The 288,358-nt window shown below is 39.2% G+C and overlaps 1 protein-coding gene and 2 non-coding genes across 3 annotated transcripts; all 3 read right to left on the reverse strand.

Moving 5' to 3' along the window:
• Positions 1 to 1,589: 1,589 nt before the first annotated feature.
• Positions 1,590 to 226,586, reverse strand: LOC126184990 (forkhead box protein P1-like). Its single transcript, XM_049927700.1, has 15 exons — positions 226,404 to 226,586; positions 198,322 to 198,381; positions 181,568 to 181,835; positions 177,300 to 177,401; positions 169,700 to 169,874; positions 160,264 to 160,447; positions 150,117 to 150,324; positions 134,884 to 134,928; positions 127,882 to 127,958; positions 127,579 to 127,680; positions 97,543 to 97,721; positions 87,675 to 87,750; positions 87,516 to 87,542; positions 34,621 to 34,721; positions 1,590 to 2,143 (listed from the first exon to the last, which is right to left on the reverse strand). The coding sequence occupies exons 1-15, from the start codon at positions 226,578 to 226,580 to the stop codon at positions 1,861 to 1,863; spliced, it is 2,064 nt and encodes a 687-aa protein (XP_049783657.1). The 5' UTR covers positions 226,581 to 226,586; the 3' UTR covers positions 1,590 to 1,860.
• Positions 56,266 to 56,340, reverse strand: Trnat-ugu (transfer RNA threonine (anticodon UGU)). The gene has a single exon. It is a non-coding gene; the product is annotated as a tRNA-Thr (tRNA).
• A 47,392-nt stretch (positions 226,587 to 273,978) lies between the features above and the next one.
• Positions 273,979 to 274,053, reverse strand: Trnat-ugu (transfer RNA threonine (anticodon UGU)). The gene has a single exon. It is a non-coding gene; the product is annotated as a tRNA-Thr (tRNA).
• Between the last annotated feature and the right edge of the window lie 14,305 nt (positions 274,054 to 288,358).

A 288,358-nucleotide genomic window follows, 5' to 3' on the forward strand; every position in this document is an offset into this window, starting at 1 on the left:
CTCACTCCTATGCTGTTTTGGATTTGGAAACAGCTTCTATTATTGTGTAGAACATTGTTTGTAAGAAGATAATTACTGTCATTTGGTTTGCTATCATGAAAAAAATTCATCTGCAGTAACCACTGATTTGAGGTTCTTGTTATCATCAATTAATAATATAATTCTGGTGAAGTTTATTCCTGGGTCTTACTATGATTAAAAGTAGAGAATGTAGATCAGAAAAAATACTTTCTAAATGCTCTTATTTCTTTTTTTTTAAAAAAAAAGGAAGTGTTCAAAATCTGATAAGGTTTTCAAACACTTCTACACATTTTCATTGTCAGCAGCAGATTTGTATGTTACTCGTAATGCAGTAGCACTGGTTTTGTTGATGCTGACAAATGAACATAATTTCTTACCTACACATCCATACATATGAAACATAAATGAATTTGCAGTTGATAAAACATCACATATAACAGATTTCTTAAACAGCATTTAATATATAAACAATACTTTAAACAAAATCCTTCCCCTCCCCACCTTTCTCTCTCTCTCTCTCTCTCTCTCTCTCTTCACTCATGGCACAGCATCAGAAGCATGAGAGAAAGACAGACAGACAGACAGACAGAGAGAGTGTGTGTTTTGCATATGTTCATTTGTACCCTATCTTCTCCTTTCCTGCTCCATGTTAATATGTTGAGTTAAGTTACTAACACAGTAAAGCCGTCTGTTAAACATTCACTGTGGTGCTGCTAAAAACAATGCTTATACATGTAAACCATAGGAGTCAGAACTCCATGTCTTCATGTACAATCCGTTTCATTTCCTGCTGATTCACATAATTCATAGAAATTAAAAAACCAGAAATGCATATTAAAATTTTCAAAAAGAGCTTGTCCCATATTAACTGAACTTAATAAACTCAAAATAGACAACATGAAAGCACTGCTAGTACTTTGAAAGATATTGTCATCTATAAGTATAATGGGACTCAAATAGTGGTACTTACAACATTTAAATTCTGATAATTTGAAAATATTGTTTTGTAATTTAAGCAAATGTAGTCATATCCTGAGCTATTCCATACAATATGTCATTAAACATTTAATTTTTAACAAAATGTTCCTTAAACCTACTTATTAAAACTGTAATAGTAATTTTTATTCTGATTGCCTTGATGTGTAAGATACTGAACAATACGCAGAATTTATGTGCTTTTACATACAACTGATTAAATAAAAACAGTTTTCATGTAAGAAGAAACACTAAATTCATACATTCAAACATGGAAGAGACTCATTATTCAGTATCTCATATCTCACATTAGCAGTCAACATACTGCATGATCGAGTTGTGTTTTGCAGTTGTTTGTGTATAGACAGTTTTATGAAATACTCACACTTTCTGTCTCTTTCTTGTATAATCAGTCTGAGGAATATGTGATTCATGTTTTTAGTCAGCTGCCTGTGACACTGCTAGAACAATACATTGTGACAAACAAGTTTTCTGTATAACATATATAAGCTGTGCTTTATACACAATTGTTGTTTCACATACATACAGTGCTCTTAATTAATTTTGTACATATTTCTTCATTGGCACACATACTTGCACACATAACGTTTACTCACACAGCCAGGAAATAATCTATAGTTTTTTTTTTTTTTTCATTTTGATACGGACATTTTGTTTTAATATACAACACGAGTGTTTTTGAAATAATCGTTTTTTCCGCACAGATATGAATTAACTCCTGCACTGTCTTTCAAATTCATTGCACCACATTTGTGGCCATACACGATACATTTACTTTTTTGTTAACAGTATCATTCACATTAAAAAGTGGATATGATTAAAATCAGGATGCGATTTTCTCAACTATGCTTCCAGATTTTCTTCAGACACATCTGGAACCATAGATAAGTCTTCGGCCATCTCATCTGGCTCTTCAGATTCATGTCCATGATCCAGCTGCATCCCCACTGTAGCTCCAGGTACAAAATCTCGCTCCTCGCCAACTTCCTCCACCTCTTCTGCATCTATTCCATGCTCCATTATCTCCCTCTTGATTAAATGGACAAGACCATCATTGTCAGGATTCATAGATGGTGTCTGCAAGGCCTCTTGCTTGATATGCATGAGTGATCCATCCACCGAAGATCTGAAAGAAATCATGTGTTTTGAATGAATTGTATTTCTAACCTGCCTAGTAGACATGATAATAACTAGGCTCTGATATTGTCATTATTATGTGGAGAAGATACAAACAAGATATTTATCCTGTTTATGAATCTTTCCATTTTTACTGCTATGTAAAGAGTATGTTAAATATTGTTTATTAAAAAAAAAAAACACTCTTCTCAGTATTCCAACTGTAATAGTGTCCTTCTTTCATAGCCACACATGAAGTAGCGTGCCTCAGAGTTACACCATTCAAGCATAATGCTGATGTAACTGTCATCTGATCAGATGGAAATGCTTCACAGTATAAGATGGTTTTAAAAAATGCTCAATACATTATAATTTTATTTAACTGATCTTTTTAATATTATGATCAGCTGGTCATACTACAGCACTATTAGTGCTTTTCCTGGTTCATCAACTGCAACTATCCTCAATGTATCTTTTTCTTCTTTCACAAAGCTCAATTTTCAGTTCCCCACCTTGTCTTTCTCTTCAACCAATTATCTTTTTTCCTGCTTCAAAGACAATTTCTGTGCAAATGGCAACATATATATTGGACATCTAATGAGAGTATGGTAACACCAGGTAATGAACTTGTGTTATTTTAAAACTTTTGGGGCATAGCAATAATATTAATAAAACACATGTGAGACTTCTAAGCACTAATCTACATAATAAAACAAAACAAAATATGAACTGCTCAATCAGTGATCCTTTCACACTGGTAAATAACTTGACTAAAAGAAGGGATAGGTTGATGGAAGACATCCTGAGGCATCAAGGAATAATTAATTTGGTAATGAAGGGAAATGCATGTGTTTGAGGAAGGGAGGGGTGGAGGGCAGTGGGTAGGGAGGGTGAAACTTGGGAGGAACACCAATGTTTAACAGTAAACAGGTTCAAATGGATGTAGTCTGCAGTAGCTACACAGAGATTTACCTGCACTTCTGATTTTATAGAATACAAACGTTATTAACTACAAATATGTTCTAGAATGGACTTTGAATTTTAACCCTAGGAATACCAAGGCATTTTCCATAACATACATTACTGGGGGTGGGGAATTTTGTTTGTAAGTAAGGTTTGTGTGTATAGCTTATAACTGTAACAATCACGAGTGTACAATACACAGGGTGGAGAAAAAATGTGTCACAAAATTTTAAGCCTGGATAGCTGATGCCAGTAGGAACCAAAATTACTAATATTGCATAGGTCAACAATGCACCATTTCTTAAACTACAGAAACTTGGCACCATGTGCTTTGATTGGCTGTGGGATTGCCCCTGTTGCTGTTCATAGGTTGATGCGAACCACCCAGAAAAGAAGAGTAGTTAATGGATTGCATTCAATATACTGCCAATCACATCAGGGTAATACCAGAGATCTTTGAATGAGTTCGGAAAAACACTGTTCGACGTTACCAACCTTGTGTCATGTCAGATGGTCGCCAGTTCGAGCACCTGCTTTAAGTAAACAATGTCCTAGCAACAAAAAAGGCCCTTTTCAGGGCACACACAATTTGTAAAAGACTTTCTGTATGAGTTTGTTCCCAGTACATCTTATCATGAAACTAACAATGGATGTGTCAGGACCTCAGAGGATTCGCCCCCAGGCCCCCAGAGTGGAAGGCTGGCACGCTACCACTGAGCATGGAGGCCATCTTGGATACATTGCGATCTCCAGCAGGAAAAGCATTTGCGGTCATGCACTGTCCAGAGCATCCAGCAACAGGACAATCCCACAGCCAATTGGATTGAGTGACACCAAGTTTCCATGGATTAAAAATTGTGTGTTGCTGATCTACACAACATTAGAAATTTTGATTCCTACTGGCATCACCTATCCAGGGTTAAAATTTCGTGACACAGTTTTTTCTCCATCCTGTATATATTGTTATCTGCTCCATTTTTAATTGGTGTTTGGAGTGGCATCTCTGGGCAACAATTGGAGCTACAAGTTGGTCAACTACAGTCTGCATATATATATTTGTGTGTGTGTGTGTGTGTGTGTGTGTGTGTGTCTGTGTCTTTGGAGCTTATGGGTGCTCAGCGGTGAGGTTATCAGCGCCCTTACACTCACTGAAACAAGCAAATGTGAAGAAAACCTCTAAAATTGTGGCACACCCATGCACTCAAATGGACCACACAATCACTCCATCTCATAAGCGCTAAAACAACAGAAAAATAGTAAAAGTAGCTATATCTGAGCCTAAACCACAAGTAAAATGACAAAGGAGCTAAAAGAAAGGTAAAGGGAAATATTGCTAGCTGACCACTTACAAAAAACATGAGTGAGCCAGTCACCCTAAAACTGTCTCCCTAAAATCTTGGGAAAAATATTGGACAATTCAAAAAACTTTAAAATTTGAACCACATTCATTTGAGCGTTAATTAAAATAGAGGGCTGATCTGTTGGCAAATCTGTGACAGCCTGCTGGTTGGAAAATAAAACACACCCCAATAAAATATGGCACATAGTGACCTGTGCACCACAAGCATCACACATTGGAGGGTCCTCTCATCGGAGCAAGATACCATGTGTCCTAGGGTTGTGACTCATGCGAAACAGGTAAAGGGACATCATCCTATCAGAATGTAGGTATGCCACGGCCATGTTGTGCGCTTTACTAGGCAGAGCTTATTGTCTATCACTTCCAGCTACTCATCCTCCCACCAGCACAAGACTCTGGATCTCAACAGCAAGACTGTAGCATGCAGGTGGGGAGCACACTGAAATAACTGAGGACCATGACATGCCTCCTTAGCTGCTAGAGCCACCCTTTCATTCCCCACAATGCCCATGTGCACTTATACCCGGCAGAATGATACCTCATTCCTCAGTCATTGTAGTTGGATGAGGGCATCCTGGATATTCTGGAACTACTTTATCTGCTGGGTACAAACATTGTAGAGAGCGAAGAGCACTCAAGGAATTAGAGCAGACAAGAAATTTAGCACTGGAAGAACATATCATCTGCTCCAGTGCTCACAAGATCACATATAATGCTGCGTCAAAGACAACAAAGTCTTGAGGCAGACAGACCTTGAGGACACAATCTGGGATAATAACAGAGCAACCAACAGAGTCCTCCTGTTTAGTTCCATCTGCAAAGACAGCTACATAGTTGTGGTGCTTATATAAAATGTCAGAAAAAATGGCATTAAAACAGATGCAGGAGTGCAGTCTCTCCTGCACTGTACTAAATCCATAATGACTCTGGGCCTCTGTGGTAACCAGAGTGGCAAATGGTTAGCATCCTAGCTTTGAGGCTGGACATGCTCAATTCCAAGTGACTCCATCACATGCCACACATGGATCCCAAATGGCTTTGCTGCTCATGGACAACGAGAGAATGCAACCCTATAAAACTGGAGCAGATGCACCCTGTCCGCTTCCCAAGACCTGTGGCTAAGGCATTTTATGATGCTCAATGCTTTCAGGGTTATGGCTTTCAGGTCCCTCAGGTGCAGCAACCACGACAATTTGGAGTCAGCAATGAGGCCCAGAAACTTCACTGAGTCTCTAAAATGGTGAATGGTATCCCTCATAGGTAAGGCAGACAAATTAAGAATACGACAAGAATGATTAAAATGTAAAAAACACACACACACACATATATATCCACAGTAAACTGAAAACCCATTTTTGAAGCCCACTTCTCTAACCTCAACACTGTAAGTTGCAACTGACAGCTCACTCTTGCAATGCAGGTAGAGGAACAGAAAACAGCAAATTGTCCACAAATAAGGAGCATTGGTTCAAATGGCTCTGAGCACTATGGGACTTAACATATGTGGTCATCAGTCCCCTAGAACTTAGAACTACTTAAACCTAACTAACCTAAGGACATCACACACATCCATGTCCGAGGCAGGATTCGAATCTGTGACCGTAGCAGTCGCGCAGTTCGGGACTGAAGCACCTAGAACTGCTAGGCCATTATTCAGACTCCTTACAATAGACATGATACTGTTTATGGTGATGGCAAAGAGGGTAACACTTAAAACATTGCCCCAAGGGACACCATTCTCCTGCTCAAAGTGATCTGATGTGTGTTACCAACTTGGGTCCTAAAAAACTGGTGAGACAGGAAAGGCCATATGAAGATGGGGAAGTGGCCACAAAAGCCTCATTGATGCAGTTATGTGAGAATACTTTGTCTCCAAGTAGTATACTATGCCTTACTGCTATCAAAGAATATGCTGATACAGTAATGTTTACATAGGAAAGTCTGCTGTATAGCCACCTCTAGAAGGGTCAGGTTGTCCACAGTGGACCAAAATCTCCGAAATCCAAACTGAGAGTGACTAAGGAGTTTCCTGTTATCTGACAATCAGACCAGACTATGGTTAACCATTTGCTCCCGGGACTTTCCTACATAGCATATTATGGTGATACTCTGATAATTACTGCGACATGTGAAGTCCTTTCCTGGTTTCAGGAGAGGTATCAAAATTGCCTCTCTCCATGAATTGGGGATGTGAACTGACTGCCATACAAATTAAAACATCCAAGGAGGATGTTCTTTGACACTGCTGGCAAATGTTGAAGCACGGAGTACCAGATTTTATCAAGACTGGGTGCGGTATCATGAGGCTCAGACAGTGCCAATTCCAACTCACACATGTAGAAAGGGCAGTTGTAAGATTCAGAACTCCGGGAACTGAAGTCCAACTTGCCTCTGTCTACAGTGACATGGTAATGGCAGAAGAACAGAGCATGGCTAACACTGGCGGTTGTTTTCACAAAATGCTCTACCAGCATCTGAGTGATGTTTCCCAGCAATTTTGAATATACCCCTGTTTCATCACTGCTGCTATCAGTAAATGACTGTGTTCACTAGAAATCCTCTGAATGCCTTCCCATAGTTTTGTTGAACAAGTGGATGATTGCTATAGTCCAGGAATACTCGCCATGACCTTTTCCTGCTCTCCTTAATTATCTGTTGAGCCTTGGCTATGACATTGTCTGCTTTCAGGTGCCATTTAAACTGTCGAAGAGCTGCATGCCTGTCATGGACTGCTGAACAGCATTCATCTGTCCACCACGGTATAGATCATTGCCTAAGATGATCTGAGGACTTTGGGATCAGTATCTGGTTGAACAGCATCCAGTTATTCCTGCCGACCATCAATTTTGATGGCTTCTGTTCAGGTAATGCTCCATCCAGTTGGTGAATGTGGAGTTGGAAGTGGTCACTGGAATGACTGAAAAGAGTCTGCTAGAGCTGGAGAGCTGAAAGAGGGATTGATGGCTGAGAATGACCCAGAAGCAGCACAGAAGTGGGTGGGAGTACTTGTGGTAAAGATGCAGAGGTCATGACATGTCATAAGGCTCTCCAAAATCTGACCCCAAGGGCAAATAGAAGCTGAGCCCCACAAATCATGATGGGCATTGAAGTCTCCAGTAGGAGAAATGGTCAGGGGAGCTGTTCTGTAAGATGTGTGAGAGGCTCAGAGTCTGTTGCAGCTTTCAGAGATTGATAGAGGAAGCAAACAGTGATTCTCTGACACACATGAATTTCTGTGGCAACTGCTTGCTGGTCAGTAGCTACAGGAAGAGTAGAGGAGTGATGCACTTTATTGACAAACACAGCAAGCCCTTCCTTGGCTCTGTCCCCAGTCAGGACATCGTTTTGGTGAAGGGTATAGCCCTGTAACACAGGGGCATCAGTGGCTTTAAAATGTATTTCTTGTAAACACAGGCACAGGGGGTGTTCCTGTGCTAGCAGTTTCAGTGCCTCTACATGTGTCCTGAACCTGTTAATGTTCCACTGTGACATGGGAGCCATCTATCATGGGGGTTGTACTTTCACTCTGTCCTTCTGCTGGGATGGGAGCTTATAGCGGGTGGGGGCTCAGTCTTGAGGCGATATGGTTGCCCCAGTCCAACATCAAGGTCCATTAACTCTACCAAAGAGTCAAGAGAGGATGGCATCAATATTGTCAGACTGTTTACTTCGCAACACCATCAGCAGTGGACGTTTGGGCTTTTACTTTTTGCCCTGGGTGGGCTTTGGAGCCACAACCGAGTCAGTGGTAGTGGCAGCGTTGGACACTGGACCAGACTGAACGTTTGGAAGAGCAGAGAGCACTGCAGTGTTAGTGACCATAGACTTGTCTGATGTTTTGGGAGGAAATATAGGCTGTGAAGTAACTGTAGCAGCACGAATACACTGACAAATGCAGGTACTAGTGGTAACAGTAGTTACCTCCATTTGTGTAGCCGTGTTGGTTTTCTGTACTGGCTGTTTAACAACTGAAGCAAAGGAGGTAGCAAGCATTGGAGTGCTGCACAATCATATGAATCTTCTTGGCCTGACCATAAGGTTCAAAAATGGCTCTGAGCACTATGGGACTTAACATCTATGGTCATCAGTCCCCTAGAACTTAGAACTACTTAAACCTAACTAACCTAAGGACAGCACACAACATGCCTGACCATAAGGGATCCATCTTGTGGTTTTAATTTCCTGTATCTTCCATTCTTCAAGGAAGACACAGCAGTTCCTACTCCAAACAGGATGAGCCCCAGAGCAATTCACACACATTGGAGGAGATGAATATCTGACTCCTTCATGGGCAGCCTTACAACATTTGCTACAAGTGGCTCCTAAATTGTATCCAAGAGTGGTGTAACCCAAGTGCTGATATTTAATATAGCATATTGGGTTGAGTACATAGGGCCACACAGTTAAGCAAAGAAACCCACCTTTATATGTTCTGGGAATTTTGTGCTATTAAAAGTAAGGATGAATGAGTTGAATTTAATCAGATTGCCTTCCATTCTTTTCATAACATTCTGCACATCTACAATGCCTTCTTGGGCCCATTCAGCTTTCAGGTCTTCTCTGGGGATGTCCAGTAGGTCTCTGCATGGTATGACACCTTTACTGTAGTTTAATGTGGTGTGGAGATCAGTCCCAATGGCATATTCCCCAAGGGTTTTACTCTTCTGCAGGTTTGTCACTTGTTGGGAACTTGATGTTTCCTACAAACAGTGTCCCATTTTGTAACCACTTAACTGATTTTAAAGTACCTGCAATCCCCTCTACACCCATTTGTTTATAAAAAGATGACACTTTTTTTGAAACTTCACTCTTTCCTTTTAACTAATAAAAACACTCTCTGACCAGCAGTACGCAGTCTGTTACTAAAGACACTAGTATTCTTTAATATCCCTGAGTCCAGAGGACTGGCTACATGAGCCCTCTTATTTGATATGTATTACTGCCTACCAGCAGCCCACCCATTCCACTGAGAGATTACAGAGAAAGCTTCAAAGGATCCATCTTTGTACCATGAGCAGCTAGTGAAATAAAAGTCCAGCTAGACAGATCCCAGCATGTTTAGGTAAACCTTATACACATGAGGTGTGGCTGGTTACCTTTCCACCTCAACAGCCATGCATCTCATCAGCATGAAGCACACCTTGAGGTTGAGGGCTGTTTTTTTATTTATTTATTTATTTTTATATATAGAGGTTTGTACCATCCTCGTGACCTCGGTGGTCAAGCCATGATCCCCAGTTTCTGTGACACAGTGGTCGCTGAAGCATGCCCAGAGCTTACGGTAGAGGGGACTGGTGGCGCTTACCCATCCGTAGCTCAGGAACCCCAGGGTTGCCAAATATGTGTGCAGAAAAGGAGTGCCGAGCCCCTGAGGCAGTAAAGTAAACATCTGCAGAAACTCCATAGAACTGTAAAGCTTGACCAGAATATCTACCCATCAATCTCTCACTACATACTATAAATTAAAGTCCTCTGCTGCATTTTTCTGACTGCATGTGGAGGCTTGGTGGCCCAGTGATAAAGTTTCAATCTACAAATCCAGTGGTATTGAGTTCAGTCCCCACTCAATCCTAGGATTTTTATTTGTCACATCTTCTTTCACCTGTGGTGATGTCTGTTGATATGAAAAATGGTGAGTTACACTGTGATTTAGAATCCTCATTAAACTGTAAGTCCCCTTATAACTGGTTGAGAAAGTCAGTTTCACAGTCAGAGAACAGCAAAGTTATACCACCACCAAGAGGGCCATGGCTAGTAAAGCACTGTAGTATTCAACATAATCTTTTGACTGATGGCAGCTCTACCTTTACTAATCTTAGTAACTAATGTAAGAACTTTGACTAGTAGAGAGACTGATTCATGAGGAAGGATTGTGCATGTGATTTATAAATATTTCATGCAAACTAACTGAACTACAATGAACTGAAGGTCCCTGCTGCAATTTTCTGTCTGTATGTGAAGCCTAATCTCAGGATGTAATATAGGGATTCTGATACAGTTTTCACTAATATATAGACTGATACATCAGGAAGGTTCACGTGTATTATTTGCTACCACTATGCCACACAGGCCATCTGGACATATAAGTGGGGATCGGAAAGTAATGCACAATAATTTTTTTTCTCCCCTGTTAATGCAGCTGGAATGTTGAAAGTACACCAAAATGTAGTTTGTAGCTTGCACTACAGAGGGTATTTGGTTTTCATGTGCAGCTCTAGTGAGAGAAGCCTGAACTATGAAACAGACATGGTGCACATGTTACTGTCATCAACCTGTGAAGAACAGCAAAATGTAGTTCGATATTTGTGGGCCAAAGGGTATAAATCAAGTGAAATTCACAGGGAAATGTATGGCATGTATCGAAATGACTGTACGGCTCAGAGCAATGTCTTCAAGCAGTGTTCATTCTTCCATGAGGACCCTGTGAACCTTACTGATTTGCCACACTCTGGGCAGTTGGTAACAGCTGCAACCCCACAGAATGTTGGAGTCATTGAGGTAGCAATTTTGAACAACCAGGTAAAGTCAGTGCTTGCTGGGTGCCTAAGAACATGACAGGGAACCACAAAGACCAGCAAATGATGACAAACTTGAATCATTTAATGCATTAGGCCATAAAAGTGCATGTCTTTCTCTAAGGAATTGTCACTGGTGATGAGTTGCTACACACCCAAAACCAAGCAGGCCTCTATGGAGTGGGTTCTCCAAAACAAAAAAATTCAAAGTGACTCAATGTGCTTGGAAATTGTTTGTGACAGTGTTCCGAGATATGCATGGTATGTTATTGGTTGACGATGAACACAATACAACTGTGAAGGCTGCAGCTTACATTAAAACTTCAGTTATGTTGCTTCGTGTCCTTTGTGACAAACGCCACAATATTAATGCTGATGGTGTCAGACTTCTTCACAACAATAAATGCCCCCATGTAGCTGCTCCTGTTCATGAAAAAACTGCAGAATTTTGGTGGGAAGTGCTCCAACATGCACAATACAGTTTGGACCTTACACTGATGGACTTTCATCTGTTTAATCCAATGAAGAAATTCCTGGCTGGCCAATGTTTTTTATGACAGATGTGAAGGTGAAATCAGCAGTCTGCAGATGCCTATATTCCAACCAAACAGACTTCTACGAGCAGGGCGTACTGAAACTGACTGTGTAGAAAAGTGGGTACAAGATGTAAGTTAATTTGTGATTTTTGTTTTGTTTTGTTATTTACTAAACTTTTTGGTAGTACAATTACTGTGCATCATTCTCAGCTCTTCCCTTTTAGATACTTAGAGACACCAGTAGAAAGCCGGAATGGACTTCTAGTTCATTATAAAGAAACTCACAGATAGAAGGTTCCTGCTATAAAGCTAGTGATATAAACCCCTACCTCTCAGCAGTTCACAGTACAAAACAAACCAAAGCAGCCTTGTAGCAAAAACTATATTAATATTCAATGTATGTGCCTTGTCTGCACTAATTTATGACATGTAATAAGGCTTTACAATACTCTGCTTTTAACTATAACGTGTAATGAGGATAGAACTCACAAAAAAGAAGACATGCCGAGAGTGGACAAGAATGTTGTAAAGACTAAAGAGTGATTAGCTTTTGGACAAAGCTGTTCTGCATAAATACCAGTAGACAATAGTGGCTTTGTGTGTGTATGTGTGACAAATGATTGAGCTTCATATAAGTATTATATCCTAGTTTTTCAATCAGTAATAGTTTCAATATCTGCTTTAGTATGGTCAGCATAATCATAACTGGAATTACTGTATCACAAATTCTGATACAGTTAGAATCAAATGAGGTAATGTTTACATCAAGGTAGAAATGTTTTTCAAGAAAACAAGATTTACAGAACTTGAGAACGTTGAGAAACATACAATGGTACTGAATGCTGAACATGTATATTTATCAAAATTTTAAGAATAAAATCTAAAAACACTTTTTTATTTATGAGTGATTAATTTACAATTATTTAAAAGTCATTTCTTCAGAACTGATTAGGGCCACCAGAACTTCTCAATAATACAGGTATGTAAACAGTGAAGACAGCAGCACAACAGGCTGCATGTAACTTGTGAATGTCCAGATAAAGCAACTGGGCAAGTGCAATAGATTGATTTTCATCACCAAACACACATTGATTCATTCATTCATAGATGATACATAAATCCCATCAAGATGGAGAACCCTCAGGGGTGTGAAACAAGCCAAGATATTTACAAAAGACAACCAATTTATAAAAAGTTAATCTATACATGGTACAAAGGAGTGACATAGCTTTTAAATGTCGAGGATATAGAATCAGTGCATAGTGGGAATATCCGTGTTACTGATAAGTCGCATATATGTACAGTATTTAATAATCACTTTCTGAATATAGCAGGTGAACTAAATAGAAACCTAGTCCCAACAGGGAATCATATAGCGCTCTTAGAAAAAAGTGTTCCTAGACTGTTACCTGAAATGCTCCTCCATGATACTGACAAGAGGGAGATTGAGTTAATAATTAGATCACTAAAGACCAAGAACTCTCATGGATATGAAGGGGTATCTAGCAGTACACTGAAGTATTGTTCTATGTATGTTAGCCCAGTACTTAGCCATATCTGTAACTTTTCCTTTAGGAGTGGTCGGTTTCCTGACCGATTAAAGTACTCGGTAGTGAAGCCACTTTATAAAAAGGGAGACAGGGATAATGTTGATAATTATAGACTTATTTCTATACCATCGGTGTTTGCTAAAGTTATCGAGAGGGTTGTATATACAAGGTTACTGCAGCATTTAAATTCACATAATTTGCTGTCAAATGTACAGTTTGGTTTTAGAAATGGCTTAACAACTGAAAATGCTATAGTCTCTTTTCTCTGTGAGGTTTGGGACGGATTAAATAAAAGGTTGTGAACGTTAGGTGTTTTCTTTGATTTAACGAAGGCTTTTGACTGTGTTGACCACAAAATATTACTGCAGAAGTTGGAACATTATGGAGTAAGGGGAGTAGCTTACAATTGGTTCACCTCTTACTTTAAGAACAGAAAGCAGAAGGTATTTCTCCGCAATATTGAGAGTGGTAATGATGTTCAGTCCCAATGGGGCACTGTTAAATGGGGCGTTCCCCACGGATCGGTGCTGGGGCCACTGCTGTTCCTTATTTATATAAATGATATGCCTTCTAGTATTACAGGTGATTCAAAAATATTTCTGTTTGCTGATGACACCAGCTTGATAGTGAAGGATCTTGCGTGTAATATTGAAACATTATCAAATAATGTAGTTCATGAAATAAGTTCGTGGCTTGTGGAAAATAATTTGATGCTAAATCACAGTAAGACTCAGTTTTTACAGTTTCTAACTCACGATTCAACAAGAACTGATATTTTAATCAGACAGAATGGGCATGTTATAAGCGAGACGGAACAGTTCAAGTTCCTAGGCGTACGGATAGATAGTACGCCCATGTTCAGGATCTTGTTCAGAAACTAAATGCCGCTTTATTTACCATTAGAACAGTATCTGAAATAAGTGACATTTCAACACGAAAAGTAGTCTACTTCGCATATTTTCATATGCTTATGTCATATGGTATTATTTTTTGGGGTAATTCTTCTGATTCAAAAAGGGTATTTTTGGCTCAAAAATGGGCTGTTCGAGCTATGTGTGGTGTAAGTTCGAGAACCTCTTGTCGACCCCTATTCAATAGTCTGGGAATTCTGCCATTGCCCTCACAGTATATATTTTCTTTAATGTCGTTTGCTGTTAGCAATATTAGCTTATTCCCAAGAGTTAGCAGCTTTCACTCAGTTAATACAAGGAGAAAACAAATCTGCATGTGGAATGCACTTCCTTGACTCTTGTGCAGAAAGGAGTGCAGTATTCTGTTGCATCCATTTTCAATAAGCTACCACAAGAACTCAAAAATCTTAGCAGTAGCCCAAACTCTTTTAAGTCTAAACTGAAGAGTTTCCTCATGGCTCACTCCTTCTGTTCTGTCGAGGAGCTCCTGGAAGAGCTAAAAAATTAAGCAAATTCCAGTGTTACATTCTTGATTTTCTTTATTTAAACTAATGACGTGTCGCCTGAATATATTTCTTATATTTCATTTTATCTGTTTCTACAATCATGTTATAATTTCATGTATTGACTCGTTCCATGACCATGGAGACTTCTCCTTAATGTGGTCCCACGGAACAATAAATAAATAAATAAATAAAAATAAAAAATAAATAAAAGTTGCCATATAATGACATACACGGGGTTATTTTGACAAGAAATGAAAGGAGGGCTATTCTACAAAATATCTTATTAATCAAACATAATTCCATGGAACACAACCTGAGAATATTTCAGTGCTGTGTTAACTTGTACGAACATATATTTGTACAATGTAGGCCAGAGTTACTTGAGGAAATCTCTGTTGTTCATTACTTCTTTAAACTATGTATTTGCTGTTTTCCATTGTTTTATCTTAGTTGCATAAAAAATCTGGTGCAAATCCCGTGTCCAGTTTTATTGCCTATTCCCCCTTTCAGTATTCCTAAATCACTCCTCTGGTTTATTTGTTCACATTTTGTCACTCCTTTAACTCCGATGAGTTTGATAACTGTGGGAGTACAGTTAACTCATTCTGGTACTCTTCAGACCATGCACATACACTGAAAGCTGTGTGACATATCGCATTGTCCTGACGTTAGATGCCATCGTACTGAGGAAAAGCAAGCTAGATGTAGGGATGGACATGATCCCCAAGGATAGACCCATACTTGTATTGATCCACTGCACTTTCCAGAATGACAAGATCACCCAGGCAATGCCACAATTATGTTCCTCAGACCAGAATGCTCCCTCCTTTGCCCTGGACCCTATGGATGATTGTTGCAGGGTGTTTGTTTTTAGACATTCACACTGTACACACCAACGGTCATCTGTCTGTTGGAGCATAAAATGTCATGTAAAAAGGCCCCCTGTCACCATCAGTGGATGTCCAGTTGCAGTACTGGCATGCCTTCATCACCGACAAACAGCAATAAACATGGGTGCATGAACTAGGTGCCGGTTGTAGAGACCCATATGCAGCAACATTCGCTGGATGGTCATTGAGGAGACAGTGTTGGTAACCCCTTGGTCTATCTGGGTGGTCAGTTCCTCAACAGTTGCATGTCTATTTGCCTGTACACATCTTGCAGCTGTCATTCACACCATTTCACCATGCACAGTGTACTTTAACCTAGGTGGTACATGAACAGTTTACAAATGCAGCCATTTCAGAAATGCTTCCACCCTTGGCTCAAAAGAAAATGATCTTGCCCTTTTGGACACCAGGTAAATCTCTCCATTCCTGCATTACAATGACTGCACTGTTTTCCATGTCATCTATCTTCCACTACTAGTGCTGCCACCTGTCATATGCAAATGATTATTAATGTGACTAGACATTGCATTACTTCCTCATATTTCTGGAATAATCAGTTGTAACAAATATTTATTACAGAAGTCAGAGAAACTCTCACAGAACACATAAAAGTGGATCAATTACTGAAGACGTTTTACAGAAGCAATCAATGCCCAAAAAGTAAAGCAAAACTGTCCTCAGCCCAGAGTTTGGTTTGAACACTGCTGTGGTTTGCTAGTCATGATCCTTCAACATCAGAACTGACTTACCCAATCAGTTACAGGGAGAGCTACAGTTTAATATGGATTCTGAAACACAATACTACCCAAAATATTTGCGTATTTCACTCTACTTGTAAAAACCAGTAGCAGTACAACATTCCGACACTAGATGCCTTGAGGTACACATCTTAGCTAGTGACACAAACTTGTGTCATCCTTGGTGCACACAATTGTGAGTTGAATGTCAGGATGTGTTTCATTACTTCTGTGAATTGTGAAATTGATAACATGAAGGAGCAACTGATATGCATCAAATTCTGTTTCACGTTGAAGGAAACTGCAGCTGAAACCCACTGCATGCTGACAGAGGCATTTGGTGAGAGTGCAGTGAGTCATGAAAGAACAGTTGAGTGGTTCAAGCACTGAAAGAAAGGCTGAGAATCTGTAGAAGAATACAAACATTCTGGTCAACTGTCAACAGGTACAATGCTGGAAATGATCATGAAAGTGCATGACGTGATTCACAAAGACCAAGGGGCAGGTAATTCATAATTTTTGTAACCGAGTTGGGCTCTCATATGGTAAATGTCAATTAATTCAGCTGATCAGCTGAATATGAGATCAACTGCAGTGAAGGTTGTTCTCGCCTTCTCAGCATCGACCACTGAAACCTCAGGATTCAAATGTGCACTGAGCTGCAACAAAGAGTTTGAAAGTGTTCAAAATTATTGTCCAGAGTCATGACAGGTAGTGAATCTTGGGCCTATGGTTATGAGTGTGAAACAAAGCAGCTTTCATCGCAATAAAAAGGTCATCTTATACAAGACCAAAAAAAAAAACCTCGACAAGTTCACAGCAACATGAAGACAATGCTGATCATTTTATCAACATTCAGAGAATAGTGCATAAGGCATTTTGTGGAGGAATTTCTCACCAAACATAACATGACAATGGTCCCTCACCCTCCCTACTAACCAGACCAATCCCCTGCGACCTCTACCTGTTACTGAAGATGAGCATCAAGTCGAAAGGGCGATGTTTTGATTTGACTGAAGACATCCAAGTGGAATAGCAATGTGTCTTGAACACCCTTCACCCTGTGGATTTCCATAAGTGCTTCCAAAAATGGGGACAATGTTGGGATCATTGCATACAAGCCTGAGGTACTACTTTGAAGGTGACAGAGGACATTAAGATGTAAGTATAGTTTTCTGATTTTTACAACAAAATTCTCAGATATTTTGGGTAGCATCTTGTAGCTGAGGCGAAAACTTGTTTGGAAAGAGAATGGCAATAGGTGATGACATACCAGTCATAGGCCTCATAGAATACAGAAGTCTAGTAAGCAAAACAACATTAACTATCCCTGAAATATGTTCAGTATCCTACTTGGAGTAGGATGTTGACAACCTGCCCAAATAGCTGAGTGTGTTAAAGCATTCAATATACCCTGGACATAGAAAGAAAGGGCACATGGATTACCCAATTCCCTCCCCCCCCCGCCACCCTCCGCCCCTCTCCACCCACACAATAATAACCTATATACAGCTACGGTTCTCTGTGAAGTTGAAGTGCCATACCAGTCCTGATCAAGCATTTGTTGGATACAGGGCACTGGAAAGGATCGATAGATGGAGTAGTACAATTACAACAGTAACATCTTTACTACAAACAATATACATTGAATATTCTGAAACAAATATAGTTATGTAGTAGGCATTTGCTTATAGGAACAGTATCCTTCAAAGTTACAAAACATTGGTTACTGTACTATGAGTGATCAGTAAATTTATTTGTTGGTGATATTTTATTGGGATGATTTGAGACTTTCTTCTCATTTCATATTCTGATCAAAGAGTTGCCAAGTCAGAGTGGGACAGTACAAAGCTTAATGTGAATTCCAAATCATTATGGTTGGGGCACGCGTGTGTGTGTGTGTGTGTGTGTGTGTGTGTGTGTGTGTGTGTGTGCTTTACACATGTGCTTTGGACACGCTGTGATTTTATTTAACTACTATTTATATTTATGCTCACAAATGATATTGGGAAAGCTGTCTGCAAGAACGAGAAAACTCTAGGGTTCCGGGCAGAGTTAATGTATTCTGGTGAAAATATCTTCAACAAGGTCGCATCAGATAGGAAGTACGGAACTGGGAATCCTTATCATAACTTAACAGCCAAGTTAACAATCCAAAGATAAATGTTTTGATACCTGGCAGGACACGGGTGTTCTTTTTTTTTTTCACTTTGCTTCTTGCAACAATTTGTTCATGTGAAACTGTCAAGACGCTCCATGGTTCAGAATCTCAATAGATGCCCATATAAATGACTGGTTACATCCAGTCAAGGGTTGGAGGAATACAGGTGCATACCATTTCCAATCTCCATTGCAGTGATCAAACCAAACTTTGGATTGATCACAGCTTTATTCACTTCATAAAATTAAAAATATACTTAATTACCATCACTAAAATTATATGATAATCTAGATTTAAGGATTTGAAGTACATATTTTTCAAATCCTTACAGTAGCAATGTATAAAGTTGCATGACAAGTAGTAGTGGTTTGAAAAGAGGTCTTAGTTATTACACAAGTATGTAAGCATTTTCTTTGAATCATACCACTATATTTACATAAATATCAAGGTTTCAGTAGGAGAAAAGCAACAGCTATTCAATATAACTAAGAAAACAGCAACTTATTTCCAAAGCCACAGCTTTCCTGGTAACTTACTTGGTTACACTTAGTTGGTATGAGCATAAATGGTAGTTGGCAGCACAGTTTATTGTTAATACAGTGTATACGTGTAGTTTCTAAGAGTTGTTTCTCTTTTGTTGATGCATACCTTGACTTGTTGCATATCCTTGGAGGTTCTTTCTCTTGGTAGGATCTGGAGAACATTATCAATGAATGAATGAACCATATACATTTGAAAAATGTGCCCACGTAACACTATATCAAATTTTATATAACAATGCTGGTCTGGTACTGGGCTGCACGGAAGTTGAATATCCACCAGAACAAATGGATCTCAATGGCCGATAGAACAGAGTATCACTGCAGTACTGCGCTTGCCTAGTGAGTACGCCACAATCTCACCAAGAGAATAGACCGGCCAATAGTGTCCCCTGTGGCCAGCATAAATATCACCAAACCTTGACCACTCAGTCAATTGAGTACTTTGTTTCATAGCATTTGTTACTATCTCCACCATACTACTGGCTATTCACCAACAACTTTGCTTGATATTGGTTTTCCTATCTGGTTTTGATTTGGACTGTGGTTCATGCTTGTCCATTGACAGCATTGTGTCAAAAGTTTGTTGCACTTTGTTGTAGCCTAGATTGCTATTGCTTTTTTCTTCTTGTGTCAGGTCCACTGTTTGTCTATCCTATTGCTCAACTCTGATGTGGGTTTGAGTCCTGACCACAGGTGATCTTCTCACCTTGCATCGTCATTATTTCTCACCTGTTCTCTGATGTGTGTGCCAGTATCTGCTGACTTAAGGATATAGCAATTGGTAATGAGAAAAAAGGAAGTTGTTTCATAGCATGGAAGCTAAATTGGTCAGCCTGCTCAAGCAAAAGCAGCAGCTAAAGCACCAGCAGCAGATACAGATGGATTTGTTACAAAAGTCACTTCAGCTCTTAGCGGACAAATTTCATGTGCAAGAGGAGGCCTCTGTGTCCCAGCGATTGGTGCCCCCAGCACTTGACACCATGTTCCACCCTCCATTGTTTCCTCCTTTAGTGATGTTAGGGAGGAGAGGAACACATATTTTGCATTAACTGAAGCAACATTTTGCAGCATTTCAAGTCACAGACAGTTCATTGCAGCAGTTGCTTTTTCTGTCTTGGGTGTTGCCGGACACATTTTTTCTCCTACAAAAATTGGCGCATCTGTCTGATCCCATTGCCCTCTCCTTTCAGGAGATATGCACTCTGCTGACTAATATTTATTCCCAGTGGTATCATGTGGTTGCCTCCAGGCTAGAATTTCATCAATACAGGAAACAACCGGGACACTCATACCACTTGTGGGTCACTGACTTACAAGGACTTAGCCAAAAATGTGATTTTTACCTGCACTACTCAAGATTATAAGGCTTCCTACACTGATTCCTTGATTTGTTATGTAGTGGTTCAAGTGGCACCTGACCTGGAGGTTTGCACGATGGTGCTGAAACTGGATAACCTGCTGTTAGTGTATTTCTTGTGCATTGCTCATTTGTTTGAAATTGCGCAGGTGGCTAACAAAGACTCATGGGAAGGCTGCAAGTGATGGCAGTTCATATGCCACCACATGTGCTGCCCCAATGTCATAAATGTAGATGACTGCCAGGTTGCAGCAACGTCATGACTTGTCTTTGTCTGATTCATGCAGAAATTGTTTCACAAGCTTCACATGTCTCACCAGGACATCCATTTTGCTTGAGACTGGTTTTCCTCTCTGGTCTTGATTTGGATTGTGGCTCTTGCATGATCTGTTGACAGCATTGTGTTGAAAGTTTGTCGCACTTTGTTTTAGCCTAGATTGCTATTGCCTTGCTCTTGTTGTGCTGGGTCTGCCGTTTGTCTGCCGTACTACTTGACTCCAGCATGGGTTTGACTCCTGACTGCATGCAGTTTTCCCACCTTGCATTGTCATCCTTCCTCACCTGTTCTCTGATGTGTGCACTTGTATCTGGTGACCCACAGATAGCTGGTATGTCCATAAGCAATATAATTGATTCCTTTGCAATCATCACCATAAATATGTAGTATAATAATGTGTATATTTATATCTTCAGTTTTTTTATTGACAGATAATAGAGCAGGTACAGGTGCATCTCCACAATATAAACAAGTATATGCAGCAGTATGTAAGTATTTATCTAAGACACAATAATCTTTCAGGTTTCTGAATGATGAATTCATCATACACACAGTGTTGAATTACTCAGCTGCTACCCTGACAGTGTTCACTGAGGAAAAGGCACTGAAGGTATATGCACTGAATTATACATGTGTATAAAGATTAGTACATAACAACTTTAAGTTCATTACATGGACTTAAACATCTCACCTCAACCCTTCTAACCATCAGCTTTCTCCTACAACTGCAAAGAGAGAGCTGATTATCATTCCTCGATGAACAGATTAAATAAAAGATTGTGAATTGTGATTTATTAGTCTCATAATACACCTAGTCTAAATATTCCATTCAAGTACAAGAGGCATGTCAGCTACTTGTAGTAAAAAATTCAACATAAACAGATAAGGTAGATACCTTGATAATGATTAGAGATAGATAGATAGACAGACAGACAGACAGAGAGAGAGAGAGAGAGAGAGAGAGAGAGAGAGAGGAACATCCTAGCCTGCATCGTCAAGTATCAGTTTGCAAAGAAGACTAGTGTGTTACGGTTGCTAGTTTACAGGGCACTTACCCTATCAGACAAAAGAGTAGGAATCCTCAAGAAATAATAGTTTTGTATTTTTATCGATAACCGAATTGAATGAATTCTTCAGCTAGTTAATGTGAAGTGATCAATGCATAAACTGAGTGACAGTCTTCTGTTTAAATTATATTCTCAGTTGTTAATAAAAACAGTGAACACGGAAGATGCTGCATGAGTTTAATGAAAGGCTTATACATCCAAAACAAAATAATTTCTGCATGTCCAAAAAGTTCAACGACTGAACCATTGAGTTCAAAACATAACCATTTAAATGTTATTAGTTGTACCACTCTCTTTTCTTGGCAAAACTAAAAAAAAAGAATATGTAACCAAACAACAGTGATTAGAAGAGCTGTAGGAATAATTCATAAGTGCATCAAAGAAAACACATATGATATGATTCTGATCTTCATATTTCTGTACAACAAAATGATATGTTCAGTATCACAATGTTTTAAAGGGATCCTTGTGTATTTTGTTCTTGGATTTTCATAATTTTTCCCATACTACTCTACATATTAGCTTTTGATTTATAAAGTTTTTCATAATGTCAGTCTAGGTAATGCCACATCTACATCTTAATTTAAGACAGCCATTAAATTTGGAAAGATATGCATGAACCAGATACAATGTATATTTATCATGTTTCACATATTTGTGCAATTTTTATTTCAAGTAATAACAGAGAAGAAATGTAGCGCAATCATAAACAGCAATGAAGATCTGCCTGGAAATTGGAAATTACCTGCTTACATTAATAAGATACAGGGAAGTTCTAGGTGAAATACAAATAATGCAAGAAGTAGAGTAAAGGTTACCACCACTGGTAGCAGAGGTGCAGTGCATCCTCAATTAGTTGTTGAATAACAAATGGTACAGTTATATTTGGGGTAACAGAAAATGGCTCTAAGCACTATGGGACTTAACATCTGAGGTCATCAGTCCCCTGGACTTAGAACTACTTAAACCTAACTAACCTAAGGACATCACACATATCCATGGCTGAGACAGGATTTGAACCTGCGACTGTAGCAGCAGTGCGGTTCCGGACTGAACCGCCCAGAACTGCTCAGCCACAGCGGCCAGCTGGGATAACAGATATCATTTCTGTACGTGAGCATGAAAACTTATCTGGCTGAATATGTTTTAATTAAGATTAAAGAATCTTAACTGATCATTTACCACTTACTCATGAAATACCCTATTGATAACAAGATGCAACACACTGAACTAAGTCTCTGATTGTCCATCTGAAAATGATATTCAAACATAGCTTCTTGCACTAAAGTCAGTTTGATCTATGTATCCAATGCAAAATTCTACACTAAAATCTGTACAATCAACATTCTCATCCTGTCCTTGAATGAATTGGATGTCTTGCAATAACTGACTGCTTACCACACACTTTTATTTCTCCAAGGAAATTTTATACTGTCACTAACCAAAATCACAGCTTTTGGTGCCAGAACCAAGTATTAAATTGCAGCCTATGACATAAAACAAGGGCCATACTGAAAGTTGTGAGCAACCCATTGTTAAAATTCCAATTCCTACAATATAACCAAAAGATTGCAAGATCATAATCTACAGATGTTACACCATGTGCTGCCACACTATCATGTCATTTGTGTCTGTCACCTGATCACAGGCAGAACTTCCAAAATGGCCACCACCAATGTTTCATTTCTACAGCACCCTGTCACTGAATTCCTTACTAAAGAAGGAAAATGTGCTCCTGAAATTTGTCTCAGATTTCAGTGTTCCTACACAGATGTCTGTATGAGTGCCAGCAGTGTTAGGAGATGGGTGAAACATTTCAGAGGTGGAAAGATGAGTGTATGAGATGACCCTTTTAGCAGTTATGCTGGAACTGCTTCCACAGAGTGCTACAAGTAAAGTTGTTAAGCTCATTAGATAATACAGACATGTCACAATGAACGAAATCATTGAAAAGCTTGTAGTGGGATACAATGAACAGAAAGTTCAGAGAAGAATCTCAACCAAAACTTTCACTAGTGTGCTAATGAGTGGGAAAGAAATGGAAATGCTTCAGAAGTCTACAACAGATACACTAAACAATATTGAAAACTGGTTCAGTCACAACAAATTGGTAATAAATGCAAGTAAAACAGAGGCACTAAATTTTTATAATGTGAAGAAAGGTGAGCAAGCTGTTCAGATTCAGATATTTGACAAAGACCTTCAAAATGTAGACAACATTAAGTTCTTATCTTAAATGGGGGATGCATATTGAAAAAGTCTGTAAGAAATTAAGCACTACATGCTACTTAATGAGAATATTAGAGGGATGCTGCAACAAAGATTCATTGAAAACTGTGTATTATGCCTATATATACTCACAACTAAAGAATATGGAATTATTTTCTGGGGTAACTCTTCTCTTAGCGAAAAGCTCTTTAGGCTACAAAAAAGAATTATAAGAATAATGGAAGGTGTAAAATGGAACAAAACCTGTAGACCACTCTGTAAAAAGCTAGAAATCCTCCCACTTTCATGTATATAGTGTATGAGATAACCGTGTTTGTGAAAAAATATTCAATGGAAAATCCCACTCTCTTACAGAAAAATGAAAATAGCCACTCCTATAACACCAGGCAAAAAGGAGACTTTCATCTACAGCCGACTAACACCTCCCTAAATAAGGAAGGAACCATGTATTATGGGACAGTTATTTATAATAAACTTACCCCACAAATTAAATTAATAAATGACCTGGCAAATTTCAAGTCAGCTGCTAAGGCATATTTGACTCATCACTGCTTCTATAGCCTCCACAAGTTCCTTCAGAAAGTCCACTAACGATTTGTGTCTCTGCCTTAGTGATGTATCATATAAATGTTACAAGAACTTTAAATGATTTACCATGTACATGTTACGGTAATACAAATATTAATCTGCCAGTACAGTACACGCTCTTTCTGCTTTAAAATATCTACTCTTTATTTTTGTACAATATTTGCTCTGTTTCTCAACAATGTGGCAAGTAGTTATCTTTACTGCTTCCATTAATTATAATTGTTATTAATTCCAGAAAGGAACTCAATAATATAATAAATCATATAGTGGAGAGAAGAAATCCTCTCTTCACAGCAAACACATGGACTTCTAACTGTAATAAAACTTAGTACTTACAGTTTCTTACATACAATTACATTTGCACTGATTTTTAACTTTCTTTTGTGAAGAAGAAGATATTAGATTCATGAAAATGAGGACAGGCAGTAAGCACTCGTGGGTGGTACAAATTAATGAGCTGCTGTACAAAACTATTTTTACAATTAGAATATCATTCTCCTGTCAGCACTAGTGATATACTGAGACTTTTTATACTTTCATTTGTTGACATCATATTGATTAATATTTTGGGCTACTCAGTTCAGGTAGGTAATATTTATATTCAGAAAGTGAGCGATCCAAACCATACGTGGTGTTCATTTATGCAATTTGTGTAGGCCTCTTTCAATGAACTAAGAAGTCTTACTCCGATATCGAAGTACATTTGATAGCTTTTGAAATTTGCGGTTAACAACACGAACTTTTTGAAAAGCAACAGCAGCTCAAATTCTGTGAACACAAGATAGAGGAATGATCTTAATGTTGTGATCACTTCCCTAACTACTGATCAAAAAAATGCACAAAAATTTTCAACATATGTTGTCAGTAACCTTCCACACAAGTCTAAGTCTGTTAGTGATGAACTGCTGGTTTTCAAACTCAAGTTGAAGGCATCCTTCCTGGAAAACTCAGTCTGTTTCCTGAGATATTTTCTTGGTCCCATTTAGTTGATCATGAAAATGTAATTTAATTAAATGTATATAATTAACAATACTGTTCATATATGAGTATATTAGATTTTTAATATTGTGTTATTACAATCAGAAATATTAATATGGAATGGGATGCATGAAAGTTGGTTGAGTAAAAAGGATGTAGATGCAGTTACCTGATCTAGCTATTGTGATACAAGTTTTCCATAGTTTTATCAAATTGTTCCAGGTAAATATCAAGATGGCTTCTGATAATAAGCCATGGTCAACACTGTCTACTTTCTCTGCCCATTATTAAGACTTGTGAAAAGAAGTAAATTCTTAGAAATCAGATAAAAATCCACTTGACGCCTTCCTGAGAGACAATCCCCATTCCCAAATTAATGTTATAAGTGTAGACCAAATGTGGCTTGAATTCAAAGAAATAGTATCAGCAGCAATTGAGAGATTTATAACAAAGAAATTAACAAACAATGGAGTCTCCTTGGTATACAAAATGGGTCAGAACACATTCAGAAAAAAAGGCAAATTTAAACAGACACAAATTCTCCAAGATAGGCAATCTTTCATAGAAGCTCAAAATTTAGCACAGACTTCAGTGCAGGATGCTTGTAGTAGTTTCCATAATGAAACTTTGTCTCTAAACCTGTCTGAAAATCCAAAGAGAGTCTGGTCGTATGTGAAGTACGCTAGTGCCATGACACAATCAATGCCTTCTCTGCACAATAGCAATGGAGATACGATCATGTCAGTGCTGCCAAAGCAGATTTACTAAACACAGCCTTCTGAAATGCCTTCACAAAAGACGACAAAGTAAATATCCAAGAATTTGAATCAAGAACAGCTGCCAACATGAGTAACATAGAAGAGATATCCTTGGAGTAGTGAAGCAACTTAAATTACTTAATAAAAGCAAGTCTTGTGGTCCAGACTGTATATCAGTTAGGTTCCTGTCAGAGTATGCTGATGCAATAGCTCCATACTTAAAAATCATATACAATCATTCACTCAATGGGAGATCCGTACCAATGACTGGAAAGTTGAACAGGTCACACCAATATTCAAGAAAGGTAGTAGGAGTAATCTGCTAAATTACAGGCCAATATCATTAATGTTGATATGCAGCAGGATTTTGGAACATATATTGTGTTTGAACATTATGAATTATCTTGAAGAAAATGGTCTATTGACACACAGTGAACACAGATTTAAAAACATCATTTTTGTGAAACACAACTAGCTCTTTACTCACATAGTGCTGAGTGCTTTTGACAAGGGATTTCAAATTTATTCTGTATTTCTGGATTTCTGGAAGGCTTTTCACACTGTACCACACAAATGGCTGGTAGTGAAATTGCGTGATTACGGAATATTGTCTCAGTTATGTGGGATTTGTGATTTCCTGTCAGAGAGGTCACAGTTCGTAGTAACTGATGGAAATCCATCAAATAAAACAGAAGTGATTTCTGGTGTTCCCCAAGGTAGTGTTATAGGCCCTTTGCTGTTCCTTATCTATATAAACAATTTGGGAGACAATTTGAGCAGCCGTCTTAGGGTGTCTGCTGATGACACTGTCATTTATCGACTAGTAAAGTCATCAGAAGATCAAAACAAATTGCAAAACAATTTAAAAAAGATATCTGTATGGTGCGTAAATTGGAAATTGCCCCTAAACAATGAAAAGTGTGAGGTCATCCACATGAGTGCTAAAAGGAATCTGTTAAACTTTGGTTACACAATAAATCAGTCAAATCTAAAGGCTATAAATTCAACTAAATACCTAGGAATTATAGTAATGAACAACTGAAATTGGAAGGAACACATAGAAAATGTTGTGGGAAGGCTAACCAAAGACTGTGTTTTATTGGCAGGACGCTTGGAAAATGTAACAGGTCTACTAATGAGACTGCCTATACTATGTTTTGAGGTGTGGTGCCTTATATTGCTCCTGTTTAGAGCCTGTGTATCAGGAGAATCTCTCATGTGTGCACAGTGACAGATGGTCTGAATCAGGTTCAGTAGAGTATATAGTTCTAATTCTCATCCACCCGAGTCCAGTAGTGCACAGAGACATTCAAGAAACAGGTCAAGAGAATGTTTTTGTGAATTGTGCTGTTTATTTCTTGGAGATTATTTTTTGTTTATTTATGTTTGTACAGTTTAGTACATGCTTTTAGTAGTGTGAATGATGCATGGATGTGGTCTAAAATAAATATGTAGATCATTGTTCTACTGATGAACACTGTACGAACTAGTGTGATTGTAAACAACAGGGAATTTTGTATCATAATATGTTAAGTAAGTTTATGGTAAAAAGAAAGCTAATTCAAGTGCAAATAAGTGAGTGCAAATGAAAGTAGTAAATAATGCAAAGTAGAATTGAAATATCGGAATGTTAAATATTTAGTTCAGGAAAAAGTACAGTTCAAAAGTGTGTTATTTGTTGATTGGTTAGCCATGAAAAGTGTCAACTAACATAGGACAATAATAATAATAATAATGTTTTTCTATTGGACTTAAAGAAAATTGACCAATCAGAATGGAGTATTTGTCGTGCATCTTTTCTCTTGGAGATATAGAATGCTTATTGCAGTCTAAAAGAGTCAGAGCCCAGCCTTTCAATGGTGTGGTCATGTGTAGTATGTATAGTTGTGCTACATGCTTCAAAGGTGTTTGAAAGTGAAGACATATTTATTCCTGTGTGTTTTTTTAGAAAATACAGATTTTGTAAGTAATTTTGTGTATAGGAAAAGACAGTATTTCTGCATGGCATATTGAGCATATCAGTGACTAAAAACTTGAGTGCATTAGACACCGATAAACTTAATAGTATGGCAAGCACTTTAATTTAAGAACAATCTGTGCTTAGTAGCTGTTCAGATTTCAAGAAATACATTACCGTAAACTTGTTAACATGAATGAAAGGGTTTGTGCATGATTGTGTTAAGATTAGCACGGGCTTGGCTGTGAATGTGTGCATTATCAAGGTTCAGAATATACTGAAGTTTAGGCAGTATTTCCACCTTTCATTCAAAATTAAGACCTTTTCCTGATTCTTGGAATAGTTACGTTGTATGCAGCCTGGTGCGAGTTGCAGTATGGTAGGTTTCTGCTCAGCTTTCCTACTGCCAATCTGCTGAAACGAATTCACAGGTAGGTGCAGATAATGGATAAAAGTAACCACACCACCACAGCTTGTCCATCCTCTTTTAGAATACTGCTGCATGGTGTGGGATCCTTACCAGAGAAGATTGACACAGTACTTTGAAAAAGTTCAAAGAAGGGCAGCACATTTTGTGTTATCGCAAAATAGGGGAGAGAGTGTAACTGAAATTATACAGTGTTTGGGATGGGCATAAATAAACAAAGGCATTTTTGTTGCAAAGTTATCTTCTCATGAAATTCCAGTCAACAACTTTCTCCTCCAAAAGTGAAGATATTTTGTTGATGCCGACCTACATAGGTAGAAATGATCACCATGATAAAATAAAGGGAATCAGAGCTCATACTGAAAGATATAGGTATTGTTCTTTCCATGTGATATACGACATCGGAATAATTGAGAATTGTCAAGGTGGTTCAATGAACCCTCTGCTAGGCACTTAAATGTGATTTGCAGAGTATCCATGAGGATGTAGAAATACAGCAAGTTGTGAGTATGTTATGACATATTATATGAAACTGTGTCACTGATGCAGATCTCCAACCGATTCAAAATTTGAAAAAAATAACTAAATAATTTCATAAAATTAGTACATCAGAAATGACTTTATTATTTTCATCTCCAAAACAAATATGTAAATGAACCACAAAGATAGATTTTACACAGTTCCAGAATGCTTATGAACAATGTTATTAAGAAAAACTTGTGCAAAAACAGTTATTTCACATTGTTGGACTATACTATGCTTGCATGAATGACATTAAAGATTAACAAACAAAGTTGTGGTGAGGGGTGGTTCACACATATTAATATACCTACAGTAGGTTTTTTTCATTAAGTATATGATCTTTTTTTCATGACAGGTATCATAAAATTGTATAGTTTTAAAATAATAGACTTCTGTCAGGAAGGTCGAAGAATTATATTACGTTACAGATTAGATTGGATTCAGTTTTCGTACAATACACCCAATGGTGGGTGTGAAATGATGTATGTTACTTCCATTTAGTTTTTTATCTTTAAGATTTCTATTTTTCTTTAATATAGAGAAATTTTTTTCAGTAAGACCAACATGCATTGTGTCATATTCGTTTTGTGAATGGGAAATGCATGGATATATGTCAGTGAGATGGGTTGACAATGGATCACATCTTATGTGGTAAATAAGTAAATAAATGTAGTAAAGAAGTGAGTTTTGAATGAAAACTACCCAATTTATGATTTTATATTTCACTATGTACTTTGCAAAAAGAATTACCTTTTCTTTAAACTTTGTACTTTTTCCTTGTATTCAACACTAAAGACCTTACCTTATACAAAAAATCTGTGAAAACAATGTGCTTTCTTAGCTTGTAGAACATGGGATGCAGAGGATATGGCTAAAGTCATTTGAATATGTTATTTATGTAAAACTAATGACCTTCTGGAATTGTCAAAAGGCACAGGATGCACTCAAAGAATAAGTGAAAAGTAAGTGTGTGAAATCTCATGATTAGATTTTTTTCTGGCATCATATTCTCTCAAGTAATTTGAGAGGAACGTTAGAATGGATAATGAGAGTATTTTATAATTCTTCTTCTGCATGACTCCAACTCTTTTTCTGCCTTACTTAATGAAAGCAGAATTTTGAAAATGAATATCGGAAGTCTAAGAATAACTCTGTTTATGTAAAATCTTAAAAGGTTTTTTTATGAGCTAACTTTAAGTTATTGCATTTGGTCTTGAAATAAGATAATTATGTGGTGAAAATAAATATAAGAGTAGTGAGATATTATGTCCCCTGAACAAAGTGACTATAAAGTTAATTGAAGTAGTCAATATCTTTGTGTTTCTGGATGATGGACTAGGATACAAAACACTATACTGTATTCTTGATTGTGTTCAATTGTGCTAATCAGTTTCACAAAGCTGTGTAAGACACTATGAATTATTGCAGTGTGTTTATGAATTTTACTCATTTCACTCATACTTGTGATAACCATTCTCTGTAAATAACTCCTAGTAACATAAAATTTCACTGTCTATCTAATACATGTACCACTCAAATATATCACACCTATCATGAAGTACATGTAAATGTAGTAGACAGAATGTCTTTTGCTATTGGACAGGACATTGTCAAAAAATTCACAATGGTCACAATGGTCATGCAGTTCCTGTAATCTATGTCCATGTTGTTGTTTCTGGTTAAATATTTAGAAAACCATTAAGAGTGTTGTACAGCCAACAAGTATATACAAACTATATGTAGAAACTTTGTAATGAAAGAATCAAAAAGTAAATGCAATTTCACAATATGTGAAGTCTCTTAAATAAAATAAACTACTGGCATCAGCACAAGAGACTGAAATTGCAAATAGGATACCTGCAGATGTTATCTGCTAGTCCGCACACCAATTGGTTGTTGCAGAAATTGAGTAGCTGAGCTCAGAACAGTAGATACTTCATTCCTTCTGCTGCACGAATAAGAGAAAGGAAAGAGGAATGGTTGCTTTTACTGCAAACAGTTTCAAATTCCAGGCTTTAAGTCATAAGAGATACTGGACAGAGCAACTGCACTGTGCACTATGCAGATTGAACACAAAATGCAGAACTGATCATTAAAATACATAATACACCATCAAGAAATGGCACGAGAATCCCTTTGTTGTCACTTTTTGTATACTGTTCATTTGTGTTGTATCAATTACCCTACACCATTTTACTCTTTGTCAGTCTTTCGTTAAAGGAAATGAGACTTCCATTTGAGTACAAAGTTAAAATATTTGCAGTCTCATTTCAGCATACAGTCACCAGATTTTATTTATTTGCAATATGAATGATATAGTATTCTAAATATTTGCAGGAAAAATTATCATGGGTGACCAGAAACTACGTAAGCTAAGATATACTGTTATGTAGGAAGTTAGTTCTGTTCTGTGCTTTTATACAGTATAGAACAATCTTAAGGTATCCTTACTTTACAAGTACATTCTGGAAAACCAGATAATAGAAGTGAAGCCCTTATGATGAGTATTGATGATTGGTCGAAAAGTGGAGACAGGTGAACAAAACTATGCCAATTGTAGGTGCTCAAATTGGGTACAAAGTTAAACATAGTACCACAGAAGACTGGCTACCCTTTACCAATGATATCATAATACATGAGAACAAAGAAGATGGCACTGAAAAATCTTGTTTTAGTTGCAGCAAAAGGTGGCATCACGATAGTTTCCAATAACACCACAGCAGACAACCCACCCTTTGCCAATGATACAATGGTACATCAGAACAAAGAAGATGCCACAGGAAAATTTTGTTGTAGTTGCAGCAAAAGGTGGTCTTAAGATAGTGTACAATAAGACTGAGGTCTGGACTGCAGAAATCAAGATGTTGAATTTCAAGTAGTGGAGAATGCGAAGAGCTTCCTTTACCTGGGGGAAAACATAACACATAAGTTACAGACTGACTAGAGCACAACAGACACATCCTAAACACTGCAGATACTACAATATGCTACAAAGAAAGAAAAAACTGTCCAGGAATACCAAACTGAGACATTATATGTGAACAATCAAACATACCACAGCAAAAGGTGGTCTCAAGATAGTGTACAATAAGACTGAGGTCTGGACTGCAGAAATCAAGATGTTGAATTTCAAGTAGTGGAGAATGCGAAGAGCTTCCTTTACCTGGGGGAAAACATAACACATAAGTTACAGACTGACTAGAGCACAACAGACACATCCTAAACACTGCAGATACTACAATATGCTACAAAGAAAGAAAAAACTGTCCAGGAATACCAAACTGAGACATTATATGTCAACAATCAAACATACCACATTGTATGCAATGGAGAGTATCGCATTGGGCAAGAGAGCTTCAATTCATCTGGAGGAGGAGGAGGAACAAAAGATCTTCAGAAACATATAGACCACAAAAAATGTGAAGTCTGGATGCATAGACCAAGGCAGGAGCTGTATGAGAGTGTTCAACCAATTTCAAGAATGATGTGGAAGAGAAGACTGTGTTTTGGTGGGCACATCATGAGGATGGGTAAGAAGATATGGAACACAACTTGCTTAATAGTGAACATATGGATGAAATAGGCCAGGGGGACTGGGAAACAACTGGAATAAGCAGGATAGATCGATCTATTGGAATGCTGTGGAAGATCATATGTGGATTGACACCAGAATCAAAATGGAGATCATGTAAGCAGAGAGAACCAGGAGTGGCAAGAGAATGGAGAGGTATTTGGATGGAAGAAGACATTCTGAACAAGTTATGTGTGATCCTAAAGGGTCAAAATGAACCAAATAAATAAATATACATCTTCTCAGAGTAAAATATCCAATGAACTTTCCTCAGTTTTTGTTTTACTTTTTATTTTTACACATGCATACACACATATATAACTATGGTCAATGCTTCTTTCACATCACCTATTATGTAGATCATTTCTCTTTCTAGTCTTAGACCAATATTTATGAATGTTACTTCTGTTTTCAAACTGTGATTGATTGTTAACAGCAAACTTCATAAGGCAAAGTATACACAGTGAGGCTGTTGTCAGTATGCCCTACTGTTTAAAGAGCAGTCTACAAGAGGCAATACACACTTGTGCTCAAAAATCACAATTTTCCTCAATGATGAATTGCCCCTGAATAGGGAGCCATGAGACATTATTGAATGAAAACAGAAGAAGTAAGTCAACTTTTTGACATTTTCATCTGGAAAATCTGATATTATCCTTAGTGCAAAAGTTGCAGAAGGTTAAGATGGTTTGCAACATGTGGCCTCCTGTTAACGTTCTTATCAGCACAAACACCCAAACATTTATAATATTGTGTTTTATTGATTGATTCACCCTCATGCATTATTTCTAATGAGTGTATGACTTTTAATTTGCTCTTAGATCCAATTGTATTTGATGGCTTAGATATTTAAGTGAGTATAGATTGAACGTCCAGCCAAGATAAGTCAATGTTACGAATAAAACACTTGATAAATTTATGCTTAGCTAATGAAGGAAAAACACTGTATAATGCATTAACAAATAAAAATTCAGTAAGAATATTAGGAAAACACTGGCAGGGAAAATATGAAATATCTACTCTCTCTCTTATGCTTAGCTAATGAAGGAAAAACACTGTATAATGCATTAACAAATAACAATTCAATAAGAATATTAGGAAAACACTGGCAGGGAAAATATGAAATATCTACTCTCTCTCTCTCTCTCTCTCTCTCTCTCTCTCTCTTTCTCTCTCCCCCTCACCCCCTCTATCTGTCCAAACAGTCCTCGGAAAGCAATATGTTAAACTTCAACCTATCCTCCCTGTTTTTGTAGTCTTTTCAAAGAGAAACGTAGAACATTATTTAATTCAGAGTGTCACTTGCAAATACTAAAACTAAATTATTAACCATGTTACAAAATCTTATACTATCAGACCACACATACCAAGAACTTTGCACAGAGAATAAAACACTCTACAAAATATTAACAGGTTTTGAGTTGGGTTTCATAAAGTGTAGTTTTGAGGGAAACCTCATTGATGAGAATGAATATACCACAAGTATCTTCTGTTTCCTTGGCAAAATCATTGCTTGTAAAGTCATGGTATTTTATTAAAGAGTCTGAAGTGTATTAAGGGAATCATTCCACTCCTCATCCATCACATTCTTTCCTCCCCTTGTGTGCCTAGTGTCTTACCTTCACAGAAGAAAACAGAAAATCCCATACTTAGACTATACCATGTAAACAAACACAATCTCAAGATTGAAGAGCACCACATTTGAAATGCCTCAAAGAGTGATACTGGCCTAGCATCTGTTCTTGAGTTAAGTAAATGATCTACCAAATCATTAAATGTCTCCTCAAAAACTGCAATGACTAATAATGGTTTATGCATGTCCAGCATGTCTATTATACAATTATATAAAGCTCATGAATTGGATAACAGAGTATTTTTAATTGAAAAATCCTGCTTAAACTATTAAAAAAATCCTGAAAGGGGAAACAACATTTTCAGTTCAATTGCACTGCTTTTTTGTATTCTACCAGGCAGGTGGATAAGAGTGTACACCTGCTAGCTCATGGTGAATGCAGAGTGAAATTGTGTGTAAATGGCTTCAAAATACATTTTAACTAATGTAGTTATATATAAAAAAACAAATACCTGTGTTCTGTTGCTGGTGATGGGACCTTTTCTGGACTAGTTGCTGTTGACGTACTCATTGAGTTGTTGACGAATCCCATATTGCTTTCTCCCAGGGCAGCCTGAAATCAATGAATTATACAAAACTATTAAACTGACAAAAAACTAAAACATTCCACCTATTTTTCACAAGGTATGAATGCATATTTTGAACAATTATTGTATATGTTCTCAATGAGTGATTAACATCATTTTCACTGCAAGCACACAATTTATGTCATAACTGGTGATCTGACATGCGTGTTTATAGTATAAGGATACTAAGCAAAGGGGTTGTCAGCATACTTGTTAAAATAAATCATGATGAATGTGATTAAAATCTCTAAAAGAGTAATAATTAGTGAAAAACAATCTTCAAGAATATTACACTCATTCACACTTTCGAAATCTCTCCCACACACACCTAAATGTTCACATTAGCAGAAAAAGAATAAAAGATTATAGTCATATGTTCAAAAACATTCAAAAGACTCAGGGATATGTGGCTGGCTGATAAGCTGGTTTCTCCTATCTATATATCTTATAAAAATATATGTAGGTACGTACATAGATTTTCAAACATGTCAGTGTCTATGACATCATATCTCTTGTACTATATGCTGTACAATGAAATGCTTTTGCAGGTACATTCAGTGTTATAGATGGCCACTGTCTGCATGATGTTCAACATTCCTCCTAAACTAGTGGATTAATTGCAATCAAATTTGGTACACATGTTACATGCTATACGGAAAGAAGCACTGTGGTGGTTAAGAATCTTCTCCCTCTCAAAGTAGTTTGTATGGGAAAGAAGTAAATACCCAGACTATATTAATCAAGTATTTGAGAATGAGAGCAGCCTGTGACTTGCAAAAAACTTCACACACAGGTTCAAACCTTTAAAAAACTTTTTTCAGTGAACTCTCCCCTCCCACCCCACCCCATCCCCTTTCAAAATGATGAAAGGAAAAAAGTTTCTCTCTTACTATGTTTTCGTTGTTCATGCAGTAAAACTGACATTTTCAGATATTACTTCTCTACTACTACTAAAGCTATTGGTAACAAATTTCACAGACAGTGCCCACATGTATGACTGAATCTATCTGCAAAATTATATCATAATATGACACATAGTTCAGGAGACAACATCATAAACATGGAGATTTTTTCTTGTTTATGTGCTTAAAATCATATATATATGAAATTCTTTAAAGAAGCAGAGGCCTACTGCTTACATACTATCTGGAAATAATCACTATGGCACTAATAACCAGCTATAGCTACTGCCCATAGTGGTGGAAACAAAAAGGGGTGATGTTGAAACATAACTCAGAAAAAACTGGATGAATTCAAACAAATTTGTTAGCTACATGACTTATTATTTGTCTAAAAATAGTGTCAAAGTAAGATTTCCCACTACTACAAGGCATGGGGGTGTGGATGAGAAGAGGTGATGTAAAAATGTCAGTAACAACATATTTGTATTTATTACCTCTATTTAATTGACCTGGAATACTTTAAAAGTATGATATGCAATTTGTCACTTGTTTGTGCTGTTCAGTGTATCAACCATGTGGCGAGAATGAGCAATGCAGTGATTCAATAATCTCACTGACGGGTTTTGGAACTTAACATCAAGCCATATGGCTGAATACCACAGATGAGTTTAACATTCTCTCTGGAGTTGTATGGTGTAAAACAGCAGAATATTAGACATACATGCATGCAGAATACAACACATACACATATTTTCAATATCTTCACCTGTTCCCCTGGATTGATTTCAACCAAACATGGTACACATTTTACTTAAAAATCTGTAAAGAAATACAGTGGGGGTAAAAACCACCAATCTTCCAATGGGGCAACAGTAGGGCTGATTATGGGGTGATGGACAGAGAAGGGGGGTGGAGGAGAACAGAGAGAGGAAAGATGTGTAGATGGATAGATAGAGAGGGGGGAGAAGATGGGCAGGTAAAGGGGGAAGAGCAGATGGACAGAGGGAGAAGGGAGGAGATTGAGGGGGAGGAACCTGGATCCATACTGCAGTTTGATGAATAATTTCATAGATGCAGTTAATGAATGCTTTTATTGTATTGTGTGCAGATGAATTGTGACTTTTTCATATCTATAATGCATGTGGTATATTTTTCAGTTTCATACTGCACCTCATCTCTGATCTTCCCTTTTATCAACACATTTGTATTGTCTGCAAACCTGATGTAATTGTGGCACAGGCAGGTTGGTTAAAGGTCTCTTACAAAAAGGAAGATATCTGGAGGAATTTATCAATTGGGCACAAATATTGTTGGGACTGAAGGACACTCAGTGAGTGACATGGACACAGATTTTTGCATGCTCAATGCATCTCAGTACAAATCCACTGCAATACTACCAGAAAATCTCATGAGTCAACAGTAGTAAATAAGATAGTATCAAAAATATGTCAACAATATGCATTTATTTCTAACAACAGTTACCCAAAAATTAATTTTCATAATATAAAAGGGCTCAAGAACAATGTTATTCAAGCAAAAATCTTAATCAATAGTAATTGTGAATTGCTAGATGTACTGAGTGCTACACGAGGTCTTCTGAAATATAATGTGTTGTGTTATTGCAGTACAGACTGGAATTTCACTTTTTGAAAACAAATTTCCAGTATGGAAGGAGTTACATATTTAAAAAAAAGACAATATCATTGCCTAAGTATTGGACATACACAGTTCCAACAGCACTGACAAAGAAATGTTTGGCATTGAACTGGTGGTGTCGGTGTTTCAGGTCCTGGCATGGAATTCATGGATTCCAGTGTTTTTGTATTATCCCTTTACAGATGAACCTCAGGCAACATGGTCATTTTCTACAGGAATTTAGCATTAGTGACAGAGAAACTAATAAAAAGTAAATCTTGTAGTATCCAAATCTGCACCAACTTTAATATAAATTTCCTCTTAGATGATATTGACTACTTAAATTTAAAAAAAATTAATTGATACACTCTTGAACTCATGTTTAAATCTCCAATCACTTTTAGAAATCATAGTATAAGTTGTCTCAATCAAGTAGCTAATAATGATAATCTGCTCAAATCATCTTACAACACAAGGAAATGTCTGTGGAAAATTATTGATACAAACTCTGGTTGAAACAAACAGTTGTCACATAACATTAACCTAAAAGTAAATGAGAGATTATTTTCCAGTTATAAAAAAAAGGTGATGAATTCAACTCTAACTTCACAGAAACAGTTGAAAATCTCACAGATCTCAAGAATAATCATCCCCCAAGAGCTCAACCCAAATATTTGCACTGACTCACTGTTCTTTGCATTGACATCTGAAGCAGAGATAGAAAAAATAATACAAACAAAAGTAAAGGAAAAGTAATTCACGGGACCAGATACAATCCCATGCTTCCTCCTCCATAAGTGCAGCAGTTTTATTAGTAAAACATTGTCCTACATTATAAACTTCCCATTCCTGAATGGCACATTTACACATAAACTCAAAATTGCTGAAGTCGTAAAAGTACACAAAAAGGAAGTAAAGAGGGTACTAGCTACTACAGCCCAATTTCAGTACTCTTAATATTCAGTGAAATGTTTGAATACATCAGTGCCATCAGACTAAATACACTCATAAGGAACAGTTAAATTTTGACCCCTAAACAGTCTGGCTTCCAGTGATAGAAAACTACAGCTGATACAATGCAGGAATTACTAGATTTTACTCTTAGTCTTGTTGAAAAGAATCTACCAGAAATACGTATATTTCTTGATCTCACAAAGGCTTTTGACTTGACTGATCACACCATCTTTGGAACAGATTTATTCATATGGAATGAGGTAAAACAGCCACACTGGTTTAAAAGTTATCTCAAAGACCGAGGAAAAAAATATTCAAGTCAATAAGATCAAGACTTGAGGAATTGTCAGTACTGCACTTTTAAGTAAACAAACCAAAAAGGACATAGGGTTCCACACAGATCAGTCTTAGGCCTCTTATTGTCCTTATATTACATAAAAGACCTTCCCTTAAACTTATCCACCAACAGACCTTTTCTCTTTGCTGATGACATCACAAGTCTCATACCTAACACAAAAGAACCAGTCTAGACTGTGGTGAATAGAAGTACAGCCCAACTAAACTCATGGCTTAAATCAAACTGACTGCTTCATAATGAAAATAAAACAGGGGGACTAATCTATTAGATGGCTCAGAATAAAATTCCACTAGTCGTATTATATCACTGGATGATAACCACAATGAATTTATCGATGAAACCAAATTTATAGGAGATTCGATCATGACACACTCAAATGCAAAGACCACATTGAAATAACCAGTACCAAAATTAGTAAATTGTTTTTTATGGTCAGATCAATAAAAAGTTTAGCAAATGTCAGTACTCTGATATCAATGTACTATGCTCTTTTTCATTTGATACTCATTTATAAAATTATTTCTTGGGGTAAAAGTGCAGAGTTAGTGATGCTGCTTGAGCTCACAAAAAAAAAAAAAAACAGTCAGAACAATACTGCTCAAATAGCAAAAAGAAATTTTTAAGTGATTGTTTAAGAAACCAAGTACATTAACCCTCCCAGACTGATACATACTAGACCAAATACCAGGTTCTTATAATTAAAGTGCAGCTGCCCCAAGTGGTCAAGCGTGAGCTGTAATTATCATATGGCAGTAAAACTTGGTAGATGTTCTAATGTGTTAATGTGGAATTGATTTAAGCTGGAAAAAAATTATTTTCAGTTTTGGTCACTAGGTGAAAATCTGGCACTGTGACTGCAAGAAAGATGTATAGAAATGTTTCCATATGTAGTGGATTAGGAATGGGACATGGTCAGAAGGTCAAACAAGTGATAAAGGCATTTTGATATTATTATTAACCACTGATTACATAAGTTGTTTAGTATGAGCACCGGAGACATTGATGCGATGCTGCATCCATAAAATGACATCATCAACAGTTACTCGCAGCAGTTCCGGCGGAGTCTGAGCAATGTGTTCCCGTATACTGGTCTTGAGATCAGGTAGAGACTGAACATCTCCATGGTAAACATGTTCCTTTAGATATTCCCAGAGCCAAAAGTCACATGGATTGAGATCAGGTGTTTTTGCAGGCCATGCATCTGGAAAACCTCTGGAGATAAAACATTCATGGAAGATTAAATTAAGCAGCCTTTTCACTGGGCAAGTGAGATAAGATGTGGCTCATTTCGCATGAAAACAGAGCTGCACTGTTTGAATCTTGTATGAGTACCAGTGTAAAACAGACTGCAAAACTTTCCAGACTGTTGACCATGGGATGGACAATTCTTGTGACACTGCATGAGCACAAACACTACCCAGGGCTTGTTCTGTATGGTCAGCTACAGCAGCAGCAACCTTGTCAATAATGCCTACTGGGATAGGCTGCCTTCAACCAAGCTGACCTGTGTTTTTTTAATTTCATTAATATTTTATTTAAATCATTTAATGGCATTGGGCCTCCCCTCAGACCTTTGAGTCAGTGATATTTCTCAATGTACCACTGTAATTGCCACCACTCATATAAAACAGCTTCAATAACAGTGCATGGTCTCTCTTCTCAATAGTGATACTGTTCAACTTGCATTATGGCTTGTCAAATGACATTGTGGATGTCATACTGTCATGCAGACAGTATATAGTACCATATTTGCACCTGATGACCACAGCTGGACCTAATTTTTTTCCAGTGTAATTTGGTTCTGCATTAATGGAGCGTGTAATTTGGTTCCGCATTAATGCACTAGCATATCTATCAAGTTTCGCTGCCATATGACAATTACAGCCCACACTTGACCTCCATTGAGTAGCTGCCCTTTGATTATAACCACCCACTATATTTTATGAAGAAAACATCAATAAACTGACAGGAACTCAGACTGGCACCACCATGATACGAGATCAAAAACTCATTAAGATTGGTTCTCCTCTCAAAAAAAAAATTGTGCAGAAAAGGTGTCAAACAAATGTGAATAAAACTGTATAGTCATCCCACAAAACTGACAAAGAAAATCAGACAGCTAAAGGATTTTAGAATAAATCCAAGATCACTCCTAATAAAGCATTGCTTTTCAAGCATGCATACAGGAATTCTTAGAATCTGATCTGCAGTAGCATGTCTGAACAACATGAGGCATATGTCTACATTAATTTATCCACTACTGTTATATATGTGACTGTGTGTAAATGGACAAATGAGTATAAATTTTATGGTTGTAAATCTTAGACCCTTTAACCTACCAGAGTAATTTAATAATGGTGCTGTCTGCACAGTTCAATTATTCCTTATTTATTTTTGTGTATGGCTTCTTTTTAATATTTATTAATTATTCATGTTCTGAATTCTTTAGTATGCCTTCTTTTCTCAGATTACTACCCATTATGTGAAGCACAGTAGCTTTAAAGGTAATTAAAAAATTATATTTTGGCCATGTATTTTCTCTCAGATTAATACCCACAATGTGAAGCAATGTACAGTATATCTTAAATGCAGCCATGATAGTGCTCCCATCATATCACCCATGCCGGCTTGTCCAATATCATGATGTGCAATGTATGATCTAAAGGGCCACTAAAAATATAATACAATATGACCCCATCTTCTCTAGTGCTGTTACAATTGTATGTAGACATATCTTGAGGACACGTGTGGAAAACCAAGGAGCAGCCAAGTGAGTCCCTTGGTTTTGAACCACCTGTTAACTGACCCACACAGTTGCAATAGTAATTTTAAACATTGTACAATATCAAATTTAAAAGTAATATAGTCCTTTCTTTATATACCAAATCAAAATTAACCTTAGCCTCCTCAGTAAGCAGGGTAGCACTCAGTTCTAACACTTATTTTGGGTTGGCAACTGCCCCACATGAAACTGGAGGAAGTACATCTAGTTTGCTCACCTAGACCAGTGACTAAGGCACTTTAAGATGTCCAGTGCCTTCAGTGTCTTTGTCTTCATGTTCTTTTTCAAATATGAGATCTAGAAACCTCAATGAATCTCCAAATGTAGAACAGTGCCTCTCATGTGCAAATATCATAAGGGAAAAGTATAACAAGATTGATTAAAGTAAACATATAAACTTATTGGTGTAGAATTAAAAACTTGTTTCTGCAGCCCATTTCTGTAATCTACTACCTATGAATTGCAACTGGCTAGTTGCTGTTACAGGATCAATGGAGAAACAAAACTTCAACCCTTCCATAAATAAAGAGCATTGCACACAAGTCCTTACTGTGGTTGTCATACTATTTATGGTCATGGTAAGTAGGGTAACACTTGAAACAAGTGATTGAGGGACGTTTTTCTCCTACTCAAAATTTTCAGGTAGAATTTCACCAACAAAGAACTGAATGAATACAGCAGATAGATATGGAATCTCAATGGTGCAGATATCCTAGGACACTGCAACTTCAAATATTGTTGTACATCTTTCTTAACTCATAAAATATTCCTACACAATATTCATGCAGGTAACCCTGCCCCCCCCCCCCCCCCCCTTCCTCATGAACCATGAACCTTGCCACTGTGTGGAGGCACGCATGCCTCAGTGATACAGATAGCGAAACTGTAGGTGCAACCACAACTGACGAGTATCTTTTGAGAGGCCAGACAAATGTGTGGTTCCTGAAGAGGGACAGCAGCCTTTCCAGTAGTTACAGGGGCATCAGTCTGAATGCCTGACTGAACTGGCTTTGTAACATCAACCAAAACGGTGTTGCTGTGCTGGTAATGCAAATAGCTGAAAGCAAGGGGAAACTCCAGCCATAATTTTTCCTGAGGGCATGCAGCTTTACTGTATGGTTAAATGATGATGGTATCCTCTGGGGTAAAATATTTCAGAGGTAAAATAGTCGCCCATTTGGATCTCTGGGCAGGGACTACTCAGCAGGACAGTGTTATAAATACAAAATCAAATAGGGGTAATGAAAGAGTAGATTTAATAATGAATAAAAAAAATAGTAACAGCATACTGAATGCACTATTGTAGCGAAGGTAGACACAAAGCCCAAGTCTACCACAGTAGTCCAAGTTTATATGCCAACTAGCTCTGCAGATGATGAAGAGATTGAAGAAATGTATGATAAGATAAAAAGAGCATTACTTAATCACTGCTAACAATTGGTTTAAGAAGTATGAAAGAAGATTGTACAAGTGGAAGAGACCTGGAGACACCAGAAGATTTCAGATTTACTACATAATTGTAAGTCAGAGATTTAGGAATCAGATATTAAATTGTAAGACATTTACAGGGGCAGATGTGGACTCTGACTACAATTTATGAAGTGAAGATAGAAACTGGGGAAACTGCAAAAAGGTATGAATTTTAGGAGATGGGACCTGGATAAACTAATAGAACCAGAGGTTGTAGAGAATTTCAGAGGGGGCATTAGGGTGTGATTGACAAGAACAGGGGAAAGGAAAATGAATGAGTAGCTTGGAGTGATGAAATATTGAAGGCAGCAGAGGATCAAGTAGGTAAAAAGATGAGGGCTAGTAGAAATCCTTGGATAACACAAGAGATACTGAATTTCATTCATTAAAGGAGAAAGTATAAAACTGTAGTAAATGGAGCAGCAAACAGGAATACAAATGTCTCAAGAAGGAGATTGACAGGAACTGCAAAATGGTTAAGCAAGAATGGCTAGAGGACAAATGTAAGCATGTATCACTAGGGGTAAGATAGCTGTCACCTACAGGAAAATTAAAGAGACCTTTGGAGAAAGAGAACCACCTGTATGAATATCAAGAGCTCAAATGGAAAACCAGTCCTAAGCAAAGAACAGAAAGGAGAAACGTGGAAGAAGTATATAGAGAGTCTATACAAGGGCAATGTACTTCAAGGCAATATTACAGAAATGGAAGAAGATTTAGATGAAGACAAAATGGGAGATATGATACTGCATGAAGAATTCAACAGAGCAATGAAACACCTAAGTCAAAACAAGCCCCAGAAGCAGACAACATTCCATTAGAACTACTGGTAGCCTTGGGAGAGCCAGCCATGACAAAACTCTTCCATCTGATGAGCAAGATGTATGAGACATGTGAAATACCCTCAGACATCAAGAAGAATATAATAATTCCAATTCCAAAGAAAGGAGGCGCTGACAGGTGTGAAAATTACTGAACCACTGGTTTAATAAGTCACAGTTGCAAAATACTAGCATGAATTCTTTACAGGCAAGTGGCAAAACTGGTAGAAGCTGACCTCGGGGAAGATCAGTTTGAATTCCGTAAAAATGTAGGAACACGCGAGGCAATACTGACCCTACAACTTGTCTTAGAAGGTAGGTTACGGGAAGGCAAACCTATCTTTATAGCCTTTGAGACTTAGAGAAAAGTTTTGACAATGTTGACTGGAATACTCTCTTTCAAATTCTGAAGGTGGCAGAGATAAAATACAGGGAGTGAAAAGCTATTTACAATTTGTACAGAAACCGTGTAGCAGTTAAAAGAGTTGAGAGACATGAAAGGGAAGCAGTGGTTGAGAAGGGAGTGAGACAGGGTTGTTGCCTATCCCTGATGTTATTCAATCTGTATATTGAGCAAGTAGTAAAGGAAACAAAAGAAAAATTTGGATTGGGAATTAAAATCCAGGGAGAAGAAATAAAAACCTTGAGGTTTGCCAATGACTTTGTAATTCTATCAGAGACAGCTTAGGACTTGAAAGCACAGTTGAACGGAATGGACAGTGTCTTGAATGGAGCATATAAGATGAATATAAACAAAAGCAAAATGTGGGTAATGGAATGTAGTCGAATTAAATCGGGTGATGCTGAGGGAATTAGATTAGGAAATGAGACCCTTAAAGCCATAGATGAGCCAAATAACTGATGATGGTTGAAGTAGCAAGGGTATAAAATGTAGACTGGCAATGGCAAGGAAAGCATATCTGGAGAAGAGAAATTTGTTAACATCCAGTATAGATTTGTCAGGAAGTCTTTTCTGAAAGTATTTGTATGAAGTGTAGCCATGTACGGAGGTGAAACACGGAGGATGATAAATGGTTTAGACAAGAAGAGAATAAAAGCTTTCAGAATGTGGTGCTATAGAAGAATGCTGAAGATTAGATTGGTAGATCATGTAACTAATGAGGAGGTACTGAATAGAACTCAGGAGAACAGGAATTTGTGACACGACTTGACTAGAAGAAGGGATCTGTTGGTAAGACACATTATGAGGCATCAAGGGATCACTAATTTAGTATTGGAGGGAAGCATGGAGGGTAAAGATTGCAGAGGGAGGCCAAGAGATGATTATACATAGCAGATTCAGAAGGATGTAGGTTGCAGTAGTTAATTCGAGATGAAGAGGCTTGCACAGGATAGAGTAGCATGAATAGGTGCATCAAACCAGTCCTTGGACTGAAGACCACAACAACAACCCTGTTTTACAGCTGCCTCTAGCAGGGCCAGATTGTGAACAGTGGAGCAACAATTCATAATCTGCTATGACATTGACTAATGAGCTACCTAGACTCAGGTGTCAACATCAAGTGATAGTTGATCATTCCCTCCAAGGTCTTTCCTACACAGCTTCTTAAGTTGACACATCTGTAACTAATGAGTCATATTCAGATCTCCCTGGTTTGAGAGTCACAATAAAAATTGCCTCCCTCCATGAGCTAGGAAATTGGTCTGTCTGCTACATCAAACTGAAACATTCTATGAGGATTTCCTTTTATTCTATTTGTAAGTATTGCAGCATGCTGTATAGAATTCAGTCAGGATAGACACAGTATTATGAGCATCCAAGAGTGATTCCAATTCTGACATGGAGAATGGGCTGTAACATGGCTCAGAACGGTTGAATTTGAAATCCAAACCATACATCTGCATGTCTGCAGTGGAATACTGGATCCTAGCCGGAAGTGGCAGTAGCCTTTGTAAAGTGCTATGCCATTGTGCAGTGCAGGTGATATCCCCAGGTGTTGTTTGAAGACACCCCTTCCTCTCACAGCTGCTATAGGTGCTTAGCTCCATTTATTGTAAATCCTACTGATTGTTTCTCATACAAAACAACTGAAATAATTGATAGAGTCCAAGAATATTTCACATTGCCTTTATTTGGTACCATTGATTGTATGCCAAGATTTGACCCTTGTCACTGGAAAGGCCACAAGGTTCTCTGCTGTTGATTAGTATTCAAACTGCTGCAGAGTTGCACAGCTAGCCCACACAGCCAAGTGGCACTCATCGCTCCACCAAGGTACATGTAGTCTTCTAACATGAGCTGAGGATTCAGTGGTGGATAAATCAATGGCATCATGGGTCATGCTTATGGTATGGTCCACCCAGTTGTGAATGCTGTCTCAATGTTCAAAAACAGTCAGTTGGCTGTGCTGTGACCAGTTTACTTTACTGATCTTCTTTCTCAGCAGCTTCCTTTTGGAGACTGCTCTGTGCAGAAGGTGAATCCAGTGTGGGAAATGGTCAATGGAAGTATATTCATCAGCAACTTTCAATTGAGCATAATCTAAGAGAGCTGGAGAGTAGGAAGAGAGGTATATGGCTGAGAATGACCCACTAGCTGAAGTATGTGTGGTTTCCAATGGTTGCAATGTACTACTCCTGAGACATCATGAGGTTCTCTTAACCTTGACACCTGGGGCAAACAGTTCCTGAGGCTCTTTACCTTTGTGTGCTTTACAGTCTTCTATTATGAGAAGTGGGCAGTTCAGTTGTACTATAAGGGTCTCGAAAATCTTATGATGCAATGCTTCTTGTTACAGCAGGCACAGAAAGGATACTGTACTCCTTTGTCCACATGAATCTCAACAGAAACTGCTTGAAGGTCTATAGTCACAGGTACACAGAGAAATGGAATATGTTATTTACAAACACAATCACTTCTCCTTGGACTGTATTTTCACTGAGATTATCCTTGTCATGGAGGGTACTGCCTCTTAGCACTTGGGCACAAAGAGGTTTAAAATGTGTTTTCACAAAAGACATATGCACATGGATCTTCCTAGCACAATAGCACAAGGAACCCATTCATTTATGCTACAATAAGGGAACTCTCTTAGCAGTAAGGTTTTTTCTCCAACTTTCCCCTTAACCTTCTACTGAGTTGGGGAACCTAAAATGGATGATAAAATGGATGATGGGATCTGTGGTTCCATGAGACTGGCTTCACAGCCCACAGTGTCTGTATAAATGTCATCATAAAGGACAATAATTACTGAACTACACACATCAAAAAAAGTTTTTCATCACCCCAGTTCCCAGAACTCCTGAAGATAGACATTGACTGTGGATACTGTATCACAGACACAGTCCATCTGACTTTTCAGAGACATCACTAAACCCACCCAAAGATGTAAACAACCACGCATGAGCAGCACCTATTAAACAGAGGGCGTCTGACAGAGTGTGAAGGTATTCATGCAGTGCTAGGCCCATGGGCTGCTTTGCTACAATTTCTACAATTTGCCTGACCCTTATATAACACCTCAAAGTTGTGATAGATTCACTAGCCATGCTAGAAAGCTGCTACAAAAGCAAAGATAGCTTCAACAAAAATTTAAACATAGCCAAAGTCTCACAGATAAACAAAAATTAAACAAAGCCAAAATTCGTGTAAGGAGAGCAATGTGTGAAGTGTTCAATGAATTTGAAAGTAAGGTTCTATCTACTGACTTGACAGAAAATCCTAAGAAGTTTTGGTATTACGTGAAATCAGTAAATACATCTAAGTCATCTGTCCAGACAGACTGTGACCATAATGGCACAGAAACAGAGGATGGCACAGAAAAGGCTGAGATACTAAATGTCTTTCTCCAAAACTGTTTCACACAGGAAGAGCATATTTTAGTGCCTCCTTTAAATTATAGCACAAATGACAAAATTGACGATATCAAAATAAGTGACCAAGAGGCAGGTAAGCACCTGAAATCACTCAACAGAGGGAAGGCCACTGGTCCTGATGGGATACCAGTATGATTCTAAATAACATATGTGAAAGAACTGCTCCCTCTTCTAGCAGATGTGTACCATTTCTTTGGAGGAGTGAAGGGTTCCTGATAAGCACAAGTCATTTCCATTTTCTAGAAGGCTCATCAAAGAGATGCACAAAACTATAGGCCTATTATCTCTGACATCAGTTGCTTGCAGAATCTTGTAACATGCTCTCTGGTTGCATATTATGACATTTCTGGAGACAAAAGATCTCCTGTGTAAGAATCAACATTCGTTTCAAAAACAATGATCATGTGAAATACAGCTCATTCTGTTTGTCCACAAGACCGAGAAAGTGGTAGTTATGGGTGCCCTGATAGGTGCTATATTTCTTGACTTCCATAAAGCATTCTACACAGTTCCACACTACCATCTTGTGAACAAAATATGAGCCTACAGAATGTCAGACCAACTGTGTGACTGGATTGAAGAGTTTCTAATAAACAGAACACAGCATGTCATTCTCAATGCAAAGAAATCTTCCAACATAGATGTGACTTTGGGTGTAACCTATGGGATTGTTATATATCAATTACTTTTCACAATATATTTATATGATATGGTAGACAACTCATAAGTTCCACAAGGCTTTTTGTCAATGATGCTACAATATGCAGAGAAGTTTCAGAGCTAGAAAATTGGAACAAAACACACGCAGACCTACAGATGATCAATGCTCGTTGCAAGGAGGGGCTATTGACCCTCAACATAAACAAATTTAATGTATTGTGTATACATAGACAGAAAGATCCATTATTGTAGACCAATCACTGGAAGTGGTTATTTTTATAAAAAATATCTAGGAGTGTATGCATGGAGCTATTTGAAGTGGAATGACCACATAAAATTAATCACAGGTGTACCTTACAAAACACACTTTTGACCAATGTTTAGATATTGCTCATCAGTCTGGGTTACGTACTAGATAGGATTGATAGAGGAAATGGAGAAGATCCAAAAAAGATCAGTATGTTTCATTGCAGGTGCATTTAGTAAGCATGAAAGCAATATAGAGATACTCAGCCAGCTGCGGTGGCAGACACTGTCAGACAGGTGTTTGCACCATGGTGTGGTTTTCGATTAAAGTTCTGAGACAGCAAAGTCAATAAACATATTGCTTCCTCCTATGTATGTCTCACAAAAAGATCATGCAGTTCAAATTAGAGAGATACAGGCTTAGACAAAGGCTTACTGGCAATTGTTCTTCCAGCAATCTATTCGCAACTGGAACAGGAAAGGGGGAAGTGACAGTACACAAAGTATCCTTTGCCACAAACTGCAATATGGTTTGCACAGTATAGATGTAGAGCCTGTACTAACAAACTTGTCTGGAAACATACTAGCTGATGAATGACTGTTGACAACTAGTTACCTTATTGTTGGTTTATGAGCAGAAATTTCCAGTCTGTACATTGACTACAAGATAATTCATTAAACTTATTTATTCATCATTTTTTTTATTTTAATGGTACAGATGCATTACGAAAGAAATACTCATTAAAATTATATGACCAATTTAGTATCACAATCAACATGTTAATACACATTTTAATATTTGTTTATTCAGTTTACAGTTTGTATTTTCAGCAGATTCATTTTATGAAAATTCCAAGAGTGTATTTCACTATGTATACATATTTAAAATATAATTTGGAAGTAAAAGACGCTAGTGCTTTCAATTTAGTGTGTAATTTACACTTAAAGTGGTCAAAATCAGAAAAGGTTTTGTGTATTATGTGATTTTAATGAATGTCTTTCAATCTATATTAATGATATTATCAGAATCATAAGAATTGTTATTGAAAAACGGACAATTTTACCAGTGATTGTTGCTCAGCCTGTATTAAAAACAAACTAAAAATTGCAATACATTTCAAAATATATGTTACAGTCAGGTTAAATACTATAGGAAAAATGATCTGGAAACCTTATTTGGATACTATAATTTGTTCTCATTAGTTAACTTTCCATCATGGGTGGATAAAGACAGAAGGTCCCTAACTGATAATGTTTTCTTTGATGAGGCACAAAGCAAGAAAATAGCTGTTAACCCAGTAACAAATTATCTCTCTGATCATCATGCACAGTTAGTCAGGATAAATGACATAGTACCTTGCAGTGTGACACACCTCAGTGGAAGTCAGTAAGAATCGTTAATGACTACATGGCAAATGTTTTTAAGAGTAGTTTACAAGAAACAACCAAATGCCAATATAAAATTTAATCTGTTCCATGATAAATTCATATCAGTGTTTGAAAATAGCTTTCAGCATAAGCTAATCAGAAGGGACATTAAACAGCCATGTAAAAAGCAATAGATCACTAAGGGGATTAAATTATCTTGTGAAAGGAAAACGGAAATGTATCTTTTGGCAAGAACAACTAGAGACCCTGTAGTAACTGTGCACTACAAAAACTACTCAAAATTACTAAGAAAGGTTATTAAAAAAATCAAGAAACATGAACATAAAGTCAGAAATTAGTATGTCTGACAACAGAGTTAAGGCAATATGGAATATAGTTAAGCAAGAGACAGGACAACCAACCACATAAGAGGATAATATTACCATTGAATTGAATGGGAGGGTTATAAATGACAAGTCACAGGTAGCAAAAATATTTAATAATCATTTCTTAAAAATAGCAGAAAGCACAGGGACCAACAGTTCAAGAGAAAAATCACAGCAATATGTTGAAGAAGTAACTCTCATAAAATTACATCATATGAATGTACCACCAACTTCTACTTCTGAAATTAAGAGGGCCATACATTCTATCAAGAATAAAAGCTCTTCTGAGTTGGATTGTTTAGGGGAGGAGACCAGACAGTGACGTCATCGGTCTCATCGGATTAGAGAATGATGGGGATGGGAGTTGGCCGTGACCTTTCAAAGGAACCATCACAGCATTTGCCTGGAGCGATTTAGGGAAATCACGGAAAACCTAAATCAGGATGGCCGAATGCAGGATTGAAGCTCTTCTGGTTTTGATGGTGTTTCCAATAGAGTACTAAAGATTTGTTCATGTATATTAAGTCCGGTATTGTCTGAAATATGTAATGCATCAGTAACTCAAGGCATTTTTCAGAGAGACTAAAATATGCCAATGTTAAACCCCTCTTTCAGAAAGGTGATAAGTGAGATGTCAGTAACTACCAAGCTATTTCACTGCTGACATCATTTTCCAAAATTTTAGAGAAAGTGATGTATTCTAGAATAGTATCTCGCCTTGGCAACAGTAATATCCTCAGCAAATCACAGTTTGGGTTTCTGAAGGGTTGCTCTACAGAGAATGCCATTTATATGTTCACAATCCAGATATTACAAGCATTAAATAACAAAATAGCACGAGTAGGTATTTTCTGTGACCTATCCAAGGCATTTGATTGTGAGAATCATAGTATACTCCTAGATAAACTGAAGTTTTGTGGGAGTGATGGCTGGGGAGAGTGGGGCTAATGTTGACATGGGGTAAGAGTGGACACATGGTGGGGCAAATGTGGACAGATTGCAGACACCTTGTATTTTTTAGTTGGTGGTCAAAATGCTGAAGATACAAAGAATTGCTTTAATGATTCTGGTAATGTGAAAACTGGTGAATCCAAAGGTACTGAATTTAAAAAATTTGCCTCAAATGGTTTTAGGATAAAGCATCAAACATAAAAAATGTCCACACTAGCCCCACTCTCCCCTATAGCCAACCAATGGATCATGTCATAGCTAACCAAAAGAATGCAGAAAGTTGTACTTAGTAGTAATTCAACAAACAGAATCCAGGGACATAATTCTGACTGAGGAGAAATAATGTATGTGGTTCCCCAAGGCTCAATCTTGGATCCACTACAGTTTCTCATGTATGTAAATGATCTACCGTCTAATGTACAAGCAGAATTAGTTTTTTTTGCAGATGACACCAGTATTGTAATCACTCCCAGTCTACACACAGAAATGGAAGAAATTGTGAACAAAATTCTCAAAAGTGTCATTGACTGGTTTTCTGCAAGTGCTCTCACCTTGCATTTAACAAAGACACATCATATTCAGTTCTGCACCTCGAGGGCTACTGTGCCAGTGTCAAGTGTAACACATGGTGATAAAATAATACATAGTGTGGAAACTTCAAAATTCTTAGGTCCCCATACTGATGAGAATTTAAATTGGAATTTTGGAACTCCTAAAACAACTTAGTTCAACCACATTTGCACTTAAAATCACAGAAAATTTTGGGGAGAGAGAAATCAGTAATTTGACATATTTTGCTTATTTTCAGTCAGTAATGTCATATGGAATAGTGTTCTGGGGTAGCTCATCTTTAAGAAAGAAGGTCTTCATTGCCCAAAAACATGCTGTAAGTGTTCACCTGCAATCATCTTGTACTGCTTCATAGTATATTTATTCCCTCATGAAGTCTGTTGTAAATGATCCACTACAGATCAAAAGGAACAATGATGTACACAATTAGAATACTAGAAGAAAAACTGACATTCATTACTCAACATTAAGGTTGTCTTTAGCACAGAAAGGGGTGCACATAGCTGCAACAAAAATTTTTGACCAGTTATCAAGTGATAAAATGTCTAAGAGGCAGCAAGGTAAAATTTGAAAATAAACTGAAAAAGTTTCTCCTTGACAGCTACTTCTATTCTGAGGCATAATTTCTATGTTTGTAATGTGTAAAAGGTGGTGAGTATGAATTGCTAACTCAATCTGTATATCTTGTTTTCATTTCAGGGAAAAAAAATAATTATATGGTAAGGTCTAGAGTACAAATTAATTTGCAATATGAATGTAAAATGACTCATTCCACATCATGACAATTTATCATGCAAAATGATCCATGGAACATGAACGTAACTAATGAACTAACTATGAATAAGTCTACTACATCAGTATTTTGCGACAAAAGACCTGTGAATGAATCAATAAATTGGAAAAGAATATAGTCTATGTCCCTTAAATTTCTGGGTATGTAAAGAATCAGTACAAAATTCATTAATTCCTCCATGAAATTACAACAGTTAAGTATACAAGAATCAGACCTTCATAACTTAATAACTGACATTAAGAAAAATGATAAACAAATACTGATGAACATTGATTATATTGAATAATTACTGTTTTGTTGTCACCTAAGAAACTTGTAAATACATCCTTGTTAGATTTGTGAAAAATTAAAGCACAAGTACCATAGCCCATAAATACATGATTATTTAGTCAGTAGATAGTGGCCATTCAAGAATGATAGACTTATGGTTTGACTAATTATGTGAAACAGGAGTGTGAATGGACATACTTAAGAGTGTTGTACTGTTCAATGGCTAGTACATGCCAACATCCACATCCACACACGTGCTCTGCAAGCCTCCATATGGTGCATGGAGGGGGGTACCTTATACCACTACCAGTCACTTCCTTTCCTGTTCCACTTGCATTTGTGCCAACCTTTTCATTTCAGAGAAGCACTTCCAACCTATGTCCTCAATTATTTGTTGAATGTATTTCAATCTCTGTCTGCCTCTACATTTTTTACCCTCTACAGTTCCCTCAAGTATCAATGGTGTTAATCCCTAATGTCTTCACACATGTCCTATCATCCTGTCCCTTCTTCTTCTCAATGTTTTCCACATAATCCTTTCCTTGCTGATTCTGCAGAGAACCTCCTCATTCCTTACCTAAACTGTCCATCTAATTTTCAACATTCTCCTGTAGCACCACATCTCAAATTCTTTGATTCTCTTATGTTCCAGTTTTTCCACAGTCCATGTCTTACTACCACACAATGCTATGCTCAAAATGTACATTCACAGAAATTTCTTCCTCAAGTTAAGACCTATGTTTGTTACTAACAGACTTCTCTTGGCCAGGAATGCCCTCTTTGCCTGTGTTAGTCTGCTTTCTATGTCCTCCTTGTTCCATCCATCATGAGTTATTTTGCTGCCTAGGTAGCAGAATTCCTTAACTTCATCTACTTCATGATCACCTGTCTTGATGTTAAGATTCTCATTGAAACTTCCTGGCAGATTAAAACTGTGTGCCTGACCGAGACTGGAACTCGAGACCTTTGCCTTTTGTGGACAAGTGCTCTACCAACTGAGCTACCGAAGCATGACTCACGCCAGGTACTCACAGCTTTACTTCTGCCAGTACCTCATCTCCTACCTTCCAAACTTAACAGAAGCTCTCCTGCGAACCTTGCAGGACTAGCACTCCTGAAAGAAAGGATATTGCGGAGACATGGCTTAGCCACAGCCTGGGGGACGTTTCCAGAATGAGATTTTCACTCTGCAGTGGAGTGTGCGCTGATATGAAACTTCCTGGCAGATTAAAACTGTGCGCCCGAGCGAGACTCGAACTCGGGACCTTTGCCTTTCGCGGGCAAGTACTCTACCAACTGAGCTACCGAAGCACGACTCACGCCCGGTACTCACAGCTTTACTTCTGCCAGTACCTCGTCTCCTACCTTTCAAACTTAACAGAAGCTCTCCTGCGAACCTTGCAGAACTAGCACTCTTGAAAGAAAGGATAGTGCGGAGACATGGCTTTGCCACAGCCTGGGGGACATTTCCAGAATGAGATCTCATTCTGGAAGATTCTCATTGTTCTCATTTTTGCTACTTCTCATTACTTTCATCTTCCTTCTTTTACTCTCAATCCATATATTGTACTCATTACACTGTTCATTTCAGTAAGCAGATCCTGTATTTCTTTTTCACTTTCACTGAGGATAGCAATATCATCAGCGAATCTTATCTTTGATACCATTTCACCTTGAATTTTAATTCCAGTCTTGAACCTTTATTTTATTTCCACCATCGCTTCTCCATAGTACAGATTGAACAGTAAGTGCAAAGGACTACATCCTTGTCTTACACACTTTTTAATTCAAGCACTTTGTACTTCATCTTCCATTCTTATTGTTCCCTCCTGGCTCTAGTACATATTGCATGTTACCTGTGTTTCCTTCTAGCTTAAGCCTATTTTTCTCAGAATTTCGAACATCTTGCAACATTTACATTGTCAAAAGCTTTTTCCACATCAACAAATCCTATCAATGTGTCTTGATTTTTCTTTAGTTTTGCTTCCATTATCAGCCACTACATCACAATTGCTTCTCTGGTGCCATTACCTTTCCTAAAGCCAAACTAATTGTCATCTACCTCATCCTCAATTTTCTTTTCCATTCTTCTGTATATTATTCTTGTTAGCAACTTGGATGCATGACTGTTAAACTGACTGTGTGATAATCTCACCCTTACTGGCTCTTACAATCTTTGGAATTGTGTGGATGATGTTTTTCTGAAAGTCAAATGGTATATCACCAGTCTCATACATTTTACACACTAACATGAAGAATAGTTGTTTTGTTGCCACTTCTTCCAATGATTTTAGATATTCTGATGAAATCACATCTATCCCTTCTGTCACTGTACGAGCTCTAATTTCTCTTATCTTATCTTCATGGTGTTTGCAAAAAATATACATTGGTGGCAGTAGAACTGTTCTGCAGGTAGCTTCAAATGCCAGTTCTCAAATTTTTCTGAACAGTGTTCCACGAAAGAAATATCATCTTCCCTCTAGGGATTCCCAATTGAGTTCACAAGGCCTCTCTGTAATACTCACATCCTGATCAAACCTATTGGTGAAATTGCTTGAATGTATTGCTTTGATCTGGCCTAGGAAGCCAAACACTCAAGTAGTACTTAAGAATGTGTTGCACTTGTGTTCTGTATGCAGCCTTCTTTACAGATGAACCAGACCTTCCTAAAATTCTCCAATAAACCAAAGTCGACCATTCAGCTTCCCTACTACCACTCTGATGAGCACCTTCCATTTCATATTTCTTTGCAATGTTACAACTTGATATTTAATCAATGTGGCTTTGTCAAGCAGTACACTGCTAATGCTATTTTCAACATTAGAGGATTGTTTTGCCTATTCATTTGCATTAACGCCATTCTACATTTAGTGCTAGCTGCCATTCATCACATCAACTAGAAATTTTGTCTAGATCATTGTGTATCCTTCTCAATGACAACACCTGCCCATACACCACAGCATCATCAGGAAACAGCCACAGATTGTTGCACGCCCTGTCCATCAGTTCATTTATGTATGTAGAGAATAACAGTAGACCTGTCACACCTCCCTGGGGCACTCCTGATGATACCCTTGTCTCTGATGAACACTTGTCATCAAGAACAATAAACTGGGTTCTATTATTTAAGACATCTTTTAACCAATCAGACATCTGGAAACATATTATGTATGCTTGTACCTTTGTTAACATTCTGCTTGGTCAGCCATGATTGGCAGAATATTGTGATAAAGGGTAAGCTGAGACTTCCACAGGTGATGCTTTTTAAATCTGTGCTGATTTGTGGGCAGAATCTCTTCCATCTAAAGGAAATTTATTATATTTTAACTGAGAACATGTTCAAGAATTCATCAACAGACTGACATTAAGGATATTAGTCAGCAATTTTGCAGGTCATTTATTTTTGTATGTTCAGAAACATTCAAAGAAAACAATGTTGCTGATTAATAAAAAAGAGTTACAATGAAATGAACACCCTTAGCTGCTTACAGGTGTTGACATACATCAACGGGGACAGATGAAAATGTGTGCCCCGACCGGGACATGAACCCGGGATCTCCTGCTTACATGGCAGACGCTCTATCCATCTGAGCCATCGAGGGCACAGAGGATAGCGCGACTGCAGGGATTTATCTCTGGCACACCTTCCTGCGAAACCCACATTCTCGACGTATTGTCCTGCACTACATTCGTAGTGCCCCCGCCCATTATACTCATTACTTGTGGTGCATTTCCGATTCCCGTAAGAGTTCGGGCTCTGTTTGTGCATTCGCACAGAAGAAGAAGATGGTGAAGTGGCCAGTGAGCCTTAATTATATGTTATACACTAACATACCATCTTAGTATATAACAAACAAAAAAATGGTTGATAAATTTAAAGAAAGCTTAAAAGATGTTTGGGGTGAAGTTTACAACAAGTCTAATGCTAACTCTAAATGTAATATCTTTGTTAATGAGATTAATTCCAGTTTTGAAAGTAGTTTTTCTAAAACGATAATTAAATGAAGTACTGGGAAGACATTAAAAGGACCTCAGAGCACTACAGGCACCGAAGTATCTTCAGAACAAAAAAAGTATACATACAAAATAGCCAGAACAAGTAATTACCCAGACATACTTTAATATTATTAAGAAGTACTGTAACATATTAAGAAAAGTTGTAAAAAAACCAGAAGTATGCACATGTTCTCAAATCAGTATAGAATTTTGTTGAAACAGAGATATAGAAAAGTCATAGAAGATGGAACACTCCAAGACATAAGCAAAAACTATTTGGAATAGTATTAAACAAGAAGAAAACAAAACTTGTAACTCAAATGAGGCTGAGACCCCAAGAAACAGCTTTAACAGGAATTGATAACAGTTTCAAATCACTGGACACCAAACTCAATGATTACTTCCTCACAGTGGCTGCAAACACTGCATCCAGTAACAAACAACCAAATACAGATGCATTATATTTACTTATGTAGACACTGCATGTACCACCAACAGACATTAATTTAAAAAACTGAACTCCTATGGTGACTAAAAAAATTCATCAGGTCACTCAAAAGTAGTAATTCTGCTGGCTAGGATGGTGTTTCTATCATAACAAAAACATCTTGTGCTGACTTGATAGAATGGCCCTTAAGCATTTTGTAATCAGTCAATAACTTGTGGTATATTTCCTGGCAGACTTAAATATTCTGTAGTGATACCCATCTACAAAACTGCAGATTAGCAAACTACTTTCTGCCTTTTAAAAGTGTTTGTGACTGTGGCCAGTGATAGAATATTGACTCATGTAACTGAGCGCAATACAAGACCACACAAACAATGTGCTGGGAAAGCAAAACAAGAAAAATCATCATGTTTGTATATTTTATGACCTTTCCAAAGTATATGGTTGCATAAATCACAAAATTATGCTTAGTAAATTAAAGTGTTATGGTAGTAACAGCATCCCTCTTGCATGGGTATAATCTTACTTCCATAACACAAAGCTTAGGGTCTCATAACAGACTGTTTCTTGGCCATAAAAATAACCTTAGAATCTACATCTACATATATTCTCCATAAGTCACCCTATGGGGTGTGGGGGAGGGCACTTTGCATACCACTGTTACTTCCCTCCTTACCTGCTCTCATCATGAATGGTTTGTGGGAAGAATGATTGCTGGCAAGCCTCTGTGTGGTCTTGAATTCTGAATCTCTCTGATTTTATCTCCATAGTCTTTTTGTGAGATATAAATGGGAGGAAGCAATGTATTGGTTGATTCTTCCAATAATATATGCTCTCAGAACTTTAAATAGTAAACCACACCATGATGCAGAACACCACTCTTACAGCGTCTGACTGGAATTGGCTGAGAATCTCCATGATGCTTTCATGGTTACTAAATGAACTTCTAACAAAATGTGTTGCTATTATTTGGTCATCTCTTTTTTCCTCTAGACATTCGTAAATTTTGCCTAGAATCGCATATGGAAGCATGCACAACAGAATTAGAATTTCACAAAAAATTCTTCATAACATTAAGTGTATATTGAGCACCTGCAGGTAACTTTAATCTGTTCATAAACCACCTTGAAGCTGTACTCGCCCATTTAACAACTAAAAACAAAGAAACAGTGGTTGATGGTGACTTCAATGTAGATTTCCTTAAAGATCCTCGCAATAAGAACTTATTTGAGTTAGTAACACTATCATTCAACTTAATTCCCACTGTAAAGTTCCCCAATAGGGTAGCCAATTGCTCACAAACAGCCATTGATAATATCTTTATAGAAAAGTAGAATGAACAAAATTATATTACAAAACCAATAGTTAATGGCCTCTCAGACTATGACATGCAGTTCCTTCTGTTAAATGTTAATACTGAACAGGATATAAAATCTGTTAAATCTGAGCTCAAGAGGGTAATTAATAAGCCAAAACTTGATTATTTTAGGACACTCCTCTGAGACATTCACTGGAGTGATATTTACAGTGCTCATGGCATGAATGAAAAATGTTACACTTTTGCTAATAAATTGTATTTGAACAGTGTTTTCCCCCTAAACCAACCAATGTTAGAGCAAAGTCTACAAATAAGCCATGGATTACTCAAGGAATAGAGGTATCTTGTAAAACGAAAATAGAACTGTATCTGTCAATCCGAAACAGTTCCGATGTTGTTGCTATAGCACATTACAAGAAATATTGCAAAATATTGAAGACTGCAATATGGAGATCAAAGCAAATATATTACAAGGAAAAATAGTCATATCAGATGTTGTGGGTTGGCAGGAGAGCCAACACCGTGTTATTAGAGGAAGCAGAAAGGCACGCGTTTTAGCTCACGCAGGCTGGCGTGAGGTCTGGAACAGGACAAGGAAATTAGAATTTAGAAAAAAACGGACGTAGCTGGTGGAATACTTAACTTTAATCCATAAATGGTGAATGTCGCTGTTGACTGTACATTATTCACAATATCAATAGTAACTGAACATGGCACCTTGCTAGATCGTAGCAAATGACGTAGCTGAAGGCTATGCTAACTATCGTCTCGGCAAATGAGAGCGTATTTTGTCAGTGAACCATCACTAGCAAAGTCGGTTGTACAACTGGAGTGAGTGCTAGTTAGTCTCTCTAGACCTGCCGTGTGGCGGCGCTCGGTCTGCAATCACTGATAGTGGCGACACGCGGGTCTGACGTATACTAATGGACCGCGGCCGATTTAAAGGCTACCACCTAGCAAGTGTGTTGTCTGGTGGTGACATCACATCAGATAACAAAATAAAGACAATATGGGATATAGTGAAGGAGGAGACCAGTAGAACCAAACTTGAAGAGGGACAAATAGCATTAAGAGTAAATGATACATTGGTGATAGATGTGTATGGTGTTGCAGAACTTTTTATCAAATATTTTATAACTTTTACTGAAAAGATGGGATTGTCAGGTTCTGTAGATGCTGCTATGGAATACCTCAGACCAGACATTTCAGGTAACTTCAATAATATGAATTTGTCCCTCAGTGCCCCAGCAGAAGTAATGTCCATAATCTTTAAAATCAAAAACATCTAGTGGGTATGATGAAATATCAACAAAGTTAATTAAAGAATGTGATTCTGAGTTAAGTAACATATTAAGCTATCTGTGTAACCAGTCATTTATCAGTGTAATCAGACGGTTCTGCGACAATGTGGGCTGCAGATTCCTCGACTTGCGCCATAGGGTGGTGGGGTTTCGGGTTCCGCTGGATAGGTCAGGAGTCCACTACACGCAACAAGCGGCTACACGGGTAGCAGGGGTTGTGTGGCGTGGGCTGGGCGGTTTTTTAGGTTAGATGGCCTCGGGCAAGTGCAGAAAGGGCAACAGCCTCAATGGGTGCGGGGCAAAGTCAGGACATGCGGGGACCAAGCAGCAATCGGTATTGTAATTGTAAACTGTCGAAGCTGCGTTGGTAAAGTACCGGAACTTCAAGCGCTGATAGAAAGCACCGAAGCTGAAATCGTTATAGGTACAGAAAGCTGGCTGAAGCCAGAGATAAATTCTGCCGAAATTTTTACAAAGGCATAGACGGTGTTTAGAAAGGATAGATTGCATGCAACCGGTGGTGGAGTGTTCGTCGCTGTTAGTAGTAGTTTATCCTGTAGTGAAGTAGAAGTGGATAGTTCCTGTGAATTATTATGGGTGGAGGTTACACTCAACAACCGAGCTAGGTTAATAATTGGCTCCTTTTACCGACCCCCCGACTCAGCAGCATTAGTGGCAGAACAACTGAGAGAAAATTTGGAATACATTTCACATAAATTTTCTCAGCATGTTATGGTCTTAGGTGGAGATTTCAATTTACCAGATATAGACTGGGACACTCAGATGTTTAGGACGGGTGGTAGGGACAGAGCATCGAGTGACATTATACTGAGTGCACTATCCGAAAATTACCTCGAGCAATTAAACAGAGAACCGACTCGTGGAGATAACATCTTGGACCTACTGATAACAAACAGACCCGAACTTTTCGACTCTGTAAGAGCAGAACAGGGAATCAGTGATCATAAGGCCGTTGCAGCATCCCTGAATATGGAAGTTAATAGGAATATAAAAAAAGGGAGGAAGGTTTATCTGTTTAGCAAGAGTAATAGAAGGCAGATTTCAGACTACCTAACAGATCAAAACGAAAATTTCTGTTCAGACACTGACAATGTTGAGTGTTTATGGAAAAAGTTCAAGGCAATCGTAAAATGCGTTTTAGACAGGTACGTGCCGAGCAAAACTGTGAGGGACGGGAAAAACCCACCGTGGTACAACAACAAAGTTAGGAAACTACTGCGAAAGCAAAGAGAGCTTCACTCCAAGTTTAAACGCAGCCAAAACCTCTCAGACAAACAGAAGCTAAACGCTGTCAAAGTTAGCGTAAGGAGGGCTATGCGTGAAGCGTTCAGTGAATTCGAAAGTAAAATACTAGGTACCGACTTGACAGAAAATCCTAGGAAGTTCTGGTCTTACGTTAAATCAGTAAGTGGCTCGAAACATCATGTCCAGACACTCCGGGATGATGATGGCATTGAAACAGAGGATGACAAGCGTAAAGCTGAAATACTAAACACCTTTTTCCAAAGCTGTTTCACAGAGGAAGACCGCACTGCAGTTCCTTCTCTAAATCCTCGCACCAACGAAAAAATGGCTGACATTGAAATAAGTGTCCAAGGAATAGAAAAGCAACTGGAATCACTCAACAGAGGAAAGTCCACTGGACCTGACGGGATACCAATTCGATTCTACACAGAGTACGCGAAAGAACTTGCCCCCCTTCTAACAGCCGTGTACCGCAAGTCTCTAGAGGAACGGAAGGTTCCAAATGATTGGAAAAGAGCACAGGTAGTCCCAGTCTTCAAGAAGGGTCGTCGAGCAGATGCGCAAAACTATAGACCTATCTCTCTGACGTCGATCTGTTGTAGAATTTTAGAACATGTCTTTTGCTCGAGTATCATGTCGTTTTTGGAAACTGAGAATCTACTATGTAGGAATCAACATGGATTCTGGAAACAGCGATCGTGTGAAACCCAACTCGCTTTATTTGTTCATGAGACCCAGAAAATATTAGATACAGGCTCCCAGGTAGATGCCATTTTCCTTGACTTCCGGAAGGCGTTCGATACAGTTCCGCACTGTCGCCTGATAAACAAAGTAAGAGCCTACGGAATATCAGACCAGCTGTGTGGCTGGATTGAAGAGTTTTTAGCAAACAGAACACAGCATGTTGTTCTCAATGGAGAGACATCTACAGACGTTAAAGTAACCTCTGGCGTGCCACAGGGGAGTGTTATGGGACCATTGCTTTTCACAATATATATAAATGACCTAGTAGATAGTGTCGGAAGTTCCATGCGGCTTTTCGCGGATGATGCTGTAGTATACAGAGAAGTTGCAGCATTAGAAAATTGTAGCGAAATGCAGGAAGATCTGCAGCGGATAGGCACTTGGTGCAGGGAGTGGCAACTGACCCTTAACATAGACAAATGTAATGTATTGCGAATACATAGAAAGAAGGATCCTTTATTGTATGATTATATGTTAGCGGAACAAACACTGGTAGCAGTTACTTCTGTAAAATATCTGGGAGTATGCGTGCGGAACGATTTGAAGTGGAATGATCATATAAAATTAATTGTTGGTAAGGCGGGTACCAGGTTGAGATTCATTGGGAGAGTCCTTAGAAAATGTAGTCCATCAACAAAGGAGGTGGCTTACAAAACACTCGTTCGACCTATACTTGAGTATTGCTCATCAGTGTGGGATCCGTACCAGATGGGGTTGACGGAGGAGATAGAGAAGATCCAAAGAAGAGCGGCGCGTTTCGTCACAGGGTTATTTGGTAACCGTGATAGCGTTACGGAGATGTTTAACAAACTCAAGTGGCAGACTCTGCAAGAGAGGCGCTCTGCATCGCGGTGTAGCTTGCTCGCCAGGTTTCGAGAGGGTGCGTTTCTGGATGAGGTATCGAATATATTGCTTCCCCCTACTTATACCTCCCGAGGAGATCACGAATGTAAAATTAGAGAGATTAGAGCGCGCACAGAGGCTTTCAGACAGTCGTTCTTCCCGCGAACCATACGCGACTGGAACAGGAAAGGGAGATAATGACAGTGGCACGTAAAGTGCCCTCCGCCACACACCGTTGGGTGGCTTGCGGAGTATAAATGTAGATGTAGATGTAATATTTCCTGAATGGTTGAAATATGCTGAAGTTAAGCCACTGTTTAAGAAGGGAGATAATGAAATAGCATCAATAGCACAAAAAACATGTAATAAGAGTTATATATGGTGCGAACTCAAAAACATCCTGCAGAAGCCTGTTTAGGGAACTAGGGATACTAACTATTGCTTCCCAATATATTTATTCCTTAACGAAATTTTGTCATTAAAAATATATCACTTTTTCAAACCAACAGCTCAATTCATGGAACCAATACTAGAAGTAAGAATAATCTTCACAAGGATATAAAGTCACTTACTCTTGTACAAAAAGGTGTGCATTATTCAGGAACACCCACTTGCCAGCAGCCATAAAAAGCTTAACAACCAATGAAATTTAGTTTAAGAGAAGCCTAAAGGATTTCTTGTGTGTGTGCGTGTGTGTGTGTGTCTATATAAGTACAATCTAACTTCTGCACCATTTCAGTGTTCAGTGCAGTAATGTGTTCATTGTAAATAAGTATTGTAGTAGTTCTATTATACGCTTATTACCTTAAAAATAAAAAGTTTTTTTTCTAATTTTAAATTCAGTGCATTAATGCGATCTTAGTAAATGAGTGTTTGAAAAATGATTCTTTCATATAGTGTTCATTAAAAGAAAATGGCAATCATTCCACTTGGGACCTGTGGATGTAAATTAGCTTATTTGTTTCAGTTGTAAATATTTGTCATGTATTATTGTTTTTCTGACATTTTCTACATCCTGGAGGATCTCCTCACTATGGATCAAATCTAACCTATCAATCCTATCTGGTACAGTTCCCAGAATGATGAGAAATATACAAATATATCTCAATGCCACTGACATTAATATCTATTTCATGCATGGTACAAGAATTAAACTAGGGCAATACTCCTGGGTTTTCCTTTGCAAAGGAGTATTTGAAAACAGTGTTAAATATTTCTGCTTTTGCTTTGCTACTCTCAGTTTCAGTTCCGACCTTATCCATGAGTGACTGGATGCTAACTTTGGTACTACTAACAGCATTTACATATGACCAAAATTTCTTTGGGTTTTGTGAAAGATCTTTTGACAATATTCTGCTAAAGTACTCACTAAAGGCTTCACACATTGCTCTCTCAACTGTCAAATGCATTTAATTCAGCATCTCTCTATTTATAGCCCCATTCTTTGTTTTACAATTATTATGCAGAAGTCTCTGTTTCTTTATAGTCTCTTTGCATTGACTGTATACCATGGGAGATCTCTCCCATCATGAACTGTTCAATTCATACATATCTATCCAGTGCATGCTCAACAATTCTTTCAAACTTGAGCCATAGTTCCTCTACATGCTCCTGTTCAAACCTAAATGTTGCAAGTTCCTAATTGAGGTATGACACTACTGTTTCTCTGTCTAGTTTGCTGAACATATAAATATTTTCGCTAGTTTTAGCTGCCCTTTGTACTTTGGTATTCATTGTTGCTATAACTGCCTGATAGTTTCAATATGAACTTCCTCAAGAAGGTCAAGTTTGTTTGTTGTCATTAGACCTAATGTATTTCTATCATGAGTAGGGTTCTGAACTACCTGTTCTAGGTAGTTTTCAGAGAAGCCATTTAATCTTGTTATGCCTACCACAAACAAAACTATAATAATCCCAATTGATTGTTTGATGGTTAAAGTCTTCTCCAATGGTTACAGTAGGATTAGAGAACTCATGTACAAGTGAACTAATGTTACCTCTAGAGTTTTCAATTACATCAGCAGGTGAGTCTGGTGGTTGATAGAAGGAGCCTATTATAATTTTATGCCCACCCCTGATACTGACTCTTGCATAATCAATCTCACACGCTGCTTCAATTTCTATCTCGGTGGATTTGAGTTTTTTCATCTGCTGTGACAAATATACCACCTCCCTTACTCATTTCCCTATCCTTTCAGCATAGGTTTAAATTTTATTTTCTTTGGCTACCCCTTGACACAAGACACAGCAAGTTTTCCAGCAGTGGATTTCACTTGATCAACTACCCCAAAAAATAATCCCATATGACATTATGGAATTAAAGTAAGCATAGTATGCCACACTGGCACTTTGTTGTGAATGTTTCAGCAGTTGACTACTATGATCTTAATGCTCTTAGCTGTGGAGGCATATGGATATTACTACAGCTATCATTACCTGGATTGGTGCACACCACTTACTCGGGTAGTAGCCTCTGATGTGTAGCGTGCACCTGACCCATTTAGGGAAACCTACAATCTTAACTCTATGGTGCAGCTCTAGGAAATCACAGCCTAGCTTGTCACAAAACCTTTGGAGTCTCTGGTTCAAATTGGAAGGGCCATGATCTGTTCTGGGGACAATGGTGCAGATGGCTGGTAATCTCAACCCTCACTCTTAGTCACTGGAATGAGCCAGGTATGACCTTGGAGCCCAGATGACAAGCATCATTTGTTCCCATGCGTGCCACAATCTGCAGTTGGTTGCATCCAGTTCCCTCCGCGTCTACCAGAATATCCTACTCGACAGGCTGAATGAAGCCTCCAGGCATACACACTGGGTACACCTGGTGTTCCTTTACAAACCCCTTGCTGCCATTTCCCTAAAGGGTACCATTATTTGCTGTATGTTTGAACTGCTAATGACCAATAGATCTCTGTTTCTTTTCTTTAGCTGCCCCTTGACACAGGCAGTGAATCTTGCTGACTCAGTTTCAATGCAAGACAGCACCTCAGATCTGTTGGTTAGTCGGATGGGTGCAACATCCTGAGTTCTACCTGATCAATGTCTCCACTGTACAGGATACCTTGACCCATGACTGATATGCCACTTGCAGTCAAGTGGATGTGTAATAATTTACAGCATGTAGGGGTGATTCAGTGACATGTAGCTGTACTGAATTACTATATTGTGCACAAGTGCACCATTTTTTATTCAATCCTGCTAATCTGTACTTAACCAGACAAAACACTGCTGTGAGTCTTGTGTTATTATTATGTGTCTTTATCTGCAGATCTTAGCTGTCACCCTTTCACCATATTTAGACTTATGTCTTCAGAGGCCAAACTATTGTAATGTTACTTTATATGGAAAATTTCTTCTCCTCCTCTTGTTTTTCCTAGCCTTCATCTACATGTACATCATACTCTGCAAGTCACCTAATGGTGTGTGGTAGAGCTTCTGGTACCACTAACTGAGCCCACCTCCCCTATTCCATTCACAAATGGTTTTGGGAAGCACGATTGTTGGTAAGCCTCTGTATTAGCTGTAATTTCTCAAATTTTCTTGTCGTGGTCGTTTTGCGAGACGTGTGCGGGAGGAAGTAATGTGCTGTCAAACTCTCCCAGGAAAGTGTTTACTCTAAATTTTGATGGTAAACCTCTCTGCAACAACTCTAAATTTCAATGGTAAACCTCACTGCAGCACTATCATGCCAATTAAACAAACCCATGATGAAATGTGCTGCTCTTCATTGGATCTTCTCTATCTCTTCTATCAGTCCTATCTGGTAAGGATCCCATATTGATGATCAATACACAAGAATTGGTCAAACAAGTGCCACTTCTTTCATGGATGAGTTTCACTGCCATAAAATTCTTCCTATGAATCTCAGTCTGCCATCTGCCTTTCCTACTATTTGTTTTTTGTGGTCATTCCTCTTAAGGTCACTCTGGATAATTATTCCTAGATATTTTACAGTAGACACTGTTTCCAGCAATCTGTTATCAATAGTGTAGTTGTGGAGTAGTGGATTTCTTTTCCTATGTATGTGCAATATGTCACATTTATTTATGTTGAGGGTCGACTGCCATAGCCTGCACCATTCATCAGTCCTCTACAGGTCATTCTTCAAATCAGTACTGTCTTCTGGCATTGGTACTTTCTTATAGACAACTGCATCCTCTGCAGTCTTAAAGCACTTACAATGCTTTCTACTATATCACTTATATACATTGTAAATAGTAACAGTCCTGTTTGGTGAATCCATGTTGATTTTTATAGAACAGATTTACTCCAAAAATGTCATAATTCTTGAGCATGAAACATGTTTGCTTATTCTGTAACAAACTGACGTCAATGATATAGGCCTATAATTATATGTATCCGTCCTACCCTGATACTTTTTGCCTTACAGCATGAGGATAAAAGTGAACTGGATTGCTTAGAGGAGATAATAATACTATCCCTGATAACGACAGCAGCAGGGCACCACCTTTAGTCACTGTTTGCAAACCAGGTAATGTGTTATACCTTTTTGAGGACTCCATGAAAGTGATAAATGCTCAGTCAGTTGTGCATTCATACTCCCTTCTGTATCCTGTAGAATTATTTTCACAGATGGTAGGGGGTCAGTATTTCTCCAAGGCTGATCCTTAGCAAGTTTATTTTCAACTTCCTTTGGATTAGGCTTTCTAAGGCACTATGATATTAAATACTCCTTTTCGGCCTGTATCAATATAACAAGTTACTGTTTGGCATTGCTAGCAACTAGCACTCTCTCAGAAATGTTTAGAACAAACTATTGCCACCATGTGTAAATTATCAGGATGATACAGTGCTCATAGGATGGACTTAGAAAGAGCATATGCTCAATATCTGGAGATATTTTTTTTTGCCCTTGGAATGCAAATTTAAATGTAATATCTTAAAATTCTCCTTCATCTTAAACCAACATTGGAGAATGTGGCAACCATTTCTCATATTTATGTACCACAGAATGTAAAGGACCTGCAGGTTTTTATGGGCAAGTTTACACATTACATCCAGTTTATCAACCAAACTGCAATGCCAATCCAACTGTTAAACAGATTGCAGAGGAAAGAGGTCCCTTTCCAGTGATTCACATTCTGTCAGCAAGCATTTATTAATTTGAAATAGTGTCTGCAAACTTTTCACCATGGGCATGTCATCCTGTAACACTGGAACCATTCTATTACAGCAGTTCATAGTGGCTCACCATGTTTGCCTCTAAGATGTTCACCACAGCACAAGAAAATTATTCCCTGATAGAGAAGAGACATTGTCAATTATCATTGGTATCCCAAAGTTCCACATTTTCCCAGTATGACAACAAATTTCATCTTGTGTCACAAACCACAAGCTATCAACATTGGGCTCTTTTCTTATCAAATTACTGATATTCCATTCATTATTGCAAATCATATCAGCACGTGAATACAGACATTATGTCACAATTCCCTATAGGTCTCAATGAGGAATTTAATAAACAAGAGAGTGTTTATTTTCCCACTGATTCACAACTGGAACAGTCTGTGGAAGAGTTTCTCATCACTTCCAGAAATGTCACAGCAGGAACATGTAAGGACCCACTCTCAAGACAGGTTTGCCAGTTCATATAAACTGGCTTGCTGCTGCCATTCCTTTGGCAGCCTCCCTGCAGCTTCATTGTTTCTTTTCATGACACCATGCCCTTTGTCTTTCCAAAAGTGTCTTTTTATTGAATTAAGATGACTATCAGTGTTGAGTGGTGACTATGGAGGTTATGTACTCTTGTATCTTTTGTATCCTGCATAAGTCCCAGTGACATTTCCAGGAAGAAGATTTTGACATGGTGACATGTGTATTAGCCACAGGTTGATGAAAATATTGTGTGCATGGCTCGACAATGTTAAGCTTGCCAGAGACAGCAACCAGTGCCACCCCATGCTTACCACCTGTCACATATGCCTAAATGGCTGTGCGATTGAGTGCATGTGGATTCTTGGGTCCGTTCCATGGGACCATGTGGTTAATTTTAATAGACATGTATTCCCATTTCTCATACATCATCAAAATGCAACAGATCATGCTGGAGAACATCGCTAAGGCCATGGTCAATTTTTTTTCTATGGAAGTAGCCCCATGAACTCGTGTCACTGATAATGGACATTAGTTTGCAGCCACCATTTTTTAAATGGTTTTGCACCCAGAATGAAATCAACCACATAACTGTACATCCATTTCTCCTTGCCTCTAAATGCATAGCTGAACATTTTTTATGGACATTTAAAACACTGGCAGAAAAACTATTAATATCCAAGCTCAGCAATGCTGCACTGCTTTCCTTTTTATCCTCTTACTGGATGATTCCAATCCACTATTGAAGCCTGTAGGAACTCTTGCATGGATGACCTTATAATTCATTGTTAAATCTGCCATAGCCTCTATTGGTACAATGGTACAAGAAGACGAAGCAGCCACACCTTTTAAAGTTGGCATCCTTGTCTGGGAGTGCATGATCTGACTTATACCTCAGTGCATCCTTTGCTGGCACTGAAATCAGCTCCATTAGTACTACCCACAGCAAGCTTCATCACTGGATATGCCACATTGGAATGGGGGTGGGGGATGGGGGGGGGGACAAGTAGAGGTGTACAGGTAGGGTGGTGCAGCAGGTGGAGGGAGGGGGGGGGGGGTGGCAGCCCACATTGACTATCCAAGGACCAAGAAACAGCATCAATGGTGTCCAGTTCCAGTTTGACATCCCAAGCAGGGGCCATCTGGCATTCCTGTTTCTCTAACGATTGTCCATCATCCCTATGGATCTGAAGCCAGACAGTGTGCAGGAAGCCTCCCAATCTGCATCAGATCTGATGTCAGAGCCACAGCCTTCTCCAGAAACAACAGCAAGCCGCGACTTTGAACAACTGTTTCCTCCTGCCTCTCTGGCATCAGACCTGAGAGTGGCTCCTCTACAACCACCAGCACTCAAAGCCACACCCCAGCCTTTGCAGCATGCTGCACCCACCTTGTCCACCTACGCACTGTCCAAGATGGTTCAGTGGGAGAGGGACCTTATTCCATCTGTATGTCCCATTGGATTACAACTGATATAACAATACATATGTTCGGTAAGGCCTCTAGAAGTGGTGTAGAAGGATACATCTGCTAGCACCAGGTCACATGGTGACACACCCAAGGCAGATTTAAGGCCTGTCATACATAGTCACAGCTTCACTTGTCAACCAGCTGATGTTTACAACAAGCTCTTCAGTGTACATATTTACAATGACCATGTGCTGTGAGGTTTTCTACTGAACTATCATTTGGACTTTGGTGTTAATTACTGACAAACTTTGGATAATGCACAGATTTGCCTGGCTTCTTAATAAAGACTGTCTTCACTCACCATTCAACAAACCATTGTGTTTTCAGTGAACAAACTAATGACTTATGGGTGAACTGAAAGTGTGGTTTGTATCAGAGTGTTTCCCAGTTCATCCTACAAACTGTGTTCTCCAGGACTGAAATGAGAGTTATTCAACAAACATACAAAGTACTGTATTGGCCTTAAGGTATCCATCTTCAGAAGTCTTTTGTTTTGTGCATTCCCAGAAGAGTCAGTAACTATTAATTTCTGTGATTTCATTGTAAATAAGATGTGCTTAATAAAATTTGTGTTGTTGAAGAAGCAGGCATACAACATTAAGGTCATGAGATTCCTGTACTATTCCAATATAACTGCCACTTGCATCAACGAGAGACCACTGCAGATAAATACAACTCTTCATCCCATAGCTCAATACATAGAAATAAGATTGAAACAAAATTATTAAAAAAACATAAATAAGAAGAAACTGAAAGCCCTAAACCACAAACATTATGAAATGAAGTCTTAAATGAATGTAAAATATCCACAAATAGTGAGTTGGTAGTAACTGGTAATTCTGTGGCTAGAAATGTTGCCACATCAAACTGTAAAGTAAATGTATAAGCACGAATTATATCACATTAAATTCTTCAAATCATTCAAGTAGGATGAAGTGATGCAAATAAATTTTACAGATGTGTTCCATTCATGTATACACAAACTGACTACAACATAGGCCTGCATGTGAAAAAAGTAGTCAAAACCTAATTAATGAAATAGAAAAATGTGTTTCAAGGACTCAATATTATGATTAGCTGCTACCATAAAGAGACAACCAGTGTATGATCCCCACATGAAGAGAATAAACAACAGCACAAGTTTACAATGAGATGTATTTTGAACAATGTGTACTGATCCAACGGAATTCTGTGAAATCCGTTTTGGCAAAGTTATGCTGTATTTAGTAAAATGTTTAACAATATTTGTAAAATAAAACAACTAAACTAAGTTATTAGGGAGAGGGATATCAATATTACGATGTCAAATGAAAGTGGCAAATATAGGAAATCAGGGATTGCACTAATTGAAGTGAATGTAATTGTGCTTCAAATGATAACTGAAACTCAAAATGCCTGTCTAATATGTAAAGAACATTACAATTCAGTGAACTAGTAATAACTTTTTTCTTAGATTTTATTACCTATTACAAAATATGCAATAAATAAAGTCAGTTTAGATGAGCAATATATTCAATGCTGATGTTACTCACTTTCTGGAACACCATCTCAAACATGAAAACTTGTTTTTCAGATTTCTAAATTAGACCAACAACAATTGTTTCTGCTGCTATAGCAATACAACAAACGACTGTCTAGTACATATAATGGGAGGCAAAGTATTCAGTATATACAAAAAAACACATAATTTTAATATTAGTAAGCATTTTGAATCTTGTGCTCTTTGAAAACAAGCAGTCTGCTCTAATAAATGTCTGCATTTACCATTCACCTAATAGCAATATGCACAAATTTTTGATCAAAATTTAAGGTGTCATGTTAAGTCAAAGAAAGAAAACATATTACCTGGTGATTATAACATGAATTTTACAAAATATTTCACACAGGGTGAGTGATTTCATAAATCTTTTAGCAACTTTTTATATTCAAAATGTAACAAAGGACCAAATGGGGATAGCATCTAATGCAAGGTAATATATACACTACTGGCCATTAAAATTGCTACACCAAGAAGAAATGCAGATGATAAATGGGTATTCATTGGAAAAATATACAGGGTTATTACAAATGATTGAAGCGATTTCACAGCTCTACAATAACTTTATTATTTGAGATATTTTCACAATGCTTTGCACACACATACAGAAACTCAAAAAGTTTTTTTTAGGTATTCACAAATGTTTGATATGTGCCCCTTTAGTGATTCGGCAGACATCAAGCCGATAATCAAGTTCCTCCCACACTCGGCGCAGCATGTCCCCATCAATGAGTTCGAAAGCATCGTTGATGCGAGCTCGCAGTTCTGGCACGTTTCTTGGTAGTGGAGGTTTAAACACTGAATCTTTCACATAACCCCACAGAAAGAAATCGCATGGGGTTAAGTCGGGAGAGCGTGGAGGCCATGACATGAATTGCTGATCATGATCTCCACCACGACCGATCCATCGGTTATCCAATCTCCTGTTTAAGAAATGCCGAACATCATGATGGAAGTGCGGTGGAGCACCATCCTGTTGAAAGATGAAGTCGGCGCTGTCGGTCTCCAGTTGTGGCATGAGCCAATTTTCCGCGGGCTACGCGTGAAACTTGCCCGCACGCGTTCAACCGTTTCTTCGCTCACTGCAGGCCGACCCATTGATTTCCCCTTACAGAGGCATCCAGAAGCTTTAAACTGCGCATACCATCGCCGAATGGAGTTAGCAGTTGGTGGATCTTTGTTGAACTTCGTACTGAAGTGTCGTTGCACTGTTATGACTGACTGATGTGAGTGCATTTCAAGCACGACATACGCTTTCTCGGCTCCTGTCGCCATTTTGTCTCACTGCGCTCTCGAGTGCTCTGACGGCAGAAACCTGAAGTGCAGCTTCAGCCGAACAAAACTTTATGAGTTTTTCTACGTATCTGTAGTGTGTCATGACCATATGTCAATGAATGGAGCTACAGTGAATTTATGAAATCGCTTCAATCATTTGTAATAGCCCTGTATTATACTAGAACTGACATGTGATTACATTTTCATGCAATTTGAGTGCATAGATCCTGAGAAATCAGTACCCAGAACAACCACCTCTGGCCGTGTTAACAGCCTTGATACGCCTGGGCATTGAGTCAAACAGAACTTGGATGGTGTGTACAGGTACAGCTGCCCATGCAGCTTCAACACAATACCACAGTTCATCAAGAGTAGTGACTGGCTTATTGTGACAAGCCAGTTGCTCGGACACCATTGACCAGATGTTTTCAATTAGTGAGAGATCTGGAGAATGTGCTGGCCAGGGCAGCAGTCGAACATTTTCTGTATCCAGAAAGGCCCGTACAGGACCTCCAACACGCGGTCGTGCATTTCGCAGGGATCAAAGGAAGGGTAGAACCATGGGTTGTAAACACATCTGAAATGTAACGTCCACTGTTCAAAGTGCCGTCAATGTGAACAAGAGGTGACCGAGACGTGTAACCGATGGCACCCCATACCATCACGCCAGGTGATACACCAGTATGGTGATCACGAATACACGCTTCCAATGTGCGTTCACTGCAATGTCGCCAAACATGGATGCGACCATCATGATGCTGTAAACAGAACCTGGATTCATCCAAAAAAATGATGTTTTGCCATTCGTGCACCCAGGTTCGTCGTTGAGTACACCATCGCAGGCTCTTCTGTCTGTGAGGCAGCGTCAAGGGTAACTGCAGTCACGGTCTCCGAGCTGATAGACAATGCTGCTGCAAACATTGTCGAACCGTTTGTGCAGATGGTTATTGTCTTGCAAACGTCCCCATCTGTTGACTCAGGGATCGAAACGTGCTGTACGATCCGTTACAGCCATGCGGATAAGATGCCTCTCATCTGGACTGCTGGTGGTACGAGGCTGTTGGGATCCAGCACGGCATTCCGTATTACCCTCCTGAACACACCGATTCCATATTCTGCTAACAGTCATTGGATCTCAACCAACACGAGCAGCAATGTCGCGATACGATAAACTGCTATTGCGATAGGCTACAATCCGACCTTTATCAAAGTCGGAAACGTGACGGTACGCATTTCTCCTCCTTACACGAGGCATCACAACAACTTTTCACCAGGCAACGCCGGTCAACTGCTGTTTGTGTATGAGAAATCAGTTGGAAACTTTCCTCATGTCAGCAGCGCCAAACTTGTGTGAATGCTCTGAAAAGTTAATCATTTGCATATCACAGCATCTTCTTCCTGTCGGTTCAATTTCATGTCTGTAGCATGTCATCTCTGTGGTGTAGCAATTTTAATGGCCAGTAGTGTAGATGAAGTATTCATGAAAACTGAATTTGTCATTTATAAAATGTCCTGAATTCATCAAATGGGTTTTCCTGGCTGTCAATGGATGCTGTTAAATCTCTGTTTGTCAGAAATAAATACCGAATCACCTACTTTCAGCTAGAGAATGTGCAGTTAAGAACACAGTATTAGCACATTTAAAAATCTATTTCAGCCTCAGATTTGAAACAGTGCATGCATGGAAGATGTTCACAATAAAATTGCAATATTCAGTGAATTATGAAAAGTATACATTGCTACTCACCATAGACACATCGAGTTGCAAACAGGCACAACAAAAAGACTGTTACACTCTCAGCTTTTGGCCAAGGTCTTCAGAAAAGAAAGGACAACACACACATATTCACACAAGCAGGCACACCTCGCACACACATAACTGCTATCTGCAGCCACTCTGGCCAGGCTGCAACTCTTGCATTCAATGAAAGCAGCAATCTGGAGTGGGGCAGGGAAGGGGGAGAGGTAGCAGAATATGGGTGGGGAGAGAGAATAATGATATCTGGCAGTTCACTAAAAGGTGCAAAGCAATGAGGTACAGCATCAGGATTCTGTGGGGGAAGGGGGTGGGGTGGGGAGCAGAAAAGGAGAGGAGAGGGGAAAAGACTGGTGAGTGCTCTGAAATAGAGCAGCACACAATGAGGATGAGGGGACATGAACTGGGAGGAGGTTGTATGACAGTGAGCAGAAACTGCTGGGTCAGGAGTGTAGGGACAGTTGGGTATCATAGGTTTAGGCTGGGATAATTCTAGGAGCAAAGAATGTGTTGTAAAAATAATTACCACCTTCACAGTTCAGAAAAGCTGATTGTAAAAATAATTACCACCTTCACAGTTCAGAAAAGCTGATGGTGGAGGGGAGGATCCACTATGCTAGGTTGTCAAGCAGCCATTGAAATCAAGCAGCTGCATGTTGTGTCACAGGGTCGACTACTTTGCTCTTGGCCACAGTTTGGTAGTGTCAATTCATATTGTAGCAATCTAAAAAGCTATGCAATGATTGCAATAGAGATGGTATATGAGATGGCTGCTTTGACAGGTAACCTGGCCTCTGATGGTATGGGATAAGCCTGTGACAGGATTGGATTAGGAATTGCTGTGTGGGTGGATTGGGGATGTCTTGCATCTGGGTCTTCCACAGGGACATGATCCCTGTAGCAAGCAGTTGGGTTTGGCAATGGTGTACGGTTGGACTAGGATGTGCTGTAAACCCCTCCCAATTCATGTCCCCTTCACCTTCATTGTGCACCACTCTCTGCTAGCAAAACCATAAGTCTTTTTCAACTCTCTGCTCCGCTCCTTTATCTGCTCCCCATTCTTCCCCCCCTTCCCACTCAATCTCACCCCACAGCCTCCCAAAGCTGTGGCCGGCTGCCCTGTCCTGACACCTTCTAGCTCCTGCATGCTCCACCAGACAGCACTCTTCTTTTCCCCCACCTGAACTCTGCTATCTCTCTCCCTTCCCTGCCCCATTCCATACTCCACATTGCTGCTTTCATTCAATGCAACTGCTGTGGCTTTGCCAGAGTGTTCAGAGATAGTGGTCAAGTCAGTGTAAGGAATACCTGCTTGTGTGAATTTTCCTTTCATTTCTGAAGAAGGCTTTGGCCAAAAGCTGAGTGTGTGACAGTCTTTTCATTGTGCCTCTCTGCAACTCAACGTGTCATCTTTAAGGAGAGTAGCAACCTATCCTTTTCATAATTGTTCACATTCCACCCTGGACTTTCCATTGTTTGACAATATTTATTGAAATAATATGTTATTGCTTCCCACTAATGTGTAATATGAAGTGGTGGTTCTGTCATCAGATTCAAACTACAAATTATTCAGCTTACACAACCAAAATGAATGAAACCTAATGGTCCTTAGGCTTAAACTTAAGGGAGAAGGATGGGAATGGATGGAAAAAGACTCTTCACGACATAACAGAGTGACACATTTTATAAGTACCTTTTCAGACTATTTCAATATAATATGGCCAGTAAAAATGAATAATGTCAAAATCATGAATAAAAATAAAAGGATGGATAACAAAGGTACTTTGGTCTCTAGGAACAAGACAAAAATGTTACACAGGATATATAAAACTAAAAATGATGAAAACTTTAAAATGTATTACAGAAAATATAAAAAATATATGCCAAAATACTGCAAGCAGCCAAGCAAATAGATACAACAACTTAAATAAGTAGTGCTGACGATAAAAGCAATGCTTGCTGGTCTATTATAAATACAAATCGTACATCAATCAGACTCACAGGACTACAGGCAAATAAAATTTATGATCAGCAAAAAACTACAATAGAACAAAATAATATCATAAAGATCTTCAATGATCATTTTTCCAAATAGGCCAAAAGTTAAGAGAAAAAGCAAATGCTAAATATCACAACATACAGAAAAAAATTTAGCAGGCACCCAAAGAAAAAAGTATGGTGCTGTTTCCACTGACAGAAGCAGGCACAATACAGGTAATAAAAAAAAACCTAAAACAAATAAATGATGTGTACCGGTAACTGAAAGAATATCATGTACAGAAGTTAAATACTGTGTGCAGGAACTCAACAAACCTCTTACTTAACTAATCAATACATAATTCCTGGAAGAAACTTTTCCAAATTGCTTAAAGATAACACTGATGGAACCAACACATAAACAGAAACGTTTGAAGAACCGATAGCTAAATAGGTTTTCTGTCCAATATCCTGTGTACAATATATGTACTGCAAAAGATATTTATATGGAAAAACAAAATAAATAAATAAATAAATAAATAAAAATAAAATAAATAAAACAAATAGGAACCAGGGAGTTATAGACCCACAGCTATTCTACAAGTCATATCAAAAATATTTGAATGAATGTATGCACAGAGACTCACTACATTTCTGTTGGAATATGAAATGCTCAGCAAGATTGTATTTGGCTTCCAGAAATATAAACACACCATAGATGCTGCCACAAGTCTCATAGAGAATGTCATAATCAAATCAGATTCTAGAAATAAATGTGTTGGATTATTTATGGATCTAACAAAGGCACTTGACTGTGGGGAACAGAAAACTTTAGCAGAACTATTGGGCGTATCTGGTATAAGAGGGAATGCAGATTGGATCATATCATACTTGTCAAATAGGAGTCAATATAACAGAAATTACAGTAATGGCAGGAGAGAAAATAAGAGCTGAAGTGAGAATATTGCACTTGTCAGTCCTACAGGGGCTCATCCTTGCCTCATTGCTTCTCATTTTATACACATTATGTCCCAAAAATTATTGTTTATAGAAATATAGCTACTTATGTAGATGATATATCTCTACTGTTCAAGTATTAAGACGCAGTAAATCTACGAATAAAAGGCAGCTTAAAAGTAAATAATGCTATCCATTGATTTAATGAATTAAATTTGCATAACAACATTACTAAAATGCTTTGTGTAAATCTGAAACTAAAAATCCAATACAATGAATATATCAACATTTGCATAGACTGAGGCCATCAAATACACAAAACTTCTTGGAAGAGTAGTTATTGAAAATGTAAATTTGGATAAGAAAACAGAGCACATAAGTGAAAAACTCAGCTCAAGCCAATGTGTACTGCACAAATTCAGCTACCTAAAAGACACAAATATTGTGAAAAGGATGTACTGTGCACTAATCCATTTCAGATTATGTTATGTCATTATTCTGTGGGGAGATATTTCTGAAACGAACATTAATAGTCATTCAAATTACAAAAAAGAGCAATAAGAATGACACTCAATGCTAAACTGAGAGAATCATGTAGGCCAACGTTTACAGATCTTGAGATATTAACACTACCCAGCATACAGGTTGTTCCAGGAGAAGTGGTCAGTATTCAGGGATGTGACAGGAATGATCCTTGAAAGCAAAAAAGTCTAGTAAACATAACATCTAAAACGCATATCTTAAGAGCTATGAGCACACTTGTTCAGTTTCACAGTAGCAAAGATGAACAAGTGCTCATGGTTTTTAAGGTATGCACTTCAGAGTCCGTGTTTACTGGACTTTTTTTTTTAGTCAACACTATCATCTCCCAAAATATGGAATGCAAAGAGCATGCAGAAAAAGAGATGTATTTCATAGTATTGAAGCTGAAGAGAACTCATAGCTCTTAAGTATGAATTTTAATGCCTATGTTTACTACACTTTTTGCTTCACATGATCATTCCTGTCATATTCCTGAATATTGAGCATTCCTACAGGGTGTTACAAAAACGTACGGCCAAACTTTCAGGAAACATTCCTCACACACAAATAAAGAAAAGATGTTACGTGGACATGTGTCCGGAAACGCTTAATTTCCATGTTAGAGCTCATTTTAGTGTCGTCAGTATGTACTGTACTTCCTCGATTCACCGCCAGTTGGCCCAATTGAAGGAAGGTAATGTTGACTTTGGTGCTTGTGTTGACGTGCGACTCATTGCTCTACAGTACTAGCATCAAGCACATCAGTATGTAGCATCAACAGGTTAGTGTTCATCACGAACGTGGTTTTGCAGTCAGTGCAACGTTTACAAATGCGGAGTTGGCAGATGTCCATTTGAAGTATGGATTAGCACGGGGCAATGGCTGTGGCACGGTACATTTGTATCGAGACAGATTTCCAGAATGAAGATATCCTGACAGGAAGACGTTAGAAGCAATTGATCGGCGTCTTAGGGAGCACGGAACATTCCAGCCTATGACTCACGACTGGGGAAGACCTAGAATGATGAGGACACCTGCAATGGACGAGGCAATTCTTCATGCAGTTGACGATATCCCTAATGTCAGCGTCAGAGAAGTTGCTGCTGTACAAGGTAACGTTGACTACGTCACTGTATGGAGAGTGCTACGGAGAACCAGTTGTTTCCGTACCATGTACAGCGTGTGCAGGCACTATCAGCAGCTGATTGGCCTCCACGGGTACACTTCTGCGAATGATTCATCCAACAATGTGTCAATCCTCATTTCAGTACAAATGTTCTCTTTACGGATGAGGCTTCATTCCAACATGATCAAATTGTAAATTTTCACAATCAACATGTGTGGGCTGACGAGAATCTGCACGCAATTGTGCAATCATATCAACAACACAGATTTTCTGTGAACGTTTGGGCAGGCATTGTTGGTGATGTCTTGATTGGCCCCATGTTCTTCCACCTACGCTCAATGGAGCACGTTATCATGATTTCATACAGGATACTCTACATGTGCTGCTAGAACATGTGCCTATACAAGTACGACACAACATGTGGTTCATGCACGATGGAGCTCCTGCACATTTCAGTCGAAGTGTTCGTACGCTTCTCAACAACAGATTCGGTGACCGATGGACTGGTAGAGGCAGACCAATTCCATGGCCTCCACGCTCTCCTGACCTCAACCCTCTTGACTTTCATTAATGGGGGCATTTGAAAGCTCTTGTCTATGCAACCCCGGTACCAAATATAGAGACTCTTCGTGGTTGTATTGTGGATGGCTGTGATACAATACACCTTTCTCCAGGGCTGCATCAGCGCATCAGGGATTCCATGCGACGGAGGGTGGATGCATGTATCCTTGCTAACGGATTACGTTTTGAACATTTCCTGTAACAAAGTGTTTGAAGTCACCCTGGTACATTCTGTTGCTGTGTGTTTCCATTCCATGATTAATGTGATTTGAAGAGAAGTAATAAAATGAGCTCTAACATGGAAAGTAAGCGTTTCCGGACACATGTCCACATAACATCTTTTCTTTATTTGTGTGTGAGGAATGTTTCCTGAAAGTTTGGCTGTATCTTTTTGTAACACCCTGTCCACAAGCTCCTATGCGGGACAAAATTCAAATTAGCCCCAGTACTCAAAATAACAAGACACATCACAACCAAGAGACAAGGAAAAGAATTTCTTCCATGAACCCATACACTACACTATGAAATACAAATCAAAGTCATCATATGTGGGACCACGATCCCTAGAGAAACTCCCTTCACACATAAGAGAGCTAAACAATAAACCTATTTTTTTAATCTGTCAACACTTTGATGGAAAACTGTTACTCTAGTATAAGTTATTTTATTTGTAGTATAGTTTAAGACAAATTGCAATGCTATTACAGCAACGAAAAGAGATTTAACTTACACATATCTGTTCATATACCATAAATGATGTAAACATAATTGTAATGTAATATGAAGTAGGCCTAGAGTATTTTATAGTACAAATCATAATTTACTAAATGCTATTTAGTAAACAATGGATGCTTGTCAGTGTATGGGATATAATTTTTACCTGATCCATACAATGTATTTTGTTTATGGACTGAATAAATTTCAAATTACATAAGACAGTCCTTTATAAAATAATATCTACAATAAAATAATGAGCAAATAAGATATCCATCAAAGATTTAAATTCCTAAAGGAAAGCCATATTGCATATTGTCAAACACATTGACACCAAGCAGAAAACATTAAAATTTTTCAATTGTAGACGTCATAAAACTATAGATAACATGTGTATGAAACATCTGATAAACACTATTCAGATCTAGCGTATGAAGCATGTAACAAACACTGTCCAGATATAGCTAGCACCTTCCAACTCGCCACTCTCCATCAGAAAAATCCTACCAGATATAGCTAGCATCTTCCAACTCACCACTCTCCATCAGAAAAATCCTACCAGATATAGAGAATTGTTTTTGTTAATGCCTGAAACTTTGAAGGAGGTTCTCAAAATTATTAGAAATATTAAAGCTTCTCTCTTATCTGGTATCAGTGAGATACCAAGGCACTTAAAGAAAATGACTGACAGTGAAATACAAATGTGTCACACAATATAACAATCTCTTCCTAGAGAACTAACAGGTACCTGGAACTATTTAAAAATTGCAAGGCTGTTCGTTATCCCTTGCAAATGAATGAAAAGTAATAGGGAAAACTCATGTGCACATGAATAAGACTTCCCTTGATAGAGTTCCTTATTAACAGCACAACGGCATGACTTTTATAGAAAAAGTAAAACTGTTAAAGAAGATTTCCTTTCCTTTATTGACCACATGCTACATGCATTCAGTGAGAAACACAATGCTTCTAGGGTTTAGTCTTTTGTTTTGTACATTATTCTGTCTTCTTATGCTAACTGGTCACTTGTAAAACTAGATGCTCCAGAGAATGGTTTCAGTCCTATGTACACGGCGGAAGCAGCTGGTAGAAATAAAGTCAATGTAGGAAGAACAAGTCTGTGAGACAAAATGTCATTCATCCTACATGACTCAGCCCCATGTTACCTCCTCTTCGTTCTATTTATTAATTTTTTCATTGAAAACCTGCCATCAACAGTACCTATGCTATTTTTTGAAAATACAAACACACTCTCTCATAAGGTTTCTTCACAGCAGATGACAGCTAAGCAAGTCAACAGCAGTAAAAGTGTGCTGAAACAATCTTTCCAATATTTTGGCTGGAACAGGTACCCCAACCACCAAAAATAATCCTATTCACAACATAATTCAGAAAAGGTGTAAAAGACCATTGTATTACTTCTATGATAACATGTTTGGCTTAATATGACCAAAACACCTGATCTAACCATGTTGAAAATTGGATGTAACTCAATAGGTACAAAATTTAGCCACCATGCAGCAGCAGGAGAACATGCACATATAAAAGTTGAACAAATTTTCAAGCTTTCACAGCCAGTGGCTCCTTCTTGTGACAGAAGGGTTGAAGGGGATGGAATAGGGATGAAGAAAAATGACTGGAAAGGCATAGAAAATGGGGAGAGTTTAGAAAATTCAACCAGAACCCTGGGTTAGAGGAGACTTACTGGACAGGATGGGAAGGAAAGACTGATTGTTGGGGACTGCATTGGGTGATATTTCATCTGGTGCAATCCCCAACAATCACTCATTCCTTTTTATCCTGTCCAGTAAGCTTCCTTTGACTAGAGGTTCTGGGTGACTTTTCCAAATTCTCGCCATTTTCTAAGCATTGTCAGTCCTTTTGCTTCATCCTTCTTCCTTACCCTTCAACCCTTCTGCCAGAAGAAGGAGCTACTGGCTCCAAAAGCTTGCAAATTTCCTTAACCTTCATATGTGTGTCTGTTTTCCTGCCACCACTTGGTGAGTAGATTTTGTATCTACCAAATTACATTATATTTTGAAAAACTGGTTATTTTTGTTGATATATTTGACTTGATCTTTTGTCATCTTAAATAATCACACAGTATAGATATACAATCAACAGGTATTGAACTGACCAGTGAAACTAAATTCCTTGGGAACTGGATAGATAACACTATACAGTTGAATATTCACAGCTGTGTACTACTGAGCAAAACAGTAGACTCAACTAAGCTTTGAGAGTGTTTAGTTTAAGGTATAATGTGACATCATGAAAACTGTATGCTATATTCTTATAAACTCATTTATTTTTTATGGTAGAATTTCTGGGGAGGGGAGGAGGGGGGTCACAGTAGAAGAGAACACACACAGTAAAAAAGGGAACAATCAAGATATAATTAACACCACTCACAGCTACGAAACTAATTTCAATAGAATCAGAAATGCTGCCTATCCCACATGTATTGTCTACAAACAACTTCATATGTAGATAAAAATCTCCATTTATCTGAATAATGCAATGAAGTGTACTTGGGGTATTGCTTACTTCACAATGCACAGACTGAGTTGTTAATGCTATGGTAGTATGAAGCGTATAGGTAAAAAATCCCATTGAGAAGGAATTTGTTTAGTTTCCTGATCCAGCACTGTTTCCAGTCTGTTGATGAATTTCTGGAGTTTCAATTATCTTAAGTGTCATCAAAAGAATTCCTAGAGAATCAGGCCTTTTATTTGTAATTTGTCTTATGTGCCATAAATCTTTGTAAAAAATATTGTAATCGTCTGTCGTAAAGTATATCTTCAACTTATACAGATAATAAGAGATCCAATATCATGACAAGAAACAAATTAATGCATGCCAGGACTGTCAAACTCCTCAGGAAGCCCAATATCATCAGCAAAAGTCAGTTTGTGTTTCAGAAGGGGTTATCAAAAGAACATGCAATATTTTCATTTGCTGCCAACATTTTGGTGTCCATCAACAGAAAAATGAAGATGGCTGGAACATTTTGTGACCTACAAAAAATACTCCTACACAAAGCTACATATCCAGGTATGAATGGTGCAGCAGGGAAGTGGCTTGATTTGTATCTTTCAAACGGAAAACAGAAAGATGTACTGGATACACAAAAATATGTCTCAAAATTATTAGAATGGAGTACCACCACATGTGGAGTGCCTCAGAGCTCTGTTCTGGGCTCTCCAGTTTTTATTATTTTTATTAATGATCTAGATATTTGCAGAGAATACTGTAAATTCATCATCTTTGCTGATAACACTACACTACTTAATTATAATTCAACAGACAAACTTGAGGTGTCAGCCACTAAGGTTTTTTGGATTGTGTTAACTAGTTTAACAATTATGATCTTCCTGTTAATTACAGTAAAATGAACTATATTCAGTTTCACACAGCCTCTAAAGATGAAGAAATAGGAGGAAAAATAGCTGACCAGCAGATATCTAGGATGGATAGTTCATATACCTGGGCTTACATACTGATAACAAACTGAACTGGTCAAATCACATCCTGGATGGTTGCAAAAGACTGAATTCTGCAACTTATGCTTTACACATTGACTGCTCTTATAGAAATATAGAAGCCATTAAATTACAATGTATGGAAAGTTCTAGTTGCTAATTACAAATTATTTAGGAATAAAGGACTCACCAAAAGGCAGATGCATTTCATCTCCAATAGGTACACAAACAAAAGCCATTCAAATCGCTAGTCAATGACACAGCACTTCTGCCTTTTAGAAAGTCATCTCCTTTATTCCTAAATAATTTGAAACCATTAAATTAGCTTATTATGTCTATTTCCAGTCCATTATGGTGTACAGAATCATATTCTGTGGAAGTCAGCAACATGCTACAAAAGTACTATGTGCAAATAAAAGAGCCATAAGAATCATGAATGGAGTCCAGCCCAGAGCCACATGCAATAATCTTTTCAAGGAATGGGAAATCTTCACAGGCATTCCACAATACATATTCTCCATAATGTGTTTCATTAGGAAAAAATGCTCTTTTCAAACCTAACGTTGTGTATCATAGTCATGATACTAGATGAAAAGACAGTATCCACTATGAGCATGCCCACTTTAGTGCCAATACGGTTTTTAATGCCCTCCCTTCACAAATAAAGTGTTCAATAGACGATGAGCTCTTGTTTAAAAAACTTAAAGCTGTTCCTACCTCAAGGATCATTTTACACCACAGAAGAGTTCTGAACCACAATGAATAGTACCAATGTACCTGAAACTCTCAGATACATTCCTAGATTAGATTAAATTAGATTAGATTAGTACTTGTTCCATAGATCATGAATACGACACTTCGTAATCATGTGGAATGTGTCAGGTTAATAAAAAGTGTCTATAGAAGATATTACATTACACAAAATATTACATGACACAATATTTTTTTTGTGGGGGTGCCATTCAGAAATTCTTTTAATTTCCTTTTAAATGCTATATGGCTATCTGTCAGACTTTTGATGCTATTAGGTAAGTGAGCAAAGCATTTGTGGCAGCATAATTTACCCCCTTCTGAGCCAAAGTCAGATTTAACCTTGAGTAGTGAAGATCATCCTTTCTCCTAGTGTTGTAGCCATGTACACTGCTATTACTTTTGAATTCGTTTGGATTGTTAATAACAAATTTCATAAGTGACTATATATATTGTGAGGCTACAGCGAAGATCTCTAGCTCTTTAAATAAGTGTCTGCAGGATGATCTTGGATAAGCTCCAGCAATTATTCTGATTACACGCTTTTGTGCAATGAACACTCTTTTACTCAATGATGAGTTACTCCAGAATATGATGCCATAAGAAAGCAGAGAATGAAAATAGGCATGGTAAGCTAATTTACTCAGACGAATATCGCCAAAATTTGCAATGACCCTAATAGCATAAGTAGCTGAACTCAAACGTTTCAGCAGATCCTCAGTGTGTTTTTTCCAGTTCAACCCCTCATCAATGCATACACCTAGAAATTTTAAATATTCTACCTTAGCTTCTGATTTCTGATCGAAGTCTATATTTATTAATGGTGTCATTCTATTTACTGTGTGGAACTGTATATACTATGTTTTGTCAAAGTTTAATGAGAGCCCATTTGCAGAGAAGCACTTAATGATTTTCTGAAAAACATTGTTTACAATTTCACCAGTTAATTCTTGTCTGTTGGGTGTGATAGCTATACTTGTATCATTGGCAAAAAGTACCAGCTTTGCATCTTCATGAATATAGAATGGTAAGTCATTAATATATATTAAGAACAGCAGAGGACTCAAGAACAAACCTTGCTCCCCAGTTTTAGAAATCACCAGTTTTTTGCATATTATGTGAACTGTTTATTTCAACTTTCTGCACTCTTCCAGTTAGGTGTGATTTAAACAATTTTAGCACTGTCCCATTCATACCACAGTACTTGAGCTTATCTAGAAGTATTCCATGATTTACACAATCAAAAGCCTTTGATAGACCACAAAAAATCCCAACGGGTGACTTCCAGTTACTCAGAGCATTTAATATTTCATTAGTGAAAGTATATACAGCATTTTCCACTGAAAAACCTTTCTGGAAACCAAACTGACATTCTGTTAAAACTTTATTTTTACAAACATGTGAAGCTACTGTACAATACATTACTTTTTCAAGAATTTTGGATAAGGCAATCAGAAGAGAGATTGGGCTGTAGTTGTTGACATCAGATGTATCCCCTTTTTTATGCAATGGTTTAACAATGGCATACTTCAGTCTATCTGGGAAAATACCCTGCTTCAGAGAGCTATTATATATGTGGCTAAGAATCCCACTTATTTCTTGGGAACAAGCTTTTATCATCCTGCTGGAAATGCCATCAATTCCATGTGAGCTTTTATTCTTGAGTGAATTTATTATCTTCCTAATTTCAGAAGGAGAGGTGGGTGGAATTTTAATTGTATAAAATGGTGTGGGTAAGGCCTCTTCCATTAACTGCCTTGCTTCTTCCAATGAACATTTAGATCCTATTTTCTCTACAACATTTAAAAAATGATTATTCAAAATGTTTTCGACTTCCGGCTTGTTGTTTATCAAGTTTCCATTCACTTTGATGGTGATGCCATCATCCTGTAATCTTGGTTTCCCTGTCTCCCTTGTAATAATATTCCAAATTGTTTTGATTTTGTTATCAGAGGTATTAATCTCAGACATGATGCACATGCTTCTGGACTTTTTAATAACCTTTCTTAATGTAGCACAGTAGTTTTTATAATATTTGGCTCTTTCTTGTTGTTAGATACAGTTCCCTTTTGTGGTTACAAGATATTTTTATTCCTTTAGTAAGCCAAGGTTTTTTGCATGGTTTCTTATAATTAGATTTAACTACTTTATTGGGGAAACAGTTTTCAAATTCTCTTACAAGTGTATCATGAAATAAGTTATATTTTAAATTAGCATCAGGTTCCTTGTACACCTCATCCCAGTCTAACTGCTGAAGATTTTCTCTAAAATTTCTAATTGTTGAGTCATTAATTGAACGCACAACTTTGGAGGGTAGTTTTGAATTACTGAATGGCGCTATGTCATATACTGTAACTAGCTGAGCATCATGATCAGAAAGCCCATTCTCAACAGGATAAGAATTTATGTTTTTAAACCTATCTTGGCCTATAAAAGTGTTATCTATCAATGTGCTGCTGTCCTTTACTACCGAGTAGGAAAATTAATGACAGATGTCAAATTGAAAGAACCAAGCAAGACTTCCACGTCATTCTTCCAATTACACTCTTTCAGTGAATCAACATTGAAGTCCCCACAAATATTAATTTGCTTTGCCCTATCTGACAGACAGCACAACAAGGCATCCAAGTTTTCCAGGAATAAATGAAAGTTTCCTGAAGGAGACCTATGTACTGTTACAATTATAAAAGTGCCCTTCCTCAGTTTAAGTTTTATTTGCGATCCTGTCTATTTATTTTTCTACAACATATTTTCTGTATTTTTATTTTCTATAATATTTATTTTTCTGTAACATTTATTTAACTGCAAAATTTATTTCTCTGTAATAGAACCTAAGCTGTAGATAGTTTAATATGAAACTGATTAGTACTATCTACATAATACCATCACAAATCTGTAAAACTGACACGTTCCTGTGATATATTCACAACATGGATCACAGGAACACAAAATAAATAAAGAAATAAAAAATAAATAAATCCTTGAATAAATAAATAACTTAAATAAAGTGGTTTACCAACTAGCATTAATTGATAAATATTTGTAATCTATGTACCGATATATTAGGTGTAGCTGTCATGATGTATGAAGTAAAATAGAAGTTAAATGTTATACATTACCTCCGAGTAATTCTCGCATTGGACATTCTTGAAACATACAGAAATTTGTATTACTTGCCAATAATTGTAATAATTTGTATTTGAAATCTCAGTTACTTCTCTTTCAATTTTACCTAGTAGTTTAACAACAGAGAAAGACAAGGCAAGTACAATACTTACTTGAAGACTCGTATTCAGCGCATCTCCATATAACGTTGGGCTGTGTATCAGGGTGGGACTTTTTGACTGCACACCCCTATTGTTTCAGAGAACAAAAGAAAAAGACTATTAATAATGAAATATTTGATGGTCTATGGCAATAATAAATATTGATGATGATGACATTGGTTTAGAAAAGCTGCAAAAAAAATCAGTTATGTTAATTCTTAAAACTGTAAGAAGGAAAAATTTAAGTAAAAAAGAAAGAAAGATAAAAGGAAATATTTTACTCACCACAATGAGTTACAATTATTTATTTGCAATTTAATAATTGATAAGTATAAAATGAATAAAAAAAACTGTTTCAAATCAACTGACAATCATAACTTACTCCCTGATGATGGCCATAATACTGTGCATGTAACAAAATTGCTTATTTGATCATACTGTGATTTGAAACAGCTGAGAATTGTTTCCAAGTAATTATTCTACCTTTCCATTGATGATCAATCTTCTCTTCCTGAAAAGTTTCTCTAAAAATGAAAACTTTGAAAAAATAAAAAAAATGAAAAAGTTTAAAATTATCTTGGAAACATTCTCTAGATAGTTAGAATTTAAAAATGTAAACAAAATATGTGAGAAAGATAAATAGTAAAATGTAAAAAATTTCAAAAAAGTGAAATATATAAATTTGAAAGATTTATAAAAATTTAACTATGAAAAGACTGATAAATATAAATAGATTATAGAAATGTAGAAAATAGAGAAATGGAAAAAGAGTAGATTAAAGTAAATTCTAGAGTACTTTAGTTCCATTCCCATGAAAATATACCTTTTATGATGACACTCTCATTTCTGGAGATGGTTAATGACTGACTATTAGGTATTCCATGTCATAAAAGCTATTGGCTACTATGAAGCTATTAATCTGCTAAATTCTATTTCCTTATGGGTTAAGTGTCTGAGAAGCTTATTGGTGAAATGAAAATATATCATGCTCTTGGTGAAACCAGAAAGTTCTCCTTAGATACAAAACAAAATAATTCTGTTGGCTATACATTTAGATTTTTTTAAAGTGTTATCCTCGAATCACTAAGAACATGCGATGATTTTTAACTGTTAAAAAATGTGTAAATAACTACTACACAGCATAGTACACTACAAAAGTGCTTGTTCTGTCATTTATGTAATCTAAATTCATTAGTCTGTGAAGGTGCCATGCAGTGGGCTGAGACATTGCACATAGCTGTGTCTTCAAATGCATGTATCCCTTTGGTCTTGTATTAACAATAGAATAGGCTGCAAAGCTACACAGTAATTGAAAGTGTTGTATTATTTTTGTGAAAAATGTTTATTCATATTCAGTCACTCATGAGGCATGATCACATGCTCTATGTGAATGACAAACATTTCAAAAACTGTTGATGACAGAAACTATAAAGCCAAATTGTGAAACAGAACTCTAGAATGAAGGTTGCAGTATATTAATCATATGGAGATTGATGGATAGTTACTCTAAGTACTAGTAAAATGCGAAAGGAACCACTTATGGAATAAAAATATTATGACGACTCTCAGTAAAGCCATGCATCTGGAGGTGGTAATACATGATGCACTAATGGTGGACAAGTCATATACATGCTGTTTCTTCATAATATCAAATTATGAAAGCAACTAATAGTTGTTATTGAATTTTTGGGACTCTGTTCTGTGCTTAGGCAGTTTTCATGACAGGTAGCTCAGTTATGTCAACTCAACACATAAACTGTCTTTTCTGTCAGTCCAAGTCAGTTTCTCATTCCTTGGTTCTTCCATCATTTATGATGCATCACTCTGAAATATTTCTATTTACTTTTGATGCTCTCATTGTGATCAACAATAGTTTCTTCTACTTAAGTTTTGATGGAACCTTGAATTAAAGGTCCTTCCTGTTTTTGATTTTTATTCTAAATTTGAGATCTTTATTTTATTTCGCAGAAGGATGCAAGATTAAATTGATGTTTACACTCTTTGGTAGGTTTCCATTTACAAAATTTCCCATGTTCATTGCCCCAATGGTTCTTTTTGTTTTAAGGTATGATTTTATCAGCATAAATGTTTTAAAATAATTATCATTATGGTTTAATAATGTCTTCTTCTACAACAGTTATTCATTTGAAATTACTTAGACCATGTAGGTCTTCTTGTCACTCTCTCTAAATAAATACTAAACAGTTTCATAGAAATCCAAATAAAATTTGTACATACACAATCCTTTACATAAATGTTGCATGAATTTTGCTAATTTCATCATTCTGAGAAACAATATTTAACATATCTGTAGTATTGTCTCATAGACATTTATGTAAAAACAATATATCCCCAAGCATGTATTATCAGGAAAACTATTACGGATTGAATTATTTGCATATTCTGACAATCAACAAAACTTTTGGCAACAAATTATGAAACTTATTTTCAGCATGAGAATATTCACCTGCTTATTACGTCCTGAGAAGCCCCATTCCTCAGGATTAACTATGTTGTCACTTTTGAGTACATGCATATGTGTGAATCTCACTATAAGTTCTAGAATGAATATTTCTCTCCACAGTAGAGACTGTGCTGTTCTGAAACTTCCTGACAGATTAAAACAGAATATTGGACCAGAACACCTTGCATTTTATAACCCACCATCACACTTTCTATTCTGCCAACATCCCTCTCCTACTTTCCATATTTGGCAAAAGTTCTCCTGCATATCTTTGTAGAATAGCTCTCTTGGAAGAGATGATACTGCAGAGAAATAGCTTAGCCACACCCTTGCAATTTTTTTCTATAGTGAAGCTTTTGCTCTGCAGCAGAGTGTGAATTTTTCACAAACTGTCTGGTATATTTGTACTGTGTGCCGATATGGGTGTGTATAGAAATTATAAAGAAGAAAAGAAAGTTTTATTCTGAATTATTATAGCTATCACTACAATGTTGAAAATGTTGAGAAAATTTTTCAATATGCTCTTTACATAATTTGGTTACATGTGTTAACAATATTTACAGGTTACCCAATGGAAAGTATCTAACAATGGAAACTTCTGGTATGAATATCAACAATGTAAGAGGAGAAAGATTGGTACTTACCTTAAGGAAGGCACATTAAATTGCAGAAAGCCACAATTAAAGACATTTACACAAAGTTTTCAGCTACAGCTTCATCAACAAAAGTTAAACACACACCACTCATGCACATGAGCAAGCACTTCTCACACACACATGACCACCAACTCTGGGAGTTGGGGCAAGAATTCTGGCCTGAGCTGTCAGAGTTGGTGGTCATGTCTGCATGAGGTGTGCTTGCTTGTGTGTATGAATGGCATGTGTTTTTCTTATGCTGATGAAGATTCTGGCCGAAAGCTTTGTGTAAGTGTCCTTTAATTGTGCCTGTCTGCAAACTTAATGTGTCTCATTTACAGTCAGTAGCAATATATCTTTTCCTACACTGTTGATATTCCAATGGAAAGTATGTAATAACAAAAAAATAATTAAAATAAGCAACAGATTCAGCTGTAGAGGAATGTGAAATGCTATGCTATGGGTCAAGGCCAGTAAATGCTTGATTATTCACAACACCAACATCAGTACTGACACACAGCATGCACTAAAGGTCAGGTTAAAGCCAACATTTAGAAGCTAATGAAGATTTTCAAGTACATTCTCCAGCTACAGGAGTTAAGATAGTGGCACTTTCCAGACAATGTTTTAGCATACTGCAACCAGACTGCTACAATAAAGCTCAATAAGAGTGAAAAAAAGAAGAGAGAGAGAGAATGGCAGCACTGAACATTAGAGTTCTTAGAAAGCATGGAGCAAATTTCACAGAAGCATGCAAAAGAGTAAAAAAGAGAGCATGTGGATGAAAATTCATGGAAGTTAAAAAGATTTGAGTTTTAACATTTCAAGACAGCCATTAGTGATGAAGTACAAGCATGGATAGAAGAAGGATGAAGGATGGGAAAGGAAATTAGACTGTCCTTTCCAAAGGAACCATCAAGATCTTTTCTTTAAACAATTAAGGAAAACCATAATACCTAAATATTTATGGCTGGATTGTCGCAAAGTGAATCCGGTACCTTAAACTCTATGTCATCTTACTCAATGTGCTACTTTTGGAAGTGATGTAAGTTTGTCCCAACAAGGGTGATAATGTTTTCTCTGAATGTGTTATGTTCTCACACTAGAAGCATCAAGAGAGAGCTATAGCAGTTATTGGAATATTGGAAATATTTGTGTCACTCAATACAAAATATTGTGAGACACCACTCCACATGCAAAAGTACTACCAGTTGTTTATTATAGAGACTGTCATTTCACAATTAAAATTTTGATAAAATAGGAAAGTAAAACTTAATGATAGTTTTTAAGGGCTGCTCTTCGAACATTCAGGATTGAGAAGCTAGGCAGTAAAATAAAATTTATGAGAAAAGAACTTAATAAATATACAGAAAGGATAGTGAATGAGGTGACAATAATACCATTCTAACAAACTGAGTTACATTGAAAGATAGTTAAAGCATATCGGGCAAGAAAGAAAGTAACAAAATAAGTGAGGTATGACCTTTGAGAAGGTAAGCAATAAGATAAAATGCCAAGTACAGACAAAGATGGATGGTTCTTGATTTTGTGAAGTCCACTGTCGTATTTCTCCCACAGAAATGACAGAAGTTTATATACTGACGATCATGGGAAGTAAGTACTTGCACGTAACAATACAAAGAAACAGAATTTACATAGACCAACAATAATAATAATAGTGTCATAATTCTAAAACAATATGATGAATCAAATTTCAGGAATAGTTGGGTACAGTTTTGATTTGAACATCCAAATTAAGATGTTTGATAACCTTTGTAAACTAAAATGGGTAACATTTCTTAAGTGAGAAAGCTGGAGAGTGATGGAAAACAAACTAGGTTACAGGGTTCTTAAATTTGATGTGCACGACATACAGAGCTCAGTGACAAGATGATGAAGGATGAAAACTATATGACACCACAATTTAGTCACATTTCAAAGTCTGTGGTTTTAATCAAACAATGCAGGTTCTATGCAGATACATTTGATGTCCTTCAATAAAATGCTGTATTTTCATAATGTGCAGTGAACTGAACTCTTAAATATTTTGTAATAAGACAAGTACTTGATGCCAGTCTCAGAAGCATAACAATTAAATAATCAATTTATTGTCCTTGTCATTACGAAAATTTTCAAAAATCTAGTAAAATTCTGATGACACTGTTATTTTATCTGGTGCGGTTCACATATAATTTAAAAGTATTCCAGTATCTGCTGTACATGTGCTATGTATTTCATAGTCAGCATAATTATAAGTGAACTGCAGTTTGAAATTGTATTGATAGATATTTTTAATTCCAAATCTTTATATGGTATGAACTCCAAATAGTTTAAATTGCTGCCTGGTGAGTCACTAACATGTTACATGAACTGTAGTGACCCTATTGTACTTTATTGTGGCATCACTGGAATTATGTTTGTGTGTGCAGATGCATACCTTATGCTGAATTTTGTGTATCAAACAGTTAGCAATGTGGTACATGGTTGTGAAGAGTGCATCTTAGGTTTCACGCTATCAGTGTTCCTGGAAACAGTGCTAATTCCAATACAGCAGATACTTTTTCCCAAAGGTAGGCAATTACCCTTCAAAAATTTTTGGTACCGTTTACATGTGTGTGTGACTGGCATATACTTCCAATTATTAAGAAATTTTCATGGAATCTGTAATAAAATATGACTAAAAGTGACGTCAATTTACTTACAAATTTTGTATGAAACTTGACAAGAATGCCATAGGACATTGAGAATATGCTGAATTTGAGAGATTTAAGGTACCTTGCAACCCAAATAGTGTTGATAACATGATATTTAAAGAGTACACCAATAAAATAATTGCAGAATTCCATTGTCCCTAGATTATGAACTGCAAATCAACGTATAAAAACTTCATTTCACCATATGGATTTCGCTTTATGAATTCTATTTTTGACTTTTGAGTCATCAAGACTGGTAAGTGTTTGGACAGTAATTTTTGTGTCACTGAGTGTTAATATATAACTAAAATTTATTACATTTCAGGAAGAGATCATGCAATGGGTAGCATTGTTATTCAGGGTGCCACACATTGCCACTGAAGTAATTAGGCATGTTTTGGTTAAGAGCTGCTTTCTGTAGTTTTATGCATTGCTCTGTACCTGTTGACTGGTCTTCTTACTATTGCAGTTGATAATCATGTGTTCTTAAAATAATACAGTGTCAGATATAAAAAAGTCTTGCATTCCCTAATCTTTATTAAATCATCTTATCAACTCATGTAATATTAAAATACAAGAGTAATTTTTCCTCAATCATAAAATAAGCACGAAATATTATTATTAAAGGAAGAGGTCACTGTGAGACGGTATTGTCCTTCAACAATGAAAGATTAATTTTGAAAGTAGGGAGTTTCATCAAGTTATGATGCATGCCACACCTGTGTGTCTCTATAAGAAGAGGGGACTCCACAGATATTAGTATCCACTGGTTAGTTTCTCTCATTACACCACTTTCTGAAAAAGTCTGAGAAGCTAAAGTATTTAGTTATTTTAACCCCCCCCCCCCCCCCCCCCCCCGCCTGTGCAGTAATAGCATGTGTTACCCAACAAAGGTAATAAATATTTAAAAAGATAGTACATCAGTAATTGATCACTTCTGTGATATATTAAATGAATTTCATTCCTACTGTCAGAGAAGTTACTGTTTGTATGAAAACATGTTTCGGCATGTGTCTGGCTTGGAAAGAAACAGGATGCTGAATGACTTGCTAGTGTGTTCAAGTAATATGGGTGACACTACATTATCTGCATTGAGATAAATTACCATCCAGGTTTGAATCAAGAGCCTATGACAATATGTGCTATGTGTTAGTTTGATACAAGAAAAAGAATTTGTTAGTTTGAAGATGGAACAAGTATTTTTGTCAAACTAGATAAAGATGCAACAACAGAAGAATTAGTAAATATGAGAATGCAGACATTCCAAATGTGTACTACTGATGAAAAACCCTCGGATTTCCAACTATGTGGTAATTTTAAAATACTGTGGGTTTCCAGCCAGCCGGCAGTGTTTGTATACTGAGATGTTTTGACAGTTATCATACTCATTATTCTCACAAAGATGATGAGAATGGTACTGAGATGTCAACGTATCTCAACACTGCCAACTGGCCCAACTGACCAGAAACCCAAGATCTTTTCATAAGAACATGTAGTAAATGATACACTTTTTGAAAACTACTAACTGGTTTCTACACAAACGGACTACCTTTAAGCAGTGAAAAACCACAGATAACCCGTTTTCATTCTGTTCAAAATACTCCACCTCTAATTAATCTACTGAATCAGGGAGAAATTATAAACAAGGCAGAGTATAAGTTTATGGGTGTGAATACTGATGTAAGTTAAACAGGAAAAACTGTATAGCATACCTGGTAAAACGTTTAGATTCAGCTACTTTTACTGTAAAAATAATTGCCAGCTTTAGGGACATAGAAATCAGTAAGCTGACATTTTAGGATGTTTTCATTCATTGATTTTATATAGAATAATAAACTGGGGTAAGACCTCAACCGAGGAAAAATTATTCATTGTATGAAGAAAACGGATTTTGAATATGCCTTGGGTTTTGACACATTCCTCTTGAAGATACAAATATAAAATTCTTTGACACTCTACTCCTGAAAATAGAATGTCTGACAGACAACAACAAGTGCCAATTAAAACAACTTCTCCTTAATAAGATCTTCTGTACTCCTGGTGGATTCTTCAATACAAGTGTGTACCAATAGTAAATTAAACATCAACATTTTTAAGGAGGGTGTACAGCAACTGGCAGTTTCCACAATGTAAAGTTTATCGTGAATATGGCCTTTGGGACAAGTAACTATCTCTTGTCCACAATCTGCCTTGATAACACAGTATTCGAAGCACTCAGTCCATATAGTAAGGAGATTAAACACACATGTGCCTAAATAAATCCCATATTGATTTAATGGAAATATCAGGTAGTTTTCTGGACCAGGTTATTTGACTGATGCAACAGTTTTCCTTTTCAGCAGAAGAGGAGATGGAAGAGATAGAAAAAGCAGAAGAAGAAGAAGATAAGGAGAAGAAGGAAGTGGTACGAGATTCATCAGCTCTTTCTCAACGACTTAGATAATGGAAACACATGCACACATGCTGTTTTGTGGATGAAATATCCTTAATTCTGAAGGTAAAAAAATTAATTTGGTTTAGACTCTTCACACTCTCAGCTTCATCTGTAAGAGATTCAATATAACTATGGGAGACTAAATGAATATGATCAAAGTGGACATGGTCCATCACTTTACTGATGTAACAAATTTCATGATTTTAAGTGCACAGAAGGTGTAACACCAATAATATAGTTGTACTTGTAAAACATCTTTCTTCATATGTAAATATTGATACATCTGTTTGGATTAGATTATAAGAGGCAGCCAATTATCATTTCACAACTTGTGTCTGTGTGCTCTAAAAACAGAAAATGAATGAATCATTAAACTATGCTCATGCAAGCATCTGGAAAAATTGTTCCATTTTCAGATATAATGACAATCTAAAGTTATATGTGACAAAATGTCAGGTAGGTCAAATGGCTCCAAAATGTCAACTGGATCACAAGAAAAACTTGTTTGCTAAGTAGAAGAATTTTATAACATAACTGTTTGTCCATAGAAATTTTAACACTGAGTCATGTGTCCTACCAAATATAATGAACTGGAGGAAACAAATGGGATAATAGAAAACTTGGAGAATGTGCATTGCTTTACTCAGACTATCCCTAATATTTCATCATGGGAAATTTGTTTATTTCTTTAATAGCAGTCATCCACAATTTATTCATCCCGTTGGGAAACCAGTTACTTGAAATCTTTAAGAGTAATAAAAAAGGGGCAATTTTTTGTTATATTTGTTCAACTCTCTGCTAGTATGAAAGGTTATTTACAGATTCTAAACTGTAATCTGTCAGGAACTAGTGGTCCTATGAAGTAGACAAAAGGATGTTATAGGTTTTTTTTTTTGTTTCCACATCAGGCATTTACGTTTCATGCACATGACTTGGTTTTCTGTCCAAAGACCATGCAGCAACTAAATTACAACTCTAAGTGCTACATATTAGCATCACTTATTTTACAGACCAACTTCAGCTAATGTGAGGTAAAGTTTTATCCATACTTTTGTTACTGTTGCTTACCATAATCAGACATCTATTTACCTGCTGCAGTTCATTAAACCAAAATACACTTCTGCTGCCAGTTAGTCCCTGTAGTTGCTTTTCTGTGGTAGTTACTGATAAATAGATTCATTTAATGTACTAATTTCTCAGCAGTTATTTTGCATTATGTATTAATGCGAGATTGCAGTGTGTGTGTGTGTGTGTGTGTGTGTGTGTGTGTGTGTGTGTGTGTGTGTGTGTGTGTGGAGCACTCACCCGTGCATCTGTAGTAACATGTGTGTGATAGTATTACCTTTGTATTACATACTTACATATTTTTTGCTGTTATTCTAAACTTGTGTTATTGATCAATGCAATGTGATTTGACACAAACAAGAACTAATATTGATTGAATTAGATGTAACAGTAAGTAACTGATCTTTGACTGCATTCTGAAAACTGGGAGTATCCCAGTAGGTGTTAATTTAGATTTTTTGTTTACCATGTGTTAAGGGATACCTGGCTATAACCACTTCTGTCCTTGTAGTCATGTGGCTCATAAACATCAAGACTAAAGCTAGAACAGCAGCAGCAGCAGCAAAGTTTGCAAAAAGTCAGTGCTTACTGTGCGGCGGAGAGGTGGGGTGGAGTGGGTGATGGGGTGGGGTCATATTTCCGGGGACGACCACGAGAAAGATGGCGTCGCTTGACAAACTCCGCATCATCCACCATCCAGAAGGAGCCAAAGTCGTCTTCATAGCGCACAAAACACTTGTGCAGTGACAGATTGGTGCGGATCGCGTTCTGTATACACAGACCACCAAGAAAGAGAAAAGAGAGTAAAAGACAAAGTTAAAGAGAAAAAAAGTTGAGAAAATCGTAAAGTCTCTCTTCTAGCTGCCTTCTGAGCAAGACATGTTCGATTTGAAATACCTTCCATCGCCCGTCCACCCTGTTCGCCTCACACACGTCGTTAGTCCTCGTTAATGCTTCCTCATGCTGGTTACGCACACACAGATACAAGCGAGAAAGAGAGAGAAAGAAAGTGGAAAACACACAATAAAACACAGAAATGGAATAAGACAAGAATGGAAAAAATGGGAAAAAATTCAAATCCAAATGTTTGCTAGAAGGAGCTAGAGACTAAAGTAGTCCGAGACCAACTTGCGTGTCCAGCTCAGCTCTGAGTAGACGTACCCTGTAGTGCATCGCTGTGACCGGCGTTTGTAAAATTCCACTTCATCCACAGTCCATACGGCTCCCTTCACGTTCTCCACCCTCATGAAACATTTGTGGAGAGACAGGTTGTGTCGCACTGCATTCTATACAAAATAATACACATACAAGTAAGCAACGCAAATCAAAAAGGAGAGATTAAAAAAGGAGATGAAAAGCATTTTAACAAAAGCTCACAAAAATTCTAAAGCTCTATAAATTATGTACTCAGCTATACAAACAGAATGAGAACACAAATTCAGAAAAGCAACTGTCATGCAGGTCTGAGGTGTGTCTTGTGCATGTTAATTTTTGTGATCAATGTAAAATCATAATTTAGCTTACAGAATTAGTCATATTAAAAAATAAAAGATTTACAGTAAAAATCTATCCTCAATGGATGAAGATAAAGAGAAGCTGTTCAAATATGGGACTGAGGGAGAAGCAAGTAAAGCCACAAAAAAAGTTAACAGACATGCACTACAACTTCAAAACAGACTGTCAGGAACTTTTTTCCTTGATCCAGTCATAATCAGTTTCAAGGCTGCATTGTCTAATAGCAACAAAAATAATAAAAACAAGCCATGCCTCAGTGTTATGTATGTAATCAGTGAACAAAATTATTTCAGTAATTAGCTTTATCTTGAAGTCCTTCAAGTTCTGACTGTCAGAAGAAATGTGTAACAAATCACGCCAACATTCTGATGCAACTGGTTCATTTCTTGCTTCAGCACTGCCTCTGTTGCTATTTCATTTACCAGCTGTGGAAATTTTGATGTTTAAAGCCCTTGTAATACATATTATACATCTTACATTTGGAATGAAACTCCTTAACCTACAAGTAAAATGAAAACCATAACTGAATATACCAATTAGCTTTATAAATATTGAAGAAGCTGCAAGTGTAAATATACAGAAGCAGCAAGCATGATGAATTGAATCTGAAATTCAAAGAAAGTTGTTATTCAAAAGGTTAACTAGGTATTCTCCAAACAAAAGACACATCTGTGAAAATAAGAAACATATTATTAAATTCTGTAATTAAACATCTAAATTGAGCATTTTTGAAATGCATCGGATCTTCATTTCACTGGAGAGCCAGAAGTAGTGAAACAGGCTGGTATGGTGAATGCTACATCTGAATTCAGCTCAATTCAATTAAAATTTTAATTTCACTTGCACAAAAGATCTTTAATTGCTATGAAGCATTTTGACTTAAAATGTGAGAAATGTGAGAAACTGAAATACCAGTATGTATTTTTCATTTTTATTCTCCAAATAACTACATTTCTCCAAAACTGTCCAAAGAATATAAAACTAAAGGTATTTTTATTATAATATGAACTAATCAACAATCATTTCAGAAATGTATGTGGCACTGCTACTGAACACACCAGTGAAGATGATTTGTTCTTGACTTCAGTCGACTGAGTTTCCTATCATGCATGATGTGGCATAGCTGGAGACAACAGCAACTCATATACCAATATAAAAAAGAACACTGCAAGATACGCTGGCTGTGGCAGCACCAGCCAGGAGGTTCATAAAGTATCAGTGAGATGCAAAAAATGTGACGAACTAAGGTAAGTAGAGATCCCAACACATACCATTTGGTAATATACAACTATGACAGCAAAAGTTTTAAAAGTGTACTTTTTTAAGCAGTGGAGAAGCTGGTCCGATTGGAGTTTAGCATTATTATCCACCACTTAGTGCATCCTGTGCTAATGGTTCTGCAACTCCATGCTGACATTTTCCTGAAGTGGGATTTTCTGAGTAAGGTGCAAGATAAACTAAAGATAGAGAAGGGTCAATTACCCGACATATCCAGCTATGGGGTCTACACAATGTGCTTATAGACATGGATACAAAAGGACAACAGCAAAGACCCAGGATTACAGCATTTGTGTGCCTCAACAGGGTCATGCACAAACAGAATATGTATCCATCAGGAAAAACTAACTGACCAAACTGAGCTCTTGTGTAAAAAAGGAAGCTGTCATTCTTTAAGAGCAGACAGCCAAGAAAATTGCAAAGATGGAAGATGTTGATGAATGAAGGAGGTGAGAGCTTGTAAATATCCTTTATAATTACAGAGATGTATTTTCTAGGTCTCCATGAGAAATCAGTAACATTACTTATGAGTCTCACATGCTAGCACACCAATCATTTTATACTCAACCATCCCTAATACTGCTAGCCAAAAGGACAGTAGTAGTGAACATGTTATCTGCTGTAGTAACTCGACCCACAGTAGGTCAGTGCAATAACGTTAAGGTGTCAGTAGCTAAAAAAGATGGAAATGTCCACCTAGCTTTAGATGCTAGAAAGTTAAATAAGATTCTGATATTTGTCTTGATCTAACAGCTGGGTATTGGAAGATTGGGTAACATGCTAAATGTAGTTAGTACATTTCATTCCTGCATGCTGAACTGAGGCAACTCTTTGGGCTGAAAGTGAGCCTATCTGGTTTTGTGCATGCCCTGCAACAGGTCCTACGTTGGAACTTGTCAGAGAAAGTTACTCTGTATGTGGACAATGTGTTAATTACTGTGAGTAGTTGGTATGAATGTTACTCCATCCTGTACAAAGTATTAACAATATTTACGAATAGTGGTCTCACTAATGATATAGGAAGTTGGCATGTGGTCAAAGACAGGTGAAATTCCCAGGGCACATCATCAGCCAAGAGGGTATTCTGCACAATCCAACTAAACCTGAAGCAAACAGAGAAGCACCCACACAAAAAACCTGATGTCCTTTATGTACACTCTTTGACATAAAACTTGACCGGCGGCCGGCCACTGCAGAGGCTAAGTCTGCGCCAATCGCGACATGGGACAAATAAACTGGCCAACTCACTAATTCTCTAAGTCCGGCAATCTGCACAAACTGGCAACACTGTAGACTGCAGCACTTCCTGGAGGAAGTCTTGTCCCATATAAGAGAAACCATACAGAGTATACGCCTGTCGTATAGCGGTACCGTGAGTTGTTTCTGTCTATGATGTCTGTGGATCGAAACTAGTTGGTGCAAAAAAATTTTTATAACCTCTTCCAACTGAATGCTGAAGACATGAATGTAATGGTAATGCAGATTCAATCTATTTCACTTTCTATCACACCGATAACAAACTTTTATCCAGTAACCATTTTGCAGCAGATTTCTTGCAGAGTGTCCTCTGCACATCACATGCAGCAAAGCTCCGGGATCCACTTGCCGGCTACCAGCAGCAGCCGTGGCGACAGCAGCGGCGCAGGACTCCCCTGTTCTTTATCGAAAGCGCCTGCTACCACTCATAGATTTTGATAATTTAAAATGCTTTATTATTATTAAATGTTGCTCGATAGAAGATTTCTACGATTTCCATTCAGGCTCAAAAGCAACATAGACCGACGCCCTGATTAGTAGATGGGTACTGTATAACATTCAAAAATGTTCTAATGTGTGTTAAATCTTATGGGACTTAGCTGCTAAGTTCATCAGTCCCCAAGCTTACACACTACATAATCTAAATCATCCTAAGGACAAACACACCCACCTATGCCCAAGGGAGGACTCGAACCTCTGCCGGGACCAGCCGCACAGTCCAAGACCGTATTACATTGATCGGCAAGAGCTACGTATGGTCCGAAATTAATTTGACAGACTTAGACGAAATTAAACCACCTCACTACATTCGATGAATATATAAATGCTTCATACCTCTTTCTTTTCCTTTCAAAGTCCATTATTTGTCCAACTTTTGGCCAATATTCGGATGTTTTCGTCAAGCCAGAGTGAGCGTCTGTGGTGTAAAGTGTATTACAGTTTTTGTTTCATTCCTTATGGTACGTCTATGCGATAAACTGTGTGATTACCTTGCAATGCTCTGTAGCAGTGCAGGAACACTGCACATTTGGAGTTAAATGTACGGATTCAGGAAGTATTTAACGTTGATCAGAAGTGATAGTTAAGGTCATCAGATTTAAACCAGAAAAAGTTATCGATTTTAGGGTTTCATAGAATGGAAAGGAATTGCTAACGCTGGTGTCGGCAAACGTCTACAGTTAAATGCTATTGCAAAATTTATAAGAGAGTAACTATATTTATCTACATGTTCACTTCATAAACAACCTCCTGACATGTTAGACCTATATGACAAACAAAGCTCAAATTCGAATCGTTGACATTAGGTTTGAATCTTTTCAGAAACTATTTTACAGCGAAGCACCTTGGCATTTGCAAAACAGACATTCATGATATTAACATAATTTACTAAGTCGAAATTGCAAAAAATATTTATGTGTAAAGGCATTCTTCAGATTTAGCAGTTTGCAACTCCATTAGTTAAAACGGAAAATAAAACGTTGTGTTCAGCGGCCTTCACCGAGATTGGAACAGCCATTTCATATAGCACCAGCATCGCAACGCATAAGGGAGCTAATGACACACTGGCGGCAACAGGCGGACTCTAGTCATTGCGAGATTGCCTGAGCCTCAAAACGCAACATTAAACACACAAACCGGTGTTACTTACGTGAAGAATGCCGTTCTTGGAGTCAAGAAATTAAATACACTTTCTAAGTGTCTCATCTTACAGTGGATTATATCGTATGAGTCTTCGATGTGAAAACGAATTCCAAGTGAATTTAGCGACGTAATGCCGGGCTATACCTGGAAGTAAATGCACTCTCACAGTGTTGACAAATACTTGTAACTACGCTGCCAATTCTCAGCTCTCTTACGAGACAGCTCTTTAGTGAAATGCTTGTGATTGTCCGATACGGTTCTTCAGAGGGGAGACGTGCGCGCACGTTATGTTTTTATGTGGCGTTCTCCCCTGATAGTTTCTGACGTCACCTTGTGGGCTATGTATACATTTGAGGCATTCAATTATCATTAATCCAGAATGAATTAAGTTTCAGCTTCCGGCGTGGAAGAAGGCTGTTGATGCCGACATTATATCATTACAACGCAGGGAAAGCAAAACGGATGATACAGTGTTCCTCATTCAGCATAAAGCATGTGAGATAATTTTCCGTAACGTTCATAATCATCTCAAAATACAAACGAATAAAAATAAATCGAAAGCTTATTTTAATTGAATATAATGTAAGATATCAAACACTTTGCACCTCGATGTCGAATGTGTCCGCGTGCAATCTTTTGCAGCACATATATAGAATGTCATGATTATCACGAGTCTTAATAAATATGTTAGTAGGGATGGAAGCAAGAAGAGACGCAGTCAAGAAATATTCTATTCCACATGGCATTCACTTCATTTGAGATTTAAGAAGAGGTAAAGCGGGATATTACTGTCGTTAACACGAAAGATATGCCGTACATATGGACAAAGAGGAAGTCTTTGTCTTCACACATTTCCTCCTTAAAATGTGTATGCTCTACTATATACTAAGTAGCCTGATCATTGTTTCCGTGATGTTATCCTCTTGTTTGGCCCCTAAACGATGAACAGATTCCAAATGCATGTCTCTGCATGAAAGTAGTTGTTTGAACCCTTCCTGAGTTGTTTTTTGTGTATTTGCTTGAAATTCATTAAGCAGACCCCCTCGAGGGTTAGGTCTCCAAACTAAACCGTTTTTTATCCACTGGCATAATTTATTCAGACAGCATCAGCACAAGCCATCAAACAAAACCTTCCATTTACAGATGCAACACTCTAACCAGCAGCTGACCCAAGAGTAATTCACGGTCATGGTCCGAAATTAGCAGCTCTCTGCAACTGTGGCCTAGTCTGTACTACATTTTTGATTCCGCAGCACCAGTTTATCTGGTAACACTGTTAAATCAACAGGAGTAGTTGCAGAGTTGTGCCAGCGTATCTGTCCTCCTGACATCTTCATGTAGTTCACTTCTCCTGAAGCGTTGATCACGAGGTGCCGAAGTAAATGAGTGTGTTCTGCATGACGTATCATTCATTATTCCCATCTTTCATAGCCACTCTTCATGTGCATCGATAGCAAATAGGGATGTGAAACTCTTGCGTGTGAGGGAATGGCAATAATAATCGTAACAAGAACAAGCAAGTAATGAATGAAGTTTATTGCAATGGAGAACGAGAATAGCTGTGAAAATAAAAATCTATAAAAATAGGCTGATGGTTGAGCTGGCACAGTGCAAATATCTTCTTTGCATTTTGTTACTGAATTTAGTTCTGGATGTTTGCAGAGAAAAAGGAAAATTCGCTACTTCTCGCTGGTGTAATATAATGTGAACCAGCAACTACCCTTTCCTTAGAACACGACTCAAGCAGGTCCCCAAGTAGTTACCAAGGTACTGCTGCTTTCTGCTCCCTGACATTGTTCTGATGACGGTTAGTGTACATAGTTCCAATTATGAAATACATAACATATTGCAGGTTAGTTCCTAGGATTGTAATATTAAATTTGTGTTGTAGATGGCACTTGAACATGACAACTAACCAGATGACTCATCAATATAAAAAGACAATATTATGACAATTTCGCAGGATTACTCAACATGAATTCTGAAATTGGGTGACTGACCGCAAAGGTGCTAAACGTCGTCAAGAATACACGAAGTCTCAATCGCACTAATAATATGAAGATCGTCTTTGACAGCTCGCCACTTTCACATTGCTATATCCACCCCACACCAGACAGCCCTTGGTGGAGCTGCACTAAGCTGCCGATGTAATTGAAGGCCTTCAGACCGACAACAGACCACAGATTGAAAAATACAAGCGAATTCTCTTGCAGTGTAAGCTTATTTTAACTAAACTTCAAATGATTGTCCCGTTCAAAAAAGTAAAATGTTACACACTGTTGACGTCAAACGGACATTATCTATGTTCTGTCTTGTGTCCTACTCATCTATATTATCAGGTGTACTATCAAAATTATTAGATATAATGGTTCCTAATGTAAAGTGTTGATACCAGATGGTTGCTTCACAACAATATTGATGCAAAAATAAAACACAAGTTCGCAAAAGAGCAGGTGTGCATTTTCGTACGTTTTCACCTCCAGATCTACCACAGATAATGCTTACTAACAAACTTGGTCATTGTCCCTGTAATTTTTGCCCTCTTATTTCTGACCGAGCTGATGAACAAAGTAAAATTCGTGACTCTCACAGATGTTTCGAATCTGTTCAGTAATTTTACCAGTAATTTTGATATGACTTAAGATTAGTGAGGTCTACGATCATGGCAACTCCTGCCAGTTTGCTAGGGCACACTTACATGTGACAGGTAGCACCTGATTTAAAACTTACGGAAAGGAATTGATAAGACACATCTTTTGCAGCAAACCTGGAACTGCTTTCGGAGGCAACTACCGTTTTATAAAGTCACTGCTTTACAACTATGATGCCAAGGAATTCCTGCATAAACTCACTCATTGTCATAATCACGGCTGCAGTAGATAACTGATAACTCACAATGTGAAGGATGAGACAATGGATGGATTCTGCATGAAATGACCTTGTACTCACAAAATATTACTAACTCAATAAGATATCATCAGAGGGAATATTTACAGTATTTCATACAGATAACAAGAAAATCTCAGGCGAATTTAGCAGGATAAATCAGTCCCGCAGCTGCAAATCATTGTTATGCCAACAGGGTTGCCAAACGATGCCTACAACGTTGCAGTCTGTACCACGCTGACAGCAAGAAGAACATGTTTTCATAGCCTGAATATTTCATGATAGGATCCAGACATCCAATCTATCGCGAGAGAGTCTGCTCTCCAAATTTTAGATATGTGGTGTGGCCATGTGCCTACAATTTAGTAATAACCCTCTGACTGTTATTCCCATTTATGTGTTCCCGGCGGGGTCAGGGATTTTCTCTGCCTCGTGATGGCTGGGTGTTGTGTGCTGTCCTTAGGTTAGTTAGGTTTAAGTAGTTCTAAGTTCTAGGGGACTTATGACCACAGCAGTTGAGTCCCATAGTGCTCAGAGCCATTTGAACCATTTGAACCCATTTATGTGATTCGGATGACGAGAAAGCTCTACCATGGGTTATCTATATGTCTACTGAAAGCAAGCGACATAACATAATAGCAGGAAGCCTGTCATATATTTTCAGATAAGATTTCCTGAGCATCAGATGTATATGATATTAGCATCCTTACCCCATCAAAAAGGATTTCTTGTTATTGAATTTTACATACATTTTACTACTGAAGGCCTCATGTTTCTTGCTTCCCACATGGCAAACCATGGCTACCACTCTCGCTGTCACATGTCATAACCTAATTCCTTCAGTATCATTGGGTTTAACTTCGACTACACTTCGTTATCCTTAAACATATGCTTTTACTTCAAAAACTACAAGTATCATCTCTAGGTAATGTTCACTGCGGGATTACTCAAGAAGCTTTTCGAATAGAAGCGAAAATCGTTTAGCGGATGAGAATTTTATTTCGTGGTACACCTCAGAACGAAAGAAACAAAATAACAGTAAGAGCAGCAGGCTCATCATATCGAGCGCGGGCACCGTCAAATTTGGCCATATTCCTCCGAATTTACTTCTTGATAGCCCAAAGGCGCTGTACTTCAAAAATATCAGCCTATTCGCATGGGAATTACTATCCACGTATAATTGCTAGAATATCTTGCTATGTCGGGTATCAGGTATCTGTTATCAGACGCTCGATCTGAGCTGTTGATTTTTATTGAACCAACCTGCTGTGTTTAGGAAATTGATCAGAGCAACTGGATGAGTTTATTATTTTGGTATAATGTATGACAACCCACTTTTCTCACTTATCTTACCCTAAATAGTCCACGATTGGGTTGAGAGCAAGATAAATAGTATGCATTGTGGATAGAATGGGAGTGAATATTGAAACGAAATTATCAGAATCATGGGAAGGCAATGATGTATCGATATGCAGTGACATGAGAGTTTTCTGAGGTAAAATTCTGTCTCTGACATTGGAACCGAGCGAGGTGGCGCAGTGGTTAGCCCACTGGACTCGCATTCGGGAGGACGACGGTTCAATCCCGTCTCCGGCCCTCCTGATTTAGGTTTTCCGTGATTTCCCTAAATCGCTTCAGGCAAATTCCGGGATGGTTCCTTTGAAAGGGCACGGCCGATTTCCTTCCCCATCCTTCCCTCACCCGAGCTTGCGCTCCGTCTCTAATGACCTCGTTGTCGACGGGACGTTAAACACTAATCTCCTCCTCCTCCTCTGACATTGGAGAGAAGGGGGCTAGGTTTGTCTGTATTCTTACGTTAAGCTAATTGAGTAGAAAAGCGCGGGCAGATTTCATTGTGTGCTGGGAAGAAGACAGTCGGGAGTTTCAAATGCTTGAAATTCTGGAGCCTTGATTGGCCAGGGTGCACACCACCCTCGCCGTAGACAGGGAGAGAGCGGTAGCGTGGTAAGAGAAAGGCACTTGCCTGGGGACGACTGAAGCAGCTGGATGGCCTGAGGAAGTGGCGGAGCAAAATGCTCTCTGCAAAGGGAAAGGAAATGAGTTATTTAAGGCTCTAATGTTCCACCTTACGTGGTAACATTCTCTTTCAGAGTATATTTAATTTAATATAATATTTTTGAGGGAGCCAAATTGTTTATAGACAGGTAAATGATACGCAAATGTGAGAATACTATGTCGCGACCGCGAAGAGTAACTTGAAAGTTAACGGAATTTGATATTTCGATTGAGTAATTCGGTGAACAGTAAAGTGTTAGAATTCAATTGTAAAGCAGGTACGACACAAATAAGATACATGTGATGAGCTATTATAGTCTAAAGACCTGGCACTCACCACACGGGGCTGATGAAGAAAATGATGAAGATTGGATGACTGAGTGCTATGAACCATTATTTTATATGTAGGAATGTGTTGATTTACCATAATTCCTTTTAGTAATGGTCAATTTAAATGGATGATTCTGGTTAGTTTGTTTCAAAATCTGATCTGGAAGTGTAGGAAAATATTATCTCGTGGCTTTAACTAATCAAGCTGCTAACAGAAATTCATGGTAGAAAGTAATGCTCTTAATTTTGATCTGAAAGAATTAGTTTTCAAAGAAGCCATTTGTAGCTTGCGTGTGTTTTAATTTGTAATTTGACGAGTTTCTGAAATTAATGGATAAAGGCAAGGTTCCCAATTTAGTATGAAAGAATAAGAAGTCACCTTTGGCAGAATGAGTCAGTAGAAATTTACGTGTGAAGCTGATTTTCAGAACAATTGGATTTGAAAGATACGTGGGAATCACTGAGATCGCTTTCCTGAATTAAGAATAGGGGAAACAGCATAATAGTAATTCGTGTTGCCATGCTATCCACGCTATACACGAACTGTAAGTACTGTGAAAAGTTCTGTGTGTGTATTTATGTATCTTTTGAAGGGGAGGCTTTGGATGGTATATTATTTAATGGTGCCGACATATAATTAGGAAATCAGTCTAGGTAACTTGTGGAGGGCATTTCTTCAGTTGAAATAACGTGCTGCGCACGAATATGAGGGAAACGTGAATTTCGGAATCGTGACCGCTTGAACTTTCCAGCCACGCGGGACTTAGTTAACATCGAGGCATGTCAATAAATGCGAGGTTCGATTGAAGAAGTTAGACTTTTTCTATTGCTGGTCCGCGTGGAGATACGATCATTGCTTTGCCCAATGGTAATAAGAGTGATAGTGTGTTGCTGTGACGTTATGAATCAAGAATTGTGGGCTATCCTCCATTCCTTCCCGTGGGTGAGAAATCATAGGGCGTAAAATATCTTTATATGTGCTGCTACAAGATCAGCTGTTAGGAAATTTTCTCCTGTATGTTACTGGTAATACCGTCATTATGTTTTGAGAGATGAAAGTAAGACAGAATGAAAAGAAATAGCTTACAGAACGGAGGAGGAGTTATTATGCAGGCCCAGTTACGATTCCTGTTACTTACGTATTTTCTTTAAACACAGTCGGGTGATTAACAGTGTACCAAATTTGGGGTTAATTCCACAAAATTAAACATTTATATGTTGTGTGTACATTTGTTTATTTATTTCTTTGAGTAAAGAATTTAATTAGTAATTGTTATGTGTAAGAATCACGTAGTGACACATTTAATGAGAATACACATGGACCATTTAGCATTAGTAGGTTTCCAGAACACTTTAGGACCTCACAACTGGTTTGGCTTTTATTTTTCTTTCAGTACCCTACCCATCCTCCATCGTTGTCTATGATTGCTCGAAGGCATTGGGGAAATGATAACGCTAAATTCATCGAGAGATTGTGATGATCGTTTATCTCCCACCATGTATTCTCTATATTTTCCACAGAGTTTCTGAATTCCTTGACCCAGGTGGTAACGACCTCGTAACCTCTGCCCAGGTATTCCCGCCAGCCGTTGTGGCTGAGCGGTTCTAGGCGCTTCAGTCTGGAACCGTGCGACCGCTACGGTCGCAGGTTCGAATCCTGCCTCGGGCATGGATGTTTGTGATGTACTTAGGTTAGTTAGGTTTAAGTAGTTCCAAGTTCTAGGGGATTGATGACCTCAGATGTTAAGCCCAATAGTGCTCAGAGTCATTTTTGAACCACATATTTTCAGTGGGGTTGATGTCTGGTGATTTTGGCACGAAAGGAAGAAGTTTTATTCTCTGCTGACCTTGGAACCAGCTCTGGACTGCTCTGCTATTATGAATCGGGCTATGGTCCTGTAAAGAAATGATCATCCATTAACTTAGAAATTGAATACTTCTGACTAATACTATGAATTTCCATACTGTGAAAAAATTCGACAACTGCATTGGCTGTGTAGTCTAAGCTACAGGTTTATAAATTATTCGGAGGATTGCACATTGCAAAATCCTTTGCTGATAGCTGTTGACAGAAACCTACATTGACAAGGGGAGGGTGCTGGGACGGGGATCAGAATATAGTTTAAGGCGTCAATTATAAGACACAGGTAGGGCTTCTTTCAGAATATGCCGTCCTCCTATGCTTTGGTAATGATGAGGTGGGGTGTAAGTTGTTCAATACAGTGCAGCAGTCTGTTGGACTGTGTTGCATGGTTGTAAAGCTAATCTGCTTCACTTATTCAAAACGATTGCTAACCTTCACTATACAATTCTTTTTTCTATCTTTCCACTGACAAAGATATATAGAAGAAAGAAATCTGTTTTATAGCGAGATATTCTCTACGGACTTTACACGGGCTCGTTCGATCAATGTGTTGCATTTACTGAAGGCGACCGTGGCCGCTGACGTCGCCTGTTCACACCTCGTGTCAACGCGGCCCGCGCTCGGAGTAAACGCCTACAGTTGAGATAAACAGCTGATTTCATGAATGTTAGTGAAATAAGTCATCCCTTCATATTAGTGGGAACTAAATACCACTACGAGTACGTATCTTTATGTAATGCTCATTGCTCAAGAACAATTCATGTATGCAGCGTTGCTGTTATGACTAATATCATAAAATTTGTAAATCGTAACCCAATTCATATATTTGCATGCGTCTACGGAATATTAAACATGACAGCAATTTGTTTCTTTGTCATAGAATTTTTAATCAAGGCAATGCAGGCAGTTGTCACCTGGTATCAAAATTGAATGCAAAGGAGGAATAAAGAAAAAGATTTACGAGAAACAAATTTCGGGAACTACTGTGTACTATCTTGGAAACGTGCTGATGCGGCTATCTCAGAATTTCAAAGGAAGAGAAAACCATCCTGTCCACTTTCCGAGGACGATATTTCCTGACAGAAAACACACTAGGGTGAACGGCTTTAGGATGAGACACGAGGAACCACAAACTATGTCACCAGTACGTTCACTCTCCGATTCCTAGCCCCATTCTCAGGCACTTCCCATGTCAAAGTGGATGGCAGAAACGAGCGCGAACGACTTGGGATTAGGTGATACAGACCTCGCCTCTCCTGTTTGACAGATGTGTTATCATTCACCCATGCCAGGAGGTGAGGAAATACACTAACGAAACGTTGAACACATTTTAATTTTACATATGGACATTACTGCGTAATTATATTCTAATTTTCGAGAAGTGACCTGGAGAAAAAGAATGTATATCTTGGGGGATATGTTATAGTTCATGATTGTAATGTTAGTAAAGTACTGTAAAGTATATTTTATCTTATGCTTAACTTTGAAAGAAAAATCAGCCAAGGCATTCAACAGTGAATAGTACAGCATGCCTCCAAGAAACATACGAATATCGTAAAATTTTATTAAAAGGAAATACAGATAGGTTTATTGGGGCAGGCCTATTAGGCAACAAAATAAGAATAACCAAATCAGTTACAGGTTTGTATGTGCTGCTAGTTAAAAGAGAAAAAATGAACCGATAAATAAATAATTCCTTCATTGATATAGGAATGGTTCGAAATGGAAGGTATAATTTTACTATTATAAAAAAACTGGTCTGGACTGAGTTGATTGGTTCCAATTTTTGAATACATTAGAGCCCAATAACAAATACAAATGGAATAAGATAGGAATATAAAGTCTGGAAATGAGTATGGACGTCCTTTGTCTACATATCTGCTTCGAATACAGGGCATTAAAAACAAGTAATCCACATTTTGAGAGCTGATAGGGTGGACAGAAACAAAACAAACATATCCACTAAACAAGAGAAACACATCTGCTGATCTACTTAAAACACTTCTCTTGTACTGAAGAAGTGCGTGTAGCTCCTAGCGATATGCAGGTTGTCTTCTTTTAGACCATACTACCGATTCGCAAAGCATGGAATACCACTTTCCTTAACACCGTGTGTATATATACATTACAGAAGCAACACAAGCAACGGAACAGGAAATATTAACAGTTAAATTCAATTGTGAAAAGATACGCTGCATAAAATTTGTTAACAATTTCCTAATAGTTCCAGATTTAGACAGAATAAACAACATTTTGCAGGTATTATCCGAAAATCGAGAAAAGAATAACACTGGAATGTGAGAACAACAACAAATGGTAAAGGCAATGAGAAAAAGTAATAAACATATTAAGACAGCAATAAAAAGTGATGGCATTAAAAGGACAGCACTTCAGGACCAGAATGAGAGAGAAATAGATGCTTAACAAATGTAAAGCGAAGAACAGCGATAGCAAACCATTTATGTTTATGAATAATAAACTTTGAAGTAAACATACAAGTGATAGAAATATAGAAAAATACTGCAAAATGGATGATGTGGTGTACTCATTTCTTTGAAGTGAAAGATGGGATCTGAAAAAATAAAGTATGGTCCGCCTACAGGTCACAGGATACTGAATGTAGCGGAAAATGACCAAAACAAGGTAGAAGGAGATAGAAACAAATCGCAGAGTCGTATAAGAATTAACTGTGGAGAGAAGCCTAAGAAGAGAAAATGTAATGGCTGCAAGCATTGTCCTCGTGGGCGGTATACCAAACGTTGAAAACATTTGCGTGTTAATGCAAATATTCACAAATTCAAGGGTCACATTTATTTATCAGATAAGGGATGAACTACTAAAATCATGATATAGGGATTTTTTTATATTTATTATTTTGTGCCTACTACAAATGTAAAGTCACTAACAGCATAAACTAATAACTTTATGGAGAAAATTTCATGTCTCACTTGAACAGGGGCGTCGCTACAGGAAGAAAATATTTTATCATCCAAAAAGATTACTCTACTCCAGTCAAAGTCGATATATTCTGCTGAAAAAGCCATGTGGTCAGCCCTCTGATAATCGGTTAATTGCTGCTTTATAACAGCTCTCCGACAATATAATCCGACGTCTTTCAGTCTCCTCGTAACAGTCTTTCCGCTGCCGGGAAACTGAGATAGCTCTTTCAGGGCACGGCTACTGAGGAATGGATTAGCACGTATATTCGCCAAAACACGTTGATCATCTGCTGCGGCAGACACACGGAGCCGTCTACTTCCTCTTTTCCGCCCTATATAGCCCCTTTCCTTGTATTCCTTCCACCAGCGTCTAGCTGTTCTTGCCGGTACTCCACACTTTCTCCAGGTTCTGATGCCAAGGAGCTGCCATGCTCAATCAGTGCAACCACACGCAGCCTGCTCTCTCGATTCCACTGCGACTGCATTGCGACAGTTGCCCTTGTGACGCTACTACGCGTTTTATAAGGAGAACCAATTACAACTCAGTGGAGAATCGAAGACTGACAAAATAAAATAATATCTTTTTTCAGTTATCTGTCACACACAATTATAAACTTCGTTCAAATGCTTTGTCAAGGATCACTATTAAGAAAGAAATAACAGTCATTAGGCAAGATATTAAACGAAGGCTTTGCTTGATGTCTTGTTCTGATGCTGTCTGAATAAATTATGCCAGTGGATAAAAAACGGTTTAGTTTGGAGACCTAACCCTCGAGGGCGTCTGCTTAATGAATTCCAAGCAAATACACAAAAAAAAACAACTCAGGAAGGGTTCAAACAACTACTTTCATGCAGAGACATGCATTTGGAATCTGTTCATCGTTTAGGGGCCAAACAAGAGGATAACATCACAGAAACAATGATCAGGCTACTTAGCATATAATAGAGCATACACATTTCAAGGAGGAAACGTGTGAAGACACAGACTTCCTCTTTGTCCATATGTGCGGCATATCTTTCGTGTTAACGACAGTAATATCCCGCTTTACCATTTCTTAAATCTCAAATGAAGTGAATGCCATGTGGAATAGAATATTTGTTGACTGCGTCTCTTCTTGCTTCCACCCCTACTAACATATTTATTAAGACTCATGGTAATCATGACTTTCTATATGTATGCTGCAAAAGATTGCACGTGGACACATTCGACATCGAGGTGCAAAGAGTTTGAAATCTTACATTATATTCAATTAAAATAAGCTTTTGATTTATTTTTATTCGTTTGTGTTTTGAGATGATTATGAATGTTATGGAAAATTATCTTACATGATTTATGCTGAATGAGAAACACTGAATCATCTGTTTTGCTTTCCCTGCGTTGTAATGATATAATGTCGGCATCAACAGCCTTCTTCCACGCCGGAAGCTGAAACTTAAAAAGTGGTTCAAATGGCTCTGAGCACTATGGGACTTAACATCTATGGTCATCAGTCCCCTAGAACTTAGAACTACTTAAACCTAACTAACCTAAGGACAGCACACAACACCCAGTCAGGCAGAGAAAATCCCTGACCCTGCCGGGAATAGAACCCGGGGACCCAGGCGTGGGAAGCGAGAACGCTACCGCACGACCACGAGCTGCAGACGCTGAAACTTAATTCATTCTGGATTAATGATAATTGAATGCCTCAAATGTATACATAGCCCACAAGGTGACATCAGAAACTATCTGGGGAGAATGCCGCATAAAAACCAAACGTGCGCGCACGTCTCCCCTCTGAAGAACCGTATCGGACAATCACGACAAGCATTTCGATAAAGAGCTGTCTCGTAAGAGAGCTGAGAATTGGCAGCATCATAGCAAGTATTTGTCAACACTGTGAGAGTGCATTTACTTCCAGGTGTAGCCCGGCATTACGTCGCTAAATTTACTTGGAATTCGTTTTTCACATAAGACTCATACGATATAATCCACTGTAAGATGAGACACTTAGAAAGTATATTTAATTCTGGACTCCAAGAACGGCATTCTTCACATACGTAACACCCGCTTGTGTGTTTAATGTTGCGTTTTGAGGCTCAGGCAATATCGCAATGACTAGAGTCTGCCTGTTGCCGCCAGTGTGTCGTTAGCTCAGCGATTCCCCTATGTGTTGTGATGCTGGTGCTATATGAAATGGCAGTACCAATCACGGTGAAGGCCACTGAACACAACGTTTTATTTTCCGTTTCAACTAATGGAGTTGCAAACTGCTAAATCTGAAGAATGCCTTTACACATAAACATTTTTGCAATTTCGACTTAGTAAATTATGTTAATATCATGAATGTCTGTTTTGCAAATGCCAAGGCGCTTCGCTGTAAAATAGTTTCTGAAAAGATTCAAACTTACTGTCAACGATTCGAATTTGAGCTTTGTTCGTCATATAGGTCTAACATGTCAGGAGGTTGTTTATGAAGTGAACATGTAGATAAATATAGTTACTCTCTTATAAATTTTGCAATAGCATTTAACTGTAGACGTTTGGCGACACCAGCGTTAGCAATTCCTTTCCATTCTATGAAACCTCAAAATCAATAACTTTTTCTGGTTTAAATCTGATGACCTTAACTATCACTTCCGATCAACGTTAAATACTTCCTGAATCCATACATGTAACTCCAAATGTGCAGTGTTCCTGCACTGCTACAGAGCATGCATTGCAAGGTATTCACACAGTTTATCGCATAGACGTACCATAAGGAATGAAACAAAAACTGTAATACACTTTACACCACAGATGCTCACTCTGGCTTGACGAAAACATCCGAATATTGGCCAAAAGTTTAACAAATAATGGACTTTGAAAGGAAAAGAAAGAGGTATGAAGCATTTATATATTCATCGAATGTAGTGAGGTGGTTTAATTTCGTCTAAGTCTGTCAAATTAATTTCGGACCATATGCAGCTCTTGCCGATTAATGTAATACAGTCTTGGACTGTGCGGCTGGTCCCGGCGGAGGTTCGAGTCCTCCCTCGGGCATGGGTTGTGTGTTTGTCTTTAGGATGATTTAGATTACGTAGTGTGTAAGCTTAGGGACTGATGAACTTAGCAGCTAAGTCCCATAAGATTTAACACACATTAGAACATTTTTGAATGTAATACAGTACCCATGTACTAATCAGGGCGTCGGTCTATGTTGCTTTCGAGCATGAATGGAAATCATAGAAATCTTCTATCGGGCAACATTTAATAATAATAAAGCGTTTTAAATTATCAAAAGCGATTAGCGTTAGCAGGCACTTTTGATAAAGAACGGGGGAGTGCTGCACTGCTGCTGTCACCACAGCCGCTGCCAGTAGCCAACAAATGGCTCCCGGAGCTTTGCCACGTGCGACGTTCAGAGGAGGAACTCTGCAAGAAATCTGCCGCAAAATGGTTACTGGATAAAAGTTTGTTATCGGTGTGATAGAAAGTGAAATAGATTGAATCTGCATTACCATCACATTTATGTCTTCAGCATTCAGTTGGAAGAAAGCTATAAAAAATTTTTTGCACCAACTAGTTTCGATCCACAGACATCGTAGACAGAATCAACGCACGGTACCGCTATACCACGGGCGTATACACTGTATGGTTTCTCTTATATGGGACAAGACTTCTTCCAGGAAGTGCCGCAGTCTACAGTTTTGCCAGATTGTGCAGATTGCCGGACTTAGAGAATTAGCGAGTTGGCCAGTTTATTTGTCCCATGTCGCGATCGCCGCGGACTTCGCCTCTGCAGCGGCCGGCCGCCGCTCAAGTTTTATGTCAAAGAGTGTACATATATTTTCAGGTCAAGCAGTCTTAATTGTAATGAGTTATGGTTGTGTGCTGATGGAAATGATTATCATTAAGAGGTTACTAAAGAAGCAACGTACCTGATCCACCACTCCATCAACCAAAGCAAAGGTAAAAGAAAAAGAAGGAAAATTAAAAATAAAATAGAGCCCCAAATTCATCATATGATGGATAAATATATCCACATAAAAAAAGAAAATAAGATCATTCAAGTCAGATGAAACATGAAGCTTCTCAATGCAAACTACCAACTTATTAATTAAACAAAATAAAAATTCTATATGGGTGAAAAGAAAAGGAATTGTGAGCTTCATGCCAGCCAGGTGTTCTTCTCACAGGCCCCAATATTGAAGTGAATGGTCTCAAATTGTGAGTGTCATTATGGAATCCGTGATTTGAAACCTGATTCTAAGAGCACAGTTGTGAGATGGAATATGTACTATTCAATTTATGTTAGCATATAGTAAAGTGTACAGAGAGGAAATGATGAGGTGGTGAAATGAGCATGAAGCAGAAAAAGCACCAGCAAATTATTAGAAGCTGGATGGAAATCACCAAGCCTGGTTAGACACCAAGTAACCCCTTCCAAGTGCCACCTGAGACATAGGAACTGGTAGCCTAACAGGACATTAAGGTCTCAGTCCTGAATTTTTATGTATGCAGAATTCCACATGAATTAGAATTCACCATTTTTGGTGTTTAAACAACTGCCAGAGAGCTAAGCTGGGAACAGGTCAGAACACCTTCACCTTGTCCCAGAGTCAGAGAAGTGTTTATACTGTCCTGTACTTTTAGTAGCTTGTATGGGTAATGTATGTGCTTGGTGAAAAGTTGATCAGGAATGGTGAATTAACTGTTGATGAACTTCAGCATACCTCCATCTAGTGCAGTGATGTTTCCTATGCTTAGAATTATAGATATAAGATCATTTATCTTATTGTTACCTTATTACATGATCAGCACTAATGAAGGGGGCAAAATCATGTTATAAGCTGGCACTGCTAGTTGACCACTTGGGTCAACAACTCACAGATTACAGGCATGCGTTTCATTTGTAATTACAGTATTAAAACCAAACATTTTTTACGTTGTCTGATGTATTTTCCATACAATAATCAAGCAACATTCTGAATACGGATGCTTTCATAATATGTTGAAATATGCAGAAATTAAATCTCTGTTCAAGAAAGAGCCAAAGGATATGTACGAAACTATCAGCCTATTTTTGTTCTTCCAATTCCGCTGAAACCATTGCAGAAAGTAGCTGCAAATGAAATTCAAAATTTTGTTGTAAAATATGTTATTATTATAAGTAGCCAAATTTTATCCGAGCAAGGAAAAATCACTGAGGATTCAGGAAACAACTTTGCTGAAAAGATAAACAAGGAATGGAGTAACCTGATTTTCTAAATCATGGCTCACATATCTACAATGTGCTGTATGTATCTCAAAATTAGCTGGCCATTGTATATCTTCTAATTACTAACAACTGATACATCTTAACGTATAAAATAATTATTATAGCTTTCAGAACTCATAATCCCTGGCTCACAGGTTATAGAAGCATAATTTGTGGAAGGTTATAAAAGAGAGGCACGTTACCACTCACAACTCGTGGTGAGAGGGATCCACTGGCAGTGAGAGCAAGAGGAGCTTCATTAAGAATATTGTGTAAAGTTGGTAACTGAACATGTTGCAGAAGCCTTTTCAGATACTTACGGTTCTTTCACTTACGTGCTCATACAGGGTGAGTCAGGAGGACAAGAACATGTTTTGAGAAATGATAGTATTAGCGATTCTGAACAAAGCACTTCACATGAACATATGCTCTATTCCAAATGAATACACTTAATGTACATTGTTGTTCATTTTCTGTATTATTCAAACAATGTCAATGTTTACAATGTACCACATTAGTGCAGAGCAAGTTGAGATGAACAGTTTGACACAAGACACTTGGAGTCCATCAAGTCAGAAAACTATCTGCAAATGGCCTACACAAAATACCTAAGCTACGGTACATATGTTGTGCAAGATTTTTGATATTCTCACACTCTCTTCATGCAAGCAATTAGTCCTACATAAAAAGATTAATATGACCTTTTTTGTCAGAAATTTAATGTCATTTAGTTTGGTACTGCAACACATTTTTGCTGGAGGGTGCAGTTTTTGAGTTATTAAAAAAAACATACAAAAGCTTCTTGTTCAGAATTACTAACACCATCATGCCTCAAAGCATTTACCTCTCCTCCTGACTTCCTCTGTATATATACTCATCAATATTTGAGGGTAACAAGAAGACTGAATTTAGAATGAACTATGGCATTCACGAGTACAAGATAAGAAGTAAAAATAATATCCATGTTGACTATGCACCACTGTCTAGGCTTCAGAATGGAAGTTTATATCCTGGTGTGAAAGACTAAAATAGGATGCCAGTAGACTCAAGGCAAGAAATTGAAAATCCCCAGACATTCAAAAACTAAGTAAAAGAATACGTCATTAGCCACTCCTACAATTTACCTGAATAGCTGGCATGGCTATAAATTCAACTTAAATCTAATATCTGCATTTAACAGATTTGGACTTTGTCAGTATACAGACAACTGAGTACAGTTACCTAAATGCTTAGTTTGGAGTATTACATAACAACAACAGTTGTACGGGAATGAGCAGTGCATTTTTGCAAAGAAACTACACATCTACAAACAATCCCCATAATTATTAGTGTGACAAAATTAGTGCTAATCATAATTTGATATTAGTGTCCTTTAAAGAAGTGAGCTGCTAAAATCTGGAATAGTTACAAACAAGCCATCAGCAGTTCATCTGCAGTATAAGTGAATACGTAAAGATGGCCCTATGGATGCAGATATCCCTTTAACACTTGTGATTGCTGTGAACAGGAACAAAATAGTACTGTGATCAATGTGTAACCTAACATTACAAGAAATTTGAGACATAAAAGAAATATATTGATTTAAATTAATGCATCTACAATTATGTTACATCAAATTCAGACTGCAGCCATACAACTGGAACTTCTGAAAGCTAATTTATCAATAAGAATACACCTGTCAGAGGTAAAAAACATTGTCCAATGAATCATTAATAGTGAGGCATATTTCATGACAAGAAAAATGAATTTCAGATGTTCATTGCAAATTTACATAAAAAATTGTTAACACTATAATTCCAAATTGTCCTACATAGATTATACCCAAAAAGGCAAGAATACATATAAATGGTATATTGAAAAATAGATGCCAAACATATATGAAAGTTTCTGTTCAATAGCTAAATGCTCATTGAACACATTGGATACCGTTATATGACACAGGAACATAACAAATTTATAGCAGGATAAAACAGTGAAATTCTTTGTCTAAAGTTATTAAAAGAATTACATAACTCAAGCTCAGAAATGTTAAAGTGCTGACATGCATAGATGAAAGTTTTGTGTTAGAATTAACCAGCAATTAATCTGTCAGTCAAAATGTTATTTTACATTGTATGCATATCATATTATGTATGAAAAAGTTTTTCTTATTTTATAGAAGAAAATGTGTGCACAAAAATTATGTAAACAAAGCAGAAGATGCAAAAGACCAATGTGTGTTATATGGGAAAAATAAGGAATGTATTATAATGTTTATCATGACCGCTGCAGTATATTCATTTATATGTGGCAACATTTAAGAAAATGTATCAGAATTTAAACTGAAATTTTCCTTTCACTTTAGCTAAATTCATTCAGGTATACCATAGCAAATTCACATTAGCATTTTAGTTCAGAAACATAAGCATCCTAATAGGGCACATTCACATTCTGCTGGCTTTGTTTCTGTGTCATGTCATGAAGAAGTGAAAATCTTCAATGACTACCACCTGTACTATTGATATGTACATGGTGCAATAGTTACAGAAAAACTTGATTACTTTTAAAATGAAGATATGTGACCTCCTTGTTTTCTGGTTGCAAATACCACAATGAAAAATAATAATTACTATTCCTTTGAGATATGTACACATCTCAATTTTAAAACAAATAAATGATATGACCATCAACAAAATTTATGGAAAATTATTAATTACAGTTTATTGTGATCAGTTTATATCAGTTAAGTATGAAAGTAAAGTTATTGTGATTCTAACCATCATTCATAGTGTTACAAACCTTTATAGAGGTATAAAATACAAAGTATATGGTAATAATGAATGCATCAGTATTACTATGTGTGTTTAAAAGTCATCACAAAATTTTATCAGGCTGCAGTAAGATATTATGCTTTACTTGATAGAATGGGATAAAGAGAATAGATATGAGTGCATAACACTCAGCAAGTCATCAGCGAATTCAGAGCACTTATGTCATTAGTGGAATTACTACAGCCTAGGAAGAAATGTAATTCGTTGGGAAATAGGTATAGCATTACATACCTTCATATAAAGTGTTCTTCGACACTTTTAGGGCATGCAGATTTTGAAAACTGATTGACGAAGCATTGAAAAATAATCATAAAAATTATGTACTGCTTGGGACACTATCATTTAGTCAGAAGAATATATTTCACAGACACTGAATACCAGATACTAAAAACCCTTCTTCAACTAATATTTTCCATTTTGTAGAGGATCATGAAGTTATAACAACTAAAGAAAGCCGGCCGGAGTGGCCATGCAGTTCTAGGCGCTACAGTCTGGAACAGCGAGACCGCTGCGGTCGCAGGTTCGAATCCTGCCTCGGGCAGGGATGTGTATGGTGTCTTTAGGTTAGTTAGGTTTAAGTAGTTCTAAGTTCTAGGGGACTGATGGCCTCAGAAGTTAAGTCCCATAGTACTCAGAGCCATTTGAACTATTTTGAACTAAAGAAATGTAGAAATGAGTAAAGAGCATTGTTCTGTATATTTTGGCTGTAAATGAAATATGGATTCTTGAATTAGTATTCTCAGTTTATGTTTAAAGTAACTTGTGTGCATGTCTTGTCTGAGTCTACAAAATAAATTAAGCTAATGACACCAAATACGTCCTAGCTTGACTACAAATTAATGGATATGATGATTTATCTCTTTCATCACTTTAGTATCCCATGAAAAGAATCTTGATTACCCATTGTTAACATTGTAATTTTACCTGTTAAGTTTGCATAATTACAATTAATGATGACTCCTATGCAAAAGCAGTTGATAAAAATATTCTGCATGGGTCACTAAGGTCGCAACATTGTGGCTTTTTCCAATTTTGTTATTCCATTACATTTCTCTTTCTTCTGTTTATTTTGCAAAAGAACTGAGGGAGTATTCCTTATATCAAGAATGTTGGACTATTTATCACCACTACCAATAGGCAGTATAGTGTCACAATCACAAGGAGATACTCCTAGCAGTTATCAAAACAGAGTACTCATATCCAAAATTAATGCTATAGTACATATGTATATTAATTTTCATAAAATTCTGAACAATGTCTGTTGTGATAGTATTACACAAACGTATGAGTTATAAATAATTCAACACCAATTTATGGGGCAAATAATGTTCTAAAGTAAATATTACTGTCTCGACAATGAAGTTCTATCTTATATGATAAATTAAGGTAATGCACTGTGATTTCAGTATGAATAATGCAGAAGAAGCCATACAACTCAGTGGATGACTTTTCTTTACAAACAATAATTACTTAAGGAATGTGAATAGTCTGGTGACATGCAATTTGAACTGCTGGGAGAAAAAATATTAGTCACTGGAACTGAATGAATAATTCCAATAACTTTTTAACAAAATACCATTTGGTGTTGTTAGAGAGTTTTCGGCAATTGTGGTATTTTTGTTCCACCGCAATTGTCTTACTTTCCCTGTGGGCATCTCTACAACTCCTCTCCCTTTCCCTGCACATTAAATCTATTCTGGTGGTCAGTACTGGTACCTTGGTTCTCTTATAGTCTCTTCAGGTACTTGGCAAATATTTTCTAAATATATCTGTACTTGCAGAATTGTACACCGTGTACTTTCATAAGGTGCTGTATGTGAATGTTGAAGTACTATTAATATATATATATATATATATATATATATATATATATATATATATATATATATATATATATATATATATATATATATATATATATATATAAGCGAAAGCTTGAATTTTGTGCGTATGTTTGTGTTCGTTTGTGTGTCTGTCGACCTGCCAGCACTTTCATTTGGTAAGTCACATCATCTTTGTTTTTAGGTATATATATATATATATTTTTTTTTATTGGTGCAATTTTTATGCTTTACAGAACTCAAGAACTACTAGGGGGTATAAATAGGAAACACAAAATTATTCAAAGCTAAACTAGCTAAACAGGCTATGCTATTGTTCTTTAATGACTATAGTCACTTCTGGAAAAGAAAAATGTTTTCACCACTACAGTGAGAATTGAATATATATGTTTTACAACTATGATGTTCCATTTGCAAACAATTTTCTTTAGCATATTGCTATAATGCTAATATTCATTACAGCTCCATTGTGAATCAGAGTATTTTTATCTTATCAGTTCTATCGGAGATGAACTTATGCATGTTATACATAATTAAAATAATTAGTATTTGGCCGCACTGCATAGTTACATAATGTGATGAAAATGTTGAACTGTGTGGTTGATGGCAAATAATAAGAATTCTGTGTAATGTGAGTTTATTCTGCACTACTACTATTTTTTCCTTTATAAGACCAGATATATGATGTTTCCTGACAATTTTTTATTAACAGGTATATAGTGTTTGGGTTTAGCTTTACTGGCATCACACTATTTTTTTGTACTTGCAGTGATAAATTTCCTCATTTTCCAAGTCAAATGTCAATTTACAAAAAATGTTTAACACTAGCTTTCCCTTGATGTTGCGACTCTAAATAACTTGCTGCTGCATTTTTGGGAAATGATGAATTCCCTCTGTGGTTTAGTACAGCTTTCTTTGGCAGCAACTAAACTTTTGTCTGGGAACTAAATTTTATAATGCTGGGGAGGGAAAGAAAACAAAAGAATAGAGAAGAAAAGAAACCTCAAAGTAAATTATCTACGCACATAGAAATCTCTTTCTGTCTCTAACAATTATTTCTGCTATGATTTTTTATATAGTAAGGAAGGCTCTAATGGAGGAGAAGCAGCCAATTAGGCTTTTAATGGGTAATTTAGAATTAATTATTTTCTTTGTGTGGATTTTTGGAACATTTTTGGAAATCTTACATTGAACAAAAGTTACAAATTGTGGATTAGTCTCTCTTCTGGGTGTTTTTTTGTAGATATTAGAAAAGCTCATGTGTACAAGAATTTTGAAATATCTACATTGATTTAATATTCTCAGAAAATACATTGTGATTTATCAAAAGTCTTTGACATTGTGAACAATCAAATACTATTACAGAAAGTAAATCTTTTTGGAATAAGTGGTTATCAAGTAGGTGGCTACAGTCATACCCCAAAGACAGGAAACAAAAAACCATACTACGTTTATTCAAGTTTTGTGACTAGGCATTGTAGGCCTGTTTATTTCTTAAAATAGTCTGTGATGTGAGTCTTCTTCTGTGAGGAGTTGACATTTTTTCACTCAGCATTTCAAATTTTTCTTACAGCAATAATGTCATTGTAGGGAAACCCCCTCTGGGCCAAATAATGTTGTACAACTACTGACAACATCACTGTCTTCATCCCCACTTTCACATTCACTGTCTTCCTCTTCCTTTTGTTATCAAGCAGCAGTCACAATTTCAGCATCACTCGTATACTGGAAGCCAGGTTCACATACAGTAATCTTCAGCCACGCATTCAAGTTTACTTCACTGACATCTTCATAAGCATTTACACTAATTGTCAGATATGTTATTTGCACTTTTGTTATTTCTTCATCACTGATACCTTGAAAATCACTTTCTTCTAGATCTGGAAGAATTTTCCTCCATTATCAAATAATGAATGTGGCTTGGCTTCCTACCAGGCATCAGAAACCCCATATATGGCATCTAGAATTGTCAACTTCTTCCAGAACACCACCTAATCATTCTCATCAACTAACATTCTCAAAAGACCAGCTCAGTAGTATCATATTACCAATGCAATTTTGCCTTGGTCCACTGGCTGTATAATCACTTTCATGTTAAGAGGTAAAAACTTAATTATATGGGCCCATCATTAGATACGAGAATCCTCTGATTTGGACATGAAGGGGCATTATCAAGCATTAGAACAGCCTCCTGTGGCAACCCTTTCTCTTCTAGAAAGCACCAAACTTGTGATACAAAATGTGTGTGGAACCAGTTTTTGAAAATTTCACTATTCATCTATGCTCCTTATGGTTGCAATAATGCACAGAGAGACCCTTAGCTGAGATATCCTTGAATGCTGTTTTCTTCTTTATTTATTTTTCTTTTCTTTTTTATTTATTTTCCAATCACTGGTAGTATCACTTTCTGGTTCCCAGAAGCATCAGCGATTCATAAAATTGTAACGCATTCTTTAGATGACTTATATCCATGAGTACAAAATTTGCTCTTAAAAGCAAGGGTTCTGGTTGGTAGAGGTTTCCAATACATATCACTTTCATCTACATTCTAAAATCTGGTCTGGTGTGAAATTTTCTTCTTCTATAAATTTCTGGAACTCTGTTTGGAAGGAAACAGCTGTTGCAACATTTCAACTAGGCCACTCGCCTTACACAGTATGTTTGCAAATCCAGTGACACTGTTTGAATCTGGTTAGCCACCAGATGAGGCATTAAATTCTCCCCCTAACCCTCGAGCTTCATGAAAAAATTTAGCTTTTTCAGTACACATTGGACCTGAAACAGTGACATCTTCTGCTTGTTTTTGGATAAACCATCACAGAAGAGCAGCACATAATTCATCAAATTAAGATATCTTCATGCTTTTTTGTACAGATGTTCCAGGACGAAATAGCATTTCTTGACAAAATTCTGTATTTTCTGCTTGTTCTTTTTAATATCCTGAACAGTATGTATTCCAATACCATAATCAGCATTTAGTTTTGCAGAAGTTTCCATCTTCTCAGATTTTTCAATTAATGCTGATTTTTATTTTTATGTCAGTACATGTTTCTTTCATTTCTCCATCATCTCTTTTACAAATTTATTTTAACTTGCTTCATTGACTCTTAAGCAATGACTGATATCAGAAAACTGAGTTTTTTTTTTTTTTTTGTTTACACAGAACAGACTGGCTTATAACAATGGAAGTAGTACTCTGTTGTGAGGCAGCAGTTGTTTAAACCATGGAAGTGACACTTATTGTCACACGGCAGGTTGATTATTGCTGTTTGCCGGAGAAAAATATTGCACATCTTATGAAAGCAGCCTACTATGAATACTTTCATTGTCTAATATCATATGGAATTATACTTTGAGTAAACCAATAATTAGCAAATAAAATATTCTTTGCCCAAGAACATGTTATGAGAATAATGAGTGGTGTTGACTATAGATGTACAGTAGTTGTTGAAACACTTCCCAGTAACTCATAATTCTTACCACTGTTTCTCAATATAATTTTTGGTTATATGTCTCATTAATAAAAATACTGAGTTGCACAAAAGAAATAGTGAATACCACGAACACAACACAAACATGCACAAAGACTTTCACAGTGATTGTAAAACTCTGCCGATGGTGCAGAGTGGTGTGGAGTACAACAGCACAAAAGTTTACAGTGCAGTCCCTCCAGAAATTTTTGACAAAAAGTCCACATTTATGGAGCCCCTGATGCAATTTCTTCTGGCAAGGCTATTTTACAGTTTGGAGGAGTTTCTTGGGCACAATGAGAAACCCTCCCAGAACTATAAAATCTGTGTGTGATGAAATGTAATCTAAGATTTAATAATTATAAACATAGCAATGTAACAGACATAGTTCTTTTCAATGGTTTCCACTTATTTTTTTAATTTCTACATCTGCTATATGGTGTAATATGGAGGTATGTATAATTTAATGTAATCTAATATTACTTTCATCTCCTTTGTGACACTACCCCACCTGCATATTGGTTCCTTTAGAAGACTCCCACATTTTCAGATGAAAAAAAAGAAAAAAATGAATTGATACAGATTAAATGCTTGTGAGATCATCAAAGACAGATTGATGAACTAAGGAAGAAATAAACAAATAAATAAATACATTAATCTTATTTCTTAGTTTCTTCAGTACAAAACCTCCTTCACAGTAGATTTATACTGGTTCAATTTTTATTACAGGCTATTTACTTTTGGGAATGTTAAGATGATGAAAAGTACAGTATATCAGTGACACAGTGATCTGCTCTGCATGTGTGTGTGTGTGTGTGTGTGTGTGTGTGTGTGTGTGTGTGTGTGTGTGTGTGCACCACTGTAATAATTTAGTTACATATGTAAGTGTATACTTCATACCACCATTAATCATATTTTTTAGCACATGTCTATAGGCTTTTACACTCTCTTTTCTTAATATAGTACAACTTCACTTACTTAATGTGCTGATTGGAACTACATAAGACATTTGGCGAATCCTATGCTGCCATGTATATGGTGTAATGGATGATTAATGAAGGAAAGAAAAAAAGAAGCATAGGTAAGAGGCTGTGGTAAGTACTATTGATGATTCTACTTCACACACAAAATCAGACTGTGTTTTTTGTTCTACTAGATTTCTACACATGAAAAAGCTCCTACAAATGGATGGAAGAAAGATGGCAATGATGAAAAGAGACAAGACATAACTCACTCTCTCACTCACTCTCTCTCTCTCTCTCTCTCTCTCTCTCTCTCTCTCTCTCTCTCTCACACACACACACACACTCACTCACTCACTCACATCACATCACATACAGCAACGCTACTGGGATAAGGTATTAATACTACATAGTTAATATTTTCAGTAATTGCAATTACATGATTATTAACATATTGTTACCAATATTTGAACAAATGTTATATTCATTTAACCTGCAACAAAAGTGATAAACTTTCACAAAGAGGAACAGAGCAAATACACACACAGTTGCTGTTTTTTGAGTGCTTAATGTTATAGTAAAAATGTGTTACTTTACCTTCCACGTTGCTGCATTACGACGAAAGTAGCAGAAAGTATTCTGAAACCAATTGTAGATCTCATTTAACGTAAGTTGTTTGTCTGGTGACTCAATGATGGACTGAAATAAGAAAATAGTAACATCAGACATTATTGAAGATTTTTTTATATTCTGTAAGTGACAATTTATTGAATGTCAATGGAAATTATTCACTATATTTTCAGGATTTTTAATAACTCATGCTAGTGGTTGGTTTACCTTTGTGATAGCGGATTTCTTTAAACTTCAGGAATCATACACAAAACAAAGTGTTTGACTTACCTGTCGTATTAACGATGCATATGTAAATGGAGGTCGCACATCAGCATTCTTGTAAAATTCTCTGTTTCTCTGAATTTCTGAAATATCAGAGTATAGAAAAGTTACCACCTTATCTGTACATGTTAAAATATAAGAGAATCTTAAAGGACATTGCCTGAGTTAGATGGGTTTTTAAGAAAAGAAAAAAAAAAAAAAAAATTGAGGTCTCTTAGACGCTACAGGACATTACAAGTTAACATCTCACAACTTAACATTCAAATGATGAAAAATGACAAATGAATCTATAACTCAACCCAATAATAATAATAATAATAATAATAATAATAATAATTGTTGTTATTATTAGTTTTATAAGTGTAGTATTGTTTGATTGTGATGTTCCACACATATAAATAAGTTTACTTTGGCACTAGAAGAAATGGAAATCTTGTGTATCTGTGACACACAGGAGAACAAATCTTCACAATTTTGGTGTAAAGGACTTGGTGTCACAAATTTTGGACTGACATTAAGATAGGTACTAAGACTGCAAAGAGGTGTAAACACATGACTCAAGGAATTCAGGAAAATCTAGAATTAGATAGAAAATATTGGAAGCAAAAAGTAATTGTTGCACTGAAAGTGATAAACACCAAATAGTGACTGATGTGACTGCTCTTTGACATAATAATTTCTCAGAGCAATTAAACCAGTGTTTGAGTATGTTTACCATTAGAAATTTCTCTACTGTAATTCAAATTCTGAGACAGTGCTCACTTATTAAAAAAATTAATTACCAAAGATAATATACAAAAATTGATATTGTTCAATTCTGTAGACACAGCTGTAAATGGATGCAATGATGGTTGTGTGTTAATGACAAAAAAAAAGTTAGTTGACATCAAAAAATTATCTATTTTAAATATCAGGTAACATTTCTAGTAGTGGTAAGGCTTCCTCTTGCTCTTCATGGCTGGCAAAAGTTAAAAATTCAGATAGCTTAAACCTTCAATGACAACTAATGTGGAACCACTGAGAAGTCCTAATGGTCTAAATTATGGATAATGCTACCAGATTATCTTCCAGTGAGTAATAAACCCTCTGCTAAATACTGACAGTTGTTTGGATCACTGCTTCATGCATCTTCTAGCATATCAATCACTCATGGATACCATGTGCAAGTAGTTTATACACCATGTCTAAACTGCTTCTGTGGACTCTGTTTACAAAAGCAACACGAAAACCACCTATAGTACATGCAAATAATATTAATTTTTTATGCAAGACTTTAATCTTCTACCATGGACAATGCTATTTATAAAATTTTGCCATTAGTAGTCAGATTTCCAGGGCACAAGCTTTATGAAAACTACTGAAAGTATTGTGTGAATCAAAGTTCTGAGATTCAGATGTGTACCTCTCAAGCTTTGAAGCTTATTCCATAATGGCATTCACCATTGTTGTAATTAGTAAACTGACAAATATGATGATATTTTTTATAAAATTTATATTACTGTAGCTACAGTAATGTTCCTTGCAAGTTATATACTCCCTCCTTACTTAAAAACTAGTACAATGATGAAGGCACAACAGTGAATATCACAAAAGAGAGACCTAAGTCCTTGTATACAAGCTGCAAAAAGATATTCTGTTGAATAATATAAACACAAATATGTTTGAAAATTATGCAATTATGGGAGCTTCAAGGTGATATTATATTTACTGAATATTCACAACAGAGTATGATATCTTGTCTAATGAGATTATAGAATAACAGTGTATGAACAGTTGAGAAGCACCTACTAAATGGCCATGTTTATGTATATGCCTGAGATGACATGGTAGTACTGAATGTTGTTTGCCACTGAATGCAGCAGTAAATACTATATGAGAAATTGATGTTCTCATTAATTCCACAGGGAAATATTTAACCAAGTTACATAGTTCAAAATGAGGCAAAAGATTTATTTTTGTTAACATGACTGCAGCCTGCAGAACTCACAATGTGTTGATAAACATACAAATTCAGGAATAAGTTGAGAACAAATCACAGTCTCACAGTGTAGAACATCTCTAGAGTATATTACCCAGAATCAGTGTCATACCATGTCAGTACCCTAAGTGAAAATCACTGCAAATTATGGATGATCCCATCTACTCTGAATTGCAGGTAATGTCAACAACTACTCTTAGATCAGAAAAGTTGTAGAGTTCAAAGCAACAGCTAGCTTTCAACATGTTTCCAGACCTCTATTCCAAGAGGATAATTTTGGTCTGCACATTGCAAGGGACCTAAAAGATGTTTATTGTCTTTGTTACAAAAATAATTATTCGCTGCCTGCTCACAGCACTGTCATGTCATCTACTGGTGCCAGGTGGTGCAATGCTCATGATATTTTTCCAGTAGCTCCCAAAGAAGAATTTTAATTTAGAGCAGAAGCTTTCTTAACTGAGCTATTTATTGATCTCGCTATGGCAGAATACTCAGAAAATTCTAAAATCCACCAGGCTTATGGAACCAATTGTCAATTTTTATTAAACTTCAGTTCCCTTTGCTCCCATAACAGCAGTCATAATATGAGGCTACTTCTGTCCAACATCCATCACAGTAAGCAACTATAAAAAATAAACAGAAATGATGTAACAATGCACTGTGGCAACAGTTATTTGTCATGAGATTCAGTAAAAGAAAAACATTCATCCTTGCAGTCACTTTGGTCTTAGAGTTCAAAGTACATTAGTCACATAAGAATCAACCTGCTGCCATTTTCACCTAATAAGGTAGAAGATAAAAACCCTCCTTGATGTTCACCAGTCCCAAAATTTCACTCACTTTGTTGTTATGGCAATGGAAAGAATGGTGGGATTTGGCATTGTGTGAGATGTGATCCACTTCTACTTTTTCCATATATAGGCCATACCTTATGTTTGTTTGTTATTATGCCCCACATAATACATGTATTCTGCAGTGAATTTAATCTGAAGATTTCTTTTAGTTTTGTGATTATGCATTATGAAATATGAAACTTGTGTATTGTTTGTACATAGCACTTTATAATTTCCTTTATTGAACACGTGAAAAAATCAATATCATATAAATCTTCAGTGGAAGATGAGTAAAATAGAAATAGTAACAAACAACATTTCTCAGCATTATGGGCTGTACATGATTGTTCACTTGCATTGTGGTACTCAGTGGTTACAATTCTGACACAGTCCATGAAAGTTGACTTGGATCTTCTGGATATTTATCTTTGAAACATAATTACTGTTTCAAATGTGACACTTCTAAACAGAATAATTTCATATCATACAAATTTCACGAATATTTCATCCAGCAGCTCTGAAAGTATGAAAGTAAGAAATCGTGTCCTGATGTACATCCTCCGACAAAATTTTGGAAGAGCCTGAGTTTCAGTTTTCTATACAAATTTTACAAAATGTTAAAAATTGTGTGATGATACCCAAAAAAAGTTTTTAGAGAAAACAGTAAGCTTATACAAAAACTCAAACCTTAAAATAATGGGTATCTGAAAAACATATAAATGTTGTAACTGAAATGTGTGTCAGTGGAACAAATATTATTATATGCAGATGCAAACAAAAAACATAGAAACAGAAGAGAGAAAGATGAAAAGTGTGGTAAAATGTGACTACATTTTACACATTTCTTCTTTCTTCAGTTGTGAATTAGAAATTGAAGGGTTTGGTGCAAGAAGGAGGCAGCTCCACTTTTCCCATTTTGTGGCAAATTAAAAAAAATTAATTTAATTTTCACCAAAACCAAAAAAAATAGTCAGCTATTTTATTATTTTATTTTATTTATGGGGTATCTAACACTACTGACCAGACTACACACAAATGCACACACTCAGGTACGTACAATGGAGTTTTGAATTTTGGAGCTGCCTCCATTTTGCTCCAAAGTGAATTAAAAACTCTTTGTAGAACGATTTTCTCCATAATTAATCATATTTCAGTTTGAAAAACATTTATTAATAAAGAAAGTACAACATTATTGGCATAATACATCAATATGTACAGTTCTTCTTCAGTCTTATAGCTTTTCCTCGGTCTCCTCCGGATCGTTTGAAGCATCTGACATCGCCTGGTTGTAAAGCCACATTTCGTTTTGCCCAATATACTTTCTGACCAACTCTTTGACATCTTTAAACTTCTGGTCTTTAAGCGGGAGGAGACAACCATAAGCTTGACGAAGGTGGTCCATTGTTATGAGACTCGCAAGTCCTTCGTTGCAAAGTTGTGCATTATTGAAGACAGTCATCCCTACAGTCACACTGCCTCGAATAATCCCTTTACCAATGTATGGCTGTTCATAGAGGAATATTTTGTACTGATTAAATATTTTCCTCTTTTCTTGTTTAATAATTATATATAAGGGTTGTTTAAACAAAAGTTTTTCAACTTGTCAACAAAGTTGAAAATAAATCCCTGGTTCACTTCAGTGACATGAAATTTGGGGCTGGTTCTTCTGATAATGCAAGCATAGTCAACTGAAAGAAAAACTCTTTCTACCTTCCTCAAACACTGTTCTATGTTACTGAATGCTCTGTCGCATGGCATAAAGCTGTGGCCCGGTTCTGGGAATTGATGAATGATCTTTGTAAAGCAGCCAATTTGCACAAGATAAAACAGGTACTGCATTAATGAATGATTTTTATTCTGTGAGACACAGTTATCAGAAAATTGGTAAAGTATTTTGATATCACCTGTTAGAATGTGGTCGATGTAGTGATGTGTAAAACTGATTGGTTCATTGGGCGTCTTTTTTCCGATGGTTTCATCATAGAGATAAAAATGATGTATTCCAGTCTTACCAGATGAAATCACAAAGTTGTAGACCCACAATTGGCATTTATAAACTGCGCCCCCAGAAGGAACTTTGGGGAAGTGCATGTTTTGTTGGTAGTTGAAGCACAACAACTCGGTGTCATTATTACATTGTGCAAGTGCCACTGTGTCTTTAATCTGTCGATAAAACGAATCTGCCCAACTTTGATGAAGTAGCATGGCATCCTGGGGCTCCTTATGTCTCTTATCTGAGATAGAAGAGGCACTGAGTTCCTTTTGTATGTTGTCACACTTTTGACACGTGTCCAGTCTTGGGTGTCCAGATATGATGTTGAAGTGTATCTTGAAGTACTGAAAGTAAAAATCATATTCTACTGGAGATTCAGAGTGCTTCTTCATCTACAAAAGATGCATTTCTTTGATAAGGAGGTCGGCAATCGAGCACTGCCTACTGCCATTGTCTCGTTGACTGTAATGCAATTCTCACCTAGGAAAACTGTCAAAGTGACAATGAACCTTTTACACAGTTTCATCTGGAATTTTGTTGCATCTTGTATTATGCTTTCGCCTACCATCTGGTTTTGGTGTGATAGCTCCTGTAAAAGAAAATTGCTTTGTGATGTTTTCCACTTTTTTACAGACTCTTGCATTACTCTCACCAACTCAAACTGCATAAACATTTGAAAATGCCCTGGCCTTTCCTGTTCCACTTTTTGGCCTATTTATTTTAACAGGTAAACCTTTTATGCAACCAGCCAAATACACATCTTGGGTGTACATAGTTGTTAGGCCATTAAAAGCATAATTAATATAATGCCTTGCCTCAATGTTGAATTCAGTGAAACACTTGCGTTTGCAACTGCAATCATTACCTGCAGTCGGGTGAGGCAGATTTTTTCCACTTGTGCTCTTGTACTGCTTTCTGTCAACCTTCCACTGTTTTCTTATGTTCCATTCCCATTGTTCCTTGTGCAATCCATTCTTGCTCTTCAGTGGACCAACAACTATACCTCTGCTTCTTGAATCTTCTTCTGAATCAGTAGACATCCCATCTTCACCTGGCTCATAGTTTTCTGAAGAGTTACAACTAAACAGTCCTTCCTGTACTGATTGACTCATATTGACAGAAACCGTGAAACCAAAAGATGATGAAGTCACAAAACAGATAGTAAGCCTGATAAAAAATACCTCTCACAGAGAACGCACAATGTTTACACTGGTCTGCTGAATACATAACATAACCTCCTTCCTGCTATCATTTGGGGGAAGAACAAGGCAGCTCCCAGAGCTAGAGCTGCCTCCATTTTCATGCAAACTCAGAGTACAGGCAGCTCCATCTGTTGGATTTCTCTGGAACTAGTGTGTGTGGAGCTGCCTCCTTCTTGCACCAAACCCCTCAATTTTAATATCCAAAAGTCAATATACACACTTTTTCACATTCTTTATCAATCATAAACATCACTATGTTACCTATTGATAATAACACATTAATAAATTTACATCTCAATTAGTTATAAAATGCAAAACTGTTAAATGCAATGTTAAAATTTAATGTTATTGTGAGAAGACTCTGTGGGTGCGCGCATGTGTGTGTGTGTGTGTGTGTGTGTGTGTGTGTGTGTGAGAGAGAGAGAGAGAGAGAGAGAGAGAGAGAGAGTCAGTAACAGGGCGATGAGAGTGGTAGAGGGGGAAGCAGTTAAGTTTTCAAGCAAATGTATTGGCTGTTATTTGTTAGTAATGTGACGTATGATGAAGATAATTTCATATTAGTTCAGTTTCTTTCAGTTGCTTACATACTATGTGATACTATCTCACATTTTTTTGTTCCCAATATTTTAAATAAATTCTATAAATTAACAGTAGCATCAAATGAAACTCATAAAATGGAATTATTAATTTTAAGGAAAGTAGTTTATAAATTCCACAAATACAATACTCAAAACTCATAAGAAAACACAAAAAATTAATTGTCTTCAATACATACACCCTTTCATTAAGTATTAAGTTTGATTTTGGTTATTGAGACAAACTAAACTCATATGTCACAGACCATGTGTGACACATAAAATTCAGAGGCAAATAGAATGGACCCTTGAAGATATTACACAAGCAATAGGAATGACATCCTATTTTTTTTGTTACAATTAAGTATACGGGAACATGATTTAATCAATGATACAGTGAAGAAAATATAGACAATCTTCTCTTTACCTTGTTGAACATCAAGTCCTGCACGTTCCAGCATATATGGTAGCCCTACATGAAGGACAGCAGCCAGGAAGTAAGTAGCACAGAAAGAAAGAAGAGAGGTTTTCATGAGAAATTAATTTTAGTAATATACAGGTATAGGACAGGCTGTTATAATGGTGTTGTGCAATTCTGAACGTCATTCCAATTTTAGTTGTGCCTTGCAAGGACTCTCTCAACTAATACTCTTGCCTATGTGTTATAATTTAGACGAGGGTACGTTTTCTATAATTTCATTACTATGATTATCTGCTGAATGGAGTTACATAAAATTTACAGTAAAACTAAAACCTGAAAGTCTCACACAACAATAAAGACAGATAAACTGGTTGCACTTACCAGTACATGAAAGACTGGTTTGACTAATAACAATACATTGAAATGACTGCCAAAGTTTCATATCAGCGCACACTCCGCTGCAGAGTGAAAATCTCATTCTGGAAACATCCCCTAGGCTGTGGCTAAGCCACGTCTTCACAATATCCTTTCTTTCAGGAGTGCTAGTTCTGCAAGGTTCGCAGGAGAGCTTCTGTAAAGTTTGGAAGGTAGGAGATGAGGTACTGGCAGAAGTAAAGCTGTGAGGATGGGGCGTGAGTTGTGCTTGGGTAGCTCAGTTGCTAGAGCACTTGCCCGCGAAAGGCAAAGGTCCCGAGTTCGAGTCTCAGCCCGGCACACAGTTTTAATCTGCCAGGAAGTTTCAACAATTGACTTACCAGAGGGTTTTGCATTGTCTTTGAATTTAGGAATTTAATGCCTTCAACTAATTTAAGTCTGCCATTACATGTGGGTAATGCAGTGTTTTAAATGAATTGTGTATGGGGAACAAAATATATCTTGTTTTATATGGTCACAAGACAAGAAAAGTGTTTTGTATTTTCAAACAAAGTTGTCATTCAGTACATTCCACTATGTTTTAACTAGGGACCTAACAGTCATACTCAGGTGAGCCATCAAAGATTAATAATGATGTCCTCCATTTAAAAGATATAGTGCACCGCACACATGTCAAAATCATGTTGATAGATGGGCCACACTACATGGTGGCAGCATTCTTGGTGGTGGAACTGCACAACTCAGCTGTCTTCCATGATGCTACTTGCCACTGGCTGTTGGTGCACTCTGTATCTTCAGTTTGAGCAAACTGTGGAGATGATAGGATTCCACACATTGTCCAGCTGGTAGCCACTATCACAATTCATCAGATTATCTGCCAGGCACATTTCCATGGATTCTTTAATAATGGAGTTCCAAAATGATGGTGCTGTGGTTACAATCATTTTACTTCATTCAATGTCCAATGGAAATGGAAGGCAGTACCCAAAAGAAACTGATTTTTATTCTTTTATTTTTTTAACTTATTTATTCACATTTTAAGCACAAACTTTCAATCCCCTTCAAAGTACTATCCACTTGCACTAATAAACTTGTCTAACTATTCTTCAAAACATTGTTTAAATTCATCTTTTCTGGTGCTTGACAGCACCTCCATCATTTTTTTTCTTCACCTCAGTAACATCAGCAAAACATTTTCCTTTCATGTCTCCTTTCATTCTAGGAAACGAAAAAGCCACATGGGGCAACATCAAGTTAGCATGGGGGGTTAGGAACATGGGTCATACAATTTTTGGTCAAGAATTGTTGTACCGACAGGGCTATGTGAGCATCAGCATTGTCATGATGTAAAAACCAGACACCTAACTGATACAAATCAGGCCTCTTCCAGTGCACACTGTTGTGCACTCTTTTTAAAACTTCAAAGATGAAAGCCTGATTGACTTTCTGACCCTGTGGAACAAACTCTGAATGGACAACTCCTCTCACATCGAAAAAAAGGAAAAAAAAAAACAGCAAATCAGCATTGTTTTAATGCTTGATTTTACCTGATGAGCTTTCTTGGGGTGAGGTGAACTTGAAGACTTCCACTGACTTGATTGTTGCTTTGATTCAGGATTGTAAGCATAGCACCAAATTTTGTCACCTATGATAATATTTGAAAAAAAGTTTGGATCATTTTGGGACTCTTCTTTCAAAGCATAGCATGCTTCCACATGACCTTGTCCCCCCCCCCCCTCCTCCCCCCCCCCCCCCCCCCCCCCCAGCAGTCAGCAGTCATGGCACAAATTTGGCAGCCACCATTTTCATTCCCAAATCCTCTGTCACAATTTGTTACACTGAACTCCAAGTCACACCAAAAAGTGCTTCAATTTCTTTAATGGTCCATCATTGATCATCGTTGATGACTGCATGAACGTTTTCAACATTCTCATGTGTTTGTGCCATGGAAGGATGACCAGACTGAGGTTTGTCGTCAATTGACATTTCACCATTTTTGAAATCAGAAAACCATACAAAAACTTGAGTTTTCCCATTACCGCTGTCCTTGTATACTGTTTTTAACATTTCCAGAGATTCTGTTCCAGTTTTTCTGAATAAAGAACAGAATTTTACCACCACATGCTGTTCACAAAAATCACCCACTGCAAAAATGACAATCACACATAACAGTTGTCACTATAAACTCTTCCAAAATTAGTTCTGACCTTCTTCAGTGACAGCACACAGCTTACAGACTCTGGAATGTATGCTCTATCCACTCCTAGTGCCAAAATTTGGTGCTACAGAAGCTTTTCCCACCAATAAATAAGTTTGGTTTCTTTTGGGTACTCCCTCACACAATGTTTGGCAATAGCAGAGTTGTAAATTATAGATTTTCAGCAATCAGTCGTCCTTTTTAAATTTTATTGGCAGATCTAGATTTCAGCTAGAAGCTAGCCATTTTCAATGCATTATTATTTTTGCTCATTGCATGTAATGCCTGCTGGTCAGGCTTCATCCACAGTTCATTGAATAACATTCAATATACAAGAAAAACTAATTTTTGCAATTCACACTATTATTTTCTACTTTGAAATGTGATTTTGATGCTAAAAATAGCCTATTTATTAGTTATTTATATAAAGGAAATCTTATTCCACCAGATACATAATCCTCAGCTTCAAATTATCCAACTGCCAATTTGAACTTTTTGTTTTCAGTAAATATGGAAATCAGAAGAAGGAAGAAAGCAAACCAGCAGGCAGAGTGCCTTATATAAATGGCATCTAGGAAGACAGTAAGACAAATATTCTTATCTGAAACACATTTAATACAGAATTAAGCTCTTGTTCCAACCATGAGCATAGGCAATTCAACCAACAATGCAGTTACCAATTCCTTAGTCCTAAACTAGTTCTCTTATTCCTATAAACTAATTTATCAGCTGTTCAGTAACTGATAAACACAGTCATCATATGAGCACTAATGTGATCTCATGGTCTCAGTTTATTTGTCATTTGTTTGCATTAGATCCCTAGTTAGCACGTGAGTTTCCTTAATATATTATATCTTGATTTAAGCTTTTGTCCTGTTAGTCCTAGGTGTTTCCTAACTGTCAGTGATCTGTTGAGAGTCACACCTAAATAGATGAGTCATCAACTACATATAATTTATTATTGTGGAAGATTACATTTAGTTCTTTGTCTTTCTGTTCATTAGATGGAATGAGCTGACTTCTGTTTTATGATGTATCCTGTCACCAAATAGTATTCTCCTGTTTGAAGTAGAAGTGGCTGTGTCCACAAAATACGTATCCATCTAAATGACACAATGAGGATCATGACAGGAACTCTTAAATGCACACCAATACCCTGACAGTTAGTACTCATCAGTACTGCTCCACCAATCTCTGATGACAACAAACAATAACACATGAATAATGAAACTCAAAAAATCCAGAGACTTACCAATTCATGAAACACTGAACAATTTACCATGCACGTGACTAATATCTAAAGAACCAATCCAGGCAAACAATGGCCAACTTACTCCAGGAAGCAATGACCTGAGAGAAGAATGGAGACATCAGTGGACATCTTTCCATCATCGTGAGAAGACAGGTAAAACAGATCTGACCACCTAACCCCCAGGAGCGAACCTAGCAAGAAAAATATGGATCTCCTGAACCATATCACAACTGGTCATGTCATGACCGAAGCAACACTACATAAATGGAGAATGACAGATGATGTTCATTGTGGCTGTGGAATATTGGAACAAACACTGGATCACATTTTGGATGACTGCCTAAAAATAAAATTCACAGATACTTAGAAAGACTTTGCAGACACATGACTTGTAGCAGTTGGAGTCTTTGTATATACAACTGTGATGGGAAGTGGCATATACATTTACTGTTTCATATTATCTTACTTTGTAAAATTTAATGTATGTACTTGTAAACCATAATTTTGTAAGCCATATGCTAAGTAAATAATTAGTCACTTGTGGACAAATAAACAATCTAACATCACTGAAGATGATACAATAAAAAGCATGTGCATAATGAGGCAATTACAGGTAAATCTGATTAATGTTCAAAGAACCAACAAGCTGCTGGTTAAACAACTTTTAATTTTGATCAAGTATCATGAAATATCAATGCAGCAAATCAAGTATTGCCTACATCAAGTTATCTTTTGCTTAGTGAGTAAAGACAAGTAAGTGGTGTGATCATAAAATAAGAGTTTTTTGTTTGTTTTATGGAAAGAATGTTTTTTTTTTTTTCATCTACATCAATGTTATCTGCTTCAAAATTGTCTCCATTACATATTATTCACTTATGCCAGCACTTTTACCAATCCTCAGAATACTCTTGGAACTTGATCTTTGGGATACCTTGTAGCTCTCTCAGTGATGTATTTTTAATCTCATCTTGCTTATAAGGTAAAGAACCTTTCAATGTTTCTTTATTTTTAGGAACAAAAAAAGTCACATTGTGCAATATCTGGTGAATATGGAGACAGAGGTGTCATTGCAGTATTGTATTTTGCCAAAAGTCCATGAACAGGCAACAAAGTGTGAGCAGGTTCATTATCGTGGTGCAAGGGCCATGAATTTTTTCATCACAAATCAAGACTTTTTTCAGATTGCTTCACACAAACAGAGTTCAACTTGAAAGTAGTATATTTATTGATCAGTTGAGTTTGTGGCAAGAACTCATGTTACACTATGCTGTTAAAATTGAAGAACACAGTGATCAGCCAGAACATTATGACCACCTACCTAATAGCAGGTGTGGCCATCTTTGGCATGGATAACAATGGCAACACATCATGGCATGGAAGCAATGAGGCCTTGATAGGTCACTGGAGGGAGCTGACACAAATGTGCACACACAAGTCACCTAATTCCCACAAATTCTAGGGAGAGGGGACGATGAGCTCTGATGCCACATTCAATCTCATCCCAGATGTCTTCGATCAAGTTCATATCTGGTGAGTTGGGGGGCCAGCATATCAATTGGAACTCGCCACAGTGTTCCTTGAACCACTTCATCACACTCCTGGTGTTGTGACACAGTGCATTATCTTGTTGAAAAATTCCACTGCCTTCAGAAAACATGATTGTCATGAAGGGGTGTACGTGGTCTGCAACCAGTGTACAATACTCCTTGGCCATCACGGTGCCTTGCATGAGCTACACTGGACTCATGGATGCCCACATGAATGTTCCCCAGAGAATAATGGAGCTGCACCAGCTTGTCTCTGACCCGCAGTACTGGGGTCAAGGAGCTGTTCCCCTGGTAGGCGACAGATCTACACCCTCCCATCGACATGATGAATAAGGTATAGGGATTCGTCAGACTGTGCAACGCTCTGCCACTGCACCACTGCCCAGTGCTGATGGTCAGATGCCCATTTCAGTCATAGTTGCAATGTTGCGGTATTAACATTGGCACACGCATAGGTCATAAGCTGCAGAGGCCCATCGTTATGAATGTTTGGTGCACTGTGTGTTCAGATGCACTTGTTCTCTGGTCAGCATTAAAGTCTGAGATAAGTTCTGTCACAGTTCACTGCCTGTCCTGTTTTACCAGTCTGCCCAGATTATGACATCCAACACGACGTCTGGATGTGGTTTCACCTCGGTTTCTTGACATGTTAAAGACACTCACCACAGCACTCCTCAAGCACCCAAAAAGTTGTGTAGTTTCTGAAATGCTCATGATGAGCCTCTGGGCCATCAAAATCAGCCCTTGGTCAGATAGACTGCACATTTTCTCCATTCTATACATGGACAGCATGCTCACTGATACTACATGCACCGTATGTGTGTCTGACTAACAGTCATTCCTCACCAGGTGCCAGTGCTATCACCTGGATGGGTTTATATCAATAGTGGGTCAGTGGTCACAATGTTCTGGGTGATCAGTGTAACTTTCACATTTGACTGTTCTTGTCAAGCTTTTCTCAGTGTTGGCAATCCACAATGATTTCAGTGGAACAACCAAGCCTTAGTTTTGACATCATATCCATAAACCCATGATTCACTGCCACTGATGACACATTTCTGTATTTTTGCATTGTCATGTAGTGACTCCTGAGCAATTTGCATTTGCCACTGTCTTGTTCAAAATTCAACAATTTTGAGAGAAATTTTGCTGCAACACATTTCATACACAAAACATCCAAAAAATTTCATAGCGTGAGGTGACTGATATTTCAGCATCATTGATGACTTCTCTGATTGTGATTTGGTGACTGTTCATAATTATTTCTTTCACTTTTTCCAGGCTTCCATTAGCTGATAACGTGCTGTGGCAACCAGGGTGCTTGTCATCTTCAACATCTTCAAGGTCTTCTTCAATACACTTATGCCACTCAAAAATCTTGTTTTACTCATAGCAAACTCAAAAAGCAATATTGACTGCATTTCATTCTATTTAACAGCAAAATTTAACACAAATTCTCTGCTCCATTTTTCACTGCCAAAACACATCTAACCTTTTTGACAGCTGCAACACACTAAATGTCTGATATGATTAACACTGTACCAGTATTGGGAATTTGCCAGACTAGTATTGGGTGCATGCTCATCATAAGCAGCATCAGCATTACAGAAGGCAATCTTTCAAAATATATTTATCTCTCATGTATAGTGTTTCATTAATGTGACTGCTATTTCTAATGTAACTTAACTTGCCTTATACAATGGCCTCTTAGAACATACCAAAGACATTCACCAATAGCAGTTACATAATTATCAAATTACATGACAGTTTTAATCAGCATATTAATTTGGGATATTATGTACTTGTGAGAAATTCGATTCACGTAAGTAGGTGCAATAACATTTGCATATTGTTGCTACAAAATTACAACATTTTATTAGCACAAATACCAGACACCAATTGTCTCAAAATTGTTGAATTTTGAACAAGACAGTGGCAAATGCAAATTGCTCAGGAGTCACTACATGACAATACAAAAATACTGAAATATGTCGTGAGCTTAAGACAGATAGCATGAATAGACTGAACAAATGACTTAAAACAAAGATATAAAAACACATATTTTGTTCTTTAGTCTCTGACTTCAGATGTAACATCAGTCTTTTCAGGCTATTGTCCCCATTCCCCTCCAGTAAGGAGTACCAGTGCTAGGTAAGGTGGAGGTAGTGGTACCATTATTCCTGTAGGTACTGAGGCAGGTAGGGCTGAGTCCTGAAGGCCCAGTTGTAGTGAGAGTGAGGGGCATAGTCAGCATTGTTTCAAGCACTGGGGGACAAGAACTGAGATGAAATCCAGTGGATAGTGTGTCAGAGGTAGATGTGAGACCATCTCGCACAACAACTCAAACCAGTTTCAGTCATCAAGGGCTTGCCATTCAATAATATTATGAATGTGTAATAATGACACTGTAGCACTTTATGAAGTCCAGAGTGTGACTGTTGCAGTATTACCCATATAGTGTCATAAAGCAGCATGATACACCCACAGTCCTTCAATGCCTCGTGAACAAATATTAGCTGCACCTGAGGAGGGGCTCTATGGATATGAGTGATATGTTGTTGCACCCTTTCACCATTGTTACTAATTCTGGTAACTCACCGTTGGTCAGAACTTGGGACAGAGTAGTCAGAAAATCAGAGGGCAGACCCAGGCTTTTGCTACACAAAATGTCTGAAAATCTTCTATGTAGGCAGTATGCAGGCCCAGCAACACTGTCCACTGCGTGGAATGACATGTGAGAGCAGCCTTAAGAGTGCAGTGCAGTGCAGTATTCAACAACGCCGTTACTCAGAGGGTGGTATGCCATAGTTCAAAACTGTTGGACATTACCCAATTTGCATATCTCCATGAACAAGTAGGACTCAAAGTGTCAGCCTTGGTCAGTGGTTGTCGATGTGGAGCAGCTAAAATGTGTAGTCCACATCTGTAGGAAGGCTGTCGTACTGTCATGTCCACAAGTGGAACTGCTTCCATCCAGTGCGCCACTCTGTCTATGGTTGATAATAAATAGTGAAAATAATTTGATTCTGATAGTGGACCCACCAAATCCATGTGCAGGTGTTGTAGTCTTCCTTTACGAATTTTGTATTTTCAGTGTTGTGGGTAGGCATGGCACCCGTCTTTGCTGCACTGGCAGCCATTGCAACTACTGTGAACTTTCTTGCAGTTGGCTTTAACAATGGGCCACACAAAATGCTCTGTGATTAACTTGGTAGTATGACAAGCTGCTGATTGTGACAAGCTATCACTGTCAGACCAACAGTCGGCAAGTGATGGTCGAAGGAATCACTGAGTCAAGAATAAATCTATGGATACCAGTCACTGAATGCTGGCTCCTATTTTGACTGGACCAGAGGTGGAATTCTTCCTGTATGTCAGTCAGGGAGCCTGAAGATGGCGTAATGTAGCATTGAAACTGGTTGCTCAAATAAAATAACAACTGGAAATTTAGATGGCTGAAGGTGTTTTGATTCAACGGTTACATAGGTTGTCAAAAATTGCACTGCAGAACTTTAATGGCATCAGCAGACATACTCTGTGTTGGGAAGTACTACACCATCAGTGTCTGTGCCAGGAATCTGTAATGGTTCCACAGTTAGCCCAGTGTTGATCTCCATCAATAGTACTATTACCTTGTTGATCCAACTTTTGTTCCTTTGCTATTTCACTAAAGCACATTGTAGCACTTAGCATCTTTATCCAAGACAGAAAGTTAGCACCCACATCATCGGCGCTGTTAATGTGGCAAATTCCCACAGGAAATTGCCAAAAGTAATTCAGATGACAGAAGTGGCAAACAGCGTAGTTCTTACCGGGGTTGTTTTTTATGTGTGCCAGTGGTTGATGGTCAGTGAATATAGTTAGCAGCCATCACTCAGTGTCCTCACAGAAGTGTCTAATGGCATTGTACAGAGCCAAAAGTCCATGGTCATAAGCTGACACATTTTTTAGGGCTTGGTGAGTTTCTGTGAAAAGAATTGGAGCAGTTGTTGTTGGTGCTCTACTGTTTATGCAGGACTGACCTGACTGTGGTTTTGTTGGTGTCTATCATTATGGACAGCTGCTCAGAAGGTGAATGGTGTGCCAAGTAATGGTTCTGTGGAGGCAATTTCTGATAGTGTCAGATGCATGTCACATCTCTGGGATCCACTGCAGAGGCTGTTTACCCTGAGCATTTTTATCTGCTTAGGCATTAGTTAGAGGGGTATGCTTATTTGCAATTTGAGCTGTGATGCATATAAATGTTTATCATTCCAAGAAGTTTATGAACTTCATGACACACTGTTGGGTGTGGTGTCCATTTGATGAGTCCTGTACATTCTTATGTAGGTCTGATTCTGTCCCACATCATCAAGTGGCCAAAGAACGCACCCTCCTGCTTGCATAGCTGGAATTTGTCCCTTTTTATGCCCTTTCTGAATTTCTCCAGCAGACTGAAGGTTAAGTGCAAGTGTTCTTCATGCAGTTCACCTGAAGAGTGGAAAATCAGTATATTGTTTAAGTACAGGGAGCAAAATGGAAAATGACTGAGGACCCTATCAATGAAATGCTGAAAATTTGGACATCATTTTTTAATCCAAATGGCATGTTCAGGAATTTATACAGCCCAAAAGGAGTAATGACGGTGGTTTTGGAGATGTCTTCTGGTGCCATCAGAATCTGCAGATATGCCTTTTCACAGTCAATAATTCTAAATATGGAGGTACCAGCTAACAAGTGGGCAAAGTGTTGAATATTAACAATTGGATACATGTCAGGTACCATTTGGGCATTCAATGCCCAGTAATCACTGCACGTTCTGCACGTGCCATACTTTTTATGCACAAAGTGTCGAGAGGGAAGCCCATGCACTATCCGATTGTCACACAATATCAGAATTTAACAATTCTTCAGTAGCTGCTTTAGTAACAAATAACTGCACTGGCACTAGATGTTAGGCTTTGTGAAAGATATGGGGTCCTGTAGAAGTGTTTATTCTGTGGATGGTATTGTCCAGAGTGCCATATTGCACAGGGAAATGGAAAAGCAAAACAAAGCACTTGTAATATTGAGAGGAAGTGGTGATTCACTCATGTCACTGTCACTGACCTGTAATTGCTAATTTATAGGCAAACACCACATTATTGAACTATATTTTACCACATTTCCAATTAATTAAATATAGCATGTAGGAAACTGATATTAGGGAGGATGATAGTTCAAGCCCATGTCTGGCCATCCAGATTTAGGTTTTCCATGATTTCCCTAAATCACTCCAGGCAAATGCCAGGATAAAAGGGCACAGCCAATTTCCTCCCCCATCCTTGACACAATCTGAGCTTGTGCTCCATCTATAATGACTTAATGTTGACAGGGCATTAAACCCAATCTTCCTTCCACCCTTTTCAAAACAAAGATTCAAAAACACATATTTTGTTGTTTAATCTCCCACATTTCAGGTGCATCACCGACCTTTGCAACTTGTTCCTCCCACATGCTTGTCAATACCAATGTACTTAACATCCAAAAATATTGACTAAGTTGCTTATTGATTGCTATATACCATAATTTTATTTCTAAAGTATATTATACATGTAACAGAATGTCCACATAAAGAAATATATTTCACCACTAAAAATTTCTGAAAATATTAGTAAATTTCCAATTTCTTGTTTCTTTAGGTTGGGCCTGTTCATTAAAAATCATGTCAGGATGTTTTCTGAAATATGTGGATATTTCTATTTCCTCCAAATATTTAGCTTGCTACCTTTTACAGAACTTTCCGATGTGAGTTAATTAAAGACAGGTTTATGCAAGTGTGATTAAGATATCCTCTGAATACTCTTCAGGCATGTTTACCAATGCAACAACGAAAAAACTGTGCAAACTGGACTAATAAAAAATGAAAAATTACAAAATTCCTGTTACTTTTTGAACATGACTAACATAAGAATCTCTCTGTGTGAGTTCTAGATAGTAGTGTTGAATAAGGCACAGAGCAATTTGGGGAGAATGATATACATATGGTTAAGTATACAGTTAAAGATAGCATGCTCTGCAATATAATAGCATGAGATGATGTCATTAACATTAATTTGGTCTTGCTCTCTTAAAAAGCACACTGCTGAAGAATGTTGTGAATGATTGAATGAGTCATTTGTTGACATTGAACATTTTAGGTAAACAGATAAATCTAAATTAAATGCACCCCCCTCCCCCCCCCCCCACCCCCCCACACACACACCTGCCATACAACAAGGGACTGATGATAACCCAGCAGTTTGGAGTTTGGTCCCTTTACTACCCAAAACAACCAACTAACATGACTCAAGTAATGGAAAAACTACGCATGCAGGTGTTGGGGACATGTGCAGTTCATTTGGCTTGCCTATGTGTGCTAAATCTGCTGCTTTAAATAATTTTGACAAAGAACATATTTTGATGGATGGGATGCTCCCATGTTGTTATATACTGAAAGTGAACAAATGATTATGAAACTACTATTAATTGCTGATGCTCCATGCTTTATCCAATAATAATGACACCATAAGAAGAATAGACAGCAACAGTGTAGCTTACAGTAATGCATGTTGCAGTGGAAATATCAGACGTTTCAAAGTACAAAATAAAAGTAATAAAACAGTACTTCCCACTGGAATAAGATGAATTCAAGTTGCTATCCCAGACCTCACACAAGAATAGACAGCAACAACAGTGTAGCTTACAGTAATGCATGTTGTAGTGCAAATATCAGGTGTTTCAAAGTACAAAACAAAAGTAATAAAACAATACTTCCCACTGGAATAAGATGAATTCAAGTTTCTATCCCAGACCTCACACTCCACTTAGTTTTCATACTCTTGTGCACATCTCAAGTGTAACTGAATCCCTCTCAAGGCTTGCACACCGCCTCATTATAATCTACAGGAATTATGTGATTTGCAAGTGAACAGTTAGTTTCGTCTATGTTCAGTGATGTACAAGTGACTATGATGCAATGAAATAGAACTGTTTACCAAACAAAATGTGGATTTGTAAGCAGGAGATTAATGCAGTATTTAAGTCCATATTAGCTGTGATTACTTCCTTGGACAAAACAAAACAATTCCTTTCAGTCAAAATAAATACTACTCCTTAGATGAAATCTGTCCTGATATTCCACAGGTACCTATGCACAGACACTCTTTTTACACTAATTGAATCAATTATTTGTCTCATTACATATGTCATAAGTTACATTGCTGATGAATTACTTGTCACATATTGTATAATTACAGTTCTTAATCTGAATACAACAAAAAATACTCCATCTGTTTTTATGTGGTTGACCCTAATAGAGACGTATGTAATCCAAACAAAACACAAAATCTCATACCGGAATCATCAAGGGATACATGAAACTAAACCTGTAAGTATTTTACATGTGCATATTGACTCCAAACCCCAATGTGAAGTACATATCAACTATTTTATCAGGCTTACAATAGTGAATTTATCCATTTATATTTTGATAAGCTATGTTAAAACATTATTGCAGAGCTTGTTGTCAGGGAGTAAGCTGATCAACATAAGGCTGAGTTGGATAAAATAAATCAAGACACTAAGGTATTAATGACATTAGCTGCCAGTGAGCATTGATTTAAATCAATGGGGAAAGTTGAAAATATGTGCTGGACCATGATTCGAACCTGGGTCTCTTCCTTACTAGGCAGATGCACTACCCTAGCCATGCAGTTGTGATGACCACTGTGTCCTGATGGCGCAGTGGTCAGTGCAAATGCCGAGTAAGCAGGAGACCTGGGTTTGAATCTCAGTCCGGCAAAAGTTTTCAACTTTCCCCATTCATTTAAATCAATGACCACCAAAATCTAATGTTATTAATTCCTTTGTGTCTTGACTTATTAATAACGGCTCCGGAACTGAAATTGTGTCTGTTCTTTCAGACATGTATGGATATAAGAAGGTGCATAATATCAAGAAAACTATATTCTCGCTATATGAATCAATTCAGAATCTTAATAAAGTAAATCTTTCAGCTCAGTCCAGGCAGTAAATATTTTAAAGATAAGCTGCACACAAGGCTACTAAAAATCTCATTACACAACACTAAATAATTCTTTGATATGATTGATGTTGTTAATAGCTTTTAAGATTTCTGTAGTAATGCACACTACAATAACAATATGTGCTGCATTTGCACAGTCCAGTCACAATAATGTGACCACTGCCTATGTTCAATGTCAACATGCAACAACCACTCACAGAAATCAAGTCACAGCACTAACAGGGGAGGGTATATAGAGTGTGTCTGGGATATGGAAAATAGTGCAGTCATTGTAGTAATGTGGAAATGAAGTGATTTATATGACATTCGAAAGGGCATTATCATTGGCTTTCAGCCCAAGGGTGGAAGCCTTTCTGAAATTGCTAATTCTGTAAAATGTTCATGTGCCACCATAGTTAAAGTATACTGTGCATGGCAAAATGGCACTATCCATAACTGGTGCCAAAGCAACTGTGGTGTATCATGGGCCATAGGTTGACAGGGATGAATGACAGCTGTGGAGATGTGTACTGGAGACACATGTGCAATGGTTGAGCATCAGACCACCCAGATAAACCAAAGAACTATGAACAGTGCGTCTTCAAGACTCTTCAGGGAATGCTACTGCGTATGGGCCTCTGCAGTTGGCTCCTGGTTCATGTACCCATGCTGATGGCTATTCATTGGCAATGAAGGCTGGAGTTTGCATGCCAGTATTGCAAGTTGACATCCACTAAGTGGTGACAGATGTCTTTTTCAGATAAATCATGTTTCATGGTACACTGGAGAGATGGCTGTTGGATGTGTAGCATGAAATGTCTGAAAACAAATACTTTGCGTACATTATTGTCTGGGAATGTTTTCATGGCATTCCCTGGATGATCTCAAGATTCTGGAAGGTGAAATATATCAGCAGAATTATGCATCTATCCTTGAGGAATATGTCCATATGTCCACATCTACATGGAGTTTGTTTTTCCTTGTCATGATGGCACTCACCAGCAGGACAATGCAATGTGTCACACAGCTTTTAGTGTACATACGTGGCTCCAAGAGCTCTGAGATAAGTTTACCATACTCTCTGGCCACCAAACTCTCCGGGTTTCAATACAATCAAGAATCTGTGGGGCCACCTCAATCAGGCTGTTCACACCATGGATCCTCAACTGACAAACCTAGCACAGTTGGCCATGGCAGTGGAGTTGGTATGGCTCCACATCACTGTTGAAACCTTCCAGAATCTCAATGACCCTCTTCCTGCATATCTCCCAGCAGTCAACACTGCAAAGGTGGTTATTTGTGCTTTTGACAGGTGGTCACATTAATTTGACTGGACAGCATATTATGTACTGTATTTTTATGTACTAACAATGAAGCTGCAAACTGATCCATAGCTCATAAAGTTTCTCAGTTATAAATGTCTTTATAATGTTCTAGTTTGTCAGAGTAAAAATATCTGCTGATTGGTTATAATAATGAAGCTACTATTTCAGCATAACAATCAATTCATCTACACCATTAATTTTTTCATGGAGTTTTCTACGCTGATAACTGAACAATAGTGTAAATCAAAATACACCATTATTTTTGCAAGTGAGGTGTACCTGCCACAAGATCTGACAAGAAAGTCAACATTGTGCAAGTACTGGCATTGCACTCTAGGGGACAAAACCTACTATGAAATGATTTTCTGTCTCTGTTCATGCACACCACTGTTTTGCTAGGTACATGTATGTGTGTTACATCTATAAATACCATTTAATTCAGTTTCTTACTTTCTATATTTTGTTAATTTTTGAAACCTACATTTCAAAAATATCTTATCAAATAAGTGTAGCAACTAACCTCCAGCAAGTGACAGAGCAGATTTATCACTTATTCGCCTTCTGATTGGTCCACTAATGTTTGGAGTAGGAGGCTGGAGAATTGGAGATCGGACTGCAGACACCAGAGATGACATAGAAACAGGCTGACTGACTGAAGATGGCATTGAGTGTGGGGGTTGGTTAAGGAGAACAGAGGAAAGGTTAAGTTTTGAGAGATTTGGCCCCGTCTGAAACAGAATAAGTAGAGAGTGTCAATATGAATTTCTGAAATCACATGTATTATCTATGAACTTAAAGCTGAAATAGTATAAACAATATTTGGATATTCTTCATATAAATTTATTAAAATAAGTAACACAGTATTGGGAACAATATACAGTACAAAAGCAAGTATTTCAACAATTAAATGTTAGTCTATGACATAAAATGAAGGATGAATCTGCATTTAATGGCCAGAATGACTGAAATAACACTCATTTAATTGACAATTGTTTTGAATAGAATAGTAGTATAAATAGTGTGAATATTTATGAAAAGGAACAATTCTTTTAAATACTTTACCCTAGTTTCATAAATTCTTGGGTAGGTTTTATAGAGGCAGCCTATACAGTAATATTCTGTCACTGCTTTAATTCATTAAAACTTACCAAACAGCATAACTGTTTCATAATAGCAAAGACTTAGGTAATTCAGATGATAAAATTATTTTTTATATTAAAAGTCAAATTACCTCCATTGTTTGGTTACTATACTGACTACTTTAAATAAGCCCATTGGCAGACCATGAAGGCCCAAGGGATGTCTACTAGCTGCTGCATCATCCTCTGCCTTGTGGCATCATGTGGATGCAGTATGGAGGGGTATGTGGTCAGGACACTGCTCTCCCAGTCATTTTGCAGACTTTCCAGACCATGAAGCCACTACTACTTGGTCAAGTAGTTCCTCAATTGGCATCATGAGGCTAAGTGCACCCCATACCAGTCCTCCCACCAAGGAAAAATCCTTGGCGGTACCAGGAATCTAACCCGGGTCCTCCATATAGCAGCCATCTATGCTGACTACTCAGCTACAGAGGTGGACTATATTGGCTACTAGGTACTTTATATTAATACTGCAACCACTCATTTTATAATGCTTTTCAAAAACATTAATTTTTTCATTAACTAGTTTTTAAGCCACTGAAGGTCATTAATATTTACAGACACAACACGTTTTATACCAGGGCCTATAAATATCAACTATCTGAAGATGCCCCTTCAGCAGCTTGGAAAAATAAATGTTTTTGGAAAGCATAATGAAGTGACTAGTTGGAATATTAATACAAAGCAACTACTACTTTAGCCACAGTGACAGGTTCAACAACCATAATGGGTCAGATTAAAAAAAATGCATTGACTACAATGAATAAAGGTCAGCAAAAGTTAAATTCATTTATGTTCATTTTATTTGTATATGTATTTATTACTGGCCCAGCAAATCCTGAGATAGTACAATACTTGTACATCTTTAGATATTATAAATTAAAGTCTCCTGCTGTGTTTTTCTGTCTGTTTACTGTGGCTAATCTCAGTAACTACTGTAGGGATCTTGATATGGTTTTCTCTAATAGATAGACTGATTCACAATGAAGATTTTTGTATATAATTTATTGTTTACAGCAAGATCACTTTTATGGGATGACTTGATTCTAAAACTGATGATGTTCAATAGCTATTTCATACCAATATTGACCTATGGTATGGAAACGTGTACCCTCAAAAAAAGAGAATCATCCAGGCTGCAAGCATCAGAGATGAAATTTCTTAGATCCACCATCCAGAAGACCAAGATGGACAAGTTAAGGAATGAGGAGGTGAGGAAAGAAGCCAGAATAAAGTCATCCCTATTAGATCGAATTGGCGCATCTAGACTTTGATGGTACAGTCATGTGATGAGAATGGAACCAACAAGAACAGCAAAAATAAATTTGGAAAGAAAGGTGGATGGGAAAAGACCTCATGGAAGACTTTGAACCCAATTCCCAGGAAACTGGAACTGTTAAATGATGATGATAAGTGTATAATATACACTATGTGATCAAACGTATCTGACACCCCTAAAAACATATGTTTTTCAGATTAGGTGCATTGTGCTGCCACCTATCGCTAAGTACTCTGTATCAGCGATCTTAGTAGTCATTACACATCATGAGAGAGCAGAATAAGGCACCCCGCAGAACTCGTGGACTTCAAAAGTGGTCAGGTGATTGGGTGTCACTTGTGTCATACATCTGTATGTGAGATTTCCACACTACTAAGCATCCCTAGGTCCACTGTTTCCAGTGTGATAATGAAGTGGAAATGTGAAGGGACACATACAGTACAAAAGCATACAGGCCAACCTCGTCTGTTGACTAACAGAGACTGTCAACAGTTGAAGAGGTTGGACCATCACACAGGAATTCCAAACTGCATCAGAATCCACTGCAAGTACTATGACAGTTAGGCAGGAGGTGAGAAAACTTGATTTCATGATCGAACAGCTCTTCATAAGCCCCAAATCATGCCAGTAAATGCCAAATGGCACCTTCCTTGATGTATGTAGCGTAAACACTGGACAATTGAACAGTGGAAATACATTGAGTGGAGTCACAACTCATGGTACACAACGTGGTGATCCAATGGCAGGGTGTGGATATGGTGAATGCTCAGTGAACGTCATCTGCCAGCATGTGAAGTGCCAACAGAAAAATTCAGTCATCATGTTTTCATGGAGGGAGGTTGCACCTCTTGTTGTTTTGCATGGCACTATTGCAGCACACGTCTACATTGATGTTTTAAGCACCGTCTTACTTCCCACTGCTGAAGAGCAATTCGGGGATGGCGACTGCATCTTTCAACACAATTGAGCACCTGTTCATAATGCACAGTCTGCGGTGGAGTGGTTACATGACAACAACATCCCTATAATGGACTGGCCTGCACAGAGTCCAAGCTGAATCCTATAGAACACCTCTGGGATGTTTTGGAAAGCCAACTTCATGAAAGGCCTCACCGACCAACATCGATACCTCTCCTCAGTGCAGCACTCCATGAAGAATGGGCTGCCATTCCCCAAGAAACCTTCCAGCACCTGATTGAAAGTATGGCTTTGAGAGTGGAAACTGTCATCAAGGCTAAGGGTGGGCCAACACCATACTGAATTCCAGCATTACCGATGGAGGGCGCCATGAACTTGTAAGTCACTTTCAGCCAGGTGTCCGGATACTTTTGATGACATAGAGTATTTACTGTTGTCTGCTCCATGGTGTTTGGAGTGACACCTTGTGGCAATAATGGGAGCTACAAGCTGGTCATCAGTATCTGGTGGTAAAAATGTAAAGTAACAATTGCTGCAACACAAGTGAGCAGCAAAACTTGGCCAGAATCTATACCTCTTATAAATTCAAGTCCCACACTACATTTTCTGTCTGTACATGATGGCTAGCTTCAGGAACTACTGCAGGGCTTTTGATTTGGTTTTCACTAATCGATACACTGATTTACAATGGATGTTTGTGCATATCACAATATACTGTAAACAAGTTGTCTGGTCATGGATACTTAGTGCTATCTATGCAAAGCCAGGGAATGTCACTACTATGATATAAAACAACAATGGAATAATATAACCAACATATGCAACAGCAGTAACTGAATGGGACTCTAAGATGAATATTTTAATATTAATGTACAGAGGAAAATAATGCTACTAACAACATTTGATCAATTACATTAAATGTTATGATGCTCCAAATATTCAGAAACAGAATAGAAGCAATGATCAAATAATTACTGTCTAAGTTTCACTTGAAATGTATTCAATTTTGATGTACAACTGCTGATAAAGTACTAAATTACATCCATCTTGGTTCAATGCAAACAGGTTGACATTGAATGTAAATAAAACAAATTATATGCAGTTTGGGAAAAGATGTCAAAATGTAAATCTCGATCTGGTGTGGGGTGACAAAGCCTTAGACAGAATGACATCCACAAAATTGCTGGGGATTCGTGTGGATGAAAACTTAAATTTTAGTGACCACATAATAAAACTTGCACAGAAACTTAATTCAGCCTGTTTTGCCCTTAGAATTGTTGCAAATGTTTGTACCTCAGAGGGTGCCAGAATGGCATATTTCAGCTATTTTCATTCTATTGCCACATACGGAATAATATTTTGGGGTTCCACAACAGGGCGCCTAAAACAAATTTTTTTGTTACAGAAGAGGGCCATCCGAATAATAACTCACAGTCACCCATAGGCACACTGCAAACCCATATTCAAAAAGCTTAGAATACTTACTATACCATTATTATACATATACAAATGTGTATTGTATGTCAGGACCTACACTACAGATTTTCAGACAAATGCCGACTTTCATAACTACCATACCCGTAATAGCGCAGCACTCCATACTCAGCGAACAAAAAGAACGAATACACAAAGGCATGTGAGCCCTATCCATGCAAAACTGTACAACGCACTACCAGTCAACATCAGGCAGTTAGAAGATGATAACAAATTTAAAGCAGAATTTAAAAAATTTCTAGTAGAACAATGTTTTTAGTCTGTAAATGACTATGTAGGTCAATAAATTTTTTCTAATGATATTTATAAAGGCAAAATGGAAAATACTCTATCTGTACCTAATCATTCATTACATTTACATACTTAAAGGACAGCTGTTGTGTGATGTAAATATATACTTAAGCAGTGTTGTGTATATAAGGACTTGCCGTTTAGGGAGGACAAAACTAAAGCCTTATGAAAAACAGACTATGCATTTAAAATAACGAGCAGGGATGTATATAGGCTATATTAATTTCATTGTATTACTATTAACTTCATTCTATTATTTTGTTTTGTACTTTTTTACGTATATATTGTTTGTGTCCCATTTCTTTGAAATGGCTTACATGTACCCTTGACAACATCCATACAATATTTATTGTCAATGGATGGATAAATAAAATAAATAAATAAATGTATGTTCTATATAAGAAATATATGTATGTAATTTGCTTTACCACGCATTCTCTTTAATCTCAACAAACCACCATGCAGCAGCTGGAGTGCTGGTTATTTTGTGTGTTCAACTGTCTCTGTTAATAATAAGCTTGATGGATAAAATATCACCCCCCACCCCCAAGAAAAAAAGAGCATGGTAGTCACTTTAGAGCGGGAAAATGGTGTAGTATGTTACCAAGCAGTTATGTGAATCTCCACTGCTTATGTAAGTCATGACAGTGAAGTGGGTATGAATGAGCCAGTGGGTCATATAGAATCAGTGCAGTAAGATGGATCGATGTAGAAACATGACAGAATCAGGGTATTGTGTTTCCAAAGCCCACTGCATGAATGAAGTTGCCCAAATGCTAACTGTGATGTTCCTCCAGAAAAAAGTTACATCAGTGATGACTCAAAACTGCTATGGACAATGTTACCACTGATGATTTGCTCATATTTTGAATGAGGATATAGTGTGTTTAGTTCCAAGTACAGTGTTGTTTTATTCTCATTTCTTCTTCAATATTATACCTAAAAATTTGTATTTCTAACAGTTGTGGCAGTTTTGCCTTCAATGACAAATAGATACAGTTCAGGATGAGGGTTGTATGTAGAGTGAAGGTTGACTGCTACAGTTTTTAAGATTTTATGAGGAGCATGCTAATTCAAAATCAATATGTCAGCTATTGCAGATTCCAACAGATATTTTCATCATGTAATCTAATGAAAATATTTATGTTCTCTGCAAAATTTACTGCAGTCCTACTATTTTTTTATTCTAACCATTCATTTACACAGAGAAGAATTTGGCCAATGCTTAGAACAGACTCCTGAGGAACTCTATGTCTGATTTGCTTTTGCACATCATCTGCACTGTTCGAGAAATATACCGGAAACATATTGTTTATTATATAATTATGTTAATATTCCCTTAAAAATCCAAAATTTGGGCACTGGGTGGGCTTGCTAGGTCTGAAATCCATTTGTGATTCATTTATCAGCATTTCTTTATTTAACAAAGCTGTTTCTTTCTTGCACTTCAATATTTTTGCTGCAGTCCCACAAAAGTGATATGGGTCTGAAGATAGCAATGTTACATTTGTTACTCTTCTTGTGTACTACATTTACATTCACAGTTTGTGGATTATTTGAAAATAGGCTTCTTTCAAAGCTGAAAAGTCTTTTAATTGTTCTAAATTAAAGGTTACACCTGCTTTGATGGTAATATCTGGTATCCCTCATAACCACTGGAAAGCTATTCAGAAACCACTTTATAATTTTTGGCAATTCCTTAGGTATTACAGGATACATGAATAATGTCATTTTATAAATTATTTGTTATTTTCAATCAAGTTAATAACACTGTGCTTAAATGATTTAGTACCAATTTCACCATTTTCAATCAAGTTAATAACACTGTGCTTAAATGATTTAGTACCAATTTCACATCTGATTATTTTCCAGGTGGCTTTAGTTTTGTTCCTGGAAATCTCTATTTTGTTATTATTTCCTTTTTTTCTTTTTATTTTAAAATAAGTTGTATTTGTGTGTGTCATTTACAGTATTCAAGGAAATCAGAATGTTTAGTCTGCTCGTATAACTACAATCTCATCTTATTTTGGCATGATTCTTTTATCCCTATAATGTTCCATTTGCATGATTTTTGTACAGATTTTGTTATAGTTGCTTTCTTGGGAAAAGCTACTAAAACGATTATATGTAACCACAAATTTTTTAAATATTTTTGTTTCGAGAAATTAGTACTGCAGCAACTACATACAATAACATATTTCTTCGGAGCATTAAGAATTTTAAAAAATCTTCTATATAATAAATAAGCTCTTTTTTATCTACATATGATGACCAGAAGACACAATGAGTCAAATTATTTTACTGATGAAACTAGGGGATACTGGTATTCATAAACTGGCAGAAAATTAGACATCATCATATCTTCATAACAGGAGACGATATGAACTATGCCCAAACATTTTCAGATCAAAAGATAGAAGAACCTTCAGGATACACAACAAAAAAGTATACTCTTGCTCAAGACTAACACAGGCACTGTCAAGAAACTTACGGACTCTCAAAATTGTGAAGACTTCCCTTACAATACATTACTCTTGTAAATCATTATGTGTTAAACATTATTATGCTTTGTACACACTATATAGGCTGTTACATATTGGGTGCCTCCTGTAATGGTTGCCAGGCAAATTCTCTTTGATGTTTTTGTAGATATTTGCAACACTGTCTCTGCAATGTTCAATGCTTTAAATGGAAGAACAGGAAAACACTGCACATAACATATCATGTGTTGTATGTAACATCCAACATTGACAAAAATCATCAGTTTGTTTGTGGTTACAAACAAAATGATTTTTTCTGTGACCATTCAACAAAGCAATTCCATACTAGTCTACTGCAATACTGAGGGCTACAAAAGAAATAATCAGCAGTAATTGCATAGCAGTGCTTCATGGCACTGGCAAATAGTACAGTGCAGGTCAGCACATGGGACAGGGGAAGTAGGCACATGGATTGTGAAATAGCAGGTCATTCTGTAAAAGTCTTGAATGTGATAAATGGTTCACACTGTATTAGAACAGAAGCTACATGGCTTGTCCTCTGTCAGTCAGTAGCAACAGCAGCAGACAATGAAAGGCAGGTAAATGTTTGTTTGTCACGTTTCCCCTACCAAATTTCCTCCACCCTGTCACCCAGTTTGCCTCATCTCACTTGCCATCCCCCCACCCCACCCCACCCCACTGCCCAAAGCTATCAACTGCCACCATGCAGCAGCTGGAGTGCTGGTTATTTTGTGTATTCATTTGGCCCTGTTAATAAATATTGTTTAACCAGATATTGAGCTACATTAATTGGGGACCACTCTATAGAATGAATACATAAAATTTCATTAAAAAAATTTGTTTGTAACAAAAAACAAAACAATGTTTTCTGTCATTGCAGTACTTCATATGACACACTGACATGCAGTATTTTGTCTGAGCTGACTCCATATGCACACTGCAAAAATGAAATTGTGTATGCCTATATAAGCTTTATGGACAAAATATCATCCCCCCCCCCCCCAAATAAAAGAGCACAATAATCACTTTAGAGAAGGAAAAAGGTGTAGTATTGTTACAAAGCAGTTATGTGAGTCTTCACCGCTAATATAAGTCATGGCAGTGAAGTTGTATGCATGAGCCAGTGGGTCATATGGAACCATTGCAGTAAAATGGATCGATGTAGAAACATGCCAGGATGGCAAAATCAAGGCATTGTGTTTCAATATGCCCACTGCATGAATGAAGTTGCCCAATTTGTTGATGTATCAACTCAGATTGACCACTGTGTCTACAATGAATGGTGTAACCACAGACAACCAAGTAACACAGCATAAGAACAGTAGCTGTAAACAAAATCCTAACCAACAGGGTCTGGAGACAAGTCTCATGCGGTGTCAGTGACATTTGAGTCCAGACTCAAAAGGAATTACTGCAGGCAGTGAATGATTGCCCATCTTAACCAGCTTCTGAGCAATATTGCAAAGGGTGGCAATGATCTTTTGGAGTCAGGTATCATGCAAGAGGCCCTCCATTGCTCACAGCAGCACTTAAAGCTGCACATCTACAATTGATGAAACAACACAGAAACTGAACAGTAGCTGACCAGAGGCTCATAATGCGGTCTGCCAGGCCATGGTTTTGTCTCTTTTCAAATGATGCAAGGTACCGAGTGGACTGACAATCTAATAAGGAGTCAAACTGCAGTGTGTGTAGCATAGAGTTCAGACTGGCGATGGTTCTGCAATGTTTCAGGGGTGTTTTTCATACCTGGTCTTGGGCACACTCATTCAGGTTATTGTGAACATGAATCAGGATGCTTATTTTAACATTCTTGGTGACCAAGTGTTTCCTTCTGTACTAAATCTTTGTGTTCAGTATGCTGTGGACTTTTCTGTCTTCCACAATAACAATAGACATATCCACAGGGGTGGCAACAGCCATGTTCACAGGCCTGCATGCATAAATTCATGGTTTGGCAATCACTCAAGAACTGTTTTACTCCTCAACTGGCCCTTTAAATCATACAGACAATGTCTGAAGCTATTTGAAAGAATGGGTGAAATAAAGCAATTAAAACCCCCACAATTTCATAGCTCTATACAATCTAAGCAACAGCCTAGTGGCTGTGTCCACAGGTTACCTACAGTGACTTCTTTGTTTCTTTCAGTATATAGACAGTCAAAATTTAATCATATTACTGCAGTCTACATTTTTCCAGACATATATACAGTTACCACCAAAACTGAAGGTTTTCCTGTAAAATATGCCTGCTAATTTGAACTGAGAGCAGCATATCAGCTCTAACATATCTCAGACTAGCATGTGTGAAGTAAAGCATGAGACAGAAATATCATTCAAATTATTTAACATTATTTCATTTCATTCAGTTTGCTGCACAATGACTGAAAAATATGATAAGAGTAATTTTAAGCTAATTTTAGGGAATATATTACTTCTTGTTTGAGCATTTGTCTAATTTTCAGACACAGAATCCCCATTAGAAAAAAAAAAAAACTCTGTATCCTTCAGAAAGATGCTCAAGAGTCCAGGAAAATTTATACGAGGACTATATATGACCAGCAGTCAGTACAATCAAACCTCATAAAGTCATTGTAGCAAAAAACATCTTATTTGTGTGTGTGTGTGTGTGTGTGTGTGTGTGTGTGTGTGTGTGTGTGTGTGTGTGCGAGAGAGAGAGAGAGAGAGAGAGAGAGAGAGAGAGAGAGAGAGAGAGTTATAATTGATGCTTTTAAATCTATTGTTATTTCATAGCACACTACTGTTATTCATTTAAACATAACCGCAAAGCATTTGATGAAAATTTATGCATAACATGCTATGTGTCCAACTATGTGTGTGTGTGTGTGTGTGTGTGTGTGTGTGTGTCTACATCTCTTTCTAAACTGGAATAAATACATACCTGGACAACACTGGGTATTTGGTTAGTATGAAACAAATACTACAATTCACACTACCTTGTTTAATTTCAGACATACTAATATTAAGAGTGGTGTAAATTAAAGCTGTCACAGAATAAGAAGGTGATTCGCACTAACTTACACTTGCCTCTGTTTTTAATGGTTCGGGAGATGCTTGTTGCTTGGTCATATGAAGGTGATGCATCATGGCTTGCAGCCTGTCCCTCTCCTTCTGCAGCTGAAGCTCGAGCTGAGATACAACTTGCATCTGCACTCTTGCCTGTGCTGTAGATCTGTCATCTAGCGTGTGTTCTGTGTTTAGATGCCTGGTAATGTGTGATAAAATTTAAAAATTATATTAATTTAAGTTTTCATGGTTATGATTTATCAGAAAATATAATGGTATTCAATTAAAAATAAAGACACAATTTATCCAGTATGGCACAGTCAGTATTTTATAGTGTCTGTATAGTTCAACGCAAGTTCCCTTCAGACATACATGCATGTCCAAAGGAACAGACAGTTCTGACAATTGACAGCCATATTAAATTATGAAATGTACACAGGCTATATGATTTACTAGTAACATGTGAAAATTTGTGCCAGACCAGGACTCAAACCCAGATTTCCTGCTTTACAGAAGGGGTCATCTTAACCGCTTTGGCTATCTGTGCACAACTCATGGCCAGTCCCAAACTGCCATATGTCCTAGTGTCTATGTCCCATAGTGCTCACAGGCAAATTTGTGACTCCTGCACAGGAAGAAAGATTGTTTTTGCTCCTCAGATTGCTTGTCAGCTTGCATCAAACTATACAGACACTGCCCTATTGTATTTCATGCCCAAGCAAGGCCATCTGATGAGCAAAAACAATGTCTCTCCCCGTGTGGGAATCATACAATTTGTATTTGAGCACTATGGGTTGTAGACACTAGGACATATGGAAGTTTAGGTCTGGCCATAAGTCGTGCATGGATAGCCAAAGAGGTTAAGGTGACCACTCATGTTAAGTGGAAAATCCGGGTTCCAGTTCCCATCGGGCACAAATTTTCATATATTACCAGTAAATTGTACAGACAATGTACAATCATATTCACAATTTGTGAATACATTTGAAATTTTAACACAGATCAAGCATAAAACAGAATGTCTCACTTGCAATCCTTCAAAAATACGTAATTAAATAAAGCTATTGTTGCCTCAATCTACATCTACATCTACATATGTGCTCTGCAAACCACTATAAACAGCATGGCGGAGGGTATTACACACTGTGCCAGTTATAAAGGCTTTTTTCTGTTCCATTCACGTATGGAGAGTAGAGAAAATGATTGTTTAAATGCATCTGTACATGCTGTAATTAATTTAATCTTACCCTGTCACTCTGTATGGGTGTGTTATGTAGGGGGTTGTAATATAGACCTAATTTGAGGACCAGACTGCAACTTTCATTCTGCAATGAAGTGTGCACTATCTTGGAGACTTCCTGGTTATTTTAACTGTGTGGTTGACTTGGACTCAAACTTGAAACCTATAATTTTGCATGTAATCCTCTTACCAACAGAGTTATCCAGGCACAACTCACAATTGGTCCCCACAGCTCCAATTCTACCAGCACCTCTATAGAGCACAAACCATGATGCTTAATGATAATCCAGAAGATGACTGGGCTCCTCACACTTCCTTCTATTCACTAAAAGCATTTTCCTTTCTTTCTTCCAGATACAGACACTGTAAGCCATAGGATCAGCACACTGACAAAAGCCAGAACTAGATGCCTCACTCTGAAACATCTGCCATGGCTAGCCTTGTACAAAACAAACAAAGCAAGTACAAAGAAAACAATTCTTTTGTGAGACTGACTGACCAGCTGTTTCCCTTGCAATTTAATACACAGTTAAAGCAACAGATGGAAATTTTGCAACTTTTTGTTTATTTTGCCACAAAACAGTATGAACAGGTGATAGTAATGTAGAAACAATGTAAAGAATACAGAACATAAAACAACTGCAACATGCATAACAGTAGATACAAATTTCTTCATTTTTTCAACTTTACATATTTGCACATACATCCTGACAAATGGTTACTGTGCTCAGTATAAGATGTGACTATCTCTGGCAGCAATACAGATATGATAACAACAGGGCATGCTGTGAGTGATGTTATTAATCACACGTTGAGGCAATAACACCCATTCTTCGCGCAGGGCTGCTCGCATTTCTTAGAGAGTGATTGTTGGATACTGATGTGATGCAGCCCATCTCCCTATTGCATCCCAGACATACCCTGTTGGATTTAGATGAGGAGACCTAGCAGGCCATGCCATGCATGGGATATCTTCCACGTCCAAGAGAACATTAACCACCCATGCTCCATGAGGTCGAGTATTATCGTCCATCAATGCAAAGTCTGGGTCCACAGTGCCTCACAACAACTGGACACGAAGTCCCAAAATCTTGTCGTGATACCTGACAGCAGTTTAATCCTTGCCAATTCACCCATACAATTTCATGAAGAGGTGTTTGAGAAGTCAACACAATCTCTGTACACACCATTAGGGACCATCCACAATATTGGTCTCTTTCCACAATGTTCTAGTCACAAAATCACATTCCATGTTTTCTCCAGAAGCGAATTTATCGAGAATCACCCTTCAGACCAAATTGGGACTCATCCGTGAAAAGAACATTGACCCACTGTTTGACCTTCCAGGTGGTATGTTGATGACTCCACCCTAGATGTTCCCTCCTGAGAAGACACATCAGAGGTACACATACAGCAGATCTCTGACAATAAAGGTCACACTGCTGAAGCATTCTGTACACTGTTTGCCTTGATACAACTTGTCCATTGGATGCTGCAAGGTCAGATGCTCGTTGCCATGCAGTACTAAGGCACAACTGTCATGCCCTTATAGCCAAAGAACGGTCCTCTCTTACTGATGTCACACATGATCGGCCCTGCCCTGGTCTTTGGGTTACAGTTTCATTCTCTATAAACTGTCACCACATCTAAGAAACAACAGAACAATTCACATTAAGTGATCTGACCACTGCAATTTGCATCTGTCCTGTTTCCATTCTTCCTGTGACCCTCAACTGCAGAGAGTCTGGTAAGTGTCTTCTCAGTGACATTCTGCACCATCTGTGACTGTGTACACAGAGATTGTGGATGTGAAACTACCCAGCAAACACTGCCCCATTTGATAGGTGCACCAACGTCATCGTTGGCATGATTGTGCATTGACCAGAATGCCATCTTCCATACAGAACACAATCGTATGGACATATGTTGACAGTCTGTACGACTACTGTGTGAATTAGACACAAGACAGGTTTGTTGCTTTAATTTTGGACACCAGTGTATTTCACAGAGACAAAACTAAAATTGTAATTTGTTCAATGAGAAAAATAATACAACTTCTCTTGAAGAGTATTTCACTCTCTCTGAAGATAATTTCATGAAACTTTACTTCTTTCTAGTGGCCCCAGGAGCTACAGACAGTGATGTGTGTGTGTGAAATGCAGTTGCATGAATGTGTGTGTGTATGTTGTCTATTTCAGAAGAAGGATTTCTGGCCAAAAGCTTATGTGTTCAGTAGTTGTCTGTCGTGCTTGTCTGAGACTCAACATCTCTACAATACAGCAAGTAACAACCTACTCTTTTCATAAAATTGTCATTATTCCGTCATGGATTTTCCACTGTTTGTTTAAAAATTGACATAGATTATGCATCTGCAACCACATGCCTGCAATATGATCACCAAGACTGATGCATTCATAGTCTTAGGTGTTTTATGCCAAGTGCATTATGTTTTTCCCAGAATGGGGAAAAAATAATAACTTATTAAATCAACAGGGTATCTTAAAAACTACACGTCTGGGATTCTTGTTGCACCATGCAAGCAGTTTCCACATGTAACACAGCATGAGACGTAAGTAAGTAAGTAAGCAAGTAAGCAATTGACCTTCTACTGGAATAGTCCATATGCCCAAGTAATGGGATATGGTGACCAGGTACATATTATCAGGTTGAGTCCAATGTTTTTTTCAGCTGCCCACAGTGCTATGCCTGTTGACACACAACAGTCACCAAACTCAGCACTTAGCTTGACTATCAATCTTAGCTTGTGTCCCATAACTGTGCCAAAAGTTTATATTTCCCCTTGATAACCCAATATCACTGTTAATTCACCACTTCAGTAACTCCCAGAAACATCTAAAGTTAAGCTACTTTCAAAAGTGATGAACAAATTTTTCCTTTTTCAAATACCAATATATCATTTTCTTACTATAACGTTCATCAATGATCAGTTGTATTAATTCTAAAATTAATTTTTTGAATACAATTAATTTTTTGAATTACATGTACAGCTGCATCTACAAGTTCACAAGATGATCATTATTAAATGATAAATCTATATATGAAAGAACCTAACTTCACGAAATTGACCAAAAATGACCATTCTCAATTTGTTTTTTATTTATTAGTGAACTCATGGGCTATAAGTTCTCAAAGTTTCAATCAAGAAACAACAATAATTAAATGTATGATGCAACCTTCCGGCCATACCCACTTTTTTAAGCAACTCTTCAATAATACCTCGGTGAAGAATGATTCTGAGGATTGCTTTCAAGCAAACTTGCATGTGCTATATCTAAATGGTTGTGATACATACTCTTTGGTTTTACAGATCATCTGTGATTCTGTTCCATATCTTAGGAGCAGTAACAAAGTTTGAAGATGCAAAGGACATTGATGGACAAAACAGCCTCACAAAGAAGATGATAGACACTCTTCAAGTATATTATGGCAAGGCTATCATACAGAACCTATCCAGTATAAGTGACATGAAAAGTACAGTATGGGCAATATATTTCCATGTATTGCATCAGATGAACATCCTATTCATCGTCCCTGTCACATTACAGGGTGTAAATACCTACAGGTTCAGATGAGTAAAAGCCCCTACATTCACAAGGAGAGGCTTCCAAATTGTATCCTGGATGTTGTCAAACCCACTTACAGATTTATGACTGATTGTGAAATTCTAAAAAAGTATCTTCATAGCAAAAACCAAACTCCAAATGATTCTCTAAATTCACTCATATGACAATAATGCCCTAAAACAACATTTTCGTCTGCTATAGTCATCAGAAATGCAAATTATGATGCAGTTCTTGTATTTAATCATGGGAATGTAGGGAGGATGAAGGTATTAAAGAGAATGGGCTTTAAGATAGGAAATTTTGCTCAAGACATCTTGAGAAAAATAGATTTACAGCACAGCTCTGAAGCTGAAAAGTCAGTTAAAGACCTGTTAAAGGAAAGAAGGCAGAAAACAAGAAACCAGAAGAGAAACCTTGAAGGGAAAGATGACCCAGAGTACAAATCTGGGACCTTCTGAACAAGTGATGTATGAAAAAAAACTTCAGATTGAACTTCAAATTGCATTTCCTGAAAATTATGCTTAAAGGTTTATGTACCTTTTCCTTGGAATCTATGAAGGCTATAATTATGAAATTTTGTACACTGATTTCTATAAACCCCATAAATGTTAAGTCAAGAGTAAATTCTGAAATTCTGAGTACAAGCTGAGATATGTGGCAAAGTGATTCGAATTTTTCATGAATTTTATATTATACTTACAGAATTATAATTGAAAAATTATTAAAATTTTCCTATTTGTTACATTCAAAACCCCTTATGAAAGAGTCTTATTATACTTGGGTTAACACTGCTGTTAGCCATGTGAAGATAGAGCTGATCAAGTTGATTTTGATTGAAACAAAGTTCGATGTCTGTTCTGTGCCTGTTCCTGCAGTTGGGAGATGGGGATACAATAATCATGGCCTGCGCCTAAATGGGAGGGGAACAAAAAGATTAGCTGAGCAGTGCAGAAAGTGTAAGAGTGGCCACAAGCACACAAGAATAAATCACTGTGATTGCTGGAATCAAAGGGGCACTTTTTTTTAGGTCAGGCTCAGGTTATAGGCAGAGATATTGAAAGAAAATAGAGCAGTAAAGACCATAATATCTGCAATAGTTTCCAGTAAAATAAAATCAGTTTGTTTGGATCAGAACATTAGAGGGTTGAAAAGTAAGACAATGTGCTTACTGTATGCCTAGAACACGTGGAAAATTCTGAATGGATAGATGTTATGTGCCTCTTTTAACACCATGTAAATAACATGGAAAAAGGAGGAGTTGCGAAACTAAAAAGTCAAAAATATTAAAACAAATAGTTTTTGTTTAGATCATAATCTAGAACATGTGGTTATGACATGTTACTGCAGAATACTTCTCTTGGTGACTGTAACAGTCTACAGATCCCCTCCAGGAAACTTTCAGCTGTTTATGAGAAATATAGATATATTATTGAGCTACCTGTAACAAGAAGAAACATTTAGTGCTCTGTGGCATTTTCAATGTAGATTTCTTAAACAACACAGAAAGGAAAAGGAGCTAGAATTATTAATTGGGTGTTTCAATCTAATTTCAGTAGTCTATTTACCAACTGATGTGCAGCAAAATAGTAGGACACTGGTTGATAACATTTTTATAGATAGAACTCAGGCTGAAACCATTAATGTGTACCCAATTGCTAATGGACTATCTGATCATGATGCACAATTAATGGAAATAAAACAGTATGGCACTTTACAACCCAGAGGCAGGTTCATACAAGTAGTGAGGCTTTTTAATGACAACAGGATACAATGTTTTAAGAGCAAGCTAAAAGGGGTGGTATGGGATGAGGTATATGTAGAAAGAGATGCTAATGCCAAATTACATTTATTCTATAGTAAATCTGTGTCAATATTTATAATCTGCTTTCCTAAAAAATTATCCAAAAGATCTATTAAAAAGCAAGTAAGCCATGGATAACTAAGGGAATTAAAATATCATGTAAGAGGAAGAGGGATATCTGTGTAACGGTCAGAGTAAGTCAAGATCTGGCGTTATTTAATATTTTAAGAAAAGTCATTAAAATATCTGGAATTATGCACATGCTGACAGAAACAACTAATGCAGATAGTAAGATTGAAACTATATGAGACATTGCCAAATGGGAGACAGGACAGATAGTCAGTGTACAAGATTCCATAACAATTAAACTAAATGCCAATGTTGTGACTTATAATTCAAGCTGCAAGTATTTTTAACAATCAATTCTTAAATGTAGCAGCAAATATAGGATTAAATAGTTCAGTTGAAGAAGCAAGAGAATATATTAACATGTCATTCCACAAAACTTTAAGCAACTACAAGTAGCACCAATGGCCTTCAATAAAATTAATACAATTACACATGAAGAAACTGGTATAGGCATGCATATTCAAATATAGAGATATGTAAACTGGCAGAATACGGCACTGCATTCAGCAATGCCTATATAAGACAACAAGTGTCGGCACAGTCATTAGAGCAATTACTGCTGCTACAATGGCAGATTATCAAGATTTAAGTGAGTTTGAACATGGCGTTATAGTGGTGCACGAATGTCAGGTCACAGCATCTCCATGGTGGCAATGAAGTGGGGATTTTCCTGTACAACCACTTCACTAGTGTACCACGATCAGGAATCCAGTAAAACATCAAATCTCCAACATTGCTGTGGCCGGAAAAAAAACCCTGCAAGAATGGGACCAATGAAGACTGGAGAGAAGCGTTCAATGCGACGGAAGTGCAATCTTTCCACAAATTGCTGCAGATTTCAATGCTGGGCCATGAACAAGTGTCAGTGTGTGAACCATTCAATGAAACATCATCGTTATGGGCTTTTGGAGCTGAAGGGCCACTTGTGTACCCTCGATCATTGTACAACATAAAGCTTTGCCCCTCACCTGAGCCTGTCAACACCAACACTAAACTGTCATGACTGGAAACGTGTTGCCTGGTGAGATGAGTCTCATTTCAAATTGTATCGAGTGGATGGACATGTACAGTATGGAGACAACCTCATGAATCTGTGGACTCTGCATGTCAGCTGGGGACTGTTCAAGCCAGTGGAGGCTTTGTAATGGTGCGGGGCACATACAGTAGGAGTGACATGGGACCCCTGATATGTCTAGATATAGGTGATCCATATGTAAGCATCATGTCTGATCACCTGCATCCATTCATATCCATTGAGCATTCCAATGGACTTGGGAAATTCCAGCAGAACAATGCAACACCCCACACATCCATAAATGCAACAGAGTCGCTCCAGGAATACTCTTATGAGTTTAAACACTTCTGCTGGCCCCAATCTCCCCAGACATGAACGCTATTGAGCACATCTTGGATGCCTTGCAACGTGCTGTTCAGAAGAGATCTCCACCTCCTCGTACTCTTATGGATTTATGGACAGCCCTGAGGGATCTATGGTGTCAATTCCCTCCAACACTACTTCACACATTATTTGAGTCCATGCTCCATCGTGTTGCAGTACTTCTGCATGCTCGCTGGGCCCTATACAATATTAGGCAGGTGTACCAGTTTCTTTGGCTCTTCAGTGTATTTTCACTAATAAAATTCATCATACGCAATCCATCACAATTTGGAAAGAAAAGTGATGCCCATACCCACTTCACTAGAAGAAAAAAATTGATCTTTATTACCCACTGTTAAAGCTGTCAGGGGGGAGTCCAGTACGCAGCAATAAAAATCTTTGATCATTTGCCCAATAACATAAAATGTCTGACAGGTGGCAAGACAAGTTTTAAATATAGTTTAAAACCATGTCTCCTGGACAACTGCTTCTATTCTAATGATGAATTTCTACTTAAAAGCTGGTAACCAGAAAAATAGAAAACTTTTTTAAATTGTTGTTGCATGAGTAGGAATAAAATGGTAATGTGTTCATTAATGTTAACACTGATTATATATACATATCCTGTAAACTGACTTATTCCACATCATTCTGATAAAAGAAGCATTCAAATGATGTATCAGACATGTAAATAACTAATTACGCACAGAGATTAAACAAAGAAAATTTTGTAGAAGTCTCTTGAATATTTTATGAGAAAAAGGTACATAAATTATTTTTTGAAAATAAAATTTTTAACTTCTCTAAAAATGTTAAATATATATAATGCAAGGAACTTAACAGTAAATGTGTTAATTTCATGTAAAGCATAGTACAAAATTTCACTGTTGTATCTTCAAAATTGTTGATTTGGTGCATCTTTTAATAGTGTGTGTTTTTCATGAACTTCCCCCCCCCCCCCCCCCCCCCTTAAATATTCACTAATGGCTATGAAGCAGATGACTTTGCACAAAGGGAAAGCATTAATAGTTTCACCATGTGTTAATAATATATCTCCATAATGTTAAAATCGATTATAAATACAAAAATGCAAAAGTATTTTACTGATACTGCCAAAACAAAACTAATATCAATGGTTATTAGAAGATAATGTGAGATGTAAACTTAGGTAATGTGAGTCATATCATTCACCATAGCTACTGACTACATTAAACACAGAGAAAACTACCTATTCACAGGGAACTTCACCAATATACAAATTCAGTCTTACATCACCTATGGGTGTAATAGTGAACTAAATGTTAACTGATTATATTTACTTGAGAAAGGACTGGAAATCATCACATATAACTTCACAGCCAGGCCACTTGCAGACCCCATGACCATAAAGTGGATGCATTTTGTCCCCACAACTTTCAAGAAGCTTCTCCTCTCCAACACCAGCAACTCCATTCATGCTATCCCTGCGGCCCAACCCTATAGTTCCCAGAAGTCCTGAAATAACAAGTAGTATACTACAGGTTTGAAACACTTTGGAAAAAAAAGATACAACTAATATTGTGTTTTACCTATGCCACAACACATTCACTTCATTTCTTTTTAGATTCTAGAAACATGAATAATACACTGAGGTGACAAAAGTCATGGGATAGCAATGCAGATGGCAGTAGTATTGCATACACAAGGTATAAAAGGGGAGTGCATTGGCACAATAGTCATTTATACTCAGGTGATTCATGTGAAATAGTTACTGAAGAGATTATGACAGCAAAATGGGAATTAATACACTTTGAATGCAGAGTGGTAGTTGGAGCTAGACACATGGGAAATTCCATTTTGGAAATCATTGGGGAATTCAATATTCTGAGATCCACAGAATCAAGAGTGTGTTGAGAATACCAAATTTCAGACATTATCACTCACCATGGACAACACAGTGGCTGACACTTTCAGCTAATGACAGACAACAGTGGCATTTGTATACAGTTGTCAGTTCTAACAGACATGCAACACACAGAAATTAATGCGGGATGTATAATTGCATCCATTAGAACAGTGCAGTGAAATTTGGCATTAATGGGCTAAGGCAGCAGATGACCAACATTAGCTCCTTTGCAAACAGCATGACTCCACCTGCAGTGACTCTCCTGGGCTCATGACCATATTGGTTTGACCCTAGGTGACTGGTAAACCATGGCCTGGTCAGATGAGTCTCAGTTTCAGTTGGTAAAAGCTGAAGATAGTGTTTGAGTGTGGCATAAACCGCACAAAGCCATGGAACAAAGTTGTCAACAAGGCACTGTGGAAACTGTTGATGGGTCCATAATGATGTGGGTTGTGTTTACATGGCAGGGACTGAGTCCTCTGGCCCAGCTGAACCTCTTGGAGACCACTTGTAGCTGGTCTTTATGTTCCCAAACAATGATGGAATTTTTATGGATGATGGTGTGCCATGCCACCAGGCCACAACTGTTTGTGACTGGTGTGAAGAAAATTCTGGACAATTGGAGTGTACAATTTGGCCATCGAGATTGCCCAACACAAATCCCAAATACTGCCAACATTTTCAGAATTATGGATGGCTATAAAGGCAGCATGTTTCAATATTTTTTCAGGGTACTTACAATGAATTGTTGAGTCCATGGCATGTCAAGTTGCCGCACTATGGCAGGCAAACAGAGCTCCGACAAGATATTAGTAGGTACCCCTAACTTTTGTCATCTCGGTGCATAGGTATTTAATGTTTGAACAAATCAGTTGTTCCATGTCCAGTTTTTTTATTTCAATTTTCTTGCTAGTTAGTACACAGAAGCAAATAGCATACAGTCATAATGAAATAACTTTCACCACAACTGAAGTTTAAATGATTTCTCAGTGTCAAGAACAATACAGGTGAGGTACAAGTTCCTTAATTTTTATATAAAAAAGGAGAGAATAAATTATACACATTACTGAAACTTGAAAAATTCACGAGAGAAAAACGTTGCAAGTGTTAAATTATCTTGTGACTTCAATGACAAACTGATAATACAGCATAAACTGGAGATTTCAAATGTGCTTGCACTATGCTAAATATGCAACACATAAGGTGAAAATGTAAGTGAGTTTGTAGCTGCAGCTTCCCACAAAAGTTTGATTTGTGTTATACATTCTGTTCTTCCTTATAATTGCTTACAATTTTGTGTTTCAAAATTTCAGAAAAATCCTAAAGATAATTTCATGAGTGAAACAAATGAAGAGTGAGAATGAGCTCACATTACTTTACAGCTAATATGAATTTTAAGTCATTCAACATGACCAAAAGCACAAATATTCAAAGGAGTTGAGCTCACAACTTTCCTATGGCATTCCATGTTCATATGTTCACACAGAATGTTGGCCACTTACTACACTGCATTATATTGGATGTAGTCTGTAGTTTAAACCAAAGAAAAAAATGTTGTATCAGAAATGTCAATATCAGAACTGGTCATTTGTTATTACAACTCCAATACAAACATGATTCAGGCCTTTCTATGTAGTCTACAAATTTTTTGAGGTAAGTAAAAATCTATCAGAAGGCACAATGTCTGAAAAAGGCTCCTGGCATTTTATCCCTCATTTTATCACCCTGCCTATCGTTGAAGGATTTGTCATTGTTTCTGGGGTGCCAGAAGACATTTTTGGGACCTCACTTTTTAATTGAATGTGGAGATACCAGCAAAAACGTGTTTTTACTGTCTCTGCCATTTAGGCTTCTCTGCATGATAAGTATGTTGTTTGGAAATAGTATTTGCCCGCCTTATCAACCTGCTCTGTAGTGCAGTCTGCACCTAGGGAGTATGGGAATAATGACTACTTTAATGCCTCTGTGTGTGCTGTAATTAGTCTAATCTTACCTTCACAGTCCTTATAGGAGCAATGTGCAAAAGTTTGAAGTATTTTTCCAGGTTCTTCACATAATACTGGTACTTGAATCATTTTAAGAAGGCTTTTGTGGGACAGATGGTATCCATTTTCAAGCATCTGCCTGTCTGGAATTTTCATCATCACTGTAATGCTCTTCCTCAAGTCAAATAAATCCATAACCATTCATGCTGCTGCTCTTATTGGAATATATTTAATACCCTCTTTTAGTCCTATTTGGCATTGGTCCTACACACCTCAGCAGCATTCCAAGATGAGATGCACAAATGCTTTGTAAGCAGTCTCATTTTTAGACTGATTGCATTTTCCCAATATACTACAAATGATACAAAATCTGCCACCTGTTTTAACTATAACTGAGCATATGTGACCATTTCATTTTATATCCATATTAACTGCTACACCAAGCTATTTGTATGATTTGACTGATTCCATTTGTGACTCATTGATGTTGTAGTCATAGGATACTACTTTTTGGTGATTTGTGAAGTGCATAATTTTAAATTTCCTTACATTTAAAGCAACTTGCCAATCTTTCTTTCTTCCTTTTTTTCAGTACCCTATTTCATTAAAGATATCTGCATCATCACAAAAAGTGTGAGGTTACTGTTAGTATTGTCTCCCAGGTTATTAACATAGAATGTGAGCAGAAAGGGCTATATGCACTTCCCTGTGGCATGCCTGAAGTCAGTTGTGGATGTTCTTCCGAGATAACGTGCTGCATCCTCCCAACAAGTAATCCTCAGTCCAGTCACAAATCTTGTTTGATCCCAATATGATCATACTTTTGTTAACAAATAGTGTCATTCTGACTCAAATGCTTTTTGGAAGTCAATAAATACTGCATGTAACTTATTGCCTTGATCCATGGCTTGAGAAAAGTGCGAGGGTTCAACAACTGGTAGACATCAACATCTTTGGGTATTGGTTTTGTGAATCACTTCTGCTACGCTTCTTGTAGACAGGTATGACTGGTGCTTTCTTCCAACTAGTGGACGCAGTTGCTTTGTTTGAGGGATCTGCAGTATATTATGATTAAAATGAGAGCTGCAAATTCGGCGTGGAATCTGACAGGGAGTCCATCGAGCCAAGGAGCCTTGTTCAATTTTAGTGATTTCATCTATTTCTCAATGGAACAGACAGTAATGTCTCTATATCATCATCTTTGTAGCAATGCAAGAGTTACACTGGACACTAAACTTGGTGCCACTGATGGCCCTCATATAAGGGTAAAGCTGTCATCAACCCAAAGGTTGGTTTGAACCCCACAGTGCTTTATTAGACGTGGTCCTATTGGAAGTGGTATGCCATTGCCTTTTTCTGGCTTTTGAACTGACAGAGTCTGCCAATAATAGGAGGACATACAGTTTAATGTGGATGCTCAACCACAGTGCAACTCAGTATTTTTCACATTAACCAATATTTCCAGAGGTAAATGAAAAGATAAGTGACAGGTAAAAATCCTAGGGCTGAGCAGGGATCAGACCTGAGACCTTCGGATCTGCAGTCTGACATTTTACCACTCAAGTCACATTTATATGAGATCAATATTTCTTTGGGTTTTGTGAGAGCTCTTTCAATAAGATGGAAAACTTTCAATAAGATAAATAAATTATATCAACCACACTCTTTAAGTATTGGATTCTAAAAGTTTACTCCAAACAAACATGCAGTTTTGTAGCAACTGTATCACCAAAAATAACTAGCAGTATTGCAAGGCTATTCAGAAAAATCTCCAAAACCAACAGGTCAGAAATTTAATCTATGAGGTTTTACTGGTGCGACCAATTAATGGTGTGCTTCTGTTATTCATCTGAGTTGCCATTTCACATTTATGTAAAATGAACAACCTAGTCATCTTACTCATGTGATGCCAGCTTTGCTGTTATGTGTATTCGCTGCCTGGACTAGTTTTGTGCCATTATTTATAGTTAAGTTTGACTCCTGATGCCCATCATACCTTCTGATGCTCTTTTCTTTTTCGGAACCCAGACTGATATTCCCACAGTAAAATTCTTATCGAAGATAAAAGGTCATGGTGTAAAAGCCATTTACAACTTGTTCTTAGACTTGAATACCCTTAATGAATTAAATGTAAAAAGCAGTGAACTGTTTATCTTGTGATGATGGATGGATATTGATGGTAAAACATGTTAAGTAATTTGGTTCAGGCCATGAAAACACATGTAACAGAATTATAAACAATAGTTCACTCATGGTGTTTAAAGCACACTATATGAGGAATACTGGGAAGAAATTTTGGAAGGTGCATCAAATGTTTCTCTAATCTATTTTATTTCTTACTTTTAGACAAATGATTTCACAAAACATTTGACCTTCTTTTTTAATATATATTTTTTATTTCCAAGTTTTGTTCAGGAAGTGTTAATCCAATATATTTAAATATTAATCAATATTCTATCTTTATTAAGAATATAAAGACCAAGAGAAGGCAGAAAAGTTCCAATTTATGTTTTGATTTAATATTTGTTTTATTTTTTAATATGAAAGAAGGAAGTCAACAATTTCTGATGTGAGGAGAAGTGTAATCCTGATAACTTCTGCAGCTCTTGAGATGGTCAGTGTTCATGCTTGCAGTTGCCACTGTCAAGGAGCAGTTAGATTGTAGTTGTCGGAAGTCCTTCTGTTCTAAAGTGGGTAAATGTCAATGTCTGTCAAGAATTTTCTCACTCCTTTTTCAGGTAACTCCACAGTCCTGCATGATCTTTTCCAATGTCAGACCTTCTCACATGCTTCTCTGCCATCAACATTGCTGGAACATCTTGCAAATTTACCAGGCACCTTTTGTGGTCAGCCATGCTTGCACATCTCAAGAGATGATTGATATCATCTTGCACATAATTTGGCTTTTGTGGCCAATATCACTGATATTAAAATCTTCTGGATTGTCAGGCTCATCATCTTTCTTCAAACAATTTACATTTTGACCTCTCCACTGGGATCTTCTTCAGAATGTAACTTCAATAGAGAGTACAACAAAAAGACTCTCACAATTAAACCCATTGACCATTAAGGCCTTTGTCAACAATAGATGACACACACACACACACACACACACACACACACACACACACACACACACACAAATGCAACTTGCACACACGACTGCAGTCTCAGGCAACTGAAATCACCACACAGTGTGGGACATTTTTATGGGCCGAAACATTGTGATGTGTCTCATGGTTTTCAGAAGGTGGTCCTTTCCAAGGATTTGGTGCATCTGATGTCACTGCTGAGAAACTTAAAAATGTATGTGGTACTTGTTCATTTATTCATGAAAAAAGTAAATGAATATTGGGAAAACAATTGTATTGAAGATAGTGTGGTTTCAGTTGCCTGAGATTGCAGTCGCCTGTGCAAGTTGCATTTGTGTGTGTGTGTGTGTGTGTGTGTGTGTGTGTGTGTGTGTGTGTGTCAGTCATCTATTGTTGATGAAGGCCTTAATGGCCGAAAGCTTTAATTGTGAGAGTCTTTTTGTTGTGCCTATCTGCAACTCAGTGTCTCTGCTATACGGTGATTAGCAACTTTCCTTTTCTTTTCATAATATTGGTACATTCCATCCTGGATTTTACATTGTTCAATAGAGACTACAGCTATAGGCTTCTGGCATTGTGGCTTCTGACCTTCAAGGAAGCAAACACATGACTGCATTGTGTGAGAGCAATATAAACAATGCCCTGGAAGCCACACCTGTAGAAAATAATATTTTGAGTAAACATTCCCTCTCTCTTGCTCTGCCCATTTCATTTCTAGCCAGTAATGTTGGACCACCAATGGTAGCCACAAGAGTTTTAGCAAATAAACCCCGTTCTTTGGCATTAGTGTGGGAATACTTGTTTTACTACACAATGATGATGGCCCACCAGTGATAGCCACAAGGTTTTTTAGTCTATAATCCCTCTTCTTCAACACAACTGTGAGAAAAATCCCCTCTATAAGAGAAGATGACACTGGTCTCTAACAGTGCTCAATCTATCATGGACGAGACAAGATCCTGAAGAAGATCCCACCAGAGAGGTCAAAAAATTGATTGTTTGAAGAAATATGACGTGGACAAACAACCCAGATTTTAACTTTGGACATATTGGTATCTACTAGCAGCTTATGGATCCTTTAGTTTTTGCATGTCATATGAAAAGATGTGGAAAGATTTGGCAAGACTAGGTCAGGAAAGTGTCAATGCCTGCAAACAGCTTTCTCATGACTCTTTCATGTAATTCTGCTCTCCTGGAGGATGTTTTTCTCTATCAGTCCTTCTCACATGCTTCTCTGCCTTCAATGTTGCTGGAACATTCCGCATTTGCCAGGTGTCTTTGGTGATTGGCCATACTTGGGCACCTCAGAGGTTGCTTGAGACATTCTATAGTTGAGTCAGAGTAATAAAATCCTGGACAGCTATTAGCACTACAGCCAGTTTTCAACTATGAATCACCAATGACTGCAAAAAAGACAGTAGGCATCTGTACAGCTGCAACAATACTAAGACATTACAACAGAGATGCTTACAAAATTGCTTTCCCAGCATATTCTGTTCTCAAAATGCCCTGAATTTAGTACCTGCTTTGAAGGCAGTTTTAACAGTTGAATATCACATCGATGGAACTTTTTAATACACAAAATGGCTAGTCCTGAAAATGATTAGCTTTCTGACACTTATTTACATAGGTATCAGGAGCTGTTCATGAAATATTTCAATTTTCCCTCAAATAACTAATTAAGGTTTTGTTAATTATCCTGATTTAATTGAAACAATTAATTCTTTTTTTTTTTTTAAAGCTACAACTCACACTGGTCAGTTTGATACCCCAATGATCTCAATATAATTATTTTGTAGCAAAATATATGTAATTATCAAGCAGAGAAATTGTGAGAGACCTGTATTGATTTGATGATGCTGGACAATGTTTATTCAGTGCATTATTTAAGTCTTTTTAGTTACATAAGATATTATCTGTTTCTTTCAATGTAAGCTTGGAAGGACAGTATACTTACCATTGATTCCTGGGACATTTTTATGTGCCGAAACATTGTGATGTGTGTCATGGTTTTCAGAAGGTGGTTCTTTCCAAGGATTTGGTACATCTGATGTCACTGCTGAGAAATTTAAAAACATATGTGTTACTTGTTCCTGAATTCACTAAAAAAGTAAATGAACACTGAGAAAACAATTATATTGACGATACACTTCATTACTTAATTAAATAAATTATAGCTTATATAATGTTCCTATTAGTTTTTGCATAATACTTAGCTTTACAGCCAACAGAAAATAACTAAAGATAAATAAAATAAGTACAATTACAATACAAATTAAACATTTAAAAAAAGGAATTCCACAGCACTTTGGAACTCCGCACTGCAGTGGGTGTCATTATAGCTGAATAAAACAGGTTTTAATATTTTTGTTTCAGACCAAAGTAATTTCTTGCAAGCTCTGGGGAACAATGGGAGATGAATAATTTATATATCTGTAATTATGTACAATAGCTTCCACACATCAAGTCAGAGTTAATATAAAAAGTAGACCCCTCCACAGTGAACCACAGACAGCATAAGATATTTTGTCCATCGCAGTGATGTGATGAATACAACAGTGCTGTTTGGCAATGTCTTACAGGACACCCAGGTAGTGCGGACTTCCAAAATCTGTCTTGACTGGATCAAGAAACAGTTCAGCAAACATACCTTCAGATTTTTCTTCATTTTAGTCTTCCTTTCTCTTTTTAAATACATCCACCTGTATGTTTGTGCATGCAATTTTATTACATATTGCATACTCTATGCCCACATCATTCAAACAGTTCCACATTAGCACTGTTTGCATGTCATGGTGAAATAATAGACTGTGAGATGAAATACTGAAGTTATTGTAAACCACTTTTGGAATGCCGGTGACTCTCAGGAGTATATCTGCAATTGATACTTTCATTCTTTCTTGCATTTCACAAGCTGTTCCTGAGAGAAGCATACACCATTTGTTGAGCTACATGTTTGACTCTATTTAGAAGTTGTTGAGCCATGTTTGACTCTATTTAGAAGTTGTTGAGTCCGACACATTTTCTTTTAACAAAACCAGGTGATGCATGTATCTGGACATCTTATGGCAGAAATGAAGTTTTTGATGCTAGACATGATGAATTCAGGACAGTGTCAGCATTCTTCTTGAAATAAGGCTGAAGTAGGTACATTAAACTATATGGAACTCACAATTCCGATGCTTTTTAGCAGAACTCCTTTGTCTCTCATTTTTGTTTACACTCTTTTGACTTGATAATGTAACTGTATAACTTCCCTGATGGTTTGCTGTCTTCAAAATGAAGTTATCTAGCAATATTTCATTCTTCAGTTGTAGTGTGGCTCAAAAACAAAATTGTAGATTTGTCAAGTATGTGTCCTCATTATGTACCTCATTTCGCAGATGAAACTTTATTTAATATTGAAATAGTATTTCTTTTTCTTGAAATAATATTTTTTAATCCACTGTCTGTATTTTTTAAGCTTTTACAAGAATATTTAAATAAAATGGAGCTCTCTCTCTCTCATTCTGCAATATGTGGATAGAGTTTCAGCTCATTACTCTGTAATCTCTCTAACAACAGATTCTCATTTATGTCTCGGATAAAATTGTATTCCTTCATCACATTTTTCAGAACTGTTTGATGAAATATTTCAGCCAGCTGGAAACTGCCTACATATTCTTTACCTTTCTAAGCCCAACAAACTCTAAAATGTCATATTTTATTTCAAGCTAATTACTGTCATTTCAACAGTGGCAAATTGTTTGAACACTACGATAACAGTAGGTCCTGCAAGTAAATGTGAATTGTAAAACCTTGTATGTTCTCATGCTACAACAGAAATTGCCACTGCTACTTATAAATAGATCAAGATCACTGAAATACTTTTTTTCTTGAATTTTTATTCAAACTTCTTTTGGCGCCACTCATTCTTGAATGAAGTTAAGTTTTAAATAAAAGATTTACAACTCATAACTGTATTAAAAGAAAATCATGTCCTATTTGTGTAAGTGATGCAAGACTGTAATGCCCAAAACACGCAAATGTAATGAAACTATTAAAATTCAGTTGATGCACTGCATTTTGACAGTTTGATTACTGTGAAGATCCCCAGAGTGACATTCAGTTCTTGTCATTCAAATAATTTACTTTGTTTCAGAGCTGCTGCTGATGTAGATATACCCCTACTTTTCAAATGAACAATTAATGCTTTAGAACAAATTCTTAAACCACACTTTTTAAGACTTATACTGCAAGAGCTATCATATAAAATTTATTTGGAATATTTTACTTGGCAAAATGAATGAATGTTTTGTTGCTGAAATTATTAAGATCCAAACAGCCTAGCAACTTTCCACAGTTATATTTTGTTTTTATGTCTGCTCACAGTAACTGAGGTACATTTTCCCAGAGATTCTCATAATGTCCCCATTTTGTAAGGTATCTTCCTGCTTCAATAAGCTTGTTATGAAAACATACTGTCTTGCAATTAAAAATCAACTGAAGGTGCCTAACTTGCATAATGAATACTGTACAATTATTATAATTTGTCACTGATGTACTAACGACAAAAGAGTTTGAAATGCCTAATTTTAGTTACAAAATCAGTTCACACACAACTGAAATTGCTTAAGAATAAAACGCAAACTTCTCCAGAGAAAACAATGATTTCATTGTTCAGTATTTTTGTCAGCTTGTTAATAATGGTGACCAGCACATACTTGTTGTGATGTACCCTCGATTAAATATAGAGTGCATCTGACCAAATAATTCAGCTTTATTGTTTTGAAGTTTATAGCAGGAAAAGATGTGACTGCATCTGAGAAGCGTTTGTCTTCTGATCTTCAACTTTTCATATTTGAAATTCTTTGTTTAAAAGTACAATTATAGCAAACTAATGCACGCTTGCTCTCTTAAGAGGATGAAACTGATTCTGTCTTGGATAAAATAATTTTTTTTACTATGAATGTCTTCCCAAAAACACGTTACAATTTGATATGATGTTCTTTAATAAGTTCATTTACAGGACAACATATACAAAAATATCTTTCACAATTATATTCAAATTTTTTTTGTAAAAATATAAATTAATATGCTTCTCTCCTCCCACTTACAGAATAAGTAAATTCAAGAGCATGTTAGTGTGGCCTTCTACTACACCACCTTTAAATTTATCTATGAAGTTACAAATTTTGTAGCAGCAGTGCACTTATTATTTCATGGATTTGTACTTTCTGTTTTACATAGTAATGCTGCCTGTTGTGGTATGCATGTCTATGAACATTCAAACTGCACACTTCTGTTTGTATCTTCTCCTCTTTTCTTCTACTGACTTCAGTCCCAAATTAAAAGTTTTTGTAGGACTTATGTCATATTAAAGAATGGCAAATTTCACATATCGGGTTTTCTCTTGCTGGGTTTGTTGGCTGTTGTTTGATATATCAATGCAATTTATTCCTTGTAACCTTGAATTAAGCTGTCAAGTTTTCTGGTTTTCTCTCTGAATATATTCAGGATATTTTCTGTAAGTATTAGTCCTGAACCTCCTGTGTAAACTTGATACCATAATTCAGAACTGCTTTTTAAACTAAAGAAAAATATTTTTCTGATTTTTTTTATTTATTTATTTTATTTTATTTTAATTTTTTTTGTACCAAAGCAGGAATATCGGTGTTGATGTTCTGCTGGATGCTTTCTTGTAGAGTACTTAAGCTGAAGGAACAATATTGTTGATTCTTCTGCACACTTACAGGTCCTCCTGCTTCTCCTCCTCCTTTTTCTTCTTCTCAGGTGTCCAGTACCAGATACTACTTTTATATCATCACTATTTTTAAAACTGCCGCAGAACTTTTCCTTCTCTATGTCCAAATTCTTTACTTGTGCCTCCTCTAAGCCTTTTAAATGTTGCTCAAATTTTCCATTAGCATGCTGTGGCACTTATTATTTAATTTACATGAATATTTCTGTGACAATGTATGATACACAGTATGTCAGCAATATGTTCTTTTTTCATGCAAGTATAAAAATTAAAAACAGATTTCTCTTGAGAATAAAAACAGCTGCAGACCTCGAAGATGAAACGTTATGCCACCGACTTACCACTACAATGTAATTTTGACATTTCATCATATACTCCTAGGAAATGGGGTCCAGTGGAGGGGCCTCATGTTGACAATTCAATTTGAATCAAGGATTTTTGCTCACCCAGAGCTGGCAAGTTTTGTTTGTTATCTCCATGCCTACCTGCACTTTGTGCCTGAGCTTGAGCAAGCACCATTGGTTGAATGCCAATACCCTGCTGCAGTAAATACTGTCGTTGTGTGATTTGTAACTGCTGCATGAGTTGCTGTTGTTGCAGTGCTAACTGTTGCAAAGGGCCTGAAGCTTTCTTTTTGTCCCCTGACTGCAGTAGGTGTGTCTGCTGTATGACATTCAGTTGCAGCTGTTCTTGTAACTGCTGCATTGCTTGCTGTAATTGCTTCATTCCAAGTTCAGCCAGTTGCTGTTGTTGCTGAAACAAACAGATAGTCACAGTTCCTTACTTTCATAGTGTAACGTTAAGATCATTTAGTTTTCTAACTTCTGTTTTTTGCTTCCAATGCAGCTATATGACTCTTAATGGTGTAAACCAGTGTTTTTTTTGTTTTTTTGTTTTTTAACTACAATTAGTTACATTTTTGTCATTACTTAGTTTAAAATGAAACAAGTATTTAAACTCCAAAAATGAACACAGTTCTGAGATGTTTGCTAACTTAACAAAGAGACAGGTGGGATTGAATACACTTACCTCTGGGAAGTACAACTCATAGTACAGTCACTGAAAATGCATAAAAATAAGTAAAATATGTTCCAAGTTTTTGAACCAGGGTTCCTTCTCCAGGGGGAAACAAGATGAAGAAGCTACAACAGCTATGACAAGAGCAGTATTGCACTCAAAATCCACATTAAGATAGTTCAGTGATGTGCAGAGATGATGAGAGACAAATACAAAGAAAAAGGAGCCAGGGGTATCTATTTTTTGGGGGTGGAGGGGGTGAAAGTGTCAACAGCAGAAGATCAGTAAGCATAGTTTGATTATAATAAACAGGAGAAATTGCAAACGAATTGCTGATGGGTAAGGAAGAAGAAAAGAAACTTGCAGGGAAAAATTAATAATTAAAAAAATGGTTCAAATGGGTGTGAGCACTATGGGACTTAACTGCTGTGGTCATCAGTCCCCTAGAACTTAGAACTATTAACCTAAGGAGATCACACACATCCATGCCCGAGGCAGGATTCAAACCTGCGACCGTAGTGGTCGCTAGGTTCCAGACTGTAGCCAGCCACTCCGGCTGGCGAAAAATGAATAAAACAAAATTATAAAAAATTAAGTATACTACACAAGTTAAAAAAAAGACACAGTATGAAGGAATTATTAAAATGAGATGGAAATTGCCAGATGTGGTGTACATCTATAGACAAACAAATGATTACATTTTCAGAAAAATTGGATGATTTGTACAAGAGAAAGAGCTTCACAAATTAAGCAAGTTAGCACCTTGTTGGTCCACCACTGGCTCTTATGAAAGCAGTTATTTGCCTTGGTATTGATTGATAAAGTAATTGGATGTCCTCCTGAGGGATATCATGCCAGATTCAGTTAAATCGGCAGATCAAAACATCAAAATCTCATGCTAATTGTAGTGCTCTGCCCATAATGCTCCAAATATTTTCAACTGGGGAGAGATTTGGTGACTTTGCTGGCCTAGACAGGATTTGACAAGCACAAAAGCAGAAACTCCTGCCATGTACATGTGGGCATATCTTGCTGAAATGTAAGCCCAGGATGGCTTGAAATGAACGACAACAGAATGGGTCATAGAATATTGTTGATGTACAGCTGTACCATAAGGGTGCTATGGATGACAGCTAGGGGAGTCCTGCTATGAAAAGAAATGGCATCACAAACCATTAGTCCTTGTAGTTAGGCCATATGGAGGCGAAAGTCAAGTTGGTAACTCACAGCTGTCTGAGCATCTCCAGATACATCTTCACTGGTCATTAGTGCTCAATTTCAAGTGGAGCTCATCACTGACGACAATTCTACTCCAGAATGAGGTTTTCACTCTGCAGCGGAGTGTGCGCTGATATGAAACTTCCTGGCAGATTAAAACTGTGTGCCCGACCGAGACTCGAACTCGGGACCTTTGCCTTTCGCGGGCAAGTGCTCTACCAACTGAGCTACCGAAGCACGACTCACGCCCGGTACCCACAGCTTTACTTCTGCCAGTACCTCGTCTCCTACCTTCCAAACTTTACAGAAGCTCTCCCGCGAACCTAGCAGAACTAGCACTCCTGAAAGAAAGGATATTGCGGAGACATGGCTTAGCCACAGCCTGGGGTATGTTTCCAGAATGAGGTTTTCACTCTGCAGCGGAGTGTGCGCTGATATGAAACTTCCTGGCAGATTAAAACTGTGTGCCCGACCGAGACTCGAACTCGGGACCTTTGCCTTTCGCGGGCAAGTGCTCTACCAACTGAGCTACCGAAGCACGACTCACGCCCGGTACCCATAGCTTTACTTCTGCCAGTACCTCATCTCCTACCTTCCAAACTTTACAGAAGCTCTCTCGCGGGAGAGCTTCTGTAAAGTTTGGAAGGTAGGAGACGAGGTACTGGCAGAAGTAAAGCTGTGGGTACCGGGCGTGAGTCGTGCTTCGGTAGCTCAGTTGGTAGAGCACTTGCCTGCGAAAGGCAAAGGTCCCGAGTTCGAGTCTCGGTCAGGCACACAGTTTTAATCTGCCAGGAAGTTTCAATTCTACTCCAGTTACTGAGATTCCAGGCCATACCTTGGCCAGCAAGGTCACTGGATCTCTCCTCAGCTGACAATGTTTGGAGCATTATGGGCAGTGTCCCCCAACTGTGTCAGGATTTTGATGATCTAATGCATGAGCTGGATAGAATTTGGCACAATATCCATGAGGAGGACATGCAACAACTCTGTCAATCAACGACAAGCTGAATAACCACTCGCATAAGGGCCAGAGGTGGACCAATGCATTATTGACTTTCTCAATTTGTGAAGCTCTTTCTCTTGAATAAAAGTCCAGTTTTTCTGACATTGTAATCACTTGTTTGTTTGTATGTGTACATCACATCTACTGGTTTCCATTGCATTCAGATAATACCTTCATGGTGTGTCATTTTTTTTGTCTTAGAGTGTGTATATACAGAGTACATTTGTGGGAGGGGGGGGGGGGGGAGGGAGGTGGTACCTAAAGAGAATAGAAGAAGCAAGGAAAAATACAGAAAAAGAGGAAAAGAGAGTGGAGTGTGGGAGGCTACTGTAAGCTGAGTATGGGAGATTCACCAAACTAAATGATATGCTGGAATGCAAGTACCTATCTCTGAAATGGGCATTTGTTCTGATTGAGGAAATCCAATTAACCCAAGAGGAGTTACAAGCTCTGAGGTCTGTTGCATGATCCTGGACATCTGCAAGACAGACACATTACCCACATTGACATCAAGCCAACCAATAAACAATACTATCTCCACTCTGACAGTGCTCACCTAATTCACATGAAATGCACATATCTATAGTAAATGAATCTGCTGAAACACTATATCCGTCAACATTTCCACAAATAATCTCTCTCATGTTTTTCTCTTCTGTCTACTCCACCAACACTGGCCAATGACAAACTCCTGTGCAGTAGTCTGTTCCTATCTCTCTTCACAGCAACAAAGACCCTTCTTTCAAACCACCCAGAAACATATCCTCCAGCAAAAATTTTCATTAGCATCCAATTCTTACATAGCTGATAAGATTACTTCATTAAAATTATGATTTTTTGAAGAGACACCCTGTATAGCCATTGGTGGACTTGCCAATACCTGAAGTTATGAAAGCCATAAGATACAGTCTCAGTTAAAACAACACTCACCCACTCCCACTTTCTCTAATTTTTACTTGCATATTCACCAACCAGCACTCATGACGTAAAATTACAAACATGATTTTTTTAAATATAATGCATTGTTAAAACTCATATGAATTAATGGGTAATATAAGAAATCAATAATATGTAGATGGTCAGCCATCTAAATATTGAAATTTGTGTCCCATTGGTCAGTCGTTTTTGTTTTGACCACTTCTGGAAAAATGTGACTGGCATAGAAATTACATTATATCACCATAGGAAAGAAATTACAAATTGTTTAAACTTTTTTTAAAAAAATTGGAACTAAAACAAGATCTATATCTCAGTCTTTATGGTAGCTACTGTACATTGGCTTTAGAATGATATACAATAAAGAACAGATTTTACTTGCTCCTCATAAATTATTACAAGAGCATAACTTATTAATCTGCTATAAAAGAAAAAGGGCTATAATTAAAAGTAGTGAAAATATCCCTTTCCAAGATCTGCTTTTTTATTATAATTTTACTTTACATTTCCCTTCTTTGAGTGATGCAAAGTTATCAATTATGTCATTGATGTCAAGTTTAGCAGCTGTGTCATAATCTATCAACATGATAGTCTACTTCCACCCATATTTGATCCACACCAATTTTTATCATCTTTAATCTGCTGAGACTGCATTCAGAAGATGTTACAGTCAATGGCACAGCCATGAAAGTTCTCAAAGCTATTGTGATGTTTAGATAAGTATCTCTTAACTCAATTGAAAAATCTTGAAAGTATTTTGATGGGAAGTCATGTCAATGCTCTTCATCAGCTTTTTCATCTGGAGCTTGAAAGCTTCTACTTCATAACTAGCTCAGCTGTGTCAGTACCTCTGCTCTATCTGGTCCAAAATCAACTACACATTTAAAGAGCTTTCATTGAAGACATTTCCCACTAGGAAATTAAAGTAGAGGGTATCCTGTACTACTGCTAGTAATTTACTTTCCTGTTCCAATTGCAAAGAGAGTAAGGGAAAAACGACTGTCTAAATGCCTCCGTATGAGCCCTAATCTTCATAGTTCTTACACAAAATGTATATTGGTGGCAGTAGAATCATCCCGTAGTCAGCTTCAAATGCCAGTTCAAATTTTCTCAGTAGAGTTCCTCCAAAGGAACAGTGCCTTCCCTCCAGGTATTATTCCCAGCTGAGTTCCTGAAGAATCTCTGTAATACTTGTGTGTTGCTCGAACTTATTGATAACAAATCTAGCAGTCTACCTTTGAATTGTTTCTGTATCTTCCTTTAATCTGGCTTGGTGTGGATCCCAAGCACTTGAGCAGTACTCAAGAATGGGTCATAAAAGAGTCATATATGCATAATTCTCCCTTACAGATGAACCACACTTTCCTAAAATTCTTCCACTAAACAGAAGTTGACCATTTGCCGCCCCTACTACAATACTTACATGCTCATTCCATTTCGTGTTGCTTTGCAACATTATGCTTGGATATGTAATTGATGTGACTGTATCTAGAAGCACACTAATAATACTGTATTCAAAAATTACTTATTTGTTTTTCCTACCCATCTGCATTAACTTACATTTTTCTACATTTGGTGATTTTTATAGTCTTCAAGCTGCACTCATATGTGGGAACTTATTCCATATGCTCACACCTTCATAAACAGTCTGCAATGGGGTAACATGCCTGTTGTCCTGCATTCATAGTTCACAAGATATGTGAGAAAAGGACAAACTGAGTTTTGCATGAGCGATGCTTTCTAAAACTATGCTGTTACATGGAGAGAAACTTTTCGGTCTCAAGGAAATTTATTTTACACACCTCAACAAAAGTTTGGAATAACTTCTTGTGGTACACCCACTGAGGTTTGTACAGTACCTTATTAACAGAATAAACATAATTACTTCCGAAACCAAGAATGATTTTGGTTAGTTACAAAAAAATTACAAAACAAAGTAGGCTCTCTCCTAAGTGTACAACCTGGCAACAAAAACAGTGAAAATCTTTATCTTATGATGATGGTTATCAGTCTTTAGTAGTGAGTATGTCATCCCCACACATGGAGGAGTTCTTCCACTCTGTGAGGCATGCTTTGGATGAGACCATCAACTTTATCTTGGGGTATGAGGTCCCACTCCTCAATGGCTGCTTCAGTAAGGTTCTGAAGATTGTCAGCTGGATTCAGACATTGTCCAATTGCACATTCAACAGACCCTATGTATGCTCAATTGCGTTCATGTCTAGGGGAAGTGCTGGCCAATGTATTCAGTTGACATTGCATCTTCGAAGAAACCGAGACACTGGCAGAGTACAGTGTGGCCTCACATTGTGATCAACTAGGATGAAGTTGTAACTGACTTCATGTCTGTAGGGCCTTACAGTCATTTGTAGGACCTCTTGGAGGTATCGGGGACTGGTCAAATTGCCATAGATGAGAATTAGAGAGGTCTACTGTCCCATCATTATTGCCACCCAAAACACTATACTTCCACCAGCAAACTGATGGACTTCCTGAAAGTATCGGGGTTCCTGTTGTTATCTACTGCTTCTCCAAACACTAACACATCTAGTGTGTTGTCACAGACCAATCCTGGTATCATCTCAAAACATGACAGTATTCCATTCTGCAATGGTCCAATGTTGATGTGCACGATCTCAGGTCCTTCACTCGCATTGGTTCCATTGGTTTAGTGCAAATCTTCTCAATGATTTTCTGGAATGAAGACCACCCAGATGCAATCTTCTGTGCTCTGTTTGGTCTGAGATATGAGTCCCACTGCAGTTGATGTTGGGTGAATGCAAGCTGACAGCTGGAAGAAATGAAGAATTTGGAGTTGTCATACAAGGACAACCACTGTGAGGTCTATCATTCACATTTCCTGTCTCTCTGTACTTTCTCCACACATTAAACACACCACTTGAATGACATGTTACCAATCGGTAATATCTTGCTGTTTATGACCTGATGAAAGTAAAGTCACTAAATGATTGTATCAAAGTGTTGTATGCCTCTATGGCATGTTACTGCAGTGCTAAACACAAAATTAATGAAGATGTTGTAGATACTGGACCACTTGCAGTGTACCACTGGGTAGTGGTATGTTTACATGATTGGGAAATGGCCACTAAACTTACCTGTAGTAAACACTGTCAAGTATATAGTCTATAACTGGATAATGCATGAGCGCCTAAGTCAATGAGAGCTCTAGTATTGTAGACAACATTTTATGATAGTTTTCCAAACTTTTGTTGAGTAGTGTATTGGAAGTGAGAACATGGTCAAGAATTCTGCAACAAACCACTGTTAAGGATATTGGTCTGTAATTTTTTCGGTTCATGCTATCTCCCTTTTATATACAGAAGCCATCTGCCCATTTTTCCAGTCATTTGGGACTTTGTGCTGGGTTACAAATACACAATAAGTGCACACTAGGTAAGGGGACAATGCTGTAAATGTCCTACAACAATGCAGCAAAGTAGCAGCAAGAATTCCATTGCTGAACATGTTTAAATGTATATGTGACAGACATATGGTCCAAGCACACTATTGTCACAACACGTGTTAATGACAGATGTCTGTTCAGTATTAATGATATCTTCATGAGGCAACATGGATGAACTTCACTGTGGAAATAATATGGTCAGAGCAGCATGTGTTTACAGTCATGGGTGAAGGGAAAGGCTTCTCTGGGTAGGTAAAAATAGGAACACGACATATAGGAAAAGTTGCATACCCATACTGAATAGTTTTTAAACCATCTTTCCTTTTCCTCTGATCATGTTGTGTGGTCCCTTAATTGCCTGAATCCTTGGTGGGGGCCTATCTTGCCATCCCCTTGGTACATGCTAGAGTCAGCTAATACTTCGAGGATTATTAATCCAGTGTTGACAGCAGATTGTTAAGTCTATCTTCTGCAGTACTGATTACTACAGATAGATCATCAGGAATAATTTAACTACGTCCCATTCCGTGAATCTTCTCAGTATTTCAGTGGAAAATGTTGAAAACTTAAAACTTCTGAATCCTCACATAGTAAAGTTCGAGTATGGTCTATCACAAAATAGTTTTTACTCACACTACCTATTACACATAAACACCATACATATATTCATCCAAATTAATGTTCAGCAGGAGTATGGTAATATATTAAATGGGAGACAAATGACACAATATATGTCCATTATTGCCAGCCTGGTTGTAGTTATTGCAGACATTAGTAAATCACATGAGTACACAGTTCAATGCAGTAACAGCCAACAAGTACATTGTGTATTAGTGGAAAAATATAAATAATTTAAACGAATAGTTTCAATGAGAAGTAGAATATTCAATTAACATTTTAGAAAGGTGACTCAGTGGCCAACATCATTAGATACCCAGAACATTCCAAGAAATTGGGAAACAGTAATGTGAAGAACAACAGTTGAGTTAAAATTAAGGAGGGGTATAAAGCAAGAAAAACATATAAAAATAATACTTAAGTTAGCTGGAAGACGGTCCATAGCAGAATTTCTACACCTTTTTAGTGCCAAGCCCATTTCAATTAAACTGTGAGGTGACAAACCCCATGAACAGCGTGAAATGGTCACAATCAACATCTGCGATTTTAAAACACTCAAGTTAATTAATGAAGATCAGAGCTACAGCAGAAGGCACTATATACCTGTTAAACAAATGTTTAAGGAAAATAGTCTTAATAGCAGGTTGAGTTCTTGCCCGGTGTATCCTGAGAGCAAGCTAAAAAGTTTTGAGTCTCTTTCCATGCTAGTGTAAATTAGCATAGAAAACATTTTTTCATACAATTAGGTAATAAATATGGTGTTACAACTTTTAATGCTTTCGTCAGTAAAGCAGAATACCCATTAAATACAGAACATTCTGTTTCTTGAACACTGGTTTTAAAGCTCTGTAGATAAATCTATCAAAAGTATCCTATAGTGCGAAAGTAAATTCTTGTACTTTACTTACATGAATATAAAATGTATCCCTAATACAATATTTATTTGAATTGAGTTTTGGGAAATATTTGTGAAAACTTTCACTAGGCATGAAAATACTGTGCAAGGTTTATAGTTAGGTGAGTCTGCATTACCATTATTAGTTTCATACATACAGATTGGCAAATGAATCATAGTTGTCATTTGAGCAATGTTATTTCCATAGCTATAATTTATTTGTCGTGACATGAATTTTGTTTTCTGTTTCGAATTACCTGTTCCAGGTTCCAGTCCAGTTGTAGGTCAGAAAGTAACTACCATTTTTAAGTCTGTACAAGTACAAGGTTAATTCCCTACATTTTATTTGGTTATCCCCATTTGAAATGTGAATACAAACAAAATTTTCAAACAGATGAAAAGAGTTTACAAGAAACATTTAATCTGTTAAGTGTTACAAGCTATGCTGAAAATTAACTGGTGCAAGTAAAAACTGGACATTGAATATGTGTGGTCCAAAACTTGACGGTGTAAATGCAGCTTCAATATAGCATTTATGCAGATTTTATTTCCTTTAGCTTGCTTTTCTCCTGGAACCAAGAAAAGTGTCTCTGTGTGAAGCAGGTGGGGATAACAATGCACATTTTTAGCCTTGTCTCTAAACAAACTATATGTGTGGCCCTGAAAGGAACACAAAAAAGAAACAATATGTAATCAGCATAAATACTGCAGTTTAATACAAATGTACAGCATGTGAATTGTTTGGCAGCTAACACCATGAGGTATCCTCCATGCAATGATAGCTGGTGCTTGCTACCTGTGATACAAAACATAGGTTTACAAAAGAAAAAGAAGGAATTAGGTTTCAATGTCCTGCCAATGGAGAAGGAAATAATCAGTGTCTTTTCTGATGGAAGCATTTCAGCACTTGCCTTAAGCCATTTTAGAGAAATCACAAAAAACCTAAATCTGGATAGCTGGATGTGGATTTGAACTTCCACATTATCACTGCACCACCAAACTCAGTTTTTTTTTTTTTTTAACGGGGGCAGGGGGGGGGGGGGGTGGAGAGAAATAAATGTCTCCTCTAACCTTAGGTTTAGGAATGTACACATCAAGAAGGTAGTACACAAGATGTTATCTTTTACTACAATGTTTCCATTTTGTCTAGAAGTAAAAGAGATGAAACTGAATTAAAATCAATAATGAGCAAATTCAAAGAATTCTTTGTGACTGTATCAAAATGTATATGCACTAAAAGTAAATAATAAAATGTGGATTGTATTTACTTAGAAAGACACTACATGTTCCAATAGAGAAACTCAGTTCTAAGCTGACAACCATGATAGACATTAATCATATATATATCAAGTGTCTCTCTCAAGAGATGTCTGATTAAATTTCCTGGCAGATTAAAACTGTGTGCAGGACCAAGGCTCGAACTTGGGACCTTTGCCTTTTGCAGGCAAGTGCCCTACCAGGCTGTGGCTAAGCCATGTCTCCACAATATCCTTTCTTTCAGGAGTGCTAGTTCTGCAAGGTTCGCAGGAGAGCTTCTGTAAAGTTTGCAAAGTATGAGATGAGGTGCTGGCAGAAGTAAAGCTGTGAAGACGGGGCATGAGTCGTGCTCGGGTAGCTCAGATGGTAGAGCACTTGCCCGCGAAAGGCAAAGGTCCTGAGCTCGAGTCTCGGTCCGGCACACAGTTTCAATCTGCCAGGAAGTTTCATATCAGCAAACACTCCGCTGCAGAGTGAAAATCTCATTCCGATGTCTGATGTTTTGGCAGACATCTGCACTTTAGATTTTTCAATGAAGTAATGGAGTAAATCTGAGAAAATACTACACGTAAAGTGTTTCACATGTAGCCCAGCATCGACAAAAAGCATTTATTTGTTTTCTACTAGAAACAAAATGTCTTTTAAAGTCAAATTTTATGTGTACATTTGATAGAGTGGTACTATATTAGTTTAATTTAATGTCCTATTATCGTATATGTATTAGCAGGAACAGCAAAACATGAGAAATGACCAGTACTACAGCAGTGACTGAGTAGCCCTGGTTTGTGTTGGTAGTAGATAGACTGTGTAGTACAGATTGGCATACGAGACAGAAAAAGTCAGGCATGGAAGACATGGCGAACTAATGTTTACCAATCTTTTGGTCTCTCTTTTTGTTACTGACTGCACTAGAGACTGACTGAGAGCAAATCGTATGACCACAGTACTAATACAGTCCAGCACAGCATTACTTTAAAGAAATTTTTGTAGAATTACCTGGTGTTTCAGTTGTAACAAAGTAACACATGCAATGTCTGACAAAAAAATGAAGCATCCAGAAGGAGAGGAAGACATGAAATGTAACTTCATGGGTTGAGAGGGCAACTGATGTTATTTCAGTGATTACTAAATCAAGTACAATTTACAAATGACTTGGCAGTATGAGCACACTTATCAGTATGATGTTGGACCCCCTATTGCCTGGATACATGCATTAATTCAATTGATGATGGTTTCATAAAGCAGTTGTATCCTCTCCTGAGACAAACTGGCCAACAACTGTTGAACTGGTCCTAGATATCCTGGATACTGACACTGGGAGAGAGTTGATGTCCATCTGGTCCCACACATGTCCTATCTGTGAATCTTACTGGCCTCAACATCATGCAAACAATTCATAGAGGCATGTACCATGTGTGGATGAGTCTTAACTTGTTGAAAAATGGCACTACCGTACCGTCTGATGAGAGGTAACATAGGGTACACAGGATGTCCATGATATAGTCACCATTATGCCATAAGAGTTCCCTGAGTCAATATGAGCCATGATCTGAAATGATGTCCAATGGCTCCCCACACCTTGATACCAGAAAAAACACCACTGTTCCTCAACAAAACAACGGAAGCATGGGACATCTCCCTAAGTTATTACTGTGCAAACAGGATTACGGTTATCTGGGATAGTGCAGGATCGAGATTCATCAGTGAACACAATGCAACACCAGTCATCAGCAATCCGTGCTTCACACTCGTGGCACCACTCTAAATGCAACTGTTTGTGTTGTGATGTTGACAGCACCTTACACATGGGATGGTATTCTCTAATCTGTCTGCTGCTCGTCTCTGACCCATGGTGCGATTACATATTCTCAGATGGCAGGTGCAGGTGTGAAAGGGTTATGATGTGCTCACTGCACAATACAGCTATCCTACCTTGTGGTGGTCAGATGTGGTCAACCAGAACCTTTATGACAAATATGCTTACCCTCATATTCCCTTGTAGTCCAACACTGGACCACTATCACACACAAATGCCACTCAAATCATGGTATTGTATGATTTGATCAGCTGGTCAAATGGAGGTCCACAATGAGGTCCCTTTCAAACTCCTTCAGGTGCTGATAACACTGTCTGACTTGTGTCTGCAGCAACTCCATGTCCTTCACAGTGATCATTCAACATCTGACACTGTTCACACCCCTTATTTTACCCCTGGTAACAACACGAAATATGAACAACACTAATGCACTCTGTTGGCCATTCTATCTGTCACAAAGAACAGCATCTCTAATCTTTTATGTACCCACCAATGCTATGTATGTGTACCAAGTTACATTAATATCTGACCACATTTATAATAGTGGGAACAGACAAATAGCAAATAATTTGTGAGGCAGTTGCAGTGTTTCTCTCTTTTTTTTAATTTAATAAACATTTGCTTATGAATGAACACAAAAACACAAATAATAAAATGTAAAGTAAACACATCTATTCGCCCTAAATTATTCATTAACTGTCTGTCAGTTTGGTTTATGAAAAGACTTTGTTATGGAAAAGTCATATCTGACATCACCAGACCATTTAATATTGCATTTCATAAATGTAAATAAGTAAAATATCCTGATTTTGCTAGTCAGGAAAATGAAGAAAATGAACATTATTCACTATTTGTTTCCTTCTATTACAATTGAGAAATGGTGTGAGTAAGAATGTGCAGTTAGATTTGTAAGATGTTCTCAACTCTTACGGGAATCATCACCTTAGCTGGCACGAGTAATGAGTGGATGGGCAAATATCTATTAGGAACATTGCGTACGTAGATTGTGGACAGTTGGGAATGTGGGTCTCACAGGAGGGGTGCAAGGGATAAGTCCCTGCAGTCGCGCTATTCATCTGTGTCCTCAGTGGCTCAGATGGATAGAGCATCTGCCACGTAAGCAGGAGATCCCAGGTTCGAGTCCCAGTCAGGATACGCATTTTCAGCTGTCCCCATCAAGGTATATCAACAACACCTCTCGGCAGCTGAGGGTTTCAATTAATTATCATTTAGAATGAAAAATGTTCTTACCACAGCACAAAAAAGGCAAATACTGTATATCCTGGGCAGAATTAAGGATGTAAAAGGATGGAACTAGCTTTTTGGCTTATCTGACAGCTTCAGAGACATATTTGCACTTTTTTATGAGTTAATCCTACTTCCTCACTGCAGTGAGCTCTCTTAGGCCCACCCCCTGTTACACATGTCATGTGGGGTGTAAGAACAAAAAGACACAAATTTGTGTGCTTCTAGTGAGTGGGATGCATCTACAATAGATAGCAGCAGAGTTGGAGGGCACCTATAATAGTAAGTATCCTAGAGTGAGGATGTATGAATCCTAAACTTTAATGACACGTTGTGTCACATTGGTTGGATGACATGATGGTATATGTCACATTATGTGACATAACATCAGGTATCATGTTACTTTACTTGACACTATACATTATATTACATGACTAATACTAACAAGTAAAAAAGTGTGAATATGACAATGTTCTGATTTAAATGTCTTTGAAGCTGCCATATACGTCAAAAAGATAGTTCCCTTTCTTTTAGATCCCTAAAGTGTGAATATGACAATGTTCTGATTTAAATGTCTTTGAAGCTGCCATATACGTCAAAAAGATAGTTCCCTTTCTTTTAGATCCCTAGGCATATCCCAGGGCATAGTCATCTTTTTGTGCTAACCATTCTGGTTACTGTTATATTTCAAGAATTCTTAAAAGATAATGTAATACAGAAACTCTGCTATGTTCCTATCATCCATTCAAACACAACTGACTGGGATGTGAGTTTCTGTTTTGGGGTGATACAAGAGTAGCACAAAATTCATTTAAACTCCAGCTGAAGACTGTAAATACTGACACGAAAGAGGCTAGCCAAAGGGAAGCACGTACTGAAATGTTTAAAGAACTTAAAAGCATGACACTCCATTTATACATATCTATGGCAGCATCTTTTCCTAAAAACCATGCAGACATTCATCAACACTAAACAGCCATATCTATAATCATTAAAACAAAAATTATTTTCATGGGAAAATGCACAGGAGAACCCTATAATAGAACAGTGTATTTTATCAAATAAAATTTTAATTCAACATTTTGCCTCAAAAGTCAAAGACTTGTCACAGTGGTAAATTCAAAAATGAATCAAAGAATGTGTTGACAACCAGCAACATTGATGAATACATGAATAATCAACATCAAGTTAAAAGTGCTACCCCTCTCCCTATCTACCCCTAAAACTTGTGCATTTATATATTTTTTGTCTTGTTCAAAAATGGTTCAAATGGCTCTGAGCACTATGGGACTAAACATCTGTGGTCATCAGTCCCCTAGAACTTAGAACTACTTAAACCTAACTAACCTAAGGACATCACACACATCCATGCCCGAGGCAGGATTCGAACCTGCGACTGTAGCAGTCGCATTTTGTCTTGTGTGTTTATACATTTTTTTGTATACAATGTATCTGCCAATATTAAATGTGTTTCTCAACTTCATACTTATTTGTAAATGTGATAAGATCTTGACTAATGCCATTCAATTTATCAGTGTTTAACATATCATTAATGATGACACCATGATGAGAAGCTTACTCATTCCATGAAGCACCAATAAATAATGCCAACATCCACAGTGGACAAACACTGTTGTGTGATGTGTAATTATGGTGTGCAGTGACCTGTGTAGTTGCTTGTCATTACACTCTATACACATTGTTTATATTGTACAACTTGTGTGTATTCCACAAATTGTATCTGCGTGTATTAACTATTTACTACATGTTCATATATTTTTCAGTGTTATTTTCAACTTAACTGTTGATTTTTGTACAATATTGCCTGAAGATTTTTAAGTGTAGTAGTTATTTTCATTCATGTTCTATTTAATGTCTGAACTCTGATGAAAATTCTGTCAGTTACTTATTGGCACAAATGCAAAATAAGTGCAAACAGGAATGAATTATGCATTAACCTAACTTTTCAGAATGGTACATATGCATCTACTAAAATAAAGTTGGACAATTGCACTGCTGAAACAGTAGCTCCATTCTCCTGATCCATTGTTGCCAGTAAAGATCTTTCAGACATGCTCCTATGACCACTTCACTCAACATCATAACTATATGTTGATTGAAAGTATGCTTTTAGGTCTCTCAGCTGTGTACCAGTATCTTTCCTAAGACTTGTCAGGTGCATTTTGTCTGATGTTTCAGTAGCTATTTGTAGTTTTCTTTATGCACTGTATATATGGAGTCAGCCCAAACAAATATTGCTCACCATGTTTCACACAGTACCTAGGATTGATGGGGAACATCAGTTTGTGTCTCAATAAAGACAAAACGTTTTTTTAAAGTGGAACATTTGTACCTATTTCATAAAGACGTTACAAATTAGTCCAGCGTGATATTTGGTTTAACAATATGCATTAACAGGGGCAGCAAAACACAAACACTAACATGCATCTTCTGCAGCAAAACATAAAGAGTAACCTGTATCCCAACAGCGGCTCAGTAGTGCTGTCATATGGCAGTACCAGACAGATAGCATGAAATGGATCAATACACAAGAAAGGGAAAGTTGGACTTTGAAGACATGGCAAAGATATGTTCACTGATACTTCAGTGCCTGTTACTGTGGGTAGCTGATCAAGAGCAAGCCATCTAGCCATGATACCAATACAACCTTCAATATCACTTTCAAGCCATCCTGAAAATTTGTTTTGAACAACTGATCAAGAGCAAGCCATCTAGCCATGATACCAATACAACCTTCAATATCACTTTCAAGCCATCCTGAAAATTTGTTTTAACATGTGTGATTTGCTGTCTTTCTTGTGTCAACCTGAACTGTGTTGTCTATCTGCTATCACCATGTAGACTTCACTATACTCAGTTACACTCAGTTGCTGCTGGAGTACTGATTAGTGTTTGTGTTTTACTGCATCTTTTAATACCTATTGATAAGCTAAACATTGTACCACATTAATTTATAAATGATCTATCAAAAGGACATATAAATTTCCGGTTCAAATAAAATTTTTCTTGAAATGAGAAACAAAATGATATTTTCTTTCGGAGCTTGGTGTTGTATGAAAAATTTGATGAGTATTATTCATTTGGGGTAACTCCATTTATATCGTGCATAACTGAAATTCAATCTATCTACCAAATCACTGGGGAAAATGTACATAATGACTCTATTAAGCAAAAAATCATTCAAAAGGATGTGGATTGCTTGACAAAATATCCTAACAGCAAGGTCTATTGTTGCACTAAATTTCTGACATAAATACTGCTTATTAGGAAACAGAGAACTTTCTAATTGCTTTTTGAATTGTAGTTCATATTAAACAAATAATACCCCACAAATAATTTCATTTAATTGTTTTTACGTATCAGACTGACAAATAAGGTTGTTCATTGGGAAATTTAATTCATTAAGGTAACGAACATCAACAAATGTTATGTTTCCTGATGCTCAAATGTTTTTTGTATTTGTTCGTCCATTTTTGCCTGTCACAGACAGCTTACATTGTAGTGGCATCAAGAAGTCAATTGTTACTGGTAAGGGGAAAGCAATGTGTATTGACCCACATGAACTGAATGTCACGTTACAACTGAAATGCATGCATATTGACTAGAGGAAGTGAATAAAATCAGATTAAGTACACTGCCAAAACAAATAAGTGGAACTTTAAGCACACAGATTAACAATCACATGGTAAACTCATGATATTTACAGTTATGGAGGCCTCTCTATCATTCATAAATGCTAGATTTATTTTAAATTTCTTACTAATGAAAGTAAATATGTTTACTACTTACCACAGACTTCAGTGTGAGGTAGTTGAATCGATCACTGCTTGCATGGTCACCTGTACTTTCCTACAAGAAAATAAAGCATTAAACTGGTTCTACATTCCCAGTGTAGAAAAAAAATTCTGTGCATATAATCTCTTTTGTCACATCATTAGTGTGCATAAAAATAATAACTGAATAACTGGGGGAGAGAGGGAGAGAGAGAGAGAGAGAGAGAGAGAGAGAGAGAGAGAGAGAGAGAGAGAGAGGAGGGATTAAAGAATACCCTGTCATATTTAGTGAAACTTATCTTATTCTTTGGTTCATTAACATTCTGACATGTTTTGGAAAGTTCTCATTGTTCTAAACAAATTCATCTATTGAGTTCTATTTCTAATGGCATGCAAGATATTCTGTTTATAATGCAAAACGAGCTTCAAACATGAATTATTGCACAGATGGCATGAAAAAAACACTACCTTCAGCATTTTTCTGATACTCGTGTAGCCTAACTGAAGTACTGCACATGCTCATAACCCTAAAATATGGTTCATTACCCTCAACCAAAGAAAGTGATGCAGACATCTGCTATAATTATTTATTTTAAAACACCACAGCTCATTTTCTACTCCATCATCATTTGATCTTTAATGAGATATGAAACCTTGATTTTCCTGCTTTCTTCACTAACCACATGGTACACATAGGTAGAATCTGCAATTTCATATTGACATAGCAAAAGTTAGCAATACTGAGCATTTTGAAGAGCTCATAGATCTTTGAGATAGTGAATGATCTGCAGAGGTTGTTAAATTTTAAAAAGTTGTCAGGAAGTTTAATGTTGGTTCAGTTTTTCTTCGCCCAATGACAAAAAAGTTAAGTGTGTGTAAGGAATGGTACACTGTAGATGCAGTTTGCACAAATAGATAATGTACCACCAATAGGTATGTAAGTGATTAGAGTTGGAGTGATCTGTGGTAGCTCAAACAGCCACCTAATCACTTCATATTTTCCCCAGAATATCACATTATCAGAAGCACTGGGTATTCAACTGGTGTGCAATGTAGCAAATAGTAAGTGAACACTGTGAAAGTCCATGGGAAATACCACATGCTCATTAGAAACAACATCACCAACAGATGACAGAGTTTGAAAGGATCATCATTTTGGCCTTCACGGACCAAGCTGGTGGAATTGTGAAATATCCAAGTGCATGAAGCATTCAGATGTGACAGAGGACCCAAGCTGAACTTAATTGGAAGGTAAGGGAAATCACATCCATCATAAAGGTTCTGGTCAATGTAGGCCTCACCACACCAAGATAGTATTACCATATTGTATGGCAAGCACATCATAATATCTTGATAGCTGTGCCTGCTTACTGAACACAAGTAATGAACTCACATGTAATGCTGCACCATTGGTCTGAGACTAGCAGAAGCCAGACTGATGAATCACATGTTGTTGAGATATTTTCTTGGCCAGCAACATCCACCAGTATGCCCTCAATAGAACTTCTGTGGGACCAACTCAGATACCACTTTCATCCCAGTACCAAGACCCAAGATACTGAGATGCAGTTACAAATGTTGTGGGGCAGTTAAGCTCATGAGATGGTAAGGTGTATGTATCATATCCTTCCCAATCACACGAGTGCACGTATCCACACCCAACGGGATGTAACATCTCACACACAAGGGATTAGCCATGTGCTCAAGTGCAAATTGTTCATTTAACTCGTATCTCATCAGCGTGTTATGCCCTTAGAGTCCTGTCACCAGCATGTAACAGCTAGTGTTTTTTAGCTGCACACTTGTACTAATCACATGTATACTCAATTTTTAGTTATGGAACTCTTTTCCGGGGAACAAATACACGAACACAGATTTCAAGCTACAGAAAAGGGCCATAAGAATAATGATCAAAAACAGTAATCGAGCTTGTTGTGAAGATCTGTTCAAAACACTGGGAATTTTAAGTACACCATGTGAGTGCATGTACCAGTCAGCTGTATACATCAAAAATAACATTGATAATTACTGTACAAACAGTGCTGCCCATGACCAAGAAATGAAAGATAGACTGAACTTACATTTAGCAAGAAAGGATAAATGAACAACTCAAAACAGTATTTTATACCAAGGAATAAAACTGAACCATAAATTAGCCAAAGAGATTACTGAAACAAACTCATTTGAAAAGGCAGTTAAAAAACATCTGTAAAGCAATGCAGTCTATGCATTAAAGGATTACTTAGATAACAAAGAGTTGCGGTTTGGTAAAAATTTAAGACATATAAACAATAATAACAAGACATATTATTTCACATAACATTTTCACATTAAGTTTTTCCTTTTTTTCTTCTCTGGAAAAACTTACTCCCAAAGCTATACAATGCATAATACTAACACCGCATCCTTTTTCTGAGCTCAACATCTCACTCGTTACATCGGGATACTGGCTCAGTTTTTCAGGCTAGCAAATGCAAAGTTCGGATACAAAAAACTGAAAACAGGCATTGTCACTATGGTCCTGACATCAGCTGATAGTGTGTGTAATGTTACATGTGGTTTTTGCAGTGACTATGAGTGAGAAATGAATGAACAGTGTAGTATAAACCTTTCACATTACTAAATAACTTTGTAAACAGTATTGTACACCAGGGATAAACTGAATGAGGTAGCACTGTTTTAAACAGAGTGGCCTCGTATTTGGGAGGTTGGAGGCTCCAGTCTTCATCCAGCCTTCTTAATTTATGTTTTCCATGTTTTTTTCTAAATTACTTTAGGCACATCCTGGGATGTTTTCTATTATAAGACCGTGGTCAACTACCAGTCCCTTGTCAAACTAGACCTGCAAGTATGCAAATGCCTGCATATATGAATTACATTGTTTTTGTTGTTCTGTCCAGTCACAGTAATGTGACCACCTGTTAAAAGCCTGAATAACCACCTTTTGCAGCACGGACCACTGTAGCACGTGCAGGAAGGGAGTCAATGACGTTCTGGAAGATACCGATAAGAACGTGGATCCAGATACCTACATGTGAGCTGTGTGACACACTGCACTGTCCTGCTAATAGACCCTATCGTGCCAAGGGAAAAACAAACCACAGTAAGGGGTGGGCACGGTCCCCGAGGACAGAGGAATACTTGTGTCGATCCACTGTGTCTTCTAGAATGACGAGAACACCCAGGGTATGCCACAAAAACATTTCCCATACCAAAATGCTCCCTCCTCTGCTCTGGATCCTTCTGACGATTGTTGCAGCGCTATAAATGCCAATGGCCTTCTGTCCGATGGGGCATAAAATGTGATTCATCTGAAAAAGCTACCTGTTGTCACTAAGTGGATGTTCAGTTGCGGGCCAGCCGTGGTGACCGAGCGGTTCTAGGCGCTTCACTCCGGAACCGCGCGACTGTTACGGTCGCGGGTTCGAATCCTGCCTCGGGCATGGAAGTGTGTGATGTCCTTAGGTTAGTTAGGTTTAAGTAGTTCTAAGTTCTAGTGGACTGATGACCTCAGGTGTTACGTCCCATAGTGCTCAGAGCCATTTGAACCATTTTTTGTTCAGTTGTGGTACTGGCATATAGATTCCACCTGTCGTCACTGCTGAACAGCAGTCAGCATGGGTGCACGAACCGGGAGCCTGCAGCAACATTCGGTGAACATTCATCGAGTAGACACTATCGGTAGCCCCTCGGTTCGTCTAGACAGCCAGTTGCTGAACAGTTGCACATCTATTTTCCCGTACACGTATCCACAGTCGTTGTTCACCTCTGTCATTTACGTCCCGTGGTGTGCCACAGTTGCCTCGGCGCCAGTTTTATACAGCGCCATTTTGCCTTGCACAGTATATTTAAACCACCGCGGCACGGGAACAGTTTACAGACTAAGCCGTTTCGGAAATGCTTTGACACTTGGTCCGAAAACCAATGATCACGCTCTTTTGGACTTCAGAGAAATCACTCTGATTCTGCATTACGACAACGACTGCACTGTTTACCGCATCCCCCCGACACACTTTGTGTACCCTCCACTGCTAGTGCTTCAATCTGCCGTCTATGTTTCGTTATTACACACTGACGTCGAACAGAGGCGGTGACTGGATCGTGTAAAACAACATAACCTCTCAAATGGTGAAGTTTCATTTCAAATTTCTCCTCCCTGTCGAGGTGCATTCTATGTAGTAATAGTTGCTGATGTAACACTATTATGTTCAGTGTTATACAACAATCATTCGAGTGTTGTATTTATAAGGAAAGTCAGTTATGTTTGCAGTAGCAGTCTACTGTCCAAAATACAGTATGTTGTTCAAAAGACATAATCCTTTTTTAGTTGACACACTGAACTACAGAATAGAAAAGTGATGTTCTAGATATTTAGTTTTCTTAAGTTTACAGGAGAGGTGAAAGATTTGAAGACTATGATGAAAAAGAGTTGTTGGTCGATTGATACACTAACTAACAAAGCTTAAGAACCTGGAGGGATATGAGAAACTGAAATGACATGTCATGCACTGAGATGGTACCGATTTGTTGTTTTATTCCAGTGATTACAAAATCAAGTTAAATGAACAACGAAATTGGAGGACCTACTACACTTCTCAACCTTTGACAATAGATTGTTGCACCCTTAGCTATTAATTCGTGCTTTGCTACTGTTGGGAATGACGTTACACACCATTGATTCCCTTCTTAAGTAAGATGGCAGTAAACTGTTGTAAATGGTCCTCGATATCCCATAAAAAGTCACTGGGATGCAGCTGACGCCCGAACTGATCTGACATACGTCCGGGGATCTTCCTAGCTAACAGTGTAACCCAACATCACGTACAAAGTTCACAGAGACACATGATATTTGTGACGAGCGTTGTCGCTTTGAAAGATGCTACCAAACTACTGCCTCATGAGAACCAACATACGTGAACACTGGATGTCTGAAGTACTGCTCTGCCATCAAAATTCCCTGAATCATTACCAGTGGGTACAGTATGTCTCCCCACACATGACACTAGGGGTAATCCCAGTGTGCCTTTCATTGGCATAATGTGAGCTTTCCCTCGGTTCCATCATACTTGCAGACGATGGCCATTTAAGTTAGTGCAGAGGCGATATTCATCGCCGAAAATGATGTGAGCTCACTGGTAAGTAGTCCATGCTTCCTGCATACGGCACCATTCCACATGCAACCGTCTGTGTTGTGGTGTTAATAGCAGTAATTGCATCGGATGGTGACTGAGTATAATGGCTTCTGCTAGTTTCCGAGCAATAATGCAGGATGTGTCATAGCGAGTCCATTGATTATGTTCAGGTGGCAGATGCAGACGTGAAGGTGTTACAATGAGCTAGATGCTCAACAGAGATCATCTCTTCGTGCGGTCAGACTTGGTCGGCCAGAACCTCGACAATGCGTACAAAACCATTATCGCATTTTCCCATTTATTCCAACATCGAGCCATTGCCTCGGCCGACCGCTCACCTCAATATTCATTATTTTACCAGCTGGCGACATGCTGACCCACAATATTGCTCTTTACACGAGTACGCAGATTCTTACTGGCAATTTGCTGTCCTCATGAATCATCTCACGCATGCATTCCCAATACATATCCTCTGTGGCATAGCTAGCGTGGATGGCACCTGGGACGGATATCAGCGGTGTCACCCCACTAACAACAACTCTTAAAATCAGTAAAAGTGGGTACATTTCAAGTATGAATTTAAATAAGACAAATGAAGGCCTTAGAGTCATTAATCATCAAATTGCCATATGTAATAGTATTCTTTTATCATGCATTATACATTAGTATATAGTATTATGCAATATGCATTAGTATGTAGTATTATACTCTATACATTAGCTTAAATACTTCAGAAAAACATTTACTAATGCGAGACACAAACACTTAAAATTTCTTTCTAGCTTTACCACCCGCAAACTGATATCAAACATTCAAAATTAGTATTTTGTGTTGCCTCATGTTCGTTAGTTAACATGAGAAAGTTATTTAGCCTCCTGTTGTTCATTGTTCATAATAAGTAATTTTTAATTAACTTTAATTTAAACTCCTTAGCTTAAATACTTCAGAAAAACATTTACTAATGCGAGACACAAACACTTAAAATTTCTTTCTAGCTTTACCACCCGCAAACTGATATCAAACATTCAAAATTAGTATTTTGTGTTGCCTCATGTTCGTTAGTTAACATGAGAAAGTTATTTAGCCTCGTGATGTTGATGTTTTTGGTTTTTGGGGCGCTCAACTGCGTGGTTATCAGCGCCCGTACAATTACCCAATCTTTGCTCAGTCCAATTTCGCCACTTTCCTGGATGATGATGAAATGATGAGGACAACACAAACACCCAGTCATCTCCAGGCAGGTGAAAATCCCTGACCCCGCCGGGAATCGAACCCGGGACCCCGTGCTCGGGAAGCGAGAACGCTACCGCGAGACCACGAGCGGCGGACTATTTAGCCTCGTGTTGTTCATTGTTGATAATAAGTAATTTTTAATTAACTTTAATTTAAACTCCTCTCACATTACGCAATTGACACGCAAATCGTCATAAGTAATTTTACAGGAGTATAAGATTTGGAAGAGAGTCTTTAAAATCCCATTCCACGATTGATTTCAAAATGTCAAGACATGCCCAATCAGAAACTGTAACAACTGCCGCTTTTTAATGTCTTCTAACCCTTGGAATCCCATCGAGGAGTTCTCCTGATTCTTCATCATAAAAACCAGTGCATTTTGAAACAGCTCTGGTCTTAGTGTGGGTTCTTTATCGGTGGCCAATTCACTAGCCATTCGTTTTTTACGACTAATTCGTCTTTCTTTTGCAGTGCCGTATTCCTCTGACTTTCTCGCAGCAAGGCGTATTGCCTCTTCAACAATATGACCTCGTTTTTGTTCAGTATAAAGACGAAGTACGCCTATTTTTGTAAATAATTGATCAAGACTCAGGCCTTTACTTTACAATGCAAGCCGAGTACAATTTACTTCTCTCAGCACATCATTCCAAAAGTAAAGATAGCACAGAAATTTAAAATTACATACAGCAGGTATAAGATTTTGTGCAGCACCTCTGATCACATAATATGTCAGTTAGAGTGACAACCTCATAAAAATTTTCTGCCAGAGCTTTTACTGCAGCATAGTGAGCACACGTTGTTGAGAGTCTTTTAACAGATGTTTTGCTGTGTTTGATAAGAACATCGCAAAGACTAGTGGCAGCAGAAAAAAAAAATGTAAAAGTGGTCTCCACTGTTCCGAAAATGTTACACAAGATACATTCTGCGCAAAGGAATGTTGCCCACATAAATTAATTGAATGATCAATACATCCAACAAAACGACTTTATTGGCCATATAGGCCTACATAGTTCATAACAGCTGCATTGTCATATACTTGGGATCGACACATCATAAAGTCTAAATTATCATTTTCAAGCTTTTAAGAATTTAGTCACTTACATCAACAGCTTTCTTTCTTTTAGAGGAAAAAATCCAAGAAATACTTCTTTTAATTCCACTTTTCCGTTATCATCTTTCACGAAACGAATCACTTCAGACATCTGATCAATATATGAAAGGTCAGCTATGCTGTCAAACATAATACCAAAACATTAAGACGATTTGATTTCTTTACGTGGTCCGCTAAAACATTTATAAATTCATTCTGTACTTCTGGTGACAAATGTGACACTTTTTGAGATTTACCATATTCCTAGTTCCATATGTGTTCCTTCAACACTACATCATATTTTGACAGTAGTTTCATTGGTCCTAAGAAATTGCCTTTATTTGTAGAGCCTTGTCCTTCATCGTGTATCCATTAATTGCAAGGCTGCGTCATCTATTGTTTTATGCAATTTCCAAAGTTTTCCAGTTTTCACGACTTTCCAGATATTCATTTGTAGGTTCCTAGTGGGCCGCTTTAGGATTCAATTTCCACCACTACTAAAATCCAGTCACAAATGTAGATCTTGCATTAATACTACTGGTGATAGCAAACAAACGATGGAAGAAACATTAGAGGTTATTAGTTGGAGAGTAAACCATCCAAGACCGTAGTTTTTCACCAGTGAGCATCACGTTATAAAACCATTTCTTTCAAAGATACCGCAAGTCACCTTTTATTTTTAATCCGTGCCTAGATACAGAGCCCAATGGCCCTTCTCTGGTTTGGAAATGTTCCTTTCCTTTTTTCATGATCGCAATGCGAACATAACCAGGAACAGGTACGCTCCAATGAGACACTTCTCTCAAGTCCTGCAGAGACTCATTTACATTATTACAGTCTTCGATAGTAATAAAATTATCAGTATTATCGCAGCCATTTTCAGTATTTTTTTCTGATTCGTCTGCTTCTTGCGTTATCACCACATCTGTATTGTCGCTGGTGCCTTCTGAAGACGAGCTGATATTATCCGAATCAGTCCTTGCATCAGTGTGAGAATCAGTTTCTTTTGACGAATTTTGGCTATCATCAATTCTTGTAACATTTTCTAAGATGGCGCCAGAAACGCTCTGAAGTGCATCAGTTGTAACCTGTTTTGCTTTTCTCTGCTGAAATCCACTTTTTCTTTTAGATGTATGAACTCCTCGAGGCATATTTATTTTATTAGATCTTTGATACATTTATATAAAAAAAGTATGCTCTTTTAGTGTAGCCCACCTCATATATACGTTACTTTGCGAAAAAAAAACGTGCTGAAAGGCAGTGATTAAAAGATATCATTTAATATTTTTTAGTTTCAAGCAAAATATAAACGTTAATTTCATCTGTACATTAATTTTATCATCCCCCTTCAAAAAAGTACAAACGAAGTTCTACTATATGTGGTTCGATTGTTCGCATAAACTAGTTTTCTGAACATCTATTTCCAGTAATTAGTTCAGATAATCGACGCTCTACTGTACTTAGTCCAGCATAAAGGTAGCTCCTGTAACAAGTTATTTTCACAGAATGAAATGGGATATTCCTTGCTACACGTGTTTCCAAAGTGTAACATTACATACTAAAAATAATACGGTAATCTTTCAACTAGTTTCGGTTATCATACGCCACTCATTTTCTAAAGTTACATGAGATCATTTATGACATGTTTGTGCTTGGATAGCATAAGTCGCATACATAAACGTTAACAGAAGTGGCACTGTCAGCATGAACGAGCTGACCACACTATGTTTAACTGACAAGTGATTATTACTACTTGTGTTATGAAACGAAATTGGTGGGCGTATTTTTCAGCCTGAGACATACCACGGTTCCTCGAGCGATGGCAGTCGTGAATACATTTTTGATATATTTTGTTACAAATTATTAAACTATCCTATCCATTTGCCTTGGTTTTAGTTTTTTACTATATATTTTTTCAACTCTTTTACAACACACTATCGAAATTACAATGATTCACATCACGTCAATCAGAGTTCACAACACGAAAGAAACAAGAAGTGGAACAGCCAACAAGAAGCGACGATTGTGGGGGAACCACGATCGAGCAGTAGAGCAACGAAGGTAAAAACAACAGAAAGCGGGTCCAAAACAGTCTGTCTAATTCATAGTGAACTCAAACGCAGAAGCTGAACTTCATGCCTTCTATCACAGCTGCCAACCATAGTGATCTATTGTTTGATACGAAGACGGTTACTGGAAAGCATTCCAGCAGTGGTGGTCGGCGGTATTTGAAGTTGGGTGTAGCACTGATGTTTCGAGGTTGTATTTTTGAGACGCTTACCAGAGAGAAAATTCCGTATCTAGGCGCCTGCATTCCCGACGTTCTTCATTCACTACCGACAAAAATGTAAAATGCAGTTATGCTGATGAGAAGATATTTCCTCCGAATTTTTACCCTAAAAACAAGTATGTCAATGAAGAAAACGTATTATGATTGCTGCGGAAATATCGCTATTGGTCATATTCTGGGTGGCGTATCCTGGCGGCTAGGATAGCAAATTAACGTTGCGGGAGGAGAGAATGCTGGGAGAAGTGTTCTCCGTAGACTGGTGCTACCTCGCGGAACATTCGGAACTATTTCTAGTTTACTACCACACCCAGTAAAGTAACCGCAAATCTTCCAATGGTGCCACCACGGGAGTGCAAATGCGACCTCCCACTCTTTTCTCCGCCATGATGAATCTCGAGCTGTGACGTCACCTGGCAGCTACTGCAGTTTGTTTTCAACGGTGTCGCTCAGTGTTTGTATCGAAGGCGTGCATGTGAGTTCGTGTTACACGTTAGTTTGTGTGTAATTCTTGTCCTGCCGAGTGTTCAGTTGGAAAGGAATTGTTCCGTGAGTCTTGTAGCTTCGTTCTTGGAATTATGTCTACAAATACGTCGTACTGTGCAGTTGCTGAATGTAGTAATAGTGGACGTAAGACTGAAGGCGTAATTTATCATCGTTTTCCAAAAGATGTTGAACTACAGCGTAAATGGATTGCTCGTTGTAAACGAGAGGACAAAATTAATGTTAATAATGCAAGAGTTTGTTCTGAACGTTTTTGTGAAAGCGATTACAAACGAGACTTGCAGAATGAATTGTTAGGTCTACTTACACGGAAACTGCTACAGGATAATGCTGTTCCGTCTCTAAAAATACCAAACTGGCACGGAAATATATTCGAAGTTCCAGGTCCCAGCACCGCGAATGTTACCGGTAGCGTCCTAACAGAGAGAGAACGTCGCTGTGACACTAGAAAAGTAAAAAACAAAATAGCTCTCTCAATGTTGAAAACTTTGTCTCCCAAGAAAAGTAAGCTGGACAAATCTAGCAACACAGACTTTTTACTGATCCGCTAATTTCACTTAAAGACCAGGGAATTCAAGCACTGAAGAAAGAATTGGTTAGTTTGAAGATTAAAAATGTTCGACTGGAACAAAGAATTAAGTCCATGAAAGAAGTTATAAAGCAAGCTACATCTATAAAACGTAATGTGTCTCACACTATGAAGCACAAATGTGTATGCTCGGATGGGAGAAGTACACTTTCTCAGTGTTTCACACCAGGACAAATTCGTTGTCTGTTAAAGAAGAGGAAGCAAGTAAAGTGGTGCTCAGAGGACATTGCAAATTCTCTCACATTGAGAGCTTTGTCTCCTAAAGCATATGCCTACCTGAGGAGGAAGAATTATCCTTTTCCCTGCAGGTCAACACTACAGACATGGACGAAACAGTTCAAGTGCCGACCAGGTATTTTGAAACCAGTTTTGGAGTTAATTAAAGGTAGATCAGAAATGTTCACACCATTAGAGGCGATTGGTGTCCTAAGCTTGGACGAGATGAGCATTGACGGTCGTGTGACTTACGATTCATCCGACGATGTAGTACTCGGAGCACATAACAATGTCCAAGTCGTCATGGTTCGCAGCTTGTTTTCAAAGTGGAAGCAGCCAGTGTATTATGACTTTGATGTTGCAATGTCTAGTGATTTGTTGCAGAATGTCATGAAAGAAGTTGAAACAGCAGGAATCCATATCGTAGCTGTTACGTGTGACATGGGACCAAAAAATATGAATGTGTGGAAGCAACTTGGTGTGTCTACATCCGAGACATTCTTTTCAAACCCTGTTGATCATAGCAGAAAAGTCTGGGTTATTTTTTTTTATGTTCCACATTTGCTTAAATTATTAAGAAATCATTTTCTTGATGACGGAATCACTTTGCCTGATGGTACTGTGGTTACAAAAATGCTTATAGAAGATCTTCTTCGACATCAGAAAGGCGATCTTTCGATCAATCACCACATATCGGAGGTTCATCTTAACGTTAGTGGACGTGATCGTCAGAATGTCCGAAGGGCTGCACAGATATTTTCACGTCGCACCGCCCAAGCTGTGAGATATGTTCTGCACAAAGATCGCGAAGGAAGCTTCATTGAGCTCGTGAACGATGTTTTAGATGTGCTGAATTCGAGATACCCTCAAGATGAGAAAGCTCCCCTTAGAAGTGGTTACGGGTTTAATATCAGAAGTCAGGGAAACTCTCTAAAAAGATTTCTTGAAATGTGTTCTAATATGAGAGTAGGAAAAAGAAACAGTCTTCTCCCGTTTCAGAAGGGATTCATTATATCAATAAATTCACTTTTTGGGCTTTACAATGACATGAAAAATTCCGGAGTTACTTATATATTGACAGCCAGACTTAATCAAGATTGTCTGGAAAATTTCTTTTCCAGAATCCGTGGCCTTGGTGTCTTCTACAACAATCCCACACCTTTCGAGGTGAAAAGCAGAATTCGTTTAATGATACTGACTCGAAGTGCAAGTGAAGTACCTTTGTCTTCTGGTGCTTCGACTTCAGAGGACAGAAATGAGAATTCTGCTTCTGAAAACTACCCGACACCAGCTGATGAAACTGAGGAAGATTTTGCACGTTTTCTTTCGAGTGATTTATGTACCAGAGTAACTGATAAATCATTTGACGTCGCTACAGATGACGAAAATTTGCTCTTAGATTTCGAGCTCAGTGATTCAGTGTGTACCAGTGAAGACGTGAATGATGATGCTTTAAAATATCTAGCAGGATATATAGCATTCAAGTGCAAAAACGTTGACAGTTCTTTGGGAAATACAGCAGGGCAGTGTGTTGTTGATACAGAATTAGGTCTGAAGCAAGACTGAATTACTATTATTTTAAAATGGGGCCTCCTTTCTCCCTCTACTGACTGGTTTGCTAAAATACGTGAGTTAGAAATTATATTTGCTGCTTTTCATGGATCAAATATTGTAATAGAGTGATGGCAACCTTAGCAGATCATATAAGTGTCCGCCAGAGACAAGCCCCTTGAGTTTGTTTGGAGTCCAGCTACATTTCTGAGTCCGTTACAAGGTAATACAGCGTTGGACAACCAGAGGTAACGTATTTCATGGTACGTGTTAGGCTTACTAAACCGAAAATACGAAGTGTAAAATTACTGGGAGTTGTGCAACTCTGCAACAACACCACGCACTGCCACTGCATTCCAGTAACTGTGGTACGATGTATTACACATGAACCGTGTGTGTTGCTGCCATATTGTACTACATCGAAACGCCAAAGTCCTTAAATTGCGCTTACACAATTGTTGTAGTTCCGTGAGATATTCATACCATAGCAGATAATCAGGACGAAAACTGAGTTGTCAGTACTGTACGAGACGCTGACCCATTTACAAACCTGCTGATGGTACATTTGTGTATGGAACCGCGTCTATGTTGGACCATTCCTTATAGGCGCTTAACGTTATAGTCAACACATGTTCAGTTATCATCTGTATCCGCGTGGTCGCTTAAAGTTGTATTGTTGGGCGAAGAAATTGTTTCATTTTATTGCTACAGATCGTTTCACAAATAGTTATGCTCACCATATTCACTGAAAACTTCACTGAAAGAAAGGTGGTTTCATGGTGATTGTCGCTTAAGTCAGGAATAAGATGAACAAGGATTCCATGCAATTGTGTGATTTATCTGGGAGGTTATTTCCCTTTCATCAGTTGGTCGAAAATACAGCAGTTTTGATAGCACCAGAGTCCATGCCGGTGTCATTGGAAAGAACGAGCTCGAAAAAAGTCAAGGGAAAGGAAGCGTTCAGAGTTTAATGAGACCAAAGTATTATTTAAACTAGTAGGACCATGCTGAAGATAGACATCATGCGTGCATATAGTTTTTTAATACGAGTCTGAGTGATATGAATCATTTACATAGGGAATGTTGCATCTCTCGAAAAACACTTATTTCGTCAGTGTAGCATGTCAGACATGTATCCAAGTCATATGGATGTCAGTGATAACAACTTATGCAGTGCAATATTGTGTTTATGTCTAGTATATACGATCATCGAAATGAAACGCACGAGGAGGCAGAAACTTGGTGCCCGCATTTAAACACATTTCTACAATAGTACCAAAGGTTAAGTCGAACTCTTACATTTGCATCTACTTCTATACTCTGCAAACCACTGCGAAGTGCATGACAAAGGGTACGTCCCACTGTACCAGTTAGGGTTTCTTCCCGTTACATTCATGTATGGAGTGCGGGAAGAACAATTGTTTAAATGCCTTTGTGTGCGCTGCAATTAATCTAATCTTGCCCTCACGATCCCTATGCGAACGATAAGTAGGGGGTTGTAATACATTCTAAGAGTCATAATTAAAAGCCAGTTTTTGAAATTTTGTAAATAGGCTTTCTCGGGATAGTTTACGTCTATCTTCGAGAGTCCACCGGTTCAATTTATTCAACATCTTTGTGACACTCTCTTACGGGTCAAACAAACCTGTGACCATTCGTGCTGTCCTCAGCATACGTTCAATGTACCCTGCTAGTCCTGTTTCTTACGAACCCCAAAAACTCGAGCAATATTCCAGGATGGGTTACGCGAATGATTTGTAAACGCTCTCCCTTGTAGAGCGATTGAATTTTCCCAGCGTTCTAGCAATAAAACGTAGTGTACCACCGGCTTTACCCTCGACTGAGCCTATGTGATCATCCCATTTCATATCCCTACAAAGTGCTACACCCAGGTATTTGTAGGCGTTCTCCGAGTCCAGCTGTGCCTCATTGGTATTATAGTCAGAAGATACTAAGTTTTTTTTCGTTTTGTGAAGTGCACACTTTTACATTTATCTGAACATTAAAAACAAGTTGCCAGTCTTCGCACCACTTTGAAAATTTGTCAGGTTCTGACTGAATAATTATTCAGCTTCTTTCAGACAGTACTTCACTATAGATAACTGTGTCATTTGCAAAAAGTCTGAAGTTACTATTAATATCGTCCGCAAGGTTATTAATATACAACATAAACAGCAAGGGCCCCAGGACACTTCTCTGGGGCACGCCTGAAGTTACTTCTACATCAGAGGATGACTCACCATCCAAGATAACATGCTGCGCCTTCCTTATTAACTGGGGTATCAGCTTAAAGGGTGTTACGCACCCTTATTCCAGTGCACTGAGGTTTGGGATTTAGGAGGACATTTTCTTCACCGCCCGAATACTACTGATAAACCTGTCTCACTACCAGCATTCGAACCTGCCACACATACCGATAGTGACTGTGCGGGTAGCTGAAGAAAGGAAGAGGCTTAATTTTTTCGATTGTTGTCAGTGTTGTCGCTATAACTGCATCGCAGTCGTCAAAAGGAAATAAATCGCTTTCCCTTACTAATCCTGATTTTTAATTCAATACACGATGCATTTCGAGCCATGTGGGGCCATCTTCAGATGCTCGATCAGTTTACATCAGTACATGAAATTGACTGACAAGGACAGCTGAGTTAAGTATCTGTGTTAAGAATGAAGACGTCATTTTTTTTTTCAAAACCAAATTACCGTATTTATTTTTCAATACAGTCGCCTTTTGTGATAAATAATTTTCCCACTGTCCTGGTCATATTTTGAACACTTTCAGAATTAGTAATAGTCACGCATGTAAAACACAGATCTGTCTCGTCGACGACCACATTCGAGCAGATTTGTTGTGAGAGTCATTTCGTTATGCTTAGCAAAAAGAAGAAATCGCAGTGGGTCATGTCAGGCGAACATTTAGGAAGCGACACCAACTGGGGCAGTTTCGCGGCGACAAATGCCGCTGGGAAATAGCACTTCCTTCTTCACCAAATATGGTTGTGTATCCTTCCATTTATTTTCGAACAGGTCCAATATCTCACTGTCAAATTGTCAAGAGATCATTTTTCCGTTTTCTAAGAAAATCCCAACAATCGTCGCCATAACTTTGTAAGCTATTGAGACTGTCCTCACCTTCTCTGAAATAGTTACTACTGGCAACAACACTTTGTTTTGATTGTTAATCCGGCGTCAGACATTTACAGGTATATCGATGTGAATGAGGGTAGGTTCAGAGCAGTGCCTGTGACACTGCAAGAATGTTGTCGCCTAAAACTATTTTATAGACTTCATCAATTATCTTTACTTTTAGTGTGAGCAAAGAATCAACGAAATCCGAATGCAGTCATTTGGATAATAACAGAACCTGTGGCATGCTTCGCAGCTCGAAGTAGACATTACGATTCTACGCTTTTGTTGCCGTAGGGAACAGTGTAAAAGTAGGTTCGCTGAACGTACTGCATGCGGCAGCAGTTGCGATTTTGTGCTTATTTCTTGCTGAAGCCGGTTCTTCGGATTGGTTTGGTTTACGAGAGATTTGTAAATAACGGCTCTACGAAGAACGATTAGTTTGTATAGTTCCCATTGCATCGATTTTGTTGACACAGTCAGCTCGGCATCCTCTCTCGTGTCAGTGGTTTTCTTATAAGAGGTAATAATTCTCTACGTAACTGACCAGTTTATCTCTTCTTCACCTACCGTAACTGTTACGAGATTAGGAGGCGTGTGAGAAAAGTAACACGACTGATTTTTTTATCTTCTAATTTTTTTTTTTCAAGCAACAATATAGTCCCCTTGAAAGTAGGAAGCTATATACCAGCTGAGGCGTTGTTCCCAGTCTTGGTAGCAGCGTTGAAAGACTTCAACTGGTAGGGCCTTTAACATGTTGGTAACATTCTTTTGAATGTTCTCCGGAGTCCTATAATGACATCCTTTTAAATGGGCGCTGTGAAACAACAGGAATGCCTTTTTGAGGTAAAAAATTCAGTGTTGAAAGTTGCCGTCTGATGTGGGGCGTTATCACGATGCAGCATCCACAGTGTCTGGTCTCTCTCGAGTCACCCTCCTTTGAGCCTTTAAACGACATATTTGTAAAACACTCGGTTGACAGTTTGTCCCAGAGGAAGAAATTCCAAAAAAGCAAATCAGCATTGTTTTGATCTTTGATGTGATCATTCGAGCTTTTCGGTCGAGAAGATGTCTCAATGTGCCACTCTTCACTTTGTTTCGTTGTCTCAGGATCGCACACAAAAATATAGGACTCATCACCTGAGATCGCACAGCTGAACCATTCGTGGTCATTGGCAATCCTCTCAAGAAGATCAACGCACACGTTTCTTCAGCTCAGGTGTGAGGTTTTTCGGCACCACTTTGGCACAAACATTTCGCACATGCAAAACTTTGGTCAAAATTTGATGTTCGTTGAAAGTGTTTAAGCGGTCGCTCATCATCCTTATTGTTAAACGTCGGTCTGATCTCACAAGAGCACGCACACGTTCGACGTTTCCGTCAGTTTTTGAAGCTGAAAGTCTCTCTGAGTGATGTTCGCCTTCAATGTGTTCTCGACGCTCCAAAAATTATTTGTGCCAGAGAAAAATTTGTTCTCTTGATAAGGAGTGGTCCCCATAGACCTGTTTCAACTTTTCAAGGGTCACATTCGTGGATTCCCTAAGTTTAACACAAAACTTGATAGCATAACGTTGCTTTAAATCCTGCTGTTCCCTTTGCATACCACACAACAAAAACAAAACTTCACTGATGACCCTCTCAAAAATCACGTGATGGCTGTACGGAGCTGAGACTGGAACTGAACACTCGGGTTTGCGCGTTGCGAGCTCGCAGTGCTGTCTCACCTTGCAGATGCAACACAATTGTAACTCTTGCCGTGAATGATAAGAAGCACTCGCAATTCACCCGCGTCGAAACTCTGTAAGATTCGATATGGTGGTAAATTTGCATAGGAAAACAGATGTAACAGCTGTGCAGAAGAGTTACCGTCAACGGGGCAACGAAAGACGATATCTGTGTCTCACAGAGAAGTTGTAAGACAAACTTCACAAATGAGGACTTCATAGCGGGGTGGACTCGAAGTCAGCGTCGGAGGCTACACAATTGTTTGGTCGTGTCGGAGCTAGAATTGGAGATAGTATTTACGCAATTATAATCTCTGAATAACAGCAGCACTGTGTAAACCTGTCACCTTCTTTATTAACGAAACAAAATTAGTTTTATCACAAATTAATAATTTAACTAACGATTGACGTCTAGGGTTGATAGATCCCGTCATGGTGAACAACTTTTGTTAGATGCAAAATGTTCTCCTATGCACTCCGACAGCGCTAGGAGTCCTTTAGTATTCGCTGGCCTGGGACGACGAGATTTCACCAAACTAGCACACCCTTTTAAGCAAGTGTGCTGGTGATTTTTGACAAGAAAAAGATAAAATGAGTGTCCGTAGGTGGAGAAAAATATTTTGGAAGTGAGTCAGGAACTTTGATTTTGCCTGGCCAGCCCTTTCAAGCAGAGTAGATGACCGGATTATAGGCAGAGTGACTACGCCCTACCGCCCCTCAGGGGCATCCCCAATACAAAAGACATCTAACGTCACTGAGAAGCATCAGTGAAGATTTTGTCTCTAAAAAAAGTTGGTCCCCGATGACGTGATCTATCACCCATGGAAATTTGCTCCAAAGACTTTTAAACATCCTTTTTATACGCTGAAGCGCCAAAGAAACTGGTATAGGCATGCGTATTCAAACGCAGAGATATGTAAACAGGGACTAAACGGTGCTGAGGTCAGCAACGCCCATATAAGACAATAAGTGTCCAGTGCAGTTCTTACATCGGTTACTGCTGCTACGATGGGAGGTTATCAAGATTTAAGTGAGTTTGAACGTGGCTTTGTACTGGCGTACGTGCGATGGGAGCTAGCACCTCCGAGGTAGCTATAAAGTGGGGATTTTCTCGTACGACCATTTCACGAGTGTATCGTGAATATCAGGAACCCGGTAAAACATCAAATCCTCCACATCACTGCGGACGGAAAAAAATCCTGCAATAACGGGACCAATGACGAGTGAAGAGAATTATTCAACTTGACAGAAGTGTAACCCTTCCGCAAATTGCTGCAGATTTCAATGCTGAGCCATCATCAAGTGTCAGTGTGCGAACCATTCAACGAAACATCATCGATATGGGCTATCGGAGCCGAAGGCCCACTCGTGTACTCTAGATGATGCGCGACACAAAGCTTTACACCTCGCCTGGGCCCGTCAACATCGGCACTGGACTGCTGATGTCTGGGAACAAGTTGCCTGGTCGGACGAGTCTCGTTTCAGATTGTCTCGAGCGGATGGACGTGTAAAGGTATGGGGACAACCTCATGAATCCATGGACCCTGCGTGTTATCAGGCGACTGTTCAAGTTGAAGGAGGCTCTGTAATGGTGTGGGGCGTGTGCAGTTGGAGAGATATAGGACCACTGATACGTCTAGATACGACTCTGACATGTGACACGTACGTAAGCATCCTGTCTGATCACCCGCATCCACTTATATCCATTGTGCGTTCCAGCAGGGCAGTGCGACACCCCACACGTCCAGAATTGCCACAGAGTGGCTCCAGGAACACTCTTCTGAGTTTAAACACTTCCGCTGTCCACCAAACTCCGCAGACATGAACATTATTAAGCATATCTGGGATGGGCTTTGCAACGTGCTGTTGATAAGGAATCCCCACCCACTCGCACTCTTACGAATTTATGGACAACCCTGCAGGATTGATGATGTCAGTTCCCTCCAGCACTACTTCCGACATTAATCGAGTCCATGCCGCGTCATGTTGCGGTACTTCCGCGTGCTCGTGGGGGCCCAACATGACACTAGGTTGGCGTACCAGTTTCTTTGGCTCTTCAGTGTAAATAAACCAGCGTTGCCCAGGCATTTATCTATTCAAATGTTGTATTACTCCATCTCCTCCTCCTCCTCCTCTCTCTGTCCATCTCCTCCTCCCTTCCTTCTGTCTATCCCCTCTTGCCCCTCTCTCTGTCCATCTTCTCTTCCACCCTCTCTCTATCCACCTCCTTCTCCCCACACTCTCTCCCCTTCCCATCTCTCTTTAGCCTCCTGTTCTCCCTCCTCTCTCTATCCATCCTTCCTATCCCTGTCCATCCCCTCCATCCCTCCCCCTCTCTGTCCATCTCCACTACCCTCTGTCTCTGTCCACCTCCTCCATGCCCTACACTAAGTCTATCTCCTCTTGCCACTCTCTCTGTCCATCTCCTCCTCTCTCCCCCCCCCCTTCTAATTCGATCTACTGTCTTTGTCAATCTCATCCTTTCTGTCCATTGTCCATCTCCTCTTCCCCACATCTTTCTCCATCTGCTCCTTCTCCCAGTTCACCTCCTAACCTTTCCTTTCTGTGTCCATTCCTTTCTCAGCCCATCTTGTCCTCTTCCCCATCTCTCCGCCTGTCTCTTCCTCCCCTCTCCCTGTCCACCTCCACCACTTTCGCTTCTCTGTCCATCTCCTCTCTTCCCATCTTTCTGTCCATTTCCTCCTCCCCTATACCTCCCCATCTCCTCCTATCTTTGTCTATCTCTTCCTTCCCACTCGCTGTCTGTCCATGTCGTCGTCCTCCCTTCTCTCACCACGTTATCGCTCTAAAATGACGCTGGTGGTTCTTACAGTACAGTATTTCTTTCCAGACTGTAACTAACACGTGTGCAAAATTTGATTGAAATCGTTCCATGGGTTTAAGATGAGAGTTTACTTGTGGGTTTGATGGCATAGGCACATGTCGAATAAATGTCACACACATTTAACATTTTTTCCATTCATATTTACATATATTTCACCAGTACATCTAGTAAATCCCGCCCTGCAGTTTCATTTACAGGCAACTTCATGTTTATGAGATGGTATCTCCTAAACTACATGCTGTACACTGACATAATTTTGCATGTACATCCAGTGGTATGTCTACTGTCTGCGAGATGTTTTGTGAATGGAGTTCGATGTAAAGAAGTAATAAATTAAAAAGCTATGCACGATGCGAGAGTTTCCCGCGCATCTCAGTGTTTATGACGTCATATCTCCTGAACTACGTGTCGTAGAATGATATTTTTTTCTAGGTACATCAGCGGCATATGTGATATGTGGATGTTGACTGCGAAATGCGTCACGAATACAGTCGGTAGTAAAGAAGTAGTAAATTAATACGCCATGCTTCGTGTGACAGTTTTACTGCATTAACAGGGAAAATGCAGTAAGCGACACACCATTTTTTCTTTCATTATTTTGTGGGGGTCGTCAGCGAGGAGAAGTTTTGTAAAGGTTTGAAATTATGTATTGAGTTTGTTGAAAGTTTCTAAGTGCTCTCGCTCTCAAATATTGGATAACTAAAGTATGGGTATTCTCGTGGGCTACACTACTGTTTCATCCTCACCTCTTTGATAGAAGGGTGGCTCTTACCCCTACAGTGGTTCTTTCCAGACAGTAAATGACATGTGTACCGAGTTTAGTTGAAACTGGTCCAGTGGTATACTGAGAGATGTGGAACATACATACACACATATTTTACCCCCTGAACCATGGACCTTGCCGTTGGTGGGGAGGCTTGCGTGCCTCAACGATGCAGATAGCCGTACCGTAGGTGCAACCACAACGGAGGGGTATCTATTGAGAGGCCAGACAAACGTGTGGTTCCTGAAGAGGGGCAGCAGCCTTTTCAGTAGTTGCAGGGGCAACAGTCTGGATGATTGACTGATCTGGCCTTGTAACACTAACCAAAATGGCCTTGCTGTTCTGGTACTGCGAACGGATGAAAGCAAGGGGAAACTACAGCCGTAATTTTTCCCGAGGGCATGCAGCTTTACTGTATGATTAAATGATGATGGCGTCCTCTTGGGTAAAATAAGGATGTAGGCTGCAGGGAAATGAAGAAGCTTGCACAGGATAGAGTAGCATGGAGAGCTGCATCAAACCAGTCTCAGGACTGAAGACCACAACAACAACAACAACTCCCGGGTTCGGTTCCCGGCGGCGTCAGGGATTTTCTCTGCCTCGTGATGACTGGGTGTTGTGTGATGTCCTTAGGTTAGTTAGGTTTAAGTAGTTCTAAGTTCTAGGGGACTGATGACCATAGATGTTAAGTCCCATAGTACTCAGAGCCATTTGAACCATTTTTTTGAACAACAACAACAACATGAATATATATACAGGTTTGTCAGAAACAGTCTGAAAAACTTGTATGACTGTTTCAGGGTAGCTTGTGCTGAGAAATAATTGTCAAGAAAAAATTCGATACGTAGCGCCGTTTCCGAGTTAGCCAATCGGACCGTCGCGTGCGCTGATTCAAGCGGCCCACCAAGGACAGTGTCGCCAAACGTCTCTTGAAACCGGACAAGGGAGCCACACAAAAAGTGGACATGGGACGGTAGTAAGGATCGACCCGGAGCCAAAGGGTGAGCAGTCTCGTGCGCTGTTATCTACGTTATGAGAGCAACTGACATTAATTGTACCTGGCGGGCTGCTTCGATTAGCGCGCGCAACGGCCTGATTGGCTAACTTCAACGCTAATTAGCTCGGAAGCGGCTGAACGTATCGAATTTTTTTCTCAACAATTATTTCTCAGCACAACCTACCCTATAATTTCCTTACAAGCTGTTTCTGACCACCCTACACATATACATATCTACAATGTGTCGCACGAGGAATGATCAGTGTTCAGGGATATGACAGGAACGATCATTCGAAGCAGAAAAGTCTAGTAAACAGGAGCTCTAAAATGCATACCTTAAGAGCTATGAGCACTTCTTCATCTTCGATACTGTGAAGAACGTCTTCCTCTGAACAAACGCTCACAGCTCTTAACGTATGCATTTTAGAGCCCATGTTCAATAGATATTTTTTCTTGTTTTAGTCCACACTATCTCCTTCTAAAATATGGAAAACGAAGTGCTTGCTATAGGAGAGATGTGTTTCACAGCATCGAAGATGAAGGAGTGCTCATAGTTCGTAAGAGATGCATTGAACATCGCATGTTTTCTAGGCTTCTTTGCTTCGAATGCTCGTTCCTGTCATATCGCTAAATATTATCTTCCTCCTGCACACAGTGTGTTTCAGAGTGGGACAACTGTTGTTAGATACAAAACGTTGAATGACGCTTCCTGGCGACGCCTGCCTTCGTTGAAGACTCGTTATGCTTCTGAGAGGCGGAAGGGCTTAGGCACTCAGCGGTGTTTGTATGCAATGCACCTTGTCTATCATCCAGTCATCTGCTCCGTGTGAAACGCGGCAGGACTTCAAAATTTGAAGTTCTTAATTCGTTTCTAAAATATACATTATCTGATCAAAAGTATCCGGACACCCCTATGTAATGAAGTATTGGCCGCGCGGGATTAGCTGAGCGGTCTGGGACGCTGCAGTGATGAACTGTGCGGCTGGTCCCGGCGGAGGTTCGAGTCCTCCCTCGGGCATGGGTGTGTGTGTTTGTCCTTAGGATAATTTAGATTAAGTAAGTGTTTAAGCTTAGGGCCTGATGACCTTAGCAGTTAAGTCCCATAAAATTTCACACACATTTGAAAGTATTGACCAATATACGTCACGAGAGGCGGACCCGCCAATATAAAAGGAAGCGGGGAGCAGTATGTCGTCAGTAGAGAAGCAGTGACAGCACAATGGATCCATCACAAGAGCTCAGTCACTTCCAACGTGGACTAGTCATGGATGTCATCTGAGTAACAAATCCACCAGAGACATTTAAACCCTTCTAAAGCTGTCTAGGTCGATTGTTGGTGTTGTGATCGTGAAGCGGAAACGCGAAAAAGCAGCCATAGGTAAAGCAAGACCAAGCAGACCTCGTGTAATGACGAACAGGGACCGTCGAGCACTGCGGAGGGTGGATGTAAAAAAGCGCATGAAATCGTCAGAAGGAATCACTTGTGACCTAGCAGTCACTGAGCGTAGTTGGTTACAAGGGTCGAGCAGCTCCTCATAAGCCGCACATTTCTGTAGTCAGTGCTAACCAACGCTTGAGGTGGTGAAAAGTGCACAGTGGATGGCTGGCAGCGATTTCAAGTGACGAATCAGGCCAGCCGATGGAAAGCTTCGGGTTTGGCAATGCCCGGAGAACGTATGGGACTGATTTTCGTGGTTAGGGTGTAGTCCTCTTATTGCGGAAGGATATGAAGGCAGTTTACAGCATTGTATACAACGTACAGTAGACGAACAGTCCGCAGATGATGACTGTTTGCATAATCATGACAATGCACCGTCTCCCTAAGCAGTATCTGTGAGGCAATGGTTTGCTGACAGTAACAGACTTGAAATGCACGGCGTGCAAAGAATCTCTACCTGAACTCAATGGTACACCTTCGGGCTAAGTTAGAATGTCGACTTCCTTCGACACCCCAGAGTCAAGCACGAGTACCTTCCCTGGTTTCGCTTCTTGAAGAAGAATGGTCTGCCACTCGTCCACGGACATTCGGATGTCTTACCAAAAGTGTCCCCAGCAGGTGGACACACCTCATATTAATGTCCACTAATAGGTGTCCGGATACTTTTGATGAGATAGTGTACTTCTCTGGTTAGAGACACTCATTTTAAGGTTTTCTTGTTGAAAATCACTTTGTCAATATACTAGGGTAGGTGGCATGCCGCACACCTGGTTAGTACACCCCTGCCAGTTCCCTGACATTTCGTCCTCCCATTGCTGGTGAATACTAAAGGGTGCCTTAGCTCTGCCTCTGACAAAAGTTGTTCCCCACGGCGCGGTCTAGCTCACCTAGACGTTTGTTGTAAAGACTCTGAAAAACAGTTTTCCATAAGAAATTGCATTAAGCAACGAATCTTGAGACCGCAGAATTAAATGAGACGTCTCAAAGGGCAATCATTTCGAAAACAAACTTTTGAATTTCTTTCAGTGTAGAGTGTGATGTAAGTCATTTTATATTTGTCATCAAAGATTTTCTCAAAGTTACCTATCTCTCACTTTATTGTAGTACTACTGAAGCAGAGAATGATGAAGTAACACTTCTTTCATATTTGTGTTTCCAGCATTCTTTACAGTCACAGATCCGGCGAACCAGATCCGGCGAACTTGCTGGTCAAGGTAAGGATTGGTAAGCACGAAAGCAAGCAGCAGACACGGTCTTGTTGAAATGTAAGCCCAGGGGGGCTTGCCATGAAGGGTAACAAAATGGGCCGTAGAATACCGCTGTGCTGCAAAGGTGCTGTGGATGACAAGCAACATAGTACTACTATGTAAACAAATGCCACCTCACATCATAAGTCCTCGTTGTCGGGCCGTATGGCGGGTGACAGTCGGGTTGGTATCTCACTGTTGTCCGGGGCGTCTCCAGAAGCGTCTTCATTGGCCATCGAAGCTCTCTTCAAAGCGAGACTCATCACTGAAGACAGTTGTACTCCAGTCAATGAAAGTGCAGCCCGAAGACGTGTCTGGAGACGTCCAAGGCAGTGGTGGGACACTAACCTGACTGCCGCCCACCCTATGGCCTGACATTTCTTTTCATAGCAGAACCCCTTTGGCTGTCGTCTGCGGCATCCTTGCAGCACGGCAGTACGTCAACGATATTCTACGACCCGTTTTGTTGCCCTTCGTGACAATCCGTCGTGATCTTACATTTCATTTCAGCAATATAATGCCTGCCCGCACAGGCGAGAGTTTCTACCTGTTGTCTTCGTGTTTGTCAGCCCTAGCCTGGCCAGCAAGGTCGCCGGATCTGTCCCCAATTGAGAACATCTGTACCATTATGGACAGGGCCCTCCAACCAGCTCAGGGTTTTGACGATCTAACGCACCAATTGAACAGAATTTAGCACGATATCCCACAGGAGCAAATCCAGGAAGTCAGTCAATCAATGTTAAGCCGAATAACTGCTTGCATAAGGACCAAATGTGGACCCACGCGTTATTGACTTGCTCTATTAATTAAGCTCTTCCTCTTGAATGAATCATTCAGTCTTTATGAAACTGTAGTCATTTGTTTGTCTGTAAATGTACGTCACATCTACCTATTTCCGTCCCATTCGGATAATTTCTTCGTAATGGGTCTTTTTTTTTGTCTTAACGTGTATTTTCAAATCTTAATTCTCTCAAGTTTCATTGCGGTTCAGGCGGTGGAATGACCGATAGATTCAGATTGCCTCACACACTCTGGATAACTGACGACACATGAAACATTGCGTTTAAACACTGCTCGGATCTCTAGCCGTCACCTGAAAGCCATTTTGGAGTGTTTGCAGTTTCTACATTGAGATACTCTTTTTTTTTGCAAATGTTACCAGGACATTTTACTAAGCTGTCCCATGGTGGAATTACCTGAAGCAATTTCTAAACTCCAGAAGTCCGTTGTTGTGGGCTGGGGCTGCTCTGGTGATGGTGACGTTCCACTACCGCCTGGGGTGTAAAGTTGACAACAGTGTTGTTGCTATTTGGCATTTAGATTTCTAAAGTTCGAATTTCTAACTTCAAGTTCCCACATTCAGTAACAACTCGTTTCAGGACTATCGAATCTGGAAGTGGAGTCTGAGGTGAGATTTTGGCTGGGAGTTTTGTAATTTAAGAGCTGGAGGCAAAGCTCCTCATTGGAACCACAATGGGGAAATAGTGAACCTGCCAATACTAAACGACTGCTTTGACATGTGATGTCATCAAAATGGTGTACATAAATCACTCTTCAGAATGTATGTTCACCACGACTAAGATTATATATTTACAGTTGTTGGGAATCATCAGCCCCCAAACAAAGGGCCACCTTACAATCTAACCTAAACCTCTGGCTGTGCTACAGATCAGCCTGTCACCACAACCTTCGTTTCATAAAATACACAGCAGGAAAAAAATGCAACACCATTAAGAACTGTGTTCAGTGGCACCAGGGTATACTATGTGTATACTGTGGGGTTGTAGCGTTAGTGATTTATTTGTCATGGTCATGAGCGACCGGATGGCGCCCAGGAGGCCTGTCTCTCCATCTTTTGTTTTTACCCTGCTGGCAGTAATTGTGCTGAGTTTAGAGGTGGATAATGTTTGCAACACTGACTCTAGGGTACGACCACGCACCACCGACAAGTACATACTCCTGTTGAACACCTTCTGCCACTTGAAGAGTGTTGTATTGTGGGCCTATGTGAAGCTGGATAGGCGTATCGACAGATCGTTTCATATGGGTAAAACGTATTGGTGGTGAAACTGCTTTCATCAATGATCTGTGGAATATTCCTACACCTTTAGACCTGGTTCTGGATGCACTTCAAGATCGATGCATCATGTGACCACCAGCTATCGAACATCATCCAGGGACGAAATCTGGGCACATGTTGCACCTGTTGTGTCACCATGGACCACTGGTGTCTGCCTACTTGCGACAGGATAAAGATCACATGTGCCTCAGTCCACGCTACCAGGGAAATCACGACACCACCAAGCACGGCTACTCTAACGTCACGAAAGAGTTGACTGGAGAGTGGGAAAACGCTCTGTTGTCTTCAGTGATGAGAGTAGGTTCTATCCATATGTTAGTGAGGGATTAACGGATATGGCATAGACGTGGTGACCTTCATTCTCCCACGACACACAGGTCCCATCCCACGCTTCACGATGTGGTGGGCAATCAGTTATAACTCGTGGTCACATTTGGTGTTTCTGCATTGTAAAGTAAACAGTACCCTGCTACTGCCATTTCTTCGACAGGAAGGTGATATTTTTCGGCAGGACAGTGCGTGTCCACATACAGCTGCTGCACGAATGTACTCTTTGTGGTGTACCACAACTACCCTGATCAACAAGATCAAGAGATCTATCACCAACTGATCATGTATGGGACATGACGAAATGTGAACTTGCTCATTCTCCGGGGCCTGCAAGAACCGTTGCCAAATTGCAGGAAAAGACACAGGATACTTGGGACACTGTATGGCAGGTTGCCATTTGGCATCTTTATGATCGTTTGCATATGAGGATACATGCCTGAGTTGCCAATGGAGGTTGTACACTGTGTATTGATGTGACTATTTTGTCATCCTTTGCTGTGATGCATGTTTCATTTCGTCTGAATTTGTTATTGTATACTCCTGCAATAATGTAAAATGATCTTGTCCTTGGGGGTGTTGCATTTTTATTTTATTTCTCAGTGGTTTAGTTTGTTGCGAAACTTTTGTTGGCTTCACCAACTGACAACCAAACTGTTATGTGTCAATCTAACTGAGACCTTGGGCTATGCTACAGAGCAGTCTGCCACCACTAACATTACAGTAAAAAATAATATAGGCGTAAACTAAGTATTATTAACACAGTTTTCCTTCTCTGTCCACATAAATACGACGTCGCACACCACAACGTCACTGCGTTGCAGGTCAAAGCCGACATCGAGTACAGGAAGATTCGACCCACCCGCGAATCGAAGTTTTAATTTTATTTGTGGGACGGCTTGACCCTTATACGAGGTCTCGACAGAAGGAGTGAAACGTGGCTGCGAATTACCGGCTGGTGATGGTGGGGTGGCGGTGGAGGTGGCGGCACAGGCGGTTGAGGCGGCTGCTGCTGTTGCTGCAGAAAGAGGGAGTGCTGCGTCATGAAGGACTGCAGCTGTGCCGGGCTGAGGATCTGCTGCTGCAGCAGCTGCTGCATTTGGTGCAGCCCTGAGGCGGGAGACAGCATGACAGCCGGCTGTTGCGGCTGGTGCGGCGGCAGCGGCTGCGCCGCCTGCGGCTGCGAGGCCGCCTGGGGCTGAGGTGACTGCCGCTGCGGCTGCGGCTGCTGCTGCGCCGGCGGCTGCGGCTGCGGCTGCGCGCCGCAAGGGCTGGGGCTGCCGCTGGCGCTGCCGCTCGCCGCGGAGCCCTTCCCATTGGCTGGCGCCTCGCCCTCCACGCGCTCCCGCGCCGGCTGCGCCGCGTGAGGGCCCAGCTGCGGCTGCGGCTGCTGCTGTGGCGGTTGCGGCTGTGCGGGCTGTTGTTGTTGTTGTTGTTGCTGTTGTTGTTGCTTCAACACTTTCACCGACGATGACGCCTGCAAAATGTTTGGAACATACCCTCAACTCGCCGAGGTTGCTGCTCTCGTTGTTACTACCAGATTTTAATTTACAATATTGGCTTCTAAGTATTTGAAACCTTTTATCTATTTTTTGAATTTTTTATCTCTAATAAAAAGGTCTGGACCAAGTGAAGTAATTCCGCTACATCAACAGCAAAATACCACACAACGGATGAAGTGAGGAAGACATTAGGAGCTACCTAGCACTTGCAAAGACAGCATTTCTTGTCAAAGATGTCTACTAGTATCAGAAATAAGCCTTCATTTGAGAAAGAAATTCTATACAATATATTTCAAGAGCACAGCATTATATAGATGTAAAAACTGGAAGTAAAGATTATTGGTGTCACGGAAAGATACTTAAAATTAAGTATACTGGTACGATAAGCAGTGAAAGGAAAAGAAAATGTGGAGAGTAACTGGAAGATCGGACTCGCATTACGACACCAGCCGAGAAAAAAATGTGACATTATGAACACTATTTCTCGAATTATGTTTGGTCAACATCCTTTCTACCTGTCTGGTATCGCCGGCCGGAGTGGCCGAGCGGTTCTAGGCTCTACAGTCTGGAACCGCGCGACTGCAACGATCGCAGGTTCGAATCCTGCCTCGGGCATGGATGTGTGTGATGTGGTGGTGGTGGTGATGGTGGTTAGTGTTTAACGTCCCGTCGACAACGAGGTCATTAGAGACGGAGCGCAAGCTCGGGTTAGGGAAGGATTGGGAAGGAAGTCGGCCGTGCCCTTTCAAAGGAACCATCCCGGCATTTGCCTGAAACGATTTAGGGAAATCACGGAAAACCTAAATCAGGATGGCCGGAGACGGGATTGAACCGTCGTCCTCCCGAATGCGAGTCCAGTGTGCTAACCACTGCGCCACCTCGCTCGGTCTGTGTGTGATGTCCTTAGGTTAGTTAGGTATAAGTAGTTCTAAGTTCTAGGGGACTGATGGCCTCAGAAGTTAAGTCCCATAGTGCTCAGAGCCATTTGAACAATTTTATCTGGTATCTTATGACTTTAATGGAATATTATTCAAGTTAATACACTTTCACAGCATGTGTCAGAAGTGCCACAGACTACAAACTTATAAGTAATCTGTCGGGAAAGTTTCTCAGTCCAGGGAGAATGTTGAAAGATTGACCAGCAAGTCAGTCCCAAGTCTTTATTTATTGAAATGAGCTCTAATTAGTGACTAGTGACTATACTTTTTCTCTGATGTAGAAGTCAGGAAAGAAACTGGGAAGTACCTTCAAGGATGTGAACTGCATTCTCAAAGTTACTAAACCAACAAACCTGTCGAATTTATTGTATTGAGATACAGGAAAAAAGTGTGCCAGTATGTGTTATTAATTTCTAGTCATGTCAACATCAACAGAAGAAATATTTTATATATATACAAAAATATTTATCAAAGATGAAAGTCTGTATCCTTTCACTGCTGGAAAAAAAAGTGGAGCACCCAAGAGGAAAGGAGGAATTAAAATGAAACTTCACACACTAAGAGAGTGTCCGATGCTATTTCAGTAATTACAAAATCGAGTGAAATTTGTAAGTGACTAGGCAATATGAGCCCACTTACCAGTATGATGTGTCACTGCCTCTGATCTGGATGCAAGCAGTGATTCAGTTGAGAAGGGTGTCATAAAGCCAATGTACCCTCTGCTGAAGCAAGCTGGTCAACAAGTCTTGTAACTGGTCATTGACATCCAGGATACTGGCTCTGGGATGGAGTTGATACCCAAACTAGTGCCATACATTTTGTAAGAGATACAGATCTGAGGATCTTGCTGGCCATGGGAATACCTCGACATCACACAGATACAGATAGTTCATAGAGACACATGCCAAATGTGGATGTGCATTGGACCACTGAAAAATGACACCATGATACTGTAGCATAAGAGGTACGCAGGATGTGCGTGAGATACTGTCGTGCCGTCAGAATTCCGTCACTCACTACCAACTATGGCTTGAGGTCACACATGATGGCTCCCCATATCATGACACCTGGAGGAACACCGATATTCTTCTCCAGAACAACTGGAGAATGGGACTTCCGCCCAGGTCGCCGCCATACTCGCTGACATTAGTCACCCCAGGTTGTGCTGAACCGTGATTCATCGCTAAACATGGTGCGACACCATTCATCAGCTGTCCATGCTTCCCAGTCATCGCACCACTCCAAATGCAGCTATTTAGGTTGTGGTGTTCAAGAACCCTAAGCACAGGACGGTAAATCCATAGTCTGGCTGCTGCTAGACCCCAACCAAAGGTGTGGGATGACACAGAACGTTGCATGGAGTCCAATGCTTGTTCTCAGATGTATTCTGTGAAGGGGTTACAGTATTCTATGTTGCACAATATGGCGATCCTCCCATGTAGTGGTGGGATATAAAAGACTGGAATCTTGAGAGCAAATGTGCCTGCACTCACGTTCCCATGCAGTCGAACACCAGGCTAGTGCCACATCCGAATGCCCAACAAATTTGCATCGTGCTCGATTTGGACAGCCGACCAAATGGAGACTCATCCATTTCAAACTCTGTCATGTGCTGATAATGACGTCTCGTACAAATACAAAGCAACTCAGTGTCTTTCACAGTAATCACTCAACATGTGACGCTGTTCACACCCCTTAAATACCAGACCAGGCCTGGTAACAGCACTAAAAACGAACACTGGTGGCCGTTCTGCCAGTCGTAGGGGATTGAAAAACTAATCGTTTATATACCCACTGATGGTACGTGCTTGTAGTGTACGAAGTTATACTGACACCCGACGATGTCTTCTGGCTACTTCACTTTTTTTGGTCAGGCGATGTATGCAGTGTATGTCATTGCGAATACTTAACAATGCTATATTCGTTGAAAGCTACGGACGTTGATGATATTGAAAACAAAATGATTTTTTTGTCGTTGTATTGAACTATTATGGAGTAAATAAAATTGGTTTGGCTATTAAATTGTGGATAAGTGCTACACTATAGATACAAACGTCCAGGATTTGACCCTCACCAAATTCTAGGAATGTTTCACGTATCATTTCATTCAAAAAAATGGTTCAAATGGCTCTGAGCACTATGGGACTTAACTGGTAAGGTCATCAGTCCCCTAGAACTTAGAACTACTTAAACCCAACTAACCTAAGGACATCACACACATCCATGCCCGAGGCAGGATTCGAACCTGCGACCGTAGCGGCCGCGTGGTTCCAGACTGTGGCGCCTTTAAGCGCTTGGCCACCACGGCCGGCATTTCATTCCCTTCTGGCAATTATTTGAGCATTTCAAAAATGCAAAGTTTCACCGAGGTTCTGAATCCACGTTAAACTGTAGGTTCCCTTACAACTGACTGGGTTAGTCAACTCAAAGGCCAGAGGAAGGCAGAGAGGTACCTCCTCCAATAGAACCATGCCTGCTAAAGCACTAGGGAGCACCAACTGTCCTTATGACTTGAGAACAGTTTCACTTTACTTTACACACAGAGTAGTTTTATTTATTATTCTATTGTATTTATTCTGCAGATAGAAGAAAACATTATTTGTAAAAGGATGAGCGACGTGTTGAGTCCTATCTATAAGACAGTCTCCAATACAATCACAAAATTACTCAAATATTCACTCAGCAACGAAGTGGATATGTATCGAATCCATTCAAGAAGTAAAAATTACAGTATCATAGGTGCCCTGTTTATGCTGCCTTCTGGATTTCACGGACGAACAGATCCAGTAAGGTTTAGCAATACTGGCGTTTGTGGAATCATTCGTGATTCCTACAGATGCGATTTTTGGTCTTCAGAACGGTAATAATGCGCGAGCATAGAATATGTTCCATAATTCTATAAAAGATTAACGTCAGTGACGTAAGAATATAATTTTATATCTCTCTCCGATTACCCTCCGTGGAAACGGAAATGATATGGGCCTTTTTCCGATCACTTGGTACCTTTCGCTATTCCGAAACCTTTGATAAACTGCTAATACACCGAAGAGCCAAAGAAACTAGTATAGGCATGCATATTCAAATACGGAAATACGTAATCAGGTTGAATACGGCGCTGCGATCGGTAACAGACAAAAAGTGTCTGGAGCAATTGTTAGATCATTTACTGCTGCTACGATTGCAAGTTATCAAGATTTAAGTGAGTTTGAACGTGGTGTTATAGTCGGCGCACGAGCGATGGGGCACAGCATCTCCGAGGTAGCGATGAAGTGGGGATTTTCCCATTACGACCATTTCACGAGCGTATCGTGAATAACAGAAACCCGGTAAAACATTAAATCTCCGACATCGCTGCGGCCGGAAAAAGATCCAGCAATAACGGGACCAATTACGACTGAAAAGAATAGTTCAATGTGAAAGAAGTGCAACCCTTCCGCAAATTGCTGCAGATTTCAATGTTGGGCCATCAACAAGTGTCAGCGTGAGAACCATTCAACGAAACATAATCGATATGGGCTTTTGGACTGCGAGACACAAAGCTTTACTTTCACTGTCAGTGGACTTGGTGTTTGTGTTGTTTTCATCATTTCATCATCATCAATCGTGACAGTGGGTAAATTGGACTGTGAAAAAAATTGGGACGTTGTACGGGCACTGGTGATCGCCAAGTTGAGCGCCCCACAAACCAAACATCATCATCAACAAAGCTTTACGCTTCGCGTGGGCCCGTCAACACCGACATTGGACTTTTGACTAGAAACATATTGCCTGGTCGGACGAGTCTCGTTTCAGATTGAATCGAGCGGATGGACGTGTACGGGTACGGAGACAACCTCACGATTCCATGGACCCTGCGTGTCAGCCGGGGACTGTTCAAGCTGATGGAGGCTCTGTAATGGTGTGGGACCTGTGCAGTTGGAGTGATATAGGACCTCTGGTACGTCTAGATACGACTCTGATAGGTCACATGTACGTAAGCATCCTGTCTGATCACCTGCATCCATTAATGTCCCTTGTGCATTTCGACGGACTTGGGCAATTCCAGCAGGACGATGCGACACCCCACACGTCCAGACTTGCTACAGAGTGGCTCCACGAACACTCTTCTGAGTTTAAGCACTTCCGCTGGCCTCAAGATTCCCAGACATCAACATTCCTGAGCGTATCTGGGACGTTTTGCAACGTGATGTTCAGAAAGGAGCTCCACCCCGTCGTACTCTTACGGATTTATGAAGAACCCTGCAGGATTCATGGTGTCAGTTCCCTCCAGCACTACTTCAGACATTAGTCGGGTCCATGCCACGTCGTGTTGCGGCACTACTGCGTGCTCACAGGAGCCCTACACGATATTAGGTTGGTGTACCAGTTTCTTTGGCTCTTCAGTGTAGAAGGGCAGCCAGTTCTTTCGCATAACCTATATAGACTCGTGCAGGTATGCCATCAGCTCCAATTACCTTTCCTTTGTTGAGTGATTTTAATAGATTATTCTCAATGGGCTCACGTATATCGATATGTGACATTTCGACATTCGTGCATATACAGGAAAGTGGAATCGTTGTATGAGCTTATTCAGTGAAACAAGTTCGTCCTTCTGTCTCTTACCTTCCATTTCGGATTGAGTATGATTTCTGAGAGATTAATAGGTGTCTTCGATCTGTTTACTGATTTTACGGAAAACCAATACGTCTTATAATTTTTCATCAAATCAGTAGGCAAAATTTTACTTTCAAATTAATTGAACACTGGCTCCTTATACGATCGGTGAGACTTCGGTCAGTTTTTGTTCTTCAAACAGGCTTTGTCTTGTGTGAATCCGCAATAAAGTTATCTTCGTTTTCATAGTAACTTTAACATGGCTATTGAACCACGGTAGGTCTTCCAATCCTTCGAAATCTCGCTGGACACAATACTCTGAAATTTATTAACTGAAAATATATGTACACTATGTGGTCAAAAGTATCCGGACAAATGCCAGAAAATGACTTAGAAGTTTGTAGCGCCCTCCATCGGTAATGATGGAATTCAGTATGGTGTTGGCCCACACTTAGCCTTGATGGCAATTTCCACTCTCGCAGGCATACGTTCAATCAGGTGCTCGAAGGTTTCTTGGGGAATGGCAACCAATTCTTCACGGAGTGCTGCACTGAGGACAGGTATCGATGTCAGTCGGTGAGGCCTTGCACGAAGTCGGCATTCCAAAACATCCCAAAGGTGTTCTATAGGATTCAGATCACAATTCTGTGCAGACCAGTCCATTACAGGGATGTTATTATCGCGTAACCACTCCGCCACAGGCCGTGCATTATGATCAGGTGCTTGATCGTCTTGAAAGATGCGATCGCCATCCCCGAATTGCTCTTCAACAGTGGGAAGCAATAAGTCCTTAAAACATCAGTGTTAGGCCTGTGCTGTGTAAGTGCCACGCAAAACAAAAAGGAGTGCAAGCCCCCTCCATGAAAAACACGACCACACCATAACACCACCGCCTCCGAATTAAAAAAAAAAAAAAAGTATGTTCAAATGTGAATGAATTCTTAAGGGATCAAACTGCTTAGGTCACCGGTCCCTAGACTTACACACTACTTAAACTAACTTATGATATTAACAACACACACACCCATGCCCGAGGGAGGACTCGAACCTCCGGCGGGAGGGGCCGCGCACTCCGTTACATGATGCCTCAAACCGCGCGGCTCCGCATTTTGCTGTTGGCACTACACACGCTGGCAGATGACGTTCATCGGGCATTCGCCATACCCACACCCTGCCATCGGATCGCCACATTATATACCGTGATTCGTCACTTCACGCAACGTTTTTTCACTGTTCAATGGTCCAATGTTTACACTCCTCACACCAAGCGAGGTGTCGTTTGGCATTTACCGGCGTGATGTGTGGCTTATGCGAAACCGCTCGACCATGAAATCCAAGTTTTCTCACCTCACGCCTAACTGTCGTAGTACTTGCAGTGGATCCTGATGCAGTTTGGTATTCCTGTTTGATGGTCTGGATAGATGTCTGCCTATTACACATTACGACCCTCTTCAATTGTCGTCGGTCTCTGTCTGTCAACAGACGAGGTCGGCCTGTACCGCTTTTGTGCTGTACATGTCCCTTCACCTTTCCACTTCACTATCACCTCGTAAACAGTGGAACTAGGGATGTTTAGGAGTGTGGAAATCTCGCGTACAGACGTATGACACAAGTGACACCCAATCACCTGACCACAGACGTATGACGCAAGTGACACCCAATCACCTGGCCACGTGCGAAGTCCGTGAGTTCCATGGAGCGCCCCTTTCTGCTCTCTCACGACGTCTAGAGACTACTGAAGTTGCTGATATGGAGTACCTGGCAGTAGGTGGCAGCACAATGTATCTAATATGAAAAACGTGTGTTTTTTTTTGGGGGGGGGGGGAGGGTCTGGATACATAGCGTATTTTCACACACAATAAATGTTTGATGTTGTCGCACTTGTTAAATAGAAATATTTTTCTATAGTTCTTATTATTACCTATAATACATGTTTTCATTGGTCCGATAATACCTTTAAGGTCAGTAACTTCCTCCTCTACGTTAACTGAATCGAGAAATTCGACTTTGTTAGTTACCGGCAGATCAAAGACGTGCCCCTCTTGATTTGGTTCTCCAAATGCTCAAAGTAATTTTCAGAAAAGACTCTTTGAATAATGTCATACAAATTCCTGCCCTTGTTTCGATCACGTGTGTTTTCCACTCCACATCTGTCAACGTGAAATCTCCCTCAATTTCTGAGAGTACACGTAAGCCTTTAAGTGAAATACTTTCAAATAATCAGTAATTGCAGGACACGTGTGCAGCACCAAACAAAATTTATTTCAGTAACTAAGGGACTTGTGTTAACGCGATTGAATGTAAAATTCGGAAATTTTTGGTAAGTTCTATGGGACCAAAGTGCCGAGGCCATTGGTCCCTAGGCTTACACACTATGTAATCAGGCTTAAAGTAACTTATGATAAGGACAGCACACACATCCATGCCCAAGGGAGGACTCGAACCTCCTACGGGGGGAGCCGCGCGAACCGTGGCAAGGCGCCCTCAGACCGCACGGCTACCCCGCGTGGCGATTGAATGTAAAATTGTAATAAAATACAGCTCACTAATAATTCAAGTGTCAACTTTTACCCCAATGAAGAAAGTAAATTCCACTTACGAATCCGCGATCAGATATGTTTTCATTATTTCAGTTTCCGTCTAAATCTCTCGAGCTCTGATGACGAACGCCCTGGGTGACTAGACGAGCAACTCGTCCCACTTTGGACACTTCTGTTTCAGTTGAAACGAGGTTCCAGCCATGTTGTGTTGCGTATTGTAATAAAGGTGCCTTTGGTGGGACCCCTAGTTGGAAGTAGCTGCTCTATGCTGTATGGCAACGTTCAGAAGAATGTTGTACTAATTCTTCTGGATAGCGTACAAAGTGTGTGTGTGTGTGTGTGTGTGTGTGTGTGTGTGTGTGTGTGCACGCACGCAATTCAGAGGCAAGCATTTTGGAGGGGATGTATTCAAAGCACAGCTGGGCTACTTGGATTTTTTAAAAATTTATTTTATTTATTTACTGAAACTAAAATCTGACTGCCTCATTTCAACTCCATGCTGTCATTTGTTCGAGAGGAGAGGGAGGGGCGGAGAGGGTGAAAGGGAGAGTGATTTGTCATGTGATTATGATGACGTCATAGGAGCTTTGGGTTCATCATAAATGTAAACAAAGTGGGCCAGAACATGCGATGCAAACAAAGTGTCCCAGAATGCCTGTGGCCAATACTACTCATATATCAAACTGGTTGCACTTAAATTGGATGACGTATGCCTTCTTAGCATCCACGGTGCCAAGATGAATGGAATACAGTAAGACGGAACTAACTCCGTTTTCCCTTAGTAGTTTATGCTGTCGTCATATTTCTCGCAGTCATCACTGAACATGTGTTTTCTGCACCGTAGACATTGGTTAAAGAAATCAGATGTAAGTGAAGGAGTTTATGTATTTTGTTCTACCGTTAACTACGAGAGATAACAGAGAAGGAGTTCTAGCTCAGTTGGACAAAAGTAGACGTTTATCAGCAGTGGTCCTCTTCGGGAAACCATCTGGCATTCGTATGAAATATTTAAATGGTTTCAAGTCAGGATGGCCAGACAGAGTTGAGGAGACAACTAACTCGATTTGCACAAACGGTACTGTAACACTGTCTGATCGGAGTGTGCAGAAATGTTGCAGGAAATACACACACAGTGCCATGTATCTGCAGCAGGGCTCGCTGCCGTACACAGTACATTAACATAAAGAAGCGACCTGAAACGGGGCACTGTGAACTTTACACTTAGTATATCTACATAACACTAGTAAGTGTGTTTTCTCTACGTCAAGCGTGACTGATACAGTAGTAGTTTATAGAAACTGCTCACGTTCGTTTTATTTTCGTGAATGAAATTTCTCGAGGAGGGAAAAAAATTAACTAAATCTAGCAGTAAGTGCACACCGGGAACTATTCAGTTCAGTTTTATTTTTTCCACTGTAAACCGAACATTCAGCTCGAAGAAAATTTTATTGTCAGCTGTGTTCTAACGAACAATACAGTGATCATTTACAAGCTAATGAAAACAAGTTTCTGCTGTGATTTTACTTTAAATACTCGAGAGAATCAATATTATTGATATATCCATCCATAATTACGATTATGAATAATATACAATGGCTATTGCTCCAATTTCGCTAGTGAGCAGTTTCTGCTGAAAGCCAACATCTCTTCTCTCTGTGTGTAAGTCTTTCCCTCATCTGGGCCAAATCCCCCCTTCCCCCTCAAAACCACACACGCAAGTAAATACATGTAGTTGAGAGACAAAAAAATTCGCCAGATACTTTCAGGCTATGTCTGAAATGAGAAGTGCAATCGAAGCAGTTAAGTGTGTGATTTGTGTTTGAAACATGAGTTCTTGCTACAGATGTTTGCTTCCTAATTTTGGTTCGTTCTTCAGCCTTTTATACCCCATTTACTTTACTTCCAAGAAATCTCAATTAATAGGAATGTACACGTGAACGTTCCGAGAAGATTATGATTTCGTGCTCTAATGAAAATAAGGCAGTTCTATTACTTTAACATTGTAACTATTTTGGCACTTCTCTGTAGGTTAAATTTTCGGCACAAAGTTAATTACCACGACTGAATAATGTAGGTAACAAGCCTGTATACCACAGTACATTCGTCACAACTAGAGACGCGATACACGTTCGCAGCTATTCTTAGGAATAGACACGGGTCGCATTGCTAGCAGGGTATTTTTCGGTACACCAGAATCACAAACGAACTCATTTTGCGCTGGCGATACAGAGCTCTGCAGTCAATAAGCAGCATATTGCAGGAAGGCGACCTGCAGAAAGTGGCTATCATTTCCGTATTAGGCTGCGACAATGGAGCTCTTAGCAGCGGAGTAAGGGGGCTGCACAATAGCAGGTAAACCCTCAATATGGCGGGTCAGCCCCAAGATTTTCATAGCAATTACGCCACTCCGGCTTGTTTCTCAGCCACGAGCGACAGAGAGAAATAAAAATACGCTGCTGCGAGCTCGGCCAAGAACGGAGATTCCATCGCAGGTACTGTTCACGCAAATGCACATGGAGAAGCGATGTATGTGACAACGAAATGTTTTAGTATTTAATAGTCAGCTCAGCACCTAATTTTAGCAGCTTTAACTGCACGTTCCCGGCAGTTTGTTCACATTTTTTGTCTCCTTTCTATCATTTTCCTTGCCAGTAAGAAGTAATACATATGTATACAAATTGCTGGAATTCTACAGCAGAAGAGAGTAAAATCAGTCACTGAACTAACTGTCGAATACTAAAAATACTCACTTTCTCGAAGAGGATTCGCGTATGTGATGACCGTGTGAGAAGATTCGCTCTTCGTCGAGCACACAACGGCATATTTTTATTTCTTTGTCTCGCTCGTGGCTGAGAAACTAACAGGAGAAGCGTAATTGCTATGATACAGTGATCATTTGACGTAGAGCTGCAACCGCGGGAGTTTGATATTTTTTTATTTACTCATTATTGTTGCTGATTAAGCCTGTAGTCTTGTTACCTAATGTAGGTTGTATAACATAAACAATAATTGCCACAGTAACTGAAACAGTGCGCCAATAAAATCATTACACAAAGCTGAGTATATTTATTACAGCGAGAAAGTTCATCCCAAGAATCTACTATCTAATCCCTTAAAATTAATGGCAGGTTTATGTACTGTAACTGTAAGTAGATGTGCCATTTAACATTAGCATTATGGTCTGGTAATCCGGAAGCTACTAGTGTTCTGACACTCAGAGTCTTTACAACAATATTCAATGTATAAGTAGTTACTGTGACTAGAGAAGGTATTATTACAATGCGGCTTCTGTTGAATTATTCGGCCCCAAACATAAATGAACAGAGTGCAAAATAGTGGAATAGAAGGCGAGTTGGAGGAAAAGGGGTGAGGAGCAAGAGGTGCAATGGAAAGTGGGGGAAAGTCCGGCCATCTGTCCTATGGAGCATAAAGCGTGGTTCATCTGAAAAGGCCACCTGTCACCACTCAGTGGCTGCCCTGTTGCGTTACTGGTGTGCAAATGCCATCCTGCGCACCGGTAAATAGTAGTCAGCACAGGCCCGTCGTTCAGGAGACACTGTTGGTAGCCCCTTGTTTCATCCGGGCGGTCAGTTTCTCAACAGTTGCACGTCTATTAGTCAGCACACACCTTCGCAGCAGTTGTTCACCCCTGTCATCCATGGTCCGCTGTGCACCACGGTTGCTTCGGCGCTGGTTTTGTATAGCGTCATTTTTCCATGCTCGGCTTACTTTAACCTCGGCGGCATGCCCAGTTTACAAACTTAATCGTTTCGGAAATGCTTGCAGCCTTGGCCCGAAAGCCAATGATGAAGCTCGTCTGGACGTCTGATAAATCACTCCGTTACGCATTACGAAAACGACTGCACTGTTTTGCGCCTCCCCACCCTCTATTGCGAGTACTGCCGCCTACCGTCTGTGAATGGTTATTGCACGTTGACGTCGAACATAGGCGGTAGTCACATTAATGTGAATGGACCGTGTAATTTGGCTGTTGCGGCTAGGTGTCTTCACAGCTTGGAGTATAGTGATGAATGTCCGTCTCTCGAAAGTATCTTGCGATATGGTCATAGATTCTTGGCTGTCGGGTAAGACTCCTGTCACTTGGGTAGACGAATTTCCAGTTTGACGATTGCCTTTCAAAGATTGGCCTGTCGACTGACGTAGCGGGAAAACAAGCAGAAAGTAATTTAAATCTGCTGCTTCTGAGGGGTGATGTTCGCAGTATGGAGAGGTTAAAACGTTGATTCTGTACAGAGGCGGTTAAGTGGGAGATGTGTCTCACAGCTGGAGAGTGACAGATGGTGACGCGAGACTGGACGCGTACGTAGTTTATGTATCAGCCGATAGAGGACAATTTTGGATAGGGAGACTGTCATTTTAGTTTCGATTGTGCCCACTAGAGTGCGCTAAAGTAATAGAATGTTTTACATAAACGGTTCTAGTATATTCATAAAGTGTTATTATGTCTTTTTGTGTATGTAAAATGTTATAAATATGTTTTAACAGTATGAATGATGTGTGAGTGTGGTTTAAGGTTAATATGGATATAATTGTTTAACGAGTTATGTAGTAGGATATAGTGTGGGAACATTTCGAAGAAGTATGGATATGGACAAAGGGGATTTTTGTAGAATAGTTTTGTAAAGTAAGTTTATGGTAAAGGGAAAGTTAATTCAGGTATAAATAACAACAGTAAATAACTTTATGCATAAGCAAAACTTCAGAATATTAGATAATTACGTCGGTAAAAAGTGCAGTCGGGAGGTTTACTATTTTGCGATTGGTTATGGATGAAAAGCGCGGACTGACGCGGGAAAGTGTTGTTTTGCTATTGTCTGTTGAGTAAACTGACCAATGGTAAAGCGCGCCTTTCTCTGCTGGCAGAGAAGACTTAGAGTGTTCTAGGGGAGAGTCGAAGCGTAGCCATGAAAGAGATCGGACCTGCGCAGTAGTAGTTCCGATGGAAATGATAAGTTGCCGGATCTAGCAGTGTTTCATACATCAAAAGTGTGGTAAAGTGACGGCATAATTATTCCGATGGGCGTGTAGAAATTTCGGAATTTTTAAGTGGATTTTGTGACGAGAAAAGACATAAATTCCGCGTGGCGTATTGAGCAGGTCGGTGGCTAAAAACTGTGACTGCATTTGGTACCGACAGACTTAATATTTGGCGAGCGTTCTCAATCAAAAACTTTTAGTATTTTTGTAGCTATTACGTTTTCGGGTAATGCAACTTGCTAACGTGAGTGAAAGGGATTGTGAGTGACTGTGTTAAGACTAGCACGGGCTTGGCAGTGATATTTGTTCACCTAAGTTTCAGAATATATTAATTGAGGACACAATTTCCAACCTTTCATTTCGTGTTTCTCCCGAAACGTAGATTAGTGACTTTAATGGCAGCCTGGTTCACGTCGAAGTACAGTAGGTGTCACTCGGCTTTCCTACTGATGATCTGCTGAGACAATGTTCACAGGTAGGTGCAGGTCCGTCGTAAAGGGCCGGAAAGAACCGCGCCGCCGCAATAACACCCGCGTCCATTTTGCATTCTTATGACACGTTGTACGTCGTCGTGAAAGTCTTAACTTTGGATATCAAGCTCTTTTAAGAATGCTTTGTTGAATCCTTGCAAAGTTTTGTTTTTTCTTCATCTGAGGGGTTTTCCAGAATCGGTACCGATCATCAAACGTCCCTTTAGTTACAATGTTTAGAAATTCGGTATAAGATAGACTTACAAAGAAAGGTATTTTTCCCTGGTGCCACTCATTGCTAACTGATTAAAAATTGTGTTGTCTCTGATTCCGGTTTGCCCTATGACCTAGAAAAGTTCCGCTCTTTTATATGGTCTGATGTACTGATAGATTAGATCCTGGACATCGAAGAGATAATATAGTGAGGCTGTATTCATACGTTCCTCACATGTTTTCGGCCTTATACCTTTATATTGCGCATTATTTCCATTTTGCATGCTAAGTTGCCCCACTTTAACTTTTTCCGTTTATATGTTTTCGAATTTTTACGTTATTATTTTTAGTCCCCTACAGTCTTTTTTGTCGCACTTACATGTTTTAAAGACTAATACGAATCGTCACGAAACGTTTCCTATGTGGTGTGGTCACTGATTGTTAGTTTGCTGTCTGCATGTAAACCCGCAGTCATTATCGTGGTCCGTAGCTACAGTACACATGGCGACTTTGTTGTTGATGACTTTGTGGCAGTCGGTTTCAGAGATAAGGAAGGGGAATTTGGCCCGCGATCCAACAGTCACAATACATAGGAGTGGTTTGCAGTTGCAATTGACACTAGTGTGAGCAGGTGCAGAATACATTGAGTAAAGCGTGCAGTTTCCAGTTTTTGTACATGCGAATGTGATGAATTCGTCACAAAACAAAAGAAGATGCCTTTCCATTCAGAAGAAAATAAACATAATTAAAGAATAGAAAGAAGTTCTAGTGAACATAAAGCGAGCATCATAAAGGGCCTCCAAATCCCGTATTCTACCTTAACTACCGTAACGGCCAGTGACACACAGATAAGATCTAGTGCTTCGAAAGCCGTGCCAAGCGCTGAGAAACGAAAGCATGTCCAGGGTGGAAAGTTCGAGGACTTGGAAAAATGCCTAAAAACTTGGTTTCAGCAGCAGCGTGCACCCAATGTGCCTATTTCAGGCACAATGTCGACAGAAAAGGCTTTAGAATTCGCAAAAAAGTTAACTGTTGAAAACTTTAATGCTTCTTCTGGGTGGTTAGATCGCTTCAATGGAAGATATGGTATTACTGGCCCACATAGTTTGTCGGGAGGCTAACAGCGTGGATTATATCACCGTAGAATTTTGGAAAGAGCGTGATCTTACACGTCTAACTGCAAAATGCACTCTGATAGGTATTTACAACACAGATGAAATAGAATTTTTTAGTTTACTGTCGGGCAAAACATTGGCATTTAGGGGTGACGCCTTGCTTGAGGGAAAGAGAAGCAAGCGAAGAATGACGACACTCTTTACCACAAACTCACACGCCTCTGATAAATTCCGTCCACTAGTGATCGGGGAGTCAGCAAAACCTCGATGTTTCAAAGGAGCGAAATCTTAGCCCGCCTACTACAAGTCAAACAAAAAGGCATGTATGACTGAAAACCTCTGCAAGAGTCATCTCGAAAAGCTCAATGCTCACACGCGTCGTGAGAAGAGGAAAATACTTTTGCATCTGGCCAATTGTTCGGCTCACCCTCCGGCAACATAGAACAGTCAATTTTTCCAGTAAATTGCACGAGCTATCTTCAACCACTCGACTTGGGCATCACTGCTGCCACAAAAGCGAGGTACAGGAAGATGCTGATTCAACGGGTCATCACACATCTCGACAATGGGAGAGAAGATTCTAAACTGGGCGCATTGCAGGCAAACCAAATAATCGCACTGTAGATTTCCAGATACACTACGTATGTGTAGCATTCCCTGTCATTTCCCTCTGAAAGTCACTAAAAGTTTTAGACAAGATCTTTAAACAGAATTAAATGCAGTACATATACATACACAGACTGCTTCAGCTGCCCTTTCTGATTTCGTTTCACACAACCGCCAATGTTATATACGGCCTTCATAAAGCACGCGCAAACTACACTCCTGGAAATTGAAATAAGAACACCGTGAATTCATTGTCCCAGGAAGGGGAAACTTTATTGACACATTCCTGGGGTCAGATACATCACATGATCACACTGACAGAACCACAGGCACATAGACACAGGCAACAGAGCATGCACAATGTCGGCACTAGTACAGTGTATATCCACCTTTCGCAGCAATGCAGGCTACTATTCTCCCATGGAGACGATCGTAGAGATGCTGGATGTAGTCCTGTGGAACGGCTTGTCATGCCATTTCCACCTGGCGCCTCAGTTGGACCAGCGTTAGTGCTGGACGTGCAGACCGCGTGAGACGACGCTTCATCCAGTCCCAAACATGCTCAATGGGGGACAGATCCGGAGATCTTGCTGGCCAGGGTAGTTGACTTACACCTTCTAGAGCACGTTGGGTGGCACGGGATACATGCGGACGTGCATTGTCCTGTTAGAACAGCAAGTTCCCTTGCCGGTCTAGGAATGGTAGAACTATGGGCTCGATGACGGTTTGGATGTACCGTGCACTATTCAGTGTCCCCTCGACGATCACCAGTGGTGTACGGCCAGTGTAGGAGATCGCTCCCCACACCATGATGCCGGGTGTTGGCCCTGTGTGCCTCGGTCGTATGCAGTCCTGATTGTGGCGCTCACCTGCACAGCGCCAAACACGCATACGACCATCATTGGCACCAAGGCAGAAGCGACTCTCATCGCTGAAGACGACACGTCTCCATTCGTCCCTCCATTCACGCCTGTCGCGACACCACTGGAGGCGGGCTGCACGATGTTGGGGCGTGAGCGGAAGACGGCCTAACGGTGTGCGGGACCGTAGCCCAGCTTCATGGAGACGGTTGCGAATGGTCCTCGCCGATACCCCAGGAGCAACAGTGTCCCTAATTTGCTGGGAAGTGGCGGTGCGGTCCCCTACGGCACTGCGTAGGATCCTACGGTCTTGGCGTGCATCCGTGCGTCGCTGCGGTCCGGTCCCAGGTCGACGGGCACGTGCACCTTCCGCCGACCACTGGCGACAACATCGATGTACTGTGGAGACCTCACGCCCCACGTGTTGAGCAATTCGGCGGTACGTCCACCCGGCCTCCCGCATGCCCACTATACGCCCTCCCTCAAAGTCCGTCAACTGCACATACGGTTCACGTCCACGCTGTCGCGGCATGCTACCAGTGTTAAAGACTGCGATGGAGCTCCGTATGCCACGGCAAACTGGCTGACACTGACGGCGGCGGTGCACAAATGCTGCGCAGCTAGCGCCATTCGACGGCCAACACCGCGGTTCCTGGTGTGTCCGCTGTGCCGTGCGTGTGATCATTGCTTGTACAGCCCTCTCGCAGTGTCCGGAGCAAGTATGGTGGGTCTGACACACCGGTGTCAATGTGTTCTTTTTTCCATTTCCAGGAGTGTATTAACTCTACAGAAAAAAATGAACAGGACGTCATTGTGGGGAATTTATTTAAATTTTGTACTGGGCTGTTTTAGCTACAGGCCGTAGTTTTCGAGTTATTCAAGAAAAACGTACAGAAGTGGCTTTCAAACGCATCCCCACTCCCACACTCAGCCCCCACATACCAGGGTTTCTAGCATGTTGTTTATGGCACTCTCTTCTACCACTGTGCAAAAGTTTGCGACTGCACGAATTATATGATGCAGATATAACATTGCGGGTTGCATAAACAACATCGGTAGAGGCAGCTCTTTAATTTATTTTTCCATATCTAGGCAATGTAGTACAAAAGGACTGCTTGGGATCAGTTAAAGCCAAACACAACAGGCAAGTGCTTTCGAAAAGCTGACAACACAAAAGATGGAACTCAAGCTGAGCACGAATAAGCTGAAGAATTTGACGTAAGAGTTCGATGTATCTGAAGACAATGACTGGGCACGTTTTTCAAATGGAACTGATTTTGATTATTTTGTAGAGTGTGATGCTGATATTGCCGTGTCTTTTGTGCAGAATGTTGAAGAAATAATTATTGATGTTGTGCCTCGATCAACTGAAAAAAAACCAATTCTGAGGAATCCGAAGAATCACGTGGTGAATCTGTGGCCCCTCCAAATCTGTCAGAAGCACATCCAAAAAACAAACCACACTTGATTCATTCTTTAGGTCTAAGCAACTGTAACTGTTCATGACTTAGGCTATTTGAACAACAGTACAGTACATGTACCTTCTGTTTGGATTGATTTAAAGTTAATACAAGTATATTAAGAATTATCACTTCATGGCCAATCTCACTTCTTATTTTATTATTCCCCTTAAAGAAAGTATAACTGAGGTTCTACTGTAGTTTGTTTCAAAGTTCCAGTATTGGTGTACTAATTTTTTGCGGGGACTCTGCGAATCTGTTGTTATCGGATTATCATAGATATTATATAATGCTATCTGAGTGCCTTTCCTTTTGCTAGAACCTCAGCCATAAAGGTGAATGATATTCTCATGTCCATTATAATTATCCGGGCTGTTATGCCGTGGTCGGTTGATGAATTCTGTGGTGATTCCCAACGTTTCGTCTCCGACTGCGGGAGACATCTTCAAGGGGGTCCGTAGCTTGATGGAAGGTCCAACACACACACTGGCTCGCTACTGACTGCCGCTAAATTCCGTGTCCGCGCGCCCCCGCGCCGCGGCGTGACGTCACGTGTTTTGAAAACGTCAGTGCATTTGGCCGCTGTCCGTCGCCGTCGATCGATCGATATTCTGTTCTAAGGTGGCAAAGGGGGAGAAGGGCCTTGTTTGATGCAGTATACAATATGCGATCAAAAATATCCGGACACCTGACTGAAAATGACTTACAAGTTCGTGGCGCCCTCCATCGGTAATGATGGAATTCAATATGATATTGGCCCACCCTTAGCCATGATGACAGCTTCCACTCTCGCAGGCATACGTTCAGCCAGGTGCTGGAAGGTTTCTTGGGGAATGGCAGCCCATTCTTCTCGGAGTGCTGCACTGAGGAGAGGTATCGATGTCGGTCGGTGAGGCCTGGCACGAAGTCGACGTCCCAAAACATCCCAAAGGTTCTATAGGATTCAGGTCAGGACTCTATGCAGGCCAGTACATTACAGGGATGTTACCGTCATGTAACTACTCCGCCACAGGTCGTGCTCGATCATGTTGAAAGATGCAATCGCCATCCTCGAGTTGCTCTTCAACAGTGGGAAGTAAGAAGTCCTTAAAACATCAATGTAGGCCTATGCTGTGATACTGCCACGAAAAACAAGGGGTGCAAGCCTCCTTTCGAAAAGCATGACCAAACCATAACATCACTGCCTCCGAATTTTACTGTTGGCATTACACACGCTGGCAGATGACGTTCACCGGGCATTCGTCATACCCACCCCCTGCCATCTGATCGCCACATTATGTACCGTGATTCGTCACTTCAAACAACGTTTTTTCACTGTTCAATCGCCCAATGTTTACACTCCTTATACCAAGTGAGGTGTCGTTTGGCATTTACCGGCGTGATGTGTGGCTTATGAGCAACCGCTCGACCATGAAATCCAAATTTTCTCACCTCCCGCCTAACTGTCATAGTACTTGTAGTGGATCCTGATGCAGTTTGGAATTCCTGTGTGATGGTCTGGATAGATGTCTGCCTATTACATATGACGACCCTCTTCAATTGTCTGCGGTCTCAGTCAGTCAACAGTCGAGGTCGGCCTGTACGCTTTTGTGCTGCAAGTGTCCCTTCACGTTTCCACTTCACTATCACATCAGAAACAGAGGACCTAGGGATGTTTAGGAGTGTGGAAATCTCGCGTACAGACGTATGACACAAGTGACACCCAATCACCTGACCACGTTCGAAGTCCGTGAGTTCCATGGAGCGCCCCATTCTGCTCTCTCACGATGTCTAATGACTACTGAAGTAGCTGATATGGAGTACCTCGTAGCAGGTGGCAGCACAATGCACCTAATATGAAAAACGTATGTTTTTGGGGATTTTCCGGATAGTTTTGATCGCATAATGTAGATTGTAGCCCAGGGTTTCGTACTCAAGCCTGAAAGTAGGTGACACACAATTCACTATGGGCAGAATGATGTATTAGAGATGGCTGCAACTGGGGGCTAATAGAAGTATTTCTTTGCCATGCGGTACATCCCTGGCACTGATAACTTACCTGAACATCCGAAGTCTCTGAAGAAGTTAACATAATGATATAGCTGCCCTGCAAAGTATAAATTTATGAGCTAATAGATCTCTACGTATTTTCATCCGCATTTGTTTGGACGCCATCAGTACTGTTGGTCTCACGCCGCCATTTATAGCCAAGTTTGATTAGTGACACCCATTACACCTTTTGATGCCGTTTTCTTTTTCAGAGCTCGCATTGATATTCCCTGAAATGCAAATTCTTCAAGCGTTTTCCAACACCGACGAGATTTTAATAAATTCAGTGCCCGATCCCAAGCATATTTAAATTGAAACCGCCGTTACTGCCGGCCACAGTGGCCCAGCGGTTCTAGGCGCTTCAGTCTGGAACCGCGCGACCGCCACGGTCGCAGGTTCGAATCCTGCCTCGGGCATGGATGCGTGTCATGTCCTTAGATTAGTTAGGTTTAAGTAATTCTACGTTCTAGGGGACTGATGACCTCAGATGTTAAGTCCCACAGTGCTCAGAGCCATTTCAACTGCCGTTACTGTTTATTACGTTTCCTGACATCTTTATTTCGCTACACTCCATAATTATGCTGCCCCAGAAACTTGGCGTTTGCGTCCCGTTACTGGTCTCATCGTATTGCACTTAATGGTTATATTCGCGACAGTGCTCGGAGACAGCTGATCTGCTTGGTTGTTTTAGTCAGGTAAGTTGCTAACGTATCTGGCAGCTTTCCTCGACTGCTCTGATAGCCTGCTCCACGTAAGACCTGCCACATCCGCATGGAATGCGATAAACACCTGGCTTTCGCAGACCCAGATCGTCGAAATATGGTGCATAAAATGGCATCAACAACCGGGCAGGACACACGGAGCACACTATTAATCGATCACGCCGACAAGACCTGAGAGCGCAATTTGATCCCTATGATATATCTTTTGGTTTTCCCGTCTCTCAGTAACTACCCACTGGCTAGTCCGAGTGATATGTGCCAATAATTGGGTCGAAAGTGACACTTGGTCACACGGCCGATATTGTATGTTCTCCAAATGGTCTTACTTCGGGAAGAACGTCGATTGCTAACGTTCGTCACCTTCTCTTTCGATAAAATCTGTGCATCTGTTCAGTTCAGGAAGGATGACGAAGGATATTTGCCCTAATCGTAACAAGTACTGTCGAATATGCATTGAACGCCGTTTGTCCAGAATACGAGTCCAGTGCCACCACATAGCTGCTCTTCTCGGTGATATTACACCGAGTTCGACGAACAACCTTATCTATGCTTAACATCCGTTATTAGCGCATTCGTGCCTCTCCGAGCCAAAATAACAGCAAAAATGACTTTAGGTTCTCAGAATAGAGAGCGCGTATCGTATTCCACCAACCGTATTAGAGCACTCACGCCAGAACGTTGCTTAGTGAGTTCGTTCTGCTGTGTAGAGATGCGGTACAGCGTTATGTAACAACAGAAGAGTTAGAATACGAGTGTTTGGATAATTATGGTCTTTGCAACAGCAAGAACCCTCGCGCAGTATCCTGACATGTAGCAAAGCGCAGAGAGCGAAGTGACCTACCACCACTTCAATATTTAACTCACTCTTTCGACACTCAGATGCAGAATTGCTGTTCACACATGGGAATGAGCATACATGGCAATGCGTGGGTTTGTATTTCCGAACTGGCTCTTACACCTGGTGTTAGCGCTCGTTCTGGGTACGTTTACGCTTAAAAGCGTTCTAGTACCAAAGCTTCCGTCAGAATGTAAGAACAACTGCTAATCGCTCAGAAAACAACGGCGGCGTAATGGAAGAAGGGAGAAAGGTTAAAGTTTATCGGTCCGTCGAGATCGAGACGGAGGACATGTCAGGATTGGACCTGGATGGTGCAGGGAATCTATTTAAGGAATGACCACGTGTGAATCTCTGAAATTGATTTATGTATTACGGTACTCAGTTTAGTTCCAGACCAGCAGCAGCGCTGTACATGATACAACCGTACTAACGTCAATCATTAAATGAAATATGTGTAATGCGATTTTGGCCGGCAGACATCATCTGGGCTTGTGCGGCCGCCTAATGCACGTCTTCTTATTAACCGCATATATAACCGTTGGCAAGTCTCCCCATTGTCTGGTTTTCGATATAATAGGGAGGTAAGATTTTGGTTCAGGTTGCAGCAAGTTACAAGGGCAAACTGTGCGATCTATTTCGCTTCTTCAATGAGACTTTCACTTTTAGTGGTTCCTAAAAAATTTAACTGCCTACGGATGGTACTACGAATAGCAATGGTGTAGATCCATAATATTCCACAGGCTTTTAATAAAGTTCTAGATTTCGTATTTGACGCAATATGCATGTGAGGAACGGTTGCAGTTTTTTTGGCGGCTTCTGATGCATTATGGACATCTAAGTTAAACGAAAATCTTGGGAAAAAGCCGATGTCGAGGCAGCAGAGACGATGACACGGGTAGAATCGATCGACGAAACAAGATTAGCGCGTCCTCCGCTACCGCAGGTAGCAGCGTGTAAGATTTTGCACTCTAATAATACATGCGTCGCCTGTATTTAAAGTTACAATTGGAGACCAAACAGAACAGATAGCAATGTTTGCCTTGCAGCCAGCGAATTCGTTAGGTATGTGACTGGAATATTTGAATGTTGAACTCCTTCGAGGATACATACTCTTGCCTCGGCGAAGTCAGCCATGCTTGAAGTTTACAGTAGCGAATAATTCGAATTATCTGAGAGCCCCTCTACCTGCGCTTGATCAATGTTTTAGGGGAAACACCCGATTTTATTATTCACACTTCTGTACTTGTAATACTGTCAGCAGCGAAAACGGAGAGAATTTGGAAGGTATTTCTCCCCTTCTGTCGTAAGAAAGCCTACAGCTCTTCTTTTTGTTCTGGTTAGCCGAACGATATTTATGCGATACGTCGAGCGTTTTCCAACTTCGTCAAACGAGATAAAACACGCCCCCCTCAGTCTCGCCGTAAATCTAATATATTACTGTGATGCGGCGTAAACGACTTTTTGGTCCGCACTCTTCTTACAGGCCGACGTTTCTACCGCCTGTTGTGTTGTTTCCAGAAAATGAGGTCAAACACGCATTGACAGGCCGAAACTGCTGTTTTGCTAGGCTTCATAATTTAGTATCAATTAGTGCTGCTTTAAATTATTCAGATGTTCAGGTTCCCCTTTCAGCCAAGAAGACCTGACCTGTTTGTGGAAAACACAGCGTAAAATCTTTATGTGCTGGATACAATGGTAGATCCGATAGCTGCATTCTCCCGTTCCATCCACACTTGGTCGCTAAATTATTTATCACCGATACGCGCGTACGGGTCGCTGCTTTGCTTGCATGCTAAATGGCGAGTTACATTCTAAGCACCTCTACTTTTTTCATAATGAAAGTCTTCCTGTGAATTTAGAAAGCAATAATGAAGTCCGTCTGGAGTGAGACTGGGGCTATGTTATGCATAGGCCTCTGACAGCAGAATAACTTAACTCGCAAGACAGAGAACCCTGTCTCAACACACAATAGACTTGTTAACGCAATTACATGACCCCCTCCTCCCGCCTCTCACTTGTATCTAGAGAAAGTAACGTCAAGATTAAATCCGTGAAGGTCTCCAGATTAACTCATTTTTCATGCTCAAATTAGGATCCTGTGCCGCTTGCATTTTGTATGAAAGCCCTTTCCTTCCGTCTTTAACTCTGCGTGTTTCTGCGTTTCGTAGAATTCTCTGAACTCTAAACCAACAAATAGCGTCCTTACTTTTACGGTCTTCTAGTCACATTTCACGTTTTGTAGTACTTAGAAATATATAAATTATTGCATTTGTAATACCGTAAAATCAGTACTAATTTCACAGTAATTCTACCGTCATTTTGAGACGTCTCGTAATATAATCAGAAAACTAATTTATCAATGAAAAACACAAACAACAGTTGTTCTACAGTATACTGTAATTTATCTTCTTCATTGATAAATATTAAATTTTTCTACCAAGCAGCGACAGAAGAATCCATTAACAGAAAATTATGTTTTAGATAAGAATTGGGTACATACCTCTCTCTCTCTCTCTCTCTCTCTCTCTCTCTGCATCTTCTCCCACCCGTTTTCGCCGTTTTCTCCTAGTTTATTTATTTATTTATTCAAATAAATTTATTTCTCCTAGAAGTACTCTACTATCTTAAGTTAGATGAGCAACTTAAAGCTGACACAATTTTGTGTAAGAAAATTGCTTTGCAAAATGATTGTATTTCATTACAAAAGGAGCATTTACTCGTTATCAGACCGGTGTAGTACTATGAGCTATTTTCGGTGAGAAATGTACAGCTCAATCAAAACGCTTCCCGTTTTCAGATCACTGTTGGGGCTATACCCATAACCCGACACCATGGATCATTAACGTGAGCACAAAATGATGCAACCATAGAGTGATTTTTAATGTAAATTTGTTGTAACAGATATCCATTCAGGACTCTTCTAGTGCACGGTCGTGTGTCGAAGAGTGTAACTGCATCACAGGTCAACATTCCTAGATTTCATTAGCTAATTCGTCCGCAGTTATTTCTTTTTTACTCTGGATGAGTAATTGGCCCTTAGTTTCATTTTTGTCCTAAGCGTCATTGAGTCGTCCTAACTGACTGGACCTCCATTCTGTTTAACTAACACTAACAGTGTGTGGAAACTTTGGTGTCCATCATTTGCGTACGATACGTATTCTAACAGTAAGATCATTAGACTATTACAATAAGACGCAGATACTCCATACAATTTTGTGATATTCATGTGTCCGTCGAGCCTACTGATTTTGTAACCCTGTTTTCGCAATATTAGTTTAAGCAACACTGCAAGTGTAACGTACTGAGGAATGATTTGCAGACCCAGTCACTATTTAAATATTCAGATTTATTCATTACCCTTGATTTGTTTCAGGTTTTTTACACCTATCTACGGAAGATGCACATTTAGCTTTTACTAAGTCAGACAAATAAAAGCTGTGATGTTTGCTCCTGGTACACACATCTTTTTCTTTCTCCTTATAAGTGTTACCAAAGAACTCAAAACTGATATCCTACCCATTCCCGTAGGCCTTCTTTGCTCCGTTCTTGCACGTGGTCAGATTTCTGTGTCCGGCCACAAACCATCAGTTATTCTCCTGATCATAAGCTAGCCGCCCCTCATCAACTACCAGCCATCTATCTCCTCCCACAACCCTATCCGCAGCATGGTCTTCATGTACAACGTAGTGTACTGCTTCTTTTAAAATCTATCATGATCATTATGAGTGTCACCACCGTCAACCACTTGACATTCACTGCTGGATAAATGCATTAAGATCCCCAGGGATACACATCATGATCGCTTTCAACAGTGACGACAGTACGTGTAGTTTTAAGGATGATCAATGAAAACTATATTTTTAATTGTTTTAAAACACATATTTATCGTATTACATTATCTGACCGCCATTTATTATTTTTAAAACTGTTTGACTCGAGAATGGAATTTTATGCGTTACCAGCCCACCCGAGCCTGAGAGAGAGAAGAGGAGAAATAACAAAGGATTGTAGCAGAACTGACTGTATACACATTTTGCAAGTGAAGTTACAATACAAAAACGTGCAGTAGCCAAAAGGAACTGAAAGTTACAATCACGTTTTACATTATCGGCCTTTCCAATACTTACAAATAATGTTAATTAATTTAAAGAGGCCCGCTTCAGTTGTACCAATATTTAGTCAAACCACGATTGGTTTCTGGATTTTAATATCTTATCTTTAGGTGCATGAAATGATTGTACTTGTGGTCGGGCCAGTCAGTGTGAGAGCCCCAATCGCTGCATGTTGGCGGCGCAAGGTAGCAACGCCAGCCACTACTATGTGGGGGGCCAAGCCGGAGTTCATACACCTGAAGATGGGATTTTAAAATCCCAAAACCGGTCGCGGTTTCAATAAACATTAGTACAACTTAAGCCGATCTCTCTAAATTAATTATCATACCTCTCAGGTGCGGATGTCCTGCGTAGCAAATCTTGTACTTGCAAATAAACCGTTTCTGTACAGTATTATCTCCATGACTTCCTGTAACTGTACAGATTTACTTTACAATGGGATACGCATGCGCAATAAATTTAAACAGGTTAAGGCAATTTGAGGGCTATGTTGACATTACTGAAAGAGTTCTTTTTGGATATACGACGGCTATTCGGAAAGTAAGGAACAATAGGTCGCGAAATGGAAACATTTGCAACAGTTAGCTACAACTTCCAGCTACTTATCTCCATAGCAGCCGATCCAACTTAGACTTTCGTCGTAGCGTTGTACCAACTTTCCAATACCCTCGTTATAGAAGGCAGCCGCCAGTGCTTTCCGCCAATTCTCTACGCTGGCCTACCGCACGTTGTCTGTGCCAAAATGTTGTCTTCATAGCCAGCGGTTCATGTGAGCAGAGATGAAACTCAGAGGTAGACAATTACTGTGGGTAATCAAAAATTTACACCTCAAAACGATGCAGGAGCATCTCCATTGCCTCTGCAGAATACAGCTGAGAATTGTCTTGAAGAAGAAAACGCACGACAGTTATGTAATGTTGGCTGCATAGCTTCAGGCGAAATTCCTCACCAGGTCCTCGTACTTGGCGGGAGACACTATTGTTCTAGGTAATTTTATGTGCCCCTGTGTGCTCAGAACTAAGAAGAACGACGTAACGCAATCGACGGGCATATTAGAGACACTGCCCAACACACCTGTGCAAAACTTCATCTCAGTTTTTTTTTTTTATCCTCCGTACTCGTTCCGTTTCATGTCATTTCGCAATGTTTTGCCTATATACCTATCCGATGAGACAAAATCAATATAGTATTCGAAGGTTACCCGAAATGTTCCTCCTACTTATCGGTTGCCATTTAACGCACCGAACAGAAATTATGTTTAAGCCATACTGAATCCGCATTCAGTCTGGCAACGGCGACACTTTCCCGTACACAAGAGCATCTGCAAGCAGTGGTGGACTGCTGCCCACCCTAATTGACAGATCGATTACACGTTTACTCTTCACGTAACCATCGTCTCTGCTGAATACTTACTGTTCGTGAATAGGTACTGGAATCTGTTACTCAAAAGGTCTTCGAGCCAGTGATAAATTCCGTGCGCTCAGCCCTCTGTTAACGGTCAACTGCCTGGTATGGTATCGGAGACTTTCCGGAAAGCTGCCAATATAAAATCTGCCTCTTGGTCTGCATCCACGGTTCGCAGGGTATTATTTGTGAAAAGGGTGAAGTTCGTTTCGCATGTGCGACGGAAACTTCATCCTTTCTGGTTTATGAGCTTAGAATATGTTCAAGGATGTTGTAACAGCAAATAGTTTGACTACCACGCGGGGGACTCGTGTTCGATTCGTCCTGCTCCCAATGCTCTAGTCAGCGACGATCAACCGGCCACCTTAAATGAGGAAAATATGAAAAAAAGGTGAAATATTCAAAAATCAAAGGAAATAAGCATATTGTGAATGAATACGAGGACGAAGAAATGTGTAAGAGAAAAGCTATAGTTTATAAGGATATTGGCTGATATTCGATCCCGAGTGTTTTTGCTAAAACTTATAAACAGGTTTTGTAGGGACAGTTACCAGTCACTATTCTTTGTTACCCCGCTTCAGTTTCTTTATTTTCGCATAATGTTTTGATGTAAGTCCTCGTCATGTTTTTGCATTTGGGAGTAAGGGCGCTTCAGTTTTTATCGTGATATTTCATGAGGACGCGCTGAACCACTTGAAAGTATATGCATAGTTGTGTCGAAATCTTTCACAGTGCGATGCGTTTTCCTTTCCTTAGTCATCATTGTACTCATTTATTGCAACGTCATCGCGTGTTTCAGCCACGTGCAATAATATAGTGGTCGGCTAGTACACAATGATGTGGTATACGATAAACAGCGAATTGTTTGTGAATTTCGCGAGGTAAAAACGCTGGACGTCAAAATTCAGAACGCCGCAGTAATGGTAGAAGGAGAATACGCCAAACGAGGTCAGCTGCATCTGGTGAATAGTGATTGTTTATTTACGTTTTCATATTACCAACAGGGCCACCAAACGAAGTAAACGCTCTGTCAAACTTGTTATATTTCTCTTTCTCCGCAGGCAGCCCACAGCACACTCTAAGACTAAAAACTTCTACAGTAAAATGTGTGTACGTACTAGCGCTATCCGCAAAGTAATTTCCCTTTTGGAAGGTAAGAGACGAGATACTGGCAGAAGTAAAGCTGTGAGTACCGGGCGTGAGTCGTGCTTCGGTAGCTCAGATGGTAGAGCACTTGCCCGCGAAAGGCAAAGGTCCCGAGTTCGAGTCTCGGTCGGGCACACAGTTTTAATTTGCCAGGAAGTTTCATATCAGCGCACACTCCGCTGCAGAGTGAAAATCTCATTCTGGAAACATCCCCCAGGCTGTGGCTAAGCCATGTCGCCGCAATATCCTTTCTTTCAGCAAGGTTCGCAGGAGAGCTTCTGTAAAGTTTGGAAGGTAGGAGACGAGATACTGGCAGAAGTAAAGCTGTGAGTACCGGGCGTGAGTCGTGCTTCGGTAGCTCAGATGGTAGAGCACTTGCCCGCGAAAGGCAAAGGTCCCGAGTTCGAGTCTCGGTCGGGCACCCAGTTTTAATCTGCCAGGAAGTTTCAATCTCACTTAGGCTGTACAGTGAACATTGGTATAGTAAAATGAAATATTTTAAAATATCTTAAAACTACACCTTTTTAGTACTTCTTACGTATCATTCCACCACACTGATTTAACCATCTATTATATCTTGTAACGAGTTAACAAATTCCCCTTCACTAAATTCTTCCGTCTGAGATTGCAGCCAGCCCATGATAGTGTCTTCCAATTCGTCATTAGAGTCAAAGCATTGGGAGACAAGTCACTTTTTCATGTGTGAAAAGGTGGAAATCACTTCGAACCATGTTTGTGCTATGATGTTCAAAAACGCCCCGTCTGAACTGACGCTACTCTTATAGTATTAGCCAGTCAGTGTATGGCCGAACACTGTCGTACAAAAACACACCAGCTATTAAAATAACCGCGTCACTTGTGCTCTTCTCAGTTTTCTTAATGTCTCGCAGTACACTTCTGAAATGATTGTAGTTGCACGTTCCATTAACGCCTTAAACAAGATCCTCTTAGTGCCGTAAAAACCTGTAGCCATAACCTTTTTGCTTTCTTACATATGTTAGGTGAAGAAATGTAACCCCACACCATTGACAACTGTTTTGTCTCCATTGTAGCATAGGAAACTCTTGCCTCGTCACCGGTCACGATTCGTGGTCTGCGTAATTTTTTATATTTTCTTATTTTAGTTTCGTGTGATATGGTATCTCACTTATTAATCGTTATGCAGTAATTACAGCAGGTCTTTAACGAAACAAATGAAGTTATTTAAGACTAACACAGAAATGACAGTATAATAGTTATCGTTTTTACTCTTGCATTTTTAAAGATGTATTTCGCATTTAAACGTTTACTCTGTTCTCTTTTATGTTTTCCAATTTGTTGTCAGCATTGCTTCCCTTTTCTTCAGTTATGCCCCTTCATCCAAAGTAAAAGGAAATAAAAAACGCTTTCACTTGGTCTGAATCTGCTTCTTTTTTCCGAAATGGTTCCAGGGCAACCAAGCAAATGACATAGCCACATGAGCTAAGTGATCACTTTACCTGCCCGGATAGCCATGAGTTTTAAAGCGCCGGGATGGTGCGCTGACCTCGGATCAAATCCGCCCACCGGATTAACAACAAGATGCTTTGAGCGGCCAGTGTGGATATGGTTTTTAGGCGGCTTCGCACATCCTACAAGGTTGAATACCGGGCTAGTTACGAAGTCTGGCCTCTGTTACACGATTCGCAGACATTTAGAAAACTTCCACTCACTTTCACATAAATAACCCCACACTCCGACAGTCGGGGTGCATATATTCCGTCCCGGGGATAACGGTGTCGCAAAAGGATGGGCATCCGACCACCCCTTAAATTAACCATGCCAACCCGTTAATAACCATGCTGATGCGGGACGAAGGCACAAGAAAAAGAAGAGGGTTATGTTTACCACTTTCATTTCCATTACGTTTCTTTAGAACACTACGTCACCAGTCTAGCAACACGCTTCACGTTATTTACGTTACGTTTATTCTACTCCGGTGGTGAATGTGGAAAAAATGGTAGCACGCTTCTCACGTAACTAGGGATGCAGCAATACTGCGAAGAGTTCAGAGAAGTATGATCCAGCGAATCGCTGGATGTTTGGAGACGCAGAGAGGTATGTTCGAGCATCTGCTCGGAAGACTATCTATATTTTGCGAAAGACACGTAGTCGCTGACAGCGTTTTTAAAATATTACAACTGACAGATCTTACTGAATATAGTACGTGTCTTTCACATTGATATGTTTCTTTCCTATGATGATAGTCAATTAATTTTTTTCTGATTATTACTCTTCACGAAAATTTCTGAAATGTCTCGCCAATAACTTCCATATTCATTGTTTAAAAAACTAAGTTGTAGGATATGTATAGTTTAGGAAACAGCCCACGCTGCAGCATGGTTGGGCAGATCAAAATTATACAATAAAAAAATTACACCTACACCCGGAATCGAATCTCAAGCAGGCTACTCACAACTCTTCCCCATGCATTAATTTTTTTCCACCTCTTCTTCTTCTTCTTCTTCCTATCTGATTTTTCATCGTTCTACTTCTGTAGTTTTTTGCGGACATCAGATGGTGTCTCTCAAACTCCAACGGTAATAACTTCACCCAGTTTCTTTAATACAGCAGATAGCCAGCCTCTAATCGAACAACGAACAAGGTGAGCTACCGCGCCATCAGCTAACAAATCAGCACAGTTACAGACTTAAATCGAGGAACAAATACGCACAGGATGAAATTCTGTTACAGATATTTTCGCACTATTAGTATGCAAGGAATCGTGCCGTGACCTCCGAGTGCACGAATTTTGGTTCATCCTGTATGGCTCAAATACGACTTACGGTGTCAACGTCTACGATGATGGTGCCACCGCTCCCGTAGGAGCGTAAACAATTCGACGAATTTCTCTGTTTCTTCTCAAGTCAGTATCGAAAAATTGCTTCCACGCACCACTAACAAGGAGACCGTGCGGCAGTCGGATATTTGCATTTTTTATATGTATATTTATGGTACGTGATGTTCACAACTCAAATATCAATCTACCAACTCTCAAAAATGCCAGAGAAAATCGGCTTTGAAGTTTTCTGTGCGGATTTAAAATCCTAAAACAAGGACGTGTATTCGACGGACCGCATTGCTGTGTGGCAGAATGCTCGTCTGCCGTGTGGGTGACTTTGCTTCGATTCTTAATCGTGATACATTTTTAAACAAAGGTGCATGTTCCACGAGCATATCCGTGAAGCATAAAATAGATGAGTGAAATTAAATTTGTAATGCCTTTTTAATTAAAACAATATTTATTAACAATCTCTTATAAAAGATCGGTAATTAAGAATTTATATCTGCAAAGAAAAGTTTATTTTGTAACAAGAAATAGGAAGATTTGCATTATGCATAAAAATGACAATTACATGTGTGTTAATTAGCACACATTTGGTGAATTTTGTATTTAAACGACGTAGGTATTCGAACTGAAACGAACAGAAATCGGAAAAAAGGACGGAAACGAGGCTCAAATCAGCGATCCAGTGATTACCAGTCTCGCAGGTTCTACTTTCTACATCCTATTTAATGACACAATCCCCCTATGTAGACACGTAGGACGAAACATTTCTTTAGTCAAACAATGATTTCACAAGTTTCCGATGTTTTTTCCATCTTTATGTATTTTACGCTTCAAGGAAATGCTCGTAGAACACCGTTATTTAAACATTTGCATTGCCGAAGAATTGAAGCCAGGCCTCCGACGTGGCAGATGAGCATTCTACCACAGAGTCACGCTACCTGTCGAAATATAAACCCTCCTTTGGCGTATTAAAGGCGCTCAGAAAGCTTCAAAGTCAATTTTCTCGAGAATTTTTGATTGTTGCATCGACTTGCTTTGGGAGTTTGATACATGAATTCTGAAATTCACGTACTACAAATATAAAAAATTACAAAAATTCGATTGCTGTGTGGCCTCCTTGTAAGATCATATCCGCTGCCCCAGTTGAAGTTGTTCTCACAGGTTCTACTTTCTACATCCTATTTAATGATACAATCCTCCTATGTAGATACCTAGTACAAAACATTTCTTTATTCAAACAGTGTTTTGTGTTTATTTGGAAGGCTGTTCTCAGCAACTGCTGATTCCACACGTTTCCGATTTTTAATGTTCGGTTGATGGCAGCACGACGTAAGGATGACGTGCGCCAACCAATCATAAGCCGCCCATGGACTATATAAAGCGACATACAGAACTGACGCGGCAGGGGCTCTGAGAATGTTTTATACAAGAGTGTCGTCGTGAAAAACTTCGTTCTCACGATGAGAAATTATTGTGACTGGAGTGACTTCTGAAATGTAGGACCGTGTGTACAACCAGACGAATAGACAGAAGATGAACTAAGGGCACCGTCGCCCTTTACCTACCCAAGTATGCAGCAGACACAAGAAACGTCACTTCCTCCAAAAATGTTATCTTAGTTTTCACATATAGCCTTACGAAGCTTTCAGGACAAAGGGCTTGACCACAGTCCTAGTGAAATTGTTCGAAAAATGTGAACCGGGTATTTAAAGTGTTCCAAGTCTCTTCCATACATCAACAATTTTAGGCAGATGTATTTCAGAAAGAAGAGCTATTTCGGCAGCAGAAATACATTAGCAGAGCAGTGAAAAATACAATTTCAAACGAAGAAGTTCTCTGTTGGAGTGGTGGACACAGAAGAATTCGATCGCAGCAGATTAAAAGTAGATGTCCCGTGTTGAGCTGTGGGCTCGGAGTTTGCAGTCGGCCGACACGCACGTTGAATGCTTTGGCAAGCAACGAATGGAGTGCTAAGAAATTGGGGGCGTGGAGTGGACACTCGGCCGCTAAGGTACACGGCTTTGTCATTCCCACGGCGAAATCTCCATATTGATGCGCCGTCGGCCCCCGCAAGTTTCGGCTTCCGACACGGCCCGCCTATAACGATTCCCCCGAAATTTGAATGCATGAAGCCTAACTCGACACCAGAGCGGCGAATAAAGGCCAAGGAATGGTTAAATCATTCTCGTATCCACCCCGACACGCTTTGTTTTCTCGTTAATTCTCTGAAAATTGCGTTCGCGGCTCATACCTAGGCCATTGGTATTCTCCGCGAAACGCCGCAGAAACTTAAAAACTCGGCACGGCGTTTCATCCCTTTGGAGGAAAGATCCCTTATAACATATTTCACATGCAGAGGGCTGTTTTGCTTGCCGAGGGCAATATTATTTCCATATTTTTCACATAATGCGCCCCTGTGTATGGCTTTTATTTCATGTGACATCATGGTAATGCATTTTAACGTCTTATCATTCATTGCGTCGTCTTCACAACTCCGTGCGAAGAACCGCAGCGCGGCGAGTAAATATTTGTTCGTGATCGGCCGTAGCTTTTGAGTTAGTGACAATTTTGCCCGCGCCAGACGGAAATAATGTCTCGAAACAATGACGCGAGTGACAAAAGGGCCATACGTGACATGTTTACGTGCATTGTCGCCAGCACAGAGAGGTTTTACGTCTTCCGAGACGCGAATGTGTAGCTGCATATCCGCGCCGTGTTGGACAATCTTTTACACATCAACGTCCTTCAAAATGGCTACAGACGTACAGTGTGCGGTGCGTCATTTGCGTAGTTACTGTTTCTAATACTAACGATGACTGTCGCTCTGTAAGATGGAAGAAAGTAACTCTGCCGTCAGTTTTTAAATTGCTAACTGTAGAAACAGGAACATTCGTGGAAATTACTGTGGTAAGAAACTGAACATCCGTAGAATTTTTCATCGAATGAATTTAGTACCCAAAACGAATATCTCGGAAATTCGAGCACATAAGTAGATATTTGCTGACGGTATGTTCGTTTCGTGCTGTCTATGAATGCTATTGATGACTGTGGCGGCGACTCAGTGGTAAACGGAAACTTATGAAGATGAACGAAAAAACAATTTTTCTACGAATTTTAAATTCTCCATTTTTAAAAGAAAAATGTGTCAATATTCCACGACAGCATCTGTACACTTTATTATACAGACGGTTACTTCTACGTATTAATTATCCTGTATCCAGATTGTCTGTGAAAATACTATTTGTTGACAAGGATATCACATATACCAATATTACATTAAAATACTCGCATCAAGGCAAAATTCACAATTGGAATGGTAGTGAAAGTAAAAAAAAGTCACAAACATACTCACCTAAGCCTACGGGAATGAAAAGGTAAGTTCGCATAACAATGCTTTCCTGCTGATAGTCAGCGGTCTCAAGAGCTTAAAATTGTAATTTCATACTTCATTACCAGTTGCTGCCATGATCTAGGCGAGTCGAATATTGTTTGCATTGTGTACTTCAAATGATTCAGTGTGTGGCGTGGCAAGTACGTATGAGACTTCAGAAATTCTAAATAAATTTGGACAGTTAGTTTTTAGCTGTATCATCAGTCTTCCCGTGTTCACAAACAAAGGATGTAAACAGTTGTAATAAGACGCAGACTGTACTAAGGAAAAAGACCGTGCACTAGTAACAGCGGGGTTCTGGAACAGCCGGCCGGAGTGGCCGAGCGGTTGTAGGCGCTTCAGTCTGGAACCGCGCGACCGCTACGGTCGCAGGTTCGAATCCTGCCTCGGGCATGGATGTGTGTGATGTCCTTAGGTTAGTTAGGTTTAAGTAGTTCTAAGTTCTAGGCGACTGATGACCTCAGATGTTAAATCCCATAGTGCTCAGAGCCAGCCATTTGGTTCTAAAATGGTTCAAATGGCTCTGAGCACTAGGCGACTTAACTTCTGAGGTCATCAGTCGCCTAGAACTTAGAACTAATTAAACCTAACTAACGTAAGGACATCACACACATCCATGCCCGAGGCAGGATTCGAACCTGCGACCGCAGCGGTCGCTCGGCTCCAGACTGTAGCGCCTAGAACCGCACCGCCACTCCGGCCGGCCATTTGGTTCTGGAACAGCATTAACTTTAATGTTTGTTCTCAAATTTCTCTAACATTTCTAACCTAACTAACTCCAGTCCATGTAGCGTGGAGGCGCCAGTCCACATCCGACTGTTCTGATGTAAGTTTTCCTTGATACTTTACATTACTTCAAGCAAATGCCGTGATGGTTCCTACGAGGGTCGCGCTACGCGACGTTCTCGGTCAGAGAGCGTAAGAAGAAAGTGTAACACATCAGCCGTTTCATTGTTAGGTGTGCGAAGTGGACTGTGTTGATAGATCAGGCTGTAGCTGTTACGCCTACAAGCTGCTGCTACCTGTGTTAGTGTGCGTACAGCACTCTTAAGCCACAGCCGACTACCTGTCCCATCATAGCCAAATTACACCCGTAAATGTGTGTATACCGGATGTCCCAAGGGGAATGGTCAATACTCAGGTATATGACAGAGACAGCCATTAAGGCAAAAAAAAAACAATAAACACGGGCTCTATGCATACCGTAAGAGCTATGACCAATTGCTCAGTAGAAAACATGTGTTTCGCAGTAGCGAATAAGTGCTCATAGCTCATAAGGTATGCATTTCAGAAGCCATGTTTAATAGACTTTTTTGCATCGAATGATCGTTCCTGTCATATCCCTGAATACTGACCATTCCTCCTGGCACACCCTGTATATTAATTATATTTTTTGTTCTTAAATGCAATACAGCTATATGCCCACTATCCTTGTAAAAGTGTTCCACAAATGAGTAAACTACTACTGCTACTACTACTACTACTACTACTACTACTACTACTACTAACAGGTAACGTTTCTTCTGCATACGTCCGTGTGTTAAACACCAGCGAAGATAAAGCAACTTGTACCTGGCTTAAAGACTTATTCAGGACTTAACGGCATAATCTCAGTAAAGAACTTATGTGTCAGTTCAAATGATATCGTTTTCTTCTGTTAGATTCACAAAATTGGTGACACAGCTACAGTTGTTTCTCAACCTGATTCCTGATTCCGACAAATTCCTTGGGCCGAAACAAATGGTACGACTGCCTCACAGCCAAATCATTTGCTGGCAACGGAGTACATAACTAAGATTACTTATTTTGTTACAGTAAAGCAGGTAACTAAACGTGTTTCGTTTCCATTTTCCTTTGTTACTTGCTATTTCTGCATTTTTCCTGTCTTTGTAACTGGGTCTAGAGCGGCATTCTTTTATGCAACAGAAAAATTGTTACTAATTGACTGTGAAGTACAACCTTGATTTACAGACAGTTGGAGACATAAAGTACAAAGCAAAAACGATCCTAAATCACCGTCCAAGTGAAAATTCGTAGTCGTTGGTCTCAACAGCATCTGAAAACTCTTTTAGGCTGTAGTTTAAAAAGGATTTCAGGTGCTTGCATACTAAAACCTCACCTGTTTCTTTATATCCAGAATTACTTTTTAATGTCTAAATGATTTAAATTTTTCAAGAAAATATCACCTGAGGTCGCTCATTGAACCAGCCTCTAACAACTGATTCAGAGCGGAATGTATCAGAATAATTACCTTCTAAAGCATTGAGAGGACATAGCACATGCGTTTCGAATCCAATATGTTCTATTGTATTTGCAATAACACACACAATATCACATTGGAGACACACAGCTACGCCTAAGTCGGAATAAAACTTTACGAGATAGGACAGCCAAAGTCGTTTCTTAAAACTGTATACTTTCACGTCACGGATATATGACTAATCTGACCGACAGGATAAACCAAGACTGAAGTTGTAAATTGCTAATAAGTCACAAATGTTTGATTTTTCTATAATTTTTGATGGACTTTCTCGCGGATTGTAATATTTGTTGCAAAATTACAAGCGCGGAACTCTACTTCACCAACTTATAGCTTTTTCGTTTCCATCCACTTCTGAGCTTTTCTGTAAAATTGACCGAAACGTAGAATAACATGTTGATACACGATGTCTGGTAGCCGAATAAAAATTATAAGCGGGGAGCCAAACTTTACCGAATTATCCCGCAGGGTGGAGAGAATAAGAGAAAAATAACGCTCCTGTAAATATCCGGAAGATTGACAGACAGGAAGAAAAGATCCCACTTTTTCTGCCTTTTAAGCACAAGTTTTCTCGGCGGAATCTCTTCACGCAACGCTGGAACTGAAAATAAGAATCAAAATTTCAACCTCGAGAGTCACTGGGAGGGGACTCGGAGAAAAATGTAAAGCAGCCAGGCACTTGTGAGGCGTACGCGGGCTAGACAGCTTAGACAAAAGCTTCATTTGATTTCTGTTGTATAATACATGTCCCACGGAGGCGGCGCGCGCCGTGCGGAAACAAAACACGCGCGCAAGACGGGCGAGCGTCAATACGGGCATACCAAATACGTGACAGGCAAAGCCAAACAATGATGCGGTGCAGCTCAGCAACTAACAAAAGCAAGCTGACGCAAAAACTAGAAATGAAACAGAAACCCTACTTTGGAGAGTTGAGTCGAGTTTACACGGCATCTTCGCATAGATGAGAGTCTCAGTAAGCGGCGTAACTGTTAAATTGTTTCCGCTCATTCCACTAATTCGCTGCAGAACTAACTCAGCGAGGGAAATCTAAGGCTCTCTCCCAGCACGAATGAGTTCGAAATTCGTATAAAGCTAAGTTTAATAAGAAACGACGTGATCAAAACAGAACAATTTAAAAATTTGTGAAGAAGGCTGTTAACTATCTGTACAGGGTGTTTAGAAGGAAGGAGACGTACATCGGTGTATGCCGTTATCGACCATTCTGAACGGAAGTCATGTAAATATTAGCTCTATTTTAAACCAAATTTTCCTTTTGTGTTTCATAGAATATAATAAAAGCAAAGAGAAAATACGATGTTCTGCATTAATTTTATGTATTTGCTATTCCTATTCCTAATGCTTTATGGGACAAAGGGAAAGATATTTTTGTACAAGATCCTAGAAACAATGAAGACACTCTTCAATTAAAAACATATTGAAAATGTTCAAATGTGTGTGAAATCCTATGGGATTTAACTGCTAAGGTTATCAGTCCCCAAGCTTACAGACTACTTAACCTAAATTATCCTAAGGACAAACACACACACCCATGCCAGAGGGAGGACTCGAACCTCCGCCGGGACCAGCCGTTAAAAACATATATGCACGCCAAAGTGTGCCTCAGTTAAATGAGAGTGAACATACAAAATGACATATATGCAAAAAAAATCTAAGTACCAGAGACTGACAACAAATGCGGAAAGCCGGGTCTGCTCAAAGTAGTTAAAATCTACACACATAAATGACAACTACAGGCGAAGTGCAAAGGTGGAACTCATGATTTGGGCAGCTATGTCGTGGTATTTTATGTACCCCATGGTTACTCTGCAAAATCGCATTACTGCCAGGGATTATGTGACCATTTTGGCATATCGGGTGCATCCCACGGTGCAATGTATGTCCCGCAGTGGTAATGATGTGTACCCAGACGATATGGCCCCTGTTCACCCAACTCTATCGTGCACGACTGGTTTTGTGAGCATGTGAATGAACTGTCGCATTTCCCCTGACCGCCACAGTCAACAGATCTCAGTATTACTGAGCCTTTGTAACCTACTTTGGAAAAAGGGTGTGTCGTCGGTATCCACCTCCATCATCGTTACCTCACCTTGCCACTATATTGCAGGAAGAATGGTATACGATTCTCTTGAAAACCATATATGACCTGTATTCATCCATTCCGAGACGACTGGCAGCTGTTTTGAATATCAACAGTTTTCCTAGACCGTGTTAGGCTTGGTATTGTATAGTGCTTGTGGTGTTTCCATATTTTAAACTGACTAACGCTTCGAAGTGCCGTCGACAAGATGATCGTGGGTGAGCACCACATCTTATTGTCACTGCTCGCTTTTGTGCTATCAATAATTTTTTTTGTAACTGATGCGGTACCCAAGAAAATACTGACTTAAGACATTAATGAGTGGAAATATGCAAAACATGTTAAGATGTTGATCTGATTCTTTCCAAGACCAGCAACTATACAAAGAGAAAAAGTTGTTGTACTTGGTTGTTTGGGAGGCTGTGACGTGTTCACGTGTGACTTACGTAGTCTTGAAACGAAAGCACTAAAATAAAAATCTACCACACGCATTTCGGTCTCTATCTTGAGCCTCGAAAGGAGATTCGAGGTAGAGGCTTATGCTTGCAGCTCTGAAGGAATTCTCAAAGGAACTTTGAATAGCGTTAAGATGCGCCGAAGCACTTAGGAAATTTGTCGTAATGGCGGTCCACGCGTCGGTCGTCGCTCATTGATATTTCACGCGCAGCGCCTGCCTTCTGCCTCTCCTTGTGTATTGTTAGGTCGGGCTGTTATTGGCGGATATGTGCGTCACTGGAAGGCGACGGGAGATGGCCATTGATATTCCCCTCACAAAGGTTAATCAGTATAATTGAGTTCATCAGGATACTGATGGTGTTGGATTGCTCATTTTCTAGAAATTCCTGCGAAAGTTAACTTTGAAAGCGCGTGTGAAAGGAGGGAAGTGTTACGTGCACCGGCGCGTCTCAGAAGAAATTTGCATATCGTACACCGAATTAATGTTAAGTGAAAAGACCCTTTTGATACTGATTGCGCAGAGTTTCGAGAGACGACGTGACGGGTTTGTGTCCTCGTTAAAACGCATTATAACTGAAACTTTATATTCCGGCCGCAACATATTTATTAATGAACGACAAGAAGAAACGACCTTTACTTCAGAAAGAAACTTCCGACATCAAAGGATAACTTATTACAAGAGAACCGAATATATATCACCTACTAGTTAGGTTGTTTAATGGAATATTTAGTGTTCTGGAACAGATCAGCCAATGAACGACCTCAGTGTCCTGAAAGTGCTATTCAGAGAATGTGTTGCTTATGATACATTGCGAAAAAAAAAATACCATTGATATATGACAGTTGGTGTGCTGGGCAACACGCTATAGGGGCCGTGGCAGCGACGCCGTAACAGAGGAGCACGTGGAGTCTACCATTATTAATGTGCAACATCTCAGAAATAACTTTTCCAAGCGACAAAAAATTAAGGATAGTACACTTATGAAGGAAATAACATGTAAAATGCTATTGCGACCAATTCTAGAGTATTTCTCCATTTTCTCTCACCAAATATTCGAATAGAATAGCACAAACAGTCGTAATATTGGTACGAAGCACCCTTTCCCACGCACCCGCGCACTGCACAGTGTCTTGTGGAGTATATATGTAGATATTTACAAACGCAACTAACTCGTGTTGACACTTTCTGATACTTCAAATTCGGGTCTTTGTCTTTCACGAACAAAACACAACGAATTTGCAACATTTTACACTAACGCTATAGTGATATTATCTCCCTTTTTAACACACGTTTTCTGTCTCAAATGTCTTCAGTATCTCTTAATACTAGTGGAAAGCTGTCAGTTTTGGTCTAGCCTTTTACAGAATTAGCTAAAGATTTTACTCTGACAGTCACTTTAAGTTTGCAGCAGGAAGAATAATCAAATAGTTCCCTCCTTTTGTGCTACGTTAGGATAAGATCCGCCTACGTATGTCACGGTCACAGCTTTACAGAACGCAACGAGGCGTTCAGAAGTACAAGGAAAGCTTGAACAAGAGCCTAGTATACTAATCACTAAAACTACAACGCTAACAATATAGCTGAAGTTATTCACTAAAAGTCGGCTATAGTCAAAACTTTCCTAAGTAGAGAACCAGAAACAAGAGGATCTGTTTCAAAAAATGCATCCGAAAGGTGGAATTCTCTCAGTGAGGAACGCCCAGTAGGTACGAGCTTTCTACATCGTGCTTGAAACTGTAGTTCGGTAAAGGAAAAGAGCAGTTCATCTGCATCTACCTCTTCATATATACTCCACAAGCCACTGTATGGTGTGTGGCGGTGGGTGCCTTGTACCACTTCTAGTCATTTCCTTTCCTGTTCCACTCGCAAATAGAGCGAGGGAAAAACGACTGTCTATATGCCTCCGTACGAGCCCTAATTTCTCTTATATTACTTTCGTGGCCCTTACGCGAAATGTATTTTGGTGTCAGTAGAATCGTTCTGCAGTCAGCTTCAAAAGCTGGTTCTCTAAATTTTTTCAATAGTGTTCCGTGAAAAGAACTTCGTCTTCCCTCCAGGGATTCTCACTTAAGTTCACGAAGCTTCTCCGTAATACCTGCTTGTTGGCAGAACCTACCGGTAACAAATCTAGCAGCCCACCTCTGAAATGCTTCGATGACTTCCTGTAATGCGGACTGGTGGGAATCTCGAACACTCGAGCAGAACTCAAGAATGTGTCGCACTAGTGTTCCATACGTGGTATCCTTCACAGATTAACCACACGTTTCTAAAATTCTCCCAATGAACCGAAGTCGACCATTCATCTTCTCTACTGCCGTCCTCACCTACTCGTTTCATTTCAAATCGCTTTGCAACGTTACTCCTAGATATCTAATCGACGCGACTGTGGGAACAGCACACTACCAATAACGTATTCGAACATTGCGGGATTGTTTCTTCTACTCATCTGCAATCACTTAGATTTTTCTACGCTTAGAGCAAGCTGCCATTCATCACACCAACTAGAAATTTTGTGTGTCATCTTGTATCCTCCTCAACGACGACACCTTCCGGTACACTGCAACATCATCAGCAGCAGCAGACAGCTGCAGGTTGCTGCTCACCCTGTCCGTCAGAAGCAGGGCGTTTCGCTCCAGAAATATATAGAAATATATACCCGAAAGTGAGTTCTGGGCACAGGCAGATCACTGAATGCAGAATTATGAAATTTCAAGATTTCAGTAGCCTGTAGAAAAGGAAGGGAAAAATTAAAAATTAAGTATAAGGTTTTGAACTGATCTTACAAGCATACAAGCACAAATAAAAATACTGCCTACGACGTACAAAGATCCCGTCCGCACAGTTTTAAGCTATGACCACGTTTCTATTCCTGTTTTCACATTTTGCAGTTCGCAACCATGTAGATGGCAGTTTTCAAGGTTCTCAAACGGCAAGAATCGAGTATCCTATCAGAAATTTCGGTCTTACGAAATTTCAGTTATATAGCGACGAAGCTGCATTATGAATCGTGTCGTGTTGGTTTTTATCAAACTTTTGTGTACTGAAAGCAGCCTAGTTATTTCGTACAGAATGTGAAACACGAATTTTACTTGCGGAGAAATTAGCGAGTGAGGTGGCACATGGGATTCGTATTCGGGCGGACGGCACTTCAAATCCCAGTCTGACTGTGCAGAAACGCTTTCTGAGGATCCCCTAAATCGCTTAAGACGAATATCCGGACGGTTCCTTCGAACGGATGCTGCGAGTTTCCTTCCCCATGCTTTCCTAATTCGAGGTTCTGCAGCGTCTCTAATGATCTCGTCGTTGACGGGACACTAAATCTTGATTTTTCTTCTTCCTGAGATATTGGCGATGATGTTCAGATCTGGGAGCCTGGACAGTCTGTCAACTGATCCGTGATACTACCAAATACCGCGTTCATCTTCGATAGCCTTCTTCGCAAAGACAATATGTGATTACGAGAAACTATACCTTCGTTTTTTTTCAGTTTATTTTAAATAAACTGCAGAAAGAGTAATGCGCTAACGCCGGAGTTTTCAAAAATCCAGGCACCTAAATTGCGCTCTTCTTCGAGACTCTGCATTCCCGATTCTTATCGTGTGTTGGCGAAATGTTCTTGTCGAAAGTTGGTTCTATAGTGCATTGCTCTCCATTGTTATTTATAAGTGAGTTTCTTTCGTTTTCTCTTTCCTTAAACTGTTTAGAGGCTAGTCGTATCAGCAGTTATTAAATATCGTCTCTAGTGAAGGAGGGGAAGCTCGAGGAAGAGTTGTGCAGAGTAACTCCACAGTTAAAATTAGCTCGTTAGAGAATCTCGTAAGCTGCGATAAGTGCAATGACAGACGTGGGACGTGGGCTGCTTTGGAACAGTGGACGGAAAAACTGCGAAATACCAGAAATAAAGAGAAAGAGGGGTAAACGCGCACGGAGCCAGCTCGAAGAATCGGCGCCATCGAGGGGACGGCTCGAGTGGTCAGCGCAAGGTGTAATGCATTATCCACTCACATTCCCAATACCCACGACAGGGAAAAAGACGTTCTTCGGCCGGAGCTCGGGAGGTGGTTGACATATCTCCACGGCTTAACACTGGAGCATATTTCAGCGAAACTGTCTACAGTCGAAAGCCTTGACAAATTTCTCATTTTAGAAGAAATAAAGCAGGTGCGGCGCGCCGGCCGTAATTTAGTGCTCCCCATTCCGGGTAATGCCTATGACTGCTGAATTTCACACATGAAAGTCCATTTTACGACGGCACATTGAATAAAGACGGGCCATTTCTGGTCCGTCAGTGTATCCATCTGCGTGGAAACGGCAATAATAAGGCCGCCTGATTTACGAGGCCTCCGCCGGAAACTGTCGATACTAACGCCATCTGGGCCGGCGGTAGGCTGCGGCGGACAGCCGTCATTTGTAACTTCTCAAGTTGGGGAGCCAGCGACAAACAAATCACACAGCTGACCGATCGACCGGGCACTAGCCCTAGCCGCCGCGCCGCGCCGCGCAGCCCAAGGGGACAATATTAAATAAATGCTCTCTCTTTTACATAGCGCCTCCCCTCGCCTCCTGCTCCGTGAAATATTTCTCCTCGGCGCGGCCCTGCAAACACCTCTCACTGTCTCCTCCACCAAAATACCTCGGCCACCCTCGCTCTGTTGCCTCAAAACTCTCCGAGTGTTCGTTTATATTTTATTTTATTTTCGCAGGCGCGAAGCTACCATTTTAATACCGCGTGACTTCAGCGAGGCTTTTGACGTTGTCTGTTTGGATATATTACTTACGAAAAGAAACAGCCGAATTTCTCTAAGGAATAATACCATGGTTCGATAGCTACTTTGATATCAAATACCAACCAGTCATTACAGAAACGTGTGTTAGTAACACCCAGATTTCAGTCCTTGACCTGTTGCTTTTTTCCCTGTACATCAATGATGTTTCGTCTCTCTTACACTCTTGTAACTGTAACTAATATCGTAATGACAAAAATGGTTCAAATGGCTCTGAGCACTATGGCGCTTAACATCTGAGGTCATCAGTCCCCTAGAACACAGAACTACTTAAACCTAACTAACCGAAGGACATCAGACACATCCATGCCCGAGGCAGGATTAGAACCTGCGACCGTAGCGGTCGCGCGGTTCCAGACTGTAGCGCCTAGAACCGGCTCGTAATGACATCCAGCTCTACCTACACGTCAGCCCTAAGAACATTACTTCTGGTATGTCATGTACGCCTGACGACCTTTGTTCAGTATCACGATGGGCACAAAACCTAGATCTAAAGGAGAGACTCCGTCCAAAGCTTTAACTTTTCTTCTACTTTTTCGATTACAAGTGAATTTAAAAATCATGTCTATCACGTAAATATGTAGCAATACCCAAGCTTTGATGCCCAGAACTTTATTGGTTTTCGAGTTTTGAATTTTTAATATGCTTTTAATGTCAATTTTGATAACCAACTGTTGGTGCTCGGATCTCAATTTTCATATTCCAGATTTTTTAGGTACTTTCACAAGACATTTTTCGATACTTCGATGCATTCATTTTATGAGAAATATTATTAATTTACTGTCAGTATTTGTTTGGAGTTCCAAATTTAAATTTTCTTCAATTATTGGTTCATAAATGTGATAGTAAAATAGATAAGCTACATCTTTGGCAATATTAATCCATATAAGTATGTAAATATCTCAAGACTACTTCCTGCAAAAATTTCATTGAAACTGGTTGATATTTAGGATAAAGAGTTGGTACTGGACTTAGAAAAACAAACAGGTGAAAACTGATTTTAAAATTTTATTAAAAATGAATGCTACAGGAAGACATATACCCATTAATATTCACCATCACCATACGTAAGACCAGGGTAGCTTTTTTTTAATAATTTTTCCTTCTCCAGGCAGCATCTTGTAGAATGCTTGATTCGTCGTTGATCTCTAGATAAGGAGGTCTTCTTCTGGGAGGGCGATACAGGAGTGCTGGGACACCTGCCTTCTTCATTCTTCGAACATCCCACTCTGAACTGAGAAGCAGTTTCTACAAGACCCAAAAACATCTTTTTTTTCTTTTTCTTTTTTCTTTGGGAGACTTGGTCCAGATGACACTGGGTAAACTTTCTTCTGCATTTTGTGTCCTGCCACGAGGGTGTCTAGCCATCAGTGCATCAGATACGAGTCTTTGATAGACAGGCACTGTCTGGGCCACTTTGGCCGCTCACGGTGTGTCACAGCTTCTCGCGTAGCCTATATTTCGAAGATTTCTTAGACGTAGTTGTAATTCGAATACAAGCAAGCCGTTTAAGAATCTAAGAGTTTACACTCCAAAGATGTGAAACAGCTACTGCATTTGTTTTAAATTGAAGTACTAGGGTGGAGTCTAGTCTTAAACTAAGGCCTAAGAAGTCACCGGTGATCTCCATATCACACTAGAACTTTATCGACTAACATATTCGTGGAACAGTTCCACTCATACTCCTTGATGGTATCGAGTTACCCAATAAAGAAACAATAAAAGAATTAGGCAAAATCTTGAATCAGCCTCTAAACTGGGAAGAACAAACCGTCACACCACGACGTCCTAAATCGCCTTCGATATACCTGTCCAGTCTACACTCCTGTCACATCTTCACTACTGTGATGTAGTTTAGCACAGTCCAAATGGTGAAAACTCAATGCGACTCGATTTAGCCATGAATGGTGGGATAACATGTGGTTGTTTGATCACGTCAGTCCTTCCCACGGTCAGTCAGAATGGATAAGACTGGGCAGGCCACATGCTTTTCATATCCTTCGTTTTCTTCATCGGTTATTTAATCAATGGTGTCTCCATACCTTTCCACGATTATCACTCCATATCTACAATACAAAATCTGTTACGTCCAGCATCTTGGCTGTAACTATGAACGACAATAAATCCTTCTCATTCCATTATCCATTTAAATCGAACGATTCTTCAACAAACTGCCCAGTAACTTGTGACTGATCCATAACCACGCAATTTCAGAGGAGATCATCTCTATGTCTGGTATTATTGGCATAGATTTCCTCTCAGCATATCCCGTATGTCTTCCTCCTATCCAACAGCAAATCAGTATTTCCATCACATTGTCTACGCTATCCCAGCTTTCTTTTCCTCCGTAAATTTCTGTTTTCTTATTTATTCATCTCATCGTCTAACTCCACTGAATTATTTCACGCTCTCCTCCGAATAAGTCAACTTCATCTCCAGATATCATTCATTCTGTACTGTTGCCATGTATTTCTGTTAGCATGCCATTACTCGCATTCTAATAGAACGTAGCGAGAAAATTATTTAATATAGTGTTAATAAGAATGATATTCCTGTAATATTATACATTTATTTCTACGTCTCTTGCTGTTGTTGTTGCTTTTGGCTATTATTATTACTTTATTATGCTGTTCTGAGGCAGATTTTTGGACCAGTACTGGATGAAGACGACTAGAGAAAAGGCAAAACCCGTCAATTGCAGGAGATGTACAAATCGCTGCACGTTGTGGCTTTGGTTAGAGAGAGGAGACAAGTGGTTTGGGCACGAAATGCGCCGAGAAGGCCAGGTCACCAGGCAGGTGGTGGAAGAAAACGTCAGAGACAACAGAGGGGTAGACCACTGCTGAGATGGATTGACGGGATCAGAAAGGATATGAGTACGGTGGGACTACCTGGAGAAGAATACACGAATCGAGGAAGTTGGAGGAGGCTGACTGGCAAAGCTAAAGACCTACTGCGGTTTGTGTGGCCAACTTCGGAAGTAAGTTAGTTTTATTATGTATAGCTTATGCGTGATGTATATTGTAATTTTAACTCACGAAGTACGTGTGTTTAGACGTAAGATAAATAATACTAGATGAAATAAATTCATAAATAAATAAATTGTATGAAGTGATAATTAAATCGACACCCTAGCTGCAACCAGGCGTTGATATACATCATTGGGGATATGTTGAAAATGTGTGCCCCGACCGGGACTCGAACCCAGGATCTCCTGCTGACATGGCAGACGCTCTATCCATCTGAGCCACCGAGGGCACAGAGGATAGTGCGCCTGCAGGGACTTATCCTCTGTGTCCTCGGTAGCTCAGATGGATAGAGTGTCTGCCATGTCAGCAGGAGATCCTGGGTTCGAGTCCCGGTCGGGGCACACATTTTCAACATATCCCCAATGATGTATATCAACGCCTGGTTGCAGCTAGGGTGTCGATTTAATTATCATTTCATTCTAGAGTAGCTGCACGGTCATCTATGGTATCTGTTCTTTCGGGAACAGATACTACCTTCATATATAGTTAAAATATGGCTACCCGGCCATTGACCTTCTTGTGCGAACGCACACCCTATGCCCCAACTCGTACGGGACTTGGTAGTTTAATCTGCCACGAGTGTGATGGGCAAACATCTATTATGCGCACTACGAACGTTGTGGTGTGGAGATGTTGGGAATGTGGGTCTCACGGGGAGCGTGCAAGGGATAAGTCCCTGCAGGCGCACTATCCTCTATGCCGTCGGTGGCTCACATGGATCCTCTGTAATAATAATTAAAAAACTGAGTAAAGGAGTCAATGATCAACTTGAACGGATGTTACGTGACGTCCGCACAGACCAAACACAACGAACAACACCGAACAGAATAAAGAAAAAAAAAATGATGGATAGAGCGTCTGCCATCTAAGCAGGAGATCCCGGGTTCGAGTCCCGGTCGGGGCACACATTTTCAACATGTCCCCAATGATGTATATCAACACCTGGTGGCAGCTAGGGTGTCGATTTAATTATCATTTCATTCTAGAGAAGCTGCACGGTTATCTATGGCATCTGTTATTCCGGCAACAGACACTACCTTCATATTTAATAAATTATATTTCCGTAGAGGTCTACAGCCACATAAGCAGCAACACAGCACCCTTTTGTCTGACACATTCGCTATTTTCAAGATTCTTTCTTCTATTTCAGTTACACTCCGTTTGCGAATCGACGATGGGGTGGAAACTTATAAGAGCTAATTTATATATCTACACATCCATAAATAACAATTGGAACGTGCATCCAATTGAACCTGCTTACTGCAACCAAGCCTTGGTCTCCCTCTGCAGTTTTTACCCTCCTCACTACCCTGCGTTAACAAATTAAGTATTCAGTGGTGCCTCAAGATGTGTCTTATCAACATCATCTATTCGATCAAAAGTATCCGGACAACCCTACGTAATACAGAAATGACGTCTGGAACAGCCGGTATAAATGGAGGCGCGAAGTATTGTGTTGTCAGTAGCGAAACAGTAACAGCAGAATGGGTCGGGCAGGAGAGTTCAGTGGCTTCGAACGTCGACTAGTAATCGGATGTGACAACAGGGACTTTCAGCCCTTGTAAAGCTGCCGAAGTTCGTGGAATGACTGAGAAATGGAAACGGGAAGGAACACCCACAGCTAAAGCAAGCAAGTCAGACCTCATGTACTAACGGACAGGAATCGTCGAGCACGAGGGAGGGTGGTAATGGAAATGGAAATGCCGTGTGGCTAAGGCCTCCCGTCGGGTAGACCGTTCGCCGGGTGCAAATCTTTTGATTTGACGCCACTTCGGCGACTTGCGTGTCGATGGGAACGAAATGATGATGATAAGGACAACAGCCGGGAATCGAACCCGGTCCGTTAGGTATGAAACTCCGCCGCGCTGACCACTCGGTTACCAGGGGTGGACAGGGAGTGTGGTTATAAGCGCTCACTTGTACTCAGTGGAAGGAAACATTCGCGTGTTCCAAAGTGCAACCAGCAGTCCAGTTAGCTCAGTGGCTGTGCATGCAGAGTTAAAAAAAGCTCGAGCAGCTACTCATAAACCGTAGAGTTCTGTAGTCTACGCTTAGCGACGCTTGAGGAGGTGCAAAGAGCGACGCTTCTGGACAGTGGATGACTGGAAACGAGAGGTTTAGAGCGATGAATCGCGCTGTACCTTGTAGCAGCCCGACGCAAAGGTTTGGGTTTGATGAATACCCAGAGAACGTTACTTGCTATCATGAACAGTGCCAACTACAGAGATGGTGATGGTTCGGTATGGGGAGTTTTTCCTGGTTACGGTGTGGTCCCTTATTAAGCTTAAAGAACTGTTAAATGCGGAGAGATATGAACACTTTTTACAGCACTGTGTTCTGTGTAAGAAGAGCAGTTAGGAGACGATGATTGTTTGTATCAGCATTGCAATGCACTGTCTCATAAACAATGGTTTATGGACAGTAACAATCCGGATATGGTCTGGCTTGCCCAGAGTACCGCTTTGAACCCTGGGATCAACGAGAGTGTCGACTTCGCCATAGACCCCAGCGTCCAATACCGCTACCTTTTCTGGTTTTTGCTCTTGAGGAAGAAAGGCTGCGATTCTTCGCAGACATTAAGACATCTCACTGAAAGTGTCGCCAGCAGAGTTCACGCCGACATAAAGGCGAAGGGTGAACACACTCCATATTAATGCCCACTAATACGCGTCCGGATACATTTGACCAAACAGTGTATCCATTCTTTTAGTTAATATGCTCTTTTATCCTCGATTCCATTCAGTATCTCTTCATCAATAACGCAATGTAACCACTTCATTTGTGGAGTTCTTCTATAGCAAGCATCACATTTGTACTAGCTTCTTGCCTGTGCTCTTTACCGCCCATCTATGGCTAATCTTAGCAAAAATAATGCAAGAAAAAAACTTCATAAAACGTGAATTTATGTTCGATGTTAACGTAGGTATCTTTCTGAGAAACACTGACGCCGACATTAAGAGACGCTTTCTTCCTCTCACACTAAAGCGTAAGGCTATGTGTAAATATCCGCTCAAAGTCCTCATAAATCACAATTGCAGTTATCTCGTGAAAATGGTTTCCACCTGATACGCGATGCAGATTGTTCTGAAAGATGAATAACATTTTCAGTAGTCGGCCAGTCCTCGCTTAAGCTGTACATTACGTGTTATATCAAGTCCACTGTTCTCGGTACTGTTCATATAATCAAAGTGTGCCCAGGAGATGTCTCAGGAAATTTCAGTCGTCTACCTATCTTCTGTCGCTATAATGGTTCTCAGTATGATTATTACAACATGCACAGATGTTTAGTGCAGTAGATATATGACAGAAAAAGGAAGAGCTTGTCGTAAGTGTTTTGGAATACCAACTAGACCATCCTACGATGTGCGAAGCAGATGTAGGATCGAAAACTGAACCTTCCATCGGAGCCTGTAACACGTGTTAACAACGAATACGAGTCTCAAGTTCTGTGTTGAGAAACGTAAAACACTACAAGGTTTCATCTTTGCTACGAAATAACGTCAGTGTATCATCAGTAATCCGTTGACATTCGCAGTTAGTAACTTGTTCTATAGCTCAAATTCGCAGTAAATATTATGATGTGTGTGCCAACATACATACACGCACGCACACGCACACGCCCACGCACAGACGCGCGCGCGCGCACACACACACACACACACACACACACATTATATACTACCTGCAAAAATTGAAGCACCCAGAAGAGGAGGAAGACGCGAAACGAAACTTCCCAGATTGAGAGGGTATGTGACTTTATTGCACTGGTTACAAATTCGATCAAATTTACAAAGAACTTATCAGTATGGGCCGACTTATCAGTGTGACGTTGCTACCTCTCTGGTCTGAATGAGTGCACTGATTCGACTGCGAAGGTGGCATAAAGGCGTTGTTTCCTCTCCCGATGCAAGGTGGCCAACAATAGTTGTGACTGGTCCTTGGTGTCTTGGATACTCGCACTGGGACGGAGTTGACATCCAAACTGGTCCCACTCCTGGTCTATCGCCGACAGATCTGGAGATCTTACTGGCCACAGCAGTAACCCGACATTACGCAGACAGTTCGTGGAGACACGTGCCACATGTGGACGAGCACTGTCCTGTTGAAAAATGGCACCACGATACTGCCGCATGAGGGGTAACGCCTGGGGACCCGGGATATCCGTGACGTACCGTTCCCCCAGTCACTATCAGTCATGACCTGAAGTCATACCCAATGGCTCCCAACAACATGACACCAGAAGTGACACCGCTGTGCCTCTCCCCACATTGACGATGGTCACCCACTTGGTGCAGAACCGAAATTCATCGCTCAACACAATGCGTAGTCATTCGTCAGCAGTCCGTGGTTCCTGATCACGGAACGACTCCAAACGAAGCCTTTGTGTTGAGATGTTAGTAGCAGCCTACGCATGGGGCGGTAATTCCCTAGCCCCTCTGTGGTCTAGTGGCTAGCGTTGCTGCCTCTGGATTACAGGGTCCCGGATTCGGGTTGGGGATTTTCTTTGCCCAGGGACTGCGTATCTGTGTTGCCCTCATCATTTTATCATCATCATCATTCGTGATGTGGCTAGATTGGACTGTGTAAACAAAAAATGGACTGTATAAAAATTGGGACTTCGTATGGGCGCTGATGACCGCGCTGTTAACCCCACAAATCCAACATCATCATCATCGTGCCTTGGCCCTCTGTTGCTAGTCTGCGAGGTGATACAGAATGTTGCAAGGAGTCCATCGTTTGCTCTCGGATGACAGGCGCAGATGTGAAGTTGGTACGACGCGCTTGGTGCACAGTACGGCGATCCTGCCTTGGCCTGGTCGGACGTGTTCGACCAGAGCTTTGACGACGACTATGTCTGCCCTCACTTTCCCATGCAGTCCAACACCAGACACGGTCACACTCGAGTGTCCCAGAAACCTAGATATTAATATATGTAAAAAAAAAATTATATGGCGTCGTGTTGTTCATTTACATATTTTTCTGTAAAAATTGCTGATTATTTTTACACACGAATTCTTCTATGGTGTAGAAGATGTTGTTAAGGAGAAACATCTTTCATCTACATTTGATTACTCTTCTACTGTCTGTCGCACATTTTATTTCCGTGTGTAGTATCAGACAGTTTTATAGCTGCGTATTTTGCTCTTTTCTGTGTCAAGGTTAGAGTCATAAAACGGTAATGCACATAATTTTTCCTTTTAGTGTGGTGTTGTGAATATTACTGTGAGGCTGTAGTTAATGTTTTCAGCTACTTAATGAGATGCCTGCATGATGTCCGTGTGCGAACCCCACACATAATTCCAATTAATTTCTTTGATGAACTGAATACTTGCTAACTAGGTGAGGAGTTATCCTAGAAAATTGTCTCATAACAAATCAGTGAATGAAAATATGCAAAATAAGTTAACTTACTGACCTCCATATCCATACAGTTGGCAATTATTCTTATGACAAAAGTAGCCGAACAAAAACGTTTTAGCAGGTCTACTATATGGTTTTTACATCTTACGTTTTCGTGTATATTAACACTTAAGAATTTAGAATTTGTTATCCTGTTTATTATTTCTTGTTTGCATACTAAGTTAATTGGAGATGGGAATTTTTAACTGTACAGAAAACTGGATGAGCTTTTCTTTTTTTAAAAAAAAACCATTACAGTTCGCTCACTTATGCAAAACCAGTCAGTAATATTCACAAAACCATAATATACTATTTTCTCTATCGAAGCTTCTTTGCTCGGCTTCACAACAGTGCTTGTATAATCTATAAGGGGTAGTCAAATGAACACGAGACAGATAGGAAAAAAGTAAGGAACCCGTTTATTATTTGAAAAGTAATCGGTATAACTGTTTATACGTTTATCTTCCTGTGTGATAAGACAGTCAATGCCTACGTGGAAATATGTTTGCGTTTGCCCACGGAACCATGACTTGTACCCCGGGGTCAACATCTTCGTCCGTCCGCCGCTGGTAGCTGATTGGTCAGCGCGACGGAATGTCATACCTAAAGGCCCGGGTTCGATTCCCGGCTGGGTCGGAGATTTTCTCCGCTCAGGGTCTGGGTGTTGTGTTGTCCAATCATCGTCATTTCATCCCCATCGACACACAAGTCGCCGAAGTGGCGTCAACTCGAAAGACTTGTACCAGGCGAACGGTCTACCCGACGGGAGGCCCTAGCCACACGGCATTTCCATTTCCAACATCTTCGTCAGAAGCAAATCGATGCCCACGAACGTCTTTCTTAAGAGCTCCAAAAATATGGAGTTTGGGGTTTCCCAGAGAAACGTCTACAGCTTAGTCGATATAACAGGCACTCCAGATCCGGAAAAGTCATTATGAGCCTTTCTTTGAATTTGAAGGCCTTCTGCTCACTGATTTGTTGGAACACGGCGCCTCCATTAATACACAGCGGTACGCGGACATTTGCAAAAATTGAAGCGCGCCGGCAAGTACAAACGCTTAGGAATGTTGACGGATGACAGCATTTTGTTGCAGGATATTGACCGCCCACGAGTTGCCAAAGTTTTTGACTACGCTTGAGGGAGTTTCCTTGGGATGCACGTCTTCCATACAGTCCCGATCTCTCTCCATGCGATTTCCACATTTTTGGGAAGACATTCGCGGCCGTCGATTTGCTTCGGATAAACAGGTGCACGGCTAGGTGCGATCATTAATCTGCAGGTAGCTGCAAATATTTTCCCACGAAGGCATTGACCGTCTTGTCTCACAGTTTCATAAATGTATTTGTAGTTATAGAGATTGTATTTTAAATGGAGAACAATTTACTTATTTTTTCCCCATCTGTCTCGTTTTCATTTGATTACCCCTTATACAAGCAGCATTAATTCCGAATACTGATTCACATAAAATGGTAAATTATTAAAATAGAAAACATGTACTATTCATGTAAGTCATTGCATAGTGGGCTCCTACTTGCATCGATTACTTTCATTCAACAACTGAAAGACAAAGTATATCGAAAGTTGAGGTGCTACTGGTTTCATGGGAACGGCCAGGCGAAGAGGATGGAACTTCCGCAACACTGAGGCTCAGTGTCGAGACAGGAGTGGAATATCAAACTCGGCAGTGTGAATGTGTAACAGAGCATTACTTACGGTATTACCCTTGTAAGCTCTATTTTCTTTATCAGTCGGAATCCACACACATGCTACATTTCAACTTCGTAGCCTTAGAAACTAAATAACTGTCTACCCAAACACAGTGGAGTGACGCTACGGCGTTTTCTACGGGGGGAAATGTGAAGATAATGCAGGAGCCTGCCGCGTTGCCCTCAGAAGTGTTTCCTTCTCTTTTAAAACACCGTAGCTGAATTATGTACATAAGGGTAGTGTTTTTCTACAACTGTCGAGCCACTGACTGACTCGGGAACGAAATGATTTCCGCCAATTTAGTTATTTCTATTCGATACGGAAGGCAAAATAAGTAGGCGATAACTAAAACAATAGCGGAGCGGTCGAAGAAGGCGGGGAGATGTAGATGTTAATGAGGCGGTGTGTCGCCGTCACGTATTTCAGGCGGCGGCTGGAAACGCGACAGCGCCGTTATTGGAAAGCCGAGCCGGCTAGCACCTGCTGCAAAATATTCCCGCCCTACCTGCAAATGCTTTATCACCCCAAATCATTTCTTACAATCTCGGGGACCGAATATTCTCGGGCGACCACGCCAACAAATAATCGACAAGGGTGTCAACCCCGGAGTAAAAGCAATTTCGTCGATACCCATCTTTCCATCTTTTCCCCTCCGGCTTATATTCTCAGCCGCTTTATTTCTTCGTCCTCCACCTCTCCCGTGGCGTGTAACATTCGGAGATCCGGCGGCCCTCGCTTCGCCACCCTGCCGTCCATCTGTTTAAATGCATAATCCCGCGCTCGCGGAACACGTGGAAGAAACGTTCCGTAAAATATTTAGCAAAGCTGGAGGCCGAGACGAAATTTGCGGGAATTTATCGGGAGGTGCGCTGCGCGGTGCGCGGTGCCGGCTTGATGAACGGCTGGGATTCAAATCGGCGTGCGGTCAGCCGCGCGCCGCCGCTCGGCCGTCCGCCGTCCGCCTTGGGGCGGCGGACTTTTTGCCGGCCGGCCATTAGAGCCCCCATTTGGCGTCGCCGCCGCCGAGTCAGCAGCGCGCCCCACGCCCCCGCGCCCCACGCCCCCGCTCCACGGCCGGCCTCCGCCGCCGCCCCCGCCACCGCTAAACAAAAGAAGTGCCGCCGCCACCCCAAGAAGTACTGCACGCGCCGTCAATCGGTCGTCATTTTAATGTTTCTCCCCCGAGTACCTGCCACCCCGTGGACCGCGTCTCGGCTCTCCTTCGACGAACAAAAAAGACGCGCGGAAGAGACTGCCAGCGCGAACATTTCGGCCGAGGAGGTTCGTGTGTCTGGAACGTGACCGCAAGTGTGGCTAACAGAAATGATTGGGCGATGTAAAAGGATCGTAAAAAAGAAGTCGTCGAATGGTATCGTAAAGCGAAGAGAAGATAGAAACAAACTCGTTGTTCACTAAATGTTGTACATCTGTCCGTCCCCTTAGCTGAATGATCAGTGCCATGAAGCGGGCCTGGGTTCGATTCCCGGCCGGGTTGGAGAGTTCCTCTGCGTGACGTCAACTGAAAAGACTTGCAACTCGGTGGCCGAACTTCCCCAGGTGGACCCTCCCGGCCATCAGTGCCATACGATCATTTCATCTCACTGTACATCTGTACTTCGACGAAAGGTAAGCGATGCCCTTCTCATTCTATTCACAGATGGCATGCGGGAAAAAAGCTTCTCGGTACTCACTGTAGCCGTCCACAATTTCTCTAATTTTAACGTGCAAGTAAAATGTTTGTCGAGTCCTTTTGGAATGGGGGCTCCCGGATTTTGATTAGTAATGCTCTCTGCAGTGCACGTCTTCCATCTGTGTGACACTCTTGTGCTGACCACACAATCTCGTGACTCTTCTTTCGATATTTTATATTTCTTTCGTTAATCCAACTTGGAATAGGTCCCGGACTGATTAACAACACTTAAGATTTGATCGAGCGACGGTATTGTAAGCGGCCTCTTTCGTGCTTGACTTACACTTGCTTAGGAGTCTTCCAGTAAATGTAAGCCAGACATCTGGCTTCTTCACGGCTAGATTTATTAAGTCGTCCCACCTGAAATCACTCCAGACAGAAGAAATTCCTAGATAATTGAAAGTCGTGACTGACCGCGGCGACTGGTCGCCAATCGTGCAGTAATACGATATTATATCTTTTTGGCTATTTACACGCGTTGCATTAAGATCATTTGTATTTAGTGTCAGCTGCCGATCTTTATACCAGACACTGAATCACCTGCAAGTCCGTCTGCATATCGCAACGAGAGTCCAACGACGTCACGTCTGTCTACGTAACTGCGTCGCCTGTAAATAACCTCATGGAGCGGCAGATGTAATCCACCAGGTCATTCGTGTATATTATAAGCACCACTGGCTCTATAGCACTACGATGAAGTACTGCGGCCGTTACCTTTGCTTCTGATGATGCCTCCCATGAGCCACAATAGACGATTTCCGAAATGTATGCAGAACTGTTGGAAACTGTCACGAAGTGTTATTTAGAAATGGTCGTGATGACTGTCTACCCTGCTCCATATCGCTCCAACTCAACGTTGTTTCCAGAAAGATTCAGTCAGGTGTCACGTTCCAATTGAATCTCTAGCAATTTTCGCCCGTACTGTGTGCTTGTCATTCTAAATGTGCGGCATCATCTCTTCCACATACCCAGATCTTTGTAGATGAAGGCGTCGACTCTGTCCTCGATAATCAGCAGTCAGTCTCTGAAACAGATGTTAGTTTTCTGTCAACATTGTCGCAGTTTCCCGGTGTTGACTGAAGGTTGCGCATCATCGATATTTTTCTTTCCTACATGAAAGCTTTTGAACGAGTCATAAACACAAATTCTCATTTCTGTCGGCTTGCACCAACACTGCAAGCATATTCTTCCCCCGCTTTTAGAAATCTGTAACAACAATTAATACTAATGCGCTATGAAGCGGGTCTTCCACTGGCCGTAAGAGAAGCAACTGCGATCTTTCTCGTCGTACGTCTCATATTCGTAAGCAACCAGTTGCCACGTCATAATGGTGCGCGACTAATTTTCTCTCTCTAACAGTGTCCTTGCGCTGTGCCAAGTTTAATTAAAATCGATTAACGAAAAGACAGTGGTCGAGCAGTTTACTACAAACGTGAGCGTGCGATGTCATGCACGAGGTCTGCAACCAAACAAAACGAAAAATTGCCTCAAATCCATGTAATTACCAAATATGTTCAGTTAATAACTGTTGCCTCCAAAACAGGGACTTATTTGACCTTTGTGGACATTGTGGAGGATGCGCAGCAGCGCCGTCGTCTTTCCTTTTCGCTGGAGCGCAAGAACGCGTCATTATAAATTGCTCGTCCACTGCCATTAGGCTGAGCAATTCTGATGGCACTCGTCGCAGAGCAAGGATACAGTCCACGGTCGAGCAACAGTCACCACAACCAACTCCCTTCTAATGCGGCCAGTATTGTTCCGTTTGTTTCTCCTCATGCGCATGTCACATTCTTAGCACATGTTACTACTTGAGATATTGTTCCTTCACTGAACTTTCCTGTACTTAGTCAAGTATATCACAAGGAACAGTGTATCAAGGCGAATCGAGAGACCACAGTCAGTGAAACACTCAAACAACCTGACAGCCAGAAAACAGCACCTTATTGGTAACGGAGTTACCCACAGACACAACTCAAGTGTAATACACTGTATAATACCAATAGTTCTGATACATGTAACACAGTGTGTTGTACGAGGGGTAATGGAAAGTGTAATGCAGTAGCTACATCTACATGTATATTTCTATCTGCAATTGATACTTAAGTGCCTGCCAGAGGGTTCATCGAACCACCTTCAGACTATTTCTCTACCGTTACACCTTCCAGCAGTGCTCTAACAGCGCGTGGGAGTAATGAACAGTTAAGTCTTTCCGTACGAATTCTGATTTCTCTTCTTTCATTACGGTAATAATTTCTTCCTATGTATGCTGGCGCCAATAAAATATTTGCAATCAGAGGAGAAAGTTGGTGATTGAAATTTTGTGAAGAGATCTCTCAGCAACGAACAACGCCTTTTGTTTTAATGATTGCCACCCCAACTCGCTTATCATAAACGTGACACATTCTCCCCTATTTCACAACAATACAGAACATGCTGCCTATGTTCGAACTTTCTCTATGTCCTCCGTCAATTCCATCTGGTAAGGATCCTGTACTGCACAAAAGTACTCTAACGGAAGATGGACAAACGTAGAGTAGGCGGTCTCTTTTGCAAAGCTTTTGTATCTTCTAAGTGTTCTGCCAATAAGACGCAGTCTTTGGTTTTCCTTCCTCATAACGCTATCTTCGTCATCGTACCAATTTAAGTTGTTCCTAATTGTAATTTCTAGGTATTTAGTTGAACTGACAGCTTTTTGATTTGGGTGATTTATCATGTAACCGAAATTTAACGGATGCCTTTTGGTACTCATGTGGATGACCTCACGCTTTTTATTATAATTTGTCAATTGCCACTTTTCGCACCGTTCACATATATTGTCTAAATTATTTTGCAATTGGTTTTGATCTTCTGATGACGTTACTAGTCGGTAAATGACAGCATCATCTGCATATGCCGGCCGGGGTGGCCGAGCGGTTCTAGGCGTTACAGTCTGGAACCGCGCTACCGCTACGGTCGCAGGTTCGAATCCTGCCTCTGGCATGGATGTGTGTGATGTCCTTAGGTTAGTTATGTTTAAGTAGTTCAATGTTCTGGGGGACTGATGATCTCAGAAGTTAAATAGCATAGCCGGCCAGAGTGGCCGAGCGTTTAAAGGCGCTACAGTCTGGAGCCGCACGACCGCTACGGTCGCAGGTTCGAATCCTATCTCGGGCATGGATGTGTGTGATGTCCTTAGGTTAGTTAGGTTTAAGTAGTTCTAAGTTCTAGGGGACTTATGACCACAGCAGTTGAGTCCCGTAGTGCTCAGAGCCATTTAAATACCATAGTGCTCAGTACCATCTGCATACAACTTAACATGGCTGCTCAGTGTGTCTCCTAAATCGCTTATACAGATTAGGAACGACAGAGAGCCTATTATACTTATTTGTGGAAAGCCAGATATCATTTCTGTTTTACTCTATGACTTTCCGCCAATTACTACGATTCCAGTCGCACAACTGGAGCGATGCTCTATAGACACGCAACTGGGTTATAAGCCATGGTACTCATTAGTTAGTGAGGATAAAGAGCTAGTTGTGTTTCACAAACAAAACGATATTTAATGTATTCGTTCTGACTGTGTGTCAGCAGATCATTTTCCTCGAGGTAATTCATTGAACACACTATATGTTTCAAAATCTTACCGCAAATCGACATCAGTTATATGGGTCTATAATTCATCGGATTACTCCTAGGTTCAACAATTTATGCAAGAAGATTCTGTAGTAAAAACTATATGCCTACTATTAAAATTTCATTACAAAATGAGTCAAGAAACATAGTACATTCTTCCTCAAGTTACTGTCATCTTCGTTAAGGCTGGTTTGCTGCAGGTATCTATTTTCATCGCTTAGCAGCTATTCTCTTCATTTCGGCATAACTGCTGTGTTTCACATCATCGACCATCTGCCTTTCATGTCTGTTCTCGGGATTCTTTCCTTTCAGCATCCAATCAACGACAGTTTTCCGCTCCGACTCGTGTTTTTATGTGTGTCGAAACATTTGACGTCTTCGTAAAATTGCGTTCTCTAGTAAACATTTTATCTCGCTGAGTCGTTCCAGGATTTATTCGTTACTTACTCGATGAATGCAACTAATCTCTCATCACAGTTAAGAGTTAGATTACTCTTGAAAATAGTGACAGTGAGAAGTAATACGTCGTCGAACGAGAATGAAGAGAGGGAGGGACTTTAGTTACATGTCTGATACACGTAGATCCGTACGATTTTCTGAATAATAAGTGCAGAAAAGATGACACAAAGAGCAGATAATTCCGGAGGAAATGGTAAGAGCGGCCAGTTTCGTTCAGATATAGTTGTAGGCGTGTATCATTAGGATCTGTAGAATATGTAGTTCGGTAGCAAGAGTGAGTGCCCTGTGGAGTGTGGTGGGAACACGCCTGCTGCTATGTATTCGCAGACACGTCTCCTCAGCAGTGAGCCAAATCCCGCTGCTAGCTTAGCGGCTTTGCATGCGCCAAGACACGGAAATGTCCTTACTGAGGCATTAGCCTCGTGACAGATGCTTGTAATCTTTCAACCGGAGCAACGTCCGCGAAATGATGATACGGCAATTTACGCAGAGCTTCAGGTGTGCCCTAAGCCAGCCCACGCAATTCATCTCATACAAATCGACAGAATAACATATTACGTGCCAAAATATTACGGCAGTAAATGTTGCTACAAAGTTTTAAGTGTTGTCCCGATATAAGCGAAGAATTACGAATATTTGGTTACTCTTCTCCAAAAAGACTGGTTGGGGGTCCAGATAAAGGGCACAGGTATTAGAGATAGTTAGCAGCCTTTGAAGAGACGACAAAATACTGCGCGTAAAAACGGAATCGTCACCATGACTCGACAAGACCACTATTCAGCATTCTTCTATAGCACCACATTTCAAAAGCTTCTACTATCTTCGTGTTTGAAATGTTTATCGCCCAAATTTCACTGTGTACAAGGCTCCAGTACAGACAGATATCTTTAGAGAAGACTCTAACACTTCAATTGATATTCTATGTTTACAAATTCCTATTTTGTAGAAATGTTTCTCTTGTTATTGCCAGTCTGCATATTATATCCTCTCCACTTCAGCCATCATTAGTTATTTTACTGCTCATATAACGAAACTCATCTACTATTTTTAGTTTCTCATTTCCCAATCTAATTCCCTCATCATCGCCTGATTTAATTAGATAACGCTCCGTTACCCTTGTTTTACTTTTGTTAAAGTTCATCTTACAATATCTTTTCAAGAGACTATTCATTCCGTCCAACTGTTTCTCCAAATCCTTCGCCATCTCTGATACAATTAAAATGTCGTCGGCAAACGTCAAAGTTTTTATTTCTTCTCCATGAACTTTAATTCCCTTTCTAGACTTCTTCTTTGTTCCTTTCACTGCTTCTCAATGTATAGATTGAATAACATCGGGGATAGGCTACAACCCTGTCTCACCCCCTGCTCAACTACGGCTTACCTTTCAGGTCCTCCGACTCTTGTAACTGCTGTTTGTTTCCAGTACAAGTTGTAAATAACCTTTCGCTCCCTGTATGTTGTGCCTGCTGCCTTCAGGATTTCAAACAGAGTAGTCTAATCAGCGTTGTCAAAAAATTTCTTTAGATCTACAATTGCTATAAAGGTAAGTTTGCGTTTCTTCAACCAGTCTCCTAGGATAAATCATACGATCAGTACTGCCTCGTGTGTATCTATATTTCTCCGGAACCCAAACTAATCTTCCCCAACATCGATTTCTACCAGTTT

This window comes from Schistocerca cancellata, chromosome 4, assembly GCF_023864275.1.
Source record: "Schistocerca cancellata isolate TAMUIC-IGC-003103 chromosome 4, iqSchCanc2.1, whole genome shotgun sequence".
NCBI classification, from domain to species: Eukaryota; Metazoa; Arthropoda; class Insecta; order Orthoptera; family Acrididae; genus Schistocerca; species Schistocerca cancellata.

Coding starts and splice junctions, on each gene's coding strand:
- LOC126184990 (XM_049927700.1), bottom strand. CDS start 226,580: ATGCTGTCTCCCGCCTCAGGGCTGCACCAAATGCAGCAGCTGCTGCAG. Junction 198,382..226,403: donor CACCCCACCATCACCAGCCG/GTAATTCGCAGC, acceptor ATTTTCTTGTAG/GAAAGTACAGGTGACCATGC. Junction 177,402..181,567: donor AGCTCAGGCACAAAGTGCAG/GTAGGCATGGAG, acceptor TAAATTTCTCAG/CAGTGACATCAGATGTACCA.